At 37.2% G+C, this 250248-nt stretch overlaps 2 protein-coding genes across 3 annotated transcripts; both read right to left on the bottom strand.

The window, feature by feature from the left end:
- Positions 1-59897: 59897 nt before the first annotated feature.
- Positions 59898-131808, bottom strand: FAM171B (family with sequence similarity 171 member B). The gene is made up of 8 exons (XM_002812662.5): positions 131364-131808; positions 85498-85731; positions 82399-82491; positions 78734-78892; positions 74495-74665; positions 71746-71862; positions 64609-64732; positions 59898-64365 (listed from the first exon to the last, which is right to left on the bottom strand). Exons 1-8 carry the CDS (start codon positions 131605-131607, stop codon positions 63021-63023), a joined length of 2487 nt encoding a protein of 828 aa, XP_002812708.3. The 5' UTR covers positions 131608-131808; the 3' UTR covers positions 59898-63020.
- A 13162-nt stretch (positions 131809-144970) lies between these two features.
- ITGAV (integrin subunit alpha V) lies at positions 144971-233230 on the bottom strand. 2 transcript variants are annotated; one of them, XM_024243312.2, is made up of 30 exons: positions 233046-233230; positions 221184-221314; positions 201277-201368; positions 198125-198239; positions 192794-192855; positions 190267-190312; positions 187427-187552; positions 186523-186567; positions 185315-185358; positions 185170-185226; positions 182722-182774; positions 182104-182306; positions 176818-177009; positions 173974-174019; positions 171775-171882; positions 169425-169483; positions 167735-167889; positions 164961-165098; positions 160302-160369; positions 159497-159644; positions 158925-159017; positions 157361-157440; positions 156906-156986; positions 156360-156465; positions 155235-155393; positions 154342-154455; positions 150152-150265; positions 149942-150049; positions 148934-149056; positions 144971-148664 (listed from the first exon to the last, which is right to left on the bottom strand). In XM_024243312.2, exons 1-30 carry the CDS (start codon positions 233228-233230, stop codon positions 148569-148571), a joined length of 3147 nt encoding a protein of 1048 aa, XP_024099080.2. In that variant the 3' UTR covers positions 144971-148568. The 2 variants fall into 2 exon arrangements, with proteins under 2 accessions (XP_024099080.2, XP_054405550.1); XM_054549575.1 differs by having other exon boundaries at positions 192794-192852.
- Positions 233231-250248: the final 17018 nt, after the last annotated feature.

Genomic DNA, 250248 nt, shown 5'->3' with positions numbered 1-250248 from the left:
TTCAAAAAGGATAGACAGTGTTTTAGAAAAAAAAACATATAGGGCTATCAACAGTAAAAAGTTGGAATGCTAATTGAGACAATGCCATAAAATTCATTTTTTAGTTATGAGAAAGATATAATATGGATACTATTCTCACGCTAGTCAAACTGGTTAATGATCATTCAGCAATTTTTATTTTAATTTTATTATTGCAGTAATATACAATATACCAAATATTCATGATTATAAAAGGAGAGTAGAAATTAACTAATACAGTAATGATTCCTTGACCACATAAGCAAGGTTTGCTCAGAGTTGGGGATATAAATTAGGTGACTCAACAAGAACTTAAACAACTTTTCAGTTTTTTAAATAGACAAAATAAATTGCAAAAAACCTGTCTGATTTCTAAGAATAAAGTTTACCTTATTTGTGAGGAAGAGGAAATGGACTGAGATCAGCATAAAACATATTTCTGGGTAGTGGTGAATAATATGACAGGCTGGTCAGGGCCTAGAAGAGGAGAAATTGAAAGATTGTACGCAAGTAAGTCTAGGGTAAAGGCATGTGGATGAACATATGGGAGAAGGCACTGCCAAAAGCTCTGTCCATGGGAAAAAAATTTTCTCACCACTGTGTTTTAAGGTCAGTCTGGGCAATGCATCTCCCATCTACCATAAGGAGAGATAGAGAAAATTAGACAAAGAAACATTTAGAAAGGTGATCAGTAAGGAAAAGAAGAAAAACAAGTCTAAAAATGCTTTTTGTGCTAGATATTACTTGTGCTCACCAATACTGTCTGGCTCCTTTCCAGGCATTAGAGAAACTACACTTTCCAGCATCATTGGAGTTAGGCAGATTTTGGGACTAGCTCTAACCAATGGCAGTTGCCATCCATTTTCAGATTGTACCCACATACCCAGATGACCCATCCAGAAACCAAGCCCAAGTCTTTTCCTTCTGTGTAAGCTTATTGTAGATATGAGCCAAAGAAGGGGCAGTGTCCAACACTGGTGGATAACATGGGAGTCTGGGCTCTCTGCTCAAGCATCTTAACTTCTGATATTGTTCATGCTCACATCTGGACTTACCAATTCTGTATTATAATGGATTGCTGCCAGCTCTGTGATGCAATTGATCTGACAGACCCCAGCTGCTGATGGGCATTTGTGGATAAATAATCAATTGGTATCCCATGGTCAGGTGTCCCATCTCCACCAGGGCATGCCATGAGTTGTTTTTCAAAGGCATATTGCATGGCCTTGTTCCAAAACTTCAGGTACATACGTGTGATTCCCCATATTGGGTTTTCCAGAAGCTCCGAAAGTCATCTTTACCTACCACCAATACCTCTAATACCATAGAGTCTACCAGGATGCATCACCCAAGCAGCAGAACTGCTTATACCACTGTCTAGACTTGCAGCCGAGTTTTTTCCTGTTCTGGGTCCCCCCAAATCTGACAGCCATTGGTATTATCCAGCATATGGGCCACAACAATAATCCCACATGTAGGATAGTGATATATGACACCCATATAACTCAAAGATGTTGAGCTTCTTTTTTTGTGGTGAGAAGTACAAGATGTGATCAGTTGTCTTTAATTTGAAATGAATATCCTGGCATGTCCCTGTTCATAGGAACCCTATAATTTTAATAATGTGAAGGCCCCTGAATCTTTGTAGGGTTTACCTTCCATTCTGTAGAGCACTTGTGTCTTAACGAGGATTATGATAACAACTTCTTGCCCGTCTGGCCCAATTAACGTAACAGCATTGATGCAGTAAATCAATGTACTGTTCTGCAAGATGTTCAAATAGTTTAGAGGACAGGAGAGTTGACATAATCCTAGGTCAAAACTGCAAATATATAATATTGCCTATTCTGTGTGAACAAGAGCCCTTTCTGACCTTAGCAGAGTAGAATGCATTCACCAAATTAAGGGACTTACATCATGTACCTGAGAATGTAATGATCTCCTGTAGCAAAAATACCATATCTGGCACGGCTGCTGCAATTGGGATTACTATTTCATTGAGTTTGCAGTATTCTGCTCTCATCTTTCAGAATCCTTCCAGTTTTTGCAAGGGCCATGCTGGTGAATTTGATGGAGATTTAATAGGGACCAACAACTCTGCATCTTCTAGATTCTTAAGAGGATGGCACTAATTTTCACCATCCACTTAGGGATGTGATATTGGTTTTGATTTATTATATTTGCTGAATTTGTGTAACAATTTTAAAGAGTTACACTTTCCCCCTCTTCTATGATTGCCTTTATGCCACAGGCCAAGAACCCAATGTGAGGCTTGTAGCATTTAGTATGTTATTCTCAATTATACTTTCAGGGACTAGGGAAATGACCACTTAAGAGATCTGAAGAAACAGTGGGCCCAAAAAAAGCCAGATGTTTCCCAGGATTCCATTTACTACCTGGTCTCTCTCTATATGGCCCCACTCTAGAGGGGGCATAATGATGCTTCAAGTCTTGAGTATGACTGTCATTTCTGGCTGTGTCCAACAAACCTTAAATGTTTTCCTGTCCCCCTTTTAATGTATGGCACTAAGGTGACTAACTCAAATCAGTTTGCTTGGGAGAGTTCTAATTTTAAGACAAGAGTCTCATGTTCCAAGGCACCCTTCAGTTCTGGGCAAATCTGGATGGCCAACTATTCAAAAAATTATCCAAGTAAATTACTTTTGTGGAAGGAGTGGGAAATGCATTTTTAAGTATATTGCTAATGTATTTCCATTTCCTTCCTGCTGGAGTCTTGGCCTCCTCAGTCAGTGGGTTCTGGGTCTGAAAGCTACCTCATGTCCAGCAACTTGGCACTAGATTATGACTCTTAACCAGTGCAGTTGCCCTTGGTCTCCTGGTCATTCATCCTTGATTTCTTCCGACAGCGCAAGCTAGAGTACCTTTGTTGTAGTCCCATCTGTTTTGCCCCTAGTGACAATTTGTTTAATAAACTATTTCCATCTCTGTGGGTCAGGCCTCCTGGCTGCTACTCTGACCCTGCCGCTTATTACAGTAATTGCATTCACTTAGATTTTGGCAGTTAAATGGTACCACCTGGCCTTTATTAGGTGTTCAACCCACTGCTATCAGTGAACTTAATAGTAAGAGCCTCTCCTACCATCAACCCTGGGTTATAGAAGAGAGCCACCACTGAACTTTTACTGATGTCAGTGCCCCACACCAGCACATTGTTTATGACCTTGGTAATTGGTGTCTTTTATAGGCCTTCCCATAGAACATTACCATCAGGTGGGGCTCCCAGCTTTACAAAGTATATTTACTCCAGCATGCCCACTCCCATGGGTTTTTAAATCCTTTTATCTACTGTCTGCAAATATTGTCTACATTGCAACTTCACATAGCATTGGTCATTGCTTTTTCTATGCTTCCAGAAGCCATCTTGTATGTACCATCACCTGGAGTCCTTACCAAACCATTAAATCCTATTTCACAAGAATGCTCCCATATCAATAAACTCTCACTTGCCTAATTTTATTTTTGGGGCTGCTTGATTAAGTACTTTCAGGAATCAAACCTACAGGTTCCCCTCCAGTATCTGCCAATACACAATGGCTTGGTCTTGCAGCTTCTTTAAGGTTCTAAGCCCTATTAGAACTAGCACATTTTTTGGCTGGGTTATGTGATGAGTTAACCCTAGTGTTACTGCCTAGTGGCCATATCAGGAGGCACATGTTATGTTGTGAGGGAGAGGGCTGTTCGTTACCTTCAAGTAAGGTGGGTGGACAGCCCTTATGAAGAAGGGGTGGCCCACTTCTGCATTTTTTGAATTCAGAAGAGTTTGGGGTTCAAAATTTCTAGGGACATTCACAACCAGGTGTTCTCTTCTCAAGTGTCAGGGTCCCATTTTTCCCAGCCATGCCTTGATATTGTCATAACTGACCTGCCTCAATGGGGCATTTAACCTTATCTGGAGCTCTACTACACCATTCACTCCTGATCCTCAGCTTCCTCTGCCTTCTTGCAGCACAAGAGTGTTTTCGTAAGCTATCATAAAGGTGCATTGGATTTCATGTTTGGTGTTCAATTGCTCATAGTTTTTCCTTATTTTTTTCTTGGGTTGTAATGAGCTTAGCAATCGCCATCTGTTCTTGTTATCATTATGGTAACTATTTCCCCAGTGCTTCTCAAAGGTCTGGTACTTCACACCAGCTAGCGTGTACCCTCCCCACCCCCAATGGCACACCTTCATGACTCACTAATCTAGAGAGTTTTAATAACAGAGCATCCACCCACCTTATGCCCAGAGATGTCTATGTTCCACTTACCAGAGAGAGGGTCCCAATTGCAGCATGCTGAAAGTGATCTTGCTCCTAAACCCTATCTTATCAGCGACTTTCTCAGACCCTTCTCATTATCAACTTGCATAGGTTGTTTTTTCCAAAAACAGATACTTAAATAGAATTTGTTATGCAGGCTGTGCATTAAACATTAACACATGTGCAAAGAAGGGGCTTGATCTTATCTGTATTTAAAATGTTGATATTTTGTTCATTTCTCCTCACCCTAATCCCTTCCCCGAAGAAAGAAAACAAGATTTCACAGAGAGAGGAGAGTTGGAAAGCACCAGTCATACTCTGCTACAAATAAATCATGGGGTGTAGGCCATCTCAAGAAGCGAGTGCACTTGGGCTAGATAGTGCCCAAGCCGAGGCCATGCAGCTGAGACAGACCCTCAAAAAGCAGACAGCTGCAGGCTGTCTGCTGAAAGCATTTTCAGCAGCTGAGGCAAAAAGCCCTTTCTTGAAGGCTGATCTGGGCAGTGCATCTCTCATCTGCCATAGGTAGAGATAGAGAAAATTAGACATACTAAAGAAACATTTAGGAAGTGATGGTTATGGGAAAAGGGAGAAAAAGAAGTCAAATACAATTCTTTTTGTGATAGATACTACTTGTGCTCACCAATACTATCTAGTTCCTTTCTGGGTGTCTGAGAAACTATACTTCCCAGCACTGTTGGAGTTACGCAGAGCCCTGTGACTCGCTCTGACCAATGAAATGTGGGAGAAAGTGAAGAACGTTACTTCCGGCCAGAGATGGTGAGAAGCTGCTGTACAATCCAGCCACTCTTCCCCAGCCATCGTAACTGGGGAGCCACATATCACAGATGGCACATCAACAAAATAATGGAGACTTTATCAGCCTGCATCCTTGAGGTAAGCAGTTATAAATATAAGTTGTGACCTCAGAAGAGAGGTTTAGATGCAAATATAAATTTGTGGGTCACAAGCATGTACAGCATGTAGACGAAAGCTATGTGAATTGCTGATACCAACCAAGGAGTGCATACTGAGTAAATACAGGACATTAGACAGAGCTCTGAAGACCCCAACATTTAAAATGGTAGGAGAAGACGCTAGCAAAGGAGGTTGAGAAAGAGAAATGTTTTAATTTGGGAGTGAAGAATGCAGTTTCGTTTTAGCAATAGGAAGGCTTTAGTGATTATAACTAGGAGAGTTTAAGTGGCAAAGGCCAGATTAGATTGGGTTGAAGAGAGAATGGCAGGTGAGGCAGGGTGTATACATAACTCAAGAAGGGGGATTATGAATGAGAGGAGAGAGAAAACAATAGCTGTAAGTGGGAATATCTGTTTCAGATATATTTTTAAAGCCAGATATTTTTTTAAAGCTGTGATGACCATTTTTAAATGTCATTAAGACACAGCTGATATGTGTGATGATTGATCTGGTAACATTCCTGAGAGGGGAAGAATCTAGGCAAAAGTACTAAGATACGTTTCTGGTGTTCCCTGAATTTCTCTTAGCCCTTCATCAGAATCACGGGGTTTAAGAGCTGAAAGCAATTTTGGAGATAATTCTGTTATCTTTATGATGAAAGTGAGGTTTAAAGTGTTTTACCGTCTCATCTATGGTCACACAACAAGTGAGGAGCCAAAACTACAGAAAAAATCATATTTCCTTTCTCCTAGTCTGACTTTCAGCTTTTTAATTGAGGGAATATTGTACCACCCCATTTTAAACTAATCTTTTGTTGATAATTTTGCTAGAGAATGTTTTCTGAAGCTCACAGAAGCAAAACACTGTTCTTAGTATGAGGTATAGTTAACATTTAATCAATAATATACTTAGCAAATACTCCATGACTAATACGATTAAATACTACATAGATAATGTTTGTTGCTTATACATATGATAAATTTTATTCAAAGAAACCATTAAATGAAATATTTAGAGGTACATATTTGTAGGAACATTTTCAAAAGCAATCAGAGGATTTAAAGCTGATGGAATTCTTTTTTTAAAAAAAAAGAAAGTGACTACTGTGAAACAAGTTCTACTTTTATTGTGTTCTTTGAAGAAGTTGACCAATTTCTCTAAAATTAAAATATCATTATTGGTGTCTTTCTTGGGTGGAGGGAGCATTTTTCAAGCTAAAAATAGGAAACATTGATTCACATAAAAGACAATTGGGCATGACACAAGTTTAAATCACTAAAGAGGCTCTATGTTTTGAAGTTTAATTTCAGTTTGTAAATAAACTTTTCTGTTTTGTGGCCATCTATTTTATAATTAAAATACATTTCCAAGATGTATGGTTCAAACACTTAAAATACTGAGAAAGCATAGTAAGATATAACACTAAAGATCAACTTGAGCCTTGGATGCTCTAACAGTAGCTTTATGCTAGTGCATTCTTCTTATAGTATAAAGGAGCAAAAGGACAAAGAAAATTTAAAAGTTTTGAATAGTTCCTTTTATTTGAAAACTGTCAATAATAGACTAGAGGTATGTTTCAATGATAATTTAGTATCTGGGCCTGACACTGTGGCTCATGCCTGTAATCCCAACATTTTGGGAGGCTGGAATGGGAGGATTGCTTACAGCCAGGAGTTTAAGACCAGCCTGGGCAACACAGCAAGACCCTGTCTCCATAAACAAATAGAAAATATTATCTGGGCATGGTGGCACATGCCTGTAGTCCTAGGGACTGGGGTGGCTGAGGTGAGAGGATCCTTGAGCCCAGGAATTCAAGGCTGCAGTGAACTATGATCATACCACTGGACTCTAGCTTGGGTAACAGAGCAAGATCCTGTCTCTAAAATATATATGAACAAGATAAGGTACAATGACAAAATTTCCTTCCTTACAATGAGTTATAACTTTAGGAGAAACATGTGCAAGCTAGGAATAATAGGTTCCTTTTACACATTAAAAAGCCAGTAAAATACAATTTCCCCAACATTTTACATACCCATGACACTAATTCTTTAAAATAACGACTGGATTCTTTATTATTATTATTATTATACTTTAAGTTCTGGGGTACATGTGCAGAACATACAGATTTGTTACGTCGGTATACATGTGTATGGTGGTTTGCTGCACCCATCAACTCGTCATCTACATTAGGTATGTCTCTTAATGCTATCCTTCCCCTAGCCCCTCACCCCCCAACAGGCCCCAGTGTGTGATGTTCCCCTCCCTGTGTCCATGTGTTCTCATTGTTCAACTCCCACTTATGAGTGAGAACATGCAGTGTTTGGTTTTCTATTCTTGTTTTAGTTTGCTGAGAATGATGGTTTCCAGCTTCATCCATGTCCCTGCAAAGGACATGAACTCGTCCTTTTTTATGGCTGCATAGTATTCCATGGTGTACATGTGCCCTATTTTCTTTATCCAGTCTATCATTAATGGGCATTTGGGTTGGTTCCAAGTCTTTGCTATTGTGAATAGTGCCGCAGTAAACATACGTGTGCATGTGTCTTTATAGTAGAATGATTTATAATCCTTTGGCTATATACCCAGTAATAGGATTGCTGGGTCAAATGGTATTTCTAATTCTAGATCTCTGAGGAATCACCACACTGACTTCCGCAATGGTTGAACTAATTTACACTCCCACCAACAGTGTAAAAGCATTCCTATTTCTCCACATCCTCTCCAGCATCTGTTGTTTCCTGACTTTTTAATGATCACCATTCTAACTGGCATGAGATGGTATCTCATTGTGGTTTTGATTTGCATTTTTCTAATGACCAGTGATGATGACCTCTTTTTCATATGTTTGTTGGCTGCATAAATGTATTTTTTTTTTTTTTTTTTGAAGACCGAGTCTTGCTCTGTCACACAGGCTGGAGTGCAGTGGCACAATCTTGGCTCACTGCAACCTCTGCCTCCTGAGTTCAAGCAATTCTCCTGCCTCAGCCTCCCAAGAAGCTGGGACTACAGGCGTACACCAACATGCCCAGCTAATTTTGGTATTTTTAGTAGAGATGAGGTTTCATCATATTGGCCACACCGACGTGGAACTCCTGACCTCATGATCCACCCGCCTCAGCCTCCCAAAGTGCTGGGATTACAGGCATTAGCCACCGTGCCTGGCCCATAAATGTATTCTTTTGAGAAGTGCCCATTCATATCCTTTGCCCACTTTTTGATGGGTTGTTTTTCTCTTGTAAATTTGTTTAAGTTCTTTGTAGATTCTGGATATTAGCCCCTTGTCAGATGGATAGATTGCAAAAATTTTCTCCCATTCTGTTCACTCTGATGATAGTATCTTTTGCTGCGCAGAAGCTCTTTAGTTTAATGAGATCCCATTTGTCAATTTTGGCTTTTGTTGCCATTGCTTTTGGTGTTTTAGTCATGAAGTCTTTGCTCATGCCTATGTCCTGAATGGTATTGCCTAGGATTTCTTCTAGAGTTTGTATGGTTTTATGCCTTATGTTTAAGTCTTTAATCCATATTGAGTTAATTTTTGTATAAGGTGTAAGGAAGGGTCCAGTTTCAGTTTTATGCATATGGCTAGCCAGTTTTCCCAACACCATTTATTAAATAGGGGATCCTTTCCCCATTGCTTGTTTTTGTCAGGTTTGTCAAAGATCAGATGTTGTAGATGTGTGGTGTTATTTCTGAGACCTCTGTTCTGTTCCATTGGTCTATATATCTGTTTTGGTACCAGTACCACACTGTTTTGGTTACTGTAGCCTTGTAGTATAGTTTGAAGTCAGTGTGATGCCCCCAGCTTTGTTCTTTTTGCTTAGGATTGTCTTGGCTACATGGGCTCTTTTTTGGTTCCATATGAAATTTAAAGTAGTTTTTTCTAATTCTGTGAAGAAAGTCAATGGTAGCTTGATGGGGATAGCATTGAATCTGTAAATTACTTTGGGCAGTATGGCCATTTTCAAATACTGATTCTTCCTGTCCATGAGCATGGAATGTTTTTCCATTTATTTCTGTCCTGTCTTATTTCCTTGAGCAGTGGTTTGTAGTTCTTGAAGAGGTCCTTCACATCGCTTGTAAATTGTGTTCCTAGGTATTATATTCTCTTTGTAGCAATTGTGAATGGGAGTTCACTCATGATTTGGCTCTCTGTTTCTCTGTTATTGGTGTATAGGAATGCTTGTGATTTTTGCACATTGATTTTGTATCCTGAGACTTTGCTGAAGTTGCTCATCAGCTTAAGGAGATTTTGGGCTAAGATAATGGGTTTTCTAAATATACAATCATGTCATCTGCAAACAGAGACAATTTGACTTCCTCTCTTCCTATTTGAATACCTTTTATTTCTTTCTCTTGCCTGATTGCCCTGGCCAGAACTTCTAATACTATGTTGAATAGGAGTGGTGAGAGAGAGCATCCTTGTCTTGTACCAGTTTTCAAAGGGAATGCTTCCAGTTTTTGCCCATTCAGTATGATATTGGCTGTGGGTTTGTCATAAATAGCTCTTATTATTTTCAGATACATTCCATCAATACCTAGTTTATTGAGAGTTTTTAGCATAAAGTGCTGTTGAATTTTGTCAAGGGCCTTTTCTGCATCTATGGAGATAAGCATATGGTCTTTGTCATTGGTTCTGTTTATGTGATGGATTATGTTTACTGATTTGCATATATTGAACCAGCCTTGCATCCCAGGGATGAAGTCGTCTTGATCGTGGTAGATAAGTTTTTGATGTGCTGCTGGATTCAATTTGCCAGTATTTTATTGAGTATTATTGCATCAATGTTCATCAGGGATATTGGCCTGAAATTTTCTTTTTTGTTCTGTCTCTGCCAGGCTTTGGTATCAGGATGATGCTGGCCTCATAAAATGAGTTAGGGAGGATTCCCTCTTTTTCTATTGTTTGGAATAGTTTCAGAAGGAATGGTACCAGCTCCTCTTTGTACTTCTGGTAGAATTCGGCTGTGAATATGTCTGGTCCTGGACTTTTTTTGGTTGGTAGGCTATTACTGCCTCAATTTCAGAACTTGTCTTCCTGGTTTAGACTTGGGAGGGTGTATGTTTCTGAGAATTTATCAATTTCTTCTAGATTTTCTAGTTTATTTGCATTGAGGTGTTTATAGTATTCTCTGATGGTAGTTTGTATTTCTGTGGGGTCAGTGGTGATATCCTCTTTATCATTTTTGATTGCATCTATTTGATTCTTCTCTCTTTTCTTCTTATTAGTCTGGCTTGCGGCCTATGTATTTTGTTGATCTTTTAAAACAAAATAGCTCCTGGATTCATTGATTTTTAGAGGGGTTTTTCATGTCTCTATCTCCTTCAGTTCTGCTCTGATCTTAGTTATTTCTTGTCTTCTCCTAGCTTTTGAATTTGTTTGCTCTTGCTTCTCTAGTTCTTTTAATTGTGATGTTAGGGCATTGATTTTAGATCTTTTCTGCTTTCTCTTGTGAGCATTTAGTGATATAAATTTCCTCCTAACACTGCTTTAGCTGTGCCCCAGAGATTCTAGTATGTTGTGTCTTTGTTCTCATTGGTTTCAAATAACTTATTTATTTCTGCCTTATTTTTGTTATTTACCCAGTAAATAACGGAGCAGGTGCAGATTGTTCAGTTTCCATGTAGTTGTGCGGTTTGGGGTGAGTTTCTTAATTCTGAGTTCTAATTTGATTGCACTGTGGTCTGAGAGACAATTTGTTATGATTACTGCTCTTTTGCATTTGCTCAGGAGTGTTTTACTTCCAATGATGTGGTCAATTTTAGAATGAGTGTGATGTGGTTCTGAGAAGAATGTATATTCTGTTGATTTGGGGTGGAGATTTCTGTAGATGTCTATCAGGACTGCTTGGTCCAGAGCTGAGTTCAAGTCCTGAATATCCTTATTAATTTTCTGTCTCATTGATCTAATATTGACAGTTGGGTGCTAAAGTCTCCCACTATTATTATGTAGAAGTCTAAGTCTCTTTGTAGGTCTCTAATAACTTGCATTATGAATTTCAGTGCTCCTGTATTGGGTGCACATATATTTAGGATAGTTAGCTCTTCTTGTTGCATTGTTCCCTTTACCATTATGTAATGCCCTTCTTTGTCTTTTTTGATCTTTGTTGGTTTAAATTCTGTTTTAGCAGAGACTAGGATTGCAACTCCTGCTTTTTTTGCTTTCCATTTGCTTGGTAAATATTCCTGCATCCCTTTATTTTGAGCCTATGTGTGTCTTTGCACGTGAGATGGGTCTTTTGAATACAACACACCAATGGATCTTGACTATCCAATTTGCCCGTCTGTGTCTTTTAATTGGGGCATTTAACCTGTTTACATTTAAGGTTAATATTGCTATGTGTGAATTTCATCCTGACATTATGATGCTAGCTAGTTATTTTGTCCGTTAGTTGATGCAGTTTCTTCATAGTGTCAATGGTCTTCACAATTTGGTATGTTTCTGCAGTGGCTGGTACCAGTTGTTCCTTTCCATGTTTAGTGCTTCCTTCAGGAGCTCTTGTAAGGCAGGTCTGGTGGTGACCAACTCTCTCAGCATTTGCTTATCTGTAAAGGATTTTATTTCTCCTTCACTTTTGAAGCTTAGTTTGGCTAGATATGAAACTCTGGGTTGAAAATTCTTTAAGAATGTAGAATATCGGCCCCCACTGTCTTCTGGCTTGTAGGGTTTCTGCAGAGGGTTCTGCTGTTAGTCTGATGGGCTTCCCTTTGTGCATAACCCGACCTTTCTCTCTGGCTGCCTTTAACATTTTTTCCTTCATTTCAACCTTGGTGAATCTGACAATTATGTGTCTTTGGGTTGCTCTTCTCGCGGAGTATCTTTGTGGTGTTTTCTGTATTTCCTGAATTTGAATGTTCCCTGTCTTGCTATGTTGGTGAAGTTCTCCTGGATAATATCCTGAAGAGTGTTTTCCAGCTTGGTTCCATTCTCCCTGTCACTTTCAGGTACACCAATAAAATGTAGGTTTGGTCTTTCCACATAGTCCTATATTTCTTGGAGTCTTTGTTCATTCCTTTTCATTCTTTTTTCTCTAATCTTGTCTTCACACCTTATTTCATTAAGTTGGTCTTCAATCTCTGATATCCTTTCTTCTGCTTGATCAATTCGGCTATTGATAGTTCTGTATCCTTCACGAAGTTCTCGCGCTGTGTTTTTCAGCTCCATCAGGTCATTTATGTTCTTCTCTAAACTTGTTATTCTAGTTAGCAATTCGTCTAACCTTTTTTCAATATTCTTAGCTTTCTTGCACTAGGTTAGAACATGCTCCTTTAGCTCATAAGAGTTTGTTATTACCCACCATCTGAAGCCTACTACTGTCAATTAGTCTAACTCATTCTCTGTCTAGTTTTGTTCCCTTGCTGGTGAGGAGTTGTGATCCTTTGGAGGAGAAAGAGGCATTCTGGTTTTTGGAATTTTCAGCCTTTTTGTGCTGGTTTCTCTCCATCTTCATGGATTTATTTACCTTTGGTCTTTGATGTTGGTGACCTTCAGATGGGGTTCTGTGTGGACGTCCTTTTTGTTGATGTTCATGCTATGGCTTTCTGTTTGTTAGTTCCTTCTAATAGGTCCCTGTGCTGCAGCTCTGCTAGAGTTTGCTGGAGGTCCACTCCAGACCCTGTTTGCTTGGGTGTCACCAGGAGAGGCTGCAGAACAGCAAAGATTGCTGCCTGTTCCTTCCTCTGGAAGTTTTGTCCCAGAGGGGCACCCACAGATGCCACCCAGAGCTCTCCTGAGTTTTATCTATAAGCCCCTGACTGGTGCTGGTGCCTTTTCTTTTCAGAGATTCCCTGTCCAGCGAGGAGGAATCTAGAGAGGCAGTCTGGCTACAGTGGCTTTGATAAGTTGTGGAGGGCTCTGCCCAGTTGAGTGGCTTTGTTTTCACTGTGAGGGTAAAACCGCCTACTCAAGCCTCAGTAATGGCAGATGTCCCTCCCCTAACCAAGCTCCAGCATCCCAGATCAACTTCAGACTGCTGTGCTGGTAGTGAGAATTTCAAGCCAGTGGATATTAGCTTGCTGGGCTCTGTGGGCATGGGATCTGCTGAGCTAGACCACTTGGCTCCCTAGCTTTAGCCCCCCTTCCAGGGGAGTGAACGGTTTTGTCTTGCTGGCATTCCAGGCACTACCGGGATATGAAAAAAAAACTCCTGCAGCTAGCTCAGTGTTTGCCCAAACGGCTGCCCAGTTTTGTGCTTGAAACCCAGGGCGCTGGTGGTGTAGGCACCCTAGGGGATCTCCTGGTCTGTGGGTTGTGAAGACCTTGGGAAAAACGTAGTATCTGGGCCTGAGTGCACTGTTCCTCATGGCACAGTCCCTCACGGCTTCCCTTGGCTAGGGGAGGGAGTTTCCCGACCCCTTGCACTTCCTAGGTGAGGTGATGCAACCACCCTGCTTCAGCTCACCCTCCATGGGCTGCACCCACTGTCTAACCAGTCCCAATGAGATGAACCGGGTACCTCAGTTGGAAATGCAGGAATCACCTGCCTTCTGCATTGATCTTGCTGGGAGCTGCAGACCGGAGCTGTTCCTATTTGGACATCTTCACAGCTTGATTCTTGTGAGTTTTTTCTCGATATATGGATAACAAAACTAATGATTTAGAAGATGCTAAAATTTTAAAGATGCATTACAGAAGAAATAGAATAAGAATCTAACGGTCATGGTTCTCAAATGTGAAATTTCATAAAACAAGTTATTTTTTAAAAAATGTAAATTATTAAAATAGTACTCAAAATGTATTGAAATAATCTAGATCAAGGTAATTATGTAGTTACTTTCAAATAAAATAATAAAACCATTGTAAATGTGGCATCAATTTTGAAAAATATGACACCAACACTGATTTATAATAATTTTTTGCAAGAAAACTCCTTTCAAAATCATAATTAAAAATATTCTACTTCCTGATTTTATTGTAGACTGTAGAGTGCTAAGGAATTGTGAGCAAAAAATACAAGGTGTGTGAATATGATAGTGATAATTCTCAACTGTAATATTTTTTTACCTTCAATTGATTATTTTGACAATAGGAAAATTTAAATTATATTACTTATGTTATAAACAGTGTAAAATTCACCCAAATTTCTTCTGGATAAGTGGTCTTTTATCTGATGTTTAACATGTTTTAAAATTAAATCTGGGTCGGGTATGGTAACTCACGCCTCTAATCCCAACACTTTGGGAAGCTGAAGCAGGTAGATCCTTTGAAGCCAGGAGTTTGAGACCATCCTAGGAAACACAGCAAGATCACACCTCTACAGATTAAAATGTGTGTGTGTATGTGTGTGCATATGTGTGTGTATATATTTGTGTATTTCTACATAGGTGTATATATGAATATGTGTGTATATATGTATGTGTGTATGTGTGTATATAAAATCTGAAATTCATCATATCTACATTTATTCTCTAGCTATCCAAATGTCTTCATCATTTTAAAGGATAATATAAAACTGACAGTACCTGATTAACCAGGAGCCAGAGAGTCCTACATTTCAATGACAATTGTATAATTTAATTTTTTAAAAGTGTTTTCTGGAGGAAAAGTGACCAAAGGAATATGAAGGAACATACCTCTAATGTATTGTATGGTAATTTAGCTGTATGATTCCTAGTAGCTTTCCATACAATGCACTAAAGATTAACTTTCTCTTTATACAAGATTTCAAAGGATTATTTTAATTACAAAATGGGTTGTATGAAGTTATTTTAGTTTAAATTTTGCAACATCTTTGTTGTGGATGGAGGCCTATTATAAATTTCCAGAAAGTTTACATAGTAGTTCATTTCTATGAATATTATTCCACTGAAGACATGTCCTTTTTTCCTTGGAAAGGTATCTCATATAATAACTATTTCTTTTCTGAAATAATTTTCATTGAGTATATTACACTGAGGTTCCATGCTTCTTAACACTTTTAACTCAAAAGACTGTGTGTGTATACACATACATTTTGAAACTTTTCCTTGGGCTCTCATGGAAAGTATTAAAGAAGTAAATAAGTAACTACAGGAATAAGAAGATATAAATGTTCAGGAGACAAATTTGCTGTCTACCATATGATTGAAACTCTATTCCAAGGGACAGAAAGTATCCTTATCCTCAAGGACCTTACCACTGAGGAAAGGTGAAAAATAAACAAGCTAATTTCAGAGAGTGAAAGAAAACAGAAAAAAATAAGGACATAATATGTTAGGAAGTACCTAAGGATTGAGGATCAGAAGCCAATTTAGATACGGTGAGAGAAGGTCTCAGGAACTCAACAAAGATCTAAATAACAAAGACCAGAAACAGGAGCATGGCAAGAAAGAGAAGCACACACAAAAAGCAACATCTCAAGGCTAAAAAAAGTCTTGGAAGTTTCAAGGATCAGAAAAAACTGTGAGCCTAGAATAATGTTTCAGTGAAGGAAACGGTTGTAGAAAGAAAGGTTTTCTTATGGGCCAAGGAGAGAAAGGACTGTGGAGCTCACGTGGAAAGGCAATCCCTTTTCTAGATAATTAATCGAGTTCCCATAGCATGTAGTTGAAATCCTAAAAGATATTGCTTAGCAGAGATGGACTGTTAGAGTTGTGCTTCTCAAACCGTACTGTGCTTACAAATCACCTAGGGGAACTTGTTAAAATGCAAAGATGAATTAAATATGGCTGGCGCAGCAGTTAAGGGTTTATAATTTTAACAAGTTTCTAGGTGATACCCATAAAGCACTTTCTTCACTTACCACCTGGGAAGTGAGGGGAGGTGATAGCTTTCCTCCATCAACACCCCCTCTCCAGAGGGCACATCAACTGCTTCCCAGTCCCCCTCTTACATTAATGGGGTTGGGGTGCTGTGAGTGATTAGCACCAATTCTGCTGAAAAGGCACCTCTGCAAACTTTTTGAGGAGGTGGCTGTCCTGATAATTGAAGGTTCTCTAGACTATTCTTCCATGGACTTGAGTCTCCAAGATAACAGGAAAGCTCCTACTCACGCTTTGGTCCGCTGTCTTACAAGTTTTTTATTACATCCGAAGTATCAGTGAAGAAGTTAAGAAAAGTTTTCTGGAAACATTTTTTTTTCTAAATAAAATTGTATCATTTTAAAACTTTCTATTTTTAAAATTTAGAGCAAAACTGCTACAGGGGCATGATTTAAGGATAACTCCAGTTCCTTTGATTTATGAGCCATTGATAACAGGGTGTAAAAACCCTCTTCTTTATGCTTCTTACACAGTTGCTGCTAAATCATTAGAAAACCATGCAGTTGTTGTTATATGACATGTAATGTGAGGGTGGGAGACAAACTATGCATGACAGCAGCTAAGCAACACTTATCTCAATCCTGATAAATCCTCTGAATATTTTTAATAGTTCTCATTTCTGATTAAAAAGTGTAAGGTAAGAGGCTGTGAGGAATGATCTGACATCTGAAGCCTACACTCTGATAACTATCACTGATATAGATGTTTGATAGCATAACGATAATTAGATCTTCATTGAAGACTTCCCCATTGGTTAATAATGTTGAATCATATGAGTGACTTCTTGTAATGTAAGCAAGTTTAGTATTATAGAACAATCACTAATATTTATGTAGCCTATGCTTTTTTTTTGTACCATCTTATGTATCACATCAGCCATGTAAGGGAGGTGTTAACTAACATGAGCAATGTCAAACCCATATAGCAGAGGAGAAAGCTGAGGTTTACTAGAGAGATGAAGTAGTACCACAACTTAGACTCAGATCTCCTAACTTGCTCCCCTGTTTGTCAAATATTTACTGAAGCTCTACACTGTGCTAAAGCTGTGAAAATGCAATATAGAAAAAAAATCAAAATTGAGTAATGAATAATGAGGGGAGAAATTAACATAATTGTTTACCACTTATTTTTAGATAAGAGTCTACTTAAAAAAATTGAACTTGAGATGTAAGGTGAAATGGTCATATTTATGAAATTTAAAAGGAGACAGTGAAGTCACTGTTTTTTTCTTCAACTCAAATACATATCAGTTTGTAAAACTCAATACTCTTAAATAGAATGACTATTTTAGTAATATTTTAAGTTATTAACAAATAATATCAACAGAAATATTTTATCACCTTACATACTCTTTACCTGTAACTTCAAGAACTGCCTGGAATTTCCCAAATTTCTATTGCCTGCATCACACATAACATCTAAACCCAAGATTGATTCAGAGAAAATTTCCTAGAATCCCCACCGCTACTTATAACTTGAAATATCCAAAAGAAAGTGAAAGCTCTCCCCCACAGTCAATCAGCGCCTTCCCCATTCACCCAGTTACCCCCAGGGACAAAATGGAAGTCATCTGTGACTCCTGTCTCTACTAACTTCATAAAATACATCCAGTCCTGAAAGTTGGAGCTCCCTGAGGAAATTTTAATTGATATACCTTTGCCATTGTCACTGACATTCCTTTAGGAACCTAGCATCACTTCTTAGGTTATTTCAGGAGATTCCTAAATGGTCTTGACTTGCCTCCCTGATCCCTTCCCTCCTCAGGGGTGTTTGCTGTGAAGCAAATGATATATAGGTTCAGGGCCTTCCATTTGCAGAAACCACTTCCAACATTGTGGAGGGCACTGTTCTGTTCACATAGCAATAGATTTTAGAAAATTTGCAAAAATATTTTGAGTGTGAGAAGACTACTATCTCCACTCTGACTTTCACTCATCATACTTAACTTGTCAGAGGCACTGGAGTGGCTGAAGGTACTTTTGGGATCCAGGTAAGTGGAGGTTGAGTTGTATTGCCAGCCACCCCAGTGCTGACTCACCCAAGTTTGTGACATCAAATTTCATATCCAGAGGTGATAGCATGGTCTGAATCTGTTGTTCTATGCCTCATCTCAGAACGGCCTGTTTAGAGGAAGAAACAAAAGAATTTAAACATACTAAGCCAAAAAGCTATTCTGTGGAAAATTCCCCCAATTTTGAGCCATATATAATTGTAAGCAGAGGATTCTGTCCTAAACAATGGCTGGTCAGAAGGTGTCCTCTCAGTAATATATTCAAAAATACATCACATACATTTATAAACACATTACTTTTGGGGGAGAGTGGATTAGCAGGCAGCAATAATGTTTAATAGAATGCACGTGTTGATAGAATATAACTCAGTATCAGTAACACGAAGTGTGAGAACATGTGTTTCAAATCATGCTTTATGAATCACAATTACCACTAATAAATTTTGAGCAGTCATACTAGAAGAAACACTGGATTATCTTCCTATTCTATCTGTAGAATGTATTACAAAATTTTCATGTGAAAAGCACAGCTAAAAATTAAGAAAAAAAATATAGAGTGGATTTCCTGGCCAAAATGGCTGCCTAGAAGCAGCTAGTGTGTGCTGCTTTAATGGAGAGGAGAAGGAGTGATGAGTAAACACTAGCTCCTGAACTAGACTGTCCAGATGAACATGTTGGGATTCATCAAGAAAGTAATACAACCCATGGAGATCAGAGACAAGCAAGACAGGACAGCTGCCCACCTGGGACTGGCGTGGAGCCAGTGGAGGCTCCCCAGCATGGGGAAATGATGAATGAATGAGAGCCCCCAGGGACCTACAGTTCTGCCATGGACCTTTGCAACCCTGAGCTCAGGAGATCTTGTGTGAACTCCCCTCCAACCAGGACCTCCAGACTGACATGGAGAACTATGTGGAGTCTGGGCATAACCACCACTCAGGTACACGTGAAATCCCAGGGGCCTTGGACCCCTAGGCACCAGCGACTGCAGCTCCAGCAACAGGGGAGGCCAGACTCCATCACACATCCCCAGGATAAGGGCTGAAATGACAGGGCTGAGGAGTGGACAGACTGCAGTCCTCACCTCCATTGCATTTCAGTGTATGAGGCCAGCTGGCCTGGGACCCTAGCATGGCTACCCCAGCCCTACTTGAGCTCTCCAGCTGGTAGCAGTTCTGCACTTCCCTGAGATGGAGCTCCCAGTGGTAGCAGGCAGGCCCGCCATTTTACTGCCCTGCAGCTTCTGCCCCTGCTGCCCTCAGATTCAGGAGGGAGAAAAGTGATTAAGGACTAACACAGGACCCCAGCATAGTGCAGCTAACTGCCTTACAGAAAAGCAGCCAGACTTTTCCACACAGTTACCTGCCCCTGTTACTCCTCACAGGGCAGGGCCTCTTGACTTGGGCCCCCAGCACAACCACTCTGCCCTTGCCTGAACACTTGAGTCCAGAGGCAGTTCTGCATTTCCCTAGGGAGGATATCTCAGAGACCACCCACAGTACCTCTCCCAGTGCAGCTGCAATGGTACCACTGTTACTGCCTTCAGCTAAGGAAGGAACAAAAGGCCTGGTTGCATTCCTGGCACCTCCAGCTCACTGCAGCCACCATATATAGAAGAGTCCAGTCTCGTTTTCCTGTGAGCACCCACCCCCTGCTCTTCACCAGATAGGACCCCTGGCTGGGGACTGCAGGCAGCTGTCCCACCTCCCACTGACCATAGCTACTGGTAGTGGCTCTGTGTTTTCCTAGGATGGAGCTCCCAGAGGCAACTGACAGCACCTCTGCCATTGTAGTGGTTCTGTCCTTGCTGCCATTAGACTGGGGAAGGAACAAAGACCCTGAGTGCTTTATTCATACCTCTAGCACACTGCAGCCACCCCAAGGAGAAGAGACCAGTCTATCTTCCCTGCAAACCCCCTGCTCATCACCAGGCAGGGCCCTCCAGCCTGGGTCCACAACACAGCAGCCCCACCCTAGGGTGGTCACTCCATTTGGTAGCAGCTCAGCATTTCTCTGGGGTGGAGCCCCAAGAGACAAGTGAAAGGTCTTCTGCCATTACCACTGCTAAGGTCCCTGCCTCTGTGGAGGTAACAAGCCTGAGCTCACCCCAGGGAAGCAGTGTACAGTCCAAGAGTGCAACCAGCACTGAAGGGGGAAGGGAGCCCACAGTCTCTGAGCACTGAGAAGGAGCACAATTGCAAATTCTAGGAAATAGAAAAGAATCATAGCTGAGCAAGAGCCTACCTACCAGTGATTACACTTAAGTGCCACATACTGGATCACAGCCCAAACTTCAATACCAAAAATACTTTGCTAATATACAACCCCTTGAAACCAAGGGCAAGAATTCAGCTACAAATAAAGACCCTGCACAAAGCCTTGGCTCTCTGAAAACATCCAGAAATGAACCCAACTGACTTTACTCAAATGACACGACAGTTAAAGGAACATCAGCTCATACAAATGAGAAAGAACTAGTGCAAGAACTCTGGCAACTCAAAAAGCAAGAGTGTCGTCTTTTCTCCAGCCCTACTAGTTCCCCAGGAATGGTTCTTAACCAGGCTGAAATGACACAGAATTCAGAATATGAATAGGAACAAAGATCATTGAGATTCAAGAGGAAGCAAAAACCCAATCCAAAGAATCTAAGCATTGCAATAAACAGTACAGGGACTGAAACACAAAATGGCCATTTTAAGAAGGAACCAAACTGATAGAGCTGAAAAACATACTACAAGAATTTCATAATACAATCACAAGCATTAACAGCAGAATAGACTCTGAGCAGAATAGATTCTGAGGAAAGAAACTCAGAGCTCAAAAACTGGTGCTCTGAACTAACTCAGATAAAAATAAAGAAAAATCAGTAAAACAGAATGAACAAAACCTCTGAGAAACACGGGATTATGTAAAGAGACCATATCTATGACTCATTAGCATCCCTGAAAGAGGAGAGAAAACAAACAATTTGGAAAACATATTTGAGGTTATCATCCACAAAAATTTCCCCAACCTCGCTGGAGGGGTCGACATTCAAATTTAGGAAGTGCAGAGAACCCCAGTGAGATACTATACAAGATGACCATGCCCAAGACACACATTCGTCAGATTCTCCAAGGTCAATATGAAAGAAAAAAATATTAAAGGCAGTTGTAGAGAAGGGACAGATCACCTACAAAGGGAACCCCATCAGGCTAACACTGGACCTTTCAGCAGAAATCCTACAAACCAGAAGAGATTGGAGGTCTATACTCAGCATTCCTAAAGAAAAGAAACCCCAAGAATCTCATATCCAGCCAAACTAAGTTTTATAAGCAAAAGAGAAATAAGATTCTTTTCAGATAAGCAAATGCTTAAGGGAATTCATTACCAACAGACCTGCCTTACAAGAGGTCCTTAAGGGAGTGCTAATTATGGAAAGGAAAAACCTTACCAGCCACTATAAAAACACACTTAAATATATAGACCATTGACACCATAAAGCAACTACACAACCAAGTCTGCATAATAACCAGCTAACAACATGATGATAGGATCAAATCTACACATATCAATATTAACCTTGAATGCAAACAGACTAAATGCCCCAATTAAAAGGCACAGAGTGCCAGATTGGATAAAGAAGCAAGACCCAACTGTATGCTGTCTTCAAGAGACCCATCTCACGTGCAATAATACCAAAGAAAAATCTACCAAGCAAACAGAAGAAAAAAAAAACCATGGGAACAGGGGTTGCTATTCTAATTTCAGACAAGACAGACTTTAAACCAAAAAGCCCAAATAAGACAAGAGTATTACATAATGGTAAAGGGTTCAGTTAAGCAAGATAACCTAACTATGATAAATATATATGCACCAAACACAGAAGCACCCAAGTTCATAAAACAAGTTCTTAGAGACCTATGAAGAGACTTAGATAACCATATGATAATAATGGGAGATTTCCAACACCCCACTGACAATATTAGATCATCGAGGCAGAAAACAAAGATATTTGACATCTGAACTCCACATTTGCCCAAATAGACCTAAAAGACATCTACAGAACTCTCTACCCATAAACAATAGAATATACATCCTTCTCATCTGCACATGGCACATACTCTAAAATTGACTATACGATCAGGCATAAAATAATTCTCAGCAAATTGAAAAAAATCAAACCAATCACACTCTCAGACCACAGTGCAATAAAATTAGAAATCAATGACAACATTACTCAAAACCATACAACTACAAGGAAATTAAACCACCTGCTCCTGAATGGCTTTTGGGTAAATAATGAAATTAACGTGGAAATTAAAAAAAAAATAGAACTAATGTGAACAAAGATACAACATACCGGAATGTCTGGGACACAGCTAAAACCATGTTGAGAGAAAAGTTTATAGTCCTAAGTGCTCATATCAAAAATTTATATCTCAAATTAACAGCCTACCATCACACCTTGAGGAACTAGGACAAAACAAGACAAAATCAACCCCAAAGCTAGTAGAAGACAAGAAATAACTGGCTTGGCTTGGTAGCTCACGCTGGTAATCCCAGCACTTTGGGAGGCCAAGGCAGGCAGATCATGAGGTCAGGAGATCAAGACCATCCTGGCTAACATGGTGAAACCCTGTCTCTACTAAAAATACCAAAAAATTAGCCAGGTGTGGTGGTGGGTGCCTGTAGTCCCAGCTACTCAGGAGGCTGAGGCAGGAGAATGGTGTGAACCCAGGAGGCGGAGCTTGCAGTGAGCCAAGATTACTCCACTGCACTCCAGCCTGGGCAATAGAGCGAGACTCCATCTCAAAAAAAAAAAAAAAAAAAAAAAAAAGTAGCCAAAATCAAAGCCAAAATGAATGAAATTAAGACATGAAAAAACCATAAAAAAGGTGAATAAAACCAGAAATTTTTTTTGGAAGAATAAGATACCACTAGCTAGACTAATAAAAAAAAAGAGAGAGAGAGAAGATCCAAGTAAACATCAGAAATGAAAAAGGGTACATTACTACCAATGCACATAAATACAAAAAACCTTCAGAGACTATGATGAACACTTCTAGGCACACAAACTAGAAAACCTACAAAAAAATGGATAAATTTTGGAAACATACAACCTCCCAAGACTGAACCAGGAAGAAATTTATACCCCAAACATACCAGTAATGAGTTCTGAAATTGAATCAGTAATAAAAAGCCTGCCAACCAGAAAAAAGCCCAGGAGCAGACAGATTCACAGTCAAATTTTACCAGGCATATAAAGAAGAGCTGGTATAATTCCTACTGAAACTATTCCATAAAATGAAGGAGGAGGGATTCCTTGCTATTTCGTTTTATGAGGCAAGCATCATTCTGATACCAAAACTAGGTAAAGACACACACAGCAAAAACAAAAAAAGAAAACTTTAGGCCAATATCCTTGATGAATATAGATAAAACAATCCTCAACAAAATACTAGCAAACATACAATAGCACATCAAAAAGTTAATCCACCACAATCAAGCAGGCTTTATTTCTGGGTTGCAATGTTGGTTCAACGTATGAAATCAATAAATGTGATTCATCATGTAAACAAAACTAAAAACAAAAAACATATTATTATCTCAATAGATGCAGACAAAGCTTTCAATAAAATTCAGCATCCCTTCATGCTAAAAACCCTCAACAAACTAGGAATTGAAGGAACATACCTGAAAATAATAAGAGCCATCTATGACAAACCCATAACCAATATCATACTTAATAGACAAAAGCTGGAAGGATTCCTCTTGAAAACTGGAACAAGACAAGAATGCCCACTCTCACCATTCCTATTTAACATAGTACTGGGAGTCCAAGTCAAGGCAATCAGGAAAGAGAAAGAAATAAAAGGAATCCAAATAGGAAGAGAGGAAGTCAAATTATTTGTTTGCAGATGATGTGATTTCGTACCTAGAAAAACTCATAATCTCAGCCCAAATGCTCTTAGACCTGATAACTTCAGCAAAGTTTCTGTATACGACATCAGTGTATGAAAATCAGTAGCGTTTCTATATACCAATAACACCCAAGCAGGGTGCCAAATAAAGAATACAATAAAATCCAAAATAGCCACACACAAAAAATAAAATACCTAGAAACACAACCAGGCAAGTGAAAGATCACCACAACAAGAATTATAAAACACTGCTGAAAGAAAGCAGAGATGATAAAATTGGAAAAACATTTCATGTTCATGGATAGGAATAATTGACATCATTAAAATGGCCATGCTGCTCAAAGCAACGTACAGACCCAGTGCTATTTCTATCAAACTACCAATGACATTCTTCACAGAATTAGAAAAAACACTATTCCAAAATTTCGTATGAAACCAGTAAAAGAGCCCAAACAGCCAAAGTAATCCTAAGCAAAAAGAACAAAGCTGGAGGCATTACATTACCTGACTTAACACTATACTACAAGGATACAGTAACCAAATGGCATGGTACTGGCATAAAAATAGACACATAGACAAATGGAATAGAATGGAGAGCCCAGAAATAAAGCTACACACCTATAAATTTGTGATTTTTGACAAAGTAGACAACAAAAACAATTGGGAAAGGACTCCCTATTCAACAAATGGTGCTGGGATAACCAGCTAGCCATATGCACAAGATTGAAACTGGACCCATTCCTTATACTATACGCAAAACTCAACTCAAGATGAATTAAAGACTTAAATGTAAAACCTAAAACTATATAAAAATCCTTGAAGAAAGCCTAGGAAATATTATTCTAGACATAGGCCCTGGCAAAGATTTTGTCGTAAAAACTCCAAAAGCAATTGCTACAAAAAAAAGTTGACAAATGGAACCTAATTAAGCGAAAGAGCTTCAGCACAGCAAAAGAAACTATCAACAGACTAAACAGACAATCCACAGAATTAGGGAAAATATTTGCAAACCATGCATCTGACAAAAGTCTTTTACCCAGAATCTATAAGGAACTTAGCAAAAAAAATTATTAAAAAGGGGGCAAAGTATATGAACAGACACTTTTCAAAGAAGATATACATGTGACCTAAAAGCATATGAAAAAAAGTTTATCATCACTAATCATTAGAGAAATGCAAATCAAAACCACAACGAGACATCATCTCACACCAGGCAAAATGGCTATTATTAAAAGTCACAAAAAAACAAATACTGGCAAGTCTACAGACAAAAGGGAATCCTTATACATTGCTAGTGGAAATGTAAATTCGTTCAGCTACTACAGAACACAGTTTAGTGATTTATCAAAAAACTTAAAACAGACCTAACATTAGACTCAGGAGTCCCATCATTGGGTATATACTCAAAGGAATCTTAATTGTTCCACTGTGAAGACACATGCATACATATGTTTATTGCAGCACTATTAACATAATAAAGACATGAAATCAACCTAAATGCCCATCAACAGTAGAATGGAGAAAGAAAATGTGGTACATATACACTATGGAATACTATGCATCCATAAAAAGGAAAGAGATAATGTTTTTTGCAGCAACATCGATGGAGCTAGAGACTACTCTCCTAAGAAAACTAATGCAGAAACAGAAGAACAAGTACCAAATGTTCACTTATAAGTGAGAGGTAAACATTGAGTTACACATATGCACAAAGAAGGAAACAATAGACATCAGGGCTTACTTGAGGGTGGAGGATGGGAGGAGGGTGAAGATTGAAAAACTACCTATTGAATACTATGTAATTACCTGAGTGATGAAATAATATGTACGCCAAACCCCCATGACACGCAATTTATTGTAGAACAAACTTGTGCATGTACCCTGAAACTAAAAGTTAATTTAATAAATAAATTTAATTATCTCTTCTTCCACTTGTCTGTCCCACTGTGAGGGATCTATGCGGCTGCTGGTATATGAAAACTGACTGGCTTTTCCTACCTCGCTTACTGGAACTTCTAACCAGCAATAAATTAATGCATTGCTCTTGTTAACCTGGAGCATACACAGAGAGTTAAACTGGTTAGTACAGTTCGTCACAAAATCGTTACTAAAGCTTTTGTGAAGATTGCCATTATCATCAAGGCCCACCTCTGGGCCCCATTGTACCGAATTCAAGTTTGGTGATAATCAAGCCAACTGTATTTGTTTTTGTTTGTTTGTTTGCTTTTCTTTTGTTTTTGTTTTTTTTCCTGCCTGGCTTAGGGCCCAGGTTCTCACTGGTGGTAGCACCTGCTCCCAGCCTGTACTACCTCATTTAGGCACCTGCTGTGGTTACTTCCTTCTGGGCTAGCTGATGTGTCCCTAGACTCACACAATCTGGCCTGACACAGTCTGCCATATATATATATACACACACACATATATACGTCTATATATATACACATATATATGTATATATATAGACGTATATATGTGTGTGTGTATATATATATACGTCTATATATATATAGACGTATATATATATGTATATATATACACACACATACTTTAAGTTCTGGGTAGGTACATGGGCAGAATGTGCAGGTTTGTTACATAGGTATACCTGTGCTATTGTGGCTTCCTGCAACTATTGTACTGTCATTTATGTTAGGTATTTCTCCTAATGCTATCCTTCCCCTAGCCCCCAGCCCCCTGAAAGGCCCTGGTGTGTGATGTTTCCCTCCCTGTGTCCACGTGTTCTCACTCTTCAACTCCCACCCATGAATGAGAACATGCAGTGTTTGGTTTTCTGTTCTTGTGTTAGTTTGCTGAGAATGATGGTTTCCAGCCCCATCCACATCCCTGAAAAGGACATGAACTCATCCTTTTTTATGGCTGCATAGTATTCCATGTGCCACATTTTCTTTATGCAGTATCATTGATGAGCATTTGGGTTGATTCCAAGTCTTTGCTATTGTGAATAGTGCCACAGTAAACATGTGTGTATGTGTCCTTATAGTAGAATGATTTATAATACTTTGTGTATATACCTGGTAATGGGATGGCTGGTTCAAATGGTATATCTGGTTCTATCTAGATCTTTGAGGAATTGCCACATGGTCTTCCATAATGGTTGAATTAATTTACACTCCCCCCAACAGTGTAAAAGCTTTCCTGTCTCCACATCCTCTCCAGCATCTGTTTCCTGACATTTTAATGATCACCATTCTAACTGGTGTGAGATGGTATCTCATTGTGGTTTTGATTTGCATTTCTCTAATGGCCAGTGATGATGAGCTTTTTTTCATATGTTTGTTGGCTGTATAAATGTATTCTTTTGAGAAGTGCCCATTCATATCCTTTGCCCACTTTTTGATGGGTTGTTTTTCTCTTGTAAATTTGATTAAGTTCTTTGTAGATTCTGGATATTTGCCCTTTGTCAGATGGATAGATTGCAAAAATTTTCTCCCATTCTGTAGGTTGCCTGTTCACTCTGTTGATGGTATCTTTTGCTGTGCAGAAGCTCTTTAGTTTAATTAGATTCCATTTGTCAATTTTGGCTTTTGTTGCCATTGCTTTGGTGTTTTAGTCATGAAGTCTTTGCTCATGCCTATGTCCTGAATGGTGTTGCCTAGGTTTTCTTCTAGGGTTTTTATGGTTTTAGGTCTTATGTTTAAGTCTTTAATCCATATTGAGTTAATTTTTGTATAAGGTGTAAGGAAGGGTACAGTTTCAGTTTTCTGCATATGGCTAGCCAGTTTTCCCAACACATTTATTAAATAGGGGATCCTTTCCACATTGCTTGTTTTTCTCAGGTTTATCAAAGATCAGATGGTTGTAGATGTGTGGTGTTATTTCTGAGGCCTCTGTTCTGTTCCATTGGTCTATATATCTGTTTTGGTACCAGTACCATACTGTTTTGGTTACTGTAGCCTTGTAGTATAGTTTGAAGTCAGGTAGCATGATAGCTCCATCTTTGTTCTTTGTTCGTAGGATTTTCTTGGATATGTGGGCTCTTTTTTCATTCCGTATGAAGTTTAAAGTAGTTTTTTCTAATTCTGTGAAGAAAGTCAATGGTAGCTTGATGGGGATATCACTGAATCTGTCAATTACTTTGAAGAGTATGGCCGTTTTCATGTACCGATTCTTCCTGTACATGAGCATGGAATGTTTTTCCATTTATTTATGTCCTCTCTTATTTCCTTGAGCAGTGGTTTGTAGTTCTGCTTGAAGAGGTCCTTCCTATTGCTTGTAAGTTATATTCCTATGTATTTTATTCTCTTTGTAGCAGTTGTGAATGGGAGTTCACTCATGATTTGGAGCTCTGTCTGTTATTGGTGTATAGGAATGCTTGTGATTTTTGCACATTGATTTTGTATCCTGAGACTTCACTGAAGTTGCTTATCAGCTTAAGGAGATTTGGGGCTGAGATGATGGGGTTTTCTAAGTACATAATCATGTCATCTGCAAACAGAGACAATTTGACTTCCTCTCTTCCTATTTAAATATCTTTTATTTCTTTCTCTTGCCTGATTGCCCTGGCCAGAACTTCTAATACTATGTTGAATAGGAGTGGTGAGTGAGGGCATCCTTGTCTTGTGCAGGTTTTCAAAGGGAATGCTTCCAGTTTTTCCCATTCAGTATAATATTGGCTGTGGCTTTGTCATAAATAGCTCTGATTATTTTGAGGTACATTCCATCAATATCTAGTTTATTGAGAGTTTTTAGTATGAAGGGCTGTTGAATTTTGTTGGAAGCCTTTTCTGCATCTATTGAGATAATCATGTGGTTTTTGTCACTGGTTCTGTCTATGTGATGGATTACATTTATTGATTAGTATATGTTGAACCAGCCTTGCATCCCAGGGATGAAGTCGACTTGATGGGGTGGATAAGCTTTTTGATGTGTGGCTGGATTTGGTTTGCCCGTATTTTATTGAGAATTTTTGCACGAATGTTCATAGGGATATCAGCCTGAAATTTTCTTTTTTTGTTGAGTCTCTGCCAGGTTTTGTTATCAGGATGATGCTGACCTCATAAAATCAGTTAGAGAGGATTCCCTCTTTTTCTATTGTTTGAAATAATTTCAGAAGGAATGGTACCAGCTCCTCTTTATACCTCTGGTAGAATTCGGCTGTGAATCTGTCTGCTCCTGGACTTTTTTTTTGGTTGGTAGACGATTAATTACTGCCTCAATTTCAGAACTTGTTATTGGTCTATTCAGGGATTCAACTTCTTCCTGGTTTAGACTTTGGAGGGTGTATGTGTCCAGAAATTTATCCATTTCTTCTAGATTTTGTAGTTTATTTGTGTAGAGGTGTTTATAGCATTCTCTGATGGTAATTTGTATTTCTGTGGGATCAGTGGTAAGATTCCCTTTATCTTTTTTTATTGTGTCTATTTGATTCTTCTCCCTTTTCTTCTTTATTATTCTGGCTAGTGGTATATCTATTTTGTTGATCTTTTCAAAAAACCAGCTCCTGTATTCAGTAATTTTTAAAAGGGGTTTTCATGTCTCTATCTCCTTCAATTCTCCTCTGATCTTCGTTATTTCTTGTCTTCTGCTAGGTTTTGAATTTGTTTGCTTTTGTTTCTCTAGTTCTTTTAATTGTGATGTTTGGGTGTTGATTTTTGATCTTTACTGCTTTCTCTTATGGGCATTTAGTGGTATAAATTTCCCTCTAAACACTGCTTTAAATGTGTCCCAGAGACATGGTGGTATGTTGTGTCTTTGTTCTCATTGGTTTCAAATAATATCTTTGTTTCTGCTTTAATTTTGTTATTTACCCAGTAGTCATTCAGGAGCAGGTTGTTCAGTTTCCATGTAGTTGTGTGATTTTTGAGTGAGTTTCTTAATTCTGAGTTCTAATTTGATTGCACTGTGGTCTGAGAGGCTGTTTGTTATGATTTCCATTCTTTTGCATTTGCTGAGGAGTGTTTTACTTCCAATTAGTGGTCAATTTTAGAATAAGTGTGATGTGGTGCTGAGAAGAATGAATAGTCTGTTGATTTGGGGTGGAGAGTTCTGTAGATTTCTATTAGGTGCACTTGGTTCAGAGCTGAGTTCAAGTCCCGAATATCCTTGCCAATTTTCTGTCTCGTTGATCTGTCTAATATTGACAGTGGAGTGTTAAAGTCTCCCACTATTGTGTGGGAGTCTAAGTCTCTTTCTAGGTCTGTAAGAACTTGCTTTATGAATCTGAGTGCTCCTGTATTGGGTGCATATATATTTAGGATAGTTAGCTCTTGTTTCATTGATCCCTTTACCATTATGTGATTCCCTTCTTTGTCTTTTTTGATCTTTGTTGGTTTAAATTTTGTTTTATCGGAGACTAGAATTGCAACCCCTGCTTTTTTTGCTTTCCATTTCCTTGGTAGATCTTCCTCCATCCCTTTATTTTGAGCCTATGTGTGTCTTTGCATGTGAGATGGGTCTCCTGAATACAGCACACTGATGGGTCTTGACCCTTTATCTAATTTCCTAGTCTGTGTCTTTTTATTGGGGCATTTAGCCTGTTTAAATTTAAGGTTAATATTGTTATGTGTGAATTTGATCCTGTCATCATGATGCTAGCTGGTTATTTTGCCTGTTACTTGATGTAGTTTCTTCATAGTGTCGATGGCCTTTACAATTTGGTATGTTTTTGCAGTGGGTAGTACCAGTTGTTCCTTTCCATGTTTAGTGCTTTCTTCAGGAGTTCTTGTAAGGCAGGCCTAGTGGTGACAAAATCTCTCCACATTTGCTTATCTCTAAAGGATTTTATTTCTCCTTCACTTATGAAGTTTAGTATGGCTGAATGTGAAATTCTGGGTTGAAAATTCTTTCCTTTAAGAATGTTGAATATTGGCCCCCACTCTCTTCTGGCATGTAGGTTTCTGCAGAGAGATCTGCTGTTAGTCTGATGGGCTTCTCTTTGTGTGTAACCCAACTTTTCTCTCTGGCTGCCTTTAACATTTTTTTCTTCATTCCAGCCTTGGTGAGTCTGACAATTATGTGTCTTGGGGTTGCTCTTCTTCAGGATTATCTTTGTGGTGTTCTCTGTATTTCCTGAATTTGAATGTTGGCCTGTCTTGGTAAGTTGGGGAAATTATCCTGGATAATCTCCTGAAGACTGTTTTCCAACTTGGTTCTATTCTCCCCATCTCTTTCAGATACACCAATCGAATGTAGATTTGGTGTTTTCACATGGTCTTATATTTCTTAGAGGCTTTGTTTATTCCTTTTTATTATTTTTTCTCTAATCTTGTCTTCTTGCTTTATTTAATTAAGTTGACCTTCAATCTCTGATATCCTTTCTTCTGCTTGATCGTTTTGGCTATTGATACTTGTGTATCCTTCACGAAGTTCTCATCCTGTGTTTTTCAGCTCCATCTGGTCATTTATGTTCTTTTCTAAACTGGTTAATCCAGTTAGCAATTCATCTCACTTTTTTTCAACATTCTTAGCTTCCTCGCATTTGGTTAGAAAATGCTCCTTTAGCTCAGAGGAGTTTGTTATTACCCACCTTCTGAAGCCTACTTCTGTCAATTCATCAAACTCATTCCCCATGCAGTTTTGTTCCCTTGTTGGTGAGAAGTTGTGATCCTTTGGAGGAGAAGAGGTGTTCTGGTTTTGGGAATTTTGAGCATTTTTGAGCTGGTTTCTCCCCATTTCGTGGATTTTTCTTAGATCTACCTTTGGTGTTTGATGTTGGTGAACTTTGGAAAAGGTCTCTGAGTGGATGTCCTTTTGATTGATGTTGATGCTATTCCTTTCTGTTTGTTAGTTTTCCTTCTAACAGTCAGGTCCCCTCTGCTGCAGATCTGCTGGAGTTTGCTGGAGGTCCACACCAGACCCTATTTCCCTGGGTATTACCAGCAGAGGCTGTAGAACAGCAAAAATTGTTGCCTGTTTCTTCCTCTGGAAGCTTCATCCCAGAGGGGCACCTGCCAGATGCCAGCCAAAGCTCTCCTGTATGAGGTGTCCATCAGCCCCTACTGGAAGTTATCTCCCAGTCAGGAGACTTGGGGGTCAGGGACCCACTTGAGGTAGTCTGACCCTTAGCAAAGCTCAAACACTGTCCTGAGAGATCCACTGCTCTCTTCATAGCTGTCAGGCAGGGACATTTAATTCTGCTGAAGCTGTGCCCCCAGCCATCCCTTCCCCCAGGTGCTCTTTCTTAGGAAGATGGGAGTTTTAGCTATAAGCTCCTGACTGGAGCTGCTGCCTTTTTTTCAGAGATGCCCTGCCCAGAGAGGAGGAATCTAGAGAGGCAGTCTGGCCACAGCAGCCTTGCTAAGCTGTGGTGGGCTCCACCCAGTTCAGACTTCCCAGAGGCTTTGTGTACACCTTGAGAGTAAAACCACCTACTCAAGCCTCAGCAATGGCAGACGCCACTCCCCCCACCAAGCTCAAGTGTCCCAGGTCGACTTCAGACTGCCATGCTGGCAGCAAGAATTTCAAGCCAGTGGATCTTAGCTTGCTTGGCTCCATGGCGGGGTGGGACCCACTGAGCCAGACCACTTGGCTTCCTGGCTTCAGCCCCCTTTCCAGGGGAGTGAACAGTTCTGTCTCACTGGTGTTCGAGGTGCCACTGAGGTATGAAAAACTCCTGCAGCTAGCTCGGTGTCTGCCCAAATGGCTGCCCAGTTTTGTGGTTGAAACCCAGGGCTCTGGTGGCATAGGCACTGGAGGGAATCTTCTAGTCTGCAGGTTGTGATGACCAGGGGGACAGTACACTATCTGGGCTGGAGTGCACCGTTCACAGTCCCTTACAGCTTCCTTTGGCTAGGGCAGGGAATTCCCTGACCCTTTGCACTTCCCAGGTGAGGTGACACCCCACCCTGCTTCAGCTCACCCTCCATGGACTGACTGCACCCACTGTGCAGCTAGTCCATATGAGATGAACTGTGTCCCTCAGTTGGAAATGCAGAAATCACCTGCCTTCTGTGTTGATCTTGCTGAGAGCTGCAGACTAGAGCTCTTCCTATTTGGCCATCTTGCCAGCAATGCATCTTTATTTGTTTTTTATTTGGTTGTCTGCTTTTTTTTTTTTCAATGGGGGCAGTAGAGGAGTTTTTGTGGTTATTATTGTTCAGCAGTACAGTTTGTAAAACATAAAACACTTGATTATATTTATAGGGAGACCAGCTGGCCCAGTAGGCCATGCTCTGGAGCAGCAATGTGCACTATAGAAGTCACTTGCCACCAATGGTTGTTGACCATTTGAAATGTGACCAGGTCAAATTGAGATGAGCTGTAAGTGTAAAATTCACATCAAGTGTTGAAAACGTAGTACACAAGAAAAAAGAATGTAAAATAACTCATAATTATTATATTGATTGCTGAAATGGTAATATTTTGAGTCTGTTGGCATAAATAAAACATTACTAAATTTTTTTTATTTAGATGGAATCTCACTCTGTCACCCAGGCTGGAGTGCAGTGGTACAATCTTGGCTTACTGCAACCTCCGCCTCCCGGGTTCAAGCAGTTCTCCTGCCTCAGCCTTCCAAGCAGCTGGAATTGCAGGTATGCACCACCATGCCTGGCTAATTTTTGTATTTTTAGTAGAGATGGGGTTTCACCATGTTGGTCAGGCTGGTCTCGAACTCCTGACCTCGTGATCTGCCTGCCTCAGCCTCCCAAAGTGCTGGGATTACAGGCGTGAGCCACTGTGCATGGCTTCCTTTTTTTTCTTTTCTTTTTTTTTTTTTTTTTGAGACGGAGTCTTGCTCTGTCAGCAGACTGAAGTGCAGTGGTGCGATCTCGGCTCACTGCAATCTCTGCCTCCTGGGTTCACGTGATTCTCTTGCCTCAGCCTCCCAAGTAACTGGGATTACAAGCACGTGCCACCACACCCAGCCAATTGTTGTATTTTTAGTAGAGATGAGGTTTCACCATGTTAGCCAGGATGGTCTCGATCTCCTGACCTTGTGATCCACCCACCTCAGCCTCCCAAAGTGCTGGGATTATAGGGGTGAGCCACCACACCCAGCAATGTTTTAAAAATAGACATGAAAAAGATACTTGAAAAATTCTGAAAAAAACAAAACAAAACAAACACAAAAAACCAACACTTGTGTGGTGTGGCCAAGGGAAAAAATATAGAGGGATAGAGAGTGTATGTGGTCAGGAATTTAATGTTGTTTTTCTGGAACTTGTGATGTTTGTGTTATGTGTTAGATTTTAAATTTTGTAATATATTGTGATTTCCTTTCTCATTCTTTTTTTTTTTCTTCTTCAACATTTGAGTTCCAGGATACATGTGCAGGATGTGCCGGTTTGTTACATAGGTAAACTTGTGCCATGGTGGTTTGCTGCACAGATCAACCCATCACTTTGATAGTAAGCCCAGCATCCACTAGTTATTCTTCCTGATGCTTTCCCTTCCCCCACCCCTCCCCATGACAGGTCCCAGCGTGTGTTGTTTCCCACCAGGCATTCATGTGTTCTCATCATTCAGCTCCCACTTATAAGTGAGAGCATGCAGTGTTTGGTTTTCTGTTCCTGCGTTAGCTTGCTGAGGATAATGCCTTGCAGCTCCATCCATATCCCTGCAAAGGACATGATCTTTCTCCTTTTTATGGCTGCATAATATTCCTTGGTATATATGTGCCACATTTTCTTTATCCAGTCTATCATTGATGGGTGTTTGGGTTGATTCCCTGTGTTTGCCATTGTGAACAGCACTATAATGAACATTTACATGCATGTATATTTATAATGGAATAATTTATATTCCTTTGCATATATACCCAGTAATGGAATTGCTAGGTCAAATGGTATTTCTGCCTCTAGATCTCTGAGGAATCACCACACTGTCTTCCCAAATAGTTGAACTAATTTACACTCCCACCAAGAGCATAAAAGTGTTAGTTTTTCTCCACAACGTCACCAGCATCTATTGTTTCTAGACTTTTTAATAATCACCATTCTGACTGGCGTGTGATGGTATCTCATTGTGGTTTTGATTTGCATTTTTCTAATGATCAGTGATGTTTAGCTTTTTTTCATCTGTTTATTGGCCACATGAATGTCTTCTTTTGAGAAGGGACTGTTTATTCCTTTGCCCTCTTTTTAATGGGGTTGTTTTTTCTTATAAATTTAAATTTCTTGTAAAACCTGGATATTAGACCTTTGTCAGATGAACAGATTGCAAAATTTTTCTCCCATTCTGTAGATTTTTTTGTTCACTCTAATGATAGTTTCTTTTGCTGTGCAGTAGCTCTTTAGTTTAACTACAACTCATTTGTCAATTTTGATTTTTGTCACAATTACTTTTGGCATTTTCATCATGAAATCTTTTCCCACACCTATGTCCTGAATGGTATTGCTAGATTTTCTTTTAGGGTTTTTATAGTTTGGGGTTTTACATTTAAGTGTTTAATTCCTCTTCAGTTAATTTTTTTATAAGGCATAAGGAAGGGGTCTAGTTTCAATTTTCTACATTTGGCTAGCCAGTTCTCCCAGCACCATTTATTAAATAGAGAATCATTTTCCCATTGCTATTTTTTGTCAGGTTTATTGAAGATCAGATGGTCGTATGTGTGTGATCTTATTTCTGAGTTCTCTATTCTGTTCCAATGTCTGTGTGTCTGTTTCTGTACCAGTACCATGCTGTTTTGATAACTGTAGCCTTGTAGTATAGATTGAAGTCAGGTAGTGTAACGCCTTCAGCTTTGTTCTTTTTGCTTAGGATTGCCTTAGCTATTTGGGCTCTTTTTTTGTTCCATATGAATTTTAAAATAGTTTTTTCTAATTCTGTGAAGAATTTCAATGGTAGTTTAATAGGAATAGCATTGAATCTATAAATTACTTTGGGCAGTATGGCCATTTTTACAATATGGATTCTTTCTATCCATGAGCATAGAATGTTTTTTCATTTGTATCCTCTCTGATTTCCTTGAGCAGTGATTTGTAGTTCTCTTTGAAGAGGTTTTCACTTCCCTTATTAGCTGTATTCCTAGATGTTTTATTCTTTTTATAGCAATTGTAAATGGGAGGTTATTCAAAATTTGGCTCTCTGCTTGCCTGTTGTTGGTGTATAGGAATGCTAGTGATTTTTGCACATTTAATTTTTTATCCTGAGACTTTGCTGAAGTTGCTTATCAGCTTAAGAAGTTTTTGGGCTGAGATGATGGGATTTTTTTCTAGATATAGGACCATGCTGTCTGCAAACAAAGATAATTTGAATTCCTTTCTCCCTATTTAAATACCCTTTAATTCTTTCTCTTGCCTAATTGCGCTGGCCAGAACTTCCAATACTATGTTAAATAGGAGTGGTAAGAGAGGACATCTTTGTCTTGTGCTGGTTTTCAAGGGGAATGCTTCCAGCTTTTGCCTTTAGTATAATATTGGCTATGGGTTTGCCATATATGACTTTATTATTTTGAGGTATGTTCCTTCAATACCTAGTTATTGAGAGTTTTTAACATGAAGGCCTTTTCTGCATCTATTGAGATAATCATGTAGCTTTTGTCTTTAATTCTGTTTATGTGATGAATCACATCTATTGATTTGCATATGTTGAACCAACCTTGCATCCTGGGGATGAAGCAAACTTGATCGTAGTGGATAAGCTTTTTGATGTGCTGCTGGATTTCGTTTGCCAGTATTTTATTGAGGATTTTTGCATAATGTTCATCAGGGATATTGGCCTGAAGTTTTTTGTTGTTGTTGTAACTGTGCCAGGTTTTGGTCTTAGGATGATGCTGCCCTCATGAAATGAGTTAGGAAGGAGTCCCTCCTTTTCAATTGTTTGGAATAATTCCAGCAAAAATGGTACTATCACATTCTGCCCTTGTATCCCAGAATTTAAAGTAAAATTTTAAAAAAACAAAAAGAAATTGTACCACCTCTTCTTTGTACCTGTGGTGGAATTCAGCTGTAAATCCATCTGTTCCTGGGCTTTTTTTGGTTGGTAGGCTATTTGTTACTGCCTTAATTTCAGAACTCATTATTGGTCTATTCAGGAATTCAGTTTCTTCCTGGTTCAGTCATGGGAGGGTGTATGTGTCCAGGAATTTATCCATTTCTTCTAGATTTTTTAGTTTATGTCCATAGAGGTGTTTTTAGTGTTCTTTGATGGTTGGTTGTATTTCTCTGAGGTCAGTGGTGATATCCCCCTTATTTCTGATTGTATCTGTTTGATTTTTCTCACTTTTCCTTATTAATGTAGCTAGTAGTCTATTAATTGATTTTTTTTAAACCCAGCTCCTGGATTTATTGATTTTTTTGAAGCATTTTTCTGTTTCTATCTCCTTCAGTTTTGCTCTGATCTTGGTTATTTCTTGCCTTCTAGCCTCGGGTTTGTTTGATCTTGTTCTCTAGTTCTTTTAGTTGTGATGTTGTGTGTTGCTGAGGTGTGTTTTATTTTCAATTACATGATCAAATTTAGAGTAAGTGCCATGTGGTGATAAGAATGTATATTCTGTTGCTTTGGTGTGGGGAGTTCTGTAGATATCAGATCCACTTGATCCAGAGTTGAGTTCACATCCTGAATATCTTTGTTAATTTTCTGTCTCAATGATCTAATATTGTCAGTGGATTGTTAAAGTCTCTCACTATTATTGTGTGGGAGTCTAAGTCTCTGCATGTCTCTAAGAACTTGCTTTATAAATCTGGGTGCTCCTGTATTGGGTGCATATGTATTTAGTATAGTTAGGTCTTCTTGTTGAGTTAAACCCTTTACTACTATGTATGCTTTTCTTTGTCTTTTTGATCTTTGTTGGTTTAAAGTCTGTTTTGTCAGAAACTAGGGTTGTGACCCCTCTTCTTTTTGTTTTCCATTTGCTTGGTAAGTGTTCCTCCATCCCTTTATTTTGAGCTTGTGTGTCTTTGTGCATGAGATGGGTCTTTTGAAGACAGCATACTGATGAGTCTAGACTCTATCCAGCTTGCCATTTGGTGTCTTTTAATTGGGACATTTAGCCCATTTACATTTAAGGTTAGTATTGATATGTGTGGATTTGATCCTGTCATCATGATACTAGCTGGTTATTTTGCAGATTTGTTTATGTGCTTGCTTCATGGTGTCATTGGTCTGTGTACTTCAGTGTGCTTTTGCAGTGGCTCATAAGGTTTCTTTTCATATTCAGTGCTTCTTTCAGGACCTCTTGCAAAGCAGGCCTGGTAGTGATGAATTCTCCCAGCATTTGCTTGTCTGAAAAAGATCTTCTTTCTCCATTTATGAAGCTTAGTTTGGCTAGATATGAAATCTTGGGTTAGAAATTATTTTCTTTAAGAATCTTGAATATTCACCATCAGTCTCTTCTGCTTGTAGGATTTCCACAGAGAGATCCACTGTTAGTATTATGGGTTTCCCTTTGTAGGTAACCTGGTCTTTCTCTCCACTGCCCTTAACATTTTTTCTTTCATTTCAACCTTAGAGAATCTAATGATTATGTGTCTTGGGGTTGAATTTCTTATGGAGTATCTTACTGAGGTTCTCTGGATTTCCTGAATTTGAATGTTGGCCTGTCTTGCTAGGTTGGGGAAATTCTTCTTGATGATATCCTGAAGTATGTTTTCCAACTTGGTTCCATTCTCCCTGTCTATTTTAGGTACCTCAATCAGTTGTAGATTCAGACTTTATACATAGTCTCATATTTCTCAGAGACTTTGTTCACTTCTTTTCATTCTTTTTTCTCTATTTTTGTTGGTCTTATTTCAGAAAGATAGTCTTCAAGCTCTGAGATTCTTCCCTCCTGTTAGTCTGTTTTACTATTGATACTTGTGATTGCATTGTGAAGTTCTCGTATTGTGTTTTACAGCTCCATCAGGTTACTTATATTCCTCTTTAAACTGGCTATTCTGGTTATCAGTTCCTGTAATGTTTTACCATGATTCTTAGCTTCTTTGCATTGGGTTAGAACATGCTCCTTTGGCTCGTGAAGTTCATTATTACCCACTTTCTGAAGCCTACTTCTGTCAATTCAGCCATCTCAGCCTCAGCCAAGTTCTGTGCCCTTGCTGGAGAGGTGTTGTGGTCATTTGGAGGAGAAGCAGCACTCTGGCTTTTTGAGTTTTCAGCATTTTTGCATTGATTCTTTCTCATATTTGTGGGCTTATTTACCTTCGATTTTTGAGGTTGCTAACCTTTGAGGGTTTTGTGCGGTCTTTTTTTGTTGATGTTATTGTTGTTGTTGCTTTTTGTTTGTTTTTATTTTAACAGTCAGGCCCCATTTCTGTAGGGCTGCTGTGATTTGCTGGCGGGTGGCTTCAAACCCTACTTGCCTTGGTTTTTTCCTTACTTGGAGGTATCACCAGTGAAGGCTGCAAAGCAGCAAAGATGGCAGCCTGCTCCTTTCTCTGGGAGCTCCATCCCAGGTAGAGTACTGACCTGTTGCTGGCCCAGATGCTCCTGTAGGAGTTGTCTGGAGACCTCTGTTAGGAATTCTCACCCAGTCAAGAAGAATGGGATCAAGGACCTGCTTAAAGAAGCAGTCTGGCTGCTTTTTTGGTAGAGCAGGTGTGCTGCATTGGGAGAACCCTTCCTCATCTGGACCACCTGAATCTTCAGAGCCAGCAAACTGGAAAGGCTGAGTTGACTAAACTATAGAGATGTCAGCTGGCCCTCTCCCTGCAGGCTTCATCCAAGAAAGAGATCAGAATTCTGTCTATATAACCCTAACTGGAGTTGCTAAAATTCCCACAGGGAGGCCCTGTCCAGTGAGGAGAAATCAAGTGGGGTCCCACTTAAAAAAAGCAGTCTGGCCACAATCTGGCACAGCAGCTGTACTGCACTGTGGGGGATCCCTTCTCATCCAGACTGCCTGGACTCCCCAGAGCCAGCAAGCTAGAATGGCTGAGTTGACCTAACCTTAGAAACAACGGCCATCCTTCCCCCTGAGAACTCATCCGTCTCATGCAGTTTCCATCCTGTTGCACTGGCTGTCTGGAATTCCAGGCCAGTGGGTCTTAACTCATGAGGTGCCATGGAAGTGGGGCCCACAGAACGTTGCTGCTTGGCTTCTGTATTAAGCCCTCTTCCTAGGGGAGTATATGAATAGATCTCCCACCTTGCCAGGATTCTTGGGGCCAGAGTGTATAAAACTCCCAGGTTTCTGTATGAGCTTGAGTGGCTGTTCTGCCACAACTCTGTACAGCTCGGTGTATCAGACCCAAGGCCCTGGTGGTGTGGGCTCACAAGGGAATCTCCTGATCCATGGATTGAAAAGATCCATGGGAGAAGCATGGTTTCCCAGGTGGGGCCAAACAATTACTTACCACTTTTCTTGGCTGGCAGTGGGGGTTCCTTTGGCTCCTTGCTGCTCCCAGGTGGGCCATCACTCCACCTTGCTTCTTGCCAGTCTCCGTGGGTTGAGCCATCTTCCTAGTCAGTCCCAATGTGAGAACCTAGAAATTTCAGTCATAGATGTGGAATTCACTCACTGTTTTCATTTTTCTTCATGAGAGCTGCAGACTGCAGCTGCTTCTAGTTGACCACCTTCTGTCATCCTATATTTTATATCTACATTTGGAATCTTGTTTATTTAAAAAGAACCCCTAAAATTGTATAAGTTGGTTCTCTGCTAGAAAAAATCTGGATCTTCCCTTCCCTCCCCTGCATTCTTGACACTACTGTCAGAGTGATCAAAGCACATTTTATCACCTTAATTATTTTCTTCTTCTTTTTTTTTTTTTTTTTTTTTTGAGATGGAGTCTTGCTCTGTCACCCAGGCTGGAGTGCAGTGGCGTGATCTCGGCTCACTGCAAGCTCCTCCTTCCAGGTTCATGCCATTCTCCTGCCTTAGCCTCCTGAGTAACTGGGACTAAGAGGTGCCTGCCACCATGCCTGGCTAATTTTTTTTTTTGTATTTTTAGTAGAGACGGGGTTTCATTGTGTTAGCCAGGATGGTCTCAATCACCTGACCTCGTGATCCACCTGCCTTGGTCTCCCAAAGTGCTGAGATTAATAGCACTATAAGATGACTATAGTTAATAACATATATATAAATAATAACATATATATAAAACATATAAAGTTAATATAACATATATATAACATATATAGTTTCAAATGGCTAGAAGGATATTGAATATCCTTAACACAAAGACATAACAAATGTTTGAGATGATAAATATGTTAATTACCCTAACCTGATTACTATACATTATATGTCTCAAGACATCACTATGTACCCCATAAATACGTATATTATGTGCCAATTAAAAATGTGCGGTTCCACACAAACTTTAAGATTATTTTTCTATTTCTGTAGTTTTCATTGTATAGGTCCTTCACCTCTTTGGTTAAATTTATTTCTAGGTATTTTAGGGTTTTTTGGTAACTATTGTAAATGGGATTACTTTTTTTTTTTTTTTCAACTAGTATTCATGTATTGAAACACTACTGATTTTTGTATGTTGATTTTGTAGCCTGTAACTTCACTGTATTAATTAATTTGAAGACTTTTTTGATACAGCCTTTAGGTTTTTCTATATATAAGACCATACTATTGTATTTACAGCACTATAAGATGTACATACTATTGTATGTACAGATTGTTCAAACAGGAACAATCTGACTTCTGTCTTTCCCAATTTAGATATATTTAGGTTTCTTTCTCCCGCCTAGTTGCTCTGACTAGGACTTCCAGTACTATCTTGAATAAGAGTGGTATGAATGGACATCCTTGTGTTCTAGTTTTTAGAGAAAGAGCTTTCAGCTTTCCTCCATTCAGTATGCTGTTAGCTGTAGGGTTTTCATATATGGCCTTTATTATATATCTAATTTATTGACATTGTATATCTAATTTCCTTGTATATCTAATTTAATGACAGTTTATATCATAAATGATATTGGGTTTTATAAAACGCTTATTCTATTGAGATGATCATATGATTTTTATTCTTCGTTCTGCTTATGTAATGAGGACATTCATTGATTTCTGTATGTTGAACCATCCTTGCATTCCTGAGATAAATCCCACTTTATCATGGCATATCTTTTTGATGTGTTGTTGGATTTAGTTTGCTATATTGTCTTAGGATTTTTGTGTCTATGTTCATCAGGAATATCAACCTGCAGTTTTCTTTTTTGTTGTGTCCTTATCTGTTTTGGTATCAGAGTTATGCTGGCCTCATAGAATGAATTAGAAAGCATTCCCTTTACTTCAATTTTTGGAATAGTTTGAGAAGAATTGGTATTAATTCTTCTTTAAAAGTTTGGTAGAATTTAATGGTGAAGCCATCTGGTCCTGAACTTTTTCATTGTTGGAAGACTTTCAATTACTAATTCAACCTCATTACTTGTTACTGGTCTATTCAACTTTTCTATTTCTTCTTGGTTTAATCTTGGTAGATTGAGTGTGTCAAAGATTTATTCATTTCCTCTTGGCTTTCAAACTTATTGGCATATAGTTTGTAATACTCTATAATGGTCCTTTGTATTTCTGTGGTATCAATTGTGAAATCTGCTTGTTCATTTCTAACTTTCTTTATTTGGATCTTCTCTCTGTTTTTTTTTTTTTTTTTTTTTTTTTTTAGTCTAGCTAATGGTTTGTCAATTTTGTTTATCTTTTTCAAAAACTAACTTTTTGTTTCATTGATCTTTTGTCTTTTTGTATCAATTTTGTTAATTTTTTCTCTGGTCTTAATTTCTTTTATTAATATTTGTCAAATATGTTGATTTTTTTTTTTTGCTGTTTTAGCTCCTTGAGATGCATTATTAAGTTGTTTATTTGAAATCTTTTTAGTTTTCTGGTATAGGCATTCATTGCTATAGACTTACCTCTTTTTTTTTTTTTTTTTTTGGAGCCAGAGTCTTGCTCTGTCACCCAGGCTGGAGTGCAGTGACACAATCTTAGCTCACTGCAAGCTCCGCCTCCCAGGTTCACACCATTCTCCTGCCTCAGCCTCCCAAGTAGCTGGGACTACAGGTGCCCACCACCATGCCAGGCTAATTTTTTGTATTTTTAGTAGAGACAGGGTTTCACCATGTTAGCCAGAATGGTCTCGATCTCCTGACCTCGTGATCCACCCGCCTCGGCCTCCCAAAGTGCTGGGATTACAGGTGTGAGCCACCGCACCTGGCCTAGACTTACCTCTTAATACTGCTTTTGCTCTATCCCATAGGATTCGGTATGTTGTGTTCTATTTTCATTTCTTTCAAGGAATTTTAAAATTTATTTCTCAATTTCTTCTTACTCATGGATTGTTCAGGAGCATGTTGTTTAATTTCCATGTATTTGTATGATTTCAAATGTCCCTTTTGGTATTGATTTCTAGTTTTGTTCCACTGTGGTCAGATAAGATTTTTGATATGATTTCAGTTTTTAAAATTTTTTCAGACTTGTTTTGTGTTGTCACATGTGGTCAATTCCCTCCTGCCAGGGAATTCAAGATGATGGGGAAGCTGGTTGTCTACCTCAATCTCACTTTTTCCAGTTTAGAAACGATAAGTTGGGGATAATTTTTCTGCATACTTGGATAAAGTTAGTATTAGGTGGATAACCAGCAAAATTGATGAAGGGGCATGATGGATGTGGAAATCTAATTGTCTTATGAGTTGCTCCATTTTTTCACTTTGCTGTGGTTCCAGAAACTCTCTCATCTTCATATCAGTACACCAAACATTTATCTTTGACTTTTTTTTTTTTTTTTTTTTTTTTTTTTTTTTTTTTTTTTTTGAGACGGAGTCTTGCTCTGTTGCCAGGCTGGAGTGCAGTGGTGTGATCTCAGCTCACTGAAATCTCCACCTCCCGGGTTCAAGCGATTTTCCTGCCTCAGCCTCCCATGTAGCTGGGACTATAGGTGCATGCCACCATGCCCAGCTAATTTTTGTACTTTTATAGAGACGGAGTTTCACCATATTGGCCAGGATGGTCTCAATCTCTTGATCTGCCTACCTTGGCCTCCCACAGTGCTGGGATTACGGGCGTGAGCTACCACACCCAGCCTATCTTTGACTTTTGACCAGGGGTATTCAGTCTTTCGGCTTCCCTGGCCACATTGGAAGAAGAATTGTCTTGGGCCACACATAAAATACACAAACACTAACGATAGCTGATGAGCTTTAAAAAAAAAAATCAAAAAACAAACTCATCTTGTTAGGGTCAATTACTGGTTCCTTACTTTGTTAATTTGGAACGACCGTGATTCCCTGTTTGCTGTTGTTTCTTATGCTTGTATGTCCATGTATTCACATTGAATGATTCATTATTTATTCCAGTCGTCTCTAGTTTGTTTTGGTTTTTATTCAATGTATTTACTCAGACGTTCTTTACCACTAGGTCCCTAACTCCTTTTTGGCTCTAGGTGGCATCTTAGGCTGAGGTTTGCCTCAGGTGGAGCTCTGCCTCTCCTGAATGAGGGAGGTCCCTGATATCCTAGCAGTATGAGAAGGTTGACTAGGGGTTTGTGCCCAGGGAACCTGTGGGATGAACTTTCATAGTGCTGCTGAACAGCCACTCCGATTTCACAGCTTCTTTGGCTGAGTTATAGGGCAGAGTTTCCAAGGCTGGGGATGATATTTCTTTCTTCTCCCTTTGTCTCTGTCTTCAGGGGTATTTCTCCCTTGATGCTTCCTGTGAGTTAAGACAAGGCAGGTCTCCTGCCAGGAAACCCAAGATGATGGGGAAGCTGGTTGTCTACCTCAATCTCACTTTTTCCAATTTAGAAACCACAGTTGAGAAAAAATTTTCTGCATACTTGGAAAAAGTGAGAATCAGGTAGACAACCAGCAAAATTGCAGGAGGGGCATGATACATGTGGAAATTCAATTCTCTTAATGAGCCGCTCAGTTTTTTCACTTTATTATGGTTCCAGAAACTGTCTCATCTTCATATTTGAGTTCTGGGATATTTCTGGTGTTAATCTCAGTGCTGTATATATGTATTTTTGGTTTTCTGTTGGTTGGGAGAGAGAGAGGGTAGGCAGTGCTTCAGCTAGCACAGCAATTTGGAACTCAAATTCTTTCTAATTTATTATTTTATTAAATATGTTTTCTTTACCTTTTTCCCTCCTCTTCTCCTTCTGGAATGCCCACAATGTGAATATTTGTTTGTTTAATGGTGTCCTATACATAAATTTGTAGGCTTTCATCATTCTTTTTTCTTTATCTCTTTTTCTTTGGTCTCTCTGTTATTTCAAAATAACTGTCTTCTAGTTCAGAGACTTTTTTCTTCTGCTTGATCTAGTCTGTTTTTGAAGCTCTCGATTATATTTTTTATCTCATTGAGTTCTTCAGTTGTGGAATTCATATTTGTATCTTTTTATCCAATATCTACTTTATTGTTGAATTTCTCATTCAATTCATGAATTGTTTTTCTGATTGTATTGAATTGTCTATCTGTATTATTTTGTATCTTCACTAAATTTCCTTAAGATTATTATTCTGAATTTTTTGTGACATTTTGCATATTTCCTTATGATTGGGATCTGTTACTGGAGAATTATTGTGGTCCCTCAAAGGTGTCATGTTTCCTTACTTTTTCATGTTTGATGTGTCCTTCCATTGATTTCTATGCATCTGGCAGAAGGGTCACCCTTTCCAGTTTTATGAAGTAGATGTTGTAGAAAAGACTTATTCATTTAGATGGTTATTGGGCTGTTGGTTTGGTGAGGTGTGTTGGCTTTGGTTCTAGGTGGACACAGTAGTGTAGGCTCTATATAGTTTCTTCAGCTATAATCTATATTAGTAATGTTTGCAAGTGTGTCTGTGGCTTAAGCTGAGAAACATAGTGGTAGCAGTGCAGCTTTGCCAGAAATAGGCTTGCCGGGCTGTTTCTCAGGTCAGGGCATATGATGGGTCAGCCAAGGGGTCTGGCTTACTGGGGTTGAGGGTCTGTTACTCTGGCTGGGGCATAAGCATGCAGTTGCTTAGCCAGCCTGGGGACATGTCTGTCAGGTGTAGCCTATGTGTTTGTTTCTCAAGCCTGGGACATGACCACCCAGCTGCTTAGCTGGCCTGAAGGGTGTGTGTTTTAGGGATGGCCCTCAGGACTGTTTCTCAAGCCCAGGATGTCAATGCACAGCTACTCAACTGGCTTGAGTGCGTGTCTGTCAGGGGTGGCATGTGGAGCTGTTTTTCAGGCCTAGAACACAGGTGCATAGCTCACTGGTCAACTTGAGGACATTTCTGCCAGGGGCTGTTTCTCAGGTGTGAATTGCAGGCAGAGTTTTTGGGCAATCCAGGGCAGGGGCATTTCTATGGGGGTTAGGCGTGCCATAGGGCTGTTTCTCAGGCACTGGGCATGAACATGTAGCCACTCTGCCAGCCTAGGGCTATGGCACATGCTCAGTGGGGGACCTCTGGGGGAATGAGGAGTGAGGCACACAGCAGTCTGCTAGCTCAAGAGTAAGTTCACCCTGGGTGGGTTTGCAAGACTTTTTTCCAACTGGAAGTGTAGGTGGTGGTGGCTGGTTTGTTTCCCTGCTTTGCAGGACTGGAATCACAGCTGATCCTGGGCCCAAGCTCTACGTAGCTGGGTTTGTGGTGGTCAGTGCCCCCCACCCACCACCACCACCCGGTGTGGGCTTGATGCAATGAAAATGGAGCCCCAGTGCATCAGAAGTGCAGTGGCTACTTGCCCCCAGAGGAAGGTACACTCCAGAGGTGGCCCTGGTCTCAAGATGGCACTGTGCTGCAGCGGCTTGACTGGGTGTAGGGTGGGGAGTATACATCTTGTGCTCCTAATCTGGAGCAATGCACCTATGTGAAGCCCTAACAGCTCTTTCAATTGGGCACAGGGCTTTGAGAGAACTGTGTGATACTCCTGTATTAAGGACTTCAAGTATTTACGGTGGCAGTAGGGGCTGATGGGATTTTTCTGCTTACCTTCCTCCCTCACCTCCTCTGCCCCTGCAAGGGGAAGTCCCTCTTGTCTGAACCAATCTGATCTGGGTGGGGGAGACAGGACTTCAGAGGCCAGGTGCCTCCACACTGCCTTCCTGAGCTTCAATCACCATAGATACATCTCCACTCCCCAGCTGCACTCCAGTGTTCTCCCTTCAACACCCAAGTCAATTCTTAGCTGTATTTCCATTGTCTTGATCTTTTCTTGCAGGGGGAATGAGCACCAAGCCTCTCCAGTCAGCCATCTTGCTGATGTCACTCCCATTTTGTATCTTGACCAACATGTCCCAATCCCCACTCCCACTCTCCAGCCCTTAATAACCACCATCTACTCTTTATTTCTATGAGTTTCATTTTAGAGTCCATGTATAAGTGAGGTCTCACAGTATTTGTCTTTCTGTGCCAGACTTTTTTCACTTAGCAAAATGTCCTCCAGATTCATCTATGTTGTTACAAATGGCAGGATTTCCTTTTTTTTTTTTTAAGGATCAATAGTGTTTATTTTGTATATATACCATATTTTTTAATCCATTCATCCACCCATGAACACTTAGGATGACTTTATAATTTGGTTACTGTGCATAATGCTGCAATGAACATGGGAGTGCAGATATCTCTTCAATGTACTCATTTCTTTTGATTATAAATTCAGAAGAATACTTGGTGGATTATATGATAGTTCTATTATTAATTTGAGGAACCTCCATACTGGTTTACATAATAGCTTACCAATTTACGTTCCTTCCAACAATGTGCAAGGCTTCTCTTTTCCCCATATCCTCTCTAACATTTATCTTTCATCTTTTTGATAACAGCCATTCTAACAGGTGTGAGGTAATATCTCAATGTAATTTCAATTTGCATTTCTCTGATGATTATTTATGTTGAATATTTTTATATACCTTTTGGCAATTGTGTGTCTTCTTGAGAAAAACTTCTCTTCAGGTCATTTGCCCAGTTTTCAAATCTGGTTATTTGTTTACTCACTATTGAGTTCTTTGTATCCCTTATGTATTTAGATATTAACCCCTTGTAAGATGTGTGGTTTGCAAATATTTTCCCCATTCCATAAGTTATTTCTTTACTGTGTTGATTGCTTACCATTAGAAGCCTTTTAGTTGGATGCAATCCCATTTGTCTATTTTTGCTATTGATGCCTATGCTTTTGGAGTCATCCAAAAAATCATTGCCAAGACCAATGTCATAGTTTTTCTCCTATGATTTCTTCTAGTAATTTTACAGTTGCAGATCTTACATTTAAGTCTTTAATCTTGAGTTAATTTTTTTCTGATATAAAATAGCATCTAATTTATTCTTCTGCATGTTTCTATCCAGTAGTCCCAACACCACTTACTGAAGAAACTGTCTTTCCTCACTGTTTATTCTTGGTGCCTTTGTAAAAAATGAGTTGACTATAAATATTGGATTTATCTGTGAACTTTTCATTTTTTTTCCATTTGTCTGTGTATTTATGCTGGCACCATGCTCTATTGATTACTTTGGCTTTGCAGTATATTTTGAAGTTGGGTAGTATGGTGGCTTCAGCTTTGTTTTTGCTCAGAATTGCTTTGGCTTTTCAAGGTTTTTTGTGCTTCCTTACAAATTTTAGAATTTTTAAAATTTTGGTAAAAAAATGCTATTGGAATTTTGATAAGGATTGTATTGAATTTGTAGATTTCTTTGGGTGATGTAGACATTATAACAATATTTTCCGAATCCCTGTACATAGATATCTTTCCATTTGTGTCTTCTTTTTTCATTATCTTACATAGTTTTCAGTGTACAGATCTTTTACCTCCTTGGTTAAATTTAGTTCTAAGCATTTTATTTTCTTTGTAGCTATTGTAATGGGGATTGTTTTCTTGATTTCTTTTTCAGATAATTCATTGTTAGTGTTTAGAAAGGCAACTCATTTTTGTACATTGATTTTGTATCCTGCAACTTTATTGAATTTATTTATTAGTTCTAAAAGTTCTCTGAAGCCTTTAAAGCTTTTAATATATAAGATTATGTCACCTGCAGAGACAATTTACTTCCTTTGTGATTTTAATACTTTTTTTTTCTCTTGCGTAATTGTTCTAGTTAGGGCTTCCAGTACTACTTGAATAGAAGTTGTGAGAGTGAATATTGTTCCAGATCTTAAACACTTTCAACTTTTCATCATTGAGTATGATGTAAGCTGTGGGCTTGTCACATATGGCTTTTACGATGTTGAGGTGCATTCCTTCTGTAACTAATTTATTGGTAGTTTTTATCATGAAAGGATGTTGAATTTTGTTAGATAATTTTTCTTGATGCATTGATAATATGATTTTTGTCCTATATTCTGTTAATGTGGCATATCAATTTATTGATTTGCATATATTGAACCATCCTTACATCCCATTAATCAATCCCACTTTATGGCACTGAATAATCATTTTAATGTGCTGTTAAGTTTGGTTCACTAGTGTTTTGATGAGGATTTTTGCATCTGTATTCATCAGAGATATTGGATTGTAATTTTCTTGTAATGGTATTGTCTGGCTTTGGTGTCAGGGCCTCATATAATTCACTTGAAAGTTATTTCTTTTTCTTTGATTTTTGGAGGACTTTCAGAAGGATTGGTATTAGTTCTTCTTTAAATGTTTCATAGAATTCAGCAGTGAAGCCATCGGATCCTGGGCTTTTTTTGGTGAGTGATTTTTTTTAAATTACGAATTCAATCTCCTTGCTTGTTATTGATGGGCTCAGATTTTCTACTTCATAATTCAGTCTTAGTAGGTTATGTGTATCTAGAAATTTATCCATTCCTTCTAGGTTATCCAATTTGTTGGTGTATAATTGGTAATAGTCTTTTTATTAACCTTTTTATTTCTGTGTCTTTAGTTGTAATAGCTCCTCTTTTATTTCTGATTTTGAGTCTTCTGTTTTTTTCTAGTGAAAGGTATATCAACTTATCTTTTAAAATATAACAACTCTTAGGTTTATTAATCTCTTCCATTGTTTTCCTAATTTCTATTTTTTCCTGGCCTGATCTTTATTATCTTCCTTATATAAACTTTTTCTTGGTTTGTTCTTCTTTTTTCAGACCCTTTTGGTGTAATTTTAGTTTGCATATTTGGATTTTTTTCCTTTATAATGTAGGCATTTACTCCTTTCGCTGCATTCTACAAGCTTTCATATGTTTTGTTTCCATTTTCTTTTGTATTGATATATTTTTTAATTTCTATTTTAATTTCTTTCTTTTTTTTTTTTTTTTTTTTTGAGATGGAGTCTTGCTCTGTCACCCAGGCTGGAGTGCAGTGGCATGATCTCGGCTCACTGCAAGCTCCGCCTTCCAGGTTAATATCATTCCCCTGCCTCAGCCTCCTGAGTAGCTGGGACTACAGTTTCTCACCACCACGCCCAGCTAATTTTTTGTATTTTTAGTAGAGACGGGGTTTCACCATGTTAGCCAGGATGGTCTCGATCTCCTGACCTCATGATCTACCTGCCTTGGCCTCCCAAAGTTCTGGGATTACAGGCATGAGCCACCGTGTCCAGCCTTAATCTCTTTTTTGATCCATTAGTTGATCAGAAACCTATTGCTTAATTTCCACATATTTATGAATTTTTCAATCTTCCTATCATTACTTTTTAGTTTCATATTATTGTGGTCAGAAGAGATATTTGAGATGATTTCAATCTTCTTAAATTTGTTTTGTTTTATGACATAACATATGATCAATCCTGGAGAATGTTTCATGTGTATTTGGGAAGGGTATGTATTCTGCTGCTGTTAGATGAAATGCTCTCTCTATATGTCTGCTAGGTTCCTTTGGTTTATCTTCAAGCCCACTTCATCCTTATTGACTTTTTTCCTTTTTGGTATGGATAACACATCTATTGTTGAAAGTGGAATATTAAAGTCCGCCACTGTTATATTGCTGTGTATTTCTCCTTTGTGTTAATATCTGCCTGTTATATTCAGATGATCTGATGGTGGGTGCCTATATATTTACAATTGTTATAACCTCTTGATAAATTGACATCTTTATTATATATGAACACTTTTGTCTAATGCAGGCATTTACTACTACATTAGAATTTTACAGCTTTACAGTTTTTGACTTAGTATGTTTTTTTCTTTTATAAGTATAGGCACCCCTGCTCTCTTTGGTTATAATTTGCATAGAATATCTTTTTTCATTCATTTACTTTCTATGTGTCCTCAAGCCTAAAGTGAGTATTTTGTACATAGAATATTATTGGATCATATTTTTTGACTTATTAATTTTTTTATTTCAATAGGTTTTTGGAGAGCAGTTGGTGTTTGGTTACATGAATAACTTCTTTAGTGATGATTTCTGAGATTTTGATACACCAAAACATCCAAGCAATGTACACTGTACCAATGTGTAGTCTTTTACCCCTCTCCCTGCCCATCCTTTCCTTAGGTCCCGAAGGTCGTATTTCCACACCTTTGCATCCTCATAGCTTAGTTCCCACTTATGATTGAGAACATAAAATATTTCCTTTTCCATTCCTGAGTTACTTCACTTAGAATAATGGTCTCCAGTTCCATCTAGATTTCTGCAAATGCCATTATTTCATTCCTTTTTATGGCTGAGTAGCATTCCATGATATATATTGATATGATTTGGCTGTGTCTCCACCCAAATCTTATCTTGAATTCCCATGTGTTGTGGGAGGGACCCGGTGGGAAGTAATTGAATCACGGAGAGTAGGTCTTTCCCATGCCATTCTTGTGATAGTGAATAAGTTTCACAAGATCTGATGATTTAAAAAAATGAGAGGTTTCCTGCACAAGCTCTCTTTCTTTGCCTGCTGCCATCCATGTAAGGTATGACTTGCTCCTCTTTGCCTTCCACCATGATTGTGAGGCCTCCCCAGCCACGTGGAACTGTAAGTCCATTAAATCTCTTTCTTTTGTAAATCGTCCAGTCTCGGTGTGTCTTTATTAGCAGTGTGAAAAGGGACTAATGCATATATACACCACAATTTATCCACTCATTGATGAGCACTTAAGCTGGTTTCATATTTTTGCAATTGTGAATTGTGCTGCTATACACATGCATGTGCAAGTATATGTTTTGTATAATACCTTCTTTTCCTCTGGGTAGACACCCAGGAGTGGGATTACTGGATCAAATGGTAGTTCTACTTTTAGTTCTTTAAGCAATCTCCACACTGTTTTCCATAGTGAAACGATTATTCCCTCAAATACGTTTACCAAACTTTTAGATTTCTCCTCCTCAAGAACACCAATTATTCTTAGGTTTGGTCTTTTAACATAATCTCAAACTTCCTGAAGGTTTTGCTCCTGTTTTAATTTTTTTCTTTGTCCTTATTTGGTTGGGTTAATTCAAAAGCCTTGTCTTCAAGCTCTGATGTTCTTTTTTCTGCTTGTTCAATTCTATTGCTGAGACTTTCCAGTGGATTTTGCATTTCTCTAAGTATGTCCTTCATTTCCAGAAGTTGTGATTATTTTTTACTTATGCTGTTTATCTATTTTTCTATTCATATCCTGTGACATTTTTAAAATTTCTTTAAGTTTGTATTCACCTTCCTCTGGTGCCTTCTTGAGTAGCTTAAAAATCAACCCTCTGAATTCTTCTTCTGGCAATTCAGAGATTTCTTTTCAGTTTGGATCCATTGCTGCTGAGTTATTGTGATCTTTTGGGGGTGTTAAATAACCTTGTTTTTTCATATTACCAGAATTGTTTTTCTGGTTTCTTCTCATTTGGATAGACTATGTCAGAAGGAAGATACGGTGCTCAACAGCTGCTGTTTGGATTCTTTTGTCTTATGGGGATGTGGTGCTCTCCTCATTCCCCTGGGGATGGGGCTTTCTGAGAGCTCAACTAGAGTGACTGTTGTTTCTCTTCTGGATCCAGCCACACAGCAGAGCTAGTGGGCTCTGGGCTGGTTCTGTGGAGCGTCTGCAAAGAGTCCTGTGATGTGATCCATCTTCAGGTCTCTCAGTCGTGGATACCAGAACCTGTTCCACTGCATGTAGCAGGGGAGTGAAGTGGACTCTGTGAGAGTCCTTGGTTGTAGTTTTGCTTAGTGCACTGGTTTTGTGTTGGTTGACCTCTGGCCGGGAGGTGATGCTTTCAAGAGAGTATCAGCTGCAGTATTACAGGGAGTATACAAGCTTGCCCTAAGGTCACCTGGGTAAGTATTTGGGTGTCTCAGGTGGTGGGTGGGGCCACAGAGCTTCCAAGAAATTATGTCTTTTGTCTTTAGCTACCAGAGCGGGTAAAGAAAGACCATCAGGTGGGGGCAGGGTCTGGTGTGTCTGAGCTCAGACTCTCCTTGGGCAGGGCATGCTTAGGCTGCTGTGGGGGATGGGAGTGCGGTTCTCACGCTGATGAAGTTACATTCCCCCGGAGATTATGGCTGCCTCTGTCGCATCATACAGGTCACCAGAGAAGTGGGGGAAAGCCAGCAGTGACAGGCCTCACCCAGCTCCCATGCAGCTGGAAAGGCTGCTCTCACTCCCACTGTGTCCCATAACCACACTCAGTTTATTTCCAGGCAGCCAATGAGCAGGGCTGAGAACTTGCCCCAGGCTACAAGCCTCCCTGCTGAGAAAGTACACAGGGCTTTCAGGTTTCATGCCTCCCCACCTTCTGCAGCTTCTATGTTCATATCTGTACTCCAGGTCACTCCCTCCCCCAGTTTCTGTCCGGGAAACTTCACCTTGAGTTGAAATTGTTACAAAGTTCAGCTGAATGTTTACTTTCCCTGTCATCTTTCCCCAATTCCACTGCCAACCCTCCCCAAGGACCCCTATGAGATAAAGTCAGAAATGGCTTCCCTGGGGACTGAGAGTGCCCACAGGACTCTTTCCTGTGCTTCCTCTACCCCCATATTTTTCTCAGCTCTCTAAATTTGTCTCAGCTCCAGGTAAGGTCAAATCCTTCTCCTGTGATCTGAACCTTCAGGTTTCCCAGTGAGGATGTGTGTTCGGGGGTGGATGTTCCCTCTTTTACACTTTGAATACTCACATTCTTTTGGCTGTCTCACAGAACCTGCAACAGCAAGCCGCTTCCTTCAAAGGGCTTGTGGAGTCTCTGGCTTTCTTGGTATCTTACTGCACTAATCCTTGGAGCAAAAGTTCACAGTGTGAGCCTCCACACACTGCTCTGAGTGGGAGCTGGAAGTTAGTCCTGTCTCCTATCTGCTGTTTTTTTCCAACTGAGATCATATTTTTTAATCCATTTAAACACTGTGTCTTTTGATTGGAAAATATATTCATTTGCATGTAAAGTAATAATCGATATGTAAGAACTTCTGCCATTTTGTTGTTTACTAATTGTTTCATCATTCCTTTTTTCCATTATACCATTCTTTTCTTCCTCCTTTGTAATTTGTTAGATTTTTGGAGTGCATGCTTTGATTTTGTTGTTGTTGTTGTTATCTTTTTGTATTCACTAGAGGTTTATTTTTTCTTTGTGTTCACCACAGGACTTATATGAAACACCTTATTGTTATAACATTCTATTTTGAACTAAAAGCTTAAGTTCAATAGCATACAAAACCCACACTTCTACTTCTCTCCTCACCACATTTTAGGCTATTGATGTTACATTTTACATCTTTCTATTTTGTTTATTTATCAGCTAATTGTAGCTATAGTTATTTTTAATACTTTGGTCTTTTAACTTTTGTACTAGAGTTAAAAGTCATTTACACACCATTATTACAGTATTAGAGTATACCGGATTTGACTAAATATTTACCTTTACCAGTGAATTTTGTACAGATGGTCCCCAACTTACATTGGTTTGACTTATAATTTTGTGACTTTATGATGGGTTTATCAGGATGTTTCCCCATTATAAGTTGAGAAACATTTGTACTTTCATATGTTTTCATGTTGCTATTTAGCATCCTTTTGTTTCAACTCTAAGAACTTCATTATTTCTTGTAACGCAGGTCTACTGGTGATGATGTCTCTCAGGTTTTCTTTGTCAGGGAATGTCTCTCTGTCCTTCATATGTGAAGGACAGCTTTGCCAGGTATAGTATTACTTATTGACAGTTTGTTTTTTTCTTTTTGCACTTTGAATATGTTATCTTACTTCCTCCAGGCTTGCAAGGGTTTTGTTGAAAAGTCTGCTGATAGTCTTATGAAGATTCCCCTGTGTGTAATAAGGCATTTTTCTCTTGGCGCTGTCAAGATTCTGTCTTTGATTTTTGACAATTTGATCACAATATGTCTCAGAATATTCTTCTTTGGGTCTGATAGAATTTGGATATTTGTCCCTGCCTAGATCTCATGTCGAATTGTAATTCTTAGACTGGTGGGAGGTGTTTGGATCATGGAGGTGAATCCCTTGTGGCTTGGTGCTGTTTTCATGAGAGCGAGTGCGTTTTCACAAGGTCTGGTCACTTAAAAGTATGTGGCACCCGTGCCCGCACCCTCTCCCCACCGCCTCCATTTTCTCTCTCTTTCTTTCTTTCTTTCTCCTACTTTCACCATGTGACAGGCCTGTTCCCCATTCACCTTCTGGCATGATTGAACGTTCCTTGAGGAGCTTCACCAGAAGCTGAGCAGATGCCAGCACCATGCTTCCTGTAAAGCCTGCAGAACCACTGGCCAATTAAGTCTCTTTTCTTTATAAATTACACAGCCTCAAGTATTTATAGCAATGTATGAACAGCCTAATACAGGGTCAATCTTGTTTAGGGTTTTCTGAGCTCCATGAATCTGGATCTTCTCAATATTTGGGAAGTTTTCAGCTACTATTTCTTGAAATAAGCTTTCTTTAGCTTTCTCTCTCTCTCTTCTTTCAGAAACTCCCATAATTAATAATATATTTGTATTTGATGGTGTCCCATAGGTCCCTTATGCTTCCTTCATTCTTTTTCTTCTTATAATTGGGTAATTTCAACTTACCTGTCTTCAAGTTCGCTCACACAACTAGCCTATCACCAGCTGCACAGACTGGTGTGGCTTCCTGTGGGTTTCTAGGAAGGCTCCCCCTGGGTCACTGAGTAGTTCTCTGGACAGGCAGTGTTGTCCCCAGCCCACAGATGAGAGAGACTTAAACAGTTGCAGGGCTGCTTCAGGTTCTACAGCTGAGACTAAGGTTGACAGCCCTGCCTCCAGGAACTCAGACAAGCATGTGTCCCACTGGGGACCTCATGGGGCAGGACTGCTTGCAGTCTGCAGCTGACAGAGCTGAAGACAAGTGTCTTAGCCATTTCAGGGTCCACAGGAAGAAACAAAGTCAGCAGGCCTGTCACTCAAAGCATAAATGGTGTGACTCTACCTTGGTTCATTGGTGGGTGATTGTGGTAGCAAGATCAAGGCCAAACATGGCTGCAACTGAGTCCTCAGGATGACAGGGCCATTTCCAGGTCTGGAACTGGGATCATAGCCTGTGAGCTTTCTATGTGGGCACAGTTCTACCCTCTAGAATGGCCTTACTAGGTCTTGAGCTCCAGCAGGTTTTCACAAACTCCTATTTGAATTCCAGAGCTCCCACAAAGGCACTTTTGCCTTTGTTGCTTGAGAGGATACAAGCAGGGGAGCTCCTATTTTACCATCCTGCTGATGTCACTCTCTCCCCTTCTCAAAACACTTCTAATTATTCCATTGAACAAAATCCATCATCATTCATCTGATTCATAACTCCATTAATCAATATTTATTGAGTACATACTACTGTTAAGAATTGGAGGAATTGTAAAGCATGGTTTCTGTCCATAAGGATCTTATGGTCTAAGAAGACAAACATAAGATATCAACATAACAATTTTGTACATGCAATCAGGCAGTATTTTCTTTAGAAGTGAAACGAGCTCATCTTGGGGCAGATGGAATTTTCAAAATTTCCTGATTCAGATTAATTTCTTACTAAGGCTAATTTTAATAGTATCAAATCTCATCTTGACTTAAAAAAAAAAAGGCAGGAAAGACAGGTCCCAATTTCAAGAAGAGTAAGTACAAATTCTCTTATCACTGATTCATTACAGCTTGCTCTTATGTCTCATTGTGAAAAAAGAAAATAATAGAACAGTAGCAAGCATTACTTTTTGAGAAACCAGAGTTTCAGAAAACAGGTGTGTATTAAAGATTGTTAGCATGAAACTCACTTTCGAGATTCTTTTCTTGTCATTTTATTTAAACATTAAGGAAAAAGACTTATTCAGAGAAATAATTTTTCCCTTCCTTTTGTAAGTATAAGCACCCCTTAGAAATAATTGGTAAACTCCTTAATTATAGATCTTGTCTACTTGTCATTAACATCCTCTTCAATGGTCAATATTCACATCAATAGTGGTTTGTTAAATAATCCAAGGAATAATGACAAGCAACTCTTTTAAAAATCAGAAATACTAAATTTTTAAAAGTAACAATGAGAAAATATCTGCAAAAGTATGTTAATAATTATCCTTTTTTGTATTTTATGGACACAAACCTTTCAGAAATTATCTAAATCAGAAATCAGGGTTTTGAAATAGTCTTTATTATAAAATTTTGGATACTGATAAGCTAATTTTTTAAGCTGAATTTTTTAAAAGTATTTTTCTATGAAAAAATAATCTACATTATTGGATTGAAATATGGAAATATGTAAAATAATTCTGAGATATTTACTCTACATTGCTTAATAGCCACTATTACCCTTTCTGTATAGTATTTAGAAAAGGTTTCTAGCTAAGCTGTTCAAGTGTAATAAGTCCAGAGACTCTTGGGAATGTAATTATCTTATTTGTTTTGAATCAGACTGTCTGCAGTTAGTCTAGTGTTTTAATAAGGTCTACAAGGATTAGAACTAGTCAACATATGAATTATGAAAACCCCAGTCAACCTGAAGAACAGAAAAAAAATCAACTCATGGGAAAATTGTGGTACTCTTGCAAGACTGTGGAATACCATTCAGAACCATAGCAGGGGTAGGCTTGAAAACCAGGAAATAATCCCGTCTATCATTGTTGGACAACTGGGTTCGTTCCAAGTCTTTGCTATTGTGAATAGTGCCGCAATAAACATACGTGTGCATGTGTCTTTATAGCAGCATGATTTATAGTCCTTTGGGTATATACCCAGTAATAGGATGGCTGGATCAAATGGTATTTCTAGTTCTAGATCCCGGAGGAATCACCACACTGACTTCCACAATGGTTGAACTAGTTTACAGTGGCACATATACACCATGGAATACTATGCAGCCATAAAAAATGATGAGTTCATGTCCTTTGTAGGGACATGGATGAAATTGGAAATCATCATTCTCAGTGAACTATCGCAAGGACAAAAAACCAAACACCGCATGTTCTCACTCATAGGTGGGAATTGAACAATGAGAACACATGGACACAGGAAGGGGAACATCACCCTCTGGGGACTGTTGTGGGGGAGGGGGGAGGCGGGAGGGATAGCATTAGGAGATATACCTAATGCTAAATGATGAGTTAATGGGTGCAGCACACCAGCATGGCACATGTATACATATGTAACTAACCTGCACATTGTGCACATGTACCCTAAAACTTAAAGTATAATAATAATAAAATAATAAATAAAAATAAATAAATAAAATTTAAAAAAAAGAAAACAAAACCAGGAAATAATAGGTTTCAACTAAGAAAGGTTTTGTTACCTAGGGGGATAAAATAGCATATGCTTCTAAAGATGTGAATTTTCTTTTTTAAAAATAATCTGTGGGTTTACATCATCATGTAAACTTTCCCAAAAGAAATAGGAAGCTATTCATCTACTATAGCTAACAAAGTGCAGGAACGTGTTATTGCAATATTTTAACAAACATCACAGGTAGTTTTAAAATGTAATCTTTAAGCTTAGCTATTTTGGAAAGAAAATAGTTATTTTTTTCTAAGACATGTACCATTATATACTTGATGAAAATGTTTTTCCATAATTTGTCATTGAGATTATTAGCTTTCAGCATTTAATATGGCAAATTGTGGTTGACTTCTAGACTATTTTCTTCTAGTCAAACTCTGAAGATGTTATGTTTTAAAAATCTTAATAGGCAGAAATCTACAGTCCCCAAATAAACTGAAGCTCAAAATGAAAGAATAAAGACAAGTCAAAAGAAAGAATATTTTGATGGAGCAAACAAATTCAAAACTAAGAAAATAAGGCAGTTTTCTCAGAAGAAATTAGCCCTCTAGTTGATTTAGAGAGAGCTTACCGATATAAGTAAGCTGTCTCACTGTGTATCCATCTATCAAGAAATCTACCTATAAAGATAGGTCCACAAGGTGATTTCATGGGGTCTAGGTAAACAAACACTGTGGTGTAGTTTAAATATTTTTCCAACATTTACTTCAAGGAAAGGATCCCTGATTATCTGCCAGTTATTAAGTACCAAAAGGTGAATCACTTTTGATAAACTGATTAAAATGTCTCTTAATTACATCCAACTACTTTTCTTACAGTTCTTACATTTCAGTCTTCCCATATTAGTTTCTCTTCTGAGATGAGAATGTGATGATCAGTTCATGACCATCATGTTTGCCAGCTGTTTCTGATTTATGAATAGTTTTGTTACAAACCAGTACCATGTGAGTTAGGGTCCCCTATGGCTCCTCCAGGGGCTATATCATTTCTGGTAAGACTAAGACTCTCTTGGATGGAGACCAGGCTCCCTAACAAAGGTAGCCATAGCTTGGCTGGCACATGCAGGGATCCAAGTGAAAGTATTTATCATAAAGCCAGTGTTGGGAATTACAATGTCTACTGGTGAGTGGATTCAGAGTCCAATTCCTATTAGAACTGACCAAAGCTATTTTTAGTACCTTATTAATTTATAAAAGTTACAGGAAATGTCTAAAAACATGGCAGTCAAGATAATTCTACAAAGTATTCTAAAGTCCCCTAATACAAACTGCATGAACTTAAGTATTGTTAAATTGATTAAGCAGAAAGGTTCTTGAAGAGCTAACTCTTTAAGTATAAACAGCCTTTGTGTTATCATTTAGACTCAGGTTTAGAGTTCAAAGAATATTTTAAAAGGGGGTTGAGGGTTTACTGTATTATTTTCTCACTTAGGTGTTTTGGGATTTGTAATTTATTTTAGATTCGATCAGATTGTCTTAAGTCTCCTCAGTGGACGGAAAACAATTTGTCTACACTCAGCTCTAACAGTAAAAATGGGAACTTTGGAGACATGAAATATAAAGAAATATCAAGTTCATTATATAAACAAAAGAGTTTATTTTACTGTAGAATAAATAAAAAGTAATAATTGAATATTTACTAGATTAAATGGCAATGTAGGGAGGAATGTTTTCTAGTTCACCAAAAATTAAACAATGCACCAAGTACATTTTAGATTTATTTTATTATTTTTAATGAACTATGTTTAACATTTTACAAATCTTCAGGTTGTTAGTTTTCAGCAGTAAATATAGTCGTAACAGCAATAAATACACCGAAATATGAGATTTATCTGAAAGAATACAAAAAATAGAAACACCTGGAAACAAGAAGGCAAAATGTCAATTCTAGATCTGAAATAGAAATTAATACAGCTGAATTCCTTTACAATGCTGGTACATGGGAAAATGAGAAACTCATGTGCCTTATAAATGAATGTGTGGCTTCGAGCTTCACCTTTCTGGGAAGTTTTGAGGGACATCATTTGACCCACAGATCTCTAAAACCCTATAATACGTATTGATACCGGAGGATTCAAACACATAGTGGTCTAAAAATGATTGCCAAAGCAAAGAAGTGCTTTCATTCCTCAACATTTGTGATCTTTGTGGTATATTATGTATTATAAAAGGGCATAATCCCTATACAACTGCATAAAGTCATAAAAATTGATCTATAAAGTCTTAAGATCATAATATGTATTCAAAAATACATATACCTGTGCTTTAGTAAATGAATCCATCAGTTAGTTGAGAGATAGTTTTGCCTTTAATATATATCCAAAGTATATACAAAGGATCGACAAATGTTAACAATTTGTGACCAAAATCATCTAGGTTTATATTTGAAAAAACCTTGGTTTTCAATTTAAAAATTTAAGAAAGTTGTGAATATTGTTTATTATCACTTGGGTTAAGAAAAAATGGATGGCTTCAGCTTTTTAACAGGAAATTTGTGAACTACTCACAAATGAGAAGTCACACTCTTTTGATCATTAGAAAAGATAAATTGCCTATAATTACCAATTGAGAACAGCATGTGCAGTGTAAAAAATAATAAGGTTTTATTCTGAAACCAAACAAGTAGTTCTAGAAAAGCCCTTGGGATACATCATCTCATTTCCCTTACACAAAAATGAATAAAATAAGTGGCATACCTGAATGGTATACCCTTACACCAATATGTGTATTTCATTACCAAGCTGAGATGAAACATTTTTATTTAAAGGTGGGAAAAATAAACACTTAAAATATAATGTTTTGCTATATAGTTTCTAACTTCATTCCCACATAAACAATTTATCAATATATACTATATTCAAAAAACAAGAAATACTACTCACATGCAATATTTATTGTTCCAACATGAAACACTAGGTCTATATTTTTAATAAAACTGCACATCTGTTTAATTTGGTTAACTGAAAGAAAATGCACACTTAAAAAAGATGTTATATCCTTCTAATAATGCAAGTCTATATCAAAGGCACTTCAGCAGAGCACTAACTTACTAACTTTAACCTTTTCCAAATCATTTTGAGTCATGCTGCTTTTGATGTATCTTTCTGTGTAAGACCAATAAGAAGCCTTCTCTAATTGTTATGAGCCTTATCACTATTAAAAAAAAAAAAAAAAAAAAAAAGGAAGCCTAGGTATTACCCAAAACATTTATTTCTTCTATGGATTGGGGTAATATATAGCAATATTTGCCTAGGGTCTTTATGTTCTTTGGGTTAACACAGAACAGTAGGAAGGTTATTTGACACGTTAGAAGTTAGAGGAAAAAATTGCACATCTAGCTATAATTTTACTGAAGCTAATGTGGCTATTTTGGTTCACTGAACTTGTTTACGTGGTTTGGGTCTCTATGTTGCTCCCATGTTGAATACTAGGGAATGAAAAATAAAGCAATTTAGGATTTTTACCCCCACAAGGGAAAGGTGCTTCAGACATTTGCCTTCAGGGAAATTTTAAGAAAAATGGGATCAGTTGATTTTAATGAATAATGAGCTTTTATTTTTAGGATGTATGAATGGTAAATCAGAGTTAATTAAAAAGTTGTTCACACTGAATGCTTGCTATGATGAAAAGAATACAGATATATTACTTACAAAACGAAAAAAGAAGTTGCAAAGGCTGTAAGTGACTTAGGGAAAAACTTTTACTTTTCCCCTGAAATTGAAACTGTTTTCCTTAAACATCTTTTAAGAAAATCAATATCTGGATATACAACTACTATCCTGAAGGTATTTTTCAGCCTCAGGAAAATGGCATTTCTTTTTCTTCTCATCAACATTTAAGAAAAATAAATCAATGTTTATTTTATCTCCACATATTTTATTTTAGTGCTCAAAAGAAACTTTCACATCATTGACTCTTTTTTTTAATTTCATAGCCTTTAAGTGACTGAGTTCAGGTTTTTAGAATAGAAGAAATATATTAAAACCAATTTAGCCTAAAAGTATCAGTGAACCTTAAACCAAAGTCATAGATTGTTTTTTTCAGATTTGTAAAAAGTTTTCCTTGACAGCTAAGCTTGCTTCATTGTTGAGGGGAAGAAAAAATACTTTTTAAATAAAAACTCAGTATTAGAGCATTAATTTCTCAAATTTCTAAATTACAAATTAACATCTTATTTTGTAAAGTTATATCCAAAAACAATCAAAGAGCTGGTGTCTCCCTCTCTAATGACCAAGTAGCTTCTTGCCCATCTTATATAAATGTAGGATTTACGTTTGGGATGAGAAAATACACATGCTCTTTAAAGACCAAACAACATTTTCTTTGTGGTAACTCCAGAGTAACATCAGTCCGAGTCATTTATCAAGTTATTTTTAAGTGTAGGCAGAAGAAGACGTAATAGTAACATTTAAAATAATATGATGCCTGAAGTCAGTTTTGTTTCTAAATGTTCCATGGGTAGTCACCATGGTAGAGGCAACATTTTTGGAGGCAACTTGAGGAGTATATATTTCACTGTTATTCTTAAGAGAGTCAAGGCCAAACTGGCTGGGTGAGCAACATTTTCAGATAACTAACATCTTGATGCTATTTTACATTTTGAAAACTTGGATACTGTAAATTCATCACCCAAAAATAAATGAATAGGCCAGAAAGAGCATTCCTTGGTATCTTTCTCTCTGATTACTGAATTACCATTTACTCTGCTTGAGACATGTCCAAGAACCATGAGATTGCTCAGTCTCATTTTCTTAAGTTCATACTGCAATTTACAACAAGAAGCAAGAATAAACAGCACGAGACAGCAGACACACAATCCCCGTTGGAGTTAATTTATGGGAATCAGTGGGCGTTCCTCTCGCTTCTTCCAGATGTTAGTCTTGCTATCTCTTTTGGCTAGTGGTGGTCTGCCCCTTCTTTTAGTGGGGGATGTATTAGCTTCAAAATCTTCAACAGTGCTTTTCCTTCCTGGGGACTCTTCTCCAGGGTGCTCCATGATCACTCCACTCCCTCCATCTAGGATGTGCCTTAAAGCTGGGTCCTCAGGGGAACAGACGGTGGTTCCACTCTCACTGCTGCTTAGGTCTAAATCTTCTAAGTAAAGGATCTTGGGCTGATGCATGCTTTTGATGAATGTTTTCTCCCTCTCGAGCTTTCTACTTGAGTGAAGCTCATTCATGTCCACCCCAGAGTCCAGACTGGTGTCATTGCTCTGGGTTCTCTTGCCCTTTTTCAGGTCTATAAAGGAGTGCCTCACTTGCGCAACTGGCTTTCCATCAAGAGACACAAACCAGGCTCTGGGATGGGGAGAGGGCTTTCCTTTGGACAGCTCTAGGAGGGTCTGTTCTGAAATTCCTTGAAGTTCCGATGAAAATGGAGTCATTACAACAGCCTCATTTAGTGTTCCAGGAACAGAGACGGATTCCAGTAAGCTGCTTGAGTATCGGCTCCAATCTGAAGCCTGGGATGGCAGGCTCTGTTGACCTTCAAGTATGATATCCTCCTCCCTGGCATCTGGGGGCTGTGCATGAGAATGAATTGGCATTTTGGGCAAGGTCTGCGTAAAGTTCTCTCGATTTACTGGTTCCATCAATTGGCCATAGACTAACTGTCCCTTTCTTGGCAAAGTAGCTGACTTAGCAGTATGTAGTTGTTCCGGTGTGGAGAAAAGGTCAGATGTTTGAAGGATGGCAATGGGTTGGCTGTAAATATGCATAAGCTGTTCAGGAATATGGGAACGCCCATACGCCTCCTCATTACCTGTGAGATACCTCTTTTCATCTTGAGCATCACTTAGAGATGAAGATAGATTGTTGTTAATATGTTTAGGTTGTTTGGACCCTACATTGGGCTCCAAAGACTGTGTTGGGTTTCTTGAGTAATTATTTTGATTGACTGATAGAAATGAAACATCTTCATTGTAGATTTTAAAATCGTCCCGAGTTTTTACCATGGAAACTCTTTCTTCTGTTTCTGCCTTTGATGGTTCCTTTTTCTGAGGACTATATGAGGAGTTTTTGGCATTGAATAACTGCGACTTGTCCTCAGCTTTTAATGCAACTTTAACTGTACTGATATGATTTATGTGTGTTGTTGAAGTTGTCTGGTCTCTCTTGAGGACCTCAAGTTTAGTGGTATTTCTTTCTCTTTTCTGTGGAGTACCACACTTATCCCTAGAGTAGAAGAGAAGGCAAAAAATATTTAAAAGTTATGACACAAATGGTTCATTTTTTAAAAATCACTCCACAATCTACATATCATACATGCAATGCTATTGTGAGATATGTAGATTAAAAATAAAAAAGGATATATTGTAAGATTAAATTCATTTCTACAAATAAACTTTTCAATGTACAGAATATACTGAAATGATACCATAACTTGATAGTTTTCTGTGTTTATGGCCATTTTCTTACCTGCAATAACAAAGTAGTACAGCAAAAAATCCAATGACAATGACTATTGTTCCTCCTAATATGGCTGTAAGAAACACTGTGTGGTAGGCAGTTATGTCCTTGGAATCTTCATTTATACCTGAACCTACATGGTTCAATATAAACAAAGAGAAAATGTTATTTTAGATCAAATTCTCAACTATGTCACAACCTGGGTGAGGCAAATTGAATAAGTGTACACACTTTTATTTGTTTGCTCCCCTCCCATGACAGATTTCCCTGTGGGTGAAATAAACCTTCCCTATCCTTTGGCTTAATTGACTGACTCACTTTAACCAATGAAATGTGAGCGTATTAAATGAGTTTGCATGGTGTGGCTCTGCCCTCTTGCTCAAGACTTCTAATATGTGAATAGCATATCCCAGAGAGTTGTTATTCCTTCAACCTGGGGTCTAGAATGAGAATATCTGTTGAACTGAATGAAGCCAAGTCCAACAGTGCAGCAGACAACCTGAAACACTCATGAAATGTAAGTAGCAAATAAGCGTTTGATACTGTTAGCCACTGAGACAGCAGGGTTGTTTGTTACTGCAGCAATGGATATGACAGAAGATGCTGAGATGCTGCTATAGAAAGCTTAAAACATATGACATTGGCTTCTAGGCCAGGCATTGAGAAAACTGTTTCAAGAGGTGGTAAAACTGGTGACCCAAGTAACAAAAAAAAATTGGTAAAATAAACTGGGCGAAAATATTTTTAACTAATTTGAGCTTTGTGCAAAGAGATTTTAAGATAGAATGTTGATTATCAGCTGCATTTATTTTTTATCTAGATATTTAATCTTTAAATATTTTAAAGACAAATTCAAAAAAAGGATTTACCAAATTAAGCAGGGGTCTAAAGAAATAGAATCCAAAAATTCTAAGACTTGAAGGATTAAGAGTTGCAGCTCCTTCTACCTGGGCTCTAGAGTAAACTGAGCACAACTGACCCACTATCCTCCTGCTATGAGAACATACGTATACGAATGCCATTGTGATAAGCTTTACTGCAGTAAAAGCTGACTAGGATGATTTCAACATAAAAATGAATGCTACTGGTAAAAACACACATATAGACCAATGGAACAGAACAGAAAACCTATACATAAATCCATACATTTATAGTGAATTCATTTTCAACAAAGGTGCCAAGAACATACACTGGGGAAAGGACAGTCTCTTCAATACATAGTGCTGGGAAAACTGGATAGCCTTATGCAGAAGAATGAAACTACACTCTTATCTCTCACCATATACAAAAATCAAATCAAAATAGATTAAAGACTTAAATCTAAGACCTCAAACTATGAAATCACCGAAAGAAAACATTGAGGAAACTCTCCAATAAATCTTGGCAAAGATTTGAGTAACACCCTGCAAGCACAGGCAACCAAAGCAAAAATGGGATCACATCAAAAGCTTCTGTAGAGCAAAGCAAACAATCAACAAAGAGAAGAGACAACCCACAGAATGGGAGAAAATAATAACCAGAATAACCAGAATATATAAGGAACTCAAGAGGAAAAATTCTAATAATCCCATTAAAAAATGAGCAAAAGACTTGAATAGAACATTTCTCAAAAAAAGACAAACAAATGGCAAACAGGAATATGAAAAGAGGCTCAACATCTGATCAGAGAACTGCAAATCAAAACTACTATGAGATCATCTTATCCCAGTTCACATGACTTTTATCCAAAAGACAGTCAATAATGAATGCTGGTGAGGATGTAGAGAAAAGGGAAACCTCATACACTGTTGGTGAGAATGTAAATTGATATAGTCACTATGGAGAACAATTAGGATGTTCCTCAAAAAAACAGAGCTACCATATGACCCATCAACCCCACTGCTAGATATATACCCAAAAGAAAGGAACTCAGTTGCCGAGACCAGCTCAGTCGGGAAGACCCTAACCCAGCAGTGCTAGAGGAATATCAAAGAGATACCTGCATGCCCATCTTCATTGCAGCACGGTTCACAATAGCCAAGATTTGAAAGTGACCTAAGTGTCTATCAACAGATGAATGGATAAACAAAATGTGATATATATACATAATGGAGTACTATTCAACCATAAAAAAGGATGTGATCCTGTCATCTGCAACAACGTGAATGGGAGTTGAGGACATTGTGTTAAATGAAATAAGCCAGGCATAGAAAAACAGACTTTGCATGTTCTCATTCCTTTGTGGGAGCTAAACATTGAAACAGCTGGAAATTGAGGGTAGAATGATGGTTTACCAGAGGCTGGGAAGGGTAGTGTGGGATTGGGGGAGAGGAGTAGGGATGGTTAGTTAGAATGAATAAGATCTAGTATTTTCATAGTACAACAGAGTGAACACAGACAATGTACTAATTGTACATTTAAAAATAAAGAGTATAATTAAAACATTTATAATAAATAAATGCTTGAGGTAATACCCCATTCATGTTGATGTGATTATTATGCATGATTATTATGCACTGTATGCCTGTATCAAAATAGCTCATGTACCCATAAAGTTAAAAAATTTAAACACATGATAAAAATGAATGCTATTGGGCAGCTAATCTTGAGGTAATCTGTTTCAATATCACAAAGACTTCATTGTGCTCAAAAAGGTATATAATAAGTCTACTTATCAGTATCAATTACATTCTAATATGTATTCAGGGAGATAGGGTAAGAAGAGTGAGTGGTGGGGCAACTGGTTTCTGGTCATCTTTACCATGAGAAAACATCCAGCATGAGGCTCCCACCTGCACTGAGGACACTGAAGAAATTGAGGGACCACCACCTCTTTAATTTTATCTTTCAAATTTTGCACTAATTTGATAAAAAATTTGGAGAAACAGTATTGCAGTTATGCATGTAGACTTTAGAGCCAAAGTGTCTGAATTGGAACTCTCACCTCACCATTTATTTTTATGTAGTCTTGGGAAAGTTTCATTTCTTTTGTATCTAGTTCCCTTATCTGCAGAGCAGTAACAGTTATATCTAACCCATGTGAGCTGCTGAGGGTTAAATGAGTAAATACTTGTGAAACACTGAGACCATTGCTTGGCTCATGATAAGCACTCAGTTTTAGCTATACCACACTATTGTTGAATGAAGCTTTAAGATTATATTAAAATGGGCACTCTAATATTGGCCATGATTTCACAGATGGTGACTGTTCTATCTTATTTAATAGGCAAACAAGCACAGCACTGTACAATATGAAATTCTGTCAAACAAAAAAGAAATGAGAGTAACCTTCTGCTATCTGTAGATTTGTATGGAGGACTGGTTTGATTATAATTAGGCATAAATGAGTTTGCTTCCAGAATGGAGTAATGCTAACAATGTTCACTCCACAGGAATCCAACAAAACTCACATTTGGAAACAGGATGTTGACATATTGAGTTTGCCCCAAATCCTATATGTATGGCAGTAGCAAGAGAATGTATCTGTATCCGTGTGCATGTGTGTGCATGCATGTCTAGAAGGAGTTAGGTAGAAAAGCATTCCTTTCATTCAAGTATATTTAAAATGCACATTTAAAACACTTGTTTATTAAACTCTGTACTCAACCACCTACTCTCCTACAGCAATCTGAAAAATTAATCTCTTGCACTTAATATTTTTTCCAAGGAATTCTAGAATTCTATTTAAACTTTAAAAAACAAATTAACCATATTTATAACTAAAGCAGCTCTGCAAACACTAGCTGATCATAGGAACAATTTTGTTTTTATAGTAATACATCCTAAAATGTTTAGGGACATTAGGGATTGTGTCATAATCAACATATATATATATTTGGTCTCTGTCCCTAGTTACTGGCACAGAGCTTCTAAAACACTTGGAATTTCCTGAGCAACAGGGAGTCTAGGAGGGTCTTTTGTTCTGTTATGTGGTCTTTGACCCTGTTTCCTGACATAGAGCTCCTAAATCCCTTGGAATTTTCTGGGTGTTGGGAGTATCTTTTGTTCTAACTTGACTCTGGGCAGGCTCATGCTTGGGGGCTGGTGACCAACAAGCCATGCTTAGAAGCTTGTAGCTTTCAGCACCACCCGGAGATTAAGTTAATAATTGATCATGCCTGCACGAGGAAGCCTCCATCAACATTCCTCAAGTATAGGGTTTGTAAAGCCTCCAGGTTGACGAACACATCCATGGGCCAGAAGGGTGATATACCCCAACTCTATGGGGGAAAAAGCTCCTGTACACAGGGCCTTTACAGACCTTGCCCTATGTACCTCTTCATCTGCTCTTTATCCGTATCCTTTATTACAAGCTGGTAAGTGTAAGTAAGTGTTCCCCTGATTTCTGTGAGCCATCATAGCAAATTATCAAACCTGAGGAGAGAATTGTGCAGACCCCCCATTTGAAGCCAAATCAGATGGTATGGGTAAACTGAGAACCTGCTGCTTGCAATGGACACCTGAAATGGGGGCAGTCCTATGAGATTAAACCCTTAACCTGAGGGGTCTGATGCTAACTGTAGGTAGATAATGTCAGGATTGAATTGAATTATAGGATATAATCAACGTCCACTGAAAACTGGAGAAGTGGTTGGTGTGTGGAAAGGCCACGTGGAGACATCTTGAGAAAGCGGCCATCTAGAAGCCAGGAAGAGGCCTCACCAACCCTGACAGCACCTTGACCTTGGACAGTAGCCTCCAGACTGTGAAAACATAAATTTCTGTTAATAGCCAGTTACTACTCTGCAGTTATTTTGTTATGGCCGCCTGAGCAGACTAACACAATATCCAACTCTCCCAATTTAAAAACAAGAAAACTAATGTTCAGTTGGGTAAGCACCTATTTCAAGCTCACTCAGTTAATTACAGACAAAGTAAGGGCTATCATCAAGTTATCCATAGTTCTAATGTAGTATTCCTTTGACTGATATGCTTGCAGAATAAATTCTTCAAAAGCATCACTAGAAGGTCTCTAATTCAAACTAAACAAGAATCCCATACTTTTATTTTAGTACTCATCCAAACAACATCTTTTCCAACAAATAATCTGGAACAGAACTTCCATGTGGTTTTAGAAATTAATTTTGGCTTTTGTAATTCATAAAGCTATCTTATATAATTCAGTTATTTTAGATATATTTTTAGTCTAAGTACATTTCTCTATAAAACTCAAATGCTCCTTAGGTTATTTTTATTAAAAACATAGTGAGTTGTATGAAATTAAATATTGTTTTTCATCAATATTTCATTATAGTTGCAAATATAGAATGGGATAAGGCCAGACAGCTGGCAAGATTGTATGATATTTTGCATCATGAAAAGCAAAAGTAACCACCCTCTGATTTCTGAATAAATAATCCTGTAAGCACTAAGTTCAAATAGAAATAAAAATAACATTTCTCTTGATCATATATGGCTAATTAGTCCCAGCTTCTTAAGAGGCTGAGGTGGGAGGATCCAGAGTTTGAGCCCAGCCTGAGCAGGCAACATAGCAAGACCCAATCAAAAAATAAAATTCAAACTTGCCAACACAGAATGAAAATAAAAATCAAACTGGATTTTAAAAACTAGAGAAAACCGATAGCCTTCAAAATAATAGACAGTCATAATAATGTTAGATGACAAAATGCTGCAGATAAACATATGTAAAATGTCATCCATGTTCTGGATCAGGGTAAGTACTAGGACTATTCCTAATTAGTATGAAATACCCAGGTAGCAACTACCCCTCAGCTGTGAGCCAAAACACTTGATAAACCAAAAGAATTATCTCTGAAAAATGACTGAAGATTATGATATACATGCATTCAACTTTTACTCTAAAATCTTCACTAAAATAACACTAAATGTTTTGCTTTGTTTTTATTCTGTAAAAACACAAACCTACAAGAATAAAGGAAAATAAGCTATCATAATTGACTCACCAAGGCCGGTGGTAGGGAAAGCCAAGAAGCAATTTGATTTATGCCAACGCATACTGAAAAGGCCCCGGAAGTGGTAGCAGGCTGACAGTGCAACCGGTCTAGACTACCGCAGGTTAGAGAATTTTTCTTTTTTCTAAATTTAATGGCTAAAATATGCAATGTTTGAATATTTTGAGGAATGTACACAACTTGAGATCAATGTAGGGTTTCCTGAGGTACAAATTATCTAGATAATTTGACAATATGTTAAATATAAGGAAATAAAATGCTCATTTTTCCTAGAATATGAACAGATCTTCCCTAGTAGACAATTCATGGTTTTGCTCCCCAGCCTCCAACTTCCTTCTGTTCAAAATGTCAGACCAATTTTCATTTAGTACAGGGGTGTCCAATCTTTTGGCTGCCTTGGGCTACACAAAAAATACATTGATAGCTCATGAGCTCAAAAAAAAATCATGAATAAACTCAATGTTTTTAGGAAATTTACAAATTTGTGTTGGGTCTCATTCAAAGCTGTCTTAGGTTGCATACAGCCTGTGGACTGGGGGTTGGACAAGCTTGATTTAATACATCCTCATTCTTTTCTTGAATGATAGTGTCTGCAGACTTCCAAGAGCCCTTCCTCTCCTCCTCAATCCCCACCAAGTAACATGTGTGCTCGAGACCCAAAAGTGGGCCAATAGGATGATCATTCTTCAGCTCTAGAATGATCAGGAACAGTATAAGGAAAATACTGGAAAGGGTTAGAGCCAGCCACCACACAGCAGCAACCTGGCAAAGGTAGTCAAGCAGGCCTGCTAACTAGGCCATCTGGCATGGCAAGGAGTCCTGCTTTTCAGCATCTGGTTCTTCAGCCTTGCCTAGGATCCTATGAACTCCCTACATCCTTCTAATATAGCATATTTTTAAATTAGTCAAAATCTTTTTCTGTTGCTTGCAACCAAAAGCTCTAACTGATTTGAGCAGAATTTATTCATAAAAAGAAGTAAACTAAGAAAATACTTGATTTGAACAAACTTCATTCTTCACAGATTCATCAGATATAACTATAAGAGACCTTAGAGTTCGTGGAGCTTAATCTTATACACATGAAAAAAAATATAAGCTGAGATGAAGTTCTTTTCCCATTTTCATATAGCTGGTAAGTGGCAGTGCTAAGAATAAAACTGAGGTCTGCTGCTATCCCCGTTCCAGCAAGACTATTTGGATTACATGTTTTAATTACTTTCATTTTTTACAATACCTCTAGTTCCTGGAAGTGGAGCTGCTATCCAGTAGCCCAAATGTGGTGCATCATATGTCCAGATTAAATGATTGTTATGTTCCTTGACCATTCCCCGACCATGATTTACCCAAGCACCTAAAAAGGTATGTAAAAAGTACTAGTTACAGTTATATCTTAAGAACTGATGGTCATGCATAGAATACATTATGGGACTTTTTCAAAGATTATGAAAACTGTGGCAATATATAACCATAGGCTAATATATATCACATCATATTATAATATAGTATATACTGTAATAGAATAATTAGAATGATTTGTTGTGACCAAAAAACACTGTAAATAAACTAAGGATGGCCAGGTGCAGTGGCTCAAGCCGGTAATCCCAGCACTTTGGGAGGCCAAGGCAGGTGGATCACAAGATCAGGTGTTCAAGACCAGTCTGGCCAACATGGTGAAACCCCATCTCTATTAAAAACACAAAAATTATCAATTATGACACCTATTATTGTAATAGGTACTGAAATAAACTCACCTTAGAATCAGACCTTCAAATAAGTGGATCACAAAGCCTTAATCATGGAATTCATGAAAAACTTATCTATTAATTTTGTGAGTTTTAAAATTAAAAAGTACTAAATTTTCACATTTCTTGATATTAATACATGTTTTTGGCATACCAATTAAGAATTGTCATTCCAAAAAAGTTGTCATTTTATATTAAAACAAAATAGTTATTTTAAAAAAACACAAAAATTAGCCAGGCATGGTAGCACATGCCTGTAATCCCACATACTCAGGAGGCTGAGGCAGGAGAATCCCTTGAGCCTGGGAGGTGGAAGTTGCTGTGAGCTGAGAGTGTGCCACTGCACTCCAGCCTGGGTGACAGGGCAAGACTCTGTCTCAAAAAAAAATAATAATAATAAAATAAACTAAGGACATAGACATACTTAGAAAAATCATGACTCTCCAGATTCTATTTAAACTGTGCGTATTAAGATAGCTCTTATCTGATATTCTGATTAAATATACTGTTTTATGGTCTTAATTTTTTACTAAATATTGTTTCGGTCTAGTACTGTTGGTATTGTTCTTACAGAACTAGATCTTCTAAACTTTCAATAAATGTTACCTCATCCAGTAAAATTTGCTGTCAAAAGAAAAAATTCAGTAAAACCTGTACCTTTTATGAAGTTTTATTTATAAATAGCATAACAAAGCTATTTGAGTTTGGTGTATATTTGTATTATGGTTTATTGATTTATTATAGTGAATTATCTATAACATGTAAAAAAGTATTTTAATAAGGTAGAGAAACTGGAAAATGAGAATAATTTAATCTATTGCTTTTAAATAGTCCACAAGTGTTATATCAGTGATAAATCAATTCAAAAAATGTTGTCACTGAAAGGTACATTAGAGATAAATGCCTTGGCCAGAAAGAACAATCAGCAACTAGGACTCAAACAGCAGATATTCTTTTTTTAAGTGCCTTAACACGATTTCCTCATTCAACAAATCAGGAAATTGAGGCCCAAATAAGTTAAATGACTTATTCCAAGTAGTACTGCTGGTAAACAGACTAGACTCCAAATCTTAGAGTTCTTAATCTAATGATTTCAGTAGCATACTATCGTGGTTACATAGTTTCCACTCTTTGTTTAAAACATAGATATATTAGTGCTTATATTCTCTATAGTGAAAACGTATGTGTTTTGGGGGACGTATTACCTACAGGAAATCCTGTTTTAAGTTTTGAGGATCTATTGTGCCCTATTCTCAGTCAACATGATCAGTTTAGGGTTCCATCCAGCTTCAACATGTGACCTGAAGTCTAAATAAATCTGTGCATTCAATTTGCAGGTCACAAAGACAGGTTCTAAGACGGGCATGCAAACTCCACTCTACAACTACAGTGAGTCCAAGGGCTTCTGCTATATATAGCTCCTAAGAAAATCTCTCTACTGGCCTTCAACCTGGCAAAGTATAACATTAGAGCACCTACAGCCTTCTTGTCAGTCTGAAGGGAAATCCTATCCTAGAAAGGTGCTAATACAGAGCAAACAGATGAGAGTGAAGGAGGAGAGACACCAAGCCCAAGCCCTGTGAAACTATCTAGAGTGTAGCATGACTCACCCAAGGAAGTCCTACCTCTAAACTTTTCAGTTGTGGGCTGATCATTTTCCTTTTCCTTTCTTTTTTTGGTAACTTACACTCCTACCTTATTTACATGGGAACTCATGAACAAAAACAAAGGGAAGCTGAGGATGAAAATATACATATATTTCCAGTTGCTATTTAGGAGGCGAAACCCAGAAAACAAAACTAGTATCTAAGGGGTTTCTTTGGAAAAACAATTACTTTTTCTATCTCTTAATAACATAATGTTATTTATTTTCATGAAACTAGCATACATTTCCCAATTGCCTTAAACCACGCTTTTAGATAGGTATTATGAGCTTATCAAAACAAAAACAAACTTCTAAGAAGGGAGATAATTTTAAAAAATTATTTCTACCTCAAAATGGTGGTGTTACAAAAAGGTAAGGGAATGAATAAATAATGCTATTTTTTGACATGTGTATTCCCATCATTTCCCCAATGATTGTATTATATTAATCAAAGTGAAGTCAATTTTGGTCCCTAACAAATACATTTGTGATGTTACTAAAAAACTAGAGCTGTATCAAGTTCTAAGATAAAACATCCAGCTAGTCAATTGACAAATATGTAAAATATTCAGAATATTTTAACCTAGCTCACATACCTGTGTTCATATCAAATGTCCAAGCAGGTATGCGATCCCCTGCACTTACATCATTCAGACGTAGAAGAGGAAGAGAAATCTGAATAGAGCCATTGACCTTTAGTTCTTTTCCTCCAGAATATATTTTCACACATATTGCAGCAAGAGGAGTCAATTCAATGTTTTCAAAACCTACAAAAGAAGACAGTTTATTAAAATCATATGTAAACAGAGGTGGTAGTTACCTAATTATTATAGGTCTAAAATAAATAGTTCCTCTATTTCACCAAGGGTTATCTATTTTAATATCAAATAGATACTGAATACACATTAAGGATTTTTTAAACGTAATTTTAAAATATTGTCTAAATATAGGCTATGCAAGGTGGGAATTGAACAATGAGAACACATGGACACAGGAAGGGGAACGTCACACTCTGGGGACTGTTGTGGGGTGGGGGGAGGGGGGAGGGATAGCATTAGGAGATATACCTAATGCTAAATGACGAGTTAATGGGTACAGCACACCAGCATGGCACATGTATACACATACATGTATACATATGTAACTAACCTGCACATTGTGCACATGTACCCTAAAACTTAAAGTATAATAATAATAATAAAATAAAATAAAAAAATATATAGGCTATGCAATGTAACACTGACAAATCAATATGAGCCTAAGTTATCTAAGTCATCTGATGTAATGGGCACTAGAATCCAATTCAATATTTTTATAAATCTAAAAAGCAACAACCAAAAAAACCCCATCTCATTATAGTACCATACTCAATAAAGGCTCTATCATACACCATCAATGCAGACGTGGATTTGAAATATCTCGCCCTCTCTTTTCCAAGACCATCTGTTTCAACGAGTGCTAGAACCCACAGATCCAGCTGCACTTCTTACATAAAAAGCATTCAGATTAAAAGTACAATTTTTAATGGATAGGTTTGGCAATTAAACGTGAAACAAAATCACTGTAATATTACTTGATAAAAATTGTCTTAATATACTTGATTATTCATACAACTGAAAGAATATAAACTTAGATTTTAAACATAATACTAGACTTCAAAGCTTGAAAAGTAGGAGAAAGGGAGATAACAGAATTGGTTATATTGTTTTGCCTAAGGTTTTAAAGATTTAATTATACAATTTACAGTATGCTTTCTTAAATATCAGGAACTATCTATAGATTTCTGTTACTCTGGGCGGAGAGAGGGAGCAGAAAGTGCCTTTCTTTTGCTTTTGAAATATTAGCAATGCCAAACAAAGTTATAATATATACCAGAATATTTATGAAGAATAAAAATATTATAGATGTTAAAATTACAGTATTCTACAAATAGATGGAGAAAGTATACTTTTTATCTATTTGCTTTTGGTCTACACTTTTGAATCTTTGGCTTCAAAACTAGAATTCTGTTCATTCATTTAACAAATATTTACAAAGTCCCTACCAGCACCATGCACTCATATGGGCCCCAAAGACACAGTAAATATATAATTTCTGATATTGTCTGCAATACTTTTTCATAATAATTCCTATCAAATATCCTTTTTTTCCCCCCATGTATTTACTCCTCATCAGTTTTTTCCCCCACTCAAATGTAAGTGCATGATAATCTAGAAAAGGAACATAATTAGGCAGTCAAGAAAGGCCTCCTCTCTGAGGAGGGCACATCTGAGCTGCAGCCAAATGGGAAGAACCTTCAAGAACTTTCCAGGCAGAAGAAACAAGTCCAAAGCCTCCAAATTAGAAGGGATCTTGGCAGGTGCAGGAAAGAAAGGTGGCCACAGGGCTAGAGGGCAGCAGGGGAGACAGGCAAGAGTGGAGGGCCTTGGCAGCCACAGAAAGAGTCCTCGTTATCGTGACTGCTTATCATCTGGAATGGCTTCAGCCGTCAAACAGGGCAAGTAGTGGCTTATTGAAAATTTTCAATTAAATATAAGAATTAACTGTACTAAATTACCTGAAAGACTAATATTAAATGAGCAAAGCAGTGCCATACATATTTTATAGGCTGGTATTGCTGGTAAGTCAACCACTGCAAGCACAAATCAAATGTTATATAAATTGTTAAGTAACTACATCAAATTACTCAGTAAAACTAGTTGGCTGGCTTTCTGAAGTGCCTGCTTCAACCTCACCCCTCAGCTCGGTGCAGTCAGTGGCTTTACAAACTATTGAAACTGACACACCAGCATTTAAGATAAAGTCAAGTCTGAGGAGAAAAGAATGGTGCAAGGAAAAAAAAGACTGAAGAAAACAATGAGACGGAGAACAGAACTTTTATGAAAGCACATTTTTATCCTCACGGAACTCTAGAACTGTGTAATCTAACAGAGTGACCACTAGCTGCATGTGGCTATTTAAATTAAGTTCTCAGTGCACTGGTCATGTTTCAAGAGCACAACAGCCACATGCTGGACAGAGAAGAATATTTCCATTTGGCAGCACTGCTCTAGAACTTTTTAAACGATAGTAGCATTCTCAGGATAATCAAAACTTTTAATGAATACTCTCAAAAGCAGGTAATAGAGTGCTGGGGAACAGAGTTCATTCTGACCCTTTCCCACTGAATCTAGTGAGTCTTGTCCATGAACATCCTCCAGCGCCATGAGCTTCATTTGTGATAGTGCATACAGATACCATTCTAGTAAATGCTTTTATTTACAGCATCCTGTAGGTTACATCTGGAAAATCTTGGCAGATGTCTTAGTTTGGCTTCCTCAAGCAGCAGAAGCTGAGATAATAATCTGAGTGTAAATAGTTTATTTGGTAGGTAATCCCAGGAAGCACCTATCACTAACAGAAGCGTAATTCAGCAGGAAGGAAGGCAGCCAATACAGGATGTGTTAACAAGCAGGTTATCACTGTGGTAACTCCAGCTCAGTTCCACTGGGGACATACACTGGCTCAGAGTTGTCCTAGCCACACCAATTCTTGTCTGTCATTGGTTGACAGCTTGCCCCATGTGATGGCCAAGTCTGCTTCTTGGAACCAAGGAATGCCCTCAGAAAGTCACAGAGGTGTACAGTAGGAAAAGCAGGTTTGTAACAGAAGAATAAGTGTCATCTGGCTGGGGCACTGATAGCATCAACTCCAACAGGCAAAACAAAACAAAACTCTATCTAACCAAAATACTTATTTCCTGTTATCACTCATTGCTGCCTGTTCCTCAAATGAAATGAACAAAATATCTGAAAAAAAAAGAAAATACCAGAATTATAGACTGTTTGAGTTGATTTTAAAGAGTGGATTTTCAGTTAGGTTACAATGAGTGGTAAAAATGGTAGAACAGGCCTGGCGAGGTGGCTCATGCCTGTAATTCCAGCACCTTGGGAGGCTGAGGTGGGTGGATTGTTGAGCACAGGAGTTAAAGACCAGCCTACGCAACATGGCGAAACCCCATCCCTACAAAAAATAAAAACAATTAGCTGGGTGTGGTGGTGCACGCCTGTAGTCCCAGCTACTTGGGAGGCTTAGGTAGGAAGATCACTCGAACCTGGGTGGTTAAGGCTGCAGTGAACCAAAATCATGCCACTGCACTCCAGCTTGGGAAACAGAGCAAGACCCTGTCTCAAAAGAAAAAAAAAAAGGTGGAACAAGTGTGGATGTACAGAGGGAAATGACGTTTTTAAAGGGTTTATTTATGAATGTATTTTTAAATGTAAAATTCCATTGTTCCACTAACTTTTATATTATGACAGCCTTATAGAAATATATGCGTGCTGTTGACTCTGGAATATATATATTTTCAATATTTATATTTTACACAGAGAATAGCAAATATTTACAATAGCTTACTCCAATCTATAAACTTTTTTCTATCTCAATTATTGATGCTTCTCATCAGTTGGATAAAAATGAATACATCAAATTATGAAAAAAATACAAACTGAATTTTAATTTTTAAATGTATTAAATTTTCAAAGCTATACAATAATCATAACTATTTTCTATACCTTACCTGCTTTGGATCAAATAAAATTTAATAAATTTAAAAGAAATCAAAATTTCCATGCATTTGAAATAATGTATGTTGAATTTTTCCTTCATTGAATAATATATATTTCATTAAAGGGAATTTTTTATTATATACATTTTAATAACTAGATTTATGTCTCAAATGATGTGTATTATCCATAGCTTATATATTATAAGCTATTATAAATAGCTAAATATTTGATGAAAGATTTGTGTACTAATGTTTCTTATAACTATATTATGCAAAAAGTAGATAATACCTGGTTTATTGAGAGTAATTCCAGTTGTATGCAGAAAATTGTCCACTTTCAAAAACTGTTGTAGAACTGTAAGATAGCCGGTAACGTTGCTAATATGATGGTTGTCGGGAAGTTTAATTAAGGCTTTTGAAAACTGAACACTTGGTTGAGATTTGGCATCTGAAAAAAAGGAAACCTCATTAACAAAGAGATAAAGGCATGTTAAGCATAGCAGCATTGGTTAGGACGTTTTACTTTAAAAGAAGCAATTATAATTATTGCTAAACATCATTAGCATCTTCTTATGTAATTATTTTGAATGCAGAACTAAGAAATTTTCCTTTCTTTAGATGACACAAGGCACCTTTGTACTGATTGATTCTGCTGCCCAGAATTTCCTCACCCCTTTCTTTCCACTCTGGGGAACCCCACACTGACCATTTCTAGCCCATGTGTTTCATTTGGGGTCTCATTTCTGTAACAGTAGTGGAGTTGATGGTGCATGCCAGAATGGGCTGAAACCAATTAAAAGCATCTCATTCTCTTGGCCACAGTGATTTGTTCAATGATGGGCCCTGTCCCAAGCACAGTTAATGAGATGTAATGTGTGTTTTGCTTGGACCGGATTTTATGTGAGCAGGTATACATCCAGGAGTTGTAACAGCCATCTTGCAATCAAAAATGAAAGCTTGTTTAAAAATCAAGGCAGCATTCAAAAAGTGGAGAGTTGAGTAATTGAGAACCAGTTTTCAATTATTTCTACTGAAGTCCTGATCGAGCCATGTCTAAAGTTCGTCCTATTCCTACACTTAACATCTATAAGAGAAATAAATAAATGCTTCTTTTGGGCTTAAGCTAGATTAGGACTGGGTTTTCAGTAACTTGCAACAGAAAGTCTCTGATGATATTCAGTCACATACTTAAGTGGGTAAGTTTCTCTATCAGTTAACTAACCATGCATTAAAAGCCTTTCAAATGCCAGGTACTCAATTTATAAATATCTCAGTAACTGAATTTTTCCTAAGTATAAATATCTCAGTATCTTCTAACATTATTTATCAAGTGAGAATTCAGTGACAATATTGATATTTCTGTAATCAACAGATTTTGAATTTAATAATTCAAAGATCAGCTCTTACACCTGAAAATTATCAAAAACATCAGCTTTTGCTTTGAACTTCAGCAAGGTCACTGATGAAGACGGAAGCAATCAATTAAATTATTAGAATAGAAAAGACATCAGTTTTTAAAGAGCTACATGACAATAAATGATAAATGAAACAATGTAAGACTTCTCAGTTTATAGTTTTTGTGTGTGTGAAGCTAGAAAAATAATACCTGGAAAACAGTTAAGAAAAGTAACATAATTACATGCTGTTTGGTTGTTGAGGATACAATCTAAAGACTTCTGATCATTCACAGGTACTACCTACGACTTGCTCTTTTAAAATATGTGGCTTAATTATTTTGAAGACCACATTTCTTACAACTGAATACATGCACACTAAGCAAAATGTCTAGCTGAGCTTCTGTAAGGTTTTGTACATTCCTAAATTTTCTAGTTTCTCCTTTTGCCATAAATACATAAACACACACGCTTAATTTTCACTGTACAAACCTAATGAAACATGTTATGGAAGTTCAGCAGTAAGGATATGTCTTTTTTACAGAAAGATTTAACATCATTATGAAACAGTCATACTTTCCTGCCTGGCCTTACAAATGGGTCACCTTTTAGGAAAATGAGACAGTAAAAGGAAGTGACCTGAGAATTCAAGAGGACTCACAGTGTTCTCATGGAAACCTGCCAAGGCATGGCCAGTACTTTCCAGACAAATGAGTGCTTACCATTGCTTGGTACAGTGGTAAAGGATTGGTATGGGACATGGTCACACAGATCCATTTCATGTATTCCAGCAGAAACTATGATTTCTAATGGGGTTTGAAGATGCCAGTAAGGGGTAGAGATGCATCAAAACAAACACTGAAGAGGGACTGTGAAGAAGCTAATTTCATTAAGGCCCCAACAGCATTAAACACAGCCTCTCTGTATACTTGTGATTCTTATTTACTTTCCATTCTTTCACACACAGCTCCACATCCACCATTCTGCCATACACAGCAAAAATCACTAGCTCAAAATTCCGGCAAGGCCAGGCATGGTAGCTCCCAGCACTTTGGGAGGCTGAGATGGGTGGATCACTTGAGGTCAGGAGTTTGAGACCAGCCTGGCCAACATGGTGAAACCCCGTCTCTACAAAAAATAAAAAATTAGCCAGGCGTGGTGGTACATGCCTATGGTCTCAGCTACTTGGGAGGCTGAGGTGGAAGGATCACTTGAGTCCAGGAGGTAGAAGTTGCAGCAGTGCACTCCAGCCCGGGTGACAGAGCCAGACACTGTCTCAAAAAAAAAAAAAAAAAAAAAAAATGCTGGTCAGGTGCGGTGGCTCATGCCTGTAATCCTAGCACTTTGGGAGGCTGAGGCAAGTGGATCACCAGAGGTCAGGAGTTCAAGACCACCCTGACCAATATGGAGAAACCCCATCTCTACTAAAAATACAAAATTAGCTGGGTGTGGTGGCACATGCCTGTAATCCCAGCTACTTGGGAGGCTGAGGTAAGAGAATCACTTGAACCTGGGAGGCAAAGGTTGCAGTGAGCTGAGATCGTGCCATTGTACTCCAGCCTGGGCAACAAGAGCGAAACTCCGTCTCAAAGAAAAAAAAAATCTGGCAAATGTCTTGGTATTTCAAATGTCTTGGTATTTCATAAGTAAGAGATTCTACAGCCTCACTCAGTAAGTTGCTTCAAGATTCATCAAGCCCTAGTTTATTTTTTTCCCAAATAATAGTAAATTTTCTGGTTGAATACTTTAGGAATAGATAAGACAGCATCTAAAAATGAAAAGAACTTTCACAGAGAGTTCTTTTTACCATGACGTTCTTACTGGACTCTACCTTGAGGGCTTTCTCACTTTATCAGTCGTTCCTATTACACTTTAGACCTAAACATTAATTTACCAATACAAAACAAACAAGCAAATTGTTGTCATTTATAGAGGTTTCCTAAAATATGCAATAAAAGAGTCACAGAATTCTGAGGTTTCTAAGGCATGTGGGGAGTTAGGATGAAACAATCATCTGCATGGTTGGTAAAGCAGAATTGGAGGACACAGTTTGAATCAGTACCCAAAATATGATTTCTGCACCCTTCTCCTTAGGATACACAAGTGAGGCAAATCACGTCTACAGAGCAGATACTTAACTACCAAGTCTTAGGCATCTCCCAAAAAGCGACAAATTTAATGCTGAAGGCAAGAAGGAGGCAATCTGTAAATTAGCCCCAAAGGCCTGAGCAATATGTGTCCTGCCCTTTCCTCAATTTCTCCCGCCATGGAAGCCCCAGTAAGAAATGTGATTTGGAAAGAAGAACAGATGTTCTCTACAGTGTGCCTATTTGAGGGGCTAAAATAGTAAAGGAAAAAATGACTCCTGCTACACAAAAAACCCACACCATTCATTTGACAGTAAAATAAGTATCAGTTCAGATCAACTTACAGTCAGTGCTAATCATACTGATCAATTTAGATTTTTCTCAAGTTATAATTCACACTGATTCTTAGTGAAGAAGTATAGTTATACAACAATAACTTTAAGTGTTTACCTAGTAAGAAGTATGGTACTTACCAGCTAATTTTCCAGTAATTAAAACAGTGTCTTCAAATAGCCATATATTTGCTTGGCTTTGCGGGAACAGTGAAAGTGTAACTGATGAATATACTGTGAAATATAGCACAATTAGAATATTTTACTTAATGTGAGGGGGAAAAAAACTAGGACAAATATAGTTCTGTAACAGCAAGTCTCAAAAAGTGTGTGTGGGTGGGGAAACAAATGCTTGATGGGAAGAACAATTCAAAACAGAGGAAGAATTAATGTAAAATACGATGGAGGAAAAAAGGTCACAATAAAGTGAGAAGAAAACATTGGTTATCACTATTTATTTTACTAATCTTTTCTGTTTGACAGTAGTAGTCTATACCAAGGTGATGAATGATGTTCTGTAACCCCAGATATAAATGATCAAGTTAAGTGCTTGAATAACCCCCTGATACATTTTCTCTAGTTGTTACTTATTAAGATTTTTTAAAATTTTTTTTCTTGGCTCCATGATTCAAGCTTCTCTAGATACAAACTATATTCACTTTTCATTTTTACCTTCCCACATAAAAGCACAATGCTCTTCTGCACATGGTGTGGTTTGCCAAAAGGATCCTGAGTTGGCAGAGAAGGAAACAATTCAATGCACAAAATGATTCAAAGGCAACCTTTAGTAGTAATGCAGGATGCAGGTGAACCTGCCTACAAGCATAGGCAGCTGAACGACCTGTTGGGATGAGTTAAGTGCAGATTACCTGAATGATATTATTTCAAGATTGGAGCAAGAAGCTGGGACAAAAGACCATTTTATAAGCAAGATCAAATCAAACTTATCAATCCTTCAAAAGAAAAATCAGTTTTGAGGAGTTCTCAATCCTCCAAAAGAAAAATCAGTTTTGAGGAGTTCCCAAAGCACAAGTTCTCGTTTAATATCTTTCCTCTATGCTGTGTATTTAAAATTAATAGAAATAGCATGGCATCCTCAAATCTCTTAAGAGAAAACACAGTTGCATGGAAATACTTTTATTATTTTGAGATATTTCAAAGAATTTAAAGAAAATATGGAAAAAAGTAAAATACACAAAGTATACAATGATGGGTGGAGTTAAAATGAAATATACTTTTCTCCTTTCATAGAAAAAGAGAACTACCAAATAAAAATGTAATTTCAATTTCAGAATATATTAACATTTAGACTGATTAATGGATTAAATTGGAGAGGTAGGAGGGTCACAGTTTGAACCTCAAGGTGATTATTCCATATTTGGATACTTTCTCAGTGACACCTCTATTAAACATGAGGAGAATCTTTCCGAACCTCAAACACATTCAGATTTCTTTTCATGTGAAAATTGTTTCCTATTATAAACGGGATATAATACCCACTGTGAAAAACTTGAACACAGAAAATAAGATGAAAGTGATGATCATTGCAATACCACCACAGGAACAATCATTAATAATATTTTATTATAGCTCTTTGTTGGGTATTCCTATGACTTTTTAAAATAGTGAATTATGATATTGTATACAGAATACTGTTACCCTGCCTTTTTCATTTAATAAGTATTTCTCTCAAAAGATACTTTTCATAACATTTTTAACCCACATATTTCATTTATTAAGGTATCAAGATTCACTTATTTACTGCATTAATTCCATAGATTTAGAATGCTTCCATTCACTATTATTACAAAAATACTGCATCAGCTTCCTGGTGCATGAACGCCTGTCCACTGTATTTAATATTTTAACATACGTTTATTTGTGCAGATTCATAAAGTGGAATACTGGGTCAAAGTTTATGAAGATTTTGAAGACTTTGACACATACATTTCAAAAATTGTTATCCAGGTAATTTTGCCAGTTTGTACTTCTACCAAGAATGTTTGCGAATACTGATCCTATCTTGTTTGACAATATTAAAGATAATCATTTAACAACTTTTTTAAGGTAAAAAAATCTAAGTGTGTATTTCTTTGGTGTACTGATGTTAGATTATTAAAGCATGTTGTCATATTTACTAACCATTTGTATTTCCTGTTTCAAAAATTGATAGGCCATGATTTTGTCCATTTACCTTATTTAGTTAGGGTCTTGGCATCTTCTTATTGATTTGTATGAATTCTTTACATATTAAGGACTTTATGCCTTGCTGTTTCAAATATTTTTCCAACCTCAGTTGCTTTTTATGTTTATGACATACAGGAGTTTATTAAAATAATATGTTCATATATAGCTTACGGCATCTTTTATTGCTTTTAAGTTTAAACAGACCATCCTAACTGAAAGGTCAAATAGTTTATTTTCTTATATTTAATATAATTATTTTCCACATTTGATCTCTCTAAGCAATATATTTTCACATATGGATCTAATTAATTTATTCCAAATAGTTAACCAAAATATATCTATCATTTAATGACTATTCAACCTTTTCTCAATGATTTCTAATGGCATCTTATCATAGATAACATTTTATAAATACTAAGTGTCCAATTTGTACCATAATACAACTTATAGCATAATATCACTCACTCTTAATTTTGTAGATATATAATATTTTAGTTGCCTGTAATGGCAAATTGCCCCTAGGAGATGTATTTTTAAAAGATTCCCATGTATCTTTACACATTTATTCTTTAAAGATTATTTTTGCCAATTTTTAAAAATAAATCTATAATAATATGTTAGGGAGGTTTCAGATAGTTTACCTGTTGGGACATAAGACCCTTGCTTGCAAGCAGCTTCTCAGAACTAAAACAGGCCCAAGAGAACTTGTTTGCCCATTCTACCATGTGAGGACACAGAAGATGTCATCTATAAACAAAAATGCCCTCACCAGACACAGAATCTGCTGGCACCTTGATCTTAGACTTCCCAGACTCCAAAACTGCAAGAAATAAATTTCTCTTGTTTACAAGCTACCCGGCTTAGGGTATTTCATTATAGCAGCCCGAAAAGACTAAGACCATGTTTTCTTCAAAGTAGCACTCCCTTCTAACCTCCTTATATTGACTTAAGCATTCCCATTTTCAGCTTACCAGAACAAGATATCCCCCAAACACAGAAAAAAATTCATTTACATTTAGCAAAAACAAACAAAAAAACTGTTTAAGTGCTTACTTGGCATTCTTCTGGTTTTCCAAGGCAGAGGGGTCAACACGTAGCCATCTTTGTAAGCAATAATAGTTAAACTAAGTCCTAATTTGTAGGGTACTTTTATCAGCACTGCTCCATTGCTTTTAGTTACTGTGGAATTTGTCTTCGTGTAGTTTACAAACACTTCTACAACTGCTTGGCTCAGGTACTGACGACTGATGATGTCATTCACCTGGACTTTCAACATAAATACAGACACTGGAGAGAAAAAGGTAGAAATTGCAGCATGTTGTATCCTAGAATGCATATGTCATAGTCTTTAAATGTCATTCAACATATCTAAATAACAGTACAAAACTGTTGTTAAACTTAGGAACTACAGATAAATACATATAATAATGAAGAATTCATTATTCTTCGTTAAACAAAATAAATTTCAATACAGTTAAGTGCTCCATAACAACATTTCAGTCAATGATGGACCACATATATAATCTTCCAGAAGATTATGATGGCGCTAAAAAATTCCCATTGCCTAGTGACATCATGGCCATCATAGTGTTGCAGTGCAATGTGTTACTCACATGTTAATGGTGATACTGGTGTAAACAAACCTGTGCTGCCAGTTGTATGAAAGTATAGCATATATAATTAGGTACAGCATATAAAACTTGATAATAGATTACTACATTACTGGTTTATTAATTTACTATACTTTTTAATCATTATTTTACAATGCAGTCCTTCTACATACAAAAATAAAAGTTAATTGTAAAAAGACTCAGGCAAGTCCTTCAGGAGGTATTCCAAAAAAAATAAAGGCATTGGTATCTTAGGAGATGACACTTCCATGCATGTTGCTGCCCCTGAAGACCTTCCAGTGGGACAAGATGTGGAGGTGGAAGACAATAATATTGATGATCCTGCCCTGTGTAGGCCTGGGCTAATGTTTATATTTGTGTCTTAGTTTTTCACAAAAAAAGTTTAAAAAGTAAAAAGTAAAAAGTAAAAAATTTTTAAAATAGAAAAAAGCTTATCAAATAAGGATAGAAAAAATTTTGTACAGCTGTACAATGTGTTTCTTTTAAGCCAAGTGTTATTACAAAAGAATCAAAAAGTTTATGAACTTATAATAAGCTAAGGTTAACCTATTGAAGAAAAATATTTTTTTTCTAAATTTAATATAGCCTAAGTATACCACTGTGGAGTGTTTGCAGAGTCTACAGTAGTATACGGTAATGTCCTAGGGCTTCACATTCACACACCCATAGCAACTTCCAGTCCTGCAAGCTGTATTCATGGTAAGTGCCCTTTACAAGTGTACTATTTTAAAAAAAAGTCTTTTGTATGGTCTTTTTGTTGTGCCTTTTCTATGCTTAGACAAGTTTAGATGCACTGACACTTAAAATGTGTTACAGTTGCCTGCAGTATCCAGTACAGTAACATGCTGTACAGACTTGTAGCTTAGGAGCAATAGGCTATACCATATAACCTAGGTGTGCAGTAGGCTATACCATCTAGGTTTGTATATTATGATGTTCACAAAACAATAAAATCACCTAACAATGCATTTCTCATAGTGTATTGTCATTGTTAAGTTACACATGGCTGTATTTGTTATTAAGGCACAATATTACTCAATTTTTTCCTATCAATTAAAAAAGAAGAAAGGACAGCAGTGAATAATGGGAAGACTGAGGTTCTCTCTTAAGCAAAATATATTTTTATTGTGTTTCACTAACTCTAATGCTATCAATAGCAACAGGAGACAGACAAATTCCTAGACAGTCAAAAATGGGGCCCCTTTCAGTGCCAACCTTCAAGCCAAAGAAAGCCTGAAACCTGAAAACTGAACTGCCAGTTCTGGACAGAGTCCACGACCAGAGTGAGAACTTCTATCTTTGTCTTACTGTCTGTCTCTTGATTGGTTCCTTTTGGATGATGCCTTTCAACCAACTGAATGGTTCTTTTTCCAAGATGACCCATGGACTATTCTGCATGCACTTCCCCATTCTAAGCCCACAAAAACTCCAGACTCAGCCTCACAGATGGCTACCCTGCTTTCAGGGTCCCCTCTCCACTGAGAGCTTTCCTTTTGTTGCTCAATAAAATTCTTCTCTGCCCTACTTATTCTCCTGTGTCTGTGTACCTTATTCTTCCTGGGCATGGGACAAGAACCTGGAACTCACCAAACTGCGGGCAGCAGAAACAAACAAGCTGTAACCCTAACTTCTGCCCAATGGGCTGTGGACGGTGGGAATAAAATAGCTGTAACACGCTCTCACTCTCCAAGCTATGGGAGTGGAAAGCTGCAACATTTCTGGAAGCTCAGACCTCAGGACTCCCCAAGCAAGAGCTGTAACATCCCTTGGGGCTCTGTGATCACTGGCATCTCTAAATTTTTGGGTGCCACCATGTTCCCCTAGTCTGGATGCCAGCACCCAACACAGAAGCCGCTTGTGGCATGCCCAGTCCAGCCACAAGCTGAGCGTGGAGCCACAGCGGGTGTGGGATCTGAGCAGGCGCGAGCCGAGCGCAGCCTGCTGGGCTGTGCAACACCCAGAGGCAGCTGCAGAGATTTCTGGTTGTCAAAGCAGCACTGTAGGAATCTTGTAACACTTTCAAGTTACATAGATTTAACACATTCCAAATGTAGTCAAAGTTCTTAGAATAAAATGCCACTACTGCATAGCTAGCTCTTTTATTTTTTTCTGTCGTCTGGAAAGCAGAAGATGTTTTTCAGTTCCAAATATACAAAATGTCAAAAATCCTTCTCTAAAATATCAAAAAGCATTATCCATTAGGTATGTAAGAAAACAAGGCTGAGCATGATGGCTCATGCCTATAATCCCAGCACTTTAGGAGGCTGAGGCAGGAGGATTGCTTGAGGCCAGGAGTTCAAGACCAGCCTAGGCAACATAGACCGTCTCTACAAAAAAACTTTAAATTAGCTGGGTGTACTGGCACATGCCAGCTGCTTGGGAGGGTGAGAAGAATGATTTAGCCCAGGAGGTCAAGGCTGCAGTGAGCCATGATCGTACCACTGTACTCCAGCCTGGGCAACATAGCATGACCCTGTCTCCTAAAAAAAGAGAAAGAAAAGAAACTAACATATGTTGAGGAAAATGAAAATTAAAGCCTGTTTTTACTTAAACCTCTGGTCTTACTCCTTAAGTACAGATCTTGATATCGTCTGCCTAAGAGCTTGTACCACCATGAAAGTGCCTTTGTAAGCATGTATCACATCTCTGTGAAAGATGCTTTTTCTTCCCCTGTAAATGGGTTCTGGAGTCAGTCACCATCCACCTCTGCCATTCCCTAGACATGTGACCTTGGGTAAGTTAGCTTTCAAAGTCCATTTGCTCATATGTAAAATCAGGAAAATAGCTACTTTGAGATAATAAAATGAAATAATGTGTCCAGTACAGAGTTTGTGTATCACTTAATGTGATTGGTAATAAAAATTATTGTTCCACAATTAGAGAGCACTTCACAAACATTAGAGTACACTGATAAGAAATATAAAGATTATGCTGCAATACATTTGCGTAAACCTATTTTTACCCAAAATTTGTATCAAGAACAGCACATCAGATAAAAAATTCCAGTCAATGTTGACTGAGCCTCAATATTGCTATCGAAATATTGTGATACCTTGTCTGTTCTTTGTTAAACTGGGCCTTAAATTGCTTCTGGATCATAACAAAGACATTTTAAATACAAATATAACCTTTGTAATAATCACCCAGTCCTAGAGAAGGTTCAATCCACCAAATTAAAAAAAAAAAAAAAAAAAAAAAAAAAAGATCTGATCCCTTCCAGGGTCTAAAACGTTAAATGTTATCCAAACACTATTCTCATTCTCTCTCTCTCTCTCTCTTTCTCTCTCTCTCTCCCCCACACACACATACACAGCCACAAACATATTTCAGTATACCTCCTCTTATAAAAATTTTAACCATAATAAGAACTAAAATGTGCTGGCGGTAATGAGTCATGCATTGTGTTAGTTTTTAAGTGCGTTATTCTACTTACTCTTCAAAAAAACCTCATTGAAGAGATAATGTTGTTTATTTTATACATATTGGTAACTGAGAGTTGCAGAGGTTTGAAAATGAACCATGGCTAACCCTCAGTAAATGGAGGAAACAGGACATAAACTCAGGACACCTCTCATCGAAGCTTATGCTTGTAAACCATTGCCCTACATCTGCCTGGTTACTCTCTTAAAAGCAATTATCATCTCAGTTTAGAGTGTGGAGATGGGAAGAATTGATTGAGAAAAGCAAAGAGAAGATTATATCAAATCATACCTTAAAATGAGGTTCCATTAGTCTGTCTGAAACACTGAATTTCCTGAACAACAATCTCATATATATTCAAATGTAAATATGAGGAAGAGATTCCAAGGTAATACAGAGATAAGTAAAGTTTATCCACACATCTGCTTTGCATCTTTAATGATAATAGAAAACCTTGTGAGAGGTCAAATTACTTTGAGTAATCATTAGTATCATTACTTTTAAGAGATAAACTGAAGAACATTCAGTCATAAAAGGCCAAATAAGCTTTGGGTCTTAAGCTGTTCCTCAAACTATTTTTCCATCATATCATAAATTCAGCCCATTAATAGTATTTTGTTATAAAATAAATGTTTGTAACCATTTAAAATCAAAAGATGAAGGTAAAGAATAAACATATGTGCCTGAGATTGCCTTTACGAAAATTATAACACAATTATAACAGTTAGTGAGATCTGATCTAGCCAACCCCTTTCCTCTTGCCTGTTGCCTTCAAGCTGCCTTAATTATTCCTGGGCTAAGGCTGGACTAGTATTGAGAGACATTTAGTTTATAGTTAAAATAATAATAGCCCTTCCTCAAAATGTAACTGCCTTTGTAAAGCTAATGAGATCATTGGGTTATGAGGATGTGAGGAGCCTGAATTCTAAGGTGTAGATTGCCAGCCATTCTTCCAGAGGTCACAAGGTATGCAACTTCCCCAATTACTCCTGCAAATAACATCACTATTGTAGAACCTAAGGACTGGCCATTTGAGATGTCTTTTCAGGTTTTTTAATGTCTGAATTGATGGCTCCACCACTCCAGTGGCAGCACCCAGAAGCAACTCAGCTCAAGAGGACAGCTTTGACTCCCTATGATTTCATCTCTAACCCAACCAATCAGCAGAAAGCACCTGTTGCCTAGCCACTGCCACCCTGCCCCCTGCTTCCCCCAAACTGATGGCAGTGACAGCCCGTGTGGAGCAGCCACTGTGAGGATGTCAGCTGCAGCAGGGGAGGCACAGCTGGGGCTGCACAATCCACAAGGCCAGAGGGAGCCCTGCCCCCACCGAGTTGGTGGGGCAGGAGCCCACACTCCTGGGCACAGCTGCAGCCTATCAGCTGCAGCTGCAGATCCCAGCATCCCTCTGCTTTCAGGGGCCCAGGAAGCTCCCTTCCCTCACAGGCTTGAAAGCGCTGCTTCCACTGTCTGACCTCTCCCTGCTCCCGGTGCCAGCCCTGGGGCAAAGCAAAGCTGTGGTCAAGAACAGGCACTTTTACAATCCAGCTGGAAGTGCACACACTCGGGGCAGCAATGATAGGCCAGCCCCCTGCCGCCTAGGCCCCTTCCGGACTTTGGGGGCCACAGGAGGGAAACCACAGAGGCTGAGGGTGGCTCCACACGGGATTGTGGGTACCCCTCAGCACCACTCAGGTATGGCCTGAAGCATGGGGGCCAGGCTGCCAGTTCCACAGACCAGAATGAGAACTTACAGCGCATCTTCCTGGCCCACTCGTGGACCAATCAGCATGTACTTCCTCCCGTCTGAAGCCCATAAAAACACTGGACTCAGCCAGACTCAGGCAGAGGACAGGATGACCTGCCTGGGGATAGGAGCTACCCACTCTGGATTGCCTCTCACCTGAGGGCCACAGATATGTTGGGATGACCTGCTTATGGATAGGAGCTACCCACTCCAGGTATCCTCTCTCCATTGAGGGCTGCACACTCATTGAGATGACCTACCTGCAGATAGAAGCTACCCACTCCAGGTCTCCTCTCCGCTGAAAGCTGTACTCATCGGGATGACCTTCCTGTGGATAAGAGCTACCTACCTGCTCTGGGTCTCCTCTCTGCTGAGGGCTACAGACATTGAGACAACCTGCCTCTGGATAGGAGCTACCCACTCTAGGTCTCCTCTCTGCTGAGGGCTGTACTTACTGGGATGACCTGCCTGTGGAAAGGAGCTACCCACTTTGGGGTATCATTTATACCTACACTGATAACACCCATCCTACAGTCTCCTGCGAGCTGTACTTTTGCTTAACAATGTACCTCTTCACCTTGCTCACCCTCCAGTTGTCTGTGTACTTCATTTTTCCTGGACATGGTATAAGAACTCAGTCCCCACTGAATGGTGGGACTGAAAGAGCTGTAACACATACAGCGCTGAAATATGCCCCTCCACTCACCACAATGCAGGTGACAAGAAGGAAAGAGAAGAGCTGCAGTCCTTCAGGAAGCCCAGACCTAGGAACTCCCTGAGCCAAGGCTGAGATACCCTCTTTGAGGTTCTGTGGTTCCTGGAGTCTCCAAGCTCCCAGGTGCCACTGTGTTCCCTGGTGCCTGTAGTGGAAGCCACTTGAGGTACACCTGTTCCAGCCACAGCCTTGCAGGGAGCTAGCACCCATGCCAGCACCTGGAGCTGCCTGCCCTGTCACAGTTGGTATGTCTGGCTGTGTGCAATGGCCATTCACTCATTCACACACCGCTCACTCACCCACACTCACTCGCTCATGCACCCCTCAATGCTCTGTGCCTGGCTCACCCTTGGCAGGCATGGGATCCAGGCCAGTAGTGTGAGCTGAATGCAGCCTCCTGGGCCAAGTGGGAAGAACGAGCCCAGTCGGCCTGAGCAAAACTTGGGCAAAGGAGCCACCAGCCACAAAGGTTTCTGGCTGGCAAAGTGACATCCCAAGGATCCTGTGACAAAATGGTCTTTGAAAAACCTCCAAATTCTTGGGGGAGACTTATTTGAGTAATAAATAAACTGATCTTCTGTTCAGCTGGCTCTGTGTGAACTAAACTCTCTTCATTGCAATTCCCCTGCCTTGATAAATCGGCTCTATCTGGGAAGCAGGCAAGAAGAACCCATTGGTCAGTTATATCCCAAGTCTTGTATGTATAGATCACAAAAATCTCAATATACCTTTGTAAAATTTGTAACATCAAATCCATTTTATTGATTTTAAAAAATGAAGATTCAGATAGGTCATGAAAATTGACCAAAGTCTTACAGATGGTAAGAGGCCACATCAGCCTTCAAATACACCCACTGTTACAGTCGATAGTCAGACATGAGCAAGGCAGGAGAGGACCCACCCTCACCAGGAATGTCAGGCAAACATCAGGCAATGGTCAGGCAGTTGTTAAACTGTCTCTCTATAATAATAATTGGTCACAGCCAGCATCAGGGAAGGGCAGTCTCCCAATAGACAGAAAATCTGAAACTGGTGATCAGCAGCTTCCTGATGAGATCTCAGGGGTTGGGTGAGTGGGCCCAAGAATGTGCACTAAGAGGTAAAATAGCAGAGTTTAACTGAAATATGACCTTCCTCTAGGAACACTTGACTGGTAAGGGAAAATGCCTCAAGTGAGCATGTTTACAACTTCAATATACACACTGCACATGCAGCCGCTCCCAAGTACTAGCAGGCCACTGCACATGCAGACAGCCCACTCTGCAGGAAGAATCAGAGAAGTAAAGCAACCCTGGAAGCTGCCAACACATAAGACCCCAAGTCAAATATCAAACCATGCATTTGAATCTCAAGTTGCCTGCTTGACCCTCTTCCACGTGCACTTTGCTTTTGTTCCTGCTCTGAAACCTTCTAATAAACTTTCATGCCTGCTCTAAAACTTGCCTTGGTCTCTCTCTGCCTTACACCCCTCAGTTGAATTCTTTCTTCTGAGAAGGCAAGAACTGAGGTGGCTGCAGACCCATATGGATTCACCACTGCCAACACCACGAAGGACTCCAAAGCCATCTTGGAACTATGGAACAGTGGGGCTTGGGGTGACACTACTAAATTAACTCAAGTAATATATGATTGCAATCATCATTGAGAACTTAAATTCTTATAAAACATCAATTAAAAAGAAAAAGCATCCCCTAGCCATATACACACATACTCATGCCAAACCATGTCCTCAAACTCAAATGGAAAATATAACACTTGGGTTTTTTAAAAAAAAAAAAAAAAAAGGTTATAATAGTAAGATATATCAGTGGCTCCCAACCTTTTTGGCACCAGGCTCTGGTTTCAGAGAAGACTATTTTTCCATGGACCATGTTACAGGATAGTTTCAGGATGATTCAAATGCATTACATTTATTGTGTACTTTATTATTATTACATTGTAATATATAATGAAATAATTATACAACTCCCCTCAGTGGGAGCCCTAAGCTTGTTTTCTTGCATCTAGATGGTCCCATCTCAGTGTGATGGGAGAGAATGACAGATCATCAGGAATTAGATTTTCATAAGGAGCATGCAACCTAGATCCTTCACATGCTCAGTTCAAAATAGGGTTCATGCTCCTATGAGAAACTAATGCTGCCACTGATCTGACAAGAGGCGGAGCCCAGGCCGTAATGTGAGTGATGGGGAGTGGCTGTAAACACAGATGAAGCTTCACTGACTCACCTGCTGCTCACCTTCTGCTGTGAGGCCCAGTTCCCGATAGGTCTCAGTATCTGTATCTGTCTATGTCCCAGGGGTCTCAGACCCCTGATATATATGACGTGATGGGCTTTCTTGGATAAGTAGTTGGATAGTACAAAAAAACTATAAGTGTAGAGAAAAAGTGGCTGCTGCTCAATTTGAAATAATTCCCCCAGCCACCCAGCCCCTAATCCTTCAGTCAAAATTTACTGAGCCACCAGCATAATGCACCCAACTAATATAAGCCAGATAGATTCTATCAGGACCTCAAAATGTGAATACAGTTACAGAGATGCTAATGGTTGCTGGAACTGAATTACCTTGGAAAGTCTATGAGGCCTTACCATTGTGCTTTCTAGTGCTTCCCTAGTCCCTCTCCTTCCAGAAGCTGGGTTGTGCAGCCCTTCCAGCTGATCTGTGAACTACATAATAATCTCTCCTAGAAAGCCCTTTCATTTCTTGTAGCCAGAGTTTGTTTCTGTTGCTTGCTCCTTAAGTAAGCACATTAAATATGTACAACTGTAAATAAAGGATAATATTTACTAGGCCACTATTTTATAGACATAGATACCGTTATAGAATGTGAAGGAATTAAGGATAATGTTGAGTACCAAAAACATGATAAACCATATGAGAGACAAACTGAACATAACTAACTCATAAGGGAATTGAGATTCTCTATTCTAATTCAATAAGAGATCTTGTGCAAACCAAATGTACCTACAATGGCTCCTTCAACAGCATATTCAACAGGGAATTTTTATTAATTCATTTGTTTCAAAGATCAATTTCAGAAATTCTCAGAGCCTTTGGATTTACAGACAAATCCCAATGTGTGGTAAGATCTTAAGTTAAATTCGCAAAAGAAAAAAAAACTGCATATTCCATCTGTTTCATCCTTGTAAAAGTACAGTTGCCAAAATAAGACACACTAAAACCCTCCTGACATTCTGAAGCTGGATTTGATTTATAAAATGTTTTCTAAAACGTTTTCTAATCCAGAATGGATGATTTTATTTTTTCACATGCAATAATGTTAATATAAATCTGGTGAGAAAATATCATATTTAGAAAAAAATAGATTTGCAAAGGTCAAGTCTTGATGATCCAAATCACAATCCCCCTCTCTGATGAGATCGTCTATATCTATATCTCAAAGTACTTAGTAGACTCAGGGCATAATACAGGCCTGACCAACAGGGTCCTCTCTAGCTCAAAATGGAAACAACTGACTTGCAGTTGTTTCCTCCTTAATCTCACACAGTTAGAGCTGACATAATAAATTACAGGTTTTATACATACATACATGTTTACTTGTGTGACACACACATATCCAGCCCAGTGCTGGAAACTTTACACATATTGTCCAATTTCATCCTAACACACACCTGTAAGACATTTCCCAATTTTAAGGCAAGGAAATTGAGATTAAAACTGCACAGCTGGCCAGGTGCGGTGGCTCACGCCTGTAATCCCAGCACTCTGGGAGGCCAAGGCAGGTGGATCACGAGGTCAGGAGATTAAGACCATCCTGGCCAACATGGTGAAACCTTGTCTCTATTAAAAATACAAAAATTAGCTAGGTGTGGTGGCACGTGCCTGTAGTCCCAGCTACTCAGGAGGCTGAGGGAGGAGAACTGCTTGAACCCAGAGGCAGAGGTTGCAGTGAGCTGAGATCATGCCATTCCACTTCAGCCTGGCTAGAGAGAGAGAGACTCTGTCTCAAAAACAAACAAAACAAAACAAAATGAAAAACAAAAAACGAAAAACTGCACAGCTAATAAGGTTATAGCCAGGATTCACAGGCAAGTCCCTCTGACTCCATGTCCCATGTTCCACATTAACTCTTACTGAAAAGCATTAGGGATTTGGTTTTCATCATATTTACTAACTTATTTTCTCACAACCAATGCTCAGAAGGAAATTCTCATTCACTGACTCTCTGAGCCTCTTCTCCCCATCCTCAAACTCGGTTTGTCTCTCACCCCAGCACAAGCCACAGCAAAAGCAGCATTTAAAAAAAAAAAAAAAACCTCAGCTGAAAGCCTGGTCAAAGTAATTAATGAGGTATGAACAACTCTTTTCTATTTCAAGTAAAAGGAAAAGTTATAAAGAATTAGCAGCTTATGACTTAAACAGGATGCTTCCGATTTCCACGGTGTCAACAGCTTGATCAAGCAAGCAGCACAGTCAGCCAGAAGCAATATACATCCCTAATAATCCTCTACCAGTTCTCCTCTCCAAAAAAAAATACTTTGGCATTCAGACAGGGCAGATTACATGATTAAATATATGATTTTCAGCCGGAGGTGCTTTTGTCTACCTACCCTTCTCCAGTGTATTTTTTTAGCTTTCGATGAGCATATTTATTTTCTCTGTCACTTAATTATAATCATAATGTCTTGCCCACATAATCATCTTTTCAACATATCACTATTCATTTTAAAATGGTTCAATATTAAATGATTCAAGTGCACCCTTAGAAAACATATAATCTAAATGTTGAGAGAAACAAGTAAAAATAAAATACGTATCAGTGAGCTAGGTCCTGAGGTTGCTGGAGAAGATTTAACTATTTAGCAGATGGTTACAAGCATCGTTAAGTAGTCAGAATCACTAAAATTCAAATAATAATAAATAGGTATAAAGGAATATTCTAGAAAAAAATATTAAAACCAATACTATATTACGGTTTTCCTATAGAATACGAATAGGTAACTGAAAGTCCAAAAGGGCTTTAAAAATACTGCTAACTATATATATTTAGGTGACATTTACATCTTTATGTAGGTGGGCTGAAAATATCACAATCCCACTTCTTTTCAAGAGACTCTGACATCATCCTATTATGTTATCACCATTATGTAGGTTACAACTATACACATGGAGAAGCCACCTCATTTTCAGATTTATCCAGTACAAAAACTCACCTACTTTGTTTCCATTATGTTTCAAAAGCAAGTATCTATAATAATTTCATTTCATATCCTACAACTTTATCTCCTATAGGAATACATTGCTAAAATAAAGATTTTATAAACAGACTATAGGTCAAATTTTTAAAACAATATTTCAATGAGATAAATTCAAAATTTCTATTGAGGTTTATGTATCCTGAGAACTAGGAAAAATGAAGAACACAAAAATATAGTGGAATAAAATAGTTGGTTGGAAACAATAGAAATGCTCATTTACATGAATTCATTCAACAAATGTTTACTGATTACCTACTTTTCCTCAGATCTACATGAGATGGGGATTGGGGATACAGACAGCAATAGAAAACAGACTTTCCTTGATGTATAATTCTGAGGGGAAACAACATGTGAAGAAAAATACAGAATTTCTGATATTACAATAAAGGAGGTAGAAAAGCAATATCGAAACAGACAAGAGAACTTCCTATACTAACACAATTTTCTAGAAATTATGTAGAAATTAATTTAGAATATGTATAAAAATTCCTCTAAGTATCAAAAAATAATGACACTAATATCTACTTTGCTATCAGTTTACACTATCATTTTTTTAACAGGAAGAATGTCAACATTTTGGGTCCAGATCATCTGAGGGCCTGCCCATGAATTCTCACCTATTTTTCATGATCTGACTTTTCTGTGGAGATGTTGTGGTAGGAACCCAAAAGATACCAGGCTTCTGCTTATCTCCGAAATCAGGCTTCTTTGGGATCTATTCAGAGGCCTAGTTTGCTCTCTACCCACCATTTTCACACAAAATATTCAGCTACCAAGAAATCTTAGTTTAGAGGTAGGTATACCTGTAAACTATATCTATATAAATATAATATATATATAACTATATATATATAAATATCTGAAGAAATCTGGTTCCAAATTTAATTTAATTTAATCCCAAATTTAAATGTCTATGTATTTAAACCATTAGTAGAAACATAACCATCATGGTTTCACTAAACATAATATCAATTGTTTTCTAACGTTTTAGGCTAGCATTCAAAATCCTCTGAGATCTGACCACCACCTCCCTTTCCAGTCTTTTTTCCCCACTCATTATACTCATATCAGATATGGGCAAATTATAGCCTGCCTGCCAACTCTGACCCACTCTGATTTTGTAAATAAAGTTTTACTGGAACACAGTCATGCTAATTCATTTATACATTATTACCTATGGCTACGCTTGCTACAATGGCAAAGTTTGCTACAATGCTATCTGGCACTCTACAGAAAAAGTTTGCAGAACCCTGTTCTACACTGTCTCATAAATGGGTCATTGGTCACTAACCAAGACAACCCACTTGCCTGCTACAACATAATTATTCATCTCTTTCTTGCATCTGAAATACCCTTTTAAAAATCTCTACCTGTCAAAATCCTAACCTATCCTTCAAAGTATGGTCAAATGCCCCCTTTTCAAATAAATGTCCCCTTAGCCCAACCAAATGGGATCTCCTCTTCTCTACTGACCAGATTAATGACACATGATATATTCTGGTATGTTTTCCTTTTCTGTGCATCTTCTCTCTGCAAAAGTCAGGTTCTTGACAGCCCCTATTATTTCCAACTCAGCCATGAGTCATACTAGAGCTTGAGCTAAATAAGAGTTAGCATGTGGATACTTACTAAATGAAAGAGGGGTTGGGCGGGGGGAAGAAAGGGAAGAGGAGAAGTTGCAGAGAGAGAAGGAATGAAGGGAGAGAGGTAGAAAAAGGAGAAAGATCAGAAGTGGCCAAGCACCTGAAAAAAGGAATGATAATTGCAGGATTTCGGCAGGGGCCACCAGAAATTACAGCCAGCTCTCCAGCCCCAGTATTGGGTACAAAATTTTAAGCTTAATCCCACAGTTGACAGTGAAAAATATTTTACATTACTATAATAATTACAGCAAGAAGTAAATAATAAGATTCCTCTTCCTTTCAGAAATTAATACTAATTTTTTTCATAAGAATATTTAACCTGGAAATTTTGACTAGAAAAAACAGTTTTGACTAAAGAATGATACTAGGGAGTAGCAAAACTTCCTAAATAAATATAAGGCAAATGTATTCTGGCAAACAGTAAATTAAAAATTTCATTTTTACCACTATAAAAAAAATCATCAAAGTAGTTTTACGAGTCTTTGTCCTGGGGTACTAGCACAATTTCCCTATTTAATTGGAATGAGGGCTGAAAGTTCATAAAGGAGTTGAGGACAACGAAGGAGCTTATAAAGAAAAAGGACCATATTATTATGCATTCTGAAAAGTAGGGTGGAAAGGGTTTAATCAGTTTACTCTCTGCAGCATTTCAAATATGGACACACAAGCCTCCTTCTTTTAAAGAAACAAAAGGGTGCTGAATTTTAAAAAAAATCAGTAAAATAGAAAAGCCTCCTTTTCATTGCTTAAGCCCCAGATTGGATCCAAACTCTTATTGGCTTTGAAGTTTAAAAGAAAAAGAAAAAAATATGTGCGTGTTTGAATAAAAAACAAATTTACTTGCAGTAAACTAATATTTATTACAGAGAAAATGTCAATTCTAAGAAGAAATTAACGAGAGAGAATAAAGACATGATCTCCAAAGGTATAAAATGTTATGGAGCAAATAAAACACACTTTTTATCCATTAGGACCGAAGGCTTAAATAAGTGTGATTCACCAAAGCTAATGAAATGGATAACATAAAAAGAGCCTTTACAACTTAAGAACTAGCACACAACAGACAACTCAACAGAGAACAAATGAGAGAGCTGAGCCATTACTATTTGGACTCCGGTCCTTCTTGCCTACCTAAAGGACCCTTTTCCTCAATGGAAGTCAATCAATCTGACCCAAACTCCTAAAACAGATTGTCCAAGCTCACTCCACAGGCATTTGTCATCCTGACTTGTTTTTTCTTCCCGATTTTTCATCCTTCCTTAGAATCACAAGCATTTATTCACTCACTCAGACACTTATTCAACATTTATTAAGGATACTGCATGTGATGGCACTAGGTAGAGAGAGACAGAAGAGGCTTCAGCCCAGTGAGGAAAGCTCAAGATAATTTTAAGTGTTTGAAAAAGCACTGGTCACCACTGCCATGTAAGTACTGAGCACCTAACTCAGATTAATGTGAGAGCGCTCCTCTGTGAAGACAAAATCAGAATTGAGTTTTGAAAATGGGGTGTGAGGGGAAGGAGTGAATAGCACAGCTCCCTGAACCTGGGAATTCAGTCACAGATACTTATCCTTAAGACTCAGCTCAGATATCCTCTCTGTGCTGAGGCACGGTATGACTGATTTCCCCTTCCTTTGAATCGAAATAGCACAAACTGAGTTATTACCTAAGATCAGGGTCATGTTTGGCATAACAGATGAAAAGAAGACAGAGAAAGTAAAATTCCTTTTTTTTTTTTTTTGAGACGGAGTCTCACTCTGTCGCCCAGGTTGGAGTGCAGTGGCGCGGTCTCGGCTCATTGCAAGCTCCGCCTCCTGAGTTAACACCATTCTCCTGCCTCAGCCTCCCAAGTAGCTGGGACTACAGGCGCCCGCCACCACACCCAGCTAATTTTTTGTATTTTTAGTAGAGACAGGGTTTCACCGTGTTAGCCAGGATGGTCCCGATCTCCTGACCTCGTGATCCGCCTGCCTCGGCCTCCCAAAGTGTTGGGATTACAGGTGTGAGCCATTGCGCCCGGCCTACTCAGCAAAAATTCTTAAAAACTGAGGAAAGAACAAAGAGGTTAAGAAGAATATGTAACAGCTTTGCCAAAAATAGAAATACATAAGCTGATGAAACATAAGAAGATATTCCTCCTTAGAGGAAAGATGGGAATTTAGCAATTCATTCAGCAAGCAGGTGCTAACTGACATCATCCTCTGCACTCAATGTCCTTTTCTGAGCCCACTGCATCTCTGAGCTCATTTCCCCTCCTTTATCTTCATCCATTCTGATCCACAATGGCCTCCTTACACTTCCTTGAACACTACAGGCACACTCTCACCTCCAAGTCTTTGCATAGGTAATTCCTTCTTCCTAGAATTGTCTTCTCCCTGAAATCCAAATGGCTTACTCCCTCACTTTCTAAAAGTCTTTGTCAAAATGACACTTCTCATGACTCCTGTCCTCCCAATCTGACTTTCCTGTGTTTCAGGGGTCCCAAGACCACCTTAAGGCTGGTGATTCACCAAAAGGAATCAAATGTCCTTTGACAGGTTATACTCACAACTATGCTTTATTATAGTAAAGGATGAAGAGTAAAACAACATGAAAAACATATTTCTTCTAGCTGTGAGCTGCAGGGACACAGGCAAAGTGTCTCTGCATAGGGAAGGCCAATTGAGTCTTAGGGTCCAAAGCTGTCAAGCCATTGGTCATGTGGACACATTCCTGTAACATAACTAGCCAGGGCAGCAAAAACACAGGACCCCCAGCATAAATCATGTGTATATCATGATCCTGCTAAATGATCCTAAGAAGTCTTGACAAGCTGGAACAGCATACCCCGTTGCTCCAGATATATAAAATATCATCATCAATCAGTAAAATAAAGAACACTCTGAGGGCCACATTCCCAGAAGCCGGCCAAGGACAATCATAGCTCCAGACTTCATGACAAGCAAGGATAGAGCAACCAAACTTGCTGTGCTAATCCACTTCTCAACTTTGATCTATTTTTTCCATAATATTTTTCCATACTACCTTCTTAACACATATATAACTTACTCATTAGGTTCATTTTCTGTTTCCCCAACTAGAATGTTAACTCTATAAGGTCATGGACATTCTCATTTTATTTACTGTATCCTCAAATACCAATACTTATTTCTGAATGAATGAATATTTGAATTAATGAATGAACTCCTTACTCTTATACCAGTAGATGGGACTACTGGCTCAAAACCACTTAATAATTGCAGGGAGAGATGCAAATGTGTGAAATGAGGTAGAAGGCCTTGAAGTAGAGGGTGGGACAAGAATATGGGTAAGCAATCATTTCTGGCACAGAACATTTGTAAGTTTTGTACTTTAAGCAAAGTACAAATTCTTTAATTCTTTACCATTTCTTCCTTCAGCAACTTCTTCCGTAAATATACTAATTCTTTTGAGGTTGAAAAAGGATTTAAAATGCAAGATTAGGACCACTATTGTTGCTTTGCCTTAGAAAAACAAACATATGAAGATTAAATTCATCATTTATCTGTTACCCAACTTTAAGTAATTAATTGGAAAAATGCTAGAACCAAAATTGAAGTTGGCAATAAAAATGAGAATAATACAGCTGAAAATAATAAAAAAAAAAAACAGACATAAGGGGGAAAGTCTCATTTGAGAAAACAAATTTTTGAATATAGAATTACAAAATCTGTTTCACACAGACTATTTCTAATAAGTTACTATTTAAAAGAGTCATTTGTTGGGAATCTTTTAACAGTATTGTTCGTCCTCCAGGTGTTTCAAATTATTGATAAAACTATATGAGAGAGACAAAAGGACCTTTGGGGAATCAACAATTACTGAATGTTCCCTCTCATGAATGTAACAATGGAAATCTGGTTAGATCCATTTGCTAGGGTACAATACCCCCTTGGGGATGAATTAAGTGTGAATTACTTGAATTGGATACAGAGTACCCTAGCCTCCTCTGCAACTTAATGACTCAATGCCCCTAAGTATTCCCAATTTAGTATAATTGATGAATGAAGTCTGGAGACGACTATATCATCTCCAGGCCAAAAGGAGAATCAAGCTATTACTATTTATATAATTAATACCCTGAAAAGGATTTATTGTCCAAAACTGAAAATGCCCACAAAAAAATATTCCCCCAAAGTTCCTAAAAAGGATGCAATATCCTCAACACCAAATAATTGTAAAGTGTGATTACCATTTTGAGCTGCACAACTCTGAGCCAGGGGAAGTGGGGTAAGACTGAACTCATTATTGGAGTCCATGTTAACACTTTTCAATAGAATGAGCTTTAAGATAGGGTTAACTGTCTGTACCAACTGGGATGGCCAGTGACCTCCACCTCCTGCCAAGAGAACTGTTTAGTACAGCCCAAAGGCCATCATCTCTATCTATGCCCTATGCAACCGGGCAACCCAGTCCTCTCTATCCTGCAGCAGGGAAGTTTTCTTTACTGCCTGGTAAACATTCATTTACTACATGAATGCATGGTGTATCATGCATTCAAGTTTCAAAAATATTAAAATGTGAAACAGTTGATCACAGAATAAAAAAAAAATGGTACTGTAAAGCATATATAAGCACAGTGCCTTGAATCTAGTTAAGTCCCTTTTTCTTTAAGTACCTATTTTTAGTGGTTCCATATCTTTAATGCCGAAAAGAAACAGTGTGATCAATCTTTTCTTAGAATGTATACAGGCTTGTCAGTTGAACATCTAAAACGAACAACATAATGGACAAAAACTTAGTAAATAAACTCTGTGTCATACCTAGAACAGAAAATCATCAAAAGCCTGAGATTTGGGGCAGGTCCCAAACTATGCTCAAAGCTACCAAAGGTGATATAATGAACACACAGGGGTGCCAGAAGATATTTTAAATTTTCCATGCAAGCACAATAATACTAACATCTGTTAGACATCATAAACTCCAGGGAATTTACAATTTCAGCATTAGATCATACTATGTTCAATTAAATGACATTGTTCTTTGTAAAGCTGTGTTTTCAGTAACTGCTCTGATAGAAAGTAAATACTTCATGAAAATAAATTTGAGCAGAAAATGAAGGTGGAAATGTTCAATCTTATTCCACGTTGGCAAAGTTGTGCATACATATCCCATTAAGCAATTAGCAAATATGTTTGTTTTTTTTTTTCAAATGACTACTAAGTTAGACATCAAGTTGTCTGGTTACCAAAATACTACTGAGACACTGAGGGGGCTGTGTACCAAGAAAGTTTTAGAGCCTTTGTTTTGTGCAGTCTTAATGCTACATACTTTATTAAGCACCTACTATAGGCAAGATCTGTACTAGGCACTGAGAGAGACACAAATAAATTAGTAGCCTTTAATATGTTTACAAGTCAGTAGGAGAGAGTGATAGTACCAAGAAAATTACAGGTAAAGTGAGAGTTTAGAGAATTGTATAATTAAATTATTCTGGCTAACAATGTTAAGCAAGAAATCAGTCATTTATGAACTCTTAGTGTACATCTAAAAGGTGCTTGTTCACTTTATTGTCTTAGTAAGAACATTTTAGAAAACATGTTTTCTTTGAAAAAAAATTTAGTATTCTAAATACACGTTTATTTTCTGAATGCATGACTGATTGCTTGAATAAATGAAATGTTGAATGAGAATCTTATAAAACCTCAAGATTATCAATTTTCATAATGAGTTACTATTGTTAACCTTCTCTAGAATGCTTAACTCTCTTGGCCCAGAACAGCAATTCTCAACCCTGGCTATACATTAGACTTACCTAGGAGACTAACCTTTTGCCACCTTCCCAGGCCCCACCCAAGTCCCAATTAAGTCAAAATCACTGCAGATGGAGTCCAGAGAAGCATATTTTTGAAAGATTCCAGATGATTCTAGTGCACAGCCAAGATTGAGAACCACTGACCTAAAATGATAAATAGGTAATATCCTGAAGGGATAGGGATATGACCTAAAGCCATCTTCTTCGGTTCATATTTAATTGTTCTGTTTCTCTTACTAAAACAGTAAGAATTGAAATTGCTTATCTTCAATATCATTGATATTTTATGGCTTACTCCCAAATCCTGATGCATACCCCTAGAGGCACAAGCACCCCAGAGAATCAGAGAGGTAAGATACTGACAAAAATGAAAGCTGACCTTTGATGGCTACCAGATCTGCTGATAGTTATTATTATTTTTTTAAACAAATTACTGTTATCTGCAATTTTCTGCTCATTTATTTCTGTGTCCTTCCCGTATTAGAAATGTCTGGTTAACTCAGGGTTTGGGTACATTTAATATGTTTAATTAGAGAGGTTTTTTTTGTTTTTTTGTTTTTTGTTTTTTGGGTTTTTTTTGTACATGATCTACACAGAAAATTTGGAAAATACAAAAAACTATAGAGAAAAATAAAAATATTTCCTAATCCCATTTTTCAGAGTTAACTTGATTTCCATCCAGCACTTTTAAAAGCACACTGAAAAAAGCAGACCTACAAAATTCAAATCATATTGTGTCCCTGTGATTACTTGTGTCTACATTTGTATAAGCACGGTAATGTATTCAAGAAACTCACCAAATTGTTAATATTGACTATATCAGTAGGAGCCATTCTGGAGAGCGGATACTACGTGACTCACCAAAATGTATGACAACTACAGTGAGCATGTATTAAGTAGGAGGGGAAAAAGAAAATTAGCCAATAAATAATATTATGGCCAGGTGTGGTGGCTCACGCCTGTAATCCCAGCACTTTGGGAGGCCAAGGTGGGCAGATCACCTGAGATCAGAAGTTCAAGATCAGCCTGGCCAACATGGTGAAACCCTATCTCTACTAAAAATACAAAGATTAGCCGGGTATGGTGGCGGGTGCCTGTAATCCCAGCTACTCGGGAGGCTGAGGCAGGAGAATCGCTTGAACCCAGGAGGTGGAGGTTACAGTGAGCTGAGATCGTGCCATTGCACTCCAGCCTGGGTGACAGAGCGAGACTCCATCTCAACAAAAAAAAAAGAATATTATATGCTGTGTTTTTCAGTTAAGATTATATTGCAAACATACAACCATGGTACTAAATATTTCTAAAATTATCTTGTTTCTTATTTAAGAAAATTCTATGGGTTATTATTAACTATTTTCTTATTACTGTATGTTCAGACCTAATTTTTCACATTTGGAAACAATGCTTTAATCAAAATATATTTTCATATACCTTTGTCTAAATTTACAATTGTTTCCTGGGGGGGAGAAATAATAGGTCAAAGCTGTGAACTGTTCATAGCTTCTTGATGTGCATTGCTAAAATGCTTTCCAGAATGTGATGCCAAATTATAATGTAAACAGGAGAGTATTCCTACGTTATTTTACTGTAGTCAATATATCAATGTGACTGCTCCTGTCTCCGCAGGGAGTTAACAGGGAAATTAATGCTCAGTATGCTTTGAAATAATTATATTTTCCGTTAACTTAGCCTTCATTCTCAAGATTGTTTTATTTGTTTTTTTCTCACAACAGTCTCTTGATAGGTTACGAGAGCTTCTTATAAAGAAAACTAAACACACAAACAATAGCCTAATAGAGAGCAACAACAGTCCATATACTATTTTTTTGTTTTCGGATTCCATTGGTAAACTGACATAATTTATTTACAGTGAAATAAAGTGGGGAAAACTTAATGAAATATCCATTTTTCCCTTTTACAGAAGCCTTTCTCTCCTTGTTCTATCAATGCGCAAAGTATATTTAGATCAATGAAGAAAAAATGGAACTCAGAAACTGCAAGATACAAGCTTCAGCATGTCTTTTAGAAAGGGTTTGAAACCTTCTGTCAGCATTTCATTTAAGCAGATGAGACACACCATGCTGGGAGAGTGGGGAAAGTGGTTAGATTTAAACAGAATTAGATGGAGCATTTTCTCCAATGTTTCTCTGACACCTTAGTAAATTGTAGGGTTTTCCCTGTAATTTAACATCTGAAAGGAATACTGACCAGTAAATACAAATTCAGGTGCTATGAGAACATTGAGTGCCTTAAAGAGTAGCACAGCATGAATAGCACAGCATGAATAGCAGAGCATGAATGAGACGCAGTCTACAGCATTAGCAGACAGCAACTATATTGCCAGGAAGGCCTGGAAATTTTAAGCAAAATAAGAAAAATATTAAATTTTCTTATTTTAAGCAAAATAAGAAAAATATTAAAGGAAAAAGCAGATATGACACAACACATGTGCAATACACATTTCATACGAAACAAAAGTCCGTAGGTAGCATCTCAGTATTTTTTTAAATTAAGATATCAATTAAATTTGCCTCAGTAAACATGAATACTGACTAGGAATTAAGTAAAATGCCAGGTCCAGTAGGAGTATATGGCATAAGAGCTTCTATTTATTAAACACCTTCTTTGAGTTAGTAGCTAGCTATGTTTGATGTGTATGTAAGTATATTTAATATTCCCCAATTTCAAGCGCGAATTAATTCAAAATCTAATGGGAAAGGCATACAAAATTATATAAACAAAGTATTATAGGGATAGAGAAGAGGGAAATATGAATTCTAAATGAGAGAATATGGGACATTTTCAAGTAGCAAATAATTGAGACTGAATTTGAAAGAGTAGATTTGAAAACCTACAGTTGAGTCAAGGGCACATCAGAAAGAAGGAACAGCATGAGAAAAGGCACAAAAGTTTTGAAAAAATAAATGCCATGTTAAGGGAATGACAGTCAGCTGTAGCAAGAAAAAAGCCTGGGAACAATGGAGATGACTGGATTTCATTCTGCTGCTGATGTAAGGAAGGTTGAGCCGTGTGTGACAAGACCTTTTTGGTATAGAAAGACCTCTCTGGGAGCAATTTGTAAAATGGCCTTAGACAGTCAGAAACTGGATATAGCTATTGAAATAGTTTAGGAGCAAGAAAAGAAAACCAAAATTAGAGTAGAGGCAGTGACAAAGGAGGATCAGAAGCAAAAGCATTTCGGATCTGGCAAATGACACAATATCGAGATGGGGAAAATTTTAAATGATACTGAGATTTTTGAGTTTCAATAGCCAGGTAAACAAATAATATTCATTTATTTATAATATCATTTATTGAGCACCTAATAATTGTCAATCAAGGTGATAGGCACTGACCATCAGCCAAACAGCAAAATAGCAATAGACCATACTCCATAGGACTGGAAAGTCTAGCAGGAGGTTGCAGACACATCCGTATGTCATTACAACTGAGCATGAAGAAAGTTTGCATTAATAAGTCATGTGCTTTGGAAACACATAGCAAGACACAAAGCCCAGACTGGGAAAATCCAGAAAGATTCCTGATAGAAGTGAAAGGTGACACCAGAAAGTCGCTCTTCACCTTAGCAAGCAGAAGCTGTCCAGACAGAAGAGACTTCCAGGCAGAGAGAGAAAAAATACTGAGGCCAACATAGCAGCTGGCAGAAACTGCAGAGAGGAAAGCCTGACTAGAGCATGGAATACAAGAGAAGAGACAGAGAAGCGGGAGGGGCATCTGATCAGAAGCATCCATTACAGTAGACTCATCTACTGTCCTCCTGGAAGGAAACATAAATGAACTTTTAAAGTCAGTCCATCTTGGTGATTTAGTGATGTAACTCCATGTAAAAGATCTCTCCTCTTAATACCAGAACAGTAATTCTTTAATCCCTTTGAGAATCTTATTTATGTATGGATCTCTCCTCACGCCCATCTCAACTGCGCCCCCAACAAAGAAAAGCATGCACTCATAAATACACAAAAATTCTTCATGCAATTTCTTGGGCTCAACGATTCCCATAAACTAAGGTTTTAAATATTTATTTTTTATTTATTTTTAATCATGCTCTCTTCTTCACATTTTTTAAAAGAAGAGTAATTGTTTCAAGTACCACTGCTATTTTCAAAAATGTGTTCTGACTTCATGAGTAAGGATGGGCCCTTTTCCCAGAGAGGCTGTATAGTCTATTTTAAGAGCCAAACAGACAGGGTTCTAATCCCGGCTCCATCTCTCACTACCCACATCATCGTGGCAAGTTATACTACCTGTCTGCCTGAATTTCATTCTATGAAATGAGGATAGTGACAGCACCTGCCTAACAGATATACCTCACAGGGTTATCAGAAGATTGCATAAAATAAGATACTCAATGTGCTTAGAACAGTAACTGGTCCTGAAGTATTACTACAGTTAAGTACAACAACAACAACAACAACAACAAACTCCCAGAAAAGAAAAATAGAAGAGGAAAAACATGAAAAATATTGCACTATTAACCATGAAAATGCAAACTGTACAACTACTTTTGAGGGGAACTTAAACAGACCTAGAAATGTTGAAAATGTACATACCATATAATTCAGCAATTCCATTTCTTTGTATGAACCCTATATAAATTGTTATATGCCTCTAAAAGGAGATACCTACTAAACAGATCATTGCACGCAGCATACTTCAAAGCCAAAGATAAAGCCTACCTGACAATCAGTGTGGCTTATATATACAATGGAATATTATGCAGTAATCATAGTAAGTTAATGAGATGCAAATATATCAATAGGGAAAGTCCTTCAAACATGATGTTAAGTGAAGAAAACTGCAATAGGATATGTATAATATATGTATACATCTATTACAGTATTTTAAACAGAAAATGACTGACACCAATTCAAGACAGTGATTAATTCTGGGTAAGGAAGGAAAAGGGATGAAAATGAGGCTTGATTCTATCTTTGATTTTTATTTCTTAAAGGAGAGAGAGACCAGGCAAGGTGGCTTACACCTGTAATCCCAGTGCTTTGGAAGGCTGAGGCAGGATGATCACTTAAAGCCAGCAGTTCAAGACCAGCCTGGGCAATATAGTGAGACCCTATCTCTACAAAACAATTTAAAAATCAGCTGGGTGTGGTGGTGCACACCTATAGTCCCAGCTACTGAGGATGCTGAGGTGGGAAGATCCCTTGACCCCAGGAGTTTGAGGCTGCAGTGAGCCCTCCAACCTGAGAGACAGATCGAGACTATCTCTAAAAAACAATTTAAATTTAAACTTCTGATTTTAAAAAGAGGGAGAGACAAATGTGAAGCAAAAAGAGCAAAAAGCTAATATTTGATTAATCTCAGTGGTGAGCACATAGGTACCCATTACATATCGACTTTGCTTCTATGTTTGAAATATTAAAGATTTAAAAATAAAAACAAAATAGAAGTGGAAGAATTCATTACTATGCTGAACATGTAAATATAGAAATACAAACCCAATCTTAGTTCCTATTTCCTGCTTAAATTCTACTAGCTACACTTCTCTCTAGAGACAAATAGCAAAGAAAATTTCTATTACTTTCCAGCCACCCTGTTATGTAGGCGATCAAAATATGGTAATCAAAAAGCAGGTAATTACATAGTAAATTGTTGGGAAATCAGTCTCTTTATAATTGAAAGTTTGTCTCTCCTTCCCTGAGTTCCCACAGCACTTTTAAATGTTAACAGAGCATATTATGACATCCTGCCTTATATTTTTATGTTTATGTCCTCTCTGCCTATAAACAGTACCTTGAAACCAAATCAGTCCCGGCTAGTTGTGGTGGCTTGTAATCCTAGCATTCTGCGAGGGGGAGGCCTGAGGATTGCTTGAGCCCAGGAGTTCAAGACCAGCCTAGGCAACATAATGAGTCCCTGCCTCTACAGAAAATTTAAAAATTAGCCAGGCATGGTGACGTGTGCCTGTAGTCCCAGCTACTTGGGAGGCTGAGGTGAGAGGATGGCCTGAGTGCAGGAGGTCGAGGCTGCAGTGAGCTGTGATTGTGCCACTTACACTTCAACCTGGTTGACAGAGCAAAACTCAAGTCTCAAAACAAACAAACAAAACACACACACAGACAAAACCCCTCAGTTCCTTCAAAAAGCAAGCCAAAGAGATTCTGGGCGTAGTAAATGTTTACCTGCCCTTGTTGTACTGAATGTGAGAGTTGTACTCTATGCTCATCTCTCTATTTGACTATTGAATAATTTTCCATTCTGCAGTTCGGCATATTTTTTAAATTATTGGATGTTATAGACTTTAAGGAATCACCACCTCTGAAGTAAATTTTTCTAATTCTTGCTCTTCTGACAAAGCCTGAGAGAATAACACAAACTGCTTTGGGTTAAGAACTGAGCAATCTTCAAATCTTTTATTTAGCTGGCTATCTAGACACGGCTGCCTTATTAGCCTTTGCCACACTTGTCAATCAGTTCCACCTAACTGATCAAGAAGCAAATATTTATCCATTGGCCTAACTATTCAGGAAGCAATTACTGTGAACTCAATACAAGTCCAGGGGTGATGCCTTCCTGCCATTAGCTAGGCTCTGGAAGCACAGAGAAAAAAGATCATTTTAATGTGACTGAATCCTTTATTTTCAGTTACAACTAAAGTGGACTAAAAATAATTCCTAAATAACACTCTGATTTATTTTTGTCCCACCAATGCTAAACTTTCATTTGATGTATTACTTTAATTTGGACACAATTTATATCATGACTAGGAATTTTTAGTAAACTCCTGATGGATCCTGTTTGTCCTTTATAATTCATGACTTTCTTCTGCTTCCTACTTGTAGACAGAGAATAAATAGTAAATAATTTCCAAACACTTTTCTCTTAACGTGTAGTTTCTTTCATCTCATCTTTTAACAAAAGTCACATAAAGTGTTGTTTTACTTGTGAATATCATTAACATTAGAAAATTTTTTAACTATTTAGATGGAAATGCCCTACCAATTTGAGAACTCAACCAGCCTCAAATTTCACAGAACACAATCTTCCAGATCTAATCAATATATTAATCAATCCGCTGCCTCCATTATAATGTTAATGCCCTTCTCTGTTGTGGAGTGGTAACTGCAATACTAGAGACAAACGTAATTTACTACTCCTTTGAGGTAAGTATTAAAAAAAAAAAAAAAAAGATTTCATCTGCTCCACAGCAGAATTCGAAAAAGACTGTTCAAAGTCACACTGTCCAACACAATGCCAAGGCTAGCAAAGGAAAAAGACAGCTGTAAAATATTCTTGTTTTTCGCATAAAGAAGAACATTATCTTTTCAATAAAAAGTTTTCCACAGGACCACAGCCAGTATTTGTTGGCTTATTAGTATGCTGGGAATATTCTAGCTCATGTTAAGATTTTCTGAACAGAAGAATAAAAACTATTGTTTGAATTCAAAACAAAAAGCATCAACAATAGTGAAAAGTCAAAGCTCAGATGAATACCTTACTGATTTTTGGCTTTCAAATATATTTTTCTTGCTTTCTTGCTTTAGATAATGTTCCAAAGACAATATTGTTTCTAGGTTGTTTTAAAAGAAAAACAGTAATTTTATTGCACAATATGCTTTAATACTTCTTACTACAGAAACATATGTACTTTTTAAAGTGAATTTACAGGAAGCACAATTTGTTTTCTTTAAAAAACAAATCTGGCCTCCTTTATTAGAAAGTTATAAAATGGGTATATACCTTTTCTCTCTCCCTACCTATTCAACCCTAATAGTATATAAATCAATGAAATAAAAGGTTTGTACTTCTGATTTAATTTACTAAAAGTAATCTCTAATAATTATTTATAAGTATCTGTTGAATTAGGTATTTTACACATATTATCTCTAATACTTACAATAACTCTAAAGGGTATAATTCTATCCCAGAGGAAGTTTAATGAGTTTCCCCAAGATTACCCCCCAGAAGGGGAAGAATAGATTTTAAACTACAGTTGCCATCACACTAAAGTCCATGCTCTAGCCACCAAACCATGCAGCCCTAGAATGAGTCCTACTGGTTACATGAATGGCAGATGCCCGTGTGAGTGCACAGAACCCTGACCATCCCTGAGTCCCACCTCCCTTAACCACCCCTCAGACCACCACCCTCTCACTTCATGCTCTCTAGGGCAGCCGCACAGGCCTTCCTTCAAGTCTCAAACTCACTAAGGTCTTTCTTGTCCAACATCACAACCGTGAACTGAGGTTTAGCTGGTCACCCAGTTTTTTTAAGTACCAAAAAGCAGTTGATGATTGCCCTCATTTGTTATGCTATTTGTGGAAAATAGAACTTTCATTTGATAATTATTGAAGACTGAATAATTAAATGTACTTGTTTGCAATATAGATTTAGAAATGTGTTTTTATAAGTCAGAGGCCCTTGGGCAGTATTTTGAGGAGAAAAAAAAGGATTCATGTTGGGAAGACAGAATCCAAGGACATTTAAATTAGTACTGCGAAGTGAACAAATAAATGAAAGTGAGAAAAAGAATGTGAGCAGGAGTGAGAAGGCATAAGGTTATCATCACGGACCAAAAAGTGACAAAACTCCATGCTAATAAGAGACAAAAATAAAGACAGAAATGGAAAGAAACAAAAGTACAGAACAGGGAAAGAAAGTGACTCTAAAAAGTGCCCCAGGTTTAAGAATTATACTTCAGTATATTAATATGATTGACTGACAGTTCTCCACCTCAAAGCATCTTACGGTATTACTCAAGTCATCATCTTCCCATTCATTTTAACACCATCAGCATTTACCCCAAACTCATATATCTTAAATTTTTTTTTAATGAAAAAGAATGTTGGAATACCTATTATGTGTCTAGCACTGTGAGAGGCATGAGGATACAGCAGAAGAACAAAGAGATACAGTCCATGGGGCTTACTCTCACAAGGAGACAGACAACTATCCATTAGTCCCATTTAAACGTATGTTGGGACATACTATGGGCACAAAGAAAAAGGCAGAATGAGAGATTATGTTTCATAGCAATGCACTTAGATAATTAAACATTATAAAACTCTAGGAAAATTAGCAAAAAAAGGAAGATAATAACAAGTCAAGCAAATATTGTTTAAATTATCCTGAACATTTTGGGAGCAAATACATAAACAACAAAAGATACTTAATTCCTCGGATACTTCCCCTAATATATATATTCATAACATATTATGAACCAACATGCTTTTATAGAGCACTTACTGAGCACAAGGCATTCTGGGACATAAAATGGACCTATGCCTTAAAGAAATTCATAAGCTCAAGAGAAAGACAAGATAAACACACCAGAAACAATTAGAAGCTAATTTTAAAATGACATATTATCAAATATTGACTCACCAAATACAGATTATAAGTGATACAGTTAGATAAAGATAATCACGGACCAAAAAAGCCTCATGGAGAAAGCACAGCTAAGTTGGTTTCTGCTGGAGTTTGGAATATAAAAGAGGTAGGGCAGTGTCAATGAGAGAAAAGTGTCAGCAGATTTAAAATTTGCTTGAAGTTGGGTCTTAGTGTAAGAAATAACATATAGAGTTAGTTAAGACTTTTGGTTTAAAGTTATGGAAATCCAACCAGAATTTGCTGAGGCCAAAAAAAATACTAATTTATTAAGTCATGGAATACAAGGAAGGGTTATATAAGCAGGCCAGGGGAAGTTAACTATCCATCCAGATCTTGGGAATGACTGGAACCAGGAACTCCATTTCTGTGTACTGGCTTCATCCTTTCCATTAATAGCCTGGCTGGTTTTCTCCTCAGGGTTGGGACTGTGGCAGATGACAACTCCCAGTTTTTACATCTTCCATTTCCATCATCAAATATGGAAGGATGATGGTGGTATAATCAGAATAAAGTTGGGAAGTAGTAGCAGACAGCCAATGCTGTATACATTCACCATAAAAGTTACAGCCAAAGAGCAGAGTTGACCAATGGAAAATGACCCCAGGTTGGTAGGAAATGACCAAAGAACAAAATAAATGGAAAGCCTGGAAGAGAGTATGTAGCTAAATTGTTATCTTCATATAACACTTGGACTTACATATAATATTAATATAAATAAAGTATGCTATTTGCACAAATAAAACAGGCCAAAGTAAACCTTCTTTTTGCCACAGACCAGTCTATAAGATTCATTTATTCATTCATTACTTGAAATTCTATACTTTTTCCACATTTTTACATCACTTATTTAAAAGTTATTAATAATTGTTTTACCATTACCATTTTTTAAAAAAAGTATGACTTGTACACTGAAAATTATCCAGATCTTAAGAAAGGCATCCTGAAGCTTTTAGAGATGAAAACTCCATGTATATAAGTAAGCTTCAGTTGGTTCTGCAATATTTTGTGTGTGTGTGTGTGTGTGTGTGTAAAGATAGTAATAGAGATAAAGCAAATATGAAATTTTAACAACTGTTGTATCTTGGTGGAGGGCATATGGATATTCATTACCCAATTCCAGTGTTTCAGTGTATTTCAAAGTATTCATTATAAACAATTGGAGGCAGATAGAAGCCTCATGGAAACTTCAAATTTAAATGACAATAAAATGAAAATTTAGGAAAGACAACAATGTTTCAGCAAGATGATGCAGCAAGGGTATGGTTTGAGTTACAGGGAAGAAAAAATGAGGATCCCTAACAGATGTAATCATCCAAACAGACGGTGTTGGGGCCTAGACAGGGAAAGTGGCCATAAAAATCAAACAGCAGGAACAGATACTAAAAACACTGTCATTGGACACTTAAAAAAGAGGGAGAAGACAGAATCAATGAAGATTCCATGCCCTCCAAGTTGGATGAGTATAGAAATGGTGGAAATAAATAAGGTCTAACGAGGAAGCAAATCTGTTGGGTTGAGACAGTACCTTTCGTTAAACAGATTTATACGTTGCCTCTTCACAATTCACACTCTGAATGGTGGTGCAAGTGGCATAATCTCCCACTTAGTCTCTAAGAGCCCAAAAAGACAACACACCACACAAGTACCCTGAGAACACTGGGCTAGAGCCCGAGGGAGAACAGCCATAGTCAGCCCATATGCTTCTCTTCTTAAGCCACCTGTCTCAGTGTCTCAGTTCCCCCAGCCTGGAACAGTTACAGAATTTCAGGGATTTTTAAAAATGCAAAAACTGCATGACAGGTGCTTTATGTGATAAGAACAAACTTCAATTGCATCCACAAAATACATCAATGCATATAGCTTAAAATAAATGTGATGCCCTTTCTTCTGCTTCAGTAATTTCCAGCTAAGTGGCCTCTTGCTATGAGTGTATCTCTAGGCTAACCAAAAAGAAAATTTCATGAATATTTAAAATTCTTGATATTTATTAGTTTTCATGAACTTTCCAATTTAATAGAAGCCCAGGCAACTGCTATGTGCAATTATATTTTTTAAAAGTCTCAATTTAGATATTGCAACCACAATAATTAACAGAATATATTTTAAATCATTCACTGCCTTGTGGTGGGGTGTGGAAATGAAATTTGAGGTCACTGAAGGGGAAAGAAGAGAAGTCGTTTCATGATACGTTGGGGGAAATGGCCAGGAGGCTAGTGCAGGTGGGAAAGAGAGGTTATAGGAGACATCAACACATAACTGGTCTGTGTTGTATTCGTGTTGAGGATAGACATGTTCAGAAAACAGCACAATCTGGTCAAGATGGTGACACTCCCACTGCTTTTGTGGCAGGGGAAAGTATTTCTATTATATATCAATGTAAAGGCAAAAGATACCAATTGCTAGCTCACAGTAGATCCCAATAAATTGATAGAAATGGGGCTTATGTTTGAATTCTGAATTCAGTTTCCTTATTTAAGAAAGGAAGATGCATTACCAGTCTGGTTTCTTCAAGAAATGTGGGCACTATGGAAGAAGCTATACTTATTTTTCTTTTCTAATAGGGAATGATAAGCCCTAAAAATAGGAAATAAAATATAAAATTCTAGAGACTACTTGATGAAGTTTGGATGTGTGTCCCTGCCCAAATCTCTTGTTGAAATGTAATCCTCAGTGTTGGAGACGGGGCCTGGTGGGAGGTGACTGGATCACGGGGGCAGATTTTTCCTGAATGGTTTAGCACCATGCCCTTGGTGCTGTCCTGGCAATAGCCAGTACTCACAAGATCTGGTCGTTTAAAAGCGGCACCTCCCACTCTCTCTCTCTCTCTCTCTCTCGGTCCTTCTTCCTCTATGTGATGAGCCTGCTCCCTCTTTGCCTTCTACTATGATTGGAAGCTCCCTGAGGCCTCCTCAGAAGCAGATGCTGCTATATTTCCTGTACAGCCTGTAGAACCATGAGCCAATTAAACCTCCTTTCTTAAAAATTACCAAGTCTCAGGTATTTATAGCAGTGCAAGAATCGCTTAATATACACCGTGTATCTTTTTCCATCCTTTTACTTTCAACCTAAGTATATCGTGATATTTGAAGTAGTTTCCCTTAGACAACGTATTGTTGGGTTATGTTTCTTTTGGTTGGTTGGTTTTTGTCCAGTCTTCCAATCTGTAATTTAAGTGCTGCATTTGGATCACTGATACTTAATATAGTTGTTAATATGTCAGAGCTTAAGTCTGCCACTTTATTATTGTCACAGAAAGATAAAATAGATCTCAGTCAAAAATTAAAATCATTTCCTTTTTCTTCCTTTCTACATAATTTCGAGACTCACTTTAAGTGTGCTTTCTTCTGGGAAACTCAGGCCAAATTACTTTCCCCCAAACCTGTTTCCACAGTAGCCTATATACGCCTCAAATACACTTATCACACTATTATTATGTGTGGTCTTTTTATCTATGTCCCAACTGAGTGTTCTCTGCAAGCAGTGACAATGTATTCTATTTCTATATATTTGGCACCATGCATGGTATCTGGCAAATAGACATTCAATGAGTTTTGTTTAAAAAGAAAAAAAAATAGTGAAATCAGTCTTGTAGGAATCTTGTATATTCTCACCAACCCCATGGATAAACTGGCATATGATGTGTTAAATTTGCATAAACGCCAAATTTTGCTTTTCAAAGCAGGTATTGCTCTTCATCCAAAACCTGTATACTTTGACCACTTCAGTCCCAAGGTCCTACAGCCTTTTCCCTACATAAGATCCTTTTGTTATATACTCTGGAGAAGCCAGCTCAAGCATGTGAATAAAAGAACATATTCAATTACCCAAATAATTATCTACACCAAGACCTTCATTTATTCATTCAATAAATATTTATACAGGGATATAGCCCCAAGCAAAGCAATTATTGCACCTGGCCTGATCTGGCTTCCAAACTAAAGGAAAAGATAAATATGGAAATATGGAACAGATGCTTAGCCACCAATTAATTACAGACCTTTCACAAGTAGGACGTGCCTCTGAGAGTGCATAACAGAGGAACCTAGCTCAGACAGGAAAGTCAATGAATAACCTTTTTTTTAAAAAAAGTGGTATTTAAGCTAATATCTGAAGTTTGAATGTAATTATCCAGGTGACTGGGGTGGGGGATGGGAACTGCCTGTGTTGGATGTGGGTAGTGTTAAAAACAGAGAAACAATCTGTGTTAAGACACTGAGGCACAAAACCTGTCACTCCCAAGGAACAGAGAACTGGAGCAGTGATGAAGTGGGAAAGAAGCTGGAGTTGAGACTGCAGTAGTGAATCATGCAAAGCCTTACAGGTCACATTACGATTTTTGACTTGGTTCTCAATGTAACTAATGTGTACTTAAAAATAATCAGTATAGTAATCAGCATAGAAGGGCAGGGTGGGGAACGATCCCCAAGGCTTCAATGGGGAGTTTGGATTTCAGAGCATCAAGAATGGACATAAGGAAGCCAGTTGATGTGCTAATATGAGCTAGTGCTAAGAGTAACCTGAGCTAGAGCAGAGGCAGTAAAGATGGGGAAAAATGAACAGATGAGGAATATATTTAGAAAGTAGACTCCTAAATGGAGTTTGCTGACAGATGAAGAGGAGTGTAGAGCTGGTAGCAAGCACAGCGCCAACTATTCTCACTCACTGGCTGCTGGAGCACTTTATTGGTTTTTAGTAACAATAAGGAAGGAAATATTTATTTTGGCTGGCATGGTAGGAAGTCAAAAGTCTAGTTTTATTATTAAACTGTAATACCTGTGATATATCCACATAAAGATATCAAAATAATTGGTAGATATATTCAGGAGTGAGCTCTGGGGAGTCTTAGAATATAGACGATATTTAAAGCAACTGGAGTGGATACGACCACCTCGGGGAGAGGAGGCTGAGAAGACAGTCACAGAATGTTAAACAGAAAAATAAATTTTGTTTCTACTTTCATGTTTTAGAATGTAAGGATATTTTAATGACCTGTATATTAGTTTCAAATGTTATGATTATACTAATATATAATTTTCAATATAATGTAATTATTAGAGAACAAATTGAGTTATAGACTTTCTACTGTACTATTGATAAGGAGTATTGATAAAGAAGAAAGGGAAGTAAATTGGGCCAAGGTTGTTAGAGCCATGATGGGCCCATGTACAGTCGCTGCAGAGTGTCCTGATCTTTAAGCCACTCCTTATAAACAGAAAGCACAATCACCACAACAGGACTGGGATTTGTCAGGGGTGTCTATATCTTTTTCACCTTCATTTCTATGCCCTAGCTTGTTCTCTAAAGCTGCAGCTTTCCAAACTCAACACATGCTATTATTTATCTTTGGAACATCAGAATGTGCTGAGATACAAATTTCTCCTTTTGGATTTCCAAGTGAAAGATAAATTTTGTAAGATAGAGCTAGTGCTCAAAGTACAGAAATTCTCTCTGCCATTCACTCTTCATAGGCTCTTGCATTTCCAATGTAATCAGTTATTAGTGACATCATGAGAAGTGTGAATCAAAAAAAGAAAAATATGGGTTTCACTGAGTTTAGAGATGATATTAATTCCAAAAGCCTGGAACAGCTTTGGTGATAAAAATAGCAAGTTAAATTACAGATTTAAATCACTGTAGACTGAAATTACTATTTTGACCCCAAAACAGCTTAGAGACCAAAGATTAATACTTATCTCAAGAGAGAGGAAAAGGTTTAGGTTTTATAAATGCCTTCTTTGGGAATTACTAACAACCAGGGTAAGCCCTCATCTGCTAAAACTGATTGAGGTTTATAATCAGGCCTGGAGGGAATAGATGACTGGAAAATCATCAGAGCCCATATTAAGATTAACTCAATCTCAGTGACTATCTTTCAGTGGAAGAGCCATGAGCCAAAATGCAGAGAGTTTCTGGATTGACTGCCAATGAATTCTGAACAAAGGGTTTTTTCAGGTATAAGGTATCCCACCTGTGTATTATATAACAAAACCTAGATATGAATCAATTCCAAGTCATGTGATTTATCAGAAGATATTTATTACATATTGGCAGCCATTCCACCAACAGAATGGAGAAACTAATGCTGAAAGAAGTGACTGAGATACGTGCATTCTAAGCAATCACATCTTTTAAGGCTTTAGAGCCTTCTAGTTGGATTGGTTATATGGCTGTCATGCTTGCTAATTTTACCCATCATATCTGCACAATAACAAAAAAAAAACCTTCACATGTTAAGAAAACACAATGTTTTTTGAGTCTAAATGTTATTTGAGTCTGAATGTTACCTTTGTTCTCTTATTGAGTCCACTTACAAAGGCTTAATTAACCATGGTAGGTTTTCTGACCCCTTTCAGGGGTCAGAGATGCCTTTGAAAATCTCAAAGCACATTGAACATTAGATAATTGCAGATTGTCTAATTAATTTCAGGGTTCCCAGGAACCCCCTATTGGCTCCCTAGAACCTCTGCGTTGCCATGAAGTAGAAGGCAGGACTCAGACACCAGACCAAACAGAGGACTAGCTAAAACAGGGACAGGGCAGAAGCAGCTTTCCATAAGACATGCCCACCAGTGTGCCATGGCAACAACCCAGAGTTACCGCCCCTTTCCATGGCAAAGACCCAACAACCCAAAACGTACTACCTCTTCCCTAGAAATATCTGCATAAACTATCCTTTAATGTATACGTAGTTAAAAGTAAGTAAAAATATGACTGCAAAACTGCCCAGAGCTGCTACTCTCTGCCTATGGGGTAGCCCTGTGCTGCAGGAGCAGTCACAAAGTTATAACACCATAGGAGCTGTAACACTGATGGTTTAATCAAGCTGCTGTCTTCTACTCTACCACTGACTCACCATTGAATTCCTTCCTGGGTGAAGCCAAGAACCTTCACAGGCTAAGCCCCACTTTGGGGCCTGCCTGTTCTGCATCAATAAAGTATAAAGGAATGAGAGTCCTTTACATATACATGGGGGCAAAAAGATTCACTACTTGGGAGGCCCTTCCTCCTCCACGGACTGTTGACTTACCTGACTCCCTCTCTCTTCTCTTGAGCCTCCAAAGTCTTCACTCCCAACATCTTTACATCCTACATTTGCCAAGCTTTATCGGTGCATAGACTTCTCTCCTATTTGAAATACTATACTATGGTACAGAAGCAATTTTAAAATATACATTCTTTTGACTCCTCTGATTCACAAACTTGAAGCAGTTGGTAGTGAAAGTTTTAGATTATGAACAAGCTCAACCCTTGTCAAACTTGCTATGAAGGAAATCAGCAAATTATCTTTAACTAACAGTTTTATGAGACTTTGTAACTTCCAGTGTTACCACACTGGAATGAAAAATGAAAAATTTCTTTTAAGGGTGTCTACCTTATAAGAATGTCTTTTAAGAGTTTCTAGCTCGTGTCTTACACTTTTCAAACACTGTCAGTGCAAAGAACATAAGAAAAGGTCATTTCTACCTCATTCTAGTTCTAAGAGCCTATGATTCCAAGAAAGTTTATTATAAAGCATAGATATTAGTATAACCTGGGAAGGAATACTTTTGTTTTTTAAAAAAAATTATTACATATTTTAATCAATATTAGGCATTGCTTTATTGTAAATAGCATTAGATCAGATTAGTTGTTTCATACAATACTATAAAAATAATGTTTTCAGTCAAAATCTGATTAATATAAAGAAAGTGAAATTTTTAGAAGTATTAAGTCATAGCTTTTCTGCTAAACCTCCAGAAATAAACAGCACAAATATATTGAAAAATATACTTCAGGAAGTACTTATTTTATGAAGAGAAGTTATTTGTCTTTAAATACAAATAATTTGAAAATACCAGTTCATTTAAATATAAATAAGTAAATGGGTTTTTTAACTTCAGGTATACAAACTGAATTAACCATAATCCCTTGCATGACACACCCTTATCATTGATCCATGAATGGTTCGTTTTACTTAAATAGTTAAATAAATTCTACTATGCCCATTATTTTGGTGATATTTTTTCCCCTTACACAAAAGCATGTTCTTCATCTATTTCATTCTTACAGTAAATGGATATTTTTCTGGTAATCTTGTTTCAGTCACCCAGACATTTATAAACAAACCCTACTCATGCAAATGTCAAAGAACATTAGCAGCATGTTTCAAGTTTTAAAGAAACATAATTCATTTAATTATACTGAGCCATAATTTGACATCTTAATTTTTACCCTTTCCCAAAACACAGGAAAGGAGGCAAGAGTGGAATGGGTCACAAACTCCAGGACATCTGCTGTCGCTAACTCCTGGTTATAGCTAATCCATTAGGAAAAACAAATCACCTACCTACCCATCCTGTTTCTGTTTGTGTCATGTTCCTATTATTAAAAAGCAGAGGAACAGGTCAGTGGGAATAAAAGCATAAACACTGGTTTTATTTTATTTTAGAAAGGACAAAGGATATGGAATTTTGTAATGCCTTCGGAGCTCAAGGTCCTCACAGCATGAGCCATGAGTTGAAGCTGAACATTTCTACCAGTTGACTGGTCAACTGCTCACGTAAAACCCAGCTAGCATTTGGATCCACACATATGAATTGCTGTTGGTTTAGCCAAGTAAATGTTCTACATCTCAGCAGAGCTAACAAGTGAATTAAAAATACATAATTTGTCCGGGCACAGTGTCTCACGCCTGTAATCCCAGCTACTTGGGAGGCTGAGGCATGAGAATCGCTTGAACCCAGGAGGCGGAGGTTGCAGTGAGCTGAGACTGTACCACTGCACTCCAGCCTGGGGGACAGAGTGAGATCTTGTGTGTGTGTGTGTATATATATATATATATATATATACACACACACACATATATATTGTATAATTTATAAATGATATTTCTTTACTGAACAGGAACAAAACTGAACTAACAAGAAGTGATTATACTGGCAAATGAAATATTTACTTAAATTTTAAATTATTCCCTAAATTATTATGATATAGAAATCTGCTTGAGGAAAAAAGAAGCACATTAAATAGAAATTGAAATGTCACATATAAATGAAATTAATTTTAAATCTTACTTTTGGTGTAAGATATAGAACCTTAATATGGAGAACTTTGGCATTATTAACTCAAGGTTTGAAGAGTAATACATTACTGAGGCATGTTACAGTTCTGCTTCACTAGGTCCCTGAGGCATATTTGACAGATGAATAATGATGGAAAGTGATTACCATTTCCCTGACACTCGCTGCCCTACCTGAAATGGCACTCTGAATCACTCACTCATTTTAGGCCCAAATAAACTGGCCTTATATTCACAGACATTATTAACAAGTATGTAAAAATATAGCCTAGTCATTGTGACATGAACAATCATAAAAGAAAAAAAAATTAAATGGCACAGAATCTGATATGTCTTGGACATGTGAATTGTGCTGATGCAAAACGCCAATTAAAGAGGCATCTCCAAACAGAATCTTCAAAGCAAACAGCTGTTTTCTTATGCTCACACAGTTATATAGCAATTAATGTTTTGGTCAACAGACCACATATATGACAATGGTGGTCCCATAAGAGTATAATACCATTTTACTTTGCCTTTTCTATGTTTAGACACACAAGTACTTAAAATTGTGTTACAAGTGCCTACAGTATTCAGTATAGTCACATGCTGTACAGATTTGTTGCCCAGGAGTGATAGGCTATACCATACAGAACAGGTGTGTAGTCAGCTGTACCATTTAGGCTTGTGTAAGTACACTCTATGATGTTCACAGAATGACAAAATCACCTAATGACGCATTTCTCAGAAAATGTCCTTATTGTTCAATAATGCAGGACTGCATTTCACTACCACACATACCTTTCATGGTTTTAGACTCTTCCAGGTAAGTATTTCAAAGCAAACTTTACCAATAGCAAATGGAAAATAGTGTATCCATTTCCTAGCTAAGGCAACTTGGACAAAAGGAAATTAAGAAACATTACACTAAGCCAAGTAAATGAATGACAACAATACCAGAGCTAAACTAATCAGACAGAACATTGAAACAGAATCAAGTTCAATATTTATATACTTGGGGGAAGAGCTTTGTTTCAGAAAAATAATTGGTACAGTTTCTACTTACTCACATTAAGAACACTATAAAACTGCTACTAAAACAAACTGGACTCAAATTCAACACAATGGCATATGTTTTTCAACCTGTTATCAATACCAAGAAATAACTCCTTTTGGTTATTAAAATCCTGGAAACAAATCATAATTACCCCATCTGGGAATATGGCCTTTGAGTCATGATTACTTGGTTAATTTCGAATCCCACTTTTCCTATTGATTTTTCAAATTCCTTGAACAGAGAAAAGTAAGTAAATAAGTGCTTTCATGGATGGGAGATTTAAGTGGTTACCAAGGGCAAGAGAAAATGGTGAGACAAAGTAGCAGATATGTAAGATGAGTAAGTCTAAAGACCTAAGGTACAGCATGAGGACTATAGTTAGAATATTGTACTGTATACTGGAAATTTGGTGAGAGTAGGTTTTGGTGTTGTTACCACACCAAAAAAGGTAACTACGTGAGAGGATGGATATGTTAATTTGTTTGACTATAGTTAACTATTTCACTATGTATAAGCCTATTAAAATATCATGTTGTTATAATATAATATATACAATTAAAAAGTAAAGTTAGCCAGGTGCAGTAGCTCACATCTGTAATCCTAACATTTTGGGAGGCTGAGGTGGGCAGATCACCTGAGGTCAGGAGTTCGAGAACAGCTTGGTCAACATGGTGAAACCCCGTCTCTACTAAAAAAAATACAAAACTTAGCCAGACATGGTGGCAGGCACTTGTAATCCCAGCTACTTAGGAGGTTAAGGCAGGAGAATCACTTGAGCCTGGGAGGCGGAGGTTGCAGAGTGCTGAGATTGTGCCACTACACTTCAGTCTGGGCAACAGAGCAAGAGTCCGTATGAAAAAAAAAAAAGTTAAAAAGAAGTTTAAATTATTTTAAGGAAAAGTATACAGTAATACTATACATTAAATTTCATTATTTTTAAAGTAATCATCTTAAGAGAGGTAAGTTCCTGCTACACAGAATATTGGGGAACAAAAACATTTTTCACCGCAAAAGTGTATAAGTTGGCCAAGCAATTCCACTCCTAGGCATTTATCCAACAGATATGAGAACATATTCACACAAAGATTTGTATAAGAATATAGCAGCTTCATTCAGAATAGCTAAAACTGGAAACAACCCAAATACCCCTCAACAGAAGAATCAATAAACTGATCTGTGGTAATTCATACAATGAAATACTATTCAGCAATAAAAAGGAATAAACTACTAAATGTGCTACAAAATGAATAAAATCTGTGGAAATTATACTAAGCTGAAGAAGCTGGACACACACTATAGATTCCGTTTTGTGAAGTTCTATAAAATGCAAAATTAATCTATGATGAAAATGAAATCAACACGTCAGACGTCTCCAGGTGAGGGACAGGAATTGCCTGGGAAGGGGCTATGAAGAAACTTTCTAAGGTGATATAAACAACTATATCTCAATAGGGTGATGTTTACATGGGTATATCTATTTGTCAAGAGTGTACACTAAAATATGTACATTTCACATATGTACACTTTACCTCTAAAAGGACTGATGAAGAAAAAAAAAAAAAGCCAGTCCGTACTACCCAAAGCAGTTTACAGATTCAATGGAATCTCTATCAAAGTACCAATGGCATACTTCACAGAAATAGAAAAAAATAACCTAAAATTTACATGGAACCACAAAAGGCTCCAAATAGCCAAAGCCATCCTGAGCTAAAAAAAAAACAAAATTGGAGAAATCAAATTACCTGACTTGAAATTATACTGTGGAGCCACAGTAACCAAAACAGCATTGTAACTGGCATAAAAACAGACAAAGAGACCAATGGAACAAAATAGAGAACCCAAAAATAAATCTATTCATCTACAGTGAACTCATTTTCAACCAAGTTGCCAAGAACATACATTAGGGAAAGGACAGTCTATTCAATAAATAGTGCTGGGAAAACTGGATATCCTTATGCAGAAGAATAAAACTAGACCCCTATCCCTCACTATATACAAAAATCAAATCAAAATGGATTAAAGATTTAAATCTAAGACCTCAAACTACGAAACTACCACAAAAAAACACTGGGGAAATTTTCCAGGACATTGGTCTGCACAAAGATTTATTAAGTAATACCCTACAAGCACAGGCAACCAAAGCAAAAATGGATAAGTGGGATCACATCAAAAGCATCTGCAGAGCAAAGGAAACAATCAACAAAGTGAAGAGATAACCCATAGAATGGGAGAAAGTATTTGCCAACTATCCATCTGACAAGGGATTCATAACCAGAATATATAAGGTACTCAAACAATTCAATAGGCAAAAAATCCAATAATCCTATTTAAAAGTAGGCAAAAGATCTGCATAGACATTTCTCAAAAGAAAACATACAAATGGCAAACAGGTACATGAAAAGGTGCTCAACATCACTGATCATCAGAGAAATGCAAATCAAAACCACAATGAGATCTCATCTCATCCCAGTTAAAATGGCTTTCATCCAAAGACAGGCAATAAGAAATGCTGATGAGGATGTGGAGAAAAAGAAACCCTTGTACACCGCTGGTAGGAATGTAAATTAGTACAACCACTATGGAGAACAGTAGGAGGTTCCTCAAAAAACTAAAAATAGAGGTACCATATGATCCAGCAATACAGCTGTTAGGTATATACCCAAAAGAAAGCAAATCAGTATATTGAAGGGATATCTGTACTGCCATGTTTATTGCAGCACTATTCACAATCGCCAAGATTTGGAAGCAACCTAAGTGTCCATTAACAGATAGTGGATAAAGCAAATGTGATACATATACACAATGGAGTATTATTCAACCATTAACAAGGATCAGATCCTCTCATTTGCAACAACATGGATGGAACAGGAGGACATTAAGTAAAATAAGCCAGGCACAGACAAACTTTGCATATTCTCACTCGTTTGTGGGAACTAAAATATAAAACCATTAAACTCATGGAGATAGAGATTAGAATGATGGTTACCAGAGTCTGGGAAGGGTATTGGGAGTGGGGAAGAAGTGGGGATGGTTAATGAGTATAAAAATATAGTCAGGTAGAACGAATAAGATCTACTACTTGATAGCACAACAGGGTAAATATAGTAAACAATAACTTATTGTACATTTTAACATAACTGAAAGTATAACTGGAATGCTTGTAACACAAATGATAAATGTTTACCCTGATGTGATAGTTATACATTTTATGCCTGTATCAAAATATCTCATGTAGCCCATAAATATATACACCTACTATGTTCCCATAAAAATTAAAAATTAAAAACAAATCCCATGTAGTGGAAACAAGTAGAAGTATGGCTGAAAAAACAATGGCAGAATTTTGACCATTGTTTAAGCTGGGTGACAGGTATAGGCTTTTATTACACTATCCTGTTTACTTTCTATATATTTAACATCTTGCAAAATAAAAAGTTTAAAAATAGATATCACTGAAATACGCAATCAAAAATTTTCACACCATGAAAATATGCCTCTCAAGAAGCTTTCTCTGTACCGAAAAGACATTTCTATGATCCCTGGAGATTCCCTGTGTCTCTGCTTCACATGGAGAATTTTAAATGGAGCTCATTATTTTTCCCCAGCTCCTCTCTCCCCCAGCCCCAGCATGCCTCCCATCTAATGGGCCATCAGAATGAATATAATATGGTTGTCCCAACTACCACTAGCCCCCAGATTAATTCTTCTCGGGACCCTCAAATATTTATTTCTAACAAATACTGGTACAGATGGAGAAATAAGAGCTGTTGTATACACTGGAGAAAACAATTGATTTGATGGATACCAATCTTAGTCTTTATTTTCACTGCTCTCTGAAGATGGTGTTTTTATAAGTTAATGAGAAAATGGAAATGTACTTTTTTAAATCCTGATTTTTAAAAAAATTTCACATTCAAGTTTTTTTTTAATCTTGCTTTCTTGTTTCTCAGCAATACAGAGACATAAATTTTTAGAATAAAAATCCAAAGAATACCAAGCAAGGGCAATGGTGAGTTTCTCTACTATGGACTGATAAGGCTTAGTCATATATCAGTCATTGAATGTGTCATATTTGTTTTCTAAATTTTGCCTGAGAAAAGTCCTACAGTTTTTCATATGGTACGTCCAAAGAATCAGAAGCATCATACAGTGGTAAAGAATGAACGCAAGCTCAATCACAGCTATTTAAAGGTATATATGTTAAAATCCTCCTAGGTCATAAGAAGATTAAGTATACTCAGGTAAAGAATTAATGGTTCATATTTGTAAACCCAACATTTTGGGAGGCTGAGGTGGGAGGATTGCTTGAGCCCAGAGTTCCAGAGTTTGAGGCTAGCCTGGGCAACAAAGCAGGACCCTATCTCTACAAAAAATAAAAAAATTAAAAATTAGCTGGGCGCAGTATCATGCACCTGTAGTTCAGCTATTCAGGAGGCTGAGACTGAGGTGAGTCATGATCATGCCACTGCACTCAATCCTGTCTCAAAAAAAAAACCCCCAAAATTCTTGACAGAACCTAATAAGTAGGCCCAAGTACAGGTAACAATCAGTTTTCTGTAGTCAGCATAAGATAAACACTGAAATTAACTAAAATTAAAGATCCAAAATTTACATACTTCATAACTTCTACTTACAAATTTTCCTATATAACATTTATTTTTATAAATCCCCTGCTAAACTCCAATGGAGAATTTCTCCAATGAAGAAGAACAAATGCTGAGAAAGTGAATTCATTCATCCGTCCATCCATCCATTCAACAAATGTTTGAATGTCTATGGGTACCAATCAGGTGCTCTTCGAGATACTAGAAATATAGCAGTGAACAAAACAAAGTCCATGCTTTCACAGAGCTTATGTTCTATCAAGGGAAAACAGGCTTATTAGAACAGCTGAGAATAATGAGTACCATGGAGAAGAATGAATCTGGGTAACAGCAAAAAGGATGTGCAGATTACTATTTTAAACACCTGGTCAGGAAAAGGTCTGTCAGTTACTGAGATGCTTGAGCAAACCTGAAAAATGTGAAGTTCCAGAATTCCAGGCAGAGAAAATGGCAAGTGCAAAGGCCAAACACTTGGGTCCACTTGCAAGCTAAAGAAAACAGAGCTAGTGTGGCTACAGTGGAGAGAGTTAGGGTAAGGGCTAAAGGAGACCGGAGGAAAAGGAGGATACAAAGGATCTAGACCTTGGTAGGCCATTTTCACGATCTGGGCATCTAGTATGAGAGAGACGGGAAGCCATTGGAGGAGTGTGATCCTATTTAATGTTTTTTTTTTTTTTTTAAAAGATCGCTAGCTGTGTGAGGAGAAAAGACAGTAGGGAAACAAAGGTTGAAACAGGAAGACCAGTTCAATGGAGAGATCACAATGCATTCAAAGGAATATTTTAACTTCATTTGTCTATAAGCTGTGTTGCATCGTAAGACTCAATATTCCAATAGCTAAAACAGCAATCAATTGAATTACTCCCTTGTTTGCCACTGGCTTGGGTAATTAGAGTTTTTGAGGAAGAAGCATCATCATAGGTTACTTTTCAGGTTCTAGTTTGATCTATTGAAGAGTGTGGTTCCTTTATTTCAATCTAATAGGTAAATAAAACAAAAACTGCTAATTTCCCAATCATCTTTTTCAGAATATTCCCTCACAAATATCAGAAAGCAAACATTTTAATTTGCATGCTGGATTCAGGTTTCATATTATTGCAGTTATTCATAACCCTAATCACAACATATATATATATATTACAGTAGTCAAAATTCATTTAATATTCCTGAAAGGTACATTGAAATAAAAACATACTGCAAACCATAAAACCCACCAACACTCTCTCAGACTTCTGCTTCATAGTGAATTTATGAAATATCTCTATTAATGAGGCCAATCAATCTGATATATCCAATTTCCTTAACTTTAGCGAACAGTATGTCTAACAGCAGCCTCACCCAAACCATATTATCACTTTCAGTTATTAAAAGCTGGGTAGGAAAACCACCATACACTGTATACCTTTCAAGACTTTTAGCCACACTTGAGTGTTATTAATTGGTTTAAGAGGGTGTCAGAAACACATGCTTTCCTGCACACTTTGGTGATTTCATCCTATGCTCAGAGCACTCTGATAAATTAAATCATCCTGGCTGTGTCATGAATCGCAGCTGGCATGCCTGTGTACTGCTTTTTGATGATGAGCAAACAATACGAAATGTGATGCTGATTCCACTCTTTAAAATCTCATTTTCAGCACTCATATAGTGTTACCAGGCAGGATTTTAAAACAAAAACAAACGTCATAATAAAATTCACTTTGGTTTCACAAAACCTAAGCCCTCGTGCCAGAAAATTGGAGGCTTTTTTTCTTTCCAAATAGCAGACAGAATCTACAGCCATGAAGCGAAGTGGGTTGCGGGGTAGGGAGATGCAATATACATGGATAATCCAGCTATTTGCTTACCGATGGAGCTTTAATGGGGGCACAGAGGGAGGAACTGCAGAACTGTTACAGCTACCTGTACTACAGCCGTATTTCTACACCTTCATTGAACAGTGTCAAGAATCTGCCTCATTTAAGTTCTACTAACAAGTAAGGAGATTTCCCTCTCTAGGGATAGGCTTTTGCTGTACTAATAACACTCCAGACTTCACCTTATATGTCCCCCTCCTTTTCCCTTTCCTTCAATTACAAACTCCTATTTTGTTTTGCTTCATCTCATTGTACTAAAAGCATTCTTTGCAATAAGTTGAACCCTTAAACCCTTCCTGGGGTAAGGAGAAAGAGAAATAAATAATAAAATAAATAAAGATTTCTCTCTTCATGGCTAAATTTAAATATAGCAGGCATGGAGAAATGGTGAAAAGGGGTGTGTGGGTGTCCATGGCAAGATTTCTCAGTCTCTAGGAGAGAAAAGGATAGAGAACAAAATGCTTAAGAGATTTAAGAACGGTGTGTGTGTGTGTGTGTGTGTGTGTGTGTGTACAGTCATTCCCAGGGCGGAGGGTAGAATTCAGGAAGAAGGGAGGGAAAAGAAAAAGATCAATCCAGGCAGTCACCCACCCCCAGCCTTCCCGACCCCTCTCCAACCCACCGCAGCGCTCTGAGCTGCTCAGAAAGCTCATTACCCGAAGGGCAGATTCTCGACACCAGATCAAGGGACCAAAGGCTGGGCAGCCAGTCTGGGGAGAAAGATCGGGAGGGATGGTGACAGGAACGAACGAGGATGGGAATGGCCAGGGAAGGGGCGAGGAAGCCGGCGAGGCCCTAAGAGATCGCCGGCCGAGACTGAAAGACAGGGCTGGGCAGCCAGGACCTACCTGGAACCGTCAAGGTGGAGGTTGCCCCAGGCACCTCTGGCCTCTCCTCCTCAGCCTCCTCCAGCTGCTTTTGCTGTTGTTGTTGTTGTTGCTGCTGCTGCTGCTGCTGCTGCTGTTGGATGAGGCTGAGGTCGGAGCGGCTGAGTTCTGCTCTGGCGGCCGCGGGGACCAGCCGCGCTTTCAGCAGCACCGCGGCCAGGCCGAGAAGCAGGGTGCAAGGGACACGCCGGCAGAGCCTCGCCATGGCCTAGAGCCAGACGGCCGCGGCGGCATATTGCGGGGCTCCGGGCGGCGGCGGGCGCCAGGGCTGCGGGCTCCCGGCAGCGCCCGCTCGCTCGCTCCCCCTCGCGCAATCTGCCAAGCACTCCCTCACCGGGAGGAGGAAGAGGCCTGGGAGGCGGAGGGGGCGGAGGAGGAGGGAAGGGGAGTTCGCATCCTCGCGCATGTGACGCGCGGGGAGGGGCGAGCCGGGCCCTGCGGTGCCGCGCCCCGCAGCCACCTGGGGCCAGGCTGCTCCGAGAGGACGCGATGCTGGGGCTGCAGCCCGGGTGGAGGGCCCTAGGGGAAACAGAAAGGGGAGGCCCTCTGGGAGCTGGCCGACCCTCACAGCCTCCACTTCCTACTGAGGCACCGGGAAGATTTGCAGAGAGTGGAATAAAATTCCCTCCACCTGAGCCCAAAGTAGCAGAGAAGGTGGTATATTAATTACCCCCATCCAGCACATAGCATGGGTGGCACCAACGGATCAAAAAGCCAGGATCTCAACCAAACAGGCTTTGCTGCATCACCGCCATCATTGCTTAGCTAGAAGTTAAACTGCAGCGCGCCAGATTTTGACTAAACTTCTTTTCTCTGCCCTAGTGGGAATTTCTTTCCATATCATAAAATATTCTTAATTACATTTTGTCTAATTCTAGCCTATGCCTTTCATTTGTTAAAAAAAAAAAATCTTACTAAATACTAGTTGCTTACCATGTGCCAGCATTTCTTCAGGTGCTTGGAATAAGTAAAATACAATCCCTGCATTCCAGGAGCTCACCATCTATTAGGGGAGAGGAACACAGGAACAAATTAGAACCCAATGTGGTGGCTACAGACAGAAAAGCATTACAGGTCCAGAGGTCTCAGGATTGGAAGAAAATATCTTGTGTATGTAGGGGCTATGAAACACCAGGAGCGGTAGAATATAAAAAAGAGTAAGACTTCCACACAGGAGAAATCAGGAACGTGGAAGTGTGTGTGTGTGTGTGTGTGTGTGAAGCCCAGATGTGTGTAAGCACAGTGGGCTTGGAAAAGTGTGAGCAATTATTCTAATGGAGGAATGACAGTGTTTTAGATTGAAGAGGAGAGTGGAGACCAGGTCATTAAAAAAATAATAATAAGCATTTCTATAGTACTTACTGTGTGCTCAAGTACTTAACATTTGTTAACTTCTGTAATAAACTTAGATGCTGTATACAGAAATTGAAATTTACACTGTAGATGATAATGAAAGAAATTAGGGAAGAAACTTGCTACCAGTTGTGCATTTTTAGGAGGATCACTTTGCTCTCAGTATGGCAGATGGATTAAAGGGGGATAAATTGGAAGAGAAGATGCCAGTTTAGAGGTGTTTGCCAAAACCCATAGGAGATGCCAAAGGTCACTGAAACTGAAAAGGAGAAGAAGAGAGTAGGAGACACAGTGTATAAGACTACAATAAACAGATACGGTTAATTGGAAGAGGAGGAGATATGCCTAGTGTGACACCTAAATCGACAAATTGAGATCTTAGGTGGCTGCTTATGATCTTATCAACATTAACTGGCCTAGAGTAATGAGCTCTGGCTTGTTCAGTTGTGGTCTCTTTGTAATTGGAGTACCCATGGGACATCTCATAGTGCAATATAAATGTCACCTGCTGTGACATCAACCCATTTACCATTGTAGTTCATTGTCCTTTTCCACCCTCATCATTCTTACCTTGTCCCTCTCAGTGTTTTCAATATGCTGGAAAACAACAAACTTCTCAGTACTGGAAAAGTATTTTTTGGTTAAGCAAATGAAAATAGTGTATATATAACTAGTGGTTTAGATGTTTTGTCCCTTCCAAATCTCATATTGAAATGTGACCTCCAATGTTGGAGGTGGGGCCTAGTGGGAGGTCTTTGGTTCATAGAGGAGAATCCCTCATGAATGGCTTGGTGCCCTCCTCATGGTAATGACTGAATTCTTGCTCTGAGCTCACAGGAGATCTGGTTGTTTAAAAGTGTGGCAACTCCCTTCTCTCTCTCGCTTGCTCCCTCTCCTATCATGTGACACGCTGGCTCCCTTTCACCATCCACCATGATTGTAAGCTTTCTAAGGTCTCACCAGAGCAGGTGCCAGCACCACACTTGTGTTGTACAGCCAGCAGAACTGACCCAAAGTAAACCGCTTTTCTTTATGTCACCCAAAGTTTACTGCAATGCAAATGGACTGACACAATAACCATAAATAAAATAACAGTAGGTATTTTGCATCTATTATCTCATTATATCTTCAGAGCATCTCTACAAATTAGCTCTCATTATCCTATTTAGCAAATGGAAACACTGGAGATCAGAGAGGCTCCGTGTCTTGCCAGAGGCTACATTTACAGTGTGTGACTTTACCTTTCTGCACTGTTTGAGACTTCTGCTATGAGTTTGTATTGCTTTTTTAGTGATTTTAAAACAAAAATAAGGTATGTGGACCACATAATTTTGGGGAAAATAGATACTAAAGTGAGGCCCCTCATACTAAACATCATTTTTCCATCAGGACTTTCTTTCCCTGGTCTGTGTGAGGCAGGAGCCATTGGGGGAGGGGGCTCCAGAGCTGAAGGCAGCAAGTTTCCATTAGTCTCATCAAGCTGTTTTTATGGCAATCTCTTCCAAGTTACCTCTGCTCCTGGAGAGAAGAAAGGAGAAAATGGAAATGGCTCCAAAAACCTGACTGGTGGATCAGAAGGAAAGGAATGCTGCCAGGATTTCTGTCATCCTGCCTTGGGGTAGCCAAGTTATTTTTAATATAGTAGAAGCAGACCTTCTGGAGGCAAAGCCACTGGGTCATGGACCCTGGTAGAGGGTGGACCTCAAATCTTTCAATACTGTGGACTGTTTTAAGAGATAAGTGTTGTCAATCAAGAGTATTTAAATAGTTTTTAAGTGCTTCATTATTCATGTAGTTTATGCTTAATTTCTGTGCAATATAAAAAAGCCATATTATCTGATTCAATTGGGGATAGTACTTGGCAAATGAAAAAAGTTCATCAAAAGACCAAAGTCAATACATCCTAAATATATCTTAAGCCACATATTTTACCCTAGAATAAATAAATATATATTTGTTCACAAATCTTTTGATGTAGGGCCAAGAATTTCAACCACATCCTAGAGTTTGAAGTCATAAACCACAATTATGATATACCACTATGATTTGCAGATTTAGTTTAAGTGGAAGTTCTCAAAGACCCTTGCCACACAATTAGAGTGCCAAGTCATTCTATGTTCAATTTTTTTCCCAAGCTTGTAGAATTTTCTCATATACTTAGTATTAAACTTATATTTTATTTTATTTTATTTTTTGAAACAGAGTCTCGCTCTTGTCTTCCAGGCTAGAGTGCAATGGAACAATCTTGGCTCACTGCAACCTCCACCTCCTGGATTCAAGCGATTCTCCTGCCTCAGCCTCCTGAGTAGCTGGGATTACTGGTGCATGCCACCACGCCCGGCTAATTTTTGTATTTTTAGTAGAGACGGGGTTTCGCCATGTTGGCCAGACTGGTCTTGAACTCCTGACCTCAGGTGATCGCCCGCCTCAGCCTCCGAAAATGCTGGGATTACAGGCGTGCGCCACCACACCTGGCCTAAACTTAGTTTTAATAGGAAAAATTTACTTATCTCAAATCCATATTGTATATATTCCTTATCACACATATAACTGGCAAAAAAAAAAAAAAAAAGAAAAAGTTTGTGAAAAATACAACTGACTTTTGGCACAGGCACAACCAAATGACAGGACTAAACATAGGCAGACATTCAGGAAGATGTAAGCTGATAACTACATTTGCCCTAAATGTTTGTCTGTGTGTTTTACAAAGGAATGAAAAATGCCAGTTAATCCAGCAAGTTATTTTCAGGTACATAGTCCATGATAAAGTTTATGCTAAACACAATGTAATCATTAAGGTTAGAAATTCATCATTTTTAGAAAAATGCCCCAAGAGCCATCAGAAAGCAAAGCACAATACTATACACATATAATTCTTCCCCACTTAAAACTTACTGGTACCTCCTCATTACTCTTAGCACAAATCCAAAATTCCTAACATGATTTACAAAGCCCTTTGCAATATGTCCCCTGACTACCTAGGGTTCAGGTTCATTTTAAAAATTTTCCTGCATACACACACACACACACACACACACACGAGGTTCTTCTATTCCTTTGAACTAGATTTGAGTTGCCCCTAGACCTTTAAATATGTGATTTTCCCTGCCTAGAAGTCTACTCCTTTACCCCTTTAACTGGCAGGTTCCCCTAGAGCCTGAAGAGTTCAGGTTTTATATTACTCCTCCAGGCTTCATTCCCTAACACCCTTAGTTTGATTAGGTGCCTCTGTTATGAGCTTGCGTGGCAACCCACATTTCCTGTTTTGATCTTATTATTTAAAATGGGCATTTACTTGTCTGAATCCTCACTTACTAGCCCCACAAGAGCCAGGACCATTATGCTCACAGCTGTGTCAGCAGCTCCTACCATGATACCTGACATTGCTTGTTTGATTGATTACTTGGCTGATTAAATCAATAAAACAATTTTAAGAGGCAGAACTGTTGGTTAAGGGTGGAGGACCATGGCATCAGACTGCTCTGGTATCAACCACTCACAAGTGATATAATTTACATGAGATTCTAGGCCTCAATTTCCTCAACTGTATAGGGGGAGAAATAATAGAACCTAAAGGAGCTTAGAAAATAAAATACCGTGAAATACTTAGAATTTCTGCCCAGAGGAAGTCTTCGGTAAATGTTAACTGTTATTTATTTTGTTAAACTTGTATATGATTGTTCTATTTTGTTTATATGTATCTTATACGTATATACAATTTCTAGATCATGATGCTCATCTGAAGATAAAAAGAAAAAAATTAAAAACAAAACAAAATGCATGTTATATGCAATCACTTCTCATTTTTCTCAGTAGTCAATGTTCTATTAAGTCACCATAAACATTGAATTAGCAAATACTGAACCATTCCTCCTAGCGGAAATACCAAGTTAGGTTCCTGTGAACCTCTTGTCGGTAGTCAATGATCTATTAAGTCACCGTAAACATTGAATTAGCAAATACTGAACCATTCCTCCTAGAGGAAATACAAGTTAGGTTCCTGTGAACCTCTCGTCACGAGATTTTTGTCAACAGATCAATATATAACCTTGTTTTATGTGTGTTTCTGTTTAAAGACACCAGGTTTATTATATATATCATTGGTTCAACAACATTGAATTCATGGACAATAGCACCGTAACTCATGTCTAAACAAAGCTTACCTAACACTTGTATTTTGCCTCCAAGGCTCATCACAGCCTTCTGGTACTAAGAAGCGCTAGACAGCACTCCAGTATTATACTGGAGAGCCATTTTAAACAACAAAATCACCAGGAAAAAAAGCACACAGCTGTGAAAAATATGGTGCTAAATAGACCACAGAAAGGACACATTTCCAGTTTAAGAGCTGAACAAGAAGGAAGAGCATCTTCTCGTTTGACCTCAGCTGGGAATGTTCATGGTGGGCAACTCCATAGCTGCATGCAACAGAATGAAGTTAGACCCTTATTTCACATCATTTACAAAAATTAACTAAAATTGGATCAGGGACATAAATATAAGAACTAACATTATAGAACTCTTAAAAGAAGTATAGGGATACATTTTCGTGATATTGGATTCAGCAATAATTTCTTAGATATGACACCAAAGGACAAGCAACAAAATAAAGAAATATATATATATTGAATTTTATCAAAATTAAAACATTCATGCATCAAAGGACACTATCATGAAAGTGAAAAGACAACCTACAGAATATAAAAAGGACTCTTACAACTTAAAACAAAATGACAAACAACATAACAATATTTAAAATGGGCAAAGGACTTGAATAGTCGTTTTTTTCAAAGAAGATATAAAAATGGCCAATAAGCACATGAAAAGATGCTGAACATCAACAGTCATTAGGAAAATGCAAATCAATCACAATGAGATACAACTTTACACTCATTAGGATGGCTATAATTTTTTTAATGGAAAACACGTGTTGGCAAGGATGTGGAGAAATTGGAACCCTCATACATTGCTGGTGGAAATGTAAACTGGTGCAGCTGCTGTTTACATTTGGAAACAATTTGGCAGTTCCTCAAAAACTAGACTAAAATTAAGGGTTATATAGCAGGGAAGAAATGGAACTATGTGTTGGAAAACGGGGATTAGGGAAGAGTAAGAAAGAGGAGTTCATCAACAGGAAACAGATGGTTGGTTAGGCAATCATGACAAGTAAGAGGTCTGAGATCTCATTGTCCAGATGCCATGATCTGTTAAGTTTCAGTTCCTTGACTCTCTGGGAGGCCTGCTGGTGCTTTCCTGAGAAAGGAACTCAGATAACACAAATGTAAATTTTTCAAGTTTTAAGACTGGTAGGATCTATTTCTATGTTTATTAAAAATAAACAATAAATATCAGTTCTATGGGACAATTGGCCTGGTTTCAGTAGAAATAAAAATGCCCCCCAAAGATGTCCATGAGGTAATTCACAGGAGCTGTGAATATGTTACCTTACAGATAGTTTGGACTTTAAAATCCAAAGTGCCTTAAAAGGATTTGGCAGCAATGTAAAACTAATTTATCATTCAATACATGATAAAGTAATGAAGCTTATCCAGTGACAAGACTGCATGCAACTAGGAGAGGATAGAGAATCGGTAGGGAGAAGAGCTGGATTTGGAGAATTAAAAGTGAGAAGACGGGATTATTTCTGTATGGTAAATAAACCAGATTCTCAGTTCTGTCATTGAATCACTGCTATACTGCAGCTGCTTTAGGGTTCCCTTGAAAGGCTAGGGCTGTCCATTGGAAATAAAGTAAAATTAGTTACTGGTATGTCATCTCTATTTGTTGGGAATCATTAAATACCTGTGGGATGATTGAGAGAAGACCTTTCTGGTTCAGTTTGTGCTAGTAATTTAGCACCAGGTGAAATGCCTGGGTCTGGTTTAATAGTCAAGGTGCAAGTCAGAAAGTCAAAATTGGTATTAGTATCAAATAGGAAATTTACTTATTTAATAATTTTTTCCTTTAATTTTAGTTCCTCACTAAAGTATACTGAAAAATTCAAAATTACTGATTTGTCTGCAGACTAGGTGATAATATCCCTGAATTTTAAAGATGTTTATGTCTGTTATAATCTCAAAAACAACTTTATCTGCATTGTTCAAAGATGAAAAAAAGTATAAGCCACCAGAATTTTCTATGAAAAATTTACCATGTACCATACACAAGATCAAAAATAATTTCTATTACTCTGGTGAAGAGCATAATTCTCCAAATTGAAAACTACTAATAATAATGTAGATCAATTGACACTTTTTGAATAACTTAGTGATAACTAATTAATATTCTGAATACAGGATTAACTAAAGAGTAACGCCTAAAGGCTCCATTTTAACACCCTAATATCTGAGAAAGGAAGTAAAATAACTTTAAGATTAATTACTTTGAAACAAAGTACGTATTTTTAAATAACGTGATGAAGGTAAATTACTATGTAATGACCGAAGTCAAAACCTAAACACTACTTTTATTAAAACTGATTATATATTTGCTATGCTTCAGGAAAATAGGGTTGACAAGGAAATGGTATGAAAGGGACCATAACCAAATAACTTTCTAGGAAAGTCAGAACACTTTAGAAAGTGAATAAAACATTACTTGGAAAAATATTGTTGTTGCACAAATTGATATTCGGGCATTGCAACCTATTAACTAGATAACAGCAATTCTATTTTATGAGCTATGTTTAGTAATCTAGGTGATGTTGCACAACAGAAAGCATACTGGACCAGGAGTTTGAATGTGTAAGCATTAGTCCCAATCCTGCTAGTAACTGCCTTGGCCAAGTAATGAATTATCTGGGCATTGTTAACATTAAGAAGGGGTTGAGGCAAACTTCCTCTAACTTACGGCTTTTAGGAGTTTGACCTTGATGTGCCTAAAAGGCGTCCTGTTTAGGGTTTACTGAGCTTCCAGAATTGTAGGTTGCTATTTTTTAAATCAAATTTGCAGTTTTTGACTTCAAATAATTTGTCTGCCCCATTCTTTCTCTGAGACTGTTTTTTCACCTAGTTAGATTGTCCTGCAAGTCACTGAGGCTGTTAATTATTTTTTCTTTTTTTTTTCTGCTGTGTGCTTCAGTTTGGATAAATTCTGTTGATCTAAATTCATTGATCTTTTATTCTATGCTACCTCACTCTACTTTTGATCCCCCTCCAATGGATTTCTGATTTCAGATACTACTTTTAATCCTAAAATATCCATTCAAGTGTATTTAATTAGTTTCCCAGTCTTTCCCGAAATGCCCATCTCTTCATCCATAATATTCATGTTTTCCTATAGACCTTTGAGGATTTTCATCGTAGTTATTTAAAGTCATGCCAGCTATGGGTACACAAAGGCATACAGAATGGACACTGGAGACTCAGAAGTGGGGAGGGTGAGAGGGAGTGAGGGATGGCAAACTACACATTGGGTATGATGTACACTGCTCGGGTGAAGGGTACACTGATATCTCAGACTTCACTACTATACAGTTCATCCGTGTATCCAAAAACCACTTGTACACCAAAAGCTGTTGAAATTTAAAAAAAAAATTGAAAAATAAAATATTTTTAAATATAAAAATAACAGAAAAAATAAAGTCATGTCTGCTAAATTGTTTGTGGGTCTGTTTCTATTGACTGATTTTTCTCAAAACTCTGGGTTATATTTTCTCACATTTTCCTGTTTCTTCCCATTCTTCCCCACCCTCCTCCCCTCCATGACATTGTGGATGATACATTGCAGAGTCTCTATGTTGTGTCATCTTCCTCTGAAAGTAAGTCTTTACCAGCAGTCAGTTAAATTACAGGTGTATCATAAACTTGGGGAAGGTTGGTTTTATGGTTTGTTAGGGTGGGCCTGTTTTGGCTTTGTCCTTCATCCTAGGGTGAATTAATTAATCTTTGGATGTACTACTTATTCCTAAGGCATAGATCCAATGGGGTTTCAATGGAAAGATGGGTTTTTTGAAGCCCTGTAACTGAAGCCCTGTAACTGAGTAAGACTTGAACTTTCATCTCGTTTCTTGTGCAGTGGACAGTAGTAGCTGGAATAACTGCTCCGTTCTTTCAGCCTTCCCTCTGTTGTTTTCCTCTGGGCCCCTTATAGCCTCACTCAGTGCTGGGTTCAGCCAAGGATTTGACGGAAATATTTCCCACCTCCCACCCTGTGGCTGCTTCCTTTCCTGGATTTTTCTCCTCAATTTCTAGCCATAGTGGCAGTCTCATCATTCCAGAAAGAAAGACAGCTTTCTGTTGTATTCTATCCGCTCCATAGGGAGTAACCTCAGGGGTAAGTGTAGCTGCCTTTTTTAACAGTTAAATCCCCTCCAATTTCTGCCTGCTTTCAGTAACTTCAATGTCTTCAAAGGATTGTTTTCCACCCTATTTTGTTAAGAATTTATCATTGTTATCTGATAAAAGCTATCCTGCCATTATTGAAATTGGAAACCCCTATTAAACTTTAAATGCCTATGGTTCTGTTCTTGGTCACTAAAATTATTTATAATCTTTTTTTCTAATCAAGCATGTCAAAGTATTAGGATATCTGTGATCAAGTTGCTTTGTTTACAAGCAAGTTTTTAATTAAAAAAAATTTTTTTTGTAGAGATGGGGGCCTCACTGTCTTGCCCAGACTGGTCTAGAACTCCTGGACTCAAGCAAACCTCCCACCTTGGCCTCCCAAAATGTCAAGATTACAGACATGAGCCACTGTGCCCAGCTGGTTGCCTTGTTTTTAGATTTAGCTTATGTACAAGCAACAAACTGAACAAATGCAAAGGGTATTTGGGGTATAACCTAGCCAAAGAGTGTTTGGTATGGTAAACTCAGCAGGTAATTCTGATCCATTCATGATTTCAGCAGGCTCTTCATCAGGAATTACAAACTCAAATTCCTACAATGGCTAGGCAAATGAGTAATGAGAACTTAGTCTCGTGAAATAAACGGAAGTCTCTCTAGGATTTATGGTAACCCCAAAATTGCTTGACCATCTTAGTGCAGACCTTACTCAGTTCCAATGCTGTATCCAAGTAAGAACACAGGCTCCTATCCTCAAGAATATTGTGGCTCTTAGAATTCAGAATCTCTGTCTTTGGGGGTATTTATAATACATTAATGGTGCCAACTAGTTCATTTATTTTTAAAATACTTTGAGGCCAAACAAAACAACATCAGGCCACTGTTTGCAACTTTGTGATTTTGCTCCTGATCCAAGATATTCCCTGGGATTGTTCTATCTCATCTCTTGATGCTAATCCTGACCCTCCTTCTCCCAATATGTTCTAGATCTGCTCTCCTGAAGTTTTCCTTCTTTCCTTATCTACATCATATCCTTTAAAATGTGTTTTGCCCCTTAATGTATAAAACTGCTCAAGAATTTTCCATCTGTAAAACAAACTTTCCTACTTTTGCTTTCACCTCAAACTACAGCCCGTTCTCTTCCTTTCTAAGCCAAGCCAAGCCTAATGCCTATCCACTGCTTGACCCACTGTATTCTGGGTTTAGTGCCTGACCACACCACTGAAATGGCTCTCTGTAAGGTCACCAATAACCTACTCTTCTCCATTCATCGTACTTTGTTTCTCTATGGTCTTGTGTCACAGTCTCTCTTGACTTTTTTTTTTGACTTCTATAGCCAAGCCTCCTGGCTCCTGGCCATCCCATCCTCCTTTTAAATGTAAAAATTCACTGCACTGCCTTCTTCCTGTCTCCTTACTTTACACATTTCTCCTGAACAATCTCATCCATTAGCTTCTACTAATACCTATATTATTTCTCTGGCTTTGATCTTTCTCCTGATTACCAAGGCTTATGTTTACAAGAACCTGCTGGAAATTTCCATCTGGATATGCCATAAGTACCTCAAATGTAATGTACCTTTTCCCCTCCTAAACTCTCTGCTCTTCCCCAAATCTCTGCCCCTTTCCTCCTATTTCCTTTCTCAATTCTCAGTCCAGCCAATCACCCAACCCAGAAACCTATGGATTCTACATCATACATTATCTTAAGTATGTCTCCTTCTTTCCATTCCCATTGTTACTGGCCTGGTTTATTTAAGCCCTTATCACCTCTTTTTGGCAGTAATATGAAAATATTGCCAGCCATCATTCTGTCTTCTAATATGTTAATATACTAATATATGTAAGTACTTTGCATATATTTAATATTTCCAAAGATAACACTACATAATGAGGTAGCTATTACAATGTCCATTATATAGGATATAATAAAAAGGTATGAAGGGGCTAGGTGGTTTGTGCAAGGAAAGACACTACTGTAGAACACATTAAGAGAGAACATCCTGGGGACATAACAAAGCTCTACCACATGCTAGTGTGAGAGCTTTGATAATCATTCTCTGAGCTGATTTTCAAATCAATAAAATGGGTATCAATATAGTATCTATAATATTAGCTATTATATAAATTATTCATAATAAATAGACATATCACCAAAGCAAAAAACCAAAGCTACTACTTAGAAATAAGTAGTATAATTTCTTTTTCTAAAATGCATACAGTTCTGTCACTTTTTGCCAACATGGCTGCCGGTGGTTGAATTTTATCATATTTCAGGCCTGTTCAAGAATGTTTCTTCATATGGTTTGGCTGTGTCCCCACCCAAAATCTCATCTCAAATTGTAATTCCCATAATCCATACAATCCCTACATGTCAAAGGAGAGACCAGATGGAGGTAACTTAATCATGGGGGCAGTTTCCCCCATGCTGTTCTATTGATAGTGAGTTCTCACGAGATCTGACGGTAGTTCCACCTGCATTTATTCTTCATCATGCTGCCTTGTGAAGAAGGTGCCTTGTTTCCCCTTTGCCTTTAGCCATGATTATGTTTCCTGAGGCCTCCCCAGCCATGCTGAACTGTGAGTCAATTAAAACTCTTTCCTTTATAAATTACCCAGTCTCACGCAGTTCTTTTATAGCAGTGTGAAACAGACTAATACAACTCTCTATAATGGTTTGCCTCATTAATGATTTATCACCATTATAAGGTTCGAAGGATGTTTAAAATTAATCTGGGAAAAGAGAATTCCATGGCTCAAAATTTTCTTCTTGGACCAGTCAAGTGAATGATGGAAGAGACTTACTGGATAAGCACTTAACATATGCCTTTGATGACCCCTTTTCTTGCATTTTCACAAAACCCTCACAAATTTACCCTCTGTGGCCCAAGATACTTCCACAGAGGGTAAATTTGTAAGTGACTGGGAAGAGCTTTGAACCCAAGTGGTTTCAACGGTTTTCAAAATGATTTCAGGCAGGGCATGGTGGCTCACGCCTGTAATCCCAGCACTCTGGGAGGACAAGGCAGGCGGATCACTTGAGCTCAGGAGTTTGAGACCAGCCTGGGCAACATGGCAAGACCCCGTCTCAAAAAAATAAAATCATTTCATATGTGTTATCTCATTTGATCCTAAAGAGCAACTAGTAAGTCAGGCAGGACAGAAAGGCTCTGCCCATTTTCTAATTCTCACTCAAAATACTTCCATGTGTAGTTGCTGTACATTTTACATCTTAATTAGAGCCAAAACATCAAGTATGGTGGTCAGCATAGGGGTAGTTATGACTTGCTGGTCCAGGGGAAATATCACATCTAACTAAGCATATAGTGTTAGAAGTAAGGACAGTGATTACTTTTGCAGGGCAGGGTGAGATATGATTAGAAAGAGACAGAAGGGGGCTTGTGGATGCTGGCAATACTCTATCTTATTTCCATAGGAATTTACGGTGGTGTATTATGCTACTTCAGTATAATTTCCCAAGCATCTCAACACTTAATTTTCTTCTCAGTACTTTTCATTTATAAAAATAGGTATTTATATACTAGAATTGCATATGTATATTGCAGTTGCATATATGCAATGACATATATACACTATAATTAAAAATTATAAAAGAAAGATGTAAATGTGCATTTTAAAAGCAATCTGATAACATAAAAATAATAAAGGTTAGCGTAATGAATTTAGAAATGTTTGTTTATAAATAAAATAATTCTTATATTTCAGGCAAATACATATGTGCTTTTCTAAGGATGAATTTTAATGTGGTACATTTTGCTCTTTTTGTGTTTCTTTTCATCAAATAACTGACATTCAAGATTTGAAGTTTTAGAGAAAGTTACCTCTGAGGTCATCCTTTTAGCGCATTATTGCTAGCTCATGTAATTAAAAAACAAAAACACATCACAGAATGGATAAACCCCATACACAAAAGTGGCACCATATGCTTATGTTTATTGTACAGTCACAAGTTACATGTTGGAAATCAAGCAGAACACTGTACCAGTTTTCACTAACTCAAATCAAGTTAGCAAATTACAAATTTTAGAACAGATTCATTTTCTGTCTCACCCAATGTGGGTGACCACAAAGATATTTACTTTCTATGTTATTAGGTAGCAAATTAATTTGATATACTACACAGCCTCCAAGTTACCTTAGGATATTTCGAAGTGTTTCAAAACTGGTAAAGAATAATTCATTTCCAGCCTGAAATACAATGCAGAATGGACCGTTTAGGGGTAAATAACCTCACTTAATCACTCTTTCCTGCTAACAAAAATAATACAAACATTTGTTTATATTAGGCTTACTAAATTAATGACAACTTTGAAATTATCTAGATTTGGTTACATTGTTATATTGTACTTGAGAACAATGACAAAAAACATCAAAGATTCAGTACCTCTCCCAAGAAGTTCATTATATATCAGAAATTAAAATGAAATATAAGCATATATTGCATGCTGCCTATTTCTATTGTTCAAACCAGCCAACCAACAAACTAAAAGGAATACTCTCCAAAACACTGAGTATTAAGTAATTTCATCTATCTTTTTTGATCCTACAATCATTTTTCAAATTTTAGGTGTTTTTTTTTAAACTATTCATCAAACTACTACATATACAAGCTATCCAAGAATACAAACAAGGTGACATTGAGATGGGTGGTGGCTGCACATAGGTATTCCAAGAACGACTCATTCTTCTCCACCAAGCTCATCATTACATTTTGCAACTTAGAAAGATCTACCAACTTACAAATTCTGTTTGCCTTACAAAAATCGCTGATCTATTATATACAATACTTTTATCACACAAATCTCTCCCTTAGGGTCATGATTCACTATCAAAAATCTTTCATAGCCCTCTTAAGCCAGTAAAGTCTCTTTTACTAATACTTGAGTTTTCTTTATGGAAATGTAAGTGTTAATGAGAATTAACTATGAATAAGTAGTTTCATAAGACAGGTAGAATGATGGCAATAATATTTTGACTAATTGTTTTACCTTTCAGATTCAGAATTACAGTGATAATCGTTAAGAGAAAAGAGAAAGAAAAAGAAAAAATGACTCACATGTATTTTTCTCAAAATATCAATTCTGAAATAAATACCTACATAAAAATCAATATCAGTATCAACATTTCTTACCAATGTCAAATGTTTTTAATATCTTCTAGTTCATTCATGTTTTCTTAAAACTGAATCAGATCATAAGAATTTTACATTTCAAAATGGATTTTTATTCTCAATAAATCACAAATACAGTAGTATTTCAAATGTTTTAGAGATTTAAAGTTTTCATAGGGCAATTTTTTGATATTTAATCATGATAAAAAAATCCCACCATGTTCTTCAGAAAGTAGGCTTTCAAATTACACTTCTCCATATTTTTGTAGATATATAAATGTTCATTTTTTGAAGGAAAATCTATGCTATTATACAAAACTATATTTCATAAAGGTAATTTAGGAAATCATGTTAATTTCCAAATTACAGCATCTTTCAATCTCCAATACAAGATTACTTTCAAGATAGATGCCATAAAAGGAATAGATGGCACAAAAGCAAATCCTAACACTTTTGTCAAAGAGTGACTTTCTATCCAACATATTTTCAGAAATGACTGTTACTAGGTGGTAAAACTGTTAAGGTAAAATTTGTTATAGACTAACTTACTGATTGGTAGCAGGCAACACTTGGCCCTAGGATAAAAATATTTTTCTTAAAAAGTTTTAAATTTATTGGTAATAAAAATACTTACTGCATATGATTAAGCTCTTTCAAGCTACTAATAAAAATCTATACTCCAAGACCCATTACTTTTGAAATTCACTAAAGCTAAAATAGAGTCTTGTCTAGAGTCCTACCGTGTATACCTCAACTAAATGTGCTCCTATTTTACGAATATATTCTCAAGATTAGCTCAGTCAACTTGTGCATGAAATTATGAGATATGGCAAGATAAATTTCAATCATTTTTGAAACACAGCAAAATAGTTAATTATTTAAGGGAAATATTTATCATTACCTAATGAGGACAGCAGTTAAAGAGCTATTAAACTCTCCATTTCTAATGCACAACATGATGTAATTGCACAAAAATAGGTATAACTGATCATCATCCCCAGGCCTTGAGGAACTGTGAATAAATTATATTCCTCTAGAAGGTTCACCACTCTACAGAGCCATATAAAACTACAACTTGCCACCTATGTGGCTTTTATTAATAATCCTAGAAAAGTAATTCATACTAACAAACTTCAGAAAGCTTTAAAAGGTTTTCAATAACTTGAACTGCTTATAAAAATACCTTTTAGAAGTTATTCTGATAGCTGAGACTGATTTTACACATTACCTTGCTTAAACAGAGGTAATATTCCTGTAACATCATGCTATTGCTAGAAGTAAATCAGTGAGTTGCCTTAAGAGTTTTTATTCCAAGCATTACTCATAAGGTTGGGGTAAGGGGTCCAGGTTCCTGTCAACTGTAAAGATTTCTCATTGATCTTGACCCATGCTCAGTAACAGTTTTGGAAATATAAGGAAAAGTACATGAATGGAGGAAAATAAATTAATACTAACTAAAAACTCTGCTCTACTCTAAGAATATAATACTATAGGCATAAGCAACTATCTCAAAGAACTACACAGTATTTTAATAAAAATGCTTTTTTTTGTACTGTAAATAGCCAGACTAAAACAATGGAATAAATATGCTTTGGAAATAATTTCCAACTCCATATGGCTTTAAGCATTATGATATTCAGGTGAAATTAAACAATTACACAAAAGCGGCATTTGTGATTATGGAACTAATTTTTAGTATAGGTTGGCTTGAAGGATTTGACATAAAATTTAAACAAGTTGAAAATGTAATAAAATATTGTGGATTTAATGTAAACAAAAGTGTAATAGGATCTACCAGATTTTCATATTAAAACAAAATATTATACCTTTGTTATTAAAAGCAAGAATTTGGATGGTATCATGTAAGTGTTTATAAAATTCTACCATATAAGTGATTAAAAAAATCCAAGTTCATGCAGTTATAAAGTCTTTAGTATCCTGAAAAGTAAACTGTAGTGTAATATGTATTAATGTTAAGTACCTATACAAAAGACATGATTGCTAAGGTCCAAATTTGGACTGCTTTAAAACTACAACAACAACAACAACAACAAATAAAGTTCCGTAAATTAAATCAGAAACAGTAACTGATGGAGGTACTATTTTATATAAAGTAGTAAATCAGGCACTACCTGTCTTATATACATTGAATAAAAACTATCCCTTGAGATTTTGTTATTTAAATACCTAAAAACACAAGTCACCCTATGTTATTAAATGTTTGTCTGAACTTATTCATAAGGAGAAGGTTGACAAATATAATTCTCATTTTGTGGTTAATGCCAATTAGCACTATCAGCAGTAAAGCCTTGGATTTTTACTCCTCATGAAGAAAGTTTAAATCTATAATAAAGTTGCTAATTCTAGTGGGTCAAGATGTAGCATAACTTAAAAACTGCAGTTAAGTTTCTGAGTTTCCTTCACCATTTTCATGAGGTTGAAGCTGTTCCCTTTCTTGTTCTTCTTGAGGTGGCCGGACCCGTTTAAAAAAGCCCATCTGTCAGTTGAAGAAAAACCATTATTACTGTCACATCAGTGTAGAATACGAAAAGTATTTTTTGAGTGACTATATTACCACTAAGAACATTTAAATTGTATTTCATACAATTTATCTTCCCTCATATAATAAGTAATGCTCATCAAGTATCATCATTACAGTCCCTTTCTTCCTTCCCTTACTTTTCATTCTTCTTTTTCTTCTTCCCTTTCCCTTTTCTTCTGCTTTCCCTCTCTCCTTCTTTCTCTCTTTCTAAGTCCGTTACTTACCCTGTACATTACAAATACCAAAACAGCCAGTAGCAACAATCCTGCTAGAACTGCTAAAATGATCACCCACACAGGCACAGGCATGGGCGCTGGCTGAATGCCCCAGGTGACATTAGTGGTAACCTATCGAGGAAAAAAGCTTTTAGTTTTAAAAACAGTCCGTTGACTTAATCAACAAATATCTGAGTAAATATTACATTTTATTTTAATGGAATTCACAGTATATTCTTTTCCTGCATATGATAATTTAGTGGTTTCACATTTGATATCAAGAGCATGCACATACACACATGAAACTCCCAATGATAGGCTGACTTCTGATTGCATCTGAAATGATTTTTTTTTCTTTTTTTGACAGAGTCTTGCCCAATATGTAGGCCAAGCTGGAATGCAGGGGCATGAACTCGGCTCACTGCAATCTCTATGCTTCAGCCTCCCCTGCAGTTGGAATCACAGGCCTGCACCACCATACCCAGCTAATTTTTCTGTATTTTTCGTAGAGAAGGGGTTTCACCATGTTGGCCAGGCTGGTCTTGAAATCCTGGCCTCAAATGATCCACCTGTCTCAGCCTCCCAAAATGCTGAGATTACAGGTATGAGGCACCACACCCAGCTTGAAAAGATTTTTTAAATAATCCAATCCAGTTTATCATGTGCTGATCCCATTTTTACTCCTTAAATATCTTCAAAATGCCTCACTTGTTTCAGTTAATTTCCAACTTTCTAACTTTGTAAAGGAAAATTCCTAAAATTTCCCCAATATAATTTAGTATATACTAAGAAATCTCTTACACTGGACAAGATGCTAAACTAAAAGGTCTAGCTTTAATCATTTCGGGGTAGAGGAGTAAAATGATAATATTAACCTAAGTTATAATGCTATCATATAACTTCATTAGTTTAAATTATCAAAAGAGTTAAGCTGTCGTTTTTTTAAAAACAAAATAAAAACATATACAGCATTTGAATTGAGTAAATTTATTCTATTCGCCTAAACCAATGACTTACCAATGTGGAGTTGGTGATATCCTCAATTGGAAGATTCTTATAAGGAAACTCTATGACATTAAATGAAGCAGATGACTTCAGAGAATAGGAATGATTCTGATTTTCTTTCTGTTTGGAAATAACAATTAGATGATTTCCCAGATATCAGGCCTTTTATATTTATTTGAAAACACTGGGTATGTTTGCTAAATGCTGCACCTGTCTACTTACATTCATAAACGTCTCAGTCCACAGTAATGACTTTACGTACAAGATTGCACTCTTTCCTCTGTCTAATCGCCCAACTTGGCAGACAATCTTCAAGCACTGAGCGACTCCGCAACCCTGCCAAAACAAATCCTTTACTTATAAGAAAAGGTCATTCTATCATCTCTTCAACATTTGAAAATTCGCCATTTTTTTTTCTTTTTGTGTGATGGCCAAAGAGATTATCCAGATTCTTTTGTCTCGAAAATAAACAGGCTAATAGTTGAGTCTATGAATGCTTTTTATTGTGAAGGGGTTGGTATGTTTCTTTTCTTTTTCTTCTTTTGCCACACATGTAGTTCCTTGTAAATGAAAGGGTTGGTTTTATCGTGATTTGTTATAGAAAGATAAGATCCATAATATTAAAAGATTCATTCTATGACTAGAACTCAATATTCTTTAGGCAAACCCAGAACATGGTGATATTTGTAAGATATAATAACCAGATCTCAACAACCCTGTGGAAAAGAAAACAGAATTTTTAATGGTTTTTCCATGGAGGGCCTACAGAAATCAAATCGCATGCTGATGGCCTCTGACACATTTAATGTTTTAATCAGTAACTTCAAGGTTGGCAGCCAAAAGAAATAAATATTCACCACCTTCTATATGCTGATCACACTGTATTAGACATATCACATATATACACCTCACGACAATGCTATCCAGTAGTGGTACCATTTGTTGACAGTTAGGAGTAGAAAAGAGTTTCCTTGACCTGAGAAAGGGCATTGATAAAAAGCCCACAGCTAATATCATACTTCATACTTCTTTCTCCCTAATGTCAGGAATAAGACAATAGAAATCAAGCCATTTCTACTCAATATTTAGTGTTTTCTATATGTAAGATCCTGTCATCTATAAAGAGATAGCTTTACTTTATCATTTCTGATCTGGATACCTTTTACTTTTTTTTTCTTTTTGAAGAAAGAGTCTAGCTAGCTCTGTCACCCAGGCTGGAGTGCAGTGGCATGATCTTGGCTTACTGCAACTTCTGCGTCCCAGGTTCAAGCGATTCTCCTGCCTCAGCCTCCGAAGTAGCTGGGATTACAGGTGCCCACCATCACGCCTGGCTAATTTTTGTATTTTGAGTAGAGATGGCGTTTCACCATGCTGGTCAGGCTGGTCTCGAACTCCTGACGTCAAGCGATATGCCTGCTTCAGCCTCCCAAAGTGCTTGGATTACAGGAGTGAGCCACTGCACCTGGCCTTAATTTTTCTTGCCTAATTGCACTGGCTAGAACCTTCCATACAATATTGAATAGACATTTGTCTAAAAAAGATATACAACTGAAAAGATGCTGAATATCATCAGTCTACAGGGAAGTGCATATCAAAATCACAATGAGTTACCTCTTCACACCAACCAGGATGATTAAAAAATTTTAAAACAAACAAAAGCAGAAAATAATAAGCGTTGACAAAGATGTGGAGAAAATAGGACCCTCATATATTGCTGGTTGGGACTGCAAAATGCTGCAGCAACTTTGGAAAATAGTTTTGCAGTTCCTCCAAAAGTTAAACATAGAATTTCCACATGACCTAGCAATTGCACTCCTATGTTTATTCTCAATAAAACTGAAAAACATGTTTACATGGAAATTTATGCATGAATGTTCATAGCAACACTACTCAAAATAGACAAAAAGTAGAAATAATCGAAATGTTGATCAACTGATGAACGGATAAACAAAAGGTGGTATGTCCACACAATGGAGTATTATTCAGGCATAAAAATGAAGTACTGGCTGGGCATGGTAGTTCATGCCTGTAATCCCAGCACTTTGGGAGGCCGAGGCGGGCGGATCACGAGGTCAGGAGATCGAGCATCCTGGCTAACACGGTGAAACCCCATCTCTACTAAAAATACAAAAAAATTAGCCGGGTGTGGTGGTGGGCGCCTGTAGTCGCAGCTACTCCGGAGGCTGAGGCAGGAGAATGGCATGAACCCGGAAGGTGGAGCTTGCAGTGAGCCGAGATGGCGCCACTGGACTCCAGCCTGGGTGACAGACCGAGACTCTGTCTCAAAAAAAAAGAGTACTAAGGCACGCCACAACGTAGATCTTGAAAACATGCTACATGAAAGAAGGCTAGACACAAAAGGCCATATGTTGTATGATACTATATGTATGAAATGTCCAGAACAGGCAAATCAGTAGGAATGCAGATTAGTGGTCACCAGGGGCTGATGATAGGGGAGAATGGATAAACTGCTTAATGGGTACAGCATTTCTTTTTGGGGTGACAAAAATGTTTACATTTATAGTGGTAATGGTGGTTCAATGTTGTAATTATACTAAAAAACACTAAATTATACACTTTAAAATCACGAAAATGGTTAATTTTGTGTAAGTTTTGTCTCAATTAAAGAAAACATTCTGAAGGAGGACAGAAAGTGCAAGATCAAAAGTGGGGTTGGGAGGTAGAAGGCAGTTTCTATTTCACATGGGTTGGTCAGGGAAGTTCTCTGACACAATTTTACTTTTAAGGACATGAGAAGGATATGGGAAAATAAGCCACAAGGATATCTGGACAAAGAATTCCAGGCAGATGGAAGAGCAATTTTCAAAGCATGGAGGAATAAATATGCTTGGGGCTATCTGTTCAATGAAAGCAAGGTGGAAAATTTGAGAAAGAGAATAGCAAGGAGAGGAGATGCAAGCAGAGAGGCAGGAAGGGCCTGTTGATGTTGGACTTAAAGGTCATTGTAGCCTCTTGCTTTCTCATTCAGTTAGATGGGAAGGCACTGGAGTGACACAATCTGACCTATATTTAAAAGGATCACTGTGGCTTCTATAGCACACAAAGTATAGTGGGGAGAAAGGCAGAAATACAGAGGCCAACAAGGCATTTGGCAATAGTCCAATCGAGAAGGGAAAGGAGCCTGGGTTAGGTTGTGTTAGTGATGAAACTGGTGAGAAGGGGCCAGATTCTAGGTATTTTGAAAGAAAATATTGATACAATTTGCTGAAATACAAGACGTGAGATTTGAGAGAAAGAGAGGAGTCAAGCATGAAGTCCAGGTGTTAGAGAATGAAGTTGATATTTACTAAAATCAACTAAGAACTTTATGGAAAGAGCAGACTTGGGAAAACCCAAGGGTATATATTTAGAATTGTTTGAGATTCCTATTAGATATTTAAAAGCAGTTTCTAGTAGGCAGTTGGATATTGCAATCTGAAGTTCAATGCAGAAGATCAGACTGGAAATATAAATCAAAGCATCTACACCACATGGTATTTACAGCCATGAGAGTTAATAGAAGGAAGTGATTAAGTGAACCAAAGCCACTAAGCAATTGAATAGATGAGGACTAACAAGAACCACAGAATTTGGTGATGTAAAAGTAACTAGTGATCACTATTGAACATAAACAGTGCTGGGCATGGTGGTTCCTGCCTGTCATCCCAGCACTTTAGGAGGCTGAGGTGGGCAGATCGCTTGAGCTCAGGAATTCGAGACCAGCCTGGGCAATATGGTGAAACCTCATCTCAACAAAAAATACAAAACTTAGCTGGGCATGGGGGTGAGCGCCTATAGTCCTAGCTACTTGGGGGACTGAGAGGGGAGGATTGCCTGAGCCTGGGAGGTCAAGGCCTCAGTGAGCTGTGTTTGTGTCATTGCATTCTAGCCTGGGTGACAAAGTGAGGCTCTGTGTCAAAAAACAAACAAACAAAAAACACTATACCAGGTTCTCTACTAGAGATCTGGAGGTTTGTTAATTAAAAGAAAAAAGAAAAACAATTGCCTTTAAAAACATTATAGCCATTATATAGGCTAACTCAACAAAGGTTAATCAAGTGCTAATTATTATTCCAATGTATTTTTGTTGGGACCTTCTGGATTTTTTAGTATCATACTAAAGCCTCAGAGATTAGGAGGAGGCCAAGAAAGAGGACAGTTAAAGAACTAGAGTAGGAAAATCAAGTTGGGACATAAACTAGTTTTATTAGCCATCTACAAAAATAGATCATTTGAAGAAAATATGGCATTAATCTGACTAGGAAAAAGGAAAGTAAGAGGAATGCATGGTATAAAAATAAATGTAGTTGTTCAAGCACAGCTGTTGTTATTTTTGAAATGTTCTTTGGCATCAGTTCTATAGTCACATATTTTTAAATGTCTATGGTGCACATATTTGAAATGGCACTTACCAAAGTGTGAATATCTCCTTCACTGAGGGCAAGATCCCGCTTAGTGATGAGATGGTCCCGCTCACCTTGCCCAGCAACCGTGTCATTCTTTTCAGTTGTTTGCAAAGATGAGATCTAATGCAATCACATTAACAAAATGGTGGTAAATGATAATGAAAAACATTTTACATCAGCATTTTGATATAAACTTTTAGATATGATTAAAAAATAGTGAATGAAAATTTAGTATGACAGAATATTTACCACTCAGTATATGGTGAGCAGTAAGGACAGAAAATAAAGATTAGAGTCTTTAATCCGTACCAAAAAAGTTAGCTCTCCCTAACCATTATTTTCAGCCCTTGCTTAGCTAGAGCAGAAACTGATGAAACACACAGAAATGGCCTGCAATTCCACAGTACATTTGTGATGTCCATCATGGGTATATCTTTTATTTTGTTTCTTTACCTTTCCTTAGACCACACTGTATAATAGTTTCTAGTGCAAATCTATGATGGAGATGACTATATCCAAAAGTCAAGATAATCATGAGTAAAATGGTATAGCTTATCCCAAAGGTAGAAATTTTAACAACAAAACACCCTTGATGTGATATTATGCCCTGAACAAACAACAATGTGATGGAGCCAAGGTCAAACTGAGTCACTGAAGGACATCTCATGAGGCTCAGTAAGCACTCCATGAAGATGTGGTTCACTAGGACGTCACAGAATCAATTCTTACCCATTATACAAATGAACTTATCCTAAGTGTACTGCTTATGAACTAAACCATTTTTTGCAGAGTTGGTTTTATACTAAAATAGTTGTTTTATTTTATGAATTTCTTTTATAGGTTTAGAAAGAAGGCAATGAAATATCATTGTAATGAAGAGCTGCTATTAAGCATATTACCTTAATTCTCAAAGGGTTGATCTCCATATCTGAAGTGCAGTTCATTGGTCCATCAATATCATAATGAAGGATATACAACAGAGTATTATTATTATATTTGTAAGGCCACTGAAGATGGAGCATTGCCTTGCTGAATGAACTTGGACCATTGTTTCTCAGCTAAGGAGAAAAAAGAAAATGTATCTACACCTTGGGCAAAAATCTATTCCATAATCCTTCCCCTGCATCAACTTTAGAAATCATGTTAGCAATAGGTTTTGAATAACAGCAGTTTCCACAGTTAACCTCTAATTACAATGTGACCATTTTTATGCAAAAATGATCAAACTCAACATTTGTCTCTAACACAGAGTAATATGTGTCAGGATAAAAATATAAACAAGGTTGGGCACAGTGGCTCATGCCTGTAATCCCAGCACTTTGGGAGGCCAAGGCGGGCGGATCCCTTGAGGTCAGGAGTTCATGTCCAGCCTGGCCAACGTGATGAAACCTGTCGGTGAAACCCTGTCCCTACTAAAAATACAAAAATTAGCTGGGCATGGTGGTGCACACGTGTAATCCCAGCTACTTGGCAAGCTGAGGCAGGAGAATCGCTTGAACCCGGGAGGTGGAGTTTGCAGTGAGCTGAGATCACGCCACTGCACTCCAGCCTGGGCAACAGAGCGAGACTCCACCTCAAAAAAAAAAAAAAAATATATATATATATATATATATATATATATGAATAAACAAAAGGCAAAATATTTAAAAGTTATTAATGAAGGATGACAAAGAAAATTTCTTCCTATAGAAATAGTTTTGATTATTTGCCATAGGTATTTTCAATTTTTAGCCAGAACTACAAAATGCCCATGAGAAAGTACCAATGACATTTCTTTTACTCAAGTAGAACTAATTGATTTTAAACAACAAATTATATAAACTGCTTTATTTAAACAAAGATATTTGTCAAATAAAAATGAATTTATGTATAGGGAAAATATTCAAAGAAATCTCTGACACATACTTAACCAATGTAGAGTTTACATAAAAATTACATAGAATTTTTTTTTTAAAGGTAGCTTAGTTGTTCCTCTCTTCGTTGGCTTGCTCACTAGGTTTGAGTAAAATCTAACAACTGCAAACCTCATAGATGTGCTGAACAACTGGCCCAACATCTTCTTCAGTCTCAGGGTTCTCCTTGTGCTCCCAGTTTGGAATCGGAAGAAAGATATGATCAGGACTAGAGACTCTAAACAATGACCAAAGAAAACCTACCATGAATATCAAAATGATATAGTCAGTTCATTTTCAAAAGTACCCCATATTCATTACTCAAATAAATAAAATTAGATCTAATTTTAAAAAATACTTTAAAAGAAAACTAATGAACACACACATGCACAAAAACTGCTTTTATGAAATGTACATGTAACAGGTGAATTGACAATTTGTGTAAAAGTTCAACAACATTATTTTGTGCATGTTGTTGCCAAGTCTTGTTCCTTTTGAGGATCACCCAGTATTGGGGGTTTGGAACATACCTAGGATTTTATTTCTACAGAAGCTAATGCCCTAGTAAAACCACCACTAAACATGCAGGGTCTACTGTCCAGAAGAGGCTAAGGCCTGATAGTTACCTTTAAAAAGCAACCATGAGAATGAGATACTCAACTAAGTATTCATACTGACCCTCTTATCTCAACTGCAGCTAAAACAGCAAGGTCAACTTTGTGAGATACAACTGGGCTTACTTTGTCAAATAGATTTGAGCTGAAAAAGAAAAAAAAAAAAACTTAAAAATGAATTATGCATAACCACCAAAAACATACAGAGGCAAACCCAGTGAAACTAAAAATTAACAAACAAAAGAAACAAGTGTAAAGCTTATACCTCAAAATAGTTATTTTCATTAACATTTAATTCCAAGAAGATGAACATTTTATTTCTGGATTTTAAATTTTGTTTTACAAACTCAAATCTGACAATAAAATTATTCTTATAATGTAAATATTGATTTTAAAATGCTATAATCAAGCAATAAAATTTAATCTGTACTACTTTATATTTAAAGTATATTACATAGTATATTTACAACAAATAATATTTATTTGATAGTTATAAGTGAACATAAGTTGTTTTCATACCTTTGGATTTGTAAGTCAAATTTCACAGAAGTATCCATCTCTGACTGCTGGTGCACACTGAAACGAAGACCAGCTAAGAGCTGAAGGAGAGAGGAAAAGATAGTAATGCTAGTCAATGTCTAACTAGCAAAATTTCAAATCCAATGTCTAAATAAAAAATAATGTTCTAAAATGGGGTTTTTCTGAGCTTACAATAAAACTGAACAAAGATAATTAAATCTTATTTTCTATCAAACCTATTTTACTTAATATACCTGGGCCAATCCATAAGAGAGCCTATTTAACAACAATTATTAATCATAATTATACCTCCTTATAATACTAACCATCTTTCTAAAAAGTGCAAAAGTAAATGTTTGTTGATCCAGTGAAAGTCGAGCAACTGGGTACAATAATTTGATAACACGAAGCTAACAACCAAAGTATGTGCTGTGTTCATAGTCCAGGAAAGAAGAAATGGATGGTTTACTAGAGTAAGGGAACCTGGCTAAAGAAGGCATGAGTAGGGCCACAACCAGAATTTCTCCACACACCTCTCATAACACTCCCAACACCAAATATCCTAATTCCTGCAGGCAGAAAATCGGTAGATTTTAAATAAAACAATTGAACCACCAGGTACAAAAAAGAAGGCTTCTTGGGGATCATATAAATGACATATAAAAACAGTACTTCCTGGGTACTGCCTCCCACTCCACAAAACCTGGAGCTGGCTACTTGGAATAAGCAGAAACCAAATAATAACCAGAAAGCTAGCGAGAATGAGAATATGAGAAAATAAAAGGCATGCTCATTGTTAATAAAACATTGAATACATGTGAAAAACTGAACTTAGGGTAATTTGTTCAAGTTCTCATCCTTAAGATACCGTACATCTAGAAATACTAATGACTTGTAATAGAAAACATACTAAAGAAATATGGAATATTTAGACCTGTATTACTACAGATCTTCAAAGTACCAGTATCAATATGTCATTAAATAAATTCTATTGAAAAAGTCACACAACATATACTGCCATTTTGTCCTTGCTACTAGAAATTCTACAAGGTATATTTTGTTTACTTTTTAGAGGATTCGGAAAGCAAGCCATTGGCTGCTGCTTTTCAAGCTCCTGGGCACCCTGTTCCACCATCTGAAGGGAGCCTGATTCAACTGACCTTCGCTCTGATCCTCTGTGTGGGGCCTGTGATGGAATCTAGCTCACCTAGGATTGACAGTCTTGGTAGCTGCCAGAGTAGCTTTTCAGGATCCATTAAGGCATCAGTGTAAAATAGCAAAAATTATTACTTCAGTCCTTAGTTTAAACCACGTTCTCATCCATTCACTAAAGTGAAGGAGGCGTAAAGAGCAGCTGATTGCAAACCGTGTAGGAGCACAACCAACTGTTTTCGTATCTTAGTTAAAACTAAGCAAAACTCTGCTAATCATTTAACTATTATATCGAAACCAATTTAAGGACATTGTTTTGAAGTGTTTATTTTTAAAAATTACTATGAGCCCAGAGAACAATATGCTTTTCTATTTGCCAGGGAGAAAAAACTGTTTAATTAAATTGTCTTACTTGAGTTCCAGCCTTCATTGGGTTTCCAAGGTCACATACCACCTGGCGAGTTTGGTTTTCTGTCTTAAATGCACAGGAAAGTCTTGCTAAGGCCTTTGATAGACCAAAAAAAAAAAAAGGATATGAAAGGAAATAAAGTATCATGCAGTTAGATATTTCAGTTTCTTGTCCTAAGCAAATAAATCTAGTTGAGCAAACCAGGAGGTAAGGAAAAAGCCAGAATTGGGTACAGTTGCCACATGGAAATGCAGAAGTGTTTCTGAAAGATCCCTAGAGGACTACCATATATAACCATACAGCCTCTGACAAATAATTTGATGGACAGGCTTAGACACTTTATCTATCTAACCTCATTTCCAGGCACTTGGCTTGCAATTCTAAAAATGTCGTATCAATGCATTATGCAAAGTATTAGGCTTAAAAGGAATTATGTAAGATAGGCACTCCATTGTCTAGCAATTTAGCCTTAGGCAGAATAGCTAAGCTTGTGCTTCACTAAATAGGGGAACAGCTCATTAATGTTAATAAGATCTGTGAGTGCATTTCAATTTTTAAAGAGGCAGCTTGCTTACTTCATTGTTTCGGACAACCCCGATGAAATCAGCCTGCAGTGGAATGGAAACGATGAGCTCAGCTTCATAGGCACCTTCTCCTTGATTCTGAGCCTTAACAATCAATGTCAGAGGGTTGTCATCCCCAATATAGATCTTCTTTTGATCACTACAAGTTAACAATACAAATCCAGACTGAGAAAAAAAGACTACATGGGGAAAGTATGACTGTTCAAAGAAACAAGAGATAAATACACAGCACTGACATGTTCAACATCGTCTCAAGATATTTTAAGACTACTTCACAGCTTGATAGAAAACAGAAAATAGCACACTGGGTGCAAATCCAATGCTTCTCTCAATAAAAATAAACATTGATGCCACTAATATATCACTATCATTCATATCTATTGCTGAAGTGAATTATATGTACTTTGTAATTCCCCAATATTTTTCTAAAAGCTAAATTAATCATGTGTCATAATTCTCACAATATTCTTTATAATTCATATGCCTTACAAAATGGTAAGGATATTCCTTGAGTTCAAAGAGTGTTTACGATGAAGTGTATCTTTAAAATGATACAATATTACTTTGTGATATTACCCAAAGTTGAATGGTAATAACTCTTTCAACCTAGGCAACTAGTGAAAACACAGTGGATATTTTCTTTAGAGCTCAATATTGATAGTTTTAGTATTATAGAAAATCACGCATTACCCTCCAGTATAACTAATTCTCGTTAAAATACGTTAGTCCTTTGAATAGAAAAATGTGCCCTTCCATTTAAATTTCTTACTACATTATTATTTCAAGCAAAACTTACCTATCTACAGAAACTTCCAGCTTGGGTTTACAGACATTGTCTTCACCACAGTCAAGGAGAATGTGAGCCTAGAAAAAAACATTTTATTTTTCTACATGAAAATACCAATGCAGGTGGCATAAGCAGTGTTTATCAACATCTATGTGGTTAAGCCTATATGTACACATGTATATATTTTCAGATACTCATCAGCTTGTTTGTATACCCAAACGCAAAAGAGACCATAGCCACTTATTTTTAAACAGGTCAGTGTACCCAGTCAAGAATGAGAAAGAAGAAAAAGATTCATAGAATATAATACAGTTCCCTTGGAACCTTTCAGTTTTATCTCAGATTAAGCTGTTATCATCTTTGAATGAAGACTGGTGTAGAAAAGAAAGTAATAGGTAAGAAATGAGGGTTCATTTTTACCCTGCTGCTAGTTAAGTTGTGAGATGTTGGGCAAAATAGACTCCCTTCTAGAGTTTCTCATTATGGACTGTGCCTCTACCAATATCAGGAAATAGGGCTGCAGAGGATAAAAGAATAAGGAGCTGTAGACATTCAGCAGCAATTCAGACAGGCAGAGAGACCAAGGGGCAAAAGAAACTGGATAAAATGAGTCCAGCATTGCATGGTCATTTGGAAAAAGATGAAGGAAAAGGAACTTGAAGCATTATAGTTAGCCAATCAGGGTAGGTGAAAAAAGCAAAGAACTGAACTTTTTCCCCACTAGATCTGGCCAGGAGAATGTTTCAGCTAGAGCAAAATGGAAACACCCAAAAGACAGAAACAAGTGGAAAAAAAGCAGAGGAGCTGGATAGGATGTGAAAGAAGAAACATAAAAATTAAGAAAAGAATGGAAAATAAAGATGAGGCCATTTTTGCTTTGTCTATTGGTAACATCCAAAGGGCTTCAAGCACAGAAGCAGACAAAAAGAAGAGAGAAAAGGATGTAAAGGAAAAGAAAAATAGAGTCCTTTAGAAAAAGGATGATGATTGTAAACTTCCAAGTCACAAGGAATGTCCGGAATTAAGGCTTCAACATACACATTTTGGGGGAACTCAGTTCAGCCCTTAATGATATTTAAAATATTGTCATTTTTACATGGAATCACTTAAGAATTATCAGTGGAATACTTTGCATTCTATTTCTTACTGTCTTCAAAATCCAGAATGTATTATATACTTTTAGCACATCTAAATTCAAATACTTAGGTTTTATTAGAAATTTTCTTTGTATTTAGAATTCATATAATTCACAGTTGAAAAAGTGGATTCAAATACTCAAGGTGTTCTAAACTTACTAAAAGTTTTGCAGTAAGAGAATTAAGCATCAGCTTTTAACGTTAAATTAATTAAAATTAAATAAAATTTAAAAATCAGTTCGTCAGTGACACTAAGCCCATTTCGAGTGCTCAGAAGCCACATGAGGCTTGCAAGTGGCTATATATTGGACAGAGATTCTTAACTGTCGTTTTAATTTGAAGGAAACACAAATATATATGCAAATTAATTCAATTACCTAGATATAAGCAGTTGCTATAAGCCTTTTTAAAAAAGGACTATTAGAAGAACTATATGGTGATTCTTTACATCATGCCAAATATAAATCAACGCTTGATTAGATCAGGAAGGACGTGTGGACTTTGCAGATAACAAATTAACTAGTGATAAGGTATGTATAACATTCCCAGTTAGAATGTTAGATGAGTATCTTAAGTTTGCATGAGATGTATGTATAAAATATTAATAAAACTGTAATATAGAGATATTTGGCTGATATCACTCTATAGGGGAAAAAAAGGACTCAGCTGGCATTGAAGCAGCCATAGTGTTAAAATATGCTGTCAGGAAAGATAGTTTCAGAAATGGAAAAGCAATGTCTTCCATGCTCAGACAACCAAATCTCTACAGTTATATATGTTACATCTTGCACAAAGTAAGAAATTAATATGTATTTGAGGCTGGGCACGGTGGCTCATGCCTGCAATCTCAGCACTTTGGGAGGCCAAGGTGGGTGGATCACGAGGTCAGGAGATCGAGACTGTCCTGGACAACATGGTAAAATCTCGTCTCTCCTGAAATACAAAAAGTCAGCCAGGCGTGGTGGTGGGTTCCTGTAGTCCCAGCTACTCAGGAGGCTGAGGCAGGGGAATCGCTTGAACACAGGAGGCGGAGGTTGCAGTGAGCCAAGATTGCGCCACTGCACTTCAGCCTGGCAACAGAGCAAGATTCTGTCTCAAAAAAAAAAAAAACACAAAAAAAACTTAATATGTATTTGAATGAAAAAAATGAGAGAAAAAAACCCAACTCTTTCTGCAGAAAACACTAAATCTCTAACACCAAAGGATTAGGGAGCAGAAAGGGAAACACTAGAACTGCATTGTCCAATATAGCAGCCACTTGCAAGCCTCATGTGGCTTCTGAGCACTTGAAATGGGCTTAGTGTCACTGAGGAACTGATTTTTAAATTTTATGTAATTTTAATTAATTTAATGTTAAAAGCTGATGCTTAACTCTCTTACTGCAAAACTTTTAGTATGTTTAGAATAACTTGAGTATTTGAATCTACTTTTTCAACTGTGAATTACATGGATTCTAAATACAAAAAAAATTTCTAATAAAACCTAAATATTTGAATTTAGATGTGTTAAAAGTATATAATACATTCTGGATTTTGAAGAAAGTAAGAAACAGAATGCAAAATATTCCACTGATAATTTTTAATCGATTCCATGTAAAAATGACAATATTTTAAATATCATTAAGGGCTGAACTGTGTCCCCCCAAAATATATATGTTGAAGCCTTAATCCCCAGTATCTCAGAATGGAACTGTATTTGGCGATATGGTCTTTCAAGACGTTATTAAGTTAAAAAGTCTTTAAGGTGGGCCCTAATCTATGACTGATGCTTAAAAAGAGATTAGGACACAGACACACACACAAAAGGAAGACCATATGAAGACACAAGAAGGTGACTGGTGACTGTCTACAAGCCAAGAAGAGAGGCCTCAGAAAGAAATTAGCCCTGCTGACTCTTGATCTCAGACTTCTAGGCTCCAAAATTAGGAGAGAATCAATTTCTGTTGTTTAAGCCACCCATTCTGTGGTACTTTGTTATGATAGCCCTAGAAAACTAATATAGATATATTTTTAAAATAAATTTCACCTATACCTTTTCTACCTTTTAAAAAAATGTTGCTAACCAGCAAATTAAAAATTACAAATTTAAAATTACAACTGAAACTTTGTATTTCTATTTGACAGCAAAAAGAGAGTGCATAGAAGAGTTTGTAATGTAACCAGCGAAATGAAGCATCCCTTTTAGAGAAAAGGAAATGATAAAAATGGTGGGTAAGTAATTAACATAAGAACAAGAGTGAATAACAAAGCTAAGAATGCAGAAAGAAACATACCTAAAAGTTAATAATGTCACTAATGGAACAAATGTAGGACACAGAGGAGACCAAAAAATTTTTTTTTCAAACAATGAAGAATAAGAATAGGTGGGAAAAAAAGGAAGTCAAATATTACTGCAGTTATTCTTGCCCTCCAAGGGGTTTCAAAAGTTAGCCTACTTGATTAGCTGGTTTTAACGTGGTATTGGCATTAAAGAAATTGGATGAGGAGTCTGGAAAATTAATCAAAAGTAGTGATAACAATGATAATAAAAGATTTCTAAAAAATTATAAAACTATAAACAGAAAATAACCATAACCCATATATGAAAGCACATAATATAAAGGGACAAGTAACAATTAACTTTTAAAGAAAGTATAATACTGAATGACAGACATTAAGAGGCTCAGATGGTCATTATGAAACTATTAATCAACATAATATTGTGCATTCATTAAAAATAAAAAATGTAAAGAATATAAACACAGAAGTATGGTTATAAGTTCTATGTTAATGAATACTAGAAAATGGCACATATACTATGATTATTAATGTACAGGATGAAATATGAAATTGTTAAAATATAAAAACTAGAAAAGACTTTTAAAAATATTTTAATTTGCCTTTTGCTACTGTCACATATACAGAAAACAAGCCAAAAAAAAAAAAAAGAGCTTATGGGATCTTAGAAAGACAAAAAAAAAAAATGACAAACTAAACTTAGGGCAAAGAGTTATGAAAGAAGAAATATTAATGTAAAAACATGAACATGTAATTTAAAAAGAAATAGTAACTAGAATTAACAATATTTAAATACATTACACATAAGATTTTCTAAAACTAGAATACCATCTATTAAATTTTGTTGCTTTGGTTTTCTGAAAAGAATTATTTATTTACTATATATGCACTTTTTAAAATTAAAATATCAAAGATAACATAGATATAAAATATATTTAGCAAAATACTAAAATACTATGTAAACAAACTGGCACTTTGCTGTTCTCCTTGAATTATTTTCCTATTTCAGGTATATGAAATGTCTTTCTCTGTATATCTCCATGTTGAGTGGCTTTAAATATCTCTGACTTGAAAATTCAGATTCCCAAAAAAATAAAAAGAAAAAAGAAAAAAAAATAGAAAATTCAGATTCCTAACCTTCTGACTTTGACTAAACATCTATCAATATGATAAAGGAAATCTCCTCTAATATTTAAAAACATGAATTGTAAAAAAAATAACAGAATATCACATTAGTGGTAAACTGAGTACAGTACCTGTCGACTAATGTTAGCAGGCGTGAACTGGTTAAGAATGGGTTGCAAGCCTGTTGTATCAGCAGCTGTTCTATAATCCAACCGATATTCCATAAAAATAGTAATTGGAGTGAGTTTGTCTCTAAATTCAGATTCATCCTAGAAATGGAAACGCTTTGAATTAATGATAACATCAACCTAAATTATCTGGAGAAATCTATAAGTGCACATTACAAAGCCAGCTGTATTCATCTCTGAGCCTTCAATTCTAACAAAATTCTCTGGAAAATTATACTTATGTAGAAATAGAATATCCAAAAGAAGATTATCCTTATCAAGTAAGAACCTTTAGTCAATTTTTGTTTACAATGTACTATTTGATTCACATGAAAGTACGAGACATGTTAACAACATAAGCACTCAAACACACACACCCAACATAATAAGAACATTATTGATACTGCTTAAGCTACTCAAATACTTCTTTCTCTTCCTCCCTCTGCATTCCTTCTCAATAGGATTACATGTAGTCTTCTGTGACTTGCTTTCTGTCCTACACTCTTAAGATCCATCCATTCTATTGCATGTAGCCTACGTTGATTTTGTACTGTTGAGTACTATTTCATCATGTAAATATACTATAATTCATTTATTCATTCTGTCAAAAGCCATTTTGATTGTTTATGGGTTTTGTTTTGGCTATTAGAAATTGCTGTGATTATTCTTATACATAGTGACAAGTATATTTGTCAGTTTTGTAGTACCACATTATTTTCCAAAGTCTTCAAAACAATTCACACTGCCGTCAGCAATGTATAAGAATTCTTAATTCATATCTTGACCAATTAATAGGTATTGGTGGACTTTGTTTAAATGTAAGATTCTATTTCTTCATAGTCATAACTTGGGGTATTTGTCTTGCTTCTTAAATCATGAAGTTTTTTAAATTTACTCTAAAACTTTTTTGTACTTAAATAAGACAGTCACATATTTCTTCTTTAATCTATTCATGTAGTAACTTACATTTTTAGACTTAATATTAACCCACTCTAGGATAAATCCAACTTGGTTTATTTATCTTTTTTTACAAACTGCTAAGACTTATTTGCTTATAATGGCTTAGTAATTTTACATCTATTGTAAGACTAGAATGAAATTCTCCCTTCTGGTACTATTCTCGACCAGTCCAGGAACCAATTACACTAGTTTCAGAGATTGACTTTGAAATATTTTGTTTTTTTTATTCTTTCAAAGAGCTATTTAAAATTGAGAAGTCTTGTTCTTGAATGTTTGATAGATATTGCCTATAAAACCATCTGGGCTTTGTCATTTTGTAAAGATTAACTGCCAATTCTATTTGTTAAGTGTTTAGAGGATTATTCAGGTTTTCTGTTTCTTCTTATGACAGTTGTATTGTTTTTCTAAGAATTTCCATGTTTTGTCTAAAAGTTTTCCTATGTACTGGCCCAAGGTTATTCATAATATTCTGTTAATTCCTCCCTTATCTGTAATGTCGCATTTCAATTCTTAATTTTGTGGTGTTTCTTTCTTACCTTCATTTTTTCTTAACTTTCATTTAAATTAAATAGCATTTAAGGCTATACATTTATCTTTACATTCTACTGTTGTGATAGCCTATACATTTTGATGTCATATTTTCATTGTAATACGGTTGCAAGTAAATTTCCATTATGATCTTGTTTTTGACCCATAAGTTATTTCAAAATCACACTTTCCAATTCCCAGTTGATCTTTTTGTTATGGATTTCTAACAACTGCACTGTGATAGCATGTATTCTATAAAATTACTTTTTGAAATTTGTTTAGACTTCCTTTATGGCCTATGCATGGTCAGTTTTCATATTCTTTAGTTGTTAGGTGTCCCTAGGTTCTATATAAGTCTGTTAAATCAAGTTCATTAATTATGTTGTTGTCTAAATATTTACTGATGTTTTTGTCTTGTTTTGTTTTTTCCTTTAAATAAAATAGAGTCTCACCCAGGCTGGTCTCAAACTCTTGGCCTCAAGTGATCCTCCTGCTTTGGCCTTCCAAAGTGCCAAGATTATAAGCTTGAGCCACTGTGCCCAGCCCCTTTATTTCTTTAAACATTTTATACAAATTTGTGCTCTGTAACTGGCCTTTGCGGGTCTAAAATCTGATGTTTCTTCTAGTGGCTTCTATGTTTGTGTGTGTGTGTGTGTGTTTAATGAATTCATATTTGATCAAACTTAACCTGTGGAAATCCTGGGGCCCGTACTGGATTGCTCCCCTTCAGCAAGGTTTTACATTTGGCTCTTGCTGGAATCACGATGCACCTTTGTCGTTAAGAACACTTAGCTTTATACAACTGTCGGAATTCCTGTGCTGGTGTCTGCAATTACTACCTGCCCTCTCCTTAGGCTTCATCCTTTGCCAGCAACTCTGGCTCATATATTTGCTTATAACTCACAATTCAGATTTTTGCCACTGGAGTTTTTTAGTTGATTGCTCATTTTTTTTTGGACTCTGGCAATTTCTTTTACTGTCTTGAAAGTCCAGTTGCATTTAAGAAATATGTTTATCATAATTTGTTCAGTAGTATTGTTGTGGAAAGGCCATTTGGAATATCCAATCTGCCAGAAGTAGAAGTCCATCATTCAGGTTTGACGCTTTACAAAGCTAAATTTCCTTCATGTATTTTTCTGTTTTTCCTTTTGATCTAACACTAATTTACAGAAAGTGAAAATCATTTAGATAAAAAGGAAAAGCTAATGACTAAAAAGGAACAACAAGGTAGCGGAAAAGTTATCTCTTACCCGCAGATACGCTATCAATTCCTCACACTGCATCAGTCCCCCCCTTGAAATAGTCATGTTCTTGGAGTGACTTGGGGACCTGCTGTAGAGAAACAGTGCTCGTCGAATTGCTCCCTTTTGCTTGAGTTTATCCAAAAGAAGTTCCACCTGGAAATCTATGTAAACCAAAGGATTTATAACCAACATATTCTTTATGGACACCTATCTATCCTACTCTAGAGTTTTCATGTAAACAGAGGTCTTTATTCCTTAAGAAGTAAATTGCTTCTAATTAATTTAAAATGTTATTACATTGTAATGAGACTACAACATATTAATTCTGAAAAAATATTTAATAATAATTAAATAATTAATCAAACTTTCCCTAAAGTAATGTCATAAATAATTCCCAAAAAAATGATAGTAGTAAGCCAATTATCAGACAGGAGAAATGCTATCTTTTAATTTAAGCTGAGAGGAGGAAATCCAGAGGATGAAACATGTGAATTAAGACTTCCACCATAAATTCAAGTAGCAAGAGTCTTGCTGATTTTGATTAAGAAGTATTTGCTCATATGTACTCATACCATCATATTAAACACTATGATGAATGAACAGTTTGCCCCACTTGAAACTCCTGCTTCCAGTGAAGCTATCATATCAAATTGTCAGATGAATATGCCTTCAGGAAGCAAGTGATCAAACAGAGTTAAACACATCAAGAATCATTGTAAAACAAGGATGTAGCAATTAGGATTACTGCCTTGTAAGACTCAGTTCTTTAAATAGTTTCTTAAGAGAGTGCAAATCTTTAAAACCAGAATTCGCGTCGCAAGTTTCTCTAAAAGTTGACCTTTATTTCAAATTTGGGTGAATACCCGGGGTTATTTTGCTTCATGTTCTGTTCTACTAGGCCATATTGACCTCCATGCTATCTCTCAACCAGTGAGCACATTTTCTGCTTCAGGCCTGCTGAAACTGCCAGTTCCTCTGTGTCAAACACTCCTCCACACATCCCATAGCTCCCTCATTTCCTTCAGGTCTCTACTGAAAAGTTGTCTCCTAGGGAGACCTTGCTTGGCTGCCCTATGTAAACTTTCACACACAAACACACACCCAACAGTTTCAGTTTCTTCTCTGCTTTACTATTATTCCTTACCACTTGCCATTAACATACAGACAAACCCTGGCAATAATTATTTAACACTCCTACCTTGCTCTCAGGACCACATCAACCATTTTAGGAAAAGAAGAGTAGAGTATGCTGTGTGAATTAAATTGCATGACCAAAACTTTTTCTCCTCCTTCTCACTATTTCTAAACCACCTCTACTCCTGAGATTGCTTGGGGCTGCTCAAAGACATAAAATACAGACTTCTCAGCAGATCATCTACTTCTAAACAATAATATTCATATTTCCCCAGAGTTCATTATCTCACATTCATAACTGCTTAACCTTCTAAAGGTCATGTTTACCATTCCGTGGGCTATTTAGCTCATAATGTCCATAAATAAGTGTATTATTTTTGAATTAGCTTAAGAGTTACCAAAGAATATAATTATGTTGAAATCTTAAATGTATTTAAGCATAAACATTCAAATAAAAAATTATAATAACAATTCAAGTAACTATTTGAATATCTTAAAATATTTTTTAAGTGCTGTGCATGCAGTATCATTAAAATCATACGATTTTTCATAGAACACTTACTAAGTTTCCTGGGAAGTACTCCTTTGCCATCTGCCTTTAAGCAGAACCTAACATTAAAACTGTGGAAAAATAAAAAACATACATAAATTGTATAATCCAGTTTAGACATATTTTTTATTATCACTCACATCTCATATTTCCAATACATAGTTTGTATTGTGAAGCCTTACATCTTTCTTCATGTCTTAATATTATTCTAAAAACATGAAACTATATACACTAACCTAACTCATCCTTCAGTAATTTAAGCACATTTCCTTTCATGGTACCTTGATGAGAAAAAGAAAAAGAATGTCCTAACTTCCTCTCAAGCTTATAGAACCTATTGATAAATCTAAATGAGGGAAATAACAATTCGGATTTTTTTTTTTTGAGACAGAGTCTCACTCTGTTGCCCAGGCTGGAGTGCAGTGGCAGGATCTCGGCTCACTGCAACCTCTGCCTCCTGGATTCAAGCAATTCTCCTGCCTCAGCCTCCCAAGTAGCTGGGATTACAGGCATGCACCACCACACCCGGCTAATTTTTGTATTTTTAGTAGAGACAGTGTTTCACCACGTTGGCCAGGCTGGTCTCAAACTCCTGACCTCAGGTGATTCACCCGCCTCGGTCTCCCAAAGTGCTGGCATTACAGTGAGCCACTGTGCCTAGTCAACGGTTCAGATTTTAAAAACTGTCTCATTGATAAAAGGACCCACCAAAACTTTCTTTAATTAGCAACCTCCTTTACAGCAGTGTTCTTCACAATTTATTAACAGGTTTTGAAATCAGTTTAATGGGTTGTGTTCAGCATCTTAAGAAAAATTTTTTAATAAATAAATAAAACTGATTTAGGTACCAAAGGTAAGCATGATTTTCTGAAATGCTTGATTTAATTACTTTTATGTGTTTATAATGCAAAATGTATTTCTTACTATGTGCCATACTCAAAAATCATATGATGTTACTGCTCTAGTTAGTGCATTTGAAGCCTTTGAATTACTAACATAATTAGAAGCAGATAATTGGCAACTTCACAGAGATATGCAGGATAGAAAAGCAGTAAAACTTACAGCAAAATCTTGAAAACAACTTCACTGCCAATCCATAAAAATGAAGACCAAATATTACTGAATTTTTAAATGTAATCCAATTAAATAAATGAAAATTTCAAAATTTTAATAACCATAACAATAATTCAAAAATATTCAAAAACAAATTCAGGAAAAATATCTTTAATTGGCTCTTTTGAAGTAAAACTTTTCTAGGTACCAATCATTTTCTCCTTGATCATAAGTCCTCTGCAACTCTTCTGTGTAAGTAAGGAACATGAATAGTGTTTCCCAAAGTGGGAACTCATGAATGACTACTCATGGTGATTTTGGTAGTATACGGGTCAAGATTTTTCATTAGTTTTATATTTATATTGATATGTATGAGAAAGATACTGGTTTCTACATTTTGCTTTTAAATACTGTGAAGTAAAGCATGAGACAACTTAAAAAATATCTATAATGAAAATAGAGCAAAAATTACTCAAGTAGCATACAAATGACAAAGATGAGAGAAAGAATGGAGTAGAGAAGAATTCAGATATTTAACTTATGAAAAAATATTATATTTTTCTTTGGAAACTAGTAAAGGAATAAGCAAAAAATTAATATATTAGAGCAAAATAATTTTTTTCATACAGCTGTTCACAGATATTAAATCTGAAAAACAAGATATCTTTTAAAAATTTAAGTGTTCATGGGCCTGTTTGGAATTACATATAAATGAACTGAGATCTTATTAGCTTTTCTTTCTTTTTGAAAATATTCATTGACCATGCATAATTCTTCAAAAATTAATTTCATACTAATTTATAGAGTATCTTTACAGCCTTTAGATATCTTTTTTGGAGCACTATTTCTATAATCCAATTTATAACATGAAAATAGAGTGTAAGGCCAAGTGCAATGGCTCATGCCTGTAAATCCTAGCACTTTAGGAGGCTGAGGCAGGATGACTGCTTGAGCACAGCAGTCTTCGAGACCAACCTGAGCAATATAGGGAGACCCCATCTCTACAAAAAATTTTAAAAATTAGCCGGGTATGGTGCCACACGCCTGTAGTCCCAGCTACTAGAGAGGCCAAGGTGGAAGGATCACTTAGGGCCTGGGAGGTCGAGGCTACAGTAAGCCATGATTGTGCCACTGCACACCAGCCTGGGCAACAGAGGCAGACCTTGCTTCAAATAAAAAATAGAAAAAACAGTATACTCACAGAAACTGTTTTAGCAATACTTCAGCCCTACCACCTTCATTTGCAATTGTTCTTACAATGCCTGAATAATAATCACAATAATAACTATTATTAAACAAATACCCTTACCAGGAAACTTTGAGAGCTGTTCCAGGCAGTGAGCAGGTTTTATTGTCTTGATTTAAAATGCTAGGGTACACTTCAAGACCAGCATTTACAGTGATAACTGGTCTGGCCCTAGGGGGGTAAAAAAGAAGATGAAGAAAAAAATTATTTAAGAAGTTAGGTTGACTGAAATATTTTTGGTTCATATTCACTACATATACAGTACAATGTCTACTAAAAGCATTGTTTGTAATAGTAAAAGGAACAGGAACAACATAACCATAGGTGATCAACTGTCTCAGTTGCCCAGAACTGTCCTAATTTTAGCACAGTAACTCCTGCATCCTGGGAAATTGCTCAGTTCCAGGCAAGGTGGGACAATGGCTGGCCTATATGAATTCAGTCACTAAAGCAGAATGGCTAAATAAGTTGTGAGATATCTACCGAATTCACTGCACTACCATGGAGAAAATGAGTGGGATGACCTCTAAGACATAACCAACATATAGTTTTAGTGGGAGAGAAAAAAAAACCCAAAAAGTACAAAGGATGTCTACTGATATACATACATACATGCATAATATGATTTTTTAATGCATAGAATATTTCTAATAGAAGAAACAAATAAATTATTAGCTGGTATGAGGTAAAACATTTTTTTTATATACCCTTCTTACACTGTTTGCATTTTTACCACATACATTATATAATTAACAGCAATTTTAAAAACTAAAAACAATAAATTAAAATAAATACAGTTTTCCTGAGTTCAGATACACAGGTTTAAGTCCTACACAAAAATACAGCTGGCTCAAGTCAATGTGCCTGTCTCAAAATGATAAATCTCTGAAATCTGTTAAGTATTGTATAGTTACAATTAAATTGACCCATCACAAACTGCTACACAGCACTAATGTTAGTGCTCCTGCCATGTATAAACTCAGATCACAGATATGTAAACATCTTAACTACTTGGGATGACAACTGATATTCTAAGTCATGAGGAATTGATGAAATACAGAGAATAACTGGGGATACATAAGAAATTGGGAAATAGAAATATATAAATTCATACATATTGCTCTAATAAAAATATTCATTTGGGGTTTCATTACATACTGACCTTGTGGTCAGAGAATACTAAGACATAAGCATGAGGTTAATTTCCTGTTTCTTATAGGAAAATGTAAACCCAGACAATTTTTAGAGAGATTAAAACTACAAGAGAATACCTCTGAACATAATTTAAAAGACAAAGAAGGGGCGGGCATAGTGGCTCACACCTGTAATCCCAGCACTTTGGGAGGCTGAGGCGGGTGGATCACTTGAGCCCAGGAGCTCAAGACCAGCCCAGACAACAAGACCCTGTCTCTACCAATAATACATAAAATTAGCCAGGTGTGGTGGCACATGCCTGTAGTCCCAGCTACTCAGGAGGCTGAGGCATGAGAATCACTAGAACCTGGGAGGCAAAGGTTGCAACGAGCCAAGATTGAACCACTGCACTCCAGACTGGGCAAAAAATAAATAAATAAATAAAAGACAGAAGTTCTAGTGTTCAATAACACCGTAGATTGACTATAGTTAACAGTAATTTATTGTACATTTCAAAATAGCTGGCTGGGCACAGTGGCTCATGACAGTAATCCCAGCACTTTGTGAGGCTGAGGCGGGTGGATCACTTCAGGCCAGGAGTTCAGGAACAGACAGGCAAAACCCTGTCTCTACTAAAAATACAAAAATTAGCCAGTGTGGTGGCATGTGCCTGTAACCCCAGCTACTTGGGAGGCTGAGGCATGATAACTGCTTGAACCCAGGGGGCAGAGGTTCCAGGCAGCCGAGATGGTCCCATTGCACTGAAACTCTGTCTCCAAAGAAAATAAAAAATTAAAATAGCTAGAAGAGAGGCTAGAAGAGAGGATTCTGAATGTTCCCAACACAAATAAATGATAAATGTTTGAGATTATGAATATCCTAATTACTCTGATTTGATCATTACATTGTATGAATGTATCAAAATATCACATGTACCCCATAAATATGTACAATTATTACGTATCAGTAAAAATAATACTATTTGCCTGCAGCAAATCATGAATAGAAAGAACAAATTTTATCATTATTTCAAGAAAATTAAACTAAAATTCAAACACTGACACTTAATTAAAAAATGTTCAGATAATTCAGAATATTCCTATACTACAGAATACAGAAAATGCTCACCTGTATAAGATAGCTCGATCTACACCAAAAGCTCCTACAATTAAGTCTTAAGAAAGAGTGGAAAAACATGTTAATAATGATAATGGTTTTTAAAATGTATATACTATTCTATAAAATTTTCAATGAACATAAAAAAGCTTGAACAAATTCTCAAAACTATTCATTAAGAGGTTGTAAGATATCATATAAAAGGCTAAAATATATGAAAACTGTAAACAAACTACCACCAGTGGAAAATGCTTATCATAAAGTAGACTTTCATCTAGGTGGATATAAATCTTTTAAATGAATATTTAGTAAAAAGTAGCAACGATAAGCATACACCTGCCAAACATACATACTGCCAAAGGAAAAAGCTTTATAGATGGCTGTAGATTTTACAATCTTATTATAAAATTTCTTTTCTATTTCCTATATATAATATGTGTGTGTGTATATATATACAAATATATGTATATAAAATACGATAGCAGATAGCACTCAAATCAGCAAGAATGAAACACATTAGTTTTCATATGCCACTGGTTCAACTGGTTCACGATTCAGAAAAAGTCAAATGAGAGTGCTATCTCACAGTATACCCAAGCTAAATTTGAGGAAGTCTTTTCTAAACAGAAAAGCACATGAAAAAAACATAAAAACAGATTTAACTACATAAAAGTTTAAAACTTTATGCTCAAAATGCGAATGTGACAAACTAGAAAATACATACAAGAGTTAAGAAGTTAATATTTGCAACATTTAAGGCACTGTGAAAGTTTAAAAAAAAATGAATGAATGAAAGAAAAGCAAAATATGATCCCAGTAGCAAAGAAAAAAAAGACACAAAAAGGAAATTCACAGAAGTAAATATATATATATACACACACACAAATAAAAATGATTATTTTTACTAATAATCTAATGTATAGTTAAGAATCAACCTCATGGCTGGGCATTGTGGCTCATGCCTGTAATCCCAGCACTTTGGGAGGCTGAGGCAGGCAGATCACGAAGTCAGGAGTTCGAGACCAGCCTGACCAAGACCAGCCTGATCAACATGGTGAAACCCCATCTCTACTAAAAACACAAAAATTAGCAGTGCATGGTGGCGCCTGCCTGTAATCCCAGCTACTCAGGAGGCTGAGGCAGGAGAATCACTTGAACCCGGGTGGTGAAGTTCCAGTGAGCTGAGATCACGCCACTGCACTTCAGCCTGGGTGACAGAGCGAGACTTCGTCTCAAAAAAAAAAAAAAAAAAAAAAGAATCAAACTCATGCCTTATTTCTAGAATCACAAACCGTTAGTTAAAATACACTGTTCACCTGTTATACAGTTAAAAATTATTTTAAAAGAGGCACAAGTGTGGGAAAACAATGACTCATTTACTGCTGGTGAGTGCTTTAAAAAGCTGACAAAAACCTTCCTGTGGAGGGAGTGGGATGGTAACTTGACCACGTGTATTAACAACCTTAAAAAAAGAAGTGCACACACTTGACACAGTGATTCTTGAATCTTGTCCTAATGACACAATCAGAGATATGCAAAAGAATTATAAAGAAAGATAAAAATGCCACAAAATAAGGTAAGTAAGATACGATACAGCTATTTGTTACAAAGGGAAACAGAAAATTCATGTTTTAGAAGAATAATAAAGAAATGTTTCTGAAACATTGAATAAAACACTATGAATAGCATATAAAAGCATGATTTCCTTTTTAAAAAAAATGTGTGTGACTGCACAGGAAAAACATTGAAAAGATATGCTTTGATGTATTTTCTAAAAGTTCTATAACAAATATATTGCATTTATAACAAAAAAAACTCTAAAATAATACTAATTTATGAGAATCAACTTCATGTCTTATTTCTGGAAACAGACCAACATACTTGTATATTGAGCTCATATTAAGTGTTTCAACACAAAGGTCATCTAAATTTTCTACACTATATTTCATTTAAAGAAAAGATCTGTTTTGATCCTAGATCCATTTATAATGCTCCAAAGTGTATAAGAACGAGAAAAAGGTCTTGCTTGCTCTATTGGACCCATGCAGTGGGCAACCTTGGGCAAACTGCCTTTCTCAGTCTCTTTTTACATTCAGAAATGGTATAATAATGAGCTATAAAAATGAGCTTATATTAACTCATGTATTAATGGCAGAATTAAACAAAATAATATACTTTTTAAAAAAATCACAATGAAGGCCGGGTGCGGTGGCTCACACCTGTATTCCCAACACTTTGGGAGGCCACAGCAGGCGGATCGCTTGAGCTCATGAGTTCAAGACCAGCCTGGGCAACATGGCAAAAACCACCCTTTACAAACCATGCAAAAATTAGCCAGGCGTGGTGGTGCGTGCCTGTAGTCCCAGCTACTCGGGAGCTGAGGTGGGAGGATGGCTTGAGCCCAGGAGGTGGAGGCTGCAATGAGCCAAGATTGTGCCACTGTACTCCAGCCTGGGCAACAGAGCCATAACTTGTCTTAAAAAAAAAAAAAAAAAATCACAACTATTAGTCAAGTACATACATTCTACATAATTAAAAAAATAAAAAAGATAGCTAACATTAAACAACTTAGAATGAGCATTTAACTTTTGTTTATAGCTTCTGTAATACTCTTCTCATTTCATTAAAGACTACAGGAGAAACTCAGAGTATACTGTACACTCCCAGGAAAGACAGCTGACTTTTCTTCATATCCCCTTAGGTGATGGGAATGATGCCTTGAATATTTTAGAGGTTTGATCAACATATGAAATACTGAATTGCAATAATTTATAATATAAATCAAGAACAGTAACTAATACTATTTGCTATTAGGACTGAAAAATCTAAGGGCTCTATGAGTTGATAAGAAAGCACCTGGATATCCATTTTTGTCTATATCTGTGGCTCCTTTCATTGAATAGCCAAAGCTTGGTGGCATGCTTCGAGCAGCCCACTGCCCTTCAAGGATTTGTGATGGGACTGCGTTCAAGCCTGTTGATCTTCCATTGAAGATATAAACAATTCCTTTTTTATCTTCACCCCCATATGGAGCAGCAATTGCAATATCTGTGGGGAAAAAAAGAGGAGGGGGAAGGAGAATGACAGAAGTAAGAAGGAGGAAAAGAAAGGGAAGAATGAGGAAGGGAAGAGGGCAAGGATGAAGAGAAGAAAGTTTCAGTACTTGTAATTATTTGTACAGATCTTAATATTTATAGAACCCATTTATCATGATAAATACTAATTCAAAGTTCAGTAGGGTACTCTTTATCCACAAGCAATAATCTAATTCAAGGAAACTCAAGCAAAACTGTACAGAAAAGACATTAATTTAGAGCCAGATAATCTGGCTCTGACCTTAAACAAATCACTTAAACTTTCTGGACCACAAATGCTTCCTCATTAAAACTAGGGGTAGGGGATGGAGGAGGATACATCAAAAGATTCATCTAAAGTTTATTTTCACTCTCAAAATTCTAGATAATTTATTTATGGATGGTATTGTTTTTTCTGAACAGAAGCCAATCTGCTCAGAAATTCGTAAGTTGTGACTTCATCTTGATCTTGCTCAACTTACACTGAAAGAAGATAAATGAATAACATTTTAAATCTTTAAAAAATCCCAAACACCAAATTATCTTTTCTACCTCTAAAATATATTACCAATCTGCCCTCCTCTCTCTCTGCTGCTGCCACCCTAGACAAGTCATTGCCGTATTTTGCACTTAAACAGCCTTTTTTTCTTTTCTTTTCTTTTTTATTTTTGTTTGTTTGAGACAGAGTCCTGCTCTGTTCCCCAGGCTGGAGTGCAGTGGCGCAATCTTGGCTCACAGCAAGCTCCACCTCCCGGCTTCACACCATTCTCCTGCCTCAGCCTCCCGATTAGCTAGGACTACAGGCGCCCGCCACCATGCCCAGCTAATTTTTTTTGTTTTTTTTAGTAGAGACGGGGTTTCACGGTGTTAACCTGGATGGTCTCGATCTCCTGACCTCGTGATCCGCCCACCTCGGCCTCCCAAAGTGGGGGGATTACAGGCGGGAACCACCGCGCCCGGCCTTAAACAGCCTTTTAAGTGGCCTCCCACTTCTACTCTTGCCTGTAACTTTCTCTCCAAAAGGGCCAAACATTCACCATATCATGTCACACCCATCCCCATGTTAAAATCCTTCAATCAATTCCCAAAGCATTTAGAGTAAGTTCTAAACCCTACCTGGTATTTCCATTGTTTACCATGCAAATCTCATTCCTCTCCCCATCCCCAACTCCACGCCATCCAGTTTTTTACCCTTATTTACTCTTCCCAGCAATCCTGGCTTTTTTTTCTGTTTCTTAAACACACCAAGCTAGTTTCCAACTATGGGCTTGTATTTGCTGTTCTCTCTGCCTTAACAGCTTTTGCTCCAGAGCTTTTACAACTCTATTCCTTCTATTTGTCCAAATGATAGATCAATGTCGTTCTGTCATTAGATCAGCTGTCATTCTGTCAGCAAGCTATTACCTAGCCACCCTACGTAGCAGTGCGCCACCCCTCTCGACCCCCTACTTTCTCTATCACCCTCTGTATCCCAAAACTCTATTATATTACCTTGCCTTCTAAAAAATCCACCATCTTTATCACTATCTGGATTTCCCCATTGTTTACTTATTCTATGACTACACAAAGTAAGTAAGCTATAGAACATAAGCTTCATGAGACCAAGGACATGTCGTATCTTGCCTATCACAGACCCTACGTACCAGTCAGAACAAATTGCCTCAATTTCCTTAATGTACACGAGCTGTCTCATAGCTCCTTAATAAGCCATGCCTCATTATCTCATGGCTTCCCTGAAACAACAAGATACCTTGATCACTCATCCTTTATATGAGACCATTAAGCCTGGGATCTCAAACACTGTGATGATCACGTTGAGGTGCCTTTTTTTTTTTTAAAACATATATGCTGCCCCCATTGGATGCTGAGTTTCTTAAAGACATGAGTAGACTCTGATTTATGCTCATTTTTACCACCTAGAAGAGTGCCTCGCCTGCAGTAAACACCAACTAAGAATTTGTTATCCTTAAAAATGAGTACCTAAGTTAAGTAAAAGTATTCTTTTTATCCTTTTTTAAGCCTTAAAGGTAAATTGGCTGGACACGGTGGCTCATGCCTGCATTCCCAGCACTTTCAGAGGCCGAGGCGGGTGGGTCATGAGGTCAAGAGATTGAGACCATCCTGGCCAACATGGTGAAACTCCATCTCTATTAAAAATACAAAAATTAGCCACGCGTGGTGATGGGTGCCTGTAGTCCCAGCTACTCAGGAGGCTGAGGCAGGGGAATCGCTTGAACCTGGGAGGTGGAGGTTGCAGTGAGCCGATATCGTGTCACTGCACTCCAGCCTGGCGACAGAGCGAGACTCAGTCTAAAAAAAAAAACAAAAAACAAAACAAAACAAACAAACAAAAAAACCCAAAGATAAGCATAACTTCTCTACTGACATATGCATTAATAACGTATTTATTAAAACAGGCTGGCCACAGTAGCTCATGCTTGTAATCCTATCACCTTTGGAGGCTAAGGCAGGCAGATTGCTTAAGCCCAGGAGTTTGAGACCAGTTTTGGCAACATGGCAAAGCCCCATCTCTACAAAAAATACAAAAATCAGCCATGCACAGAGGCGCACATTGGTAGTCCCAGCTACTTGGGAGGGTGAGGTAGGAGAATTGCTTGAGCCTGGGAAGTTGAGTCTGCAGTGAGCTGTGATCGTACCACTGCACTCCAGCCTGGGTGACAGAGCAAGACCCTGTCTCAACAAATAATAAATAAAGTATTTGTTAAAATATAATTTTGCAACAAAAGATGGCTCCAACGTTGAGTGACTGTTTAATAAAAATTATCTGTAACTTTCCTAAACTCTTCATTATTTTACACATGTTAATCATCTTCTCTCTTCACTATCATCTGTCGAGTCTGGAAAATCCTATACATTCATGCAATTGATTTCTTACTTTGATCATTTTAGATGCTCTTTCCTGCTTTTCTTTTTTCCTCTGCTTTTTCTGGAAAAGTACTGATAAAAACTGCACATAATTACCTTTGGGCTATATAAAATTTTGGAACATAACTTTATTGTTTTGTTTTCAATATCCCTCTTGATGTTGCCTAGGGTGGGGGTAGGTGGAAAGAGAGGAATATAGGAATACAGGAACAATGACAATGTCTTCATGTATGAACAACAACAAAAGATCTAACATAACTAATAGAACATATATATGTATAATGTAACTATATTTACACATATGTGCTAAATACTGTACATAAATACAGCTCAGATAATTTTTCACTAAAGACATTATCATTCACAATCTACTATTTGCTACAGTAAGACCCAAGAAGAAACCTTGGGAGACCATAATCATCCTCTATGGATGATTTTATCTATATTTTACCCCTCTGTAAAATCATTGTAAAACTTCACATTTTTTTAAGCTGTTGTCTATATTTGTTCTACTGACAGACAACATATTATAACAAAAACTTAGAAAGCTGGAAGAGATGTTGGCTAGATCATAGTAATGTGAAAACTTTCTTTAAAGTAACTGGAATAACATCAAGACAAGGTGAAGATCACACATGACCAGGCTTCCTAGAAAACCTGGGAGACAGAGGCCCAGCTACATAGCAAAGAATTCATTAACTTTATTCATGATGGAACCTCAAACTTAGCCCTGTATTTCCTATGTAGATTTTGTTATGATTAAGTAATGATTTGGTCTGTTATATAGTGTTCTTTTCACATTTTATTGTGAACTTCATACCATAGCTCCATTTGATTTATGCTAACTTCTCTTTGTGGTAAAAATCTTTAAGCCCTCTATTTTAGGTAGCAGATGTACCTCTGAGTAGATGTTCCCTACCACTGAAACTTCTCCGGTTGGCCAGGCACAGTGGCTCACATCTGTAATTCCAGCACTTCGCGCAGCCAAGGCAGGAGGATCACTTGAGCTCAGGGGTTAGAGACCAGCCTGGGTAACATGGCAAGACCTCAGCTCTACTAAAAATAAAAAAAAATAAGCTGGGCTAGGTGGTGGGAGCCTGTAGTCCCAGCTACTCAGGAAGCTGAAGTGGGAGGATCTCTTGACCCTGGGAGGTCGAGGCTGCAGTGAGCCATGATTGCACCACTGCATTCTAGCCTGGGTGACAGAGTGAGACCCTGCCTCAAAAAAAAAAAAAAAAAAAAGAAAGAAAAAGAAATGTCTAGGGTTAATCTTCCAGATGACACTTCCAGTAAATGATAGCACTTACCCACAAGACAGGTGTGAAATCTTGAGGGCAAACAACATTTACCTTTCCACTACTATTTGAGACATACAACAAGTCATCTGTATTTTTAAAGTTTTCTTCTTAATGTATACCTTTCCTTTAGGTTTTAAGGGGGCATAGGCTTACTATACTGTTGATTACACAAACTAGTTCAACTATCCATTCTGTGATCTCTAGAAAGGTTTTTAACAGATTTTTTAAAAAAACTTGGTAATTTGTAACCTATATTTCATGTTTCTGAAAAGAGTTCTAAAGTAAAAGCTAACTTTGCTTTTTAAAGATATCGACAACTATTAAAATGGTACTATTATAAAAGAATAGGCTTATACTTTTACTATGCCACCATGAAGGGAGATATAACATCTCTTAGAACATTTTGGACAGCTACAACAAAGTTATGGCTTTAAAAATATTAATGGCAAATCATACCTTTGAGGTATGCATTAGTCAGCATTGCCTTGACAATGTGCCTGGAAGCATTTTTTTTTTTTTAACACTTGTAGCCAAATGAACAGAAGAGGGCACTGCTGCTAAGCAGGATGCAGAAACACATAAAGCCACCAGCTAGCAGTAGGCACCAGGGGAATGAAGGTTCCTTTCAGAAAGTAATCATTTTGACCTTCTAATTTGAGGCTGAGTGAATAATAACTCATGAGAGTCCATTTTTGAAATCTTTGCTCTGATTTTTAAAGAAAAATAGCAACCTGTCTTTAAATTTGGTGTGTTACTCATTTACACACAATCCACCTTTCCAGGAAGGAGATTTGCTCATGTAGACTCCTACAGATGGACTTACAGAACTTTTCCAGGTGGACACAGATAATCAGGGACCTGCAGCTGCTAAACTTTGATCTTACCATTGAAACCATCCTGGTCCAGATCTCCCAAAGGAGCTATGGCACTGCCAAACCGTGCAAAGACCTCAAACCCATTCAGCTTTGTCGTCTGGAAGTCTCCTGAAGCTCTCTGTAGAGACACTGAGACCTGCCCCACCTCTTGGAGTTTGCCATCAGAGCCACGATCCATGAAGAGAGGTGCTCCAATAAACACATCTGCATAACTAGAAGAACAGAATCTTCTCACCAAAGCAAGATCAAATTTCATCTCTTAGTAGGCATTTTCTTTCTTACTACAACTCAGTTTTCCTCTTTCAGCATCTCTCACACCCACAGTGAAACACAAAATAATTACCAGAGCACTCATTTCAAATTCGAACCTTTCTTTAATTCTTTTAAGAAACTATGAGTAATTCATAAAATTACTTTATTTGTTCATGTTATAAGCTACTGAAAAAAAACAGAACAAACATATGAGGTTTTCTAGAATTCATGATTAAGATTGCTTCAAATTGTTTCCTTAAACAGAAAGATTAGCAGAAAAGGAATACAAAAACAGAAGAAAAACATGTTTAGTTTGAGTAAAGTATTCGTAAACATGAGAAGATAACTTTCTGGAAACATTTTTTTTAAACTTACTCATCTCCATTAATGTCAGTGGCAGCTACAGAAAATCCGAAATATGCAGCCATCTGGATAAAAAGATGAAAATGAAATGTTTATATTTCATCCAATTAGTTTAGACAATTAACATTTGTAATATATGTACCAAATAGAAAGGGTTATTTTTTTTCTCTGCATATAGTGCTTCAATCTAAATGTCTTGTCTTTTGTTTATTCTACCAACACAATGATAATCAGGTAATGAGGCTTGTTGTTTTCCTAGATCATGGACACAATATATTACATGTTTATCATTCCAGTGTTGTTGATATATGACATTTAAGTCTAAGGACTATCAATTCTCCTTCTCAGGCCTACCCTATTACCTCCCTTTCTCTCTACTTCCCAAAACATACCAGACACAAGCACACTAACAAAGATATATAGTCACAGACAAATGTTGTGATTGAACCCAACAAGTTTTATATGGATGCCTATGTCATGAGGGTAATAGATAATAATTATTAATAACAGATAATAGTTGGCTCCCCTATGTGAAACTACTACTACTGTTTAAAAATTACTGTTTGGAAAGATATGGAAAGGAGCTCATTTTGTGTCATATCTCTATCGATTACTTGCCACATGATTTTGCTTTTGAATCACACACAGTCCAAATGTGTTTGGGTTTATTATGAGCTTATAATGCACCGGGAGCAGAAATGTCCTTTTCCCTACCACAGGAGACCACAGGCTTTCATAGGATGATCAGGTTAGCTATAAATAAATGGGAAAAAGGAAAGCTCTAAAGAGAGCCGAAAGTGCAAAACAAAACTAAAAGAGATGACAGGTTAAATATATAGTAAGGTGAAAAATGAGTCAACAAACCAAAAAAGGAAAGTTAGCAATGCTTCTCAAATTTGATTGGCTCAGATATCAAGGGAGAATGGTAAGGGAGATTCCTGCATTATCTATTTTGGGTTGATACAGTGTAATTGGGAAAATGAAAGGTGTGTTCTGTATTAAATAACAAGATCAGAGCTTGTGAAATAAAATATACTGAGTTTGGGGTACAAGGTTGATGTGCCGACTATGTAACAGAGTAATATTCATGGGCCTTAGTCACCTACGGTGTTTGGCTTGGAAGTGTAAAGAAAGGATGGCATTTACTGAGACACATTTTGTCCTGGGCACTGTGATTCAAATGTTTTCTTTCGATTCTCACAACTGTCCCATGAGGAAGTTGCCAGCATCCCTATTTTTATAAATAAGAAACAGATTTTCAGCAGCAAATACCTTATCCAATGCAATAACAGACTGAGCATGGAAAACCTAGGTTTGTCCTCATCTAAAAGCTACATTTCCCACTCCTCTCTAGACACCCCCACTTCCCAATAGTGGAAGGAGGAATAAAGCAAGTATCATTGAGTGCATGCAGTAGGATCCAGACTCATACATGGTCACCAGACAGGAGAAGCTGCTTGAGCTGAAGTCAAAACGGAACAAAGGGACCACCCCTGCAGCAACCCTAACTGCCTGTCAACTGCAGGGCCCTCCAGGTTGTGCATCAATCTTGACTGCCACGCAAATGGGAAGATGTTTCTGGGGACCATGAGTCTAGTCAGCCAGCCTATCAATCCTATCCCAAAGCCCAACAATCTCAACTGAACAAAAAGGCTTGAATCCCAGATCTGCAAACTTTGAGAAAGATTTTTCTCTACCTACTGTTTAAATGTTTATTCATCATTATCAACTTATGGTATAATTCTTTGAGACATACAACAGAGAATATTATAAAATGCCTGTATTCGCAGAGAAATGTCTAATACTTAAAAAGTACTAGCATTTTTTTTGCTGAGAAATATCTTATTTCATGTAGTACAAATGAAGTTCGCTTGTAATATCTATAATACACACATCTGTGCCATGCTTTCTGTTGCATCTAATAAAATTATAAGGCATAGATCATCCTTAAAAAAGAATTTAATGTTACCAGTAAAGAAAAAGGAAGTCTTTGTGGTTTTGTATGTATGTGATTTTGCATTTCCTAAAAAAAAAAGGCAGACAAAAACAAGCCAAAATATCCAAATTACTTTGGTTAAAACAAAGATGAAATATTTAAAGCCCATCTTATATCTAGAATATTGAATATTATGGAATCATTAAACCATTCTGATACTGCCAGGGAAAGTTTTAAGACATTAGAAACTCTGATGATAAAATACTGAGTGAAAAAGGCAAGAAAAAATGAAAAATACAGAGTAAACCAATTTTTGTTTATATACTACATACACACACACACACACACACACACACACACTCAAAAGAGAAATGATAATAGTTTGACCAAAATGATAAGAGTTGAATGAATTATCTATTTGATGAGATTATAGTTCACTTTTACAGTTTTATTTCGCAAATTTTCTCCAATGAGTAGATACTGCTTTTATAGTGGGAGACGGCGATCATATTTTGGAAGCATACCTGCTCGCCAGTAAAATTATATAAGGAGGACATGTTCTTCCCATCATAAATATAAACCTGTGAAGGAAAAACAGAAGTATGTGAAATCTGGTAAAATAGAAGATAACTTAGAGATTTTTTTAAAAATACCTTTTAACTGTCCTACCATTCCCAAAGTCCTTGCTGCTCTTGGAACTCCTGAAACAAAGTCTGAAACAAACAAACAAACAAATTATTCATTTTTTAGGACAACACTGGAAGTTGCAGACCACAAGTGACTATGTCAGCAAGATTTACGTTTTACTACTTCAGTTCAAAACAATCGATTTAGAAAAATTGCTACTCTGTAATAAACAGACCAGCATTTTTAAACTATAAAATCAAAATTTACAAAATACAAATTATTGAGGGCTCTCAAACATATGCAAATAAGCCCTCAAGACATTTGTAATATTGTTAAACAAGAATAGACAAGATAAAGTAACCTAAGAATGAAGAAAAACTACATTTAGTTTAGTAGTACAGTAATGAAAAATAATACAGAGCAAACTGAAGTGGGGTAGAAGTGGCTGTGGCACAAAAATGTGATCAAAATCAGGTAAAGACTATGATTCCTAAACAGAGTTCTGAAGGAAGATGGATGGACAATGAGAGGATGGGATAATAACCATACAGAGATGGCCCAGAAGGTAACAAAGGATGCCTAAAGAAAGAAGACACTAATTCTTTCTCCCACAGGAACAAATTTGGGGAAGACAAGGAGGAAAATGCTAAAGAAATCACTAACAGTGTTGGGGGCTAAAAAGAAGCAGAAAGGAAAGGCACTGAAGCCAAGTGTAGCTGTCTCAATTTCAGCAGCCACTAGAGGAAGTTCAGCACCTACCTAGCCTGGACTCTCACCAGTGGCTAACATCTTCCTCATTTCTTCTGTTATATTCCATAACAATGGTTTAAAATTGCTTAAAATTTTCTTTTCTTTTCTTTTTTTTTTTTTTTTTTTTTGAGACAGGATCTCGGCTCTGTCGCCCAGGCTGGAGTGCAGTGGCACAATCACAGCTCACGGCAGCCTCAACCTCCCTGGGCTCTGGAGATCCTCCCACCTCAGCCTCCTGAGAAGCTGGACACTGGTGTGCATCACCGCGCCCAGCTAATTTTTGTGTTTTTTCTAGAGGCAGGGTTTTGTCATGTTGTCCAGACTGTTCTTGAACTCCAGGGCTCAAGAGATCCACCCGCCTCGGCCTCCCAAAGTGCTGAGATTACAGGCTTGAGCTACAGCACCCAGCCACTCAAACTGCTTAAAATTTTCAATGCCACATGTTTCAAATGCTTAATCTATTTTTTTTAAAGATTAGATATAGTTCAAGTACTTCATACCATCTATGCCATCACCATTGAAATCTCCAACAGCCACAGAGTAACCTAAACAGGAAACCAAAGGGGAGAACCATCAGGACAAGGAAGTTATCTTCAGCAGGCTTGCTGAGTAAGCATTCCTTGAAAATATTTTCAAGAAACTCCTTTAATTATGTAATATTTTGTCCCCTAGTCATAACAGATTCATATGGATATGACACATGAATTTTAAATGAAACAACTGAGTTAAATACTCTAATAGGCTATTTTTATTACAAAACTACAATTGTCTTATTAACTTTACAAAAGAGTCTGTTAAAAACGGCAAATTTACAACTCATCAAAAAGAAAGAAGAAATAAATTCTCTCAATCAGCAAGTACTATTTCTGTCATATATGACTTGTTTTAATATATCAGAAAGAAATTTAAAGAGAGAACACATGTTAATAAGTCCTAAAGACCAAAACTTTAACATCATGAATAAAACTTCAGGAGTTAGACTGCCTCCATTTGAATCTCTGAACAGCAAGTTACAAGTGAGTGACTTTGGGCAAGTTATTTTGTGTCTCAGTGCCTCAGTGTTTTCACCTACAAAATGACAATAATACAGTATGCTTGACTTGTGAGGATTAAATGAGCGAATACAAACCAAGTCACCTTGAACAATGCCGAGAACACAGTAAGCATATCTTAAAGGCTAGCTATTATTATTATCACTGCACAAATAATCACTGTCTTCAATTTCAATTACTGAAACATAACATAGCCAAAGTACTCATTAACAATTTGAAATTGTATATTCTGTATGTTTCAAAAAATCCTAATCTATTTCACATAAAATATTTTTCTACTTAAAAGACCATATGCAGATATAAGACAAATATACCACAATTCCAAAAATGAGTAAATTTTGGTTTTACCTACCCAAATAACTGTCATCGAAAATAGCTTGTGCAGTTCGAGTTGCTAATTGGTTATTATACTTGATGCTGTAAACATTGGGGTCATATTTAGATACGATTTCTGCCACTTGATCCGAAATAAGCTGACCTAAAAAAAGGTGTATATATAAAACAAATAACCTTCGAATGGGAACTTTATCATACAGATAATGTATGGTACCTGCATGAAGGAAAACAATATTAGACATTAGTACTTCTAATTATTAGCCTTACATAACTCTTGTTGATCATACTTAATTTGAAAATGGATATTCTTAACTTAAAATTATTTCTGCTTAAGCCAGTACTTAAAAGCAGTCTCTGCTAATAAAAATTTAAGAAAACAGGATTTGTCTTAAATCACTAGAAAGCAATGTTAAATACATGGAATAATAAAATCAAAGGCTATCACCCAACTAATGCATTAAAACATGAAAAATTTACTGAAACAATACTGTTACCTTTATAATCAGAATAGTTGGTTCAATTGATATTTTTTTAACCAGTAATTTAAACATCTTTAGGAAACAACCTGAATGGATGAGTTCACCTTCGTTCACAATCTTGTTATTAAGCAGACAAGAAATCTAGATGACTACACAAAAATCAGCCTGCCCTCCATGCCAAGAAAGGATAGCTCGTTTATCAAATGTTGTCTCCACAATATGGACACAATAATCTCTTATCATTTCTGCTGTTTTAGAAAGAAATGTGTAACAGCTAACATTTTCAGTCCTGTTCCCATCTGTTCAGTCACAGAGATTGGATCTACAGCACAGAAACACTTTCTCTGTCTGGGTCACTACTTTATCATCTGGGCTTAAGCAGTACCAAGAACATACGAAATTCAATAAACATTTCCTGAATTGAAGAACAGAGGAAAATTCACTATTTCTTCTGAATAAAACATTATTCTTTTCTCCATTCTAACAACAACAATTCTGCGATCTGTGAAAAAATTCATTCTAACGTACTTATCCAGGGTGACATCTGCTGATTTTAATCTTATTAAAACAAAATACTATCTGCCAATTCACTGAGTCTGCTAGCTATATATTACAGACAACTTGTAATAAAATTCTAATAAATATAATATTAATAGTACCTCTCTGTCCTAATTTATTACTGTGTCCTAATTATTACACATTCCTATTTATTATTATTCCTATTTACGCAATACCCATGGCATTAAAAAAAAGTTCATACATTTTCACAGCTGTATCTCTTAAAAAGACAGAGTTAACAAGTAGTCCTAACTGAGAATCACAAAATTTAGCTTCCTTGACAGTTTTGGTTCCCAGGCATGCTCATCAGATACTTCCTTCCCCTCCACTGAATGACATAATCAGCAATAAAGAAAAATAAATCCATATTTCTATATCTAACTAGAAAGTATTAATATCCCCTATTTTCTCATATGTACTTTAGAACTGCTATTTTTGTTTTAAAATGGTGAAACTCAATTATAATTTTTCTAAATCATTTTATTTCCCAATAGATGTATAATGCATAGAAATTCCAATTTTTCAGCTTTGCTATGTCTCACATTCTGATCCCTGTCTGTGATGCCTGAATTTTCTATTTTTTTATTCCCTCATTTGCCTTCCCTTTCAATATTTCACGTATTCCTAGTTTTCATTCCTTCTTATTCTCCTTCCATCCTGTCATCCTCCAGCAAATCTCTTTCTTTAGCTTCCCTCTCCATAAGGCAAAAGCAAGCATGAGTTTTTCTACAAATAAGCAAGTCAGGAAAGCATAGTGTAGAAAACAGAGTAAAATTTGAAACTTTCAAATCAATCCAGTCAAAGGTTTTCTAATTCTTCCAAACACTGACAATGCTTGAATATCAGAATGTTAATACAAAATAGTTCACCTCATAAATGCCACCTTTTAGCAGAAACTAAACATGTCAATATATTAATGAGATAAATAATTGTGTATCTCTAATGATACATAAAGAAACATAAAGAAAGCAAATAAAGTTTTAGTTATCTGTTTTCAAACTGTCAACAATAATCTGTTGTACATATGTTCAAATGGTAATTTAATTAGGCCTCCCAGAATGACTGAATATAATAATATAATAATGTATCTTTATATCAATGCCAGTTTACTATTTTTTAAAAACCTATTAAGATCCTCTAATTTTATTTTATTTTATATATAGTTTTTGAGAGAGAGTGTCGCTCTGCTTCCCAGACTGGAGTACAGTGGTATGATCTTGGCTCACTACAACTTCCTCCTCCTGGGTTCAAGTGATTCTCCTGCCTCAACCTCCCGAGTAGCTGGGATTACAGGCCTACACCACCATTCCCAGCTTCAATTTTTAAGAAGTCCCCAAACACTTAGAGATCATTCTCAATATCAGTAATAAGAAAATAATGACAAATATCCTAATGAGCAACTTCAAAATACTTTCAAAACCTTCAACTTTTAGAATGCCACAGCTGGCCTATACAGATTGGTTTCGCACACTGCCTAATGACTATGTCATGGCCCCTAGAGTACAGACATGGAGAAGTATATATCACACACAATAAAAATAAATTACTTTATATAATTACTTTTAAAATATATTTAACATAAAAGTATGTATTTACTTTTTAAATATTCAGTTTATTTTCTTCTAGGAATATACACATATTTAATATATATTATATATATTATTTTAAAAAACACTGTGTAAAATGGAGTGTTTATATACTTTAATTGTATTTCCATTTCTTTCTTTAAAATAATTTGTAAAATGTCATAGGCATACAATTAGCCAGGTGAATCAGCGACACATAGTCACCAATTGTAATTTAAAAAATATTAACCTACCTTGCCAATAAAAGCTACCAGGACCACCAAGAAGTACTCTGTCAGCCTAGATGAAATCACACAACAAAAAGATATATATTTAAAGAACAAATATCTCTCAAAATAGAAATCAATGAAAAACATAAGATATATATGTATATGTATATATGACTGAACAATACAGTATTGTATCTTTATATCATTACCAGGTTAATTATATTTTTTAAAATTTAATAAGATACTCTTTTTTTTCTTTTTTGTACAGACAAGGTCTTCCCTTACCCAGGCTGGTTTCAAACTCCTGGCTTTAAGCAATCTTCCCAGCTCAGCCTCTTAAAGTGCTGAGATTTATATCTATCTGTCTGTCTGTCTAACTATCTATCTATCTATCTATCTATCTATCTATCTATCTATCTAATATATATTAAAGCAAACAAAATCATAAATCTCAAATTCATCTAACTCAGTTTCAGTGGTTTTCACTGTATCTTTTCTAAAATAAAATTTAAAAGAAACGTTTTAATATATTCATTCAGTATATGAAAATATACACTTTTGTGGATCTTGGCTGCTTCACATATTTGAAATGAGACACTAATGCAAAATATTATCAGGTTACAATTTTTTAAATTCACTTCTTAATTTTGTATATTAAATTTGTGACTATATACAGCAAATTTTCTTTCTATAATCATTGAAGAATTTTCTGCTAAAGGAAATATTTTTAGTGTCTCAGATCTAAACAGAAGTGAAGTTGAGAATAAAATTTTCAGGGTGTATTATTATATATATACAAATTATGCCTAGCATTTCTTATATTTAACTAACTAAAAGTGTCTAATTCTAGGTATATTGTGTTTGAGCACAATATTTAAGAAATCTCTTCTTGCTGGAGGTAAGATAAATTTTTTTTCCCCTCCAAATGTACATATAGCCCTTCCAAGCTTTCAATAGACAATCTTTTGCCTTGGCTACATAAAAGACACTTCTAAGTCATCTGCCCTAAAAAGACACCCTTTTCTCAGAAATGTGTTTAAGAAAGTGAACACCTAATTTAGCAATGACTTTCACAGTATGAGAGTACTTCTGGGGTTATGGTTGTATAGGCATAAATACAGAAAAGATGGACATTATACATTTTAAAAATATATAATACCTATTTGGAAATGTATCATACAAGTTTAAACCTAACATTTATTAATATACTTTATCTCTCTTTGGCTTACTTACATTCTGAATTTTGAGTAATATAGTATGAAATTTAGAGTATTAAAAACAAATTACCTAGTAAGAAGAGTTAACTATAATTATCAGTACCTAGTCTAGAAAAAAAATTAATAAAATACAAATACAGATAAAATAAAATTAAAAAAAAAAATTGAGACTGGGTCTTGCTCTGTTGCCCAGGTTGGAATGCAGTGGCATGAACATTGGCTCAATGCAGCCTCACTCACTGCAGTTCAAGCAATCCTCATGCCTTAGCTTCCCGAATAGCTGGGACCACAAGCACATGTCACCCATGCCTGGCTAATTTTTAATTCTTTGTAGAGATGGTGTCCCACTATGTTGCTCAGGCTGGTCTCCTGGGCTCAAGTGATCCTGCTCCTCAGCCTCCCAAAGTGCTGGGACTACAGGCATGAGCCACTGCACCCAGCCTACAAATTTTTGAAGAATAAGAAAATGCTTTATTAGTTCTTATGCATCATATTATTTCAATTTCAGTTGTTTTCATACATTTAAGGCACTCCTCTTTGTTCACATTTCTAAGAAAGCCTACATATAAGCTTTCTAAGGAAGGTCTACCTATAATCAATCAACATATTTTTTAGACTTCTCTAGAAAAAATATTCTCAATTTGATATTCAAAATGTGCATACTCCCCCACCACCAAAATAAATAAACACACAAAAGAAAAGTAAATAAAGAAAAGTACTTCAGAAAATTTACCTTTGAACATTTAAATGGAAGTCTTATTTTCAAAAAATAGATTAAAAATATCAATTCTGAAGAGAATATTAATTTAGTTAAAAATACATAGAGCCCTGCCTATGAGATTTCTTACAATTATTACACATTATGTAAGTGAAGTCAGCTTCACATAGTGCCTATAGGCACATAATAGATGGCAAACATACATGTTTCCCAGCTTTTATGTAACTCTAATTTTGTAATAAAGCTCTCATTGATAGCTTTTGTAAGAAAAACAACTTTAATTAAAAATAGAAAACTTTAATATGCCATAAATTCATATAACTGGAAATTTTAATATTAAGTCATAATAGTTACCTATCATTTACTGAGGAGATTGTCTACTTTCCTCCATTCCCAGAGTGATGGGGGATGTCTCCCTATTTCAAATAAGCAATGTTTACTAGGGAGGGAATAATATAAGACAAAGAATGTCAAAATGAATGGATCGTTTTATTAACTGTTTTCATTAAAGAGGTAACAGCTGTAAAGGAGCTGAGGTATTGACCAGTTTATTTTTAACCACAGTTTAGTCAATAAGGTAGATGTGAATCTCATTCGGTCTTAAATGACAACTTACTTTAGTAAAATCAATGCTGAATCCTCCTTGACAAAATCCCTGTCCATCAGCATCAATATCTTCTAAAATAAAAAGATTGGAAATATACACAAACCCAAAAACAAACAACACAAAACAAAACATGAGAAAACCTGGTATCACTAGAATCATAAGACAATGTACCAATTTCTGAGAGTGGTCATTCACTCGGGCACTTAGTTATTACCACATTCCAAGAGAGTATGCATGTTTATCAGCACCATTTACTCAGATACGGAAACAAAGATTAAATACCTGAACCAGTCACCAGAGAACAAAGAAACCAACTAAAATGATAAATTTTAAGCCCTTTTGTTAACCAAAATCCACAAAAAGATTATAATTTGTATCACAACCCAACACACATTGTGTGTATAAAATATATAGATAACAACTTAAAATCTTACGAAACAATATTTGTATTATTATATAGAATACACTCTGACATTTTCTATTTTATTTCATTCTTTTTTTTTTTAGAAAAACTATAGTGGTTGTGACCCACTACACTGATTTCGTAAAACACTAACAAGTTGTGATCTGCAAGTTAAAAATTCCAATCTGAAATTCCTCTTTCTTCCTATTACCCTAAGATTGCTAGGTCTTTGCTAAGATCTTTGTTATTATGAATAGCAGCAAATAGATACATACGTTTTAGAGCCAACAACAAGAGATGAATAACATGGCTCAGAATTTCAGGAAATGGACAGACCAGAACTTAATGCTCTTCAAAAAGTAAAATATAAAGCTATCCTCACACGTTTAGTATGGAGATCTAATTAAAGTAACCATCTTTAAATGACACTTCCAAGTATTTTCCAACCATAGTAGGCTCAATAGTTTTCCTCTTTTGTAGTTGTTCCCTTTTTAGTCGTTCTCATAGAAAGGGATTAATTCTGAACAATTAGCCAATTAATTTAAATTAATTTTAATCATGAGCAATACAGTACCTAGAACACATGTAAGGATGAATCTGAACACTTCCCCCTTATTTTACTTTGAGGATAAAACAGAACAATGGAAAACACTATCCTTCAGTTATCAAAGACTTATTGTGGCCAATGTTACAAATACATTAAAGTTGTACTGTTACTTTGTTTGCCACCCAAATACAGGAACCAAAAATACCTGTTTTCAGTCATAAGGACAAACTTCTAAGAACTTCTGCCAAATAATCCCATCAGAAATTTTGAACCCATTTTTAAAGCCTGGAAACTGCCCAAATATTACACACTTAATATCTAAATTTTTAAAAAGTTTTTTTTTTTTGAAAGAAAATAGCCTCAAGAGTATAATGCTAAACCAACGTAAATTTTTCTAACCAAGAGGGAGTGGGAAAATGTGGGGCTGGGGTTTCCAGCGTCCAGTGAATCAGACTAAGGAATTCTGCTCTAACCTCAAGTTAGATCAAGTCGGCTATTTATTTCCTTTATTCAATTTGCATCTGGGGAACTATTTCAAGCTATTTATAAAGACATCCTTTTTTTGATTATCATACTGTACAATTATCTGCTTTATTTGGTTTCCCAGAGTATCCAGCTAAAAAGCATGACTGTCTCTTAAAATTTTCTTAACAGGTATATATTAAACTGAGTGCTGTTGCCAATTTAAAGACTTCATGTTGAATATAAACTATTTGATGCAGGCTCTGGTACTTATTCCTGCAGATGGTTAATACTTCTCCCATTTGTTAAGTCTGGTAATTATATTACAAATAGTAATATTATTGATTCTGACAGTAAGATCAGCTAGGGTTTATTAAGCCTTTACTCTGAGTCAGGTATTATGCTAAAGCATTTTACATGACATTATCTTTTTAAGTCTTTATACCAATCCGATAAGAGATACCATTATTACTCAATACTTTGTACAGATAGGGAAACTGATGCTTAGGGAAATTAGGTAACTTGACCATGGCCAACCAGCTAGTAAATAAGAGAGTAGGATCTGAACCCAGGTGTGTCTATACCACTACACTGTACTGTTTCAAATCAATAATATCTTTATCATTCCCTGAGTAATGACAAAAGGAAAGGAAAAGCCAACTAGAAATCATTACTGAGAAAAATCTATGTTCAAATAATATTAGCATCAGAAAGCAGACAGAAGGAACAAAAGATTCAGTCTGAGCATGGAGTTGAAAGGGTATTCGCATCATATGATTCGTGGCTAGGCAATTTAGAACAGAAAAACATCTGGTCTACTGCATAACGTCCTTTGTCATTACTCAGGAAATGATAAGTATATTGTTGATTTGAGATAGTGAAGTATAGTGGTGTAGACACACGTGGGGTCAGGTCTATACTCTTTTATTTACTAGCTGGTTAGCCACGGTCAAGTTACTTAATTTCCCTAAGTAATTTTGCTTTTTTGTTGTTTGAGGTTGTTTTTTATGTTTTTCTCCTAAGATCTGAGGTTTTATCATGCAGTTATGAAAAGCTGAAAGCAAATGTAATCAGTAATAAGGTAAGTTAGTGACAGACAGTGAAGTTCCTTGTCCAGGGTGTCCATATAAGTCAGGTTAAAAACAGAACAAACCAACTAACCAAACTAACTAACCACCAAAAAAAAAAAAAAAAAAACCCAAAAGCAAACAATCAAATAAACAAAACAACCCACAAGACAAGCAAAGTTATTAAAAAGTTAGCAGTGTAGTCCTACAAAACTGACATCATATCATAAAACCAATTATTGGTTTGCATAATTTATTGAAGTATGAAACAGATAAAAAACACTAAATTTATACCTCTGAAGTTTTTTGTGTGAATTGGTGTTTTACCAATGATGAAACAAAGGACCAGAGTGGTTAGGTGAATTACCCACAGCTATAGGTGAATTGTCAGCAGAAAGTCAGAATATAACCCAGGTTCTCAGACTTCCACTCCTGAGTCTTCTTCTCTGAACAAGATGCCCCTCACAATTTAGGCCTATTATAGGTGGCTTAACATTTCAAAGGTTGAATCAAAAAGCATGTACAATAATCAAGCGTTACTGAAAGTGCCAGGCCTATTAGAAACAAAGGCATGCACTTTGCTTTTTTGTTTTTTGAGACTGTTCTTTAAGCTTTTCCTAAGATTGAGGTTTTATTATTTAGATCAAGGTTCAGCAAACTTTTTCTGTGAAAAGCTGAACAGTAAATATTTTAGGCTCAGGAGCCACATGGTGTGGCAACTCAACTCTCACAACTGTACTAGATCATTATAGATAACACACCAACAAACGGGTGTGGCTGTATTCCAATAAAACTTTATTCACAAAAAGAGGCCCACAAGCCACAGTTCATTGACCTGATTTGGATGTTAAATACCTTAGAAAATATGGCTTTAAATGACTTTATAATTTCTGTGCCTAAACCAAATAAAAGCATTCTGTGAACAAGGGAATCATCGTTAAAATGCATGTTTTCAGGAGAGTTCCATGTATTCTTACATATCAGGAATTATCCAAACCTAGGTCATGAAAGCAGGAGGTATTCTTTGTAGAAAAGCTGTGCTTAATACAGAAGCAACTGAAATGGAAAACATTTTCTATTGTGAATAATGTAGAGGAAAGGTTCTTTTGAAATAGACGAACTTGGGTTTAAATCCTCATTTGACCATTCAGAACATCAACACTGACTTATTCTATATGTACCCTGAAAACAGTGAAAGTAGGTCATAGCAGCTACTTTCTCTACATGTACTTGATGCTCCAGAGTGGGTGGCTTGCTCCTTTTGCTTACTCCTGCTTCTTTGCATCTCTTTCTGCCTAGAATATCCCCACTCTCAACCCCATGAGATGTGGAAATAAAATTGCTTCAACTATGTGAATCTCAGTTCCCACATGCATCAAATGAAAATAAGAGTGTATTGTGTGTGTGTGTACATCATATAAGTAATAAGTAACAAACTTGGCATACAAGGGTTAACTCATTCTTCATAGCTATAAAATTATCTTCTCAAATAGGAATATTTTTGCAATATAGAAATTAAAAATACAAATTTAATCTTCAGATTCTCTACATACCACCGAAGATGACAGTACCATAACCAAAATACCAACATAAAGATGGCAGTACAGATGGCATCCAAGCACTGAGGATAAAGCCTCAATTTCCCTCATCCTGTGCAGTGTATGCTTTCTAACTTGATTTTTTCTCTTTCCTAACACACAATACAGATCTGAGTAGGTATCACTCTTTTAATGTTCACCTCCCACTTATAACAGGTAGGATCAAAGTGTTGGGCTAAGAAAATAAGTGTTTATTGAAATAATCTGCAGTTTCCCGTAGGTTCAGCTACTTAGAATTTGGAGGACAGAATAGTTCCTTTGACCTGGTGTCACATGTCACCTAACATGGACAAAACAAATGTAGGAGTAAGAGTCTTACATGTTGTGCTTTTGTTACTAATTTTCTCTAATAAACTATGTGGTGACCAATGGAACCCAAAAAATAATGGCCTAAGGGCTTTAGGCATAAACACTATACTGCATTTCAGTAATCTATTTTTATGCTTCTGGTACAAGGAAGATCTAAAGCAGTATCCAATTCAACAAAGGGTAGCGGGGCACAAAAGGACTGGAATCTCCAAAGAGAAGAAGATGTAGAGATTTTGGAAAAGCATAATCAAAATTATAATTGCTTGAAGTCATCTTTAGCCATGATATTAATTCCTTTTGAAATTTCAAGTAATATTAGCAAAGAGCATAAAATCCTCTGGATCACCAAAAAGGAGTGGGCTTGGTAGCAGGTTAACAAAGAAATTGATTAAGAGCAGGAAAATTCAGAGTCAAGACTCCTGAGTTCAATGTTCATCCTCCTATATAAACTTTAGCTATTTAAGACATAATATTCTTTATTTTCAACATCATTGTTAATATAAAGCAGGAGTTCGCAAACTTTGGTATCTATCAGAATTGCCTTGTAGAGTCTGTTAAAAGTGCAGGTACCCAGGCCTGACGTAGACCTACTGAATCAGAATCTTTAGTTGTGGGGTCTACATCTTCTCTGTTAAGAGAAGTTCAACTGAGCATCTTTTGACTATTAGTCATCAAAAATACAGGTTCTTAAAATCAGGTAGTAATTATTATTATACTAACGAAGGAAGATGAAAATGATTTCTTAGAAAAAGTAAACCTGTTTACTTCACATTTGTAATATCTTTACATTAGTAGGATTGTTTTCATTTTGTTATCATCATAATACGTCTATATCTTTTAATCTCTCTCTCTCTCTCTCACACACACACACACACACACACACATACATACATTTTTAACAAACTAGGCTTCCCACCCCTCTTCTTAAAAGCTGGTACAATATCCTATACATACGTGATCTACATGGAGCATACTCAACAGTCTTTGTTCCATCTTGAAGAAAGCATGTTCCAACAGGCTCTCGCTCCTGTTTCATCTCAGTCCTCCAATGGTACAATGGGGCACAGGCCTAAAATCAAAGGTTTAGTCCATGACATGAAGATTTTCTAAAAATTTAGTGTTTCAGATGCTCTATACTACTTCAGAATATAATACCACTTTCTCTTTTTTGAGATGGGGTCTCAGTCTGTTGCCCAGGCTGGAGGGCAGTGATGTGATCATGGCTCACTGCAGCCTTGAACTCCTGAGCTCAAGTAATTGGCCTTACCCTCTTGAGTAGCTGGGACCACATGCGCATGCCACCATGCCTGGCAAATTTTTAAAAATTTTTTTGTAGAAACGGGGTCTCACTATGTTTCCCAGGCTGGTCTCTAACTGAACTCAAGCAATCCTCCTGCCTCAGCCTCCCAAAGTGCTAGTTGTGAGCCACCATACCTACCACACCTGGCCAACTTTCAAAGCATTCATAGAAATTAATCAAACCTATCCTATACCTTAAATTTCTTATCATAGTGGTAAATAAAGATATTAAATGAAGTCTTTTTCTCACATTATTCTGAAGACCATATTTGTAGTCCAATTTTTTTTCAAAATAGTTAGCAAAATTGTTATTTCAGGTAGTATATTTCTTGATGTAATATGCTATGCTAAAGGTAGAGACCAAATTAGCTTTTGAACTAAGTAACACTCATGCATATGGAATACACCCCCTAAATTATATAGAAAATAGTTTATTAAGAGAGTAAAATAATGTGCAGTACTTATTTTATTTACTTTCCAAATAAACCATGACCTTTTTATTTTCAGCATTCTAGACTGTAATACCACATACAGCAGTAGAGTAATGAATGCTTTAACAACACAGTAATCTACCAAATGTGTAACAATTCATTTAGTGAAAAAGGTTGATTTTCTATAATACTTTTTGAAGCAAAGTGCTAACATAAGCACTGCAGAACATCAATACTGACTTATTGTATATATACCCTGAAAACAGTGAAAGTAGGTCATAGCAGCTACTTCTCTACACGTACTTGACGCTCCAGAGTGGGTGGCGTGCTCCTTTTACTTACTCCTGCTTCTTTGCACCTCTTTCTGCCTAGAACATCCCCACTCTTAACCCCATCCTTCACCTCCAATTGCTGAAATGTGGCACATCCTTTAAAGTCTGCTGAAACTTCACCTCCTAAGCAAATCCTTCCCTATGCAGCATAATTAGATGAAAAAATAAAGGCAATAATAAATACTATGTAAATAATTAAAATAGGGGGAGCGGTCTCTGAAATCTGAGTGACAGCTGAAATCTGAATGACAAAGGGCTAGCCAAGTAGAAATCATAAAGACAACTAATACAAGCAGAGGAAACACAAACACTAAGGTACTAACTGAAATGATTTGGAATGTATAAGAAATAAAGACAAGCCTGGCTTTAGTATGTGAGATGGAGTGAGAGGAGGCCAAAGACATAGCCAGTGACTTGTTTTTGGAGATGTTTTTAAGGCAGTATGAGCTTGTCATACTTATGCAGAGAGTGACAGAAAGCCACTTGACTGTTTTAATCAAGAAGGTAAAATGCTCTGGTTCATTCTGGTCCTTCTTGCAGTTAGGGTAAGAGAAGCAGCAGCAGGATGAGAAGAGCCGTTGCAGTGGTCCAAGGGGCTAATGATGGTGGCTTGTTGCATGGTAGAAACAGCAGACATGTAGATCTACTGATAAATGTGAGATATATTTTTGAGGCAGATTGTGAGTGCTCACTAGTGAATAGGGCGGAAAGCCAGGCCTCCTAAAAAATTGGGAAATATATATAATAATAGTTTTTTATTTGTTTTTCTTCTTTGATGGAAGGAAACAAGAGTCCTATTTTGGCCACGTTCATTTGGAAGCCAAATAGGTAGTCTGGAAATATGTCTTTAAGGATCCAGGGAGAATTAAAAGCTAGAAGTATAGATTTGGGGATTATACTTACAGCCATGGGATAGGCTAGGAACCTCTAGGTAAAAGTTGTAGTTAGAGGAAGCAAAGGAAGCTAAATAGAGATCAAGGACACCCCAATATTTGGAAACTGAACGTAAGAGAAGCCATTAAAGGAGACTACAAAAGAGCAGCCAGTAAGATAGGAGAAAAACCAGGAAAATACAGTTCACAGAAACAAAGAGAAGAAAAATTTAGTTCTTAAAAAAAAGGATGTTGACCTTTCTGAATAATGCTGAGAGTGTAATAAAGATAAAAATAAATACCAGCAGAGAAAACAAAACATAATGGTGTGTATGTATGCACATATGTATAAATGCTAGTGGATTTCAGTGACCTGAAAGTCAATGATGACATAGGAAAGGGAATGTGAAGTAAAGAACTACGATGGTTACCATAGAAAACATTTCAGAAAGTGTTTGAGAAGAAGAGCAGAGGAATGGACAGTGGCATAGGGGGAGATGAGGTGAAGGAAGGTTGTTATTTTTTTTTTCTTTGTTCTGTATTCCACTTCAACATCGTGTCGTATTTTCAAGAGAGGAAGTGGCCAGGCTTGGTGGCTCACCTGAGGTCAGGAGTTAGAGACACGCCTGGCCAACATGGCAAAACCCTGTCTCTACTAAAAACTACAAAAATTAGCCAGGCCTGGTGGCAGGTGCCTGTAATCCCAGCTACTCGGGAGGCTGCAGCAGGAGAATTGCTTGACCCTGGGAGGCAGAGGTTGCAGTCAGCCGAGATCGCACCACTGCACTCCAGCCTGGGTGACAGAGCAAGACTCCGTCTCGGGGAAAGAAAAAAAAAAAAAGAGAGAGAGAGAGGAAGTACTAAAGCACTTGTTAACAAAAGCCACACTATTCCTATACTTGGCTAGGTGGAAATAAACTGATAGGAACTGTCAAGTGGGGCAGGTAAAACAAAGTAGGAATGAGGGTGAAAAAATGTGAAAGCCTGTACAAGAAGGGCAAGAGAGATGGCCTCCTTGGACAGAGCGGCCTTTGATCAGAGCTATCTTATGTTGTTATACCCTGCACCCTTGAGCATACTGAATTTTACTATCAGCCTGAAAATATAAAACCTTCTGTGTCTCCACATAAACTGACTAAACTCACCTGTGAGTAAATATCCAGAAGACTTACCAAAATTTTATCCTGTTTCGACCTCACAGATGCTCCAAACCACTGATGGGACTTAAATTCCAATGGATCATCCTTGGCATAATCTCTATTGCCTAAAAAAGAATATTGTGAGTGGTAAGACACTCACAAAGAATATACTATTCTTAATATAACAGTTTATTTTTATCCCCAGCTAGGTTGAGAAATAGTACACCTCTGATTAATCAAACATTCCACTGGTTATTTTTCTCATATACAGTTTATATACATTAGAGACTTTCAACTAATCAGAAACATAGAATACATGATGACCCAGAAGTGTCTCAGTGTTATTATTAGCCCCATTAATTATCATAATACACGACTGAAAAAGTTTTCCAGTTGCTCAACTGTTAGATAATTAACTATTAAACAAATACGTATGATCGCCTATTCCCAGAAGATCTTCCTGTGGGGCATAAAGACAATTATGAAAATTAAATGCTATGAAACATCTTTGTGTAAAATGCTATAAAAGACAAGACTGAGACGTGTGCCTATGACATAACAATGCAAGAATTAGAATCCAGGAAACTTGATTTGGTTGGTAGAAAAAAGAATTCAATATGGCTCACTACAATCAAACATTTATTTTTATTACTTCAGCCCTCACTATTGAGAAAATTATTTCTATACACTAAAATTCCAGTGTCCAAAACAAAACAATACATTGGGATAGACCAAACATCACTATATTCTTACCAATATAAGTATACTTGCCTACAGGACACCTGGGATAGAGTCCTCAAAAATGTCAATATCATGAAAGACAAAAAGAGTAGGAAACACTTCTAGATTAAAAGAGACCACTAAGACATGTCGACCGAATGCAAGATGTGATCTTTGATTGAATTTTATGTCCAAATAATTTTTTTTTCAAAGTTACAAAGGACTTTATTGGGATAAATGTGGAAATTTGAATTGTGAACTAGAGTAGGTAACAGTAATAATGTTTAATTCAGCAATAGTTACATTGTTACTGTTAATATTATTCATAATAATTCATTTCTAATATGTGATGACTATATTGTACTTACATAAGAAAATGTCCTAGTTTTTAGGAGATACATGCTGAAGTATTTAGGGATAAGTGTAACAATATCTGCAACAATGGGTGAAGCTAGGTGAACAAGTGTATTGTTCGTTCATTGTATTACTGAAATTCAAATTTTCTATAGGTTTGAAAATTTTCAAAATAATTTTTAAGACATAGCAATCAATAAGTACAAAATATATGTACAAGACCAATGGTACCTTCTCGCCCTTTTAACACTTTATTGTATTTACTCTAATTATAGACGTCTTATTCATTACAAAACAAACCAAAACATAAAACAAAGCCATAAAGATAGATCTAAATACCATAACCCCACCATAAAGAAATGACTTCTGTTAACACATTAGTATCTATCCTAAAGACTTGTTTCATGAATACATGCATATTTTTTATATGTAAAATTGATATTAAGTCAATATTTAAGATAACATTAAAATTATCATTTTATAAATATATGTATGTTTTTCTCCCTTAATATGGCACTTATAAAGGCAGACCTATAGTATCATTTTCATTGTTGTGTAGTAGCCCATTAAACAGCCATAGAATACTTTATTTAATCAATCCCCTACATCTCCCTCAATTTCAAATTTAGGAATATTTCTATTTTTGGAGGGCAGTAGTGTGATCACAGCTCACTGTGGCCTCAACCTCCTATGCTGAAGCGATCCTCCCACTTCAGCCACCAGAGTAGCTGGGTCTACAGATGCATGCCATCATGCCTGGCTAATTTTTGTATTTTCTGTAGAAACAGAGTTTCATCATGTTGTCCAGGCTAGTCTTGACCTCCTGAGCTCAAGGGATCAACCTGCCTCAGCTTCCCAAAGTGCTGAGATTACAGGTGTAAGCCACCATGCCTGGCTGATATACTCATTTTTATGCGGAAGAGTTCTCTTATCCTTCGTCCCTAGTCTCTGAAACAAGTCATGCTTATTCCCACCTGCAGGCATTTGTGTCCAAGGTCTTCTTGCCCGGAAACTTTATTCCCTCCACTCTTGATTCAAATCCTAACTGAAAATTCAGGTGTGTCTGTCTATTCATGATGCTAACCCATGATGAAATGGTAGTCTGCCTCTTATGGAAACATATCTCTAACACAAGAGATAATCACAGGAACAAGCAATTATGGTGGAAAATAGTATAGGCACCCGTAAAGAGTTATAGGAAAGTAAGGAAATGAGTACAAGTGAGTACAAGTGAGGAAATGTTTTCTGGGCCAAAAGAAAATCTTGTGCAAAGAGGCAGAAGAGTGGGTAATCTTGAATTTTTTAAGAGAATGGTGAGTTGTTCACTATAACTAGAAAGAATGGTCAGGAAGGGAGTGGTTATCAAGAGCCTTTTTTTTCTTTTTCTTTTTTTTTGAGATGGAGTCTTGCTCTGTCACCCAGGCTGGAGTATAGTGGCGCGATCTCAGCTCACTGCAACCTCCGCCTCCCGAGTTCAAGAGATTCTCCTGCCTCAGCCTCCCAAGTAGCTGGGATTACAGGCACATGCCACCACGCCCAGCTAATTTTTTGTACTTTCAGTAGAGACAGGGTTTCACCATGTCGGCCAGGCTGATCTTGAACTCGTGACCTCAGGTGATCTGCCCATCTCAGCCTCCCAAAGTGTTGGGATTACAGGCGTGGGCCACCCTGCCTGGCCAAGAGCCTTTTTTTCTTAATTGAAATATAATAATTTTACATATTCATGGGGTACATAGTGATGTTTCAACACATATAATGTATACTTATCAGGTCAGGGTAATAAGCATGTTCATCATCTTGAACATTTAGCACTTTTTTGTGTTGGGAACATTCGATTCCTTCCTTCTACCTATTTGAAATTAGATAATACATTATTTTTAACTATAATAACCCTACAGTGGTAGAAAACACTAGAACTTACTCCTCCTGTCTAGCTGTAATTTTGTGTCTTTAAACAAATCTCTATTTTCCCATTCTCCCTACCTTTCCCAGCCTCTAGTATCTTCTACGTTTTACTTCTATGACATCAACTTTTTCTTAGCTTCCACCTATGAGTGAAAACATGCAGTGTTTAATTTTCTGTTCCTGGCTTATTTCACTTAACATAATATCCTCCAGTTCCATCCATGTTGCTATAAATGACAGGACTTCATTCTTTTTAGGGCTGAACACACACACGTACACACACCACATTTTTCCACTGTGTATACATATTCCTGAACACAGACAGGAATATATGTACACACTAAATATATATATATATAAAATATATTATATATAATGTATTTAATGCATGCAACATACACACACACACACACACACACACACACACACACACACATACACCATGTTTTCTTTATCCATTCATCTGTTGTTAGACACCTGAACTGATTCCATATCTTGGCGACTGTGAATAGTGTTCCAATAAATATGGGGACACAGATGTCTCTTTGATATACTGATTTCCTTTCCTTTGGATAAATGCCTGGTAGTGGGTTTGCCAGATCATATGGTAGTTCCATTTGTAGTTTTAGAAGAACCTCCGTACTGTACTCCATAGTAGCTGTATTAATTTACATTCCCACTTTTGTCAAGAGCTTTTATGCCATGCTAAGACTGGGCTTTATGGGATTTTTGAGTTGCCGTCTATGCTAAGCATTTTTTCTTAATTATTATATTCCTGAAAAGTGAAATTTCTTCTTTGTTAAAGGTTATCCAATCTCTCCCTACCACTTTGAAAATTTACTTCCATGAATGTTTTTCTTAACCAACGTTACTTCTCTTTAAATTTGTATACGGTGGCACAAGATGCTGCTGGGCACTGTCAAGCAGCATAGGCTTGCAAAGCTACCATGTTCTGTTTTCTATTTCTTTAAAAAAGTATCAAAAACATCCCTTGCCCTAACAGTTATGGATATCTGTCTTTGTGGACATCAGGGTTAGCTTAAGCTAGAAAATTCATGCAAAATCAGTACGAATTTGACATATCTTTTTGGAAACCAAAGTAGTCCAGTATAACTGGATATAATGCATTGGCATACATTGGCACCCAAAACTTAGTCAATGGTCTTCAAAAAGAATAACATCATCCAGTGCTTTCAATGCCTTCAGCTGCAACAGTGTTACAACCTCATGTTACCATCTTTTTAAGAAGTTTGCTCATTAGGAAGTTTTTCTTTACTAATTAAAATTGTTTTTTTGGAGACCAAGTCTTAAAATCCTTGATTCAACATTACATAGGAGTTTCACCCAGAGGAAGTGTAAATAGAGCGGGTGAAGAGAACGCAAAAGAAAGCCTGCTCTCCAGACAAACTGACAAGAAGTTCATTCATGACCTGGGTGAAACTGGCAGCTCTCCTGAGGCACGTGAGTGAAGTAAATATTTTGAATCACAGCCCTGAAGTCAGCATTTAGGATGATGTTGGACCTCCTCAGATAGCCTGGACTATGCTGACACACTTGAAAAGGAAACAGGACACAGACAACCGCAGAAACTCAAGGGCTGGAAGAAATGCTTTCTCCGGCAACAGCCAAGAATAGAAAGATTTCTGTGCATAGTCACAAAACCCATTGGAAGATTAGCTCTGTTCACTCAGATAAATAAAAAAGAAAAAAAGAGTATCTCACACAATAAAATAATTTTATTTAATTATCTAAATAAATAAAAGTATTTAAATAACTTAAATCTTAAATATTATTTTATTTAATAATCTTTAAATCTCTTTCTCTAATAAAGTTGAGAAGAAATTGCTCTGTATTATATAAATTAACATAAGGCTCTATGCTACCACTTTCAAAAATACAGAGGAAAACTTTGCTAGAGAAACTTGAAGTTAATAAGAAAGCAAATCACTAGAGACTTGAAAATTTCATGTTTATTTTGCCAGGTTTTGAAACTTGTCATTTGCATTTTATCAAACTCCCATGACTGCATGCTTGAGGACAGAAGCAAATGAGAAAAATGGATTGTCGTAGCTTTCGACTCTACTCCTTATTAGCAGCCAACTCTTTTCCCCGGTGTTTCCAAAGGCATTGTCAACACATTTGGCACTCAACTTGCTGGACAATTATGGGCAGTGCTTATTTTTAAGATACAATTACCTTCTTACCCTAAGCGAAATGTTTTGTTTCTTCTTTTCATGCCAAAAGAATATCCCTTGGATCAAGATTATGTCACCTTTTTGTGAAACGGCCAAAGTGAACAAGAATGCTAAAGCATTAGAAAAGCAAGAGAGTAAACTTCCATTTTGAAGCTAAATGTGGTTTTAGGCACTTGGTTCCTATTTATCACTATGACTTGTATGAATAATGAAATAATTCAGGTCCTTAACTTACTTTTTGCTAAAAAAACAAACAAAAAAAAAGGAAAAAAAGTCTATTAAAACAATACCACCCTGCATTCATAGACAATTCACAGACTTTCTTAAGCAGCTTTTTACTTCAAACATCACTTGTTTAGTTGTACTTCCTATAACAAATTTGCTTAAAAAAAAATCCAATAAAGCATGCTTATTTATTAGGTAAAAATGGACAGGTGAGTGGAAGAAATCTCTTAGATTATCCATTAATATATTTAAATAAATCATAAATCATGGGTACCTCCTGTGTCTACATGCTAGTAATATAGCATTAAACGACACAGGTAAGTCCTTGCTTTTCAAGGAGAAAAGTAATATATAATTATATAAAATATTTTCAGAGAGCAATAAATACTATAAGGGAAATTTGAGAGAAAATGATTTGGAGGTCAGACAACTACTGTTATCATGCATTTATTTGTAACCCAATGCTATTTTGAAATAAGGTATATCATTGACTCAGAGCTGCAAATATTCAGATATTAGCATGCCTAAAATCTGAATGTGTACAATAGTCAACAGTGATATATTTATAATGGTGACACTTTTAGTATTTTTAGTAGTACATAAATAGTACATTTTAACATCAAAGGCACCTTTACATTCACAGTCAACTGATTTTTGACAAAGATGCCAAGCAAATTCAGTGGCAAAGAAACAGTCTTTTCAACAAATGATGCTGGGACAACTAGCTACCCATATGCAAAAAAAATAATTTGGAACCATACCTCAAACCATACCAGAAAATTAACTCAAAATAGATCACAGACATTTTTAAATGTAAGAGCCAAAACTATAAAACTCTTAAAAGAAAACAAGGAAATAAATCTTCATGAACTTGGGTTAGGCAATGATTTAGAAAACCAAAAGCATAATGATAAAAGAGTAGATATATTAGCCAACTAAAATTAAAAACTTTTGTGCTTCAAAAACACCATTTAAAAGTGGAAAGACAAGCCTCAAAATTGGGGAAATTACTTGCTTATCAAATACTGGATTAAAAACTTGTATCCTAAATAATATAAAAACAAAACAAAACTCCTACAACTCAGTAAGACAAACAACCAAATGAAAAATGAGCAAAGAATTTGAATAGATGTTTCTCCAAAGAAGAAATAACAGCCAGTAAGCACAAGAAAAGATGTTCAACATTATTCATCATTGGGTAAATGCAAATCAAAACCACAATAAAATATGGCTTCACACTCATTAGGATGGTTATTATAATATAAAAAAGAGAATATGAGCGTCCATAAGGATACAGAGACACTGAAACCCTCATACATTACTAATAGAAATGTAAAATGGTACAGCCACTTATGAAAATAGTTTGACAGCTTTTAAAAAAGGTAAATATAGATTACCATATGACGCAGCAATTCTACTCCTAGACATCTATGCAAGAGAAAGGAAAACATATGTCCACACAAAGATTTGCACATGAATGTTCATAGTAGCATTATTCATAATAGCCAAGAAGCAGAAAACACTCAAATGTGCATCTGCTGGTATAAATAAAATGTTTATTCATTCAGTTGAATACTGTTAGGCAATAAAAATGGAATGTAGCACTGATACATGCTACAATATGAATGACTATGTATCATATAATTCCGTTTATATAAAATATCCGAAACCAAAAATATGTAGACACAGAAAGTAAATTAATAGCTAGCTGCTTAGGACTGGAGGTACAAATGGGGAGAGACTGATGTTGGACACATTTCTTTTTAGGGTAATGGAGATGCTCTGGAATTAGACTGTAGTAATAGCTATAAAACTCTATAAATATAGTAAAAATTCATTGAATTGTACACTTAAAACAGGTCAATGTTATGGTAAATTATATCTCAATAAAGCTGTTTTTAAAAAGGACAAATTTGTCAGGAGAAAAAGTAGCTGTAGCATTGAACAGAAATGTATATATATATATACAACGACTTTTTCAAAATTAATTAAAAATAGATGTGTCAGAAGAGTAATAGACCAAGAATAAAAATGAATAATATAATAGATCAAGAATGTAAATGGATAACAGAAAACAAAATTTAAAAACCCAGAAAGAGCTAATAAGCATATGAAAAAAGACTCAAGCTTACCAGAAATGACAGAAATGTAAATTAAAACAAGATATATCTTTCACCTGTCAGGCAAAGGAAGATAGTATCAAATTTCGTTCAAAGATTGCTTGTGTCAGTATTTTCCTATTTGGCAAATATGTATCAGAAATCCTGAAACACATTCCTATGACTTCTAAATTTAATTTTTAAAAATTAACTAAAAGAACTTTTTGTAATATGAACTAAGACTAATAAGCATATCAAACAGAATGTCCAACAGAATAGGAGACAGAGTAAATTATAACTTTATGTACTTTGTATATTTACACACAGACACACACACACAGAGAATATACACAGGCCATAAGGTACATGCACAAATACACACACAAAAGTATATCCTATGGCCCTTGGTTTCCTGAGTGGTGAGATTTAAGTAGGTCTGGTTTTCTCATATTTTCATCAATGGACATGCATTATTTATAAAATGTTTTAAAGGTTTTTAAAAAGTAATGTGGATAAATATCCTTCAATCCTCATATACAAAAGCTTAGTTTGAAGCTCCCACATCCCCTCTTAATTAACTTTGTTTACATTTTCATCTCTTACATGTAAAGGAGTTTTAGTTCATAAAATTCAAGAAAAAATTTTAATCACACAAGCTCTTCTTTCTTTAAGCATTAGCGTTCCTAGGAACCTCTTCCTTCTTTTTTTAAGCACTAACCTTCCTAGGAACCTCTATTCTATATTAAAGAATTAAACTATCAGAGTAGAATATTGCATAAAATAACTAATTAAAAAATAAAAATTCTAGATACTACTGAAGACTAAACTGGTGGTTAATGATTTCATTGACTTAGTAAGGAAATACAGTTTGTTAATTTATTTAAGAAACTCTGACAAATAATAAGTAGTGGTAAGATATTAGAACTAGTACTATTAATGAAAGGACAATTTGCTGTATAAACTTCCAAAGTGTCTTCAAATGTCTCTTGAAGCTTACCTGTATTGACTTAAAATGGCCAAGAGACCAAGGTCCCTAAATCCAAAGTGTTCGAAAAATAAATCATTTATATATACAAAAATAAGTTCTGCAACCATAATCCATGGACATGCAAAAGTGTTATTAATTTATATAGAACTATCCAGAAACATCTTTTACATAAAATAAGATACAGCTGTTTCCCAAAAATAAACAAAAAGAGTCAGAAAAGCACAACCAGAGGAAAACAGGAATGAAGCCCATTTCACTGGGATTGGTATTCATTGAGTTAGTTAGTTATTACTACCACAGCAAATAAAGAATCAAAATCTCCCTCTTCTTCCATGCGCAATTCCAGTGGTCCTGCTGGAGTGTAGCACAAAGAATACAGGCCTTTTGAAAACACTCACTGCTTTATCAATGCTGGTTTGTTTCCTTCTAGTCATGAAAAGGAAATGATCCTGAAAGCATCTAACATTTTAAGACAAAACCTCTTTACTGGGGATTTAAAAAAAAAAAGCCAATCCCATGTTAAGTCCTAAAGAATGGGTTGAGTCAGGTCAAAGTGAGCAGGGAAAGGAAGAGACTTTAAAAGAGCTTGTGAGTTTGGTTTCAGTAAAATACTGAAAACATTAAAATACTGACTAACTGTATGACTGTCAGTCAGTTAGTAATAAAGGAATTAGACTAAAAGATTTCTAAAGTGCTTACCAGATCTCTGTGTAATTCTGTAACAGGGGATAACAGATTATATCAGGAGAAACATTTTTATTTTTAAAAAATCCTTAGTATAAATTTGTTTTGTATTAACAAGGGAAGGGAAACTACTTTTCTTTTTAACTTTTTAGTTTACAGGACAGTTGCAACGGTAGAAATACCGAGACACAACTCTGGAAGACAGAAAATTCATCAACAGGAGGAAGTAAAACTTAAAGGAAGTTAGTTTAGGGTCTGCCTGAGTGTTTTAATTGCAACAAGATGGAAACTGTACTGCAGAGGCTAGAAAACAGCTAAATGTTTTATATTCTCTATTAAATACAAAGCCTAGTTATACCCAGAAAATACTCCACAGCATTTTTCTTGACCACAGAACTAGCATAGCCAAGGTTTGCTCTCAACCTACAGCCAGGCCCTTCTAGGAACGAATGGCAAGCATTCCAGCAAGCTGTTCTGGGTAGGAAGAAGAGTAATCTGACCTCTGCCCTTCTGTATGACAGAAATGGTTAGTGGTAGGTGACATCCATTCACTGTATTTGGAATATAAAGGTAGGAGCTTCTCCTTTAAAAAAAAAAAAACAAAAAACTTAAACAGGTAGGTAAGCCTGCATTTCTAAGCAAAGAGACTTTCGTAGGGCAGTGATACATGGTCTCTTTTCTCAATGTACATTAGCAGTCTATCTTTTTGTGAGGAAAAAAAAAACACATTACTAAGAAACATGGTCAAGGATCAGTCTGTCAGTAGTATCTGCTTCCCTAGAAAAGGAAAACATGTTATAAGAAGAGGATTTTCTCAAATGTCACAATAACAGAAGTTAAAATGCAAACCAAGCTATAATCAATTTAAGAATATCCACAATTATCTTTATTTCTTTCCTTTTCCGTATTTATTTAGTTCCCTACAGTTCTAGTATGGGTAAAACATAAACAATCCTTTCTTCACCTGTATAATGCTTTCTTGTTTACAAAGCATTGAAAGTAATGGCAAAAATCACAATTACTTTTGCACCAACCTAATACCTTCATAGACATTACCTTTTTAAAAAAAAATCAGATATGGGATCTCATTATGTTGCCCAGGCTGGTCTCAAATTCCTGGACTCAAGCAATCCTCCTGCCTCTGCCTCCCGAAGCGCTGGGATTATAGGCATGAGCCACCAGGCCACCATGCCTGACTGACATTACCTCATTTGATCTACATGGCAACCCTGAGAGGTGGGTATTATGCTTATTTGACAAATGGGGAAATTGTGGATGGTGCTTGCCCAAGGTCACACTTAATAAGTATCAGAGTCTGAATCTGAGCCTGCATCTTCTAAATCTAGTTTGCATTCTTTATAACCAAAGCTGCCAAGGGAAAAAGAACGAGACAGCAATGCCTACTTATATAAGCATGGTTCTTGCCTCAGCATAGCTTGCAGTATAACCAATATCAATTGTGGCTTACACCTGTACTCCTAGCACTTTGGGAGGCTGAGATGGGAGGATCGCTTGGGGCCAGGAGTTTGAGACCAGCCTGGTCTAACATAGCAAGACCCCATCTCTCTTTTTTAAAGAAAAAAATAACAAATAATTAAAAAAGAAAATACATAAAAGGGCACCGTGGTAGGCAGAATAATATCCCTGAGATATTCAACTTCTAATTCCCAGAAACTGACACATAAACATGTGACCTTGTAAGGCAAAAAAGACTTTGCAGAAGTGATCAAATTAAGGACCTTGAAATAAGAGGTAAGTCTGGATTATTCGGGTGGACTCATTATAATCACAAGGTTGAGGGGGCAGTAGGGTCAATGTTCAAGTAATACAGCATGAGAACGACCCCGGTAGCTATTGCTGGCTTTGAAGATAAGGGAAGGAACCACAAGACAAAGAATGTCAATGGCTCTACAAGCCGGAAATGGAAAGGAAACAGTTTCTCACCTTGATTTAGCCCGGTGAATCCATTTTGGACATCTGACCTCCAGAACTAAAGATAACAGATGTGTTATCTTTGGTAACTTATGACAAAAGCAACAGGAAACTAATGCGGCCATAAAGGCAAAACAGATAACAGACTACATGAGCAGTCTAGGTTTGCTACATGAATAGTCTCAATATTGTTTTGCATCGCAATCTATTATAGTTTGGAATAACTTTACTACTGAAAATACATAGATCATTAATCCCTAAACTAAATCATCCACTTGTGAATTTTCTACCTATCAATCATCTTAGACTAAAACAAAGAAATCATACCCAAAATAACTGTTTCATTTTCACTAATTCCACAACATATCAAAGTTCACATTATTCTTTCAATTTAGGGGAAAAAAACTATTCCGTCATTATGCAGACCTTGCTTAAAATCTATAAATTATGAAGAGTCACTGGATGAAAAGGTTTACAAATCCAAGAGGGCAACTGCTATTTCAAAAGCAAGTTGTAATATTTCAATCACTGCATAAACATATAAAATAAGAAACTTTTTAAAACATCTTAGTTGTGGCTTTGTTTATACATTCTATCAAGCAAATCTGGGGGAAAAAGAAGAATAAAGATGACAAGCCAGAGTCAAGATCTTGAAAGAAAATTAACAAGGTAGCACATGTTGGAGATAAATTTTGCAAATCTAAATTTTGGACTAAGGTTTCCTTTTACTCCTGAAGGCTCACTAAAGCATAAATATTATTCAAAAATCAAAGCGGTGAGTAACTTTTCTATCCTGGATTGTACCTTCTACTAAATTAAACTTTGTATCATGAAACTCCACATTTTTTAAAGTCATGTCTATAATATTTTGAATATATGTATATAATATTCATTATTTCATGTAACGTCTATCATTTTACCAAAAAAGCGACTAGGAAAATTAATAAAATGCGTACTGAAAGTATTAGTTCATCTGCAATGTTCATGTGAAATCTACAAGGAACCAGGAGTCCAAGATGTCCCTATGGAGCTCTAGATCCTTCTATCTCTAATATAATACTCTATATGCATTAAGATTTAATGGTAAATTTATTTGGCTAGACCTTTAGAGTATGTTTTTAAAAACTCATTTATATCTTTCCTCAGCTACTTTCAGTTTTATTCCTCATCATGCCCTCAACACCATAACCCCACCACCACACACGTATAACCCTTATGCCCACATACATATACATATATGTAGGGCACATGGAATTACTTGATTATCATTCACTAACTTCTTTTACTAAGCATACACATACTGTTTTCTCAAGCTGGAACCCTCTTCGACATCTAAGGAATTTCATCTCATTTTTCATTAGCTAGCTCAAATGTCACCAACTAATCTAGGAAGCCTTCTTCAAAGTCCCCAGGCAAAGTTAGATACTTTCCAGTTATGCCTCCTTTATTTTGGTATGAATCTATTTATGTCTGCTTTTCAGAATTACAGTAAAATAACTTTTAGACTGATCTCTCAAATATATTTTTGAAAGCCTCTCTCTTACCCCCAACTCAAACCACCAAAATCATGTTACAGGATAGGAAAGCACATCTAAAGTGTCCATCTGTCTTCTTTAAAAGCTAAGAAAGTTGTGTTATGATACCTTAAAAGCAAAATCCAGATTTTCTTAATTAGCTACTAGTGTATGTCTTAATGCATGTGGCAAGCAACAGTTAAATAGCCTTTTAATAAATGATATACTATCTAATATCCAGGGACCTCACTGGTAAACACAAAGTAAAATTAGTTCATGAATTACTAATTAGCCCATCAGATAAAAAGGGGGATGTTTCCTTCCTATTACCCTGTTTTCCAGTCAAAAGGAGAAAAAGGCACCCTTTTAATCCTATACCTTTTAGTTCCCTCTACAAGCTCATAATCTTCTTAGTTGTGCAAGATAAGACAGGCTTTCCAGGTCTTTCACAGATATGAGACTCAGACTCACCCAAACAGACACTACTATAAAAGTTTTAAATCTCTAGAAAATGATGCAAAGAGGTATGATGGATAAGAAATTATTCTCATGGTGCTATTCCACATTCAGCAATAGCAGTTCCAGCAACAATAAAATCCACTAGTTGTTCTTTTGTTAGCTTCTCTTGGTTCCTGCTTATTTTTTCAGATAACGGTTAAGTTATCAACATCCTTCCAATAAATTCTTGTTCTGTTAAATTTAGCTAGAGTCTATTTCTATTACTTTTCATGAAGAGCCCAAAACTTGCATGGAACATACACACAGGCAACCCACCATATGGAAGTGGAATAAATGGTGAGTGGAAATAAAAGTGTTCCCTGCCTTTAGATAGCTTATAGTCTACTCAGGAAAACAAACATACTATAACATCAGTAAGAAAAAAAAAATCAACGAAAAAATTCAGCTTAATAAAGAAAGAGAACTGTACTCAGTGCACTAAGACTCAGTGCACTAAGACTATCAGTATGGCAGAACCTGACCTAAAAGGTGAATGGGAGAAGAAAGGACCATTTTACAAAATATTACTTAATGCCAAGCATTTATAGTATCTCCAAGCACTTTACTGTAAAATTTTTATTGTGATTCTAGAGCTAGCTGAGGTTTGTTCTTTTTTGTAGGAAGGAATACAGTTACTATTCTATTTTTTCAAAGGAGAAACAGACTATGCAGCAACCAGCCTAGAGTATTTCATACAATTACAAACTTCAAATGTTGATGCAACAATCATCTGGGGCTTCCTAAGGCTCAACTAAACTTTCAAACTCACAAAACTATCAAAGGCCATATGAAGCACCAATCTATTTACAAGGATGTAGGACAGAACCACAGCTTTCCAGCAGGACAGAACCAGACATACCCTCTTTGGTGAGAATCCTTACATGAACTTTCCTATACAGCTGTCCACCCAGCTGTCCAAAGTACTTCTCTTTGCCCCGCCAGGTGACGGCTCAGATATGAAGAAACGAAACCTGGTAGACACAGGAGTCATTCTGGCTTCAAAGCCTCTTGCCCCCACAGAAATGGTATCTTTTGTAACAACTCCATAGCCATAGCTTCCAGAGCCGCCACAAAACACATGCCAGTTTTAAGTCACTATACTCAAGGAACCCCAAAGCTATGATATCCCTATCAGGTACTTAGTCTATTTATAGTTTCTCCCAATCCAAATGCAACTTAACATCAGGGGCCATTTTTAGCATAAGCAATGATACCTAGTCATTTAGTCACTCAGATACTCAGTAAGTCAGACTAGAAACTTAAAGGAAGATCAAACTGGCATGCAGAATAGAAAGCGGTTTTAATAACCATTTTCCAGCAGATGATTATTGATAATATTCCATTTTAATATCCCTATATGTGTTATTCAGTTTAGTTCCCATTATGCTATAGTAACAAGCATCCCCCAAATCTCAAGTAGTTAAAAATAACAATAGATTTTTTTTGTACACACACATATGAGTAAGAGTCTAAGCTTTATGTCTTCTTTACCACAGGCCTCAGGTTGACAGAAGTTCTACCATTTCAACTATCACTACTCCCTGTGACATCTGGGAAGGGGCAGAATAATGCCCCAGCTCTTAAACCCTGCCACCCAGAAATGACACAATTCTGCTCATGGTTTATGGGCCAGAAAAGTCACATGGGCATACCAAAGGTCTTCCCAGAAGTTTAAAAAAATGTGAATAATGACAAAGTGTTGTAATATCTCCCACATCATATAATTACAGCTAATTTTCCTGAGACTATTTCATAAACTAAATTATTTCCTCAATATTAAAAACATGAGGACACGGCACTTTTAAGCACTAAAATCTGTTCTGGGCTCAGAAACACAATAAAGTAAATAAACTAACCAATTTATACTCTTCGTGATCACCCCTGGAATGTATTATACAATGTAGAATGGCAGGTAATTTTCCCAAGGTAATGTTAGAAAAAACGACAGAGGCTAGATTTGAGCCCATGTCTGTCTAACTACAAGGCCTATTCCTTTTCATGACACCATGAGGTTTAACAAATAATGGAGTGATGAAAAAGAGTCAAAGACGAAAGTCCACAATAGTATCAAGAAGTTTAGGAGGGATAAAAGGATGTGATCATTTCAAGCAGACAAAGAGCAGAAACTTTAAGGAGGGAATGGCCAATGGGGTGAATTGTAAAAGAGCATTCCAAAAAGATGAGGGACCATAAACATCCACTGAAGCTGGCAAATAGGCTGCTGTCAACAATCGTAGTTAGAATCACTGCTGGGTTGGGTCGGTGCCACAACCCAACAGTGATTCTATTGGGTTGAAGCATGGCAAGTGATGAAGACACAATATGTATTCAAAAATCATGGATGTAAAGGAAAGAAGAGAGAAAGATGTGACTAAGAAAAGATACATGTTCAAGGGAAAACAGTTTTTCATTAGTTTTTCAGGTAAAAAAAACTTTAAACATACTTCGAAGTTGGGGAAGAAAGGAAAAGGGAGAATGCAGCAGGGATACAGAAGCAAATGAAGAAATAGGGAGGGTCTATAAGAAGGCAAAAGGGAGGAATAGCAACATGAAACAGCTCATGTTTACTGAGCCATTTCAACATGCCAATCCCTGTCCTAAGCACTTTAAAAGTCTTCACCTATATGTAAGTTAACTCATGCGGTGCAATCCACACCCATGGAGCAGGTTGATGAGAATACTGCACTAGGGAGATGAGGGTAACCTAACAGTAACCCATGCAACATCAACAGCTGGTAACTGGCAGAACCAGGGTTTGAGCCCCAGGGAGGCTACCTTCAGAAACCCCATATATCTGCTCAGCTTCTGTCTCCCTTGAGATAATAAAAGAGAGAAGACATTTGTATTGTAGGGATGCTTATATGTTTGGGCTAAGATGGGATGAAGAGTTCCTTGGGAGAGTGACATAAAGGAAGTTTAGCAGGATGCGATAAGCTATAAGCATTTCTTCCTTGAAACTCAATACCATATAGTTTAATGTGGCTGTTTTAGATATACATTTTCTTGACTGGATTATTTAAATCTATGTTGTCCTCTTACATTCAAATAAACACAATTTGAATAAAAATACTAATGTAAAAAACTGAAGTCTTAATTTTTTTTCCACTGGGGAGGTCTCAGAAGTTATACAAGAGGATTACAGAAATATCATAAACAGGGACAAAAGATATACATATACATAAGAATATATGTATTATATATAAATATATTTATATATATATGTACATCTACGACAACTAAAGGACTTTAGTTATTTCCTTACTATACAAAAACCTCTTATCGTACATTCATCTCTTCAATTTATTCAGCACTAACTTGTGCTGGGCACCAGACAATGTTCTAGGCCCTGGAGTTTCAGCAATGAACAAAGATAAAAAACCGTCCTCATGGAACTTACATTCTAATTGAGGGAAAGAGACATTCACTAAAAACAAATAAATAACATATAACAATGTAAGCATTACTGGGAAAAATAAAGAGGATGGAAATACAAGGTGAGAAGGGGGAGTTGGAATTTTAAATAAGATGGTCATCACTGAGAAGATAATATTTGAGCAATTCTCAAAACGATGGTGAAGCAGATACTCAGTGGATATTTAGGGAAAGAATGTTCCAGGCAGGAAACACAGCCTAGGCAAGGGTGAGGTGGGAATGTGCCTACTGTTTATGAGACACAGCACAGCACAGAGAATCAAAGGGAGGAAGCAGAGTGAGCTCATTGTTTTAATCCCCTGGTCATTTTGGGCTGGCTCCTGCCCTCTGAAAAAAGCCACAGCTCCTGTCACGTGGCTCTCTACACCTAGTATTCTGTCTTCAGATTCTGGTAATCGCTGCCTTCAGGCCTAGAGGTCACATTTTAACTAGTGCTGATATACGATCAATCCCCAGGTACCTGCACAGTCCTCTGTAAATAGTCAAATTACCCCAATTTAAGTGTGCCATCTCGTTCCTGGCAGTGCCCCAATTCAAAAATCTAGGGCAATAGTCCAGGTGGGAGACAGTGGTGGCTTGGACCAGGATATTAGCAGTGGACTGATAAGAAGCAGTTAAATTTTGACCTACTGACAGATTCAATATCAAACATGGCTCCAGATTCTGGCCTAAACACTGAAAGGATGGAGTGCCATAAACTGAGATTCATTTTTTAAAAATCACAAATTAACAGAAAATATGTGCAAATATACTAAAAGTAGCTCACAGGAAAAGGGATACTGAAGGCTTACAAACAAATATGAAGACGCTCAGTCTTACTGTTAATTAAAGAAATGCAAATTAACATAACAGATACTATTTCCTCCTATAAAACTGACAAAGATTTAAAAATACGGTAATAAATTAGGTTGCCATGGGTTTCAAAACATAACTGGAGGGGTGTAAACTTCTGTGAGGGAAAGTACATAATACCTAACAAAACTTTAAGTATACATACATTTTGATCCAAAAATCTCCTTTATCATACAGATATATTCACATATTTGTACAAATACTTGTGTATAGCATTTTCACTACAGCAGTGTTCATAATAAAAGACTGGAAATAACCGAAGTATCCACTAGTAGAAAATATAATTTAAGAAAATTAAGTACACATATACAATAGAATAGTATCAGTGATTTACAAAAAATGAGGTAAATTCATATGCCAATAAGGAAAGATCTACAAGAGATTTCTATTGTTAGAACAGTGCAGGAAGGCATCAGATTTTTGAGTTGCCTTTTTCCAAGGATGCATACATATACAGAAATAAGAAAATTATAGAAGGATAAAAGAAATTGTTAAGAGTAATTGCCTCAGGCTGGGCACAGTGGGCCACACCTGTAGTCTCAGGATTTCGGGAGACTGAGGGGGGCAGACTGTTTGAGCCCAGATGTTTTGAGACCAGCCTGGGCAATATGGCAAAACCCCATCTCTTTTAAAAAAAAAAAAAACATAAAAACTAGCCAGGCTGGTGGCACACCTTTGTAGTCCCAACTCCTCGTGGGGCTGAAGTGGGAAGATCTCTTGAGCCTGGGAGGTGGAGGCTGCAATGAGCTGTGATCACATCACTGCACTCCAGCCCGAGTGACAGAGCAAGACCCTATCTCAAAAAGAAAAAAAAAAGTGATTGCTTTTGAGAAGACTGATGTGAGTTGTATGTTTCATTGTACACCCTTTGAGACTGTTTAAAATTTGTTTTACCATGTGCATATATTATTTTCAATAAACAAAGAATTACCTGAAGCAATAAATTATCTTGCAATACACAAAAACCTATGGTGTTAAGTACAGAAACATCTGAACAGTTTGACCTATCAAAATCCAAACTGTGGTTTCCTTTTATTAGTTCTCATATTTTGTTAGACAATAAATGCCCTAAAACTATCATATTCTGAGTCACAGGTATTTCTCCATTTATGGTAAAATTGGGCCTTTTTACAAACTCTTGGAGTTTTCCAAGTATTAGCCATATATGGAAAAATACAACAACAGAGTTTAATGTAGATAATTTCAAATGGAAAAAAAACCCTGAAAACGTGTGCATGTGATCTGGTTCCCATTAACAGCTGGCTTAATGACTAACGATCATTTTGGCACTGATCACAATGTCAAATGGAATAGTCCACATCATGATTCCTGTTTCACTGATATATTTCCCAGAATCAATATATTTTAGTACTGGCAGGAAATAACAATATGGAAAAAAGGATTAATTTTGTGCAGGTTTATCTTAAAGCACTCTGTCAAAGCCAGCAAATCAGAATCAATAAAAAATTTCGTAAGACTATCGTACTAGAAGAATGTCACACTATTTCCTTAAGGATTATCTAAGATTTCACAAATATATATAAATATACCAATATAAATGTATACAGAATTCTGCATATTTTATTTCACTGACAAAAATGTAAAACTTATTTCTCATCTTACACATGCTATTTTTCTCCTTGCTACCACAATCCTGACACTGAAAATTATCCCTAAGATAAAATTCTCCTGTTGTCAGAACCATAAAACATAATTTTCCCAATAAAGTCTTGATAAGTGTTGTTTACGTCACCTAAGTCTACCTGAATGCAAAAGATTCCTCCACCGCTTTCTTTTTTTTTCTTTTTTTTAAGATGGAGTCTCCCTCTGTCACCCAGGCTAGAGTGCAGTGGTGCAATCTCAGCTCACTGCAACCTCCACCTCCCAGGTTCAAGAGATTCTCCTGCCTCAGCCTCCTAAGTAGCTGGGATTACAGATGTGTGCCACCACGCCCAGCAAATTTTTGTATTTTTAGTAGAGATGGGGTTTCACCATGTTGGTCAGACTGGTCCGGAACTCCTGACCTCATGATTTGCCCGCCTCAGCCTCCCAAAGTGCTGGGATTACAGGCGTGAGCCACTATGCCCAGCCTCCTCAACTGCTTTTTATAGCACAGCCCAATCCTTGGATATATTCATGATCAGAGATTTGATCTTCTACAATAATCAGTGAGTCATGCTTCAATTTGGTTGACAGAGAAGCAGCAGAATGCCTTTCTGTGCCTATGAGCTCCCTATTCTCAGAAAAGGTACAAAAACATCCTAACAGGTTTACCCCAAATTTCTGTGGGTTGATCCTATCAGTTTACGGCAGGAGACATCTGAACCAATGGAAACACAACGTACTTTTAATACTTTCATCTACCACAAAAATTGTAGGAAAAAATCATATAATAAATCATTTGTCTTCATATAATTTTCCCTGTGGAGCTGAGGTGCTTATCTATGTTATTGTATTAAATGGCTACATTTAAAATAAACCAATTGCAAAAAGAAAAAATCAAATGAAATCAATGAAAAGAAAATCATGCGTCAATATTTACCTGTTGCATCAAATTCAATTGGCTGGCACCGGCGGGTAGAAGACCAGTCACATTTGAGGACTTGCCCTCCTTCCACAATCCCAGGCTGGGTGGTGTTTGCTTTGGGAGCTCCCACGAGAAGAAACATCCGGCTAAAATACAAAAGGGGCAGACCAAAGTTTAAATGAAACAAAGCGTAAGCAATATCTTCTGATTTATGAGGAGCAATCATTCTCTTGATATTATCTACAAATATTTTTTAAAACCATTTGCTATTCACTGAGGGCATAATCTTCATTATTCATTTGGTACTGTCTTGCATGCATACATTATTTGATATAGTTTATTTTTCCTGATAACTTTATAAGGCAAGTTCAGGGTTACATTCACTTAGGAATTTATGCAGGTCAATCATACACTTTAAATATGTGCAGTTTATTGTATGGCACATATCTAAGTAAAGCTGTTAAAAATGTATGCTGCCTAGAGGCAGGAAAGTTTTGTTTTGGTGTTCTGGTGTGTGTGTGTGTGTGTGTGTGTGTGTGCGTGTGTGTGTGTATGAGAGAGAATTACTATGCATTTTCTATATTCTGAATGTTGAGCAAAAAAATATAAATATATTCTAAGTAAATTATTCCAAAGTATAATTATAAATATTACTATTTTCCCATTTAGAAAAATTATCCTGCATTAGAAATATTGCTGTAATTTTTATTTTATTCTTTTTTTTTTTTAAGAGACAGGGTTTTGCTTTGTCACCCAGGCTAGAGTGCAGTGGCACAATCATAACTCACTGCAACCTCCAACTCCTGGCTCAAGCGATCCTCCTACCTCAGCCTCCTGAGTAGGTAGAACTACAGGCATATGCCACCATTCTCAGCTAATTTTTTTTTAAATTTTTTGTAGGGGTGGGGTCTCGCTACATTGCCTAGGCTTAATTTTTTTAATAGTTGACTATTTAATAAAAAATTTCTTATCACAAGATTAATCTAATCAATTATTGGTCAAAGATTAGGACCACTATTCAATTTCTTTGTCATTAAGGTAAAATAAACCGAAGGCACAATAATCAGGAGTAAAATTTTTAATTCTAGAGATCTTTTTTTGTTGTTTTCTATTCATTCATAATAGGTATGAATTAGTGTTTCCTCTACATAAAGCAAGGTCCTAAGTGCTAGAGATACCAGATGAATAAAACAACCTTGGTTCCTGCCTTTTTTTTTTTTTTTTTTTTTTGAGACAGAGTCTTGCTCTTGTCACCCAGGCTAGAATGCAATGGCATGATCTTGGCTCACCGTATCCTCTGCCTCCCCGGTTCAAGCGATTCTCCTGCCTCAGCCTCCTGAGTAACTGTGATTACAGCCACCCACCACCATGCCTGGCTAATTTTTGTATTTTTAGTAGAGACGGGGTTTCACCGTGTTGGTGAGGCTGGTCTCGAACTCCTGACCTCAGATGATCTGCCTGCCTTGGCCTCCCAAAGTGCTGGGATTACAGGTGTGAGCCACTGTGCTCAGCTGGTTCCTGCTCTTAATGGAGGAATTTAGCTTACATTCCCTTAGAGGCAAGAAACTAGCCAACAAATAAATTACTATTACAAGTCCTACCAAGCAAGCAAACAATTAGCTGACAGAGATTTTTGGGAATAGAGACAGGAGACCTTCTTTAGACAGACCAGTTATCTCTAAGGATGAGAGGGGAAAGATTTCCTCTAGGTAAAGGGAAATCTCTCTCAGGAAATCATCTTTAAAGAATGGGGAAGAAAGTTCTCTTTTAGATAAAGTAGACAGAGAAGTTACTTCTAAGGAACTCACCACAACATTAAGATGTACAGGATCAGAAGGAGGGTGTCTAGGAGCATTTGTGTATGGAGGATGGAGGGGAGTGGGGGGTGGGGATGAGGGAAGTGGAATGAAGAGATGGAGGAAATACGTGAGGCAGAGGTAGAAAGACCCTGGCAAGAAAGAATTGAATCTCCAGGAGCTATGGCTGAAGGAGAGGGCAAGCCAGGAGTGGCACAAGATAAGGTCAAGGAACCTGGCAATAACTAAGTCAAACAGGGCCTTTTGGCCATGGTTAAACTTTGTATTTTATCCCAAGGTTCATTTGAAGCCACTGAGTTTTTTAAGGAGAAGAATGAAATCATCTACTAAAGAAAACTAAATGTTATGCCTTATGGGGAAAGCATTAAGGGAGAGGGAGAAAAAAATGGAACAAGGAAAGCAAAGGACTGGCCGCAGCTCAGGGAGCAGGTGAGTGTGATCTGCAGCAGGAGGGTGGGTGGAAAGATAGGTGACAGATGGAAAAAAAACATCTGGAGTAGAACAGCAATTGCTGGAGGCCTGAATATGAGAGAAAAGACATTCAAGAATGCCACCTAGGTTTCCTTCTTGAGTGCATTGATGGGAGAAAAGCCTAGAGAGCAGAGAAGCAGAAGGCAGATTAAGTACTTACAGGAGTTCAAGACTAGCCTAGGCAACATAGTAAGACCCCCATCTCTACAAAGAATAAAATAATTCACCAGGTGTGGTGGCATGCGCCTGTGGTCCCAACTTTGGGGGTGGAGCTGGTGTCCTGAGACAGGAGGATGGCTTGAGCCCAGGAGGTTGAGGCTGCAGTGAGCTGTGATTACAAGTGCTACAAAGTAAGCAAACAGCCTGGGTGAAACAATGAGTCCCTGTCTCAGGAAATAAAATAAAATTAGTATTTACAGAAAACCATGAATTCAATTATTAATATGTTTGTTTGAGATATCTGTGAGTCATCCAGTTGTAGTCTGAAGCCCTGCCTGAGACAGTACGCTGTATCAGAACACAGATGGGGTTATTCAGCCAGGGGAAGCGTCGAAAGAAGAGGGGCAATGAGTGAGTTCTCAGGGACAACAACATTTAGGAGTCAAGAAGAGAAAGAAGATAAAGTAAAAAAGATTTTCGTCTTTCTTCTCAAGAAACTGATTGAAATATAAGAGGAAATAAAACAGGATACAGGCAGACAAAAACAGTCCTAAAATGCTATCACCATAATAATTTTGTTTCATTAAATACTAAGTCACTTAAATTATTCTGGCAAAGGAAACATTTACAATTGCTTTTCACCTTTTTGTGAAATTAGAACGAATGTACATCTTAAAGATGGAATGCATTCACTTGAACTTTTAAAATCAATTTCTTATTCTGGGTAGCAGCTGCCAAATCTCATCTACACTAGACAAAAGCTGGCTGTACGAATTGCAGGGTTACAAAGAATCCTGCTTTCTGACACTTATCTTAAAAATCCACAAATTCAAAATAAAGATGTAACTCCCAACCAAACCACGCCCTGTTTAATAGAGCTTCATGCAGTCATATTTGGCATCAGTAAAACACCAATGTTGGCTCTCTCCCATCACGGCAAAATGATTCTGGGTAGAAAATAACTTAGTTTTCATTCAGCAAAAATCTTTCATAAGAAAAAAACAGGTTGGGCACAGTGGCTCATGCCTGTAATCCCAACACTTTGGGCGGCTGAGGCGGACAGATCACTTGAGGTCAGGAGTTTGAGACCAACATGGCAAAACCCCATCTCTACTAAAAATATAAAAAATTAGCCAGGCTTGGTGGCATGAGCCTGTAATCCCAGCTACTCGGAAGGCTGAGGCAGGAGAATCACTTGAACCTGGGAGGTGGAGGTTGCAGTGAGCCAAGATTGCGCCACTGCAGTCCAGCCTGGGCAACAGAGGAAACCTCTGTCTCAAAAAAAAAAAAAAAAGGCTATAAGTAAGAGAATCCCCACCTCCCATGACTAAGAGAGTAGCTCGTCATCAAAACCCCATCGGTTCTTTTTCTAGAGCAGAGTTGGTTAACACAGTGAAACTCTGTGTGTGTGTGTGGGTGTGTGTGTGTGTGTGTGTGTGTAAATTATAACATGTAAATTTATTATATATACAATTTTTTTTCTACAGGTCTAAAATTTGACCCCAAAATCACACAACTAGCCCTTTTCATCAGAATTAAATGATTTTTGAGCGCATACTAGAACAAAAGAACAGTTCAGGTAAGTTTGCTTTTCAGGGTCAATATCTTGAATAGTGCTTGCTTGGGACATTGCCACAGTAGTCCTAATGAGAGTAATACAAGCACAGGTATGTACACGTTCTTAGTGTTGTAGATAATACCAGGTTCTACATCAGGATAGGAGAACTGTTTCTCAAGCTTTGCCTGGAAACCTACAAGCAAAAATCACTTCTGGGTTGTCTTCAAATAGTAGCTCACAGCAGTGGTCCCCAACCTTTTCTTCCCTGGACATAGAGGAGGATGCTTTCGGGATGAAACTGTCCAACTCGGATCATCAGGCATTAGGTTCTCATAAGAAGCATGTAACCTAGATCCCTTGCATGCACACTTCACAGCAGGGTTCACACAATAGGGTTTGCTCCTATGAGAATCTAATGCCACCGCTGATCTGACAGGAGACAGAGCTCAGGTGGTAATGCTCACTCTCCTGCTGCTCACTTCCTGCTGTGCAGCATGGTCCCTAACAGGCTATGGACTGGTACTGGTCCATGGCCCGAGGGTTGGGGACCCCTGTCTTACAATATATTTTATAACTTTTTGGTCAAAACTATTCTGCCTATCTTATGATAAATTGCTTCTTTGAATGTAGGGTACTCTAATTCATCTTTTGCGCCTGCCACATTATAAGAACTCAAGGAAAGTTTAAATGGACAGTGGAGTAGCAAAGTAAATTCAATAGCTATGTCTCAATCTTAAAGTATCCATATATAAATAAGTCATTTCCACTATGTCTGAACCCCTCAAAAATGCAGAAAGTATTCTCTATTAAACATCCAATTCTTTAAATTATCCTTAAAACAATTTCCTTATGTAACATCTCTACTTAATTTTGGGTTTCAGATACTTTCTTTACTTGGCACTATAAGACAGAGAGAGCTCGGAAGTTATTAGGAGAAGGCCTTCAACAAAGACAGAGAAAAAGAGCCCAGTAGGAGAGTTCTTAGAATGAGAACACCACTCTATTGGCAGCACATAGCTTGAGTTCCTTGGATAAGAACAGGAACAAGCCTGTTGCTTTTCATCAGGCTATCTGCACATTACAGGCATGAAATGATGGTAATCAGGTGTACAAATATGGATGTTCATTAAGTTTTCCTAAGCATACCTTCATGTGCAGACTTGCATACTGGTGAAATGCTAAGAAATGGCAGAATAATATAAAAGGAAATGTGTCAATATCTACATGCTAAATTTGTGAGGGAAAAAAGCTGATGAAGTTTTTCATCCAAAATGCCATCTCAATATTAAAGTTATCATTAAGATATTTAAGTTTTTTGAAGAGAACAATGAAAGTAAAATGACCTTAGACATATGTTAAAGTCTTACGAGGAAGTTGTGTAGTGAAAAAGAAATACTTGCATAGAAAACTGGGTACAAGGCGATAAAAGATGCTACATAAAAAAATTAAGGAATAAAAAGCAACACAGGCCAGGCACGGTGGCTCATGCCTGTAATCCTAGCACTTTGGGAGGCCAAGGCAGGCGGCTCACTTGAGGTCAGGAGTTCAAAACCAGCCCGGCCAACATGGTGAAACCCCATCTCTACTAAAAATACAAAAGTTAGCCAGAAATTGCTTGAATCCAGGAGGCAAAGTTTGCAGCAAGCCAAGATCGTGCCACTGCACTCTAGCCTGGGCAACAGAGCGAGACTCCAACTCAAAAAAAGAAAAAAAAAAAACAACACATACTACAAAAAACAAAGTTAATAAAACACTCCATAAAAATCATTGTTACTTGAATTTCATCTAAGAATGACTAATGAATGTGTACAACAGCTTAATTAGGGTAAGAGAACTGACAGACCAGAAAAAAAAGTTTGTGATCTAAGCAGCACTATCTAATGGAAACACTTTGGAATTAAAATTTACAAACACTGCAAATCAATTGAAGGAGTAACTTTGAATCTCTGTTCCCTTTTCTATTGAATGGAGATAACAATGCCCACTGTAATTACTTTAAAAAGAAATTTTCTGAAGGTGATAATAAATAAATGCAAACTTAGAAAATCTGAAACACCACGAAAATAGAAGATTTTGGGATTTAATTATCATCTTGGTCCTGAAAACAACTGATGCCATTAATAAGTTATTCCCTAAAAGAGTAGAAAATGTAAAACTTAAATTCTGTCTTTAAAAAGGCTTTTCTTTCCTCAGTTTTTTCAAAGGGCCATTAGTGGTCAAGTGATTAACTCAAATGAAGGAGAAAAAGAGAAAGAAGGGTAGAAAAGCCAGCTTAAACATTTCTTATCAATGGTGGAGAGGTGGGGAGAACACACCGGGTGAGGCAAGGTTGACAAGAGTTTTCACTGATTAGCAGTGTAAATCTGAAGCTGAGTGACTTAATTTCCTATGCCTGCAACTCTCTCCTGATAGACTCCATTTCCTCCAAAAAGTGTGTCCAAGAACATAATCAGAATCCCCATCCTCAACATTTTTTTTTAATGACTGGAAACTGCCATTAAATAACTCTCTGGGACTTCAAAATTAAGGCTTACATCCATACCAAGAAGTGCTAAAATATAAAGGATTGAGTTTGGGAGAGAGGACAGAAAGATGGATGGAAAGGAGGAAAAGAGATAGAGGAAAGGAAAAAGAGAGGAAGGACAAGAGACAGAAAAAGAGAAAAGAGAGAGAGACAGGGAGGGAGAGGTATCAGAGGAGGCAGTGAGAGGGAGACAGACAAGAGGCTCAGAGGAACCAATCAGGAGGATGGCCTTTGGATGCACTCCCCATCCAAAGTGTACTTGAAGGGCAGTTGATTCACGGAATGTGACCTTGACAACCAAGGAGGGGCAACCTGCCAAACAATGACAAGTCCATTTTTCAAACCCTCCAAATAAACTAACTTGTTTGTCTGCTTTCAGCACTGACCTTTCTAAGATAAAGCATGTTTAATAAATTTAGCTGACTCTGAGTTGACCAATGAGCCTTCACCAAAAGGAACTTCTGAAAAACTATCACACATGTATATAGAAATAAATGTGTATGAAATAGTACGAATGTTATTTCAAAGCTACAATTCCAGTTTCAGATTAACTTTTCATTTTTTAAAAAATGCTTTTTGAATCAAAAGAAAAACAAAAATGCCAGTCAACAACTACATGATGTAAAACAGAAGCAGTAACTACAATTTCCACATATTTTCCCTTGTCTTTCATAATGCTCTATAAAACATTATATGTCCTTAATCAGAAGTAATCAATATAGGATTTGCTTTCTAAATAACAAAACTATAGTCTAATTTTATGTCCCTTAATATACATGTATATTATTTATGATGAGAAAAATCAACCAATATAGTCAGAGCTACTCCGAAGTTTATAAAAAAATGAGCTGGCATCATTTTGTAAAGTGTTGTGAAAACAGTTAAAATGGTAAGAGTAGAAATGGTACTCATGTAAAAAATTTTTAATTTTTCCAATTAGTCTCCACAAGAAAAGTATGACTTTAATTATTAGCCTGCATACAATCTTTAAATTTTATGTGTTTTACAACATAGCATAAATAAATGCTTATAGAAAAAAAAAACAGAATGCGAATGTTTTATTTTTCATAATTTTGAAAATCACTATTTTTGTGAATTTTTACTTCGAACCTGACTCATGTACCAACTTCATAGTTTTAAAAATACACACAGGTTGGGACAGATTGCAAGTGACCTTAATCCACGTTAAACGGTTTGGACTTTCTTGCTGGCAACGGAAGCTTTATTATGAAATTTTTTGCAACAGAATACCAGGATGAAAAAGGATGTTACAGAAAGATAAAATGAATAGAAACAGACAAGATGTTCTGCAGGTTTAAGAGCCAAATGATGGGCAGAGGGATGGGGGAGGACCTGAGTGCCACTGACTGTGCTTGTCATAACTATACTGAAATAAGGAGTAGAAAGCAGAGATGGAATCAAGAAAACCTTAAAAAGGAAGAATTTCTAGGAGCTTCTGCCTGTTGACTAATCACTGACTGATATTAAGGTGGTGAAGTAGGAGAAACACAGAAAAATAGAACATGAGAGGGAGGAATATGAAAGTATTTCCAAGGTGACAGAGAAAACGATGCCACCATTAATAGAAACAGAGGTGCAACTAACATCTCTTGGTGAAGAGTTTTTAGTCAAATTGAGTTAAGACAGGCCAGTGAACGAGAAATGATTCACAGGCCAGGCCCCTGGAATATCAAGTCAGAGATCTACTTTTAGATTTAAGATACAGCCAGGGCAAGAGTTTTATTTAAAAGGCTTTCCAGATATTGCAAACATGAAGTTAGGACTGAGAACCATTGAAGGACCTTCTGCTTCTAAGGCACACACATCTACACATTGCCAACTAAGACAAGGCTCCATTAGCATTTAATGGGGGGAAAGGCAAGAATCCAGTGTTATTCATTATAGCATTATTTTAAAATAAAGAAATACATAAAATGAGAACTGTATAACATATATTTGAAGAATGAATTTTAAAATTGTTCAGTTATTTTCTTTAAAAATTCAATATTTGAATTAAAAAAAGTGGGATTTGAATTTTACACCCTGTCTTCAGATCCCTCCCTTCCTTACCCTCTACTCACACCAACCTACTCAAATAACTAGACTGCAAACGGTTCTGCCTCCGTTTCCTCCTCATCTGTAAGAATGAGTATATCTGCTTCCCCTTACTTCCCCCCGGTGGTGTGGGCTATAGAATGAAACGAGATATAAGTGCTTAGCAAATTATAAAATATGTTTACCAAAATAAGATGTCATCATTATAATTAAACCTAGGATGTAATTTTTAATTTTTCCAATTAGTCTCCACAAGAAAAGTATGACTTTAATTATTAGCCTGCATACAATCTTTAAATTTTATGTGTTTTACAACATAGCATAAATAAATGCTTATAGAAAAAAAAAACAGAATGCGAATGTTTTATTTTTCATAATTTTGAAAATCACTATTTTTGTGAATTTTTACTTCGAACCTGACTCATTTCTGGAGTGATTTTTTGAGGGGCCGCCTTAACATTTTGCTTAGTACTTTGTCCTTCCCTTTAATAAATATTGATTCATTAATTTTCACAACAAAACTATGAACTATGCAGATAATTCAATAATAATTTTCTATAAAGAGAAAAATCAGGCGTAAAATAATTCTACAGCTTCCCCAAGGTATGTGGACACCAAAACTGGACAAAGCAACAGGAGAGGACGTCACAACCACTGCTCCTCACGAATCCTTCTCCCCTCAGAAGAAAGGCGCTCTTGAATTGACAAATACTTTTTCATTATGTGGCTTTTTTTCTTTTAAAAGTTTATGGTAATACCAAATAACAATAAATCCAACTGGTAATATTGGAAATGGCATCCCATGTACCTTGGATTCCAATGCTTGTTAAATTTAAAGTGCCCTTTTAGAAAATTCAGCATAATTTTACATAAATTTTTGTTAAATCTGAAAAGCTAAGTAAAAATCTTTGTTTATATACGTTTTGTTTAAAAAAAACAAAGAAAAAAAACTCAAGGTTGGTTTCCATTTTTTAAGTTACCTATACCTAGAGCTCTCTAGTCTATCAGTAACAAAGTTGCTGATGAATATTTCAAAGTATTATATGAAACCAAACCCAAGTTCAATTTTACTTTATCATTAAAGGTCTATGAATGAAGTCATGTAAACCTGTGAGGTCATAACATATTCATTGATTATAATGACTGGCCAAAGATTAGTCACCCTGGCTTGTAATCAGCAGTAGCAAATATCATGAACAGTTCAACATTACTGCATTTTCCATGGAAAAAAAAAAAGAAAACTTAAAAGTTTATCACCCTCTCATTTATCTTACACTAAACTCAGAGCATTGCTGAAGAATTAACAGTAACATTTGTAAAACACTGCCATCAACTTTATTTTGTTGTTGTTGTTGTTTGTTGTTTTTGATATTGTTTGTTTTTGTTTCTGAGACAGTCTCTCTCTGTCGCCCAGGCCAGAGTGTGGTGGCACAATCTCCACTGCAACCTCAACTTTCCAAGCAATCCTCTCATCTCAGCCTCCCGCAGAGCTGGGATTACAGGTGTGCAACACCATGCCCAGTTAATTTTTGTATATTTTTGTAGTGACGGGGTTTCACCATGTTGCCCAGGTTGGTCTCAAATTCCTGAGCTCAGACAATCTGCCCGTCTTGGCCTCCCAAGGTGCTGGGATTACAGGTGTGAGCCACCGTGCCTGGTCTGAAGTATTTAAATGCTAATTTTTGACTGAAGGCATATATTTTCAAAATCATTAGAATTTCTGTACAGATTATATATAAAATTGAACCCTTGGGAGCAACTAAAATGTTCTGTCTCATAAAGGTATACACTTGAAAGTATCTGGAAACAAAAATGTTTAAAGATAACGTTTGGTACTCACCCCTGTGGTTAAAAACAATAAATAAAAAGATAATGCTGACTAAAATGACTAAATGGAATGTGAAATTGGTAAATGTTGCCTAAATAATGATTATTTTTATCATGTTGGAAAATCTGTGCTCCAGGTCTCACAGAAAGCACTGTAACTGCTAACAACAAATAAAACTAAGCTTGCTACATAAAATAATGTCTCCACTAACAAAGTTTCCATTAACTACATCCAATCTATGTATTGCTGCAAAGATTGTTACCAAAATGAATGATACTCAGTAACATTCAGAAAAACACTAAGACTAAATTCTGCTGAGTGTCCTAACAGTCATAGAAAAACATTGACACGACCCTCAAATTAGGCATGTGTGTAGTGGAAGATGGTCCTATCCACGTACTAACCGTCAAAATTATCCTCCATTTCACCCCGAAGGGATATCTTATACAGAAAATGTGGAAACAAAAATATGTTGTTACAATGTCTAAGCGTTTAGAAGGCACCCTAAGAACAGTTTCTCTCTTGAAAACAAGACTTAAACATTATTAAAAAAAACAGTCAACACTCATTAGAACAGTACTCCTAACGCTAACATGGGGGTGGGGTGGTGAGAATGATGTCAGCATTCAGTAAAGTCGGAGACAATTTCTAACACAATAATGGCAATAACTGTTAGAAATCCTGACGGCCCTTGCAACGCGGAACGTTGGCAACTTGAAAACATAACTGAATTATTAAATACTGCAGTATTCAAATGACCTGCAGTGAGTGAAAACTCAGCAAACACCCTTGTTCCTTCTGAACAATGACCTAAATAGTGAATCACTATAAAAAGAACAGATGACACATTCAATTCATCTGTTCAACCTCAAATGTGCAAATGTCTGACAGTCCCAGAGATAAGACACAATGAATTCAATAGGACAGTATGGTCATTTTAAGTCATCAGAATGTCTGCAAAAGGAGTGAGGAGAAACAGAATCAGACAGAGGCGGAAAGAGTGGGGGAGGGCTTGTTTAGGGAGACTGAAAAGGACGGGCGTTAAGCCTGTAAAGCAGAAAAAGGCTACCAAGAAGCCTAACTGGTAGAGGAGAAAAAGAAGTTCAGGGATGATATTGACCAAATCTTCAGCATTGGCACAGGAGGCGGGGAGTCCGGCAAGACCAGCCTTTGTTGATTTCCCACTTTCCCCGATTTTTAAGCACAGGTCTGCTTCAAAGCTCTCCCGCTGCCCCCAACCAATTTTAAGAGGTGAGGAGCGGGGTGTAACTGGGTGATGGGTACCAAAGGGAGTTCCTTTCCCCAAATATTTCCTCCACCCAGGATATAAACCACTCTGAGGGGTAGGATGGGTGAGACAGACAGACGCCGGGATCTCTCGGAAATCAATCCCGATGGAGAAACGCTGGGTGGGTGCGCGCGGTGGGGGAGGGGGCCGGCTCCAGTTTCAAGCGCGGCCACTTACGAAGACGCGCTGGGCACGAAGAAATCCACCGCGAAGCCGAAGTAACTTCCCTCGGGGCCAGAGTACTCGGCAGGACTGTCCACGTCTAGGTTGAAGGCGCGGCACAGAGGTAGCAGGAGTCCCGAGAGAAGAAGCGGGAGGCCGCGGGGACCGAGGCGCAGCCGTCGCCGCGGCGGAGAAGCCATCGTCGAAGTGCGCGCGGGACGCCAAGCCGGGAGCGGCAGCCACCTCCCCCCGCCCCACCGAGGCGCCCAGTGCCCGCGGCCCGCCGCCTGCGCGCGCCCAAACTTGCCGGCCGCTCTCTTCTCGGCTAACCCGGGACAGCTCCGGGGCAGGCAAGAGGGCTGAGCTTCGGAGCGACCGCCAGGGACGCGGGGCGCAGAGCGCGCGGGGCGGGGACAGCAGCGCAGACGGCCCCTTGCTTCCCTCCGGCTCCGCCGCTCCACGCAGCGTCTGAGGCTGGGGACTGCCGGGGTGAGCGCCGCACCTCGGGCCTGAGAGCCGCGGCGGCACTGGGAGGAGACCTGGAAGGAGGAGGAGCCGGCCCGGGAGGCTGCCGTGGAGCTGGAGGAGGAAGTGGGGGAGGAGAGGCGCCCTTCTACAGGGGAGAGCTCAGCGCACTTCCGTGAGTGCAGTGGCCGCCTGTCCCGAGACCTGGGCGTCTGTGCCGGGGCCCCCAGCTCCTGAGCCTGGGTCAGCGGCAGCGCTCCTGGACGGAGGCCTCAGGCTGAGCACCGGAGGAGTCGTGGGGGCGGGGGCGGGGAGACACGGTCCAGCGTCCCAATCCACCCGCGTCCACGGGAGTAGTAAGGACAGACCACGTTCCCTTGTCCCGCCAGGAACTTCCGTGCGACTGTTGTTTAAAAATGAGGAAAGCTTTTTATCAGTTTCTCGTGTTTCTGCTGCTTAGCCTGGCAGGCTCTCACGAACGAAACTCTCTAATTAATGGTCGTTAATTACACTCCATCCCACAAACACTGAACTTAATTACGGATTTCCAGAAAGCCAGCATAGCCTCTTGCAAGTGAGGTGTGTAAAGCTTAACTTAGTAGTCAAAGAAAGGATTCGCAGGGCAAAGAATTGGCAGTGATCGTTTTAAATCAAGTCAGAATAATCGAAGCCTTATTCCCAGTTTGTTAGCTGCAGTTGTATGATTTAGAAACACTGATTTGTTGATTTAGGATGTTTGGATAGACATAATTTCAGAGCTGGAAGAAGGACCGCACACCGGTGAAATAAGGCCCCTCGTGCTTGTTTGCCACTAGTGTGTTTCATCAAGCCTTGACAACACTGGACTGAGACAGAGGGCCTTGAGGACAGGAACCTTGACCTTTTTCTTAGTATTCCTATTTGTAGCACCTTGCCAAGCAGATAGTAATCGATCAATAAAATGTCGAATCAGTGAATGAATAGCAGACGAAATGAGCAAAGTGCCCAGAGAAGTGACTCTTCCATATTTCAAGTGTTTCATGTGCTACAGAATCTGTTGAACAAGATAAAGTTTAAGTGCATTGTGTGGACTTACAACTTACAAGTAAGTACTGGAACAGTAATTTCTGTTTTCCCAAAGTAACTATTAAAACTCAATCATAATATACATTAATAACTATCAAATAATCCTGTGAAAGGATATTGTATATAAATGAAAGTGAAATGCGTAATTCGAATTTATAATATTTATTGGACCAGGTCCAGGTGCTCATGCTGGTAATCTCAGCACTTTGGGAGACTGAGGCAGGAGGATTGCTTGAGACCGGGAGTTCCAGGGGAACATAGGGAGACCTCATCTCTACAAAAATTTAAAAATTAGCTGGGAGTGTGGTGCATGCCTGTAGTCCTAGCTATGCCGGAGGCTAAAGCAGGTAGATAGATCGCTTAGGCTCAGGAGTTCCAAGTTACGATGAGTCATGAGCCTGCCACTGCACTCCAGCCTGAGTGACAGAACAAGACCCTGTGTTTTGTTTTTTTTTTTTTTTTTAAAAAAAAAAAAAAGGCCGGGCATGGTGGCTTATGCCTGTAGTCCTAGCACTTTGGGAGGCTGAGGCCGGCAAATTGCCTGAGCTCGGGAGTTCGAGACCAGCCTGGGCAACACGGTGAAATCCCATCTCTACTAAAATACAAAAAATTAGCCGGGCGTGGCGGCATGCGCCTGCAGTCGCAGCTACTCAGGAGGCTGAGGCAGGAGAATTGCTTGAACCTGGGAGTCAGAGGCTGCAGTAAGCTGAGATGGTGCCACTGCACTCCAGCCTGGGCCACAGAGTGAGACTCCATCTCAAAAAAAAAAAAAAAATTGCATTAAGTATTTCCATTTTTAAATTTGACTAAAAGATATGCAGCAAAACCTTTGGCATGTTTTACAAGGCATGGTCTAGCATCTGACTAAAAGAAATTACTGATTGAGAGAGGAAATCCTACACAAATCCTTACACATAAATGCAAATACAGCTTATTTCTCGCCTTCTTTCCTAATACACCAAAGAGGCTATGGATATGTATGCATAAACCCAAAGGGTCTTTTATATCTTAAAAACATGACAACCAGTCTACCTGGAAATCCATCCAGGTAAGGAAGACAGAAGAGTTTAAACTCTGGCTAGATCCAGTAAGTCTCCCACTCCTCAACTTCTGATCCCAGGACAGGGGTCCGACAGACCAAGGTGGAGTGAAGAAATGTGAGAGGACCAAGGAAAAGAAGAAGCCCACAAAATGACAACACATGTACACCCACCAAAACTTGAGTGAACAACACACCCCCAAATAGGGCTACAACTTACCGAAAGTACTTATTCTTGAGCCATTCTTTATGAGTTTATTTTGAATGAGCAGTCTTGAAAATCAAGGAATTTGGCTTTTTTAAAAAAGCAAACAGTCCAGGCACTGTGGCTCATGCCTGTAATCCCACATTTTGGGAGGCCGAGGTGGGTGGATCACCTGAGGTCAGGAGTTCAAGACCAGCCTGGCCAACACAGTGAAACCCCATCTCTACTAAAAATACAAAAATTGACCGGGCATGGTGGCTCACTCACACCTGTAATCCCAGCACTTTGGGAGGCCAAAGTGGGTGGATCACGATGTCAGGAGTTCAAGACCAGCCTGGCCAAGATGGTGAAAGCCTATCTCTACTAAAAATACAAAAATTAGCTGGGTGCAGTGGCAGGCACCCGTAATCCCAGCTACTTGGGAGGCTGAGGCAGGAGAATCACTTGAACCTGGGAAGCAGAGGTTGCAGTGAGCCAAGATCTCGCCGCTGCACTTCAGCCTAGATGACAGAATGAGACTCCATCTCAAAAAAAAAAAAGTAGCCAGGCGTGGTGGTGTGCACCTGTAATCTCAGCTACTCAGCAGACTGAGGCAGGAGAATTGCTTGAACCCGGGAGGCGGAGGCTGCAGTGAGCCAAGATATTGTGGTATTGTGGGCCACTGTGCTCCAGCCTGGGTGACAGAGCGAGACTGTCTAACAACAAAAAAAAGCAAACATACATTTCAATTAGGAAACTATGAAGCAGACTAACCCAGTGGCTTTAGAAACTTGGAGTTATAAATGCAGGCATCTCTTTGTGTGACCATGCTTGAGCAGCCATTCACACAGTGCCTTGCAAATTGTATTGTAGAACATGTCAATTCAGCTAGTGCTGATTCAAAATCCACATTGCACCTGGTACTATGTGCATGGGAGAGAGAAAAGAATGTTTTAGTCTATGAAAGAATGGTGGTGCCCCTCCCCCACCCCCATGACACTGCTCTTTACATTATAACAGTTTTCCAACTTAAAAGGAGAACTTCTGTGTATACATGAAGTATTCATTGAATATAATCCTTTTCTTAGAAAATAAAATATTAGATAGTAAAAGAATTTGTACTTTGAATTTTATCCTCTACTACCCTATACTTTAGTAAAAATCTTGATTCCAGTGGTTTCTATAAAATAAAGCACCTGGGTTCCATTCCTGGCTTTGCCAACTGCTAGTTGTATGACCCTGGGGAAATCAATCCAACTAATCTGTGCCTCAGTTTTCTTATCTATGAAAGGGAAAGGGAAATAATACTATGTCTATCTCTTAGAATTGAACAGTTCTTGTTGCCATTAATACTTTTACGACTAATAGTTTAGCATGGTAGCAATAATAATTTTTTTTTTTTGAGACAAAGTGTCACTCTGTCGCCAGGCTGGAGTGCAGTGGCGCCATCTCAGCTCACTGCAACCTCCGAGTCCTGGGTTCAAGCAATTCTCCTGCCATAAATTTTTATGACTATTATTACACTCTCTTAGTTCCCCTAGTGTCTGTCCAACAGGTCCTTCAATAACCATAATCAAACCAGGGCTTCACGCAGCTCTGTCTCTGCAAACAAAGGAACTTAGTCCATAATTTAAGAGGAATTTCAAATTTTATCTCTCTCAAAGAACCTCAAAGGAGATTCAGATAATAACCCATGGGAACTTCAGAAATCTGCTTCTTCTACTCTCCATTTCTCTGGAGGCTTTAACCCACTAAACCCTGCCCTGGAATTTTTGTTGCTGTTTGCTTGTCTAACTCACTCCTGTGACTCCTCTCTTGGCTGTTTATTAGGGAGATTGACTTTTACTCTCTTCACCCCCATAACCACCTTCACTCCCAGTGCTGCCCTTTCCTATCTGATCTCTTTCAGAAAAGATTCTGGCCAGCACTTCTGCTCTGGGTGAATGGGAAAGAAGAGAAGGCAGGCAGTAAACTTGTCACCTTTCTGGGCCATGTTTCCTAAACTACCCCTTCAATGCTAGGATTCCCCAAGTCTCTGTTCTTGAATCACTGCATTTCTCCTCAGGGTGATCTTATGCATTGTCATGCTCTCAACTCTCACTTCTTAACACCTCCCACCTCACAAAGGAGCTTTAGCCATATTAAATAACTTAACTTTTCTCCAGAGCGCTATCTTTGCTCAAAGGGCTCCATCTTCCTGGGCAACATTAGTTCTCCCTGTAACCATTTTCCACAAGCCCCCATCCTTCTATTATATACAAACATACACAATGTCCTCAAACTGGCTGTTTCCTACTCTTCTTTCATTGCTTGTATTAGGCGTCAGCCTGTCTCCAAGAAAGACTTCTCTTAGGAACCACACCTTATTGTCTTTGTATCCTCAGAGCTTACGGACCTTAGGAATTAATTCCATTGTCCAGAAACTTAATAATAACTAACATATCCCGACTGTTTTGCAAGGCTGAAGTGGGAGAATCACCTGAGCCCAGGAGATTGGGACCGGCCTGGGCAGCATAGCAAGAACCCATGTCTCCTAGGAAGACTCACTGGGAACCATACCTTATTGTCTTTGTATTCTCGGAGCTTACAGGACCTTAGGAATTAATTCCATTGTCCAGAGACTTAATAATAACTAACATATTTCCAGTTCTTTGCAAGGTTGAAGTGGGAGGATCACCTGAGCCCAGGAGATTGAGACCAGCCTGGGCAGCATAGCAAGAGCTCAATGACATCACTGTATAAACTCAAGTGTGAAGAGAAAGTTAAAGAGTAGATTAAGAAAACATACATTGGCCAAGCAAGGAAGATCATGCCTGTAATCACAACACTCTAGGAAGCCATGGTAAGAGGATGGCATGAGGCCAGATGTTTGAGACCAGCCAGGGCAACATAACGAGACCCCATTTCTACAAACTTGGGAGGCTGAGGCAGGAGGATCGCTTGAGCCCAGAAGCTTGAGGTTACAGTGGACTGTGATCACATCACTGCACTCCAGCCTAGGCAATAGAGCAATACTCTGTCTCTCTCTTGCTATCTTTCTATACATATATGTATACATATACATATATATGTCATAAATGTATATTAAAACTTATTGTTTCTACTAGAGTCAAACTTAAATATCCAGCCGTATTTCCTCCTGGAGTTATACATTTATTGAGCATCTTCCTTGTGGTCCTATTTCCATAAGACTCCTTTTTCAAACTTGTCTTTCAGAGTTGGTACAATCTATGATAGAAGATACATAAAACTGAGATTCAAAGCACCAAAATAGAAATCATGACCAGGTGTGTTGGCTCACACCTGTAATCCAGCCCTTTGGGAGGCCAAGGTGGGCAGATCGCTTGAGCCAAGGAGTTTGAGACCAGCCTGGTCAATCAGGCAAATCCCCATCTCTACAAAAAATAAAAAAATTACCCAGGCATGTTGCCATGTGCCTATAGTCCCCCCTGGAGTGTGAACTGGACTTAGTAAACTGCTTTTAGTGAATAGAATAAAAAGGAAGTGACTGTGGGACTTTGTTGACTAGGGCATAAAAGGCACTGAAGCTTCCTTTTGTTCTCTCTTGGAGGGGAAGCCAGCTGCCAGGTTATGAGGACACACAAACTGCTTTATAGAGAAACCCACATGGTGAGGACCTGAGGCCTCCTCCCAACCACCATGTGAGTGAATAATTTTCAGAGTGGATCCTGCCTCCCAATTAGGCCCTTAGATGATAGCAGCTCCTGCCAGCCTCTAAATCTCAAGTGAGACCCTGAGCCAGGACCATCCATCTAAGTGGCTCTTTAATTACTGACCCATGGAAACTGAGATAATGTTTGTTGTTTTGAGCCAATATATTTGGGGTGTAAAATTTGTTATTCAGCAATAGATAACTAATACAATGAGTTTATAAACAATGAGTTTATAAAAGTTAGTAATTTGCTAAGGTCACAGAGCTAGGAAGTATTAGAGATGTTCTAGCCAGTTTATAATAGCTAAGGTGACCATGCAATTTATTGTCCAACTGAGACACTTTAGAGAGTAATAGAAACACTAATAATAACTATATTGATACAACAGCTATATACTGGAACTCTTCAGGGAAAATTGGAACATAGAATCACCCTAATTACATCCTATGCTCTCTATTGCTACACAATTCTGTTTTCAGTATAAGTAAGTATATACAGTATGGCCTGTGCAACAATGTAAGTTTAGCACAAAGAAAGGATAATTCACTTATTCAGAAAGAGACTGCTAGCTAGCTATCCAATATTCATTGCCTGCTTCTTGTTTGGTAATAAAACCCCTATATTGTGTGGTGGCAGCAATGGTCTAGCTGGAAAAAAAGAAACCATTTCCAGCTTCCTACAGATGGACAAGAAATGTCAGTAGAAGTTGTCAGGTGGAGCTTGTAGGAAAGTTCTTTTGGGGGGGCTATCTTAACTATCACAAGGAACCTTTTTTGTTCTGCAATTTCTGTATAACTGCTGCCTAAGACATGGATGTGATAGTCAGAGCTGCAGCAGCCACATTGTGGACATGAAGCCATACTTGGTAATATAGGTCATGAACCAAGAATTATAGAACAGAAAGTTTGTGTTTCTCATAACCATGGACCCATCATACTAGTTTTGAACTGTAAACCTGTATTATGCAATAGAAACATATACCTTTATCTTTGTTAAGCTATTATGACTTGGATTTTCAGTTATACCTTGACTAACCTAATCTTAACTGATATACTCACCTTAATTCCTCAAACAGAGATTTAAATTTTGAGTGCCAAAAATTTTTATTCTTAACCTATTTGGATAGAAATTATGCTAAATATACTGACCACTCTAAAGAGAAGAGTAACTAAAAGAGAAACATTGTCAGGCAGTTTTCTTGATGATACAAGGTTATTATTATGTACAGAAAGATGAGTCAGTTCACTGTTTCGGGTCTTTAAAAGTTTATATGCTCCATGGAAGCTCCTCCAGTTGTTGACATTAATAAAACAAGTATGAATTAAGTCATTGTGAGCAATACTCTAATTTTCAGATGGTCTGGTGCCGTCACTAATTTTGTTCCTTCTGGGAGGTTTTCTAAAATCTCCACCCTTACTTCCTCTAAAACTTGAAGACTGAAGATTTTCACCTTTTGGTCTTTATGGATGTATTTGGGTTTAATAGAAAATGATGATGTTCACTAAGATGTTAGATACAGAACTCTTAATTGCATAATAGCATTAGATTTAGCACATAGAGACAAAAATTTAAAGGTTTTATGCATTTCAGCATTTTGTGAAGCATAAAGCATTCTACGGTTGGATTTCTTTTCTTCTGAGTTTTGACTAAATTACTAGTATGGAGATGGTTATGTGAATTAGTTCTATTCTTCAGTTATAAGAGAGTCCTTAAGAAACTTTTTTATTCTGTCTAGTTGTTCTAACTGTTTCAGTTTAGACTACCTTTATTATTAACAAAATTTCCAAACAGTTACTTTAATACAGAATAAATTTTGTTCATATGTCTAAAATATCTAGGATAAATATATGGAAGAAACTTCAAGGACAGCCTAACAATATGGCTGGCCTGAAATGCAATAGTAAAGGACATTTATTAAGAAGAATGAAAACTAAGGCTAGATGATCATTTGATAGGGATGTAATAAATATGTGTTGTCTACTATAACTTTCTGCAGTGATGAAAATGTTCCATATCTATATTGTCTGAACACTTGCATTACCCATATGTGGCTCTTGAGCTCTTGAAATGTGGCTAGTATGATGGAAAAATTAAATTTCAACTTAAATTTTTCATTGCCACATGTATCTAATGGCTCCCAAATTGGACAGCATAGTTATAGATGGTATTGATACAGAAGTTAAAGAATCAGATTTGATAGATTCTAAAGTCTCTTCCAACTTTATATTGCCATAGCTGCAAAAATAAATGGTAAAACTTTTTCTCCATTACTGCTCCACTCTGAACCAAATTTTTTATTTTTACTATTAGGAATTCATTTATTCATTAATTTAATCATCATAGAATTAGTGTGCCAAGTGCAATGGAAAAAAAAAGAAGCTGCTCTGGCATCAACATTTTTGACCTTGCTTTTCTCTTTCACTGCCTTCAATATCTCTTCTCCTCTGGGCCACATGTCTCATTGTCAAATGTGATAGCAAGGTACCAGGCTATGGACACCAAACCCTAAATGCAGAGACTTCCAGATTTAGCAGATATTTCTCTGCTTGGAAGGAGCAAACCCACAGAAATGTATGGGATCGTGCAGGACTAATAAGGATACTGAGTCAGATCAAATTGATTTTGATGTAAATAATGTGATGTTACTTGCACATCTGAGATTGCATGTGGGCTGTACATAATTCCCACTATTGCCAGGATTGTTGCCAGTGTTCCAAGAATTCTCAGAGGGGCTTAAGCCAACATTAAGTTCCCAATCTCACTGGCAGCTCACCTTCTGCATCTGGTTTATTTACTCAACCTTGCACATACTTCATCCAAACTGAAAAATGGAATATGGCCCCTTTTACATTTATTCCACAAAGGAACCTGAATGCATGGTGGTTGCATGTAACAGAATTCTGTAGAAAGTCTGATGGTGAAGGTGGAGGGTAGTATTTCAGAGTAATGCAGCGGAGACCAGCTAACCACTTACAGTTGAATAGTAGACATATTTACAGCTCTCAGCCATTCCTACCATGGGAACATCGCGTTGACTGTGTCTCCTTCTCAGCCTCCTGGCCTGCCATTGTGTTGTGTGCATTCCTTGCCACCAGACCTTCTTTTTTTTTTCTTGTCCTCATTCCTAGGCCCCTGTGTCTTCCTTCTGGGACAAGGTCATGTCTAAATCTTTCTCAGATTTCATACTGAGCAACTAAGACTTCTCTTTGTTTTGGCCTTTTTTTTTCAGACCATGTTTGGAACTTACATTGCAAGACTCAAAATTTTGAATGAAAAGCTAAGTTTAAAATGTTCTTATTCTAAAAAGGATTCTGGCTCCAGAGTTTGAAATAAAATTTTCTCTTTTTCATATGACTATATGTGCTATATAAATATATATTGTTATGAGAAAAAGACGCCTCAAAGAGGACTTGGCCATTGTCATAAAATCAATAAAAGGTGTTACTGGGACTAGAATACAGGTCTCTTGAAAGGCATTTATCGTTCTATTATATTATCACCATAAACAACATGAGTTAAATAAGATTTTATAAACATGTCTGAGAATCTTCCAATTACTTACATATGATCTCCAATAGGAAATCTTTCTTGACTACCAAAAATGGCATAACAAACATTTGAAAAATAAGTCATATAAAAATGAAAAATGTATAGGTAAAAAAGTTATTGAACATAGCTTGATGTATATATGTATTTTTAAATGGTATTTCACATGGGTACATTAGTTAAGAATTTAACCAATACTTTGAAAATCCATTGTTACATATAGGAAGCAGAACTTTTAACCAAAAAGAAAAAAAAAAGAGAGAGAGAGAGAAAATTTTTTCCTGTTGTAATTGAGTTAGAGAAGCAAGTAGATAATGATAATTATTTTGACAAAATTATGCCATGATCACCAACAATACCTTTTGAGGATGCCAGAAGATAGATTTATCAATGCTTATTGAATTATAAAACCTTTACTGACTCAGTGCTACATACAAGATGCTATGCCATATTGTGGTAGATCCTACAGCACTTTCAAGAATGAAGAGGCTGAGGCAGGTGGACTGCTAGAGACCAGGAGCTGAAGACCAGCCTGGGCAACACAGCGAGACTCAGTCTCTACAAAAAATAAAAAATGTTAGTCAGGAGTGGTGGCACATGCCTGTAGTCCTAGCTACTCAGGAGACTTAAGCAGGAGCCCAAGAGTTTGAAGATGCAGTGAGCTACGATCATGTCACTGCACTCCAGCGTGGGCAACAGAGTGAGACCCTCTCTCTTTAAAAAAAAAAAAAGGAATGAAATGAAGTATTTGTCAGGACTCTCAATTACAAGTGAGAATATCCCAATTCATATTAGCTGCAGCGAAAAAGAGAATGGATTGATTCACATAACCCAGAAGTGCAGCATTGGTTCTGTCTTCAAACACAACACAATTCTTTTTCCAGCTCTGCTTTCTTCTTTATGTTGGCCTTACCCTCTCCAACTGCGTCAGGCTGTAGAGTTGACCAGGGAAAACAGTTATAGGTCCTGCTTTAGCAATCCATAGATGATAAAGCTACCTTCTTCTCAAATAAGTATCTCAACTCAAGGCAATGATTTATATTGACTGTGTTTATAATAATTGTTTACCCCTGAACCAATCACTGTATTCAGAGAGTGAGATATTATGATTGGCCACAGGTCAGGTGACAAACTCCTATGCGAAGAATGTGGCACAGCACTGTGGTTGATGAATGTTGTTATTACTTAAGATGGAGGAAGGGCAGTTCCACAAAGATAGAGATGTAACCAGTCATACAAATACAACATTTGGCTATTGCAGACTCATAAGTAACATGTCTTGTCTTCAAGGAGTTTTCCACATATAACTCTTGGTACTTATATAGGAGAAAAAGAATTCCCACATGTGCCCTGAATTTTTTATTTCAATATTAATCAGTTATCCCAATTACGAAACTTGAAAAATATTCCCCTAGCCCTTCCTACTGTTAATTAAATCAGTTTTTGTTAGTTTTAAACCAAGTATGAAAATTATATAATCATTGGCATAATATTTTTGTGGTCAAAATGCAATGTTGGCTTAAAACTTTTTGTCTGTATTATAAGTTATACATTTATCTTTAGATATTGTGGGAACTATGTCAACTAACAAGCCATTTCCTCAGTTAACCCCACTTCTGTGGTTGTGATGATTTGAAAACTGTTTCTTAACCTTGCTACACCTTGGTTGGTACTGTATTTGGAAACAATTTATTTTAGCCTTGACAACAAAACTTACCATTATTTTTAGAGAAATTTCATTTGCTAGAAAGCATCATTTGTATTATTTTATACTTATGCTGCCTGGGTGTATGGAATGAAATTAAATGCCTGATGTTTGCATTACATATTTTTACTAAATGTGTCTCACATGCAATAGGGTGAAATACAGCTTTTATTGCATTAAGTTGCCAAGATCTCTGTGTTAATTTGATACTATAATACCACCTAGTCAATCCTGAGGAATACAGATACATTAAATTACAAGTAGGCATAATTTATAAACAAAAGGGATTCTCACGGTAATTATGAAATGTTATATATTTTCCCTTACTACAGTATATATAATTTCTATTCTAGACAAAAACATACATATATTTGTGTGATTTACCTACAAATAACAGTTGATTTCACCGTTTTCGCAAGAGAAAGGGAAAACAATCTTCATTCAGTGAGTATCAGGGTTCAAAATATTTCTTTGGTGAGTTCAAGCTCAGAAGAGTCAGAACGGATCTACTATGCCAACTATCTGTACATATCTATGATTTCATCTTACTCTTTATTTCAGCAACTAAAATTTCACAAATAACTTTTAAAAAAAAATTCTGAGTAGAAGTTCTGTTACTATACTAGAAATGTGTGTTTTCACCACAAGTTCTTTCACTTTAACTGTAGCAAAAGAAATGCAAGTTGATCTCCCTAAAAGTCCTTGGGAAGTGGCTACTATTGAGAGTTTTCTTGGGTTCTCCTCACCACCTAAGGGTAAAAGAGAACCTCAGGAAGATTAAGTTTGAATCTTTCACCTACCACTGAAAAGCAGCCATCTCAGAAATGTCAATATCACTTGTCTAATAATCAATCTTTCTCTTCAATTAAATAGCATTTCCTTCATGCTTTAACTCATTGGTTTTCAAACGTTTCTTAGCAGTGGGACCCTTCAAATGGCACACCAGCAGAATTCACATATATAAGGCTAAGAAAAAGCAGGACCCGGATGCTGCCAGAGGACCACCGTCAAGTAGAACTGAAAACTACAGCTTTCAACACTTCACACCACCTTTGTTTTATGATACACCTATTATGCTGCAGCTATGATGAGGACATACAAATAAATAAAAGACTCAGTCATTTCCCTCAGACAGATTCATTTTCATCTTTCTATAGTGGTTTCAGCATATTCACCTAAATTTATGTTGTTCTCCACTCAAATAAACCTCCCTGAGCATCTGCCTTCCCTATCCTCCTTTCCCTTCCTTTCATAATGCTCAAAAAACATCTGCAAGCTTTTTATCCCACTTCTGCCTCAACTCAGCTGCATTTTTGCTATGTAGCCCATATTAAGACTTTAACCCATATCAATTCCAGTCAGTCTCCACCAAGCCCGTTTCCGCAGGGGGTGTGCTATTTTGCTCCCCCACTCAGCCCCCTCTCCAATAATTCATATTAGATAATGAGGAAGAATAGAAGTAATCTTTTCAATTTCCATTTTATAATTAGATATATATAAACAAAAATGCTCTGTTGGTACCTGGGACACTGTGTATGGTGACGATGATACAAATGTGCACTTGCTGCAGCAGCATCATTTGCAGGAGTAATGCACAGCTATGTGGCCACCTACCTCAAGCCTCCTCTGTGCTGAAGAAAATCTTACTAGGGGGTGTATCTCAAAAGGTGGTCTGAGGACCACTGCCATCTGGAGTCTTTGTATAAAAAGTGGGTTGCCAGGCCTAGCTAAATCAGGATTTCTGGGGTGGAGACGAGACCTGAGTTTGTTTTTTTTTTTAGAATTTATTTTGGGGGAGTTTTAGTGAAACTAAACTTAGTGAAGTTTGAGCATTCCATCTTTTTAGTTACCTATTGCTACATAGCAACTCCTCCCCAACAACCCCAGTAGCTTTAGACAATGATTTCTTATTTATCATGATTCTGTGTGGGTTCACTAGCAGTTTCTCTTTTGGCATCTCCTGGGCTCACTCAAGCATCATCATTCTGGTAAAGGCACGGCTAGACTGGAAGGTCCAAAATAGCCTCATACATGTTTCTGGCAATGCTGCTGGCTGTTAGCAGCAGAGCATCTCAGTTCTTCTTGTGACCTCTCATCCTCCAGTCAGCTGAAGCAGCTTCTCAGGGCAATGCTCCAAGACAGCAAAGGTGGAAGCTGCAAGCTTTCCTGAGGCCTAGGCTTGCTTGTACAACATCATTTCTGCCACATTTTGTTGGGTCAGAGCAAGCGAGATGGCCAGACCAAGTTCAAAGCAGAGAAAAAATAGATTTCATTTCTTGATAGATTCAGTCACAAAGCATTTTGTGGCTGTATTTATTTTTCCTGTACACCATAGTTCTTAATACTTAGTCCCTTCTGCATCATGTCTGCAGGGATTGTTGTGTTTATGAAACTTCTGGGATATGCTTTTTATGGGCTTTGCTTTGAAATGAAAATTTCTGTCAGTATTTGTTAGAAACAGGTTGTTTTGCTTTCCAGTCCTAAAACCAGGATTGTTAATATCGTGGCTAACAGTTATAAAATATAAGGGTCCAACCTCCGTCAAAAAGACTCAGAAGCTCAAAAGAAAAAAAAAAAAAAAGAGTTGGTATCTAACTTCCATTTTGGACCTACTCAAAAACAACTATGGACTTATTTAAGAAAAAAATTATTAATACAACAGAATTGCACATATCCACAATAATTTTTTTCAGGTTTTTCCCATCAAAACCTTTTCAAAGATGAAAAAATCAGAACTGGCTAAGTAAATTTAGTTTCCTCTTCTACCAGGCTTGCAAAGGGAGGGCTTCCACCCAAGCCACACCTACATCTCTGCTCCAAGAATTTGCTACTGTATACACAAGCTACATGGAATATTGAGAAAACTGATTTAAAATGTATTTTTGGAAAGTGGCCTCTGAGAGGACTTAAACAGCAGTTAATTCTTAAGAAAAATGCCAAACCCTGAGTGCCACCATGGGCAAGTCAGCTACCTCAGTCTTTCCTCCTAAAGCGAGCGTTGAATTTTAGGCTCTGTACCCAACTGACTTCAATCCATCTTTATTCTCTCTACCATTTTCATATTTAAATAAAACCTTTTGCTGTTATCAAAAATCACTTTTTAGGATAAGCTATGGTAAAAGAGGAAACAACAAAAATCTCATTTAATCAACTGAAAGAAAATATATGATTAATTTGCCTGTTGCCTCAAGTTAAAGTGTTTTAATACATTCTCCTGTATTTAACATTTGCTTATAATTTTTTTTCCCGTTTTGGTTTATTCTAAGGCAAAAATTTGCCAAGAACGATGTCCTCCTGAGTCAGCAAGTAAATTTCCCACTTAGATGAGTCACCAGCCTGGCTTCCCTAAGTCAGAGTCCTGTGTCTGGGCTAGATGAGAAACAACATTACAGGCAATCAGTCTAGACAGCTTAGGGGCAGCCACTTGACCATTTATGGTATCATTTCCTTTTTTTTTTTTTTTTTCCAACTAGGAGAGCCTAGAGAGCAAAGAGAAGCTCCTGGGAATATATGTAGGGTTGCCAAATTTAGCAGATAAAAATACAGGATGTCCAGTTAAATTTGTATTTCAAATCAACAATGAATACTTTTTTAGTATACATTTACCCTGTGCAATATTTGGAACATACTTTCACTAAAAATAAAAAAATCATCACTTATCTGAAATTCACATTTAATTGACTATCCTATATTTTATCTGGCAACCCTACATATTTGGATCTCATCTCACATCAATCACCTTTTATCATGCTACAGAATGTCACAGATGAAAGACTTTTTTCCTGCGTTTTAGAGAATGAAAGTTGAGTTATTTTTCTTTCATCTTTTATTAACTATGGAATTACTATCTAACATCAGAGAAAGAAAAAATGATCAGTGACAAGAATTCCTTAGTGCCGTGCTTCTCAGACATGAATGTACATATAAACCAAACCACATGGGAACCTTGGAAAAATCCAGATTCTAATTCATCAGCCCGAGGTGAGGCCTGACATTCTGCATCTGTAAAAAGCTCTCAGGTAATAGCAATGCTGCCGGTCCATGGACCATACTGGTCAGTAGCAAGGGTTTTAGTGTTTCTCAAATTTTGTTGTACATTAGAGAAATCTGGGGAGCTTTTAAAACTCTTGATGCCCAGGCTGCATCTCACCTAATAAAATCCAAATCTCTGGGAGTGGGAGCCAGGTGTCAGTATTTTTTTTTTTAAAGCACCTCAGTTGTTTCCTATGCACAACCAATGTTAAGACCTGCTATCTTTGGCCAGGTAAGTGGCTCACACCTGTAATCCCAGCACTTTGGGAGGCTGAGGCAGGCAGATCACGAGGTCAGGAGATCAAGACCATCCTGGCTAACATGGTGAAACCCCATCTCTACTAAAAATACAAAAAGTTAGCTGGGCATGGTGGCGGGCGCCTGTAGTCCCAGCTACTCGGCAGGCTGAGGCAGGAGAATGGCGTGAACCTGGGAGGCGGAGCTTGCAGTGAGCTGAGATCGCGCCACTGCACTCCAGCCTGGGCCACAGAGTGAGACAGTGTCTCAAAAAAAAAAAAAAAAGACCTGCTATCTTTGGCCAACCAGTTCACTGCAACACTGGTTAATATTTATTGTTATCTCCTTAGTGGGAGGCAATCCCTTAAATCCCTTAAAAAAAAAAAAAAAAAAAAAAGCACTGGTTGTTACATAGTAACTGTAATCTTTATTTTAATTTTTTTATTTTTAACTTTCATGGATACATAGTAGATATATATATATATATATATATATATATATATATATATATATATATATTTATGGGGTAAGTAACTATAATCTCCAGAGGCTGAAGTTGAAGGATCTCCACTGCCAGCCTTTTCAGTGTGTCCACTTTCAGTTATGCTTTCTAAGCAATTGAGAAAAGCAATAGATTTTTTTTTCTTTGCTTAAGCTCCGTGGCAAGAAAGCAATAGATTTTTACTATTTCAACTGTTATAATAAATATTTTTCACTAAATATTTTCCAAATTCAGAAATTTTATATCTGTGACACCAAGATTGTTGGAAAGTACTTTTTCCATGATTCTAAAATAATTTATTTTTCTTAATGTTTCTAATAGAAACTAAACAGCCACCACCTTAGAGTTAGACTGGCTTGGAAAAGACTGGTATTTATTGTCTGTTACTCTGGGAGGCTTGACTGGAGTCAAGGAATGTGGCTTACGGAAGAAAATCAAATCTTTCAGTCTTGTTGTTTTTCACAGAAAGACATGTCGATAACATAAAAGTATGCTTTCAAAGCTACTGATATGAACATAACATATATATAGCACATACTTACACAAAATATGAAAAGAAATGTTTATAAAAGCCTTGTTTCTTAATCAAACACCTTCCTCATTTTTCCTCTTAATTGTTGTCACTTTGGTGCCATCCATTTTTTTACCATCTTCCCTAAATCACTGTCTTCTTTTTGTAGTCTTGTTTAGACTGAGAAATGCCTTTAGGGTATCTTGTACTTTATGCTGGAGTGCTGTCCCATGGAATCTTCTTCTTTCTTTTCTTTTT

This window comes from Pongo abelii, chromosome 11 (genome assembly GCF_028885655.2).
Source record: "Pongo abelii isolate AG06213 chromosome 11, NHGRI_mPonAbe1-v2.0_pri, whole genome shotgun sequence".
Lineage (NCBI taxonomy): Eukaryota > Metazoa > Chordata > Mammalia > Primates > Hominidae > Pongo > Pongo abelii.
This window is presented reverse-complemented; position numbering and strand designations above follow the sequence as displayed.

Bases quoted from the DNA above. Each gene is read 5' to 3' on its own strand.
- ITGAV (XM_024243312.2), bottom strand. From the start codon at position 233,230: ATGGCTTCTCCGCCGCGGCGACGGCTGCGCCTCGGTCCCCGCGGCCTC. The intron at 177,010-182,103 runs GTAAGATCAAAG...TTTTCCCCACAG, and splicing joins GGACCAGGATGGTTTCAATG to ATATTGCAATTGCTGCTCCA. The intron at 157,441-158,924 runs GTAAGACAATTT...TCTCTCCTTCAG, and splicing joins CAATGAAGGCTGGAACTCAA to CTCTTAGCTGGTCTTCGTTT.
- FAM171B (XM_002812662.5), bottom strand. From the start codon at position 131,607: ATGGCGAGGCTCTGCCGGCGTGTCCCTTGCACCCTGCTTCTCGGCCTG. The intron at 71,863-74,494 runs GTATGTGAGCTA...ATACCTTTTTAG, and splicing joins GACATTTGATATGAACACAG to GTGCTTGGGTAAATCATGGT. The intron at 64,366-64,608 runs GTAAGAAAATGG...CTTCTACTCTAG, and splicing joins GTACTACTTTGTTATTGCAG to GGATAAGTGTGGTACTCCAC.